The 264267-nt window shown below is 42.7% G+C and overlaps 7 protein-coding genes across 15 annotated transcripts; 4 read left to right on the top strand and 3 right to left on the bottom strand.

Annotated features, from left to right (window-relative positions):
* The first annotated feature begins 9581 nt into the window (after positions 1-9581).
* On the top strand, positions 9582-12879 carry LOC129814056 (suppressor of cytokine signaling 6-like). The gene is made up of 2 exons (XM_055866829.1): positions 9582-9988; positions 10299-12879. Exon 2 carries the CDS (start codon positions 10378-10380, stop codon positions 11917-11919), a length of 1542 nt encoding a protein of 513 aa, XP_055722804.1. The 5' UTR covers positions 9582-9988; positions 10299-10377; the 3' UTR covers positions 11920-12879.
* A 13834-nt stretch (positions 12880-26713) lies between these two features.
* On the bottom strand, positions 26714-28188 carry LOC129814055 (cerebellin-2-like). Its single transcript, XM_055866828.1, has 3 exons — positions 27895-28188; positions 27681-27800; positions 26714-27589 (listed from the first exon to the last, which is right to left on the bottom strand). Exons 1-3 carry the CDS (start codon positions 28144-28146, stop codon positions 27392-27394), a joined length of 570 nt encoding a protein of 189 aa, XP_055722803.1. The 5' UTR covers positions 28147-28188; the 3' UTR covers positions 26714-27391.
* A 19271-nt stretch (positions 28189-47459) lies between these two features.
* LOC129814053 (E3 ubiquitin-protein ligase MARCHF6-like) lies at positions 47460-62059 on the top strand. 2 transcript variants are annotated; one of them, XM_055866827.1, is made up of 26 exons: positions 47460-47752; positions 48496-48595; positions 50264-50337; positions 52762-52905; positions 53012-53084; positions 53218-53392; positions 53577-53754; positions 54085-54146; positions 54248-54280; positions 54392-54443; positions 54546-54604; positions 54780-54860; positions 54979-55047; positions 55278-55352; positions 55447-55581; positions 55696-55815; positions 55936-56036; positions 56288-56425; positions 56652-56847; positions 58456-58525; positions 58656-58837; positions 59273-59407; positions 59603-59692; positions 59829-59976; positions 60097-60232; positions 60502-62059. In XM_055866827.1, exons 1-26 carry the CDS (start codon positions 47734-47736, stop codon positions 60590-60592), a joined length of 2736 nt encoding a protein of 911 aa, XP_055722802.1. In that variant the 5' UTR covers positions 47460-47733; the 3' UTR covers positions 60593-62059. The 2 variants fall into 2 exon arrangements, with proteins under 2 accessions (XP_055722802.1, XP_055722801.1); XM_055866826.1 differs by having other exon boundaries at positions 47461-47752; positions 58656-58855.
* A 5860-nt stretch (positions 62060-67919) lies between these two features.
* LOC129814052 (ankyrin repeat domain-containing protein 33B-like) lies at positions 67920-74064 on the top strand. The gene is made up of 4 exons (XM_055866825.1): positions 67920-68893; positions 71806-71935; positions 72145-72285; positions 72391-74064. The coding sequence occupies exons 1-4, from the start codon at positions 68438-68440 to the stop codon at positions 73203-73205; spliced, it is 1542 nt and encodes a 513-aa protein (XP_055722800.1). The 5' UTR covers positions 67920-68437; the 3' UTR covers positions 73206-74064.
* Positions 74065-76738: 2674 nt separating this feature from the next.
* Positions 76739-233695, bottom strand: LOC129814051 (catenin delta-2-like). 8 transcript variants are annotated; one of them, XM_055866816.1, is made up of 23 exons: positions 233433-233695; positions 206502-206635; positions 187668-187780; positions 137549-137583; positions 136408-136524; positions 132276-132421; positions 130428-130980; positions 130070-130207; positions 124048-124288; positions 120835-120891; positions 103007-103139; positions 99015-99228; positions 95249-95432; positions 90490-90607; positions 86556-86741; positions 85205-85393; positions 84705-84855; positions 82714-82945; positions 81710-81794; positions 80963-81089; positions 79796-79927; positions 79539-79615; positions 76739-79432 (listed from the first exon to the last, which is right to left on the bottom strand). In XM_055866816.1, the coding sequence occupies exons 2-23, from the start codon at positions 206628-206630 to the stop codon at positions 79181-79183; spliced, it is 3609 nt and encodes a 1202-aa protein (XP_055722791.1). In that variant the 5' UTR covers positions 206631-206635; positions 233433-233695; the 3' UTR covers positions 76739-79180. The 8 variants fall into 8 exon arrangements, with proteins under 8 accessions (XP_055722791.1, XP_055722795.1, XP_055722794.1 ...); XM_055866820.1 differs by having other exon boundaries at positions 79829-79927; XM_055866819.1 differs by having other exon boundaries at positions 85220-85393.
* A 10962-nt stretch (positions 233696-244657) lies between these two features.
* On the bottom strand, positions 244658-246625 carry LOC129814592 (probable G-protein coupled receptor 141). The gene has a single exon (XM_055867766.1). The coding sequence runs from the start codon at positions 246623-246625 to the stop codon at positions 245714-245716; it is 912 nt and encodes a 303-aa protein (XP_055723741.1). The 3' UTR covers positions 244658-245713.
* A 7976-nt stretch (positions 246626-254601) lies between these two features.
* Positions 254602-256793, top strand: LOC129814591 (retinol dehydrogenase 12-like). Its single transcript, XM_055867765.1, has 7 exons — positions 254602-254624; positions 254903-255018; positions 255170-255325; positions 255470-255574; positions 255734-255943; positions 256324-256516; positions 256650-256793. The coding sequence occupies exons 1-7, from the start codon at positions 254602-254604 to the stop codon at positions 256750-256752; spliced, it is 906 nt and encodes a 301-aa protein (XP_055723740.1). The 3' UTR covers positions 256753-256793.
* The last annotated feature ends 7474 nt before the right edge of the window (positions 256794-264267 follow it).

Here is a 264267-nt window from a genome sequence, read left to right as displayed (position 1 = left end):
CAGATGAATGTTGTTATAGTATAACCCTCCTAAATTTGACACACTGTAGTACAGTGCAGTACAGTACAGTGCACAGTGTTCCCACTGGGCACAGACATCAGTTCAATGTCTAATTTTGATTTACATTTGGTTGAGTTGTCAACTAACGTGAATTCAATGTGAAATCAACAACAACAAAAATTGACCATGCCATTGGATTTAGGTAAAAAGTTTGGTGGGGAAAAAATGTATGACTTTTAGCAAATCCAATCATTTTTGCACGTTGATTCAACATCATCACATTGAGTTTTTTTGTTGAAATGTTGTGGAAACAACATTGATTCAACCTGTTTTTGCCCAGTGGGTTCTGTGCAATCATGATAGTTTATATCTTTATAGAATATTCTCACCTGATCCACAGTGTCAGGCTGTTCACAGAAAAAAAAAAAAAAATACTCCTGAGCCTCTAATGACATCATTTATGTTACTAGTTAGAGTGAGAGAACTTTTAAAATATTTTTGATTGTGGATGTTGGTTTATTGTACAGTACAACTACTGTATGTAAAATATAGTCAGTAATTATATGGGTTTTGAAGTATGTTTGAAATGTCAAGGCAGCTAACCGCTAGAGAAACATTAACTGGTGTGTAGAGGTGAGTGGTTTCTAAATATGACTTGTACAATCATTCTCATGCTTTATAGCTTGCTCCTGAGGTTGACATCTGGGTGGACATATATGATGTACTGTATATGGGGCAACAATCACTAACTCCAGAAAAATAAGTGTTGTGGTCAGTGCCTCATTCCTGTACTCCCTGAGAGAGATAATCATTATTATCGTAACATAGTTGCCAGCTGTGTTTAGTTGGAAGAGAGTAATCATATTTGCATTGCTGGTTTTATAATGATAATGTGTTATTTATAACAGCGATAATTTAAATTCACTCTCACATGAAATAGATAGGATACATGTCACGGAATTCCCGCCCAATTTAAAATAAAATAAAAGAATTACAGTAGTCTGGAAATGATTTCAAATTCTGTGTCCTGTGAGATGTGTTCAATTCAAATGCAAGAATGTAATTGGAATCAAAGAGCAATTTCCCACTCAATTCAATTCTGACCCCAACACTGCACTTCAGAACTTGTAGCCTATAGAGTTTACAACCCATAAGGTACATATTCTGAAGTAGGAAATGCAACAATAAACTATTCTCAATTTCCATTTAAAACACAAGTCTTTTATTCACAACATGAGAATTTCAGAGTTAGAATAAGGTTCTCTTGCTTTCTCAACATAGTGGATCAAACATGTGTAGCCTCGTGCTCTGACCTCATCACCCTTCCTCCTCCACACACACACCCACCCAGTTGTGATGATGGCAAGCCTCTCTCTTACTCTCCCTATTTGTTGGTATCCAACACACAGACTTCCACTGCCAGTGTGGCAACCATGCAATATTCCCCACAGCCTCGCACTGCAATAGTAGAACCAGTCAACTCTTTATGGACTCTTTTCATGCCCCTATGAAACTTTTTCCGTAACTCCCAGAATAGTTGTCTAATGTCTTGGCACACTTTATTGGTGCCCCCCTGTCGCTGCCTTGAGCAGAGTACACAGAAATGATGAGACTATTTTCATCTTAATATTTATGAAATTCATTAAATCTGTTTTTGTAACATCTGTTATTAGGCTACCCCTCATGCAGCACACTGCATGATAAGTGTTCACCAGTGGCAGTCGTGACGTTTAAGATGAGCATGGCCTTATTTCTATTACAGCATATTGGATGACTCTCATTCATATTGCATTCACCCAGTTCAATGTAACAGTGATAGGTTTAGGCTACAATATGATACTCTAATTGTCCCTATACCCATCATGAGGTTGCTACAACCTAGCCTATGAATGAAAGGTGCACAGGTTGAGATATAAATTAGAGTAATCAAGGTGACAGACAGTGACACATTCAATACCACCTTGCATACTCCTGTCTGTATCTAGCTGCTCTAGTTGGTAATCATTAGTCTAACAGTTGCAAATGAGAGTTTCTATTGGACAAATTCTGGTATGTTCATCTCCGTTTGCTTTTGTCTAAAAAACATTTGTCAACAGAATCTGTGGAATGAATGACCACACTCAAACACAGTTCACTTTCACATCATCACATACAAACAGTATGATAATTTTGCTTGTTGTATAAATTCCTTCTTGCGTCTATGCGCTCTCCTCCTCTCACCTTTCCCTTCACTTGTGAACAACACATCAGCTGTCTGTGACCAGGCAAAAAAACTTTTCCAAGGCAAACTATATATTAACCGCTAACTGCTACACACAGCCTACATCGTTGTCACCATAATAGCTAATGTCTTAGACAACATAGCTACCAAAACTAACACGTTTGGAAACCTGCTACAATCATACAGTACAGTCTACAGTCAGCAAGCAGTTTAGCGGTTACACCGGCAGCCCCGGTGGCAAAACATTTATAAAATCAAAAGCTTACATTGACTTGGAAGAGTTCCAGTGTTGGATAGCCATAGCCAGCTAGCTAACATAGCAACCCTCTGTTTGAGCCTGGTGTTTGAGTAGGCTAAACTAGCTAGCGGCATATGCTAGCTAAGTGAAAGTGAAATACAATGAAATATAGCTAGCTCTCTCTTTCTCTTGCTTCTTCTTAATTTTTAAATAAATGTATTTGTTCAAAACTGTTCAACTATTGTCTTTCTCTCTCTTTGAGTCAACAACTCATCACATGTTATGCACTGCTGTAACGGTCCTGACCTGTTTTATGTTGTTTTTGTATGTGTTTATGGTCAGGGCGTGTGTTTTGGGTGGGCAGTCTATGTTTTGTATTTCTAGGTTGGGTTTTTGTGTTCGGCCTGGTATGATTCTCAATTAGAGACAGGTGTGTATCGTTTGTCTCTAATTGAGAGTCATACTAAGGCAGCCAGGGTTTCACTGGGGTTTTGTGGGTGTTTGTTCCTGTGTCCACACATGGACGGTTGAAGGTTAGTCACGTTTGTTGTTTTGTAGTTTTGTAGTGTCTTGTTTGCTGTTTTCATTAAAAGATGGCTTATTTCCCTCAATCCGCATCTTGGTCCTATCCATGCTCCTCCTCGTTTGAGGAGGAGAACAACATTGACTGCCTTTACAGAAACACCCACCACAACAGGACCAAGCGGATTGAGGAGAGAGAAAAGGAACTAAAGCACTGGACACAGGAGGAATGGTCTTGGGAGATCATGGACGGAAAAGGACCCTGGGGAAGGGTTGGAGAGAATCGCCGCTCTCGGGAGGAGAAGAAGGCAGCCACAGCCCAGGAGCGCTGGTATGAGGAGGCAGCACGTATGAGAGGCTGGAAGCCCGAGAGGCTCACCCAAAAATTTCTTGGGGGGAGGCTAAAGGGGAGTGTGGCGAAGCCGGGTTGGATACCTGAGCCAACTCCCCGGGCTTGCCGTGGAGTAAGAGGGCGTCGTACTGGTCAGACACCGTGTTATGCGGTAAAGCGCACGGTGTCCCCAGTACGCGTGCTTAGCCCAGTGCGGGCTATTCCACCTTGCCGCACTGGGAGGGCTAGGTTGGGCATCGAGCCGAGTGCCATGAAGCCGGCCCAACGTATCTGGTCTCCAGTACGTCTCCTCGGGCCGGCGTACATGGCACCAGCCTTACAGGTGGTGTCCCCGGTTCGCCTGCAGAGCCCAGTGCGGGCTATTCCACCTCGCCGCACTGGCAGGGCTACGGGGACCATTCAACCTGGTAAGGTTGGGGAGGCTCGGTGCTCAAGAGCACGTGTCCTCCTTCACGGTCCGGTATATCCGGCGCCACCTTCCCACCCCAGCTCAGTACCACCAGTGCCTACACCACGCACCAGGCTTCCAGTGCATCTCCAGAGCCCTGTTCCTCTTCCACGCACTCTCCCTATGGTGCGTGTCTCCAGCCCGGTACCTCCAGTTCCGGTACCACGCACCAGGCCTAGAGTGCGCCACGAGAGTCCAGTGTGCCCAGTTCCTGTTCCCCGCACTCGCCCTGAGGTGCGTGCCCTCAGCCCGGTACCTCCAGTTCCGGTACCACGCACCAGGCCTATAGTGCGTCTCAGCCGGCCAGAGTCTGCCGTCTGCCTAGCGCCAGAGCCGTCCTGCCATGACCAGCCAGAGCCGTCCTGCCATGACCAGCCAGAGCCGTCCTGCCATGACCAGCCAGAGCCGTCCTGCCATGACCAGCCAGAGCCGTCCTGCCATGACCTGCCAGAGCCGTCCTGCCATGACCTGCCAGAGCCGTCCTGCCATGACCTGCCAGAGCCGTCCTGCCATGACCTGCCAGAGCCGTCCTGCCATGACCTGCCAGAGCCGTCCAGCCAGGACCTGCCAGAGCCGTCCAGCCAGGACCTGCCAGAGCCGTCCAGCCAGGACCTGCCAGAGCCGTCCAGCCAGGACCTGCCAGAGCCGTCCAGCCAGGACCTGCCAGAGCCGTCCAGCCAGGACCTGCCGGAGTCCCTACGCCCGGACCGGTCGGAGTCCCTCAGCCCGGACCTGCCGGAGTCCCTCAGCCCGGACCTGCCGGAGTCCCTCAGCCCGGACCTGCCGGAGTCCCTCAGCCCGGACCTGCCGGAGTCCCTCAGCCCGGACCTGCCGGAGTCCCTCAGCCCGGACCTGCCGGAGTCCCTCAGCCCGGACCTGCCGGAGTCCCTCAGCCCGGACCTGCCGGAGTCCCTCAGCCCGGACCTGCCGGAGTCCCTACGCCCGGACCTGCCGGAGTCCCTACGCCCGGACCTGCCGGAGTCCCTCAGCCAGGACCTGCCGGAGTCCCTCAGCCAGGACCTGCCGGAGTCCCTCAGCCAGGACCTGCCGGAGTCCCTCAGCCAGGACCTGCCGGAGTCCCTCAGCCAGGACCTGCCGGAGTCCCTCAGCCAGGACCTGCCGGAGTCCCTCAGCCAGGACCTGCCGCCCCTTATCCCGGTGCTGCCCCTTATCCCGGTGCTGCCCCTTATCCCGGTGCTGCCCCTTCATTTAGGTGGTGTTAGTGGGAGGGTGGTCATTGGGAGGGGGATAAAGAAGCGGGGATTGATTATGGTGGGGTGGGGACCTCGCCCTCAGCCTGAGCCACCACCGTGGTCAACTGCCCACCCAGACCCTCCCCTGGACTTTGTGCTGGTGCGCCCGGCGTTCGCACCTTGAGGGGGGGGGGTTCTGTAACGGTCCTGACCTGTTTTATGTTGTTTTTGTATGTGTTTATGGTCAGGGCGTGTGTTTTGGGTGGGCAGTCTATGTTTTGTATTTCTAGGTTGGGTTTTTGTGTTCGGCCTGGTATGATTCTCAATTAGAGACAGGTGTGTATCGTTTGTCTCTAATTGAGAGTCATACTAAGGCAGCCAGGGTTTCACTGGGGTTTTGTGGGTGTTTGTTCCTGTGTCCACACATGGACGGTTGAAGGTTAGTCACGTTTGTTGTTTTGTAGTTTTGTAGTGTCTTGTTTGCTGTTTTCATTAAAAGATGGCTTATTTCCCTCAATCCGCATCTTGGTCCTATCCATGCTCCTCCTCGTTTGAGGAGGAGAACAACATTGACTGCCTTTACAACTGCAATGCTAGCTAGCTGTAGTACATGCTTTCAGTACTAGATTCATTCTCTGATCCTTTGATTGGGTGAACATGTCTATTCATGCTGCAAGAGCTCTGATAGGTTGGACGATGTCCTCCGGAAGTTGTCATAATTACTGTGTAAGTCTATGGAAGGGGGTGAGAATCATGAGCCTCCTAGGTTTTGTATTGAAACCAATGTACCCAGAGGAGAACGGAAACTAGCTGTCTTCCGGCAACACCATGGTGCTACCGTACAGAGTGCTATTGAGGCTACTGTAGAACTTCATTGCAAAACAGTGTACTTCAATCAATTATTTGGTGACATGTGAATATACTTAGTATAGTTTTATCTAAAAATAATAACTTTTTAAATCTTTCACTATTTTTGTTTTTATGAAATTCACTGAGGAGGATGGTCCTCCCTTTCCTCCTCGGTGGAGCCTCCACTTTCACTATACTAATACTCATTCATTGGTACAGTATACAGTACGTCTTACAAACATGCAGCTTTGCATCACTTAGCCCCTCTGTATGGCAACTGGTTTACTCTTTACTTCTTTTGACAAACACAATATGCTTTCTGACTGGAGACCTGCATTGTGAATGCAATTGAAAGTAATTGTAGATACTGTGCCCTACAGTATGAAATACACAACCGTTCAAAAGTTTGGGGTCCAGCCTCCCGGAGTCGCCTCTTCGATGTTGACGTGAAACTGGTGTTTTGCGGGTACTATTTAATGAAGCTGCCAGTTGAGGACTTGTGAGGTGTCTGTTTCTCAAACTAGACACTAATGTACTTGTCCTCTTGCACAGTTGTGCACGGGGCCTCCCACTCCTCTTTCTATTCTGGTTAGAGACAGGGGCACCGGTACCGAGTCAGTGTGTGGTGGCGAAGTGACTTTTACAACATTAACAATGTCTACACTGTATTTCTGATCAATTTTATGTTATTTTAATGGACAGAATGTGCTTTTCTTTCAAAAGCAAGGACATTTTGAAGTGAGCCCAAACTTTTGAACAGTAGTGTATATAAAAGTTAATCTACACAATATATCACCCACTTGCATTTTCACTGCACAGTAGAGACTCAAAATAACCACTGTAGTGACATAAGAATTCGTCCAAGCCTCCATATTTATTTAGTTTCTTGGGTTTGGAGTGCAGACTGTAAACAACAAGCAAGGTTACAAATAGAATTTACACACTTAAGAATATAGTCACCAAGGGGCTGGGCCTCACTCCCCACGTCATCTCTGACCTTTTTCTGTTTACAGGAGGGTTTTGATTTCTCCTTTTTTTCACCATTCACACATAAACCATTCTAGAATCGTGGAGTATAAGGAGTATAAAATAGTAGCTTTTTGTCTTGATGAAATGGGGGTGCAGGACCAACATGCAGCTGCCAAGCCATAAAAGAATGGTGCCAACAACCAGCACCAATTGCCAGCTCCAGCCCTCACCTGTTTTTTATTACGATTTCCGCCTACATAAGGAATCAGGCTAGCAAATAGACCTGAGTTTATGTACTTTACTTCCGTTACTTAGAGTCACCTAACTGGGCACAGACGTCAGTTCAACATCTAGTTTTTATTTATTTGGTTGAGTTGTCAACTTTAATGTGAAATCAACAAAGAATTTGACCATATCATTGAATTTAGGGTAAAAGTTTGGAGAAATTCCCTTACGTTGAGGACTTTTTTCAAATCCAATCATTTTTCACATTGTTTTTTTTTTTTATGACGTGGAAACAACATTGATTCAACCAGTTTTGCCCAGTGGGACTGTACACTTAATATGTTGTGAAATCTGTTTTGAATGTATTGTAATGTTTAAAAAAATGTATAACTGACTTAATTTTGCTGGACCCCAGGAAGAGTAGCTACTGCCTTGCTAGCAGCTAATGGGGATCCATAATAAATACAAATACAAATACATAGCAGCCACAGTAGTGTATCTGGAGGGGTGCATAGAAATGACTGCCTCTGTTTAGATTAACATGTTCTTTCCTATGTAATTTTGGATTCAGTCCCTTGTAGATAGTGATGATTTAATATTTGTATATTCATACGGAATCAAAAGGCTATAATTAAATTCTGACTGTCACAGCACATGCATTTTTTCCCCAAATAGGCACATCTACATGGACTTAACCAAACAACGAATTGCATTTTCCATTTATGTATTGAAGTTACGTTCATGACTTTCATCAATTTATCATGAGGCTCATTTCACCTTTTTGCTAAAAGCAGTAGTACTAGTTTTTAAGAGGGGTCTAGAGGGGATGTGCAAACAAACAATGACAATGATGCCCTCTGCAGGATAAAAGTTCTGTCAAAGCACTGAAGATAATGTATGTACCATTAGGGGAACATACAGGGCACAGAGAAAGGTCCCTACGGAATAACTCAAGTGTCGTCTCGTTCTGATCATACCACAATTTATAATAATCATTGCTAATTAAAGAAAGTAAAGAAATAGCTAAATGTAAACAGCTACATTCTGGGGGTTCTACACAGTTAAAATATCTGCAATTATTTCAACCTGACTTACTATAATTCAGAATTTCTTGAATTACTTTAATATTTTATATTTTAGCGGAGATGCCATTGCACCTCTTGATGGCAGCATCCCACTTTCCCAGGATGCCTTTCTCCAGCAGTGGGTGGCACAACACCTACTCTCAAGCTCAAAGTGCACAAACTGATCAAGGTGGAGAAATGGAAATAATGAGAGAGAAAGAGAGAGAGAGAGAGAGAAAGAGAAAGAGAAAGAGAAAGAGAGAGAGAGAGAGAGAGAAAGAGAAAGAGAAAGAGAGAGAGAGAGAGAGAGAGGGGGGGGGGGGTGAGAGAGGAACCTGGCCAATTCTTGTTAATTTACAGCTCATTATATCCAACAATTTTTTGTCTATTATTCTTACAAGTTCAAGAAGTTAACCATGTTCCTCAGTGCCCTCAGTGATCAAGATCTTAGTTAAACTCCTCCCAAAGTGAACAGAATAAGGGTTCACATGAACAATCAGTGTTAATTTGTGATCTGTCATTCACCTCACTCAGAGATGCAGGGAAATACTTAATTTGGAGAGATGGGAACAGTTTGTGATGTGAGTCATTGGGAGCTCTCTCACACTGAGCTTCATTGCAGTCTAATTAACCTTATTGCCACGTATACTGTCTGCTCCCATTGTACAGCCGCCATGGTGCATGTCTGTGTTAAAGAATGACTTGTCAGGGATTTGAGTTTTGACCCAGTGACCACACAAATTACTCATGCTTGTTTCCCATCTGGCTGCACCACTACTTGCCTCGTGACTCAGTATAAATTCAGATGATATTGAATAAAGCTCATTCTCCTCAAAAGCATGAAAACAATGTCTGCCTCAATCTGTACTGTAATTTTAAGGGTAAAGATAATTTCTAGAGCATAACATATTTTCTCAACGAAATACGCATTGGGCATCTTTTACATCCTTTCCAATTAAAACAAACATGTTTTACTTTCGGGACCATACAGTGCACAAAGCAGTGCCTGAAGCCCGTTTTATGGACAGTGCTGTCATTGTCTGAGGAGTTCATTTGGGAGCTCTTGTGGATATGGGTGTGGAATTGCTGTGTTTTCTTTTTTATTTCATGCTGTCCAAAAGCAACAGTTCTGTAGAACATTAATAATCTATATATCCTCCATTACTAAGCAAACATTCAAACCTAGGCCTATGAGACATGAAGCAGTGGACTTCCACTGCTTCAGTGGTTACCATCAAAAAGGAAATGGAAGCAAACAGAGTAAAACGAGAGTTCCTATTCGACAAATTCAGGTTTTGCAACAGAATTGGCAGAATGAAAACACCCTTGGAATCTAATTCTAAAACAAAAGGTTAAGGTTTTATTTTGGAAAGGTTTTGTGCTGATTTAAATCAAATATGTGACACCAAATGTATTGTCTAGGCTAAATATGAAAAATGTACATGTAAATTGAGGTGATTATCAATGCGTTCAGTTCTGGGGGATTCCTTACCTCTTTTCCCACAATGCAATAGTCATGTAAACAAAGGACAACGACAGGAAGGGAGACTGAAAAGTTCTAGCTAGATAGCTAGCATTAGCTAAGTATAGCTACAAATGTGCAACTTATTAGCCTCAGCAGTTCTGCAAGGAATATTTAAAAAAAAATATATATAACGTTATTTAGCTAGCTTCCTAACCAGTTAGACATAATTTGAATTGCTTTTTCTACATTGTCTCGTGTGTGATCTCTAAAGCCAGTTAGCTAGCTAGATGCCTGGCTAGCAGCCTGTCAGAAGCTAGCTAACGTCGTTAGGCATTAACGTTAGCTGTCAAAACCAAGCCAAGTGCTTTGATTTCCCAGCGAACTCAAAATGCATCGATCTTGACAGTTTACAGGGAAACCCGTTTTTAACAGAGGATGACAGGTAATATCAAAAGTTAATCGAAGTATGAAAGAAGCTAGCCAGCTAGCCCTCTTTGTTTCTTGGGTGGCCACCTTAGCTGGCTATCTAGCTAGCATCCAAACACTTGTACTAGCAGCAGGATGTATCTGTAGTGTTAGGCTTCTTCATAGATATCGCCAGCAGTTGGAAAAACAGGCTACTGTAGAAAGGTAGCTAGCCATGATTGATAAGACTGTGCGGTATTCGAAATGTTATGACAACTACTGTAGGATATGTATTCTTTGTCTTGTCTTGTTGTGGAATAAATTAATGGGATTTTTTTCTTCTTCAGGGATGACTGCTTTTGAAGGACAACCTTTGTGGCCATCCACACATCTATGAGATCCCCACATGTCTGAGGGACTTCCAAAATGAAGAAAATTAGTCTGAAAACAATACGAAAGTCATTCAACCTAAAAGGCAAAGAGGAGGGAGAGGATGTTGTACCACAGCCAAATTCAGCTACCAACTTTTCAACAGATTCGAAGTTTGGAAAATGTTACAGCAAAGAACTTGTTTGTAACGACTTTGATCATGAGGAGAAGAAAGGCCGTAAGAACGGCTCAAAAAGTGAGAGTCTTATGGGATCACTGAAAAGGAGGCTTTCGGCAAAACAGAAAAGTAAAATAAAAGAAAGTTCCACATCCGTAACCTGTGAAGATGACACATTCTCGTGCTCCTCAGCACCCATTTTCTTTAACGACGTAAAATCACAGCACCATCTAAGATCTAGTAGTCACCATTATAGCCCCACACCATGGGCCCTCAGGGCAGCAAATTCTGAGGAAACATGCCTTAGAATGGATGGGAAAGTGAAAGCTATGATACACTCATCAGACCCAAGCCCATCTCTGTATGGCATTCAGAAAGAATTCCCTGACCCCCAGATGGATAGGCCTTTTCAGGATTCATCTGAGAGCACTGAGCCTCAGAATTGTGATTTGCATCTAGATATTGATGTTGAAAATGTGCCTGCGATCATTGGACTATCACCTCAGAACTATATTCACTATGCAATGCCTTTAGATGATGACCTTGAAAAAGGCTTGGATAATTCCTCTCCAATAGATGAGGTGCCTCAGCCCGAGGGCTTCCCTCTTCATGCAGCGGAAGACCCCATTGACCAGGAGGAGCTGATGTCACCAGACATATTCATGGACCCATCAGTGAATAGACTGCTCTATCAATCTGCAGGTGTCTTGATTCCAGACTCTAGAATAGATTCTCCTCTCTCCCCTTTGCTACCTCAGCTACCTGGCAGTCACATCCGAAGGAGTTTCCAAGTATATGGTGGTTCTTCTCACTCGCATGGTGCAGAGAGAGTGATGCACCATCTCAACTTTGACCCCAATTCAGCCCCTGGTGTTGGCAGGGTTTATGATGCTGTTCAGCACAGCGGGCCCATGATTGTAACCAGCCTTACAGTAGAGCTAAAGAAACTGGCCAAGCAGGGTTGGTACTGGGGTCCTATAACGCGTTGGGAAGCTGAGGAAAAACTTGCTAGCCTACCAGATGGGTCATTCTTGGTGCGAGACAGCTCAGATGATCGTTATCTTTTGAGCTTGAGCTTTCGTTCACAGGGTAAGACCCTCCACACCAGGATCGAACACTCCAATGGCAGTTTCAGTTTCTACGAACAGCCAGATGTGGAGGGTCACATATCAATAGTGGAACTCATTGAACATTCCATCAGAGATTCTGAGAGTGGAGCCTTCTGCTATTCACGATCTCGTACACCAGGGACTGCCACGTATCCTGTCAGACTGACAAACCCTATCTCAAGGTTTATGCAGGTGCGTTCCATGCAGTACCTCTGTCGGTTTGTCATCCGTCAGTACACACGGATCGATCTTATCCAGAAATTGCCTTTGCCAAACAAGATGAAAGATTACTTGCAGGAAAAGCACTACTGAAGAGGATCAATGAAACCCAGTTGGACTTTCTTGCACATTTTAGATAAGCAACACAATGAAATAGGCCTAGTTTTTAATCTTTTGGACATGACCCTAACCCAGTGATGTGTCCACCAGCCAATGCCAGTAACTGACATGTCTAGTGAGCCATACAGTTATACTCGCCACCTCAAAGCCAAGGATTGAAGCTGAATCTTAATCAGCTTTTTATTACATTGGATTATTTCTGTAAATTCTGTTTTGATAGACCAAGTGTTTTGTTATATAAAGCATGTAAAAAGAAAGAATTTTGTACACTCAATATGCTCCCAACAATTTGGGTACAGCCAACGTTTCGGCACGCAGTGCTTTCTTCAGGGTGTCAGTTAGTCAGCACCTCTGCAAACATTTTTGGGTGTGCACCATCTCATGTTTTTTACTAGAATGTTATATAAAGCACATACATTATCTAATCATTACTACACTCAACATTTCCTCATTATCCTATGTGGTTTGTTGTCCTACCTTAAAACAGTTTTTGTTAGTGGTCTGTAGCTAGTATAATTTTGATACCTGAAAGTCGTCTCTGCTGAGTCTTTAGTTAGAAGTTTTTTTATTTTGCCTCATTGATGGTTATTCATTGCATGTGAATTACATTGAGTATATGGAGAAATAATATTTGATCACCACACACCTGAAGCTATGATTTTGGAGAACTAATCGGCATTGACTGTGTATAACCATATAGGGATAATGGCTTGTTTTTGTAGCCTTAATTTGACTGTTTGCCTGTCACTAAGTATAAGGAAAATTGCTTCACCTTGTTACTTTTCAGATCGTGAGTTGCTACCTATGGTAGAATACTTGGTATCACCTAAACTTACTTTTTTGAACGGCTGTACACCGTTTTTATTGCACATCTTGAATGCAGTTAAAGGAGGGGTGTTTATTACTTTTAATAAAGGACTTATTCACAGATAAGTCTGTATGTTGTTAATCATCATACAGAAAGTTTTTATTTGAAAATGTGACTCTGAACTTAAAGTGACGCAATACATATTTAAAATGTCCGGGCTTCTCAGTCTACAGAGATCACGGATCCTCCAGTTAAAGTGGTGGTAAAACTTAATCCCACCCCGTCTTTGCCAGCTACTCCCTCCTCTTCTCAACATGTTACTGGATCCTGTATCTCTCAGGCAACTGAAAGTAGCCTCAGCCTTGCCAGCTGCCCCAATCACCCGAGTGGCCTACTATCTTTATCTATGAACAATGCATTTTCATAACCAACTTTTAACTACTAACTTCGCTCTTTTGTTTAACAGTTTTGATTATACAACAAATCATTCTAAGGGTGAAATCTTGGGATGAGGCTGAATATTTTTACATTTTTATGAATGCCCTCTGAGAACAGAAGTGGCAGTCGGCCCTCTTGTGGCTTTAATCCCAGGTGATGGCACTGAAACAGCAGTAATAAGCCTAATATGATTTGGGGCAGCGGTCTATGGTACTGCATCTCAGTGCAAGAGGCGTCACTACAGTACCTGGTTCGATTTCAGGCTGTATCACATCCGACTGTGAATGGGAGTCCCGTAGTGCAGTGAACAGCGTTGGCCGGGGTAGGCCGTCACTGTAAATAAGAATTTGTTCTTAACTGACTTGCCAAGTTAAATAAAAAATGTTTTTTTGATTATTTAATAGTAGAGGCTGTAATTAGCGATAATCATTGTATGTTTTATTTTCCATCAAACCACCCATAGGCTACAGAGTCAAACAGTAATCTCAGTACTTACAGCGGGTTCTTGGCCCTGCAGAAGTTCGTCACATTGATGCTTTATTCTGAAAGTCATGCCATCTGCCACCACTAACCCCAGAGGGCTTCTTATCCAGCGCTGCATGTATCTTCACATTAGAGGGCTTCTTATGCAGCACAGTTTTGGATAATAATGTGGAACGCCATGCATGCTCATCCAGTGACAGCTTCACTGAAGTAGGAGATTACTTTGAGTTGGCTGCCTACACATGCAGATGTGACCAATAATCATGTTTGCCAATCAGGATGAAGATTGAATCTGTCCTTGGTGGATATGGAAAGGATTTACATATATGTACACTACCATTCAAAAATTTGGGGTCACGTAGACATTTTTTGTCCATTAAAATAACATCAAATTGATCAGAAATACAGTGTAGACATTGTTAATGTTGTAAATGACTATTGACTAACTAGTCTAAAGAAGGCCCGTTTTATTGTTTCTTTTAAACAGCACGACCGTTTTCAGCTGTGCTAACATAATTGCAAAAGGGTTTTCTAATGAGCCTTTTAAAATGATAAACTTGGATTAGCTAACACAATGTGCTATTGGAACACAGGTGTGATGGTTGCTGATAATGGGCCTCTGTACACCTATGTAGATAGAACATTAAAAATCTGCCGTTTCCAGCTACAATAGTCATTTACAACATTAACAATGTATACACTGTATTTCTGATCATTTTGATGTTATTTTAATGGACAAACATTTTCAAGAACAAGGACATTTCTAAGTGACCCCAGACTTTTGAACGGTAGTGTACATATGTATATAAATACAGCACCAGTCAAAAGTTTGGACACAACTACTAATTTCATGGTTTTTCTTTATTTTACTATTATCTACATTGTAGAATAATATTGAAGACATCAAAAATATGAAATAACACATATGGAATCATGTAGTAACCAAAAAAGTGTTAAACAAATCAAAATATATTTTCTATTTGAGTTTCTTCAAAGTAGCCATCCTTTGCCTTGACAGCTTTGCACATTCTTGGCATTCTCTCAAGCAGCATTTTCTCAACCAGCATTTCAATTAAGAGGTGTGCCTTGTTAAAAGTTAAGTTGTGGAATTTATTTCCGTCTTAATGCGTTTGAGCCTATCAGTTGTGTTGTGACAAGGTAGGGTTGGTATACAGAAGATAGCCCTATTCTGTAAAAAAACCAAGTCCATATTATGGCAAGAACAGCTCAAATAAGCAAAGAGAAACAACAGTCCATTATTACCTTAAAACCTGTTGAGGATAGAGGGCGCTATTTACACTTTGGGGGAAAATCGTGCCCAATTTAAACGGCCTCGTACTCTATTCTTGCTCGTACAATATGCATATTATTATTACTATTGGATAGAAAACACTCTAGTTTCTAAAACCGTTTGAATTATATCTGTGAGTAAAACAACTCATTTTGCAGCAAACTTCCTGACAGGAAGTGGAAAATCTGAAATCGATGCTCTGTTCTAGGGCCTGCCTATAAATGTGCTTGATATTTATTAGTATACATGCACTTCATACGCCTTCCACTAGATGTCAACAGGCAGTGAGAGAAGAAATGGAGTGTATAACATGATCTGAGGTCGAATAAAAGCTCTTGGCATGACGTGACCCCAATTTCCTGTTTTCTGCAACGCGCGAGAAGTGACCTGGTATTGCCTTCTGTAAAGCTGTCGTTATAGACGACTAATATCTAATATCTTGATTTTATTTGATACATGTGACAATATCATCGTAAAGTATGTTTTTTCAATATAGTTTTATTAGATTATTGACATTTTTTCGGGACGTTAGGCATGTTGCTTTGTCTGCGTATGTTCAGGAAGGAGAGCTTCGCGCCACTTTGCTAGCTTTCCGTGCGAATTGACTGGAGAAGAGGACATTCTAAATCCAAACAACGATTGTTCTGGACAAAGGACCCCTTGTACAACATTCTGATGGAAGATCATCAAAAGTAGGACCCATTTTATGATGCTATTTTATATATCTGTCGAACATGTGAACTAGTAGTTTGCACCCAGATTTTGGGCACGCTCTCGCCATAACGTAAACTGCATGTCGTAATTAAGTTATTTTTAGAATTCTAACACGGCGATTGCATTAAGAACTAGTGTATCTATCATTTCCTATACAACATGTATTTTTTAGTAATGTTTATGAATAGTTATTTGGTCAGAATAGGTGAGTGTCAGAAAAATATCCGGACGTTGTGGGAAAAAGATGCTACGTTAGCACAATGTATAACCACTGATTTCAGCTCTAAATATGCACATTTTCGAACAAAACATAAGTGTATGTATAACCTGATGTTATAGGACTGTCATCTGATGAAGCTTATCTTTTGCTGGTTTGTTACGATCGCTAACTTTTGCTGCTGGTAAATGGCTTGTGTTTCTGGCTATTGTGGTAAGCTAATATAATGCTATATTGTGTTTTCGCTGTAAAACACTTAAGAAATCGGAAATATTGTCTGGAATCACAAGATGCCTGTCTTTCATTTGCTGTACACCATGTATTTTTCATAAATGTTTTATGATGAGTATTTAGGTATTTCACGTTGGTGTCTGTAATTACTCTGGCTGCTTCGGTGCTATTTCTGACGGTAGCTGTGATGGTAGCTGCAATGTAAAACTAATTTATACCTGAAATATGCACATTTTTCGAACAAAACATAGATTTATTGTATAACATGTTATAAGACTGTCATCTGATGAAGTTGTTTCTTGGTTAGTTTGGTTGGTTCTTGGTTAGTTAGGTTGGCTTTGTGCATGCTACCTGTGCTGTGAAAAATGTCTGTCCTTTTTTGTATTTGGTGGTGAGCTAACATAAATATGTGGTGTTTTCGCTGTAAAACATTTTAAAAATCGGACATGTTGACTGGATTCACAAGATGTGTATCTTTCATTTGCTGTATTGGACTTGTTAATGTGTGAAAGTTAAATATTTCTCAAAAATATTTTTTGAATTTCGCGCTCTGCCTTTTCAGTGGAATGTGGGAGGAGTTTCGCTAGCGGAACGCTGGGGCTAGACAGGTTAAGACATGAAGGTCAGTCAGTCCGTAAAATGTCAAGAACTTTGAAAGTTTCTTCAAGTGCAGTCGCAGAAACCATCAAGCACTATGATGAAACTGGCACTCATTGGTCTGATGAATCAAAATGTGAGATTATTGGTTCCAACCGCCGTGCCTTTGTGAGACGCAGAGTAGGTGAACGGATAATCTCCGCATGTGTGGTTCCCACCATGGAGGAGGAGGTGTGATGGTGTGGAGGTGCTTTGCTGGTGACAGTGTCAGTGATTTATTTAGAATTCAAGGCATGCTTAACCAGCATGGCTACCACAGCATTCTGCAGCGATACACCATCCCATCTGGTTTGCGCTTAGTGGGACTATCATTTGTTTTTCAACAGGACAATGACCCAATACACCTCCAGGCTGTATAAGGGCTATTTGACCAAGGAGAGTGATGTAGTGCTGCATCAAATGACCTGGCCTCCACAATCACCCGACCTCAACCCAATTGAGCTGGTTTGGGACGACTTGGACCGCAGAGTGAAGGAAAATCAGCGAAACAAATGCTCAGCATATGTGAGAACTCCTTCAAGACTGTTGAAAAAGCATTCCAGGTGACTACCTCATGAAGCTGGTTAAGAGAATGCTAAGAGCGTGTAAAGCTGTCATCAAGGCAAAGGGTGGCTACTTTGAAGAATCTAAGATATCAAATATATATTTATTTGGTTAATACTTTTTTTGGTTACTACATGATTCCATGTGTGTTTTCATAGTTATGATGTTTTCACTATTATTCTACAATGTAGAAAATAGTACAAATAAAGAATAAACATTGAATGAGTAGGTGTGTCCAAACTTTTGACTTGTACTGTAAAGTCGTGGCCAAAAGTTTTGAGAATGACACAAATATACATTTTCACAAAGTCTGCTGCCTCAGTTTGTATGATGGCAATTTGCATATACTCCAGAATGTTATGAAGAGTGATCAGATGAATTGCAAAGTCCCTCTTTGCCATGCAAATGAACTGAATCCCCAAAAAACATTTCCGCTGTATTTTAGCCCTGCCACAAAAGGACCAGCTGACTTCATGTCAGTGATTCTCTCATTAACACAGGTGTGAGTGTAGATGAGGACAAGGCTGGAAATCACTCTGTCATGCTGATTGAGTTTGAAAAACAGACTGGAAGCTTCAAAAGGAGGGTGGTGCTTGGAATCATTGTTCTTCCTCTGTCAACCATGGTTACCTGCAAGGAAACACGTGCTGTCATCATTGCTTTGCACAAAAAGGGCTTCACAGGCAAGGATATTGCTTCCAGTAAGATTGCACCTAAATCAACCATTTATCAGATCATCAAGAACTTCAAGGAGAGCGGTTCAATTGTTGTGAAGAAGGCTTCAGGGCGCCCAAGAAAGTCCAGCAAGCACCAGGACCGTCTCCTAAAGTTGATTCAGCTGCGGGATCGGGGCACCACCAGTACAGAGCTTGCTGCACGCACAGCGAGGCAAAGACTTTTGTAGGATGGCCTGGTGTCAAGAAGGGCAGCAAAGAAGCCACTTCTCTCCAGGAAAAACATCAGGGACGGACTGATATTCTGCAAAAGGTACAGGGATTGGACTGCTGAGGACTGGGGTAAAGTCATTTTCTCTGATGAATCCCCTTTCCGATTGTTTGGGGCATCCGGAAAAAAGCTTGTCTGGAGAAGACAAGATAAGCACTACCATCAGTCTTGTGTCATGCCAACAGTAAAGCATCCTGAGACCATTCATGTGTGGGGTTGCTTCTCAGCCAAGGGAGTGGGCTCACTCACAATTTTGCCTAAGAACACAGCCATGAATAAAGAATGGCAATCAAATCAAATCACATTTTATTTGTCACATACACATGGTTAGCAGATGTTAATGCGAGTATAGCGAAATGCTTTTGCTTCTAGTTCCGACCATACAATAATATCTAACAAGTAATCTAACCTAACAATTTCACAACAACTACCATGTACACACAAATATAAAGGAATGAATAAGAATATGTACATAAAAATATATGAATGAGCAATGACCGAACGGCATAGGCAAGATGCAGTAGATGGTATAGAGTACCATAAATACATATGAGATGAGTAATGTAGGGTATGAAATATGTTCCTAGGAACGCGAAGCGAGGCGGCCATCTCTGTTGGCGCCGGAAGTACCAAACCATCCTCCGAGAGCAACTTCTCCCAACCATCCAGGAACAGTTTGGTGACGAACAATGCCTTTTCCAGCATGATGGAGCACCTTGCCATAAGGCAAAAGTGATGGCTCGGGGAACAAAACATCGGTATTTTGGGTCCATGGCCAGGAAACTCCCCAGACCTTAATCCCATTGAGAACTTGTGGTCATTCCTCAAGAGGCGGTGGACAAAGAAAAACCCACAAATTCTGACAAACTCCAAGCATTGATTATGCAAGAATGGGCTGCCATCAGTCAGGATGTGGCCCAGAAGTTAATTGACAGCATGCCAGGGCGGATTGCAGAGGTCTTGAAAAAAAAGGGTCAACACTGCAAATATTGACTCTTTGCATCAACTTCATGTAATTGTCAATAAAAGCCTTTGACACTTATGAAATGCTTGTAATTATAATTCAGTATTCCATAGTAATATCTGACAAAAATATCTAAAGACACTGAAGCAGCAAACTTTGTGGAAATTAATATTTGTGTCATTCTCAAAACCTTTGGCCACGACTGTATATATGTACAGTTGAAGTCGGAAGTTTACATACACCTTAGCCAAATACATTTAAACTCCGTTTTTCACAATTCCTGACATTTAATCCTAGTAAAAATTCCCTTTCTTAGGTCAGTTAGGATCACCACTTTATTTTAAGAATGTGAAATTCCAGAATAATAGTAGAGAGAAAGATTTATTTCAGCTTTTATTTCTTTCATCACATTCCCAGTGGGTCAGAAGTTTTCATGCACTCAATTAGTATTTGGTAGCATTGCCATTAAATTGTTTAACTTGGGTCAAACGTTTCAGGTAGCCTTCCACAAGCTTCACATAGTAAGTTGGTTGAATTTTGGCCCATTCCTCCTGACAGAGCTGGTGTAACTGAGTCAGGTTTGAATGCCTCCTTGCTCGCAGATGCTTTTTCAATTCTGCCCATAAAATTTGTGTGAGAGAGAATGTTAAAAAATAGATTGCAAAAAAGAAACATTTAGCTTTTCTTGAGAAATAAAGTATAAGTGTAACAGTCCTGACCTGTTTTATGTTGTTTTTTATGTGTTTATGGTCAGGGCATGTGTTTTGGGTGGGCAGTCTATGTTATCTGTTTCTATGTTGGTTTTGGGTTACCTGGTATGGCTCTTGATTAGAGGCAGGTGGTTTGCGTTTTCCTCTAATTAAGAGTCATATTTAGGTAGGGCGTTCTCACTGTTTGTTTGTGGGTGATTGTCTCCTGTGATGTCTCTCGTGTTGTCGATTTATATTCACATATGGGACTGTTTGGCTGTTCGTTTCGTTTCGATGTCGTCTGTTTCCTGTTCGTGAGTTTACGTTCAGTTATGTAAGTTTATGTTCAGGTTTCGTTCTACGTCGTTTTCTTATTTTGTAAGTTTGAAAGTGTTTTTGTTTTGTTTTCGTGTTGCCATCATCATCAGTTTTCGTTTCTAAATAAAAGATGGCTTATTTCCCACAAACCGCATTTTGGTCTGAAGATCCTTCTCTCCTCACCTCATCCGAGGATGAGGAGAGCGACAGCCTTAACAGAATCACCCACCACGCTAAGACCAAGCGGTATGGGAATGCTCTACGGAGCAACAAGGACTCCTGGACTTGGGAGGAGATCCTGGACGGTAGAGGACCTTGGGCTCAACCAGGGGAATATCGCCATCCAAAGGAGGAGTTGGAAGCAGCGAAGGCTGAGAGGCGCTGGTATGAGGAGGCAGCGCGACGACGCGGTTGGGAGCCCGTGAGTCAGACCAAAAAATTTCTTGGGGGGGGGCACACGAGGAGTGTGGCAAAGCCGGGTAGGATACCCGAGCCAACTCCCCGTGCTTACCGTGGAGGTAGAAGGCGTCGTACTGGTAAGACACCGTGTTATGCGGTAAAGCGCACGGTGTCCCCAGTACGCGTGCTTAGCCCAGTGCGGGCTATTCCACCTTGCCGCACTGGGAGGGCTAGGTTGGGCATCGAGCCGGATGTCATGAAGCCGGCCCAACGTATCTGGCCTCCAGTACGTCTCCTCGGGCCGGCGTACATGGCACCAGCCTTACAGGTGGTGTCCCCGGTTCGCCTGCATAGGCCAGTGCGGGCTATTCCACCTCGCTGCACTGGCAGGGCTACGGGGATCATTCAACCTGGTAGGGTTGGGGAGGCTCGGTGCTCAAGAGCACGTGTCCTCCTTCACGGTCCGGTAGACCCGGTGCCACCTCCATGTACCAGTCCTCCGGTGGCAGCCCCCCGTACCAGGCTGTCTCTCCGGGTTCTCTCTCCTGCTGTTTCCTCCTCTCCAGCGCAGCCAGTGCCTAGACCACGCACCAGGCTGTCTCTCCTTCTCCTTCCTACAGACCCATCCGTCTCCCCAGCGCCATCTGAGCCATCCGTCTCCCCAGCGCCATCTGAGCCATCCGTCTCCCCAGCGCCATCTGAGCCATCCGTCTCCCCAGCGCCGTCTGAGCCATCCGTCTGCCATGAGCCTGCAAAGCCGCCCGTCTGTCATGAGCCTGCAAAGCCGCCCGTCTGCCATGAGCCTACAGAGCCGTCCGCCAGACAGGAGCCGCTAGAGCCGCCCGCCAGACAGGAGCCGCTAGAGCCGCCCGCCAGACAGGATCTGCCAGAGCCGCCAACTAGACAGGATCTGCCAGAGCCGCCAACTAGACAGGATCTGCCAGAGCCGCCAGCCAGCCAGGACCTGCCAGAGCCGTCCAGCCAGGACCTGCCAGAGCCGTCCAGCCAGGACCTGCCAGAGCCGTCCAGCCAGGACCTGCCAGAGCCGTCCAGCCAGGACCTGCCAGAGCCGTCCAGCCAGGACCTGCCAGAGCCGTCCAGCCAGGACCTGCCAGAGCCGTCCAGCCAGGACCTGCCAGAGCCGTCCAGCCAGGACCTGCCAGAGCCGTCCAGCCAGGACCTGCCAGAGCCGTCCTGCTATGACCTGCCAGAGCCGTCCTGCTATGACCTGCCAGAGCCGTCCAGCCAGGACCTGCCAGAGCCGTCCAGCCAGGACCTGCCAGAGCCGTCCAAACAGGACCTGCCAGAGTTCCTCAGCCAGGACCTGCCAGAGTCCTTCAGCCGGGATCTGCCCCTTGTCCCGGTGCTGCCCCTTGTCCCGGTGCTGCCCCTTGTCCCGGTGCTGCCCCTTGTCCCGGTGCTGCCCCTTGTCCCGGTGCTGCCCCTTGTCCCGGTGCTGCCCCTTGTCCCGGTGCTGCCCCTTGTCCCGGTGCTGCCCCTTATTCCGGTGCTGGTCCTTGTTCCGGTGCTGCCCCTTGTCCCGGTGCTACCCCTTGTCCCGGTGCTGCCCCTTGTCCCGGTGCTGGCCGTTTATTTAGGGGAAGGTAGTTTTAGGGTGGTCAGTGGAAGGGGTAGACAGAAGAGGGGAGTGACTATGGTGGTGTGGGGAGAGCGTCCAGAGCCGGAGCCACCACCGTGGTCAACTGCCCACCCAGACCCTCCCCTGGACTTTGTGCTGGTGCGCCCGGCGTTCGCACCTTGAGGGGGGGGTTCTGTAACAGTCCTGACCTGTTTTATGTTGTTTTTTATGTGTTTATGGTCAGGGCATGTGTTTTGGGTGGGCAGTCTATGTTATCTGTTTCTATGTTGGTTTTGGGTTACCTGGTATGGCTCTTGATTAGAGGCAGGTGGTTTGCGTTTTCCTCTAATTAAGAGTCATATTTAGGTAGGGCGTTCTCACTGTTTGTTTGTGGGTGATTGTCTCCTGTGATGTCTCTCGTGTTGTCGATTTATATTCACATATGGGACTGTTTGGCTGTTCGTTTCGTTTCGATGTCGTCTGTTTCCTGTTCGTGAGTTTACGTTCAGTTATGTAAGTTTATGTTCAGGTTTCGTTCTACGTCGTTTTCTTATTTTGTAAGTTTGAAAGTGTTTTTGTTTTGTTTTCGTGTTGCCATCATCATCAGTTTTCGTTTCTAAATAAAAGATGGCTTATTTCCCACAAACCGCATTTTGGTCTGAAGATCCTTCTCTCCTCACCTCATCCGAGGATGAGGAGAGCGACAGCCTTAACAATAAGTCAGACCACTCAAGAAATGCAAGTTATTTTTTTTGTTAATAACACTACATTTATAAAGACCACCATCGATTCTAATTTAAACATTTTTGTCAAATTACTTTGACTTTGTTGTCCTTAAGCCATTTTGCTACAACTTTGGAAGTATGCTTGGGGCCATGGTCCATTTGGAAGACCCATTTGCGACCAAGCTTTAACTTCCTGACTGATGTCCCCCACAACATGATGCTGCCACCCCAGTGCTCCACGGTTGGGATGGTGTTCTTCAACTTGCAAGCTTCCTCCTTTTTCCTCCAAACATAACGATTGTCATTATGGCCAAACAGTTCTATTTTTGTTTCATCAGACCAGAGGACATTTTTCCAAAAAGTACGATCTTTGTCCCTTTGTGCAGTTGCAAACCGTAGTCTGGCTTTTTTTATGGCGGTTTTGGAGCAGTGTCTTCTTCCTTGCTGAGCAGCCTTTCAGGCAATGTCGATATAGGACTTGTTTTACTGTGGATATAGATACTTTTGTACCTGTATCCTCCAGCATCTTCACAGGGTCCTTTCATGTTGTTCTGGGATTGATTTGCACTTTTCGCACCAAAGTACGTTCATCTCTAGGAGACATAACCCGTCTCCTTCCTGAGCGGTATGACGGCTGTGTGGTCCCATGGTGTTTATACTTGCGTACTAGTGTTTGTACAGATGAACGTGGTACCTTCAGGCGTTTGGAAATTGCTCCCAATGATGAACCAGACTTGTGGAGGTCTACAAAAAATGTTTGAGGTCTTGGCTGATTTCTTTTGATTTTCCCATGATGTCAAGCAAAGAGGCACTAAGTTTGAAGGTAGGCCTTGAAATACATCCACAGGTACACCTCCAATTGACTCAAATTATGTCAATGAGCCTATCAGAAGCTTCTAAAGCCATAACATTATTTTCTGGAATTTTCCAAGCTGTTTAAAGGTACAGTCAAATTAGTGTATGTAAACTTCTGACCCACTGGAATTGTGATATGGTGAATTAAAGTGATATAATCTGTCTGTAAAAAATTGTTGGAAATATTACTTGTGTTATGCATGAAGTAGATGTCATAACCGACTTGCTAAAACTATAGTTTGTCAACAAGAAATGTGTGGAGGGTTGAAAAACTAGTTTTAATGACTACAACCTAAGTGTATGTAAACTTCCGACTTCAACTGTAAATATATGTAAATAATCATATTTCCCCCTTCATTTAACCAGGCAAGTCAGTTAAGAACAAATTCTTATTTACAATGACCAAGAGGCAAAAGGCCTCCTGCGGGGACTGGGGCTGGGATTCAACTTCCATGTTAGCATTGCCATGGAAAAATGGGCTTGTGATTAATTCAATAAGATCTAATGAAGAATATGAATATAATAATGGCAAAGATATGGTAATATACACTGTGTATACAAAACATTATGATCACCTGCTCTTTCCATGACAGACTGACCAGGTGAATCCAGGTGAAAGCTATGATCCCTTATTGATGTCACTTGTTAAATCCACTTCAATCAGTGTAGATGAAGGGGAGGTTAAATATGGATTTTTAGCCCTGAGACAATTTAGACAGGGATTGTGTATGTGTGCTATTCAGAGGGTGAATGGGCAAAATGTAAGTGCCTTTGAATGGGGTATGGTAGTAGGTGCCAGGCACACCAGTTTGAGTGTGTCAAGAACAGCAACATTGCTGGGTTTTTAATGCTCAACAGTTTCTCGTGTGTATCAAAAATGTTCCACCACCCAAAGGACATCCAACCAACTTGACACAACTGTTGGAAGGATTGGACTCAACATGGGCCAGCATCCCTGTGGAAAGCTTTAGACACCTTGTAGTTTTGAGGCTGTTCTGGAGGTCAAAATGGGTTCGACTCAATATTAGGAAGGTGTTCCTAATGTTTAGTACACTCAGTGTAAATGTCTATGGCTGCGTTTACACATGCGGCCTAATTCTGATCATTTGACCAATCTCTTTTTTCAATTATCTGTCAAAAGATCAGAATTGGGCTGCCTGTGTGCATTTTTGAAGCCAGTTAAAGAGTAACCAGCATTCTGTGTGCTAAGTGTTTCCCAAGAGAGTTAAGTCAGGGTTAACTAGGTACAGCCAGGATCAAGGTCGGCTGGGTTTCTGGGAAAAGGATACTTCCCATCTCAATAAGAAAGGGCAAATCCACATGATGTTTCAAAGAGAGGAATGATTATGGACTTTTACATGCCAGTTGTCAGCATAGTGCAGATAGTTTTTTTCCTTGGTCATTCTACTGCTCTCTGTGTAAACTCAGAGGCAGAGGACAGACATCAAAAGGCTACAGCCATGGTCTCACGCTGAGGAGCTGTTGAATTGGTGCTTTTCACAATCTGAGTACTTTATCCTGAAGGCACAGGGGTGCATGCTCACCAGACGTGACTGCTGCTGGAGTAAGAGGGATATCACCATGAATGAGAGCGAAAGATTGAGAGTGATTTTATGTCAAGGTAAATGATACATGTGATGAAAATGATACACAAAAGGGTTCTTCGACTGTCGCCATAGGACAACCCCTTTTGCTTCCAGGTCGAACCCTTTTGGGTTCCATTTAGAACCCTTTGTGGAAAGGGTTTTACATAGATCCCAAGAGGGTTCTACCTGGAACTTAAAAGGGTTCTTCATTCAAATGGTTCTCCTATGGGGACAGCTGAAGAACCCTTTAGGTTCTAGATAACACATTGTTTATAAGAGTGTATAGATATAGTTGAAGTCGGAAGTTAATGTACATCCACTTAGGTTGGAGTCACTAAAACTTGTTTTTCAACCACTCCACACATTTCTTGTTCACAAACTATAGTTTTGGCAAGTCGGTTAGGACATCTACTTTGTGCATGACACAAGTAATTTTTCCAACAATTGTTTAGACATATTATTTCACTGTATCAGAATTAAAGGAAATTCAATTCAAAATAAGGAATCAGGTACAAAAGTATCTATATCCACAGTAAAACAAGTCCTATATCGATATAACCTGAAAGGCCGCACAGCAAGGAAGAAGCCACTTCTCCAAAACCGCCATAAAAAGGCCAGACTATGGTTTGCAACTGCACATGAGGACAAAGATCGTACTTTTTGGAGAAATGTTCTCTGGTCTGATGAAACAAAAATAGAACTGTTTGGCCATAATGACAATCGTTATGTTTGGAGGAAAAAGGGGGAAGCTTGCAAGTTGATGAACACCATCCCAACCGTGAAGTACGGGGGTGGCAGCATCATGTTGTGGGGGTGCTTTGCTGCAGGAGGGACTGGTGCACTTCAAAATAGATGGCATCATGAGGATGGAAAATGATGTGGATATATTGAAGCAACATCTCAAGACATCAGTCAGGAAGTTAATGCTTGGTCGCAAATGGGTCTTCCAAATAGACAATGACCCCAAGCATACTTCCAAAGTTGTGGCAAAATGGCTTCAGCACAACAAAGTCAAGTTATTGGAGTGGACATCACAAAGCCCTGACATCAATCCTATAGAAAATGTGGTCAGAACTGAAAAGCATCTGCGAGCAAGGAGGCCTATAAACCTGACTCAGTTAGACCAGCTCGGTCAGGAGGAATGGGCCAAAATTCAACCAACTTATTGTGGGAAGCTTGTGGAAGGCTACCCGAAACATTTGACCCAATTTAAACAATTTAAAGGCAATGCTACCAAATACTAATTGAGTGTATGGAGACTTCTGACCCACTGGGAATGTGATGAAAGAAATATAAGCTGAAATAAATAATTCTCTCTACTATTATTCTGGAATTTCACATTCTTAAAATAAAGTGGTGATCCTAACTGACCTAATACAGGGAATTTCTACTAGGATTAAATGTCAGGAATTGTGAAAAACGGAGTTTAAATGTATTTGGCTAAGGTGTATGTAAACTTCCGACTTCAACTCTAATGAAAACTACGTATGTACTTTTCTCGTCTAACACACACAGGTTCTAGTCAGTTGTCTTTAGAGGTTAAACTGTTCAGTACATAATCTCAATGTGCAGTACAGGTCCAATTGCCAGCATGAGGAGGACATGTTTTTTATTATTATTACAGTATTTTAATTACACTACTGCAACAACGTTGACACCAGAGCCAACATTCAATCGCCACCTGTTGGCTCGATGCACTTTAAGCACCACTGACAGCTACCGAGTATATCTGTGTATGCGGATTCAGGACCTTGGATAGCTACTGAATGAGTGCAACTAACATCCGCTTGAACAGGCTACTCTTCGCAGTTTAGATCATATTATACCAACAATCAGTCACATTCAGCAATACAAATCCCAACATTATAGGACAGAATAATTTCATCATAAATGACCAAAATAGCCCTACTTTATCTCAGTCAGTTATACATTTCTTCATAATTAAAGTCCAAAGAAGGGTGGCCAACGTCCTTGAATAAAATAAGAATCACTTGATTTGAGACTTAGAGTGGAAAAACCAAGAATCCAGAAAACGTTGAGTACCTCCATCCACCCATTAGATTTCCCCGCTCAAGCTTCAAGTAGAGTTTGTCCCCCCGTTCCAGGTGCAGAAGAACTGAATTGCTCGCAGCCTCTCGAGTGACATCCTGGTCCCCGGCGAAAGCTGATATGATAGGGTATTCGTTGTGCATCAAGTTCACCTGCAGAATGCAATGCCATGGATATGGGATACAAAAAAAACAAGTCCACAATTGGTGTCTCAACTAAAGCAAGACCTCTCTGTGCGCTCACCTGTATAGTCTGCCGGTTGTAAACCTTCACCACATGGAAGCTGAAACTGTAAATGCCTCTTCTTGGTGCTTGAAATACACTTGCTTGCAGATCAAAATGGTTGCCAATGTTTACTAGTAACTGAAAAAAATACAAATAAATAGTACACACGTACATTGTGAAGATTATGCTAATTTGTAAACACAAATAATAATGGAGAGAATTATTCCCTGACCTGATCAAAGTAGATGGTCAGAGACTTATTGCTCATATCAGAAGGTTCGTGGTTGGTTCCCCTGAGCGCAGAGAAAGCCACTTTAGCATCGCCTGCCCGGACAGACATCCCGAAGGAAGAGGTGAACGCTCCCTCTGCAGACGGGTTCACATCACAAACCACCAGACACTTTCCCTCCAAAACAAGAGGCCCCGTGTCATTCTGTCCCAATGAAAAGGCAACGCCAAAACCTAGGAGGACCAACGGCAGCATGGCACAAGATCGACTGTTTCACCGTTTATGGGGTGCGACTGTTCTGTTTCAGGCAATCAGTCCCCCTTCACACATACTCTCACACACAAGCACACACAGTATGCATAGTGCAGTGTCAATGCTGTGATATGAGTTACACTTGCACCATCAAGTGGCTGGCAAATGCAACACAAACATGTAGGCCTTCAAGTTTCTGTCTATATAAAAGAGTTGACAATATATGGTAGTAACAGTCTGTTCTCAAACAACGTTAACCCTCAGTTTGGCCCCAGTCGGGCTCTCAATCCGTCATCCAGTCTGCAGACTTTCATTGTCTCTATGTGTAGGTATAACACAATGTTCTGACATTCATAGAACGTCCAATGCAGACTGATCTGTATTATATCACATTTACACTCAATATGACCTACTTTTTATTCTTAAAATGATTGATTACCATATTGAAACAGATGGCATGTCTGGCAATAACTTTGTTTCTTCTCAAATCCCTGAAGTCTATTAAAACGATAAATCTCTGGTTTGGGATTAGCTCCATAATAATCATGTAAATTGGTCAAAAGACAATGTTTTGTAGACAAAGTTACAGTACATCAGAAGGATTGTTTAGTGGGGAGAGTGGAGGGACTCCTGAAAGATACACACCACACTTGCCCTGATATTCCAAGCATGGCCCAATTGCATGTGGCTCCATACAGATATTGTGTAATTACAGATGTGTCACAAGCCGGCTCATAGCCTGTGACAAATGAGAGGACACGAACAACAGGTATAGGCCAATTTAAAAGTGTTCTTTATTATAAACAAACTATTAACTTAAACTAAGAAAAAGGAATGAGGTGTGAAAGTATCATGATGTAAGGTGTATGTAAAGTGCATGAATGTGTGAATATGTGTGTGTGAACATGTCTGAGTGAAAACTATGCAAAAATACAAAGGAACAAACAAATCATGAGCATACCTGGAGGAGCAGAGAGAGAGAGAGCAAGAGTGATTAGTGACAGCTTTATACCCTGAGCCCAGGTGGCTCCAATCACTAACGACCCTCCTCTGCCTGCAGGAGAAACCGCCCCCTGCACTGCAGAGGAGGAGCCGTCTTGTCACAAGCCGGCTCATAGCCTGTGACAAATGAGAGGACACGAACAGGTATAGGCCAATTTAAAAGTGTTCTTTATTATTAAACAAACTATTAACTTTAAACTAAGAAACAGGAATGAGGTGTGGAAGTATCAGAATGTAAGGTGTATGTAAAGTGCATGGGTGCATGAATATGTGTGTGTGAACATGACTGAGTGAAAACTATGCAAAACTAAAAAGGAACAAACAAATCATGAGCATACCTGGAGGAGCAGAGAGAGAGAGCAAGACAAACAGAGGTGATTAGTAAGCAGTTTTATACCCTGAGCCCAGGTGGCTCCAATCACTTAACGACCCTCCTCTGCCTGCAGGAGGAACCGCCCCCTGCACTGCAGAGGAGGAGCCGTGACAGATGTGATACTTAGTGTACATGCAGTGGTCTCAGATTGGACAGACTGTGTAGGCAGGGGTCTCAGATTGGCTAGACTGTGTAGGCAGGGGTCTTCACCAGCGCTCATGGCTATCTTAGGTCATACCGGTATGTCAGATTAGCTCAATCACCAAGTGATCAGCCTCTGAGTATCACAGAAACACTTTGAATGATTAACAAAAACATTTTCATAACAATTGGCTATAGATGAAATTTAACAAATCTGTTCAAAACATGAAAAACATCTATAGTACCAGTCAAGTTGTCTTTTGACCAATTTACATGATTATTATGGAGCTACAAAGCTACTAATTTACAAAGACCAAACAAACACGTAAACAAAACACAGGGTTGAGACCCAAACAAAAGAGCGAGGAGTACCTCAAATAAATACACCGGGGCGAGACCCGTAACATACACACACACAATGATTCCACACGGGACAAAACCCGCAATCATCTGCACACAACAAGTGGCACGAAAGCCAAAACAACAAAGCACAGGTACTCACACGACCAACGGACATTGTAACAATAATCGACAGAACAAATGGTGAACAAAGGGCACATTTATACAATTACTAATCAATGGGAATAGGGGCCAGGTGTGCGTAATGACAGTTCTGGAGGGATCCGTGACAGACACACCTACCCATTCAAGGGTTTTTCTTATTTTTAGAATTTTCTACATTGTAGAATAATAGTGAATACATCAAAACTATGAAATAACACAAATGGAATCATGTAGTAATCAAAAAAGTGTTAAACAAATCAAAATATATAGTATATTTGAGTTTCTTCATAGTAGCCACCCTTTGCCTTGATGACAGCTTTGCATACTCTTGGCAGTACAGAGATATCCTTCATGAAAACCTGCTCAGAGCACTCAGGACCTCACACTGGAGTGAAGGTTCACCTTCCAACAGGACAACGACCCTAAGCACACTGTCACACCCTGGCCTTAGTATTATTGGTTTTCTTTATTATTTTAGTTAGGTCAGGGTGTGACATGGGGAATGTTTATGTTTTGTTGGTGTTGGGTGTTTATATGGTAAAGGGGTTATGGGTTGTTGTATAGTATATGGGTTTGTGTGGAGTACAGGTGTCTAGTGTTTTCTATGTATGTTTAGTTGTCTAGGAGAGTCTATGGTGGCCTGAATGAGTTCCCAATTAGAGACAGCTGATTTCGGTTGTCTCTGATTGGGAGCCTTATTTAGGGTAGCCATAGGCTCTCATTGGTTGTGGGTAATTGTCTATGTAAGAACGTTAGTAGCATGTATGTTTGTGCACAACGTTTGTAGCTTCACGATCGTTTATTGTTTTGTTTGATGTGTAAGTGTTTTTTGTTTCGTTTTGCCTTCGTCATAAATAAACGAGATGGCGTATTTTCCAAATGCTGCGTTTTGGTCCGTAAATCCTCCACACGATCGTGACAGAATTACCCACCATAGGACCAAGCGGCATGACCAGCGGCAACAGGAGCAATACAAGGATTTATGGACATGGGAGGAAATTTTAGACCGGGAGGTACCAGGAGAATATAACCGCCCCAAAGCTGAGCTGGAGGCAGCGAAAGCAGAGAGGCGGCGATATGAGGAGCTAGCTCGGAGGCAGGAAAAGGAACCTACAAAGGATCTGGGTTACACTACGTGGGAGGAGATCGACAGGTGGGCGATCAACCCAGGGAGAGTGCCGGAGCCCGCCTGGGATTCTCTGGCGCAGTGCGAGGAGGGATACCGGCGAATGGAGGCAGCACGACGAAGCGGTAGGAAGCCTGTGGGAAAACCCAAAAAATTTCTTTGGGGGGGGCTTAAAGGGAGAGTGGCGAAGTCAGGTAGGAAACCTGCGCCTACTCCCTGTAATTACCGTGGAGAGCGAGAGTACGGGCAGACACCGTGTTACGCAGTAGAGCGCACGGTGTCTCCTGTACGTGTGCATAGCCCGGTGCGGGTTATTCCACCTCCCCGCACTGGCAGGGCTAGATTGAGTATTGAGCCGGATGTCATGAAGCCGGCCCTACATATCTGGCCACCAGTGCGTCTCCTCGGGCCGGTTTACATGGCACCAGCCTTACGCATGGTGTCCCCGGTTCGCCTACATAGCCCGGTGCGGGTTATTCCACCTCCCCGCACTGGTCGGGCAACGGGGAGCATTCAACCAGGTAAGGTTGGTCAGGCTCAATGCTCAAGGGAGCCAATACGCCTGCACGGTCCGGTATTTCCGGCGCCACCTCCCCGCCCCAGTTCAGTGCCACAAGTGCCTACACCACGTAACAGGCTTCCAGTGTGTCTCCAGAGTCCTGTTCCTCCTCCACGCACTCGTCCTATGGTGCGTGTCTCCAGCCCGGTATCACCAATTCCGGCACCACGCACTAAGCCTTTTGTGCGTCTCCAGAGTCCTGTGCATCCTGTTGCTGCTCCCCGCATTAGCCCTGAGATGCGTGTCCCCAGTCCGGTACCACCAGTTCCGGCCCCACGCACTAGGCCTAATGTGCGTCCCCAGGGTCCAGTATGCCCTGTTCCTGCTCCCCGCACTAGCCCTGAGATGCGTGTCCCCAGCCCGGTGCCACCAGTCCCGGCACCACGCACCAGGTCTACAGTGCGCCTCAGCCGGCAGGAGTCTGCCGTCTGCACAGCGATGACTGAACTGCTCGTCTCCCCAGCGCCATCTGAGCCATCCGTCTCCCCAGCGCCATCTGAGCCATCCGTCTCCCCAGCGCCATCTGAGCCATCCGTCTGCAATGAGCCTGCAAAGCCGCCCGTCTGCCATGAGCCTGCAAAGCCGCCCGTCTGCCATGAGCCCACTGAGCCGTCCGCCAGACAGGAGCCGCTAGAGCCGCCAGCCAGACAGGAGCCGCTAGAGCCGCCAGCCAGACAGGAGCCGCTAGAGCCGTCCGTCAGACAGGATCTGCCAGAGCCGCCAACCAGACAGGATCTGCCAGAGCCGCCAACCAGACAGGATCTGCCAGATCAGTCAGCCAGCCATGAGCAGCCAGATCCGTCAGCTAGCCATGAGCAGCCAGATCCGTCAGCCAGCCATGAGCAGCCAGATCCGTCAGCCAGCCATGAGCAGCCAGATCCGTCAGCTAGCCATGAGCAGCCAGATCCGTCAGCTAGCCATGAGCAGCCAGATCCGTCAGCTAGCCATGAGCAGCCAGATCCGTCAGCTAGCCATGAGCAGCCAGATCCGTCAGCTAGCCATGAGCAGCCAGATCCGTCAGCTAGCCATGAGCAGCCAGATCCGTCAGCTAGCCATGAGCAGCCAGATCCATCAGCTAGCCATGAGCAGCCAGATCCGTCAGCCAGCCATGGGCCATCCCTCAGTCCGGAGCTGCAGTCCCTCAGTCCGGAGCTGCAGTCCCTCAGTCCGGAGCTGCCATTCCTCAGTCCGGAGCTGCCCCTTACCCTGGTGCTGCCCCTTACCCTGGTGCTGCCCCTTACCCTGGTGCTGCCCCTTACCCTGGTACTGCCCCTGACCCTGGTACTGTCCCTGACCCTAGTACTGCCCCTGACCCTGGTACTGCCTCTTACCCTGGTACTGCCCCTTAGTCCGGAACTGCCCCTGAATGCAATGGGGTTAAGGTGGAGGGGGGTCGTTTGGAGGAAGCCTAGGAGGTGTTTAGGTACTGTGGTGACGTGGGGACCGCGACCAGAGCCGGAGCCGCCACCGTGGATGGAAGCCCACCCAGACCCTCCCCTAGACTGTGTATGGTGCGCCCGGAGTTCGCGCCTCAAGGGGGGGGTTATGTCACACCCTGGCCTTAGTATTATTGGTTTTCTTTATCAATTTTATTTTATATAGCCCTTCGTACATCAGATAATATCTCGAAGTGCTGTACAGAAACCCAGCCTAAAACCCCAAACAGCTAGAATGCAGGTGTAGAAGCACGGTGGCTAGGAAAAACTCCCTAGAAAGGCCAAAACCTAGGAAGAAACCTAGAGAGGAACCAGGCTATGAGGGGTGGCCAGTCCTCTTCTGGCTGTGCCGGGTGGAGATTATAACAGAACTATGCCAAGATGTTCAAAAATGTTCATAAGTGACAAGCATGGTCAAATAATAATCATGAATAATTTTCAGTTGGCTTTTCATAGCTGATCATTAAGAGTTGAAAAACAACAGGTCTGGGACAGGTGGCGGTTCCATAACCGCAGGCAGAACAGCTGAAACTGGAATAGCAGCAAGGCCAGGCGGACTGGGGACAGCAAGGAGTCACCACGGGCGGCAGTCCCGATGCATGGTCCTAGGGCCCAGGTCCTCCGAGAGAAAGAAAGAGAGAAGGAGAAAAATTAGAGAGAGCCAAGATTTTCAAAATGTTCATAAATGACAAGCATGGTCAAATAATAATCAGGAATAAATCTCAGTTGGCTTTTCATAGCCGATCATTAAGAGTTGAAAACAGCAGGTCTGGGACAGGTAGGGGTTCCATAACCGCAGGCAGAAGAGTTGAAACTGGAATAGCAGCAAGGCCAGGCGGACTGGGGGCAGCAAGGAGTCACCACGGCCGGTAGTCCCGACGTATGGTCCTAGGGCTCAGGTCCTCCGAGAGAAAGAGAGAAGGAGAAAATTAGAGAGAGCCAAGATTTTCAAAATGTTCATAAATGACAAGCATGGTCAAATAATAATCAGGAATAAATCTCAGTTGGCTTTTCATAGCCGATCATTAAGAGTTGAAAACAGCAGGTCTGGGACAGGTAGGGGTTTCGTAACCGCAGGCAGAAACAGTTGAAACTGGAATAACAGCAAGGCCGGGCGGACTGGGGACAGCAAGGTGTCAGCATGCCCGGTAGTCCTGACGTATGGTCCTAGGGCTCAGGTTCTCAGAGAGAACGAGAGAATTAGAGAGAGCATACTTAAATTCACACAGGACACTGGATAAGACAGGAGAAGTATTCCAGGTATAACCAACTGACCCTAGCCCCCCGACACATAAACTACTGCAGCATAAATACTGGAGGCTGAGACAGGAGCGGTCAGGAGACACTGTGGCCCCATCCGAAGAAACCCCCGGACAGGGCCAAACAGGAAGGATATAACCCCACCCACTCTGCCAAAGCACAGCCCCCACACCACTAGAGGGATATCCTCAACCACCAACTTACAATCCTGAGACAAGGCCGAGTATAGCCCACAAAGGTCTCCATCACAGCACAACCAAGGGGGGGCGCCAACCCAGACAGGAAGTTCACGTCAGTAACTCAACCCACTCAAGTGACGCACCCCTCCTAGGGACGGCATGAAAGAGCACCAGCAAGCCAGTGACTCAGCCCCAGTAACAGGGTTAGAGGCAGAGAATCCCAGTGGAGAGAGGGGAACCGGCCCTGGAGAGACAGCAAGGGCGGTTCGTTGCTCCAGAGCCTTTCCGTCCCTCAGTCCTTTCCGTCCCTCCGTCCCTCAGTTTATTATTTTAGTTAGGTCAGGGTGTGACATGGGGAATGTTTATGTTTTGTTGGTGTTGGGTGTTTATATGGTAAAGGGGTTATGGGTTGTTGTATAGTATATGGGTTTGTGTGGAGTACAGGTGTCTAGTGTTTTCTATGTATGTTTAGTTGTCTAGGAGAGTCTATGGTGGCCTGAATGAGTTCCCAATTAGAGACAGCTGATTTCGGTTGTCTCTGATTGGGAGCCTTATTTAGGGTAGCCATAGGCTCTCATTGGTTGTGGGTAATTGTCTATGTAAGAACGTTAGTAGCATGTATGTTTGTGCACAACGTTTGTAGCTTCACGATCGTTTATTGTTTTGTTTGATGTGTAAGTGTTTTTTGTTTCGTTTTGCCTTCGTCATAAATAAACGAGATGGCGTATTTTCCAAATGCTGCGTTTTGGTCCGTAAATCCTCCACACGATCGTGACACACACAGCCAAGACAATGCAGGAATGGTTTCAGGACAAGTCTCTGAATGTTCTTGAGTGGCCCAGCCCAAGCCCAGACTTGAATCCGATTGAACATCTCGGGAGAACCCTGAAAATAGCTGTGCAGTGACGCTCCCCATCCAACCTGACAGAGCTTGAGAGGGTCTGCAGGGAAGAATGGGAGAAACTTCGAAATACAGCTGTGCCAAGCTTGTAGCGTCATACCCAAGAAGACTCAAGGCTGTAATCGCTGTCAAAGGTGCTTCACCAAAGTACTGAGTAAAGGGTCTGAATACTAATGTAAATGTGATATTTCATTATAATGTTTATTATATATTAGCCCAAATTTCTAAAAACCTGTTTTTGCTTTGTCATTATGGGGTAATGTGTGTAGATTGATGAGGGGGGAAAACGATTTAATCCATTTTAGAATAAGGCTGTAACGTAACAAAATGTGGAAAAAGGGGTCTGAATACAGAGTGTGTGTACAAAACATTAGGAACACCTTTCTAATATTGAGTTGCACCCCTTTTGCCTTCAGAACAGCCTCAGTTGATCGGGGTATGGATTCTATAAGGTGTCGAAAGCCTTCCCCAGGAATGCTGGCCCATGTTGACTTCCACGGTTGTGTCAAGTTGGCTGGATGTCATTTGGGCAGTGGACCATTCTTCATACACATGGGAAACTGATGTTGACAAACCCAGCAACGTTGCAGTTCTTACATATTTTGTCTTGCCCATTCACCCTCTGAATGGCACACATACACAATCCATGTCTCAATTGTCTCAAGGCTTAAAAATCATTTTTTAACCGGTCTCTACACTGATTGAAGTGGATATAATAAGTGACATCAATAGGGGATCCTAGGTTTCACCTGGATTCAGCTGGACAGACTATGTCATGGAAAGAGCAGTTGTCCTTAATGTTTTGTTTACTCATTATATATTTGAGAGGAAAAGGTGGCTTGAATTAGTGTCTAGACTGTTTTTATGCAGAATGTCCACGGGAAATAAACACCACAAGCACTGATGATGATGTGCACTAGGACTACTAAGGCATGTGGCAGATTTAACGTGGAAAATTTTCAGGCGTGAAATCTAGGCTCATAGATACAGAACATATGGTATATCGCTATGGCTGGGCTACTCATTGGAGGATTGAAGGTTGCTGTCGATCGGTCGGATTGTCATCGCTGCACTTAGATGGAAATCAGTATTCAGGAGAACGTTTAGACCTGTCAAAGCAGCAGCGGCAGATGGATTGAGACAGATGTTCCTCCGGTACCTTTGTATTTCTGTGTTTATGTGGACGTAAAATCGGGATATCGTGGATATAATTTCTCCGATACATCGTTGAATTGTCCCATTACACAAAATAATGATTCGGTCATTTGGTTTTGGAAATACAGCGAGGATTAGGCTAGACATGGTGGACAAATGTGACTTGCCTCTTGGTAAATTCAGTCTTTTGTATTGCATCTCATCAAATTCATAGATAGATGCTCAACTTTAAGACTTTAAATTAATGCTTGCCATTGGACTTTCCAGCAGTGACACATTATTTATAAAGGCTAAATGTGACTGAAATATGCTACAAAACTAGCTTAGATTGTAGGACGGTCGGGGTGTTAAGCATATCCCATTTTAGGTCACCTAACAGAACGAACTCTGAAGCTAGATGGGGTCAATCAATTACCATATGGTGTCCAGGGCACAGCTGGGAGCTGAGGGGGGTCTGTAACAGGCGGCAACAGAGAGACTTATTTCTGGAGAGATTCATTTTTAAAATTAGAAGCTCGAACTGTTTGGGCATAGACCTCGAAAGTATAACAGAACTTTGCAGGCTATCTCTGCAGTAGATTGCAACTCCTCCCCTTTTGGCAGTTCTATCTTGACGGAAAATGTTGTAATTTGGGATGGAAATCTCAGAATTTTTGATGGCCTCTAAGCCAGGGCAAGGACATCAGGGTTGGCGGAGTGTGCTAAAGCAGTGAGTAAACCAACCTTGATCGAGGCTTCTGATGTTAACATGCATGAAACCAAGGCTTTTACGGTTACAGAAGTCAACAAAGGAGAGCATCTGGGAACACACAGGGCCTGGGTTAACCTCTACATCACCCGAGGAACAGAGGAGGAGTAGGATGAGGGTACGGCTAAAGGCTATCAAAACTGGTCGTCTAGTGCGTTGGGGACAGACAATGAAAGGAGCACATTTCTGGGCGTGGTAGAATAGATTCAGGGCATAATGTACAAACAGGGGTATGGTAGGGTGCGGGTACAGTTGAGGTAAACCTAGGCATTGAGTGATGATAAGAGAGAATGCATCTCTGGAGGCACTAGTGAGGTCACTAGGTGAGGTTACCCCATGTGTGGGAGGTGGGACAAAAGAGGTATCTGAGGCATGTTGAGTTGGGCTAGGGGCTCCGCAGTAAAATAAAACAATGATAACTACCCTAAACAACAGTATACAAGGCACATTGACATTAGAGAGAGACATAAAGCGAGGCATAAATCAATCACAGGTGTTGATTGGGAGAGCTAGTTAAGACAACGAGTATTACAGCAACAGCTAATCAGCTAAGACAACACAACAGGTAAAATGGCAATGTATGGGCAGAGAGGGTCAGTTAACTACACACAGGGCCTGAGTTCAATACCTAGGATAGGATAAAGCAATCCTTCTGCCCCCCCCCCCCCCCCCTTAAAAGATGTAGATGCACTATTGTAAAGTGGCTGTTCCACTGGATGTCATTAGGTGAATGCACCAATTTGTAAGTCGCTCTGGATAAGAGCGTCTGCTAAATGACTTAAATGTAATGTAAATGTTCAAGACTGGGACCGACAGATAAACAAAACAAACAAAATGGAGTACCGTGATTAATGAACAGTCCAGCAGACATCAGCTATGTAGCCAGGTGATCATAGGGTCCAGTGAACAGCAAAAGATGAAACAGGGAAGTCGTTACTTTGCTAGCAAGAGGGAGACACGGCGTTCATAAAGTTAGCAGGCCGGGGCTAGCAGAAACGTCTTCATCGACGTCCCGATAAAGGCAGGTTGAGGGCACATCGGATGGAATTACGTCAGCAGACCAGTCATGATGGATCTGCGGGGTTCTGTGTCAACAAAGGGTCCAGGCCAATTGGCAAAAGATGTAATGTAGCTGGAGTAATATCGTTTGCTAGCCGGGAGATGCGCCTGGCTCAAGGCTAACTGGCTAAGGGCGTTCACCCAGCCCAGTTAATGAAAGCCTGTCTTCAGGGGAGTACAGCTTGTCAGCTCTGAGCCTCGGCTTAAGGCATACCCATGCAGTCGAGAATGTATTACTAATAGATTGTATAGGTTACCTAATAGGAGGAAAGATTAATCAGCTTCCTTTTTCCCCCATCAAAGCAGTTCATCATATCAATATTTGTAAAAAAATGCGGCTCAGTAACCTCACATTCTTGTTAACCTTCTGCAGACTAAAAATACAGGCTAAACACCAGATAGATTTCAAGAGGGGACTTATTTGTAAAGGTTTTGACATAGTTATCTCTATTTCAATTCGATGTCACTGCCTGCCCTGCATTGGAGTCAAGACCTGAAGTGGGAGTGTATCATGCACAAATTCCGATGAGATAATTCAGTGGCAAAATATGAAATATTAATATATATTGATAGCAATATATTCCCAGATAGTTTCTCCCTGAAACATGGTGGCTCGTTTTCAGGAATGAGTGAGGATGAGAGGGTACCTGTTGCAGGACCAATACAACAAAAAGTATCTATACAACAATACTCTAGCCCAGGGATGGGCAACTTTGATGGGGATGGGGCCATAAGTCAAGAGGGGCAACTCAAGAGGGGCAGCAGTGGCTTGCTGGTCTGCGTACCCACATCCATACCTACACATGCAGTCAGAGCCAGCTCTAGCCTCTTTGGGGGCCCTAAGCAAAATATTGTCAGGCCCCTTCTTGACTGTGTTAGATACATTTCCTCCAATTCTACTCATTTTGCCATTGAGCAGAGAAAAAAAACTAGCAGTTTTACAGTGAATTTCCTGAAATTCTACACATTTTGCCATAGGGCATAGGGTAGAGAGAAATGTTAGCCGTTTTTAATGTGATATGTTAATGAGAGTGACTAGCAATATCCATGGGGGCCCCACAGCCTGTAATTTGACCATGATTACTACAAGTTTAGATAGCTGGCTAGACTAATATAAAAAATGTTAGCTGACATGGGTGAGTGACCGTCAGTGACTGACATAACAAGAGAAAAATTGCTGATGTACAACCAAATTTCTAAATGGCACTTTCTGCATTCTACTATTCCAACTCTCAACAGTAAATTGACACCCAGACTGAGTTCCTGGGTCTCAACTTACTCGTCCGCGAGCCTACAAAAGGGGGTCATGCGGCCCATGGGCCGCCATTTGCCCATCCCTGCTCTACCCAATAGAAAACTTTTACAGGTATGTGCTACAAGAGAAGTAGATGCTGTTTACCCAGTGTTTTCCCAAGAAGTAATGAATCTAGCACCACATGCTAATCTCTTCTAATTCCTCTCATCAGTGGAAGGATAATTAATTGACCTGTTGTCGTCTTATTACTACACTATTACATAAGCGTGAGTGATTGCAGTAAATATTTGTTTTAAACTGAAAGATTGAAATGCAAGATGGACATACAATACCAGTCAAAAGTCTGGACACACCTACTCATTCCAGGTTTTTTTTTATTTTTACTATTTTCTACATTGTAGAATAATAGTGAAGACATCAAAACTATGAAATAGCACATATGGAATTATGTTGTAAGCAAAAAAGTGTTAAACAAATCAGAATATATTTTATTTTTGAGATTCTTCAAAATTACCACCCTATTGCCTTAATGGCAGCTTTGGACACTCTTGACATTCACTAAACCAGTTTCATGAGATAGTCACCTGGAATGCATTTCAATTAACAGGTGTGCCTTGTTAAAAGTGAATTTGTGGAATTTCTTTCCTTCTTAATGCGTTTCAGCCAATCAGTCGTGGTGTGACAAGGTAGGGGTGGTATACAGAAGATAGCCCTATTTGGTAAAAGACCAAGTCCATATTACAGCAAGAACAGCTCACATAAGCAAAGATAAACGACAGTCCATCATTACTTTAAGACATGAATGTCAGTCAATGCGGAATATTTCTAGAACTTTTAAAGTTTCTTCAAGTGCAGTTGCAAAAACCATCAAGCGCTATGATGAAACTGGCTCTCATAAGGAAAGGAATACTCAGAGTTACCTCTGCTGCAAAGGATAAGGTCATTCGAGTTACCAGCCTCAAAAATTTCAGACCAAATAAATGCTTCACAGAGTTCAAGTAACAGACACATCTCAACATCAACTGTTCAGAGAAGACTGCATGAATCAGGCCTTCATGGTCTAATTGCTGTAAAGAAACCACTACTAAAGGACACCAATAATAAGAAGAGACTTGCTTGGGCCAAGAAACATGAGCAATGGACATTAGACCAGTGAAAATCTGTCCATTAGTCTGATGAGTCCAAATTTGAGATTTTTCGTTCCAACCACCGTGTCTTTGTGAGACGCAGAGTAGGTGAACGGATGATCTCCACATGTGTGGTTACCACCGTGAAGCATGGAGGACGAGGTGTGATGGTGGGGGGGTGCTTTGCTGGTGACATTGTCTGTGATTTATTTAGAATTCAAGGCACACTTAGCCAGCATGGCTAACACAGAATTCTGCAGCGATACGCCATCCGTCTGGTTTGCACTTAGTGGGACTATTATTGTTTTTTCAACAGGACAATGACCCAAAACACACCTCCAGGCTGTGTAAGGGCTATTTGACCAAGGAGAGTGATGGAGTACTGCATCAGATGGCCTGGTCTCCACAATCACCTGACCTCAACCAAATTGAGATGGTTTGGGATGAGTTGGACCGCAGAGTGAAGCAAAATCAGCCAACAAGTGCTCAGCATATGTGGGAACTCCTTCAAGACTGTTGGAAAAGCATTCCAGGTGAAGCTGGTTGAGAGAATGCCAAGACTGTGCAAAGCTGTCATCAAGGCAAAGGGTGGCTACTTTGAAGAATCTAAAATAAAATATATATTTTGATTTGTTTAACACTTTTTTGGTTACTACATGATTCCATATGTGTTATTTCATAGTGTTGATGTCTTCACTATTATTCTACAATGTAGATAATAGTAAACATAAAGAAAAACCCGGGAATGAGTAAGTGTGTCCAAACTTTTGACTGGTACTGTATGTTGTATATATACACTGCTCAAAAAAAAAAAGGGAACACTTAAACAACACAATGTAACTCCAAGTCAATCACACTTCTGTGAAATCAAACTGTCCACTTAGGAAGCAACACTGATTGCCAATAAATTTCACATGCTGTTGTGCAAATGGAATAGACAAAAGATGGAAATTATAGGCAATTAGCAAGACACGCCCCAAAACAGGAGTGATTCTGCAGGTGGTGACCACAGACCACTTCTCAGTTCCTATGCTTCCTGGCTGATGTTTTGGTCACTTTTGAATGCTGGCGGTGCTCCCAATCTAGTGGTAGCATGAGACGGAGTCTACAACCCACACAAGTGGCTCAGGTAGTGCAGCTCATCCAGGATGGCACATCAATGCGAACTGTGGCAAAAAGGTTTGCTGTGTCTGTCAGCGTAGTGTCCAGAGCATGCAGGCGCTACCAGGAGACAGGCCAGTACATCAGGAGACGTGGAGGAGGCCGTAGGAGGGCAACAACCCAGCAGCAGGACCGCTACCTCTGCCTTTGTGCAAGGAGGTGCACTGCCAGCGCCCTGCAAAATGACCTCCAGCAGGCCACAAATGTGCATGTGTCTACTCAAACGGTCAGAAACAAACTCCATGAGGGTGGTATGAGGGCCCGACGTCCACAGGTGGGGGTTGTGCTTACAGCCCAACACCGTGCAGGACGTTTGGCATTTGCCAGAGAACACCAAGATTGGCAAATTCGCCACTGGCGCCCTGTGCTCTTCACAGATGAAAGCAGGTTCACACTGAGCACATGAGCACATGTGACAGACGTGACAGAGTCTGGAGACGCCGTGGAGAACGTTCTGCTGCCTGCAACATCCTCCAGCATGACCGGTTTGGCGATGGGTCAGTCATGGTGTGGGGTGGCATTTCTTTGTGGGGCCGCACAGCCCTCCATGTGCTCGCCAGAGGTAGCCTGACTGCCATTAGGTACCGAGATGAGATCCTCAGAGCCCTTGTGAGACCATATGCTGACACATGCACATTTGTGGCCTGCTGGAGGTAATTTTGCAGGGCGCTGGCAGTGCACCTCCTTGCACAAAGGCAGAGGTAGCGGTCCTGCTGCTGGGTTGTTGCCCTCCTACGGCCTCCTCCACGTCTCCTGATGTACTGGCCTGTCTCCTGGTAGCGCCTGCATGCTCTGGACACTACGCTGACAGACACAGCAAACCTTTTTGCCACAGTTCGCATTGATGTGCCATCCTGGATGAACTGCACTACCTGAGCCACTTGTGTGGGTTGTAGACTCCGTCTCATGCTACCACTAGAGTGAGAGCACCGCCAGCATTCAAAAGTGACCAAAACATCAGCCAGGAAGCATAGGAACTGAGAAGTGGTCTGTGGTCACCACCTGCAGAATCACTCCTGGTTTGGGGGGTGTCTTGCTAATTGCCTATAATTTCCACCTTTTGTCTATTCCATTTGCACAACAGCATGTGAAATTTATTGTCAATCAGTGTTGCTTCCTAAGTGGGCAGGTTGATTTCACAGAAGTGTGATTGACTTGGAGTCACATTGTGTTGTTTAAGTGTTCCCTTTATTTTTTTGAGCAGTGTATATCAGTACATTTTCCCTAAATGCTGACACATTTTCTCACAGACATGCATGCATGCACACGTGAATACACCCACACGCATGCACACACATGCCCACGCACATACACACAATGTTAATAATCCATGATGCAGAGGTAAGAAACAAGAGGATTAATAATGATTCATGGGTTATTTTCGGTTTATGAGTTCAGCTGTCTCTTTGCAATGATCTGTAAAATGTCCTGAGAGTGTTGCAGGCGAGATCCCTCGTGGGCATCAAAGTGGGAATGGAAGAATTGTAAGACCAGCCATTGTCTGAATGTATGCTTGTGAAGTTAGATCCTTCGGTTTGTGCAGTTAAATGTGCAGTCTAACTTCAATTTGCAGAGGCTGCACACTCAACCTGGACTCAGGCTTAGACGTAACATAATAAACGTCAATCTGTCTCCCTCCATTTAGTAAGATACAGTGCATTTGGAAAGTATTCAGACCCCTTCACTTTTTCCACATTGTTATGTTACAGCCTTATTCTAAAATGGATAAAAATAGTTTTTTCCCCTCATCAATCTACACACAATACCCCCTAATGATAAAGCAAAAACAGATTTATACCAATTAAGAAATGGAAATATCACATTTACATAAGTATTCAGACACTTTACTCAGTACTTTGTTGAAGCAAATTTAGCAGGAATTACAGCCTCGGGTCTACAAGCTTGGCACGTTTGTTTTTAGGGAGTTTCCCCCATTATTCTCTGCAGATCCACTCAAGCTTTGTCAGATTGGATGGGGAGTGTTACTGCACAGCTATTTTCAGGTCTCTCCAGAGATGTTCTATCGGGTTCAAGTCCAGACTCTGACTGGGCCACTTAAGGACATTCAGAAACTTGTCCCGAAGCCAATCCTGCATTGTCTTGGCTGTATGCTTAGGGTCGTTGTCCTTTTGGAAGGTGAACCTTCGCCCCAGTCTGAGGTCCTGAGCGCTCTGTAGCAGGTTTTCATCAAGGATCTCTCTGTACTTCGCTCTGTTCATCTTTCAATCGATCCTGACTAGTCTCCCAGTCCCTGCCGCTGAAAAACTTCCCCACAGCATGATGCTGCCGCCACCATGCTTCACCGTAGGGATGGTACCAGGTTTCCACCAGACGTGCCGCTTGGCATTCAGGCCAAAGAGTTAAATCTTGGTTTCATCAGAGAATCGTGTTTCTCATGGTCTGAGAGTCCTTTAGATGCCTTTTGGAAAACTCCAAGTGGGCTGTCATGTGCCTTTTACCGAGGAGTGGCTTCTTTCTGGCCACTCTACCATAAAGGCCTTATTGGTGGAGTGCTGCAGAAATGGTTGTCCTTCTGGAAGGTTCTTCCATCTCCACAGAGGAACTCTTGGAACTTTGTCAGAGTGACCATCGGGATCTTAGTCACCTCCCTGACCAAGGCCCTTCTCCCCCGATTGCTCAGTTTGGCCTGGCAGCCAGCTCTAGGAAGAGTCTTGGTGGTTGCAAACTTCTTCCAATTAAGAATGTTGGAGGCCACTTTGGTCTTGGGGACCTTCAATGCTGCAGAAATGTTTTGGTACCCTTCCAAAACATCGACACAATCCTGTCTCGGAGCTCTACAGACAATTCCTTTGACCTCATGGCTTGATTGTTGCTCTGACATGCACCATCAACTGTGGGACCTTATATAGACAGTTGTGTGCCTTTCCAAATTATGTCCAATATATTGAATTTACCACAGGTGGACTCCAATCATGTTGTAGAAACATCTCAAGGATGATCAATGGAAACCAGATTCACGTGAGCTCAATTTTGAGTCTCATAGCAAAGGGTCTGAATACTTATGTAAATAAGGTATTTCAGTTTTAAATATCTTAAACTGTTTTCGCTTTGTCATTATGTGATATTTTATTATTACATTATTATTACATCCATTTTAGAATAAGGCTGTAACGTAACAAAATGTGGAAAAAGGTATGTATTAATTTGTGGATGTCCATTATACATTTCGTATGATATGTTACGAATTGCAATTCGCACAATATGTAACGAATTTTAAATACTTATCTTCACGAATTCCAATGTGTCGTGGCTAACATTAGCTAGGAGGCTAACGTTAGCTAGGTTAGGGGTTAAGGTTGGGGAAGGGTTAGCTAGCATGTAGCCAGCAGATCCGACCCACTTGCTTACAGCTGCACTAGGGTCGGACAGGCTTCCTGTCTAGATTAAAGGGATACTTCGAGATTTTGGCAAGATCACCTAGTGGATACAGTTTTTAGGTCTCTGCGTGCAATTTTAAGGAAGTTGCTAACTAGCATTAGCACATTTGCAAACTACTGTTAGCGCAATGACTAGAAGTCTATGGTAACTGATAGCATTCCTTCATACTGGATGCAGAGATATAGGTCGTGTCTACACTTGCTATCAGAATACGAAGAGCGCATTGAAAAGACGGTCTAGATGCACAAAAGTTGCTTTGTGGTCTGATTGTGTTCAGATCTGGCTGACCACTTCAGGAGGTGGTTATGGATGTATTGTGTGCGAATTTCTCCTCAGTCTGGATGCAATCAGGATACCAAAAGCTAATACAGTGTGTGATGTCATCAGCCCTCTTCCCACAAGTCTCCAGAAAATGTGTGTTTTGGAACCGAGGTACCTTTTCATTATACCGTTGGAGAAAATATGCTCCTAGCGTGTGAGGAATGTGTTTGCTGGCCTCATAAATGCTAGTCAGCTAGCGAATATGTTAACCTGTTTGCTATACCTTTAGCGTTGCTTGCTAGTTTGGTGGCTAGCTACAGAGGTTAGCTGGCTAGTTAGCTACTGCATTCAGTTATTGTTGTGTTATCATATTTAGCCTATTCCACCGTTTGTAGAGTACTTACTGGCATTTGAATATAGTGCGGGAAAAGGGAACCCGGACATGCTGTGGACACGGTAGACACATTTAAATGTAGGTGTAGATTGGCTATGAAAAGCCAACTGACATTTACTCCTGAGGTGCTGACTTGTTGCACCCTCGACAACTACTGTGGTTATTATTATTTGACCATGCTGGTCATTTATGAACATTTGAACATCTTGGCCATGTTCTGTTATAATCTCCACCCGGCACAGCCAGAAGAGGACTGGCCACCCCTCATAGCCTGGTTCCTCTCAAGGTTTCTTCCTAGGTTTTGGCCTTTCTAGGGAGTTTTTCCTAGCCACCGTGCTTCTACACCTGCAATGCTTGCTGTTTGGGGTTTTAGGCTGGGTTTCTGTACAGCACTTTGATATATCAGCTGATGTAAGAAGGGCTATATAAATACATTTGATTTGATTTAGAGGCGTGACGTGTTCAGAATTTTAAGATTAGAATTCTATGATCAGAATACTAAAGCTACATGAACTTTCAAATCTAGACACGGCCATACAAATGTTATCCATGAGTTCATCTGACTCTGGGGAAGTAGATAAATGGCTTCATTGCTAAAATCACGTAGTATCCCTTTTAGACACAACAAAGCCGGCATGATACATGGCTCAGAAAACGTACCTCAATCCAGGGATAAGAATTCCGTTGTACTCCAAATTGTCACATTATTCCAACTATTACACCAAGAAGATGAAACCTCTGATCTAGCGGACTCACTAAACACACGTTTTTTTTGTGCAAAATATGTCTTCTGAGTGTTGTCTGGTTTGCTTAATATAAATAATTTGAAATTATTTATACTTGTACTTTTGATGCTTAAGTATATTTTTGCGATTACATTTACTTTTAATACTTAAGTATATTTAAAACCAAATATTTTTAGACTTTTACTCAAGTAGTATTTTACTGGGTGACTTACATTTTTACTTGAGTAATTTTCTATTACGGTATCTTTACTTTGACTCAAGTATGACAATTGGGCACTTTTTCCACCACTGGGTACATCATTTACAAAAAATTGCATGTTAGCTAGACAGCCATTCCGACCGAATTAAAAATAATTGTGATAAAAATGTATGCAAATTCCCCTTCGTGCATTCGTCACTACCATTACCAACAATTTATTTAATTTGACTTCATATGAACTTAAACTGTCCTAAAACGTATTTGTTGAATGTTTATTTTGGGAATAAAAGTATACTCTTTTGACGTATTTCAATACCCGTAAGCATACTAATAGTTGCTGTGCATTTCTGTTTTTAGCGTAGCTAGTCTTGCCTTCTAGCAGTGCCATGATGAAGTGTGCCCAATAAATAGCTTCATTGTGTCACAACGGGATTCAAATAGACAGGTTACATTGTATTCCGGGGATCGTTGGTGTTCGAATCGAACATCATTTTCAGATGTTATGTTTATTTTATTTCGCTGGCAGCTGGGCATTCCACCAACTAGTCAGACGGTGTTTCGTGTTGTGCTGGCTGTAAAGAGGACAGTGTGCGTCAGCATTCAAGATGGACACCGCCGAGGAAGGTAGCTAGCAAGCTCGTCAACCCATATTATTAAATTTACGTTACAGTATTAACTTCCTGTTGTGACACGCATTTGATTGGCCCTCAAGGAATCTGTTTTGTGGAAATGTAACAATAACGGTTTCTTTCTGTCGATTCTGCTACCTGCGTGTAGTAGCTAACGTTAACGTCAGCTAGTAAGCTAACTATGTTAAGCTACATCCACTCACTCACCACTAGGTCCGAGATATAGCTAACCAACATTCGTGACTGCTAGTTAACATTAGTCGTGGGCTAACTTCACTGCTACACGTTCTTGTTAAATGTCGATTCAATAGAATAGTGGCGTAGTACTCAATTATACAATCAACATAGCTAGCTAGCGAACTAGCTAGCGAATAGCGACATGATAGAATTGACATGTTTGTTTGCAAACCCTCCCAGTATGTGCCACCCACCCATTACATTAGTACTGTCACTCACTTGATTGGTGTCAGTGACAAGTAAAGTATGTGCATGATTCATTGCTGAATGTAAAGTTAATCAAAAGCCCCAGACTATTTACAAAGGAAAGCCCTTACATAAAGAGTATTGAGATCACTGAAATATCTGCAAGGTTGTTATCATGCAAGTTGCACATTACGGTTTCTCATAACAAAGCTGGTCTGATTTTCTGCATACAAAATCAGCATCATGCCTTTTTCTTTGTTGGTAGAACCCTGTTCTCTGTGATTTTGTTTTGATTCGTGTCCTTGTTTTCTGCAGGGGATATATGCCGGGTCTGCCGGTCTGAAGGAACCCCGGACAAGCCACTATATCACCCGTGTGTTTGCACAGGAAGTATAAAATTCATCCACCAAGAATGGTATGTGGTGTTGGCGATATACTCAAACACAGGGCCAGTGGCATTTCTTTAGAGACAGACTGTGTTCTAGTCAGAGCATGATGCATTCAAGATTGAGATCAGAGCCAAGTATTACTAAGTGTAACAGTATAACTTTACGTCGTCCCCTCGCCCTGACACGGGCGCGAACCAGGGACCCTCTGCACACATCAACTGACACCCACGAAGCGTCGTTACCCATCGATCCACAAAAGCCGCGGCCTCTGCAGAGCAAGGGGCAACACTACTAATAGGTTTCAGAGCAAGTGACGTAACTGATTGAAACGCTACTAGCGCGTACCCGCTAACTAGCTAGCCATTTCACATCCGTTACATAACGAGAAGTAATACTTAGCCAGAGATGCACTCTGATACTAAACTGTCAACTGCGTTTATTTTCAGCAAACTTAACATGTGTAAATATTTGTATGAACATAACAAGATTCAACAACTGAGACATAAACTGATCAAGTTTCACAGACATGTGACTAACAGAAATGGGATAATGTGTCCCTGAACAAAGGGGGGGGTCAAAATCAAAAGTAATAGTATCTGGTGTGGCCACCAGCTGCATTAAGTACTGCAGTGCATCTCCACATGGACTCCACCAGATTTGATAGTTCTTGCTGTGAGATGTTACCCCACTCTTCCACCAAGGCACCTATAAGTTCCCAGACATTTCTGGGGGGAATGGCCCGAGCCCTCACCCTCCAATACAACAGGTCCCAGACGTGCTCAATGGGATTGAGATCCGGGCTTTTTGCTGGCCATGGCAGAACACTGACATTACTGTCTTGCAGGAAATCACGCACAGAACGAGCAGTATGGCTGGTGGCATTGTCATGCTGGAGGGTCATGTCAGGATGAGCCTGCAGGAAGGGTACCACATGAGGGAGGAGGATGTCTTCCCTGTAACGCACAGCATTGAGATTGCCTGTAATGACAACAAGCTCAGTCCGATGATGCTGTGACACACCGCCTCAGACCATGATGGACCCTCCACCTCCAAATTGATCCCGCTCCAGAGTACAGGCCTCGGTGTAACGCTCATTCCTTCGACGATAAACGCGAATCCGACCATCACCCCTAGTGAGACAAAACCGCGACTCGTCAGTGAAGAGCACTTTCTGCCAGTCCTGTCTGGTCCAGCGACGGTGGGTTTGTGCCCATAGGTGACTTTGTGGCACTGGCCACATCTGCAGTCCTCATGCCTCCTTGCAGCATGCCTAAGGCATGTTCAAACAGATGAGCAGTGACCCTGGGCATTTTTCTTTTGGTGTTTTTCAGAGTCTGTAGAAAGGCCTCTTTATTGTCCTAAGTTTTCATAACTGACCTTAATTGCCTACCGTCTGTAAGCTGTTCTTGTCTTAACGACCGTTCCACAGGTGCATGTTCATTAATTGTGTATGGTTCATTGAACAAGCATGGGAAGCAGTGTTTAAACACTTTACAATGAATATCTGTGAAGTTATTTGGATTTTTACAAATGATCTTTGAAAGACAGGGTCCTGAAAAAGGGACGTTTCTTTTTTATTGAGTTTATATCTCTCCCCGTGCTAGATGTACTGACCTTAGGCATTGTCAATTTATCTTTTGCATTGCTGCACATGTGACACTGCACTTATATAATCCATCTATGTGTTTTCACAGCTTGGTACAATGGCTAAAACACAGCAGAAAAGAATACTGCGAGTTATGCAAACACAGATTTGCTTTTACACCAAGTAAGTCATTCAATTTCTTTCTATATGCCTTCTGTTTTAACATACTATTCAATTCAGCATTTACTTCTCAGAGTGAGGCTGTGAGCTTGTCTGAAGACTCACTGAATTATTCTGCTGCTCTATCAATTGTTACATACTTCAGTCTGAATTAGAGAACTACCGATGAAGATTTTTTTTTTTAGGGCCGATGAAGAATTTTTGGGGGTCAAGAAGGCAGGTGGCCGATATTCAATATCATTAGATTTACAAAATGTTGATGACAAAATGTCCCAGAGACAGTCATGTATGCATTAATGTATCAATTTTTAAATTAAACAATACATTTGACTTTGTTTTTACCAAATGTATCTACATAACAACATAATGGTAATACTTGTATTTGAATGGTAAATCTCTTGATAAACTGGATAAATTAAGATGTCATGGTCCCACTCACAATACAGGTGAATGCATATGCATTAGGAGTGTGTGCATGTATTGAGCTGGTTTTGGCTGATCAGTGGAGTCTGTCATCTGTAGCACCATAATCTGTTTGCCTTCCATTTGGGACCTATATTAGCCCACTGATCAGCAACATTTGCTCCAGCATGTCAAGCCTGTATGGAAGGACATATAATATAGGCACTGCTGTTAGTTTGAGAATATAAAAGAACATGTTTTCAATGCAAATGGATCCAACGTAACATCATGATTTGTGATCACGGATGCTTATGAAACTAGCATTTTTTTTTTTCAGTGAAAGGGAGAACATGTTTTTTTTTCAGCTGTTAGTACACATTTTTAGACATCTCAGCTGCCAGGGTGAAATTCGGAACAACTCAATTGGCTAGTTCAGCTATCTTAACAAGAAATGGGCGGGTTGTAACTTGATCCTACTGCTACGATTTGATAGAGCGAGGGTGTAGCTCCGCTCCCTTTCAAATCTCCTCATCTCTCTCCATCGCTCATATCACTTGGTTCTGTTTTCTGCTACTATGAGAACTAACTCAATGGCTAGGTGCACATTTATGGCTTGGTAGCAAATGTCATATCAAACAAGGAAAGCGAGGGTAGGAAACAATCTGAAACGTCAAGGCACGTTCTATTTGACTCAAATTGGCCGATAGTTTCAAAAGGTCCATAAACATTTAGAAAGATTCTTAAGTAGCTAACCCTATTGCCAACCTTTTTATTTAGGTATTTTAAAACACTTCATTCTATCCCTTTTATGACAATCATCTAATCCGACTGTCAATTTATGGATACGATTGCGGCTGGTCAGATCAGGACACTAGTATATAGCTAATGTTAGGCGCTAATAGCCAACATAGCTAGCTATCTGATATCTTAGCACCATGTTTATCTAGCTAACACCACAGATAAAAGGGTTAGTTATCGTAATCTTTGCTAACACGTCGCTATAGCTAGTTTGCTTATTGCATGCATGTCCAGGCACGTTGACACGATCCCTTATTATTAGTAAATTAACTAAACTAATATTTGCAACAGCAGTTCGATTTTGGTCAATTTATCAATACTGCACCTTTCTGTTGGAGAATGAGCTAGCCTGCTGCTGATTTTTTTTTTTTTTCAGCTAGACATTCTATAGCATTGTGCCGTGCTCATGGCTCAGGCGGTGTGGTTGCTAGCATAGCAGCAGCTTATATCGGCCCGATATATTGGCTCGGATGACTATCTGTCGTTCTCTAGTCTGAATCTGCTATCGTTGAAGTCGTTTGTGGTGATGAGGGGCGTTGTACAAAACAAAGTAGTCAGCAATTGGATAGTCTAACCAATCAGAGTATCAAAGACAATAAAGAATTTTCAAAACTTTACCCATGTGTGTTCTGGTTTTGGGAGGTAGTCAAATCCAGACTCATTGTGGAGAAGAAACAAATGTCTGCAGGCGTGTCGTTTTGGCAGAAACAATGAGTGTGGGTAGCCAGGCAAGCTGTGAGCTGCCCTGGGTTGTTGTCATACAGTAAAGGTCTAGGGGACAGACATGCAGCCCTGTTTAAACTAATACATTTCTCTGGAAGTGTAGCTCAAGCTAATGTGCATGCAGCAGCCTGCTCTGTTTCTCTTACTGGAGTCTCTGCCATCTTCATTCACATAGTGAGTGATTTAGCAAGAGATTAGCATACTACTTGTGTTTTGAGATTATTAATATCTTGTTTTTGAAATATTTTTTTCTTGTGGTTTTCTCAGATGATTAGATTGTTTATCCTTGTCCTTTAGACAGTCTGTCATGATACCAATAGAAAATGGTCAGTTTTCTGACATGGCAACTGCTGACAAATCTCAGGATAACCTCTAGTCTGATCCATTGCAAGCTTTTGTTAGTTCTGAATGGACCCAATTAGGACCAGTAAAGGAGTGTTGGCATTTGAGTATGTGAAAATTAAGTAGCCTATTTGATCCTTTATTTCCTCTGTTCTTTTCCAGTCTATTCTCCAGACATGCCTTCCCGGCTGCCTGTCCAGGACATATTTGCGGGGTTGCTGACGAGTGTAGGCACAGCTATTAGATACTGGTTTCACTACACACTAGTGGCTTTTGCTTGGCTGGGAGTGGTTCCTCTCACAGCATGTAAGTACAAACGTCCTAAAACAGACTGGTGGTACATGTTGTTCAGCAAGTTATCCATTGTTAGCCCTTTGTAACTGTGTGTTGACCGACTGTCTTATTCCCGCAGGTCGCATCTACAAGTGTCTGTTTACCGGTTCTGTGAGCTCACTCCTCACCCTGCCATTAGATATGCTTTCTACGTATGTTTTTTATTCTTCTCCCAGACCTATACAAAACATTACTCTGTAAAAACATGAACAAATGCTGTTTTGTCATTTAGCAGATAACATTCGGACTCATCGTGAGACAATTGTCATGTCCCTTCATCCACAGAGAGAACTTGCTGGCGGACTGCTTGCAGGGTTGTTTCGTGGTGACGTGTACACTCTGCGCCTTCATCAGTCTGGTGTGGCTGCGGGAGCAGATTGTTCATGGTGGCGCCCCCCAGTGGCTGGAGCAGAATCAGCAGCAGCAGCCTCAACATGCACCAGCTCCACAACCTAATGAGGTAGCCAAAAATCTCACTGTCAAGTCACTCTTTAACATAATGATTTAATAATGGTAGCATTCTTTTAGTGCAACTTCATAAGTTGAGTGTTTTGAGCACTCAATACACTCTTTCTTAACCACCTATTCTAATGTTTTGGAGCTACCTGCCCCCACCTTCATGTCCCATGTTTTTTCCCTATCAGCAGGCCCCTGGTCCTGGGCAGGGGGCAGCTGAAAACCAGCCTGCTGCAGCTGAGCCCCCGGCAGACAATGGTCCAGCGGCTGAGGTCCCCGACATCCAGATGGACCCGGCAGAGGACATGGAGTTGGAGGACGAGGCTGGGGCTGAGGATGTAGCGGATGCCAACAATGGAGCACAAGGTACAAACCTCAGAATGGAAAGGTTCTAGCATGGTCACAGTTATGTTGTGCTTTTGCCAACACCATTGCTCATTGTCAGTAACCAGGAGTTGGTTTAATAGCACAAACAGACTGGCACTCAGGCTATAAAGGTCCAAGATGCTAAGCTAATACAGTCTTATTCAAAGGCTTATTAAGGATGTTGCATTTGCATTTAACAGTATTGAACATCATATTCTCTATATTTGATCATTTTTCATAGACTTTAATCTGTTGGTGATATCTGTTTGTTTGTCAAAGTATGTTCCACAATTGGTGTCAGTGAGTGAGGTGATGCTTTTCTCTTTGTAGATGACATGAATTGGAATGCCCTGGAATGGGACCGGGCAGCAGAGGAGTTAACATGGGAGAGGGTGAGTCTGGCTTAGAATTCCCTCAGGCCTATTTGTGTTATACACATTGGTCATTGTGTCTTTGAAAATTAGAGTGAATTATTATTTTTTTTTAATCACAGATGCTTGGTCTTGATGGCTCCTTGGTTTTCCTGGTAAGTAGCTCATTCTTGGAGGAGAAAAAATAGCATTTGATGTTTTCCCATGTTTGATGAAATAGCACACCCTTTTGAGAAAGTCTTCAATTTGTGTTCTTTCTTTTTTAGGAGCATGTCTTCTGGGTGGTCTCACTAAACACACTCTTCATTCTGGTGTTCGGTATGTATCATTAAACTAATGTTAAGAGAATGTGCAATTGATGAATAAACAATATAAAGAGAAATATTTGAACATCTGACTTGTATTGTTAATTTTTTTCAGCTTTCTGCCCGTATCATATTGGTCATTTCACAGTTGTGGGACTTGGCTTTGAGGAAAATGTAAGTATCACCTTAAATGTTTAGATTTTCTCTCACACGTGTAACCATATAGATTTTATTTCAAATCTATATGAATTGATTTTGTGAAGTTTGTTTTGAAATTTGAATGACTCGTTCCATTGAATGCAGAACGAAGAAAATAAGATTATTTTGATTGTGTAATTTCCTGTTGCAGGTGCGAGCTTCCCATTTCGAAGGCCTCATCACCACCATCGTGGGCTACATCCTCCTGGCCATGCTATTAATACTGTGCCATGTATCCTCTGGTGTCTCTCACACAAGTGTTATAGCCTAGTTTCAGTCTGTAATAGACATGATGTACTACCTGTGTTGTACTGTATGTATTCGTGTGTCTTCCTTAACAAAAATCCCAGGGATTGGCAGCGCTGGTGAGATTTCAAAGATCCAGACACCTTTTAGGAGTGTGCTACATTGTTGTCAAGGTATCTAAAATTATGATAATGATTTCTCCCATGATTGGGAATGCAAAGCTGGACTGGTATATGGCTAGTTTGTGTCTTATGGACTCAGAAGTATATACATATAGAATCTTGTGTTTACCTTCCGTATGTTCTGAACTGTTACATAGCAATTGGGATTACATTCCAATCTGCCTTCTATTGCCATAAAATAAATACCAGTTATTATAACTATTGATATTATAATTAACCAGGTATCCCTGCTGGTAGTCGTGGAGATCGGTGTATTCCCTCTCATCTGTGGCTGGTGGCTCGACATCTGCTCACTGGTAAGCCAACCATGTTTTTCTGCTTCAATGATTCCTACTTTCGAAATAATAATTGATAAATCACTTAGAAACCAAGTTGTTTTCTGTGTTGCAGGAGATGTTTGATGCCTCTCTGAAGGACAGAGAGCTGAGTTTTGACTCTGCTCCCGGCACCACCATGTTCCTCCACTGGCTTGTAGGGATGGTCTACGTCTTCTACTTTGCCTCGTTCATCCTCTTACTGCGAGAGGTGAGATGGTTTTCTCTCATACCTTCATAGCTGTCATTTGCCATGATATTTCTGCTGTAGAATTATTCTATATATATCTCCCCATGGCTGATCTGTTTCAAATTTTCGATCTAGGTGCTGAGACCCGGTGTTTTATGGTTTCTCAGAAACCTGAACGATCCCGATTTTAATCCTGTTCAAGAAATGATTCACCTGCCAATATACAGACATCTCAGAAGATTCATTTTATCGGTGGTGAGTCGCAAGTCGCAACTCATTTTTTTCTTGTCTAATGTTAAATGCCATATCTGTGGGTGTCTGGACAAGACATGTACAGAACCAGTAACACTGGGTTTCTCCTGTCTTTCTCCACAGGTGGTGTTTGGCTCCATAGTTTTGCTAATGTTGTGGCTTCCCATAAGGACGATCAAACTCATCCTCCCAGCCTTCCTCCCATACAATGTTATGCTGTACAGGTACATCTAGGGGCCTAGAATGACTTGACTTAAGCCCCTGGCTCATAGTAATGTAATAAAGCTGTTACGGCCCAAGACTCCCGTTTTGCATTTACCGGAGGACAAACCATGGGCCACATTAATGCATACCTCTTTAGTAATAAAAACAAAAACATCTTCAGTAACTAACAAATACCCCTCTAATGTACTGTTGTGAGTGATGGTAATGTTTCTGTTGACTGGATGATGTGTTGACGGTCTCCATCTCCCAGTGATGCTCCAGTCAGTGAGCTGTCTCTGGAGCTCCTGCTACTGCAGGTGGTTCTGCCGGCGCTGCTGGAACAGGGTCACACACGCCAGTGGCTCAAAGGCCTGGTCAGAGCCTGGACCGTCACCGCCGGATACCTGCTGTGAGTGTCACACACAAACAACAACATACCAACACACTGTAGACTCTGTGTGCGGTTTATCATTTACATTGGAAATCATTATTCTACTGTGATATTGTTAATGCAGGCTCTCATCGTTCTCACATAAAACCAAGGTAAAAACCCAGAATTTAGGTATTGTAGACTGACACACATCCTTGGTCTCATCTCAGAAAACCCCATGTTAACCGTGCTGTCTGTGCCACAGAGACCTCCACTCGTACCTGTTGGGTGACCAGGAGGAGAATGACGATGATGCAGACCAGCAGGCCAATAACAACCAGCAGAGGAGGAATAACAACGCCATCCCTGAGGGGCTGCATGCTGCCCACCAGGCTATCCTCCAGCAGGGAGGCCCTGTGGGTGTCCAGCCCTACCACCGGCCCATGAAGTTCACCTTTAGGGTGAGACATGACTATCACTCTCACCTGGTTATCATACAGTGCATTTGGAAAGTATTCAGACCCCTTTGTTACATTACAGCCTTATTCTAAAATGTATTTTCCCTCATCAATCTAAACACAATACCCCATAATGACAAAGCGAAAACAGGTTTTTAGAAATGTTTGCAAATTTATAAAAAAGAAACATACTAGCTAACATAAGTATTCAGAACCTCTGCTATGAGACTCGAAATTGAGCTCAGGGGCATCCTGTTTCCATTGATCATCCTTGAGATGTTTCTACAACTTGGAGTCCACCTGTGGTAAATTCAATTGATTGGTCATGATTTGGAAAGGCACACACCTGTCTATATAAGGTCCCACAGTTGACAGTGCATGTCAGAAAACAAACAAAGCCATGAGGTCGAAGGGATTGTCCATAGAGCTCCGAGACAGGATTATGTCGGCACAGATCTGGGGAAGGGTACCAACATTTTTTTGCAGCGTTGAACGTCCCCAAGAATACAGTGGCCATCATTCTTATATGGAAGAAGTTTGTAACCACCAAGTCTCTTTTGCCGCCCAGCCAAACTGAGCAATCTGGGTAGAACCCGATGGTCACTTTGACAGAGCTACAGAGATCCTCTGTGGAGATGGGAGAACCTTCCAGAAGGACAACCATCTCTGCAGCACTCCACCAGTCAGGCCTTTATGGTAGAGTGGCCAGACAGAAGCCACTCCTCAGTAAAAGGCACAAGACAGCCCGCTTGGAGTTTGTCAAAAGGCACCTAAAGGACTCTCAGACCATGAGAAACAAGATTATTTGGTCTGAGGAAACCATGATTGAACTCTTTGGCCTAAATGCCAAGCGTCACATCTGGAGGAAGCCTGGCACTATCCCTACTGTGAAGCGTGTTGGCAGCATCATGCTGTGGGGATGTTTTTCAGCGGCAGGGGCTGGGAGACTAGTCAGGATCGAAAGAAAGATGTACAAAGATATCCTTGATGAAAACCTGCTCCAGAGCACTCAGGACCTCAGACTGGGGGCAAAGGTTCACCTTCCTACAGGACAACAACCCTAAGCACACAGCCAAGACAACGCAGGAGTGGCTTCGGGACAAGTCTCTGAATATCCTTGTTGGGCCCAGCCAGAGCCCGGACTTGAACTCGATCGAACATCTCTGGAGACACTTGAAAATAGCTGTGCAGCAACGCTCCCCACCCAAGCTTACAGAGCTTGAGAGGATCTGCAGAGGGGAATGGGAGAAATTCTCCAAATACAGGTGTGCCAAGCTTGTAGCGTCATACCCAAGAAAACTCGAGGCTGTGATTGCTGGCAAAGGCTCTTCAACAAAGTACTGAGTGAAGGATCTGAGTACTTATATAAATGTTTTTTCTTTGTCATGATAGGGTATTGTGTGTAGATTGACAAGGGGGGGGGGGTCCATTTTAGAATAAGACTAACGTAACAATGTGGAAAAAGTAAAGTGGTCTGATGACATTCACTCTCTCCTGTTTATAATATAATGACTATCATCCTGCAGCAGTAGACTCTTCACTTGTTTCCTCTAACCCATCTTTGTCTTCTTTCTCAGAGCATGATAATGTAGTGTATTCTTGTTTTTCTAGATTGTGCTCCTGATCGTGTTCATGTGTGTGACACTGCTGGTGGCCAGTCTGGCGTGCCTTACGTTGCCAGGTGAGTTTTCTGTATAGTCCACACAACCCACTCAGTCACTCACTGAATTACACTATCCACTCCACTGTCTTCCTCTTTCACCTACTGTCACCCTCTCTCCCTGTCTCAACCCCTCCGCCCCCTGCTACAGTATTCACTGGCCGGTACCTGATGTCCTTCTGGACGGGCAGTGCTAAGATCCACGAGCTGTACACGGCAGCGTGCGGCCTATACGTGTGCTGGCTGTCCATCAGGGTCATCACCGTGCTGCTGTCCTGGATGCCCCAGGGCAGGAGGGCCATTCTACTCAAGGTCCAGGAGTGGACCCTCATGGTAATGCTCTGCAACACGGTAATGACAAGCAACACCCACCACCCACCGCCCACATCTGTCATGAGTGAATTGGTCTTCATAACTATTTTTGTTTTTCCCCACGTACTGAATTAGAAGGAGAATTATGTGATTTTTATACAACAAAATCTAGTGTGTGAAGATGGTTTAAAACAGATAAATTGACATGTAAAGACCCATAGAGATTTAAGTACTGTATGTTCATATTGTTTATGCTGTTTCTATTACACTGTGCTTTATGTTAGTTTGCAAGGGCTCACCTCCTTTGTGAATGCATGGCTTTGGGTGATGAATGTCCTCTACATAGGCTGAACCAGAATACAAATTCAAGATGGCTCAGTAAAATGACACCCACTGTAGGTGTCTAGGAGAGGCTTGTGTTTCTAGCCCTATGTGTTGCCTTGTACTGCACTGTAGATCCTGAAGACAGTGGTCGTAGCTGTGTTGCTGGCTGGCGCCATCCCTCTCCTGCTGGGCTTGCTGTTTGAGATGGTCATAGTAGCCCCTCTCAGGGTGCCTCTGGACCAGACACCACTCTTCTACCCCTGGCAGGTACTGTAAGGATCTCTCATCTAACACCAGTGTCCATATACCGTTATGGGATTGCAGTACATTAGATGAAAATGGGCATCTTAAGATTTTAAACTGCACCTAAAACATGTATGATGCTTTTGTTAGATTGCCTCAATTGGATAACAGAACAAGAGGCAACTACAGCCAACACTACTGTTTTGTGCTTTGTTTCAGGACTGGGCTCTCGGAGTGCTCCATGCCAAAATCATTGCCGCCATTACTCTGATGGGTCCCCAGTGGTGGCTGAAAACAGTGATCGAGCAGGTCGGTCCCACAAGATTGCATTTTATTATGATTATTATTACCTTAATTACTCTGAAGATGCCATTCATGATATAGCTCAGATTCTTGTTGAATATGTGTTGGCATCATTTTGACTTCCTTGTGTTTCCTCTTGTAGGTGTACGCTAACGGAATTCGCAACATTGATCTCCATTTCATCATCCGTAAGCTGGCTGCTCCGGTTATCTGTGTGCTACTGGTGTCTCTCTGTGTGCCCTATGTCATCTCTGCTGGCATCGTTCCCATCGTAGCTCAGTATTCCCCAGGTATGGCAAATATCAGTTAATGAAAGTGGAATTCTGGATTTCAGGTGTGTGTGTGAGCGAGAGAGCGCTGTTATAAGTGAGCAAATTAAAGGGATGATCCTCTGATTGCTCTCTCTGCAGGAGTTACCATGGAGATGCAGAATTTGGTGCAGAGGAGAATCTACCCGTTCCTGCTCATGGTCGTCATGCTGCTGGGAATCCTCTCCTTCCAAATCCGTCAATTTAAGCGCCTTTACGAACACATTAAGAATGACAAGTGAGCACCATGACATTAAGCTCAGCACAACCACACTTATGACTTATACTTATTGCCAATGCTGACCTGACAAAATGTCTTCCGGATGTCTGACTGTCATCACAAAGTCTCCGTTATTACAATGGACCACCATAGTTGCCAGTACAAATCATAAAATAACGTCTCCAAGCCTCTGAGGACATACTTGTTGGCATTTTTACACTTTTGTAGCCAGTATCCTTTCATGGCATGGTATTTCTCTCTGAAACTGTCTTTTTCTTCTTTCCCAGGTACCTGGTTGGACAGAGACTGGTGAACTATGAACGCAAGGCGGCAGGCAGAAGCAGTACAGCCGCACACAGCAGCTCTTCCCAGGAGTAGGAGCTGTTAACACCTGATCTGAGAACAGCCTCTAGCTGTGTAGCCTCACTCCTCCACCGCCTCCCTTTTGATGTCTTTTCACATTCATGACTCAAGCGCTCGCCTCTCACCATGCCTTATTGCAAGCACAGCTGGAGAAAGGAGTGCGTTTTACTAAAAAGATTAAAAGGCTAAATTACCTTGAAAACCAACCAACGTGGATTCAAAAAAGAATGTTTCATCTTTGTACATCTTGAAAAAAAATATATGTATTTTGTTAATTAAATCTAGATGTCACGTTAATCTGTTCCTGTTGTTAGGTCTAGATGCGTTCCTGTTGTTAGGCCTGGATGGACTACTACAGTATTTGACCAGGAGGAGGCAGAGTCCTGCGAGGCCTCTGTACAGCTCTATGGGGTAATCCCATTAGAACACATGAGCTTTAGAGGAGTGATGAGCGTGAGACAAGGCAGAAGAACTTTGGGATCAGTTTTTGTTGTTTTTATTTATTAGTTTTGATTTTCCTTTTTAAGGGGTTTAGTATTACAGTGTGTGGGTGAGAGGTTATCTGCAAGAAAGACAAGTTCCTATTGGAATGGGTGATTTACTCATTCTGCAGCAGGGTTCAAAGCCAGGTAATACCGATTCATGCAGTTCAGTTCACTGACTGACTGGCCACAGGAGCTGATGAGTGTTTCAGGCTTCCCTGAATAGCTTTATACTGGCTTGATGGTCTCCTGTCTCAGGCTGGAGTTATTAATGAAATCCCAGCTAGCCAGCATCATGTAGCTCCAATATTTGGTTTCATTTGAGAGAACCCTAAAAGGCAGCCTGCTTTTTAGTTACAAGATTGTAACTGCTCATGACATCTGTGTAATTTCTGCTCTACATTTCTTGCTACACCTGTTGTACAGAGTAACATAGGTTGTTACATATGCATGAATATCAGTCTGTTGCACTTAAGCTTTAACATAGTGGCAGTCAATCATAAACCATTTTAGTGAAATCAAGTCAGTATTTCAATGTGGTGGTGATGACACTACAATACAATTAAATATGATTTGCTTGACAGGAGTTTTGGATCAGGTTTGACACTTTTTTTTGGTCTGTTAATGAGATTGGTACAATGTTTGTAAATAAAGCATTTCTATGCTTATGGATTGTTTACCATGGAAACAAAACCTATTTTCTTCATTTCAATGTGTATAATTTGCTGTGTCAGTTGGCAGGTTTAAGACTGGATTTCTGACTGTTTTAGAGGGTATTAAATGCAGAGATTCTATGTGACCATATAGTATCTTAACTTTACAAAACTGGGTACTGTTGTTAGCCTGCTATCCGGACCAATTTTTTTAGCAAATTCACTATTTTTATATGTGCGTATAGTGTTTAATTGTGTAGGTCTTTTGTCTGCTTCGTGTTGTTATTCTGAGTGGTTAAGTGTGTGTTGGTCATCTTAATAAATGGCTGCTTTCTTTCCTCACAGAATGTCACCTTGAACTGTTTGTCTTATTCAGAAGTTTCCGTCAAATTGGACTCTGAAGAGATCAAATCAGAGGTCCAAGCAAAAGCCAGTAGGCACATGACAGTCCGGGAATTGAATAGAAAAAACGCAATGGATGTGAATAGCATGAAATACATCCTCTTTTGTTGTATCATGAAAATAAGCCTTGCTCAATCACCTCTCCCTATAGCATGTACATTTGAGAATACACATTTTTATTTTATTAAAAAGAACATGGTATGTTACTTGTGATTGGGTGTATGTGTAACTCCTTCACATTTGAGATAATGATCTGCCCTGGTCAATCACTCAGAATTTAGGCAATGTGGAAATTTGACCCTCAATGAGGAGCTACTTTTCACCTCTCACCACTTCTCCCTTTTCATTTACATTTAAGTCATTTAGCAGACGCTCTTATCCAGAGCGACTTGCACATTGGAAAGTTCATACATATTCATCCTGGTCCCCCCGTGGGAATTGAACCCACAACCCTGGCGTTGCAAGCGCCATGCTCTACCAACTGAGCCACACTTTTCCCTTAATGATGGCAGCAGTGGGTTCAGAACAGACCGTGATACTGTCATCTCATAGCCAATAACATAATCACACCTGACAGCAGCTGTATATCTACATTAATGCTGAATAATGTCAAGTCAATGGCACTCAAAACAACCGTTTTTCCTATAGAGATATCCTGGTTGGCTAGTTTGTAAACCCTTAACCCTGATTGTCAAACTAAATAACTTGCAGGTCAAAATGTCTTGTCTCATCCCTTGAAAACATGCCTAGTCATTTTAACCAATTGATTACCATCCCATATCTGCCAAGAAATGTACGGCATGTTATTGTAGGCTGTGAAAACTAATGGTATGACATTTCCATCAACAGGTGTATAGAGCTCAAGTATGGAAATACAGTGAGCTCCAAAAGTATTGGGACAGTGACACATTTTTTGTTGTTTTGGGTTTGTACTCCGGCACTTCAGATTTGAATTGACTATGAGGTTAAAGTGCAGACTGGCACTTTAATTTGACCCTATTTTCATCCATATCAGGTGAACCATTTTGAAATAAGAGCAATTTTATGGAATCAAAAGTCTTGGGACAAATTGACTTATATGTGTATTAAAATAGTCAAACGTTAAGTATTTGATCCCATTATAGCATACAATGACTACATCAAGCTTGTGAAAAATGATGAGTAAGAAAGTTACAGAGGCATAAATATTATACCCCCCCCAAAAAGCTAACCTCCACTGTTATTGTAATGGTGAGAGGTTAGCATGTCTTGGGGGTATGATACTTGTGCGTCTGTAACTTTCTCACTCATCATTATTCACGATTCATTCAGGACTATCCATAATCATGGAAGCATCCACATTAATGTAGAAGAGTTTAGACATATATTATATTCTTATTTACAATAAAATGCACCCCAAAATGGCACAATACATTATTTACCATTCATTTCTATTGGGCACAAAATAATCGGAAGCACAACTAAACCAATCGGCAAAAGCATCCAAAGAGTTTGTAGTCACAAACTTGACATAATCATTGCGTGCTAGGAATATTGAACCAAATACTAAACTTTTGACTACTTTTTTGACACACCTACTCATTCAAGGGTTTTATTTTATTTTTACTATTTCTACATGGTAGAATAGTCGTGAAGACATCAAAACTATGACATAACACATATGGAATCATGTAGTTAAACAAATCAAAATATATTTTATATTTGAGATTCTTCAAAGTAGCCACTCTTTGCCTTGATGACAGCTTTGCACACTCCTTTAGGTGCCTTTTGACAAACTCCAAGCGGGTGTCATATGCCTTTTACTGAGGAGTGGCTTCCGTCTGGCCACTCTACCATAAAGGCCTGATTGATGCAGTGCTGCAGAGATGGTTGTCCTTCTGGAAGGTTCTCCCATCTCCACAGAGGAACTCTGGAGCTATGTCAGAGTGACCATCGGGTTCATGGTCACCTCCCTGACCAAGGCCCTTCTCCCCTGATTTCTCAGTTTTGCTGGGTGGCCAGCTCTTAGAAGAGTCTTGGAGGTTCCAAACTTCTTCCATTTAAGAATGATGGAGGCCACTGTGTTCTTGGGGACCTTCAATGCTGCAGAAATGTTTTGGTACCCTTCCCCAGATCTGTGCCTCGACACAATCCTGTCTCGGAGCTCTACAGACAATTCCTTGACCTCATGGCTTGATTTTTTGCTCTGACATGCACTATCAACTGTGGGACCTTATATAGACAGGTGTGTGCCTTTCCAAATCATGTCCAATCAATTGCATTTACCATAGGTGGACTCCAATCAAGTTGTACAAGCATCTCAAGGAGGATCAATGGAAACATAATGCAGCTGACTTCAATTTTGAGTCTCATAGCAAAGGATCTGAATACCTATGTATATAAGGTAATTCTGTTTTTATTTTTTGATGAATTTACAAAAAATTCTAAAACCCTGTTTTCGCTTTGTCATTATGGGGTATTGTGTGTAGATTGATGAGATTGACTTAAACGAATAAGGCTGTGACGTCACTAAATGTGGAAAAAGGGGAAGGGTCTGAATACTTTCCGAATGCACTGTATTCTATATTTTGTTGTGTTACAGCATGTATTCTAAATTGATTTTTTTTTAAATTCTCTCTCTCATTTACACACAATACCCCGTAATGACAAAGTGAAAACATGTTTTGTGAAATCTTAGCAAATGTATTGAAAAATAAATAGAGAAATATCTTATTTACATAAATATTCACACCCTGAGTCAATACATGTTGGAATCACATTGGGCAGCGATTACAGCTTTCAGTCTTTCTGGGTAAGTCTCTAAGCTCTCTCAAGTTGGTTGTTGATCATTGTCCTGCTGAAAGGTGAATTTGTCTCCCAGAGTCTGTTGGAAAGCAGACTGAACCAGATTTTCCTCTAGGATTTTGCCTGTGTTTAGCTCTATTCAGTTTATTTTTATCCTAAAAACTTGACTGCAGTTCCTCCTTCTGACACCGCCATAACAACCGCTATGCGGATGTCTGCTAAAGTGGATCTGATGAATAGAGCCCAAAATCGCTCTGGATAAGTGTCTGCTATAAAAAAAATATGATTAAATAAGGACTGAACCAAACTCACTGGAAAGTGAGCTAAAAGAGCGCAGTTTGGGTTGAGACAGTAACAGTGAAAAGAGTACACAGCCTCAGCACAGGATGAACCTTTTTCAGAAAACGCTTGTGAGATTTCTACCTGTGTGCCAGGCTGCCAATCCAGACAGTAATCTAGCGGGAATTCTGTTATAAAGTGATCCTGTTCAAGTTTTTTTTTTTTTTATGCCTGTGGCGTAGACCCTAAATACTGGTCCATGCATGAAGAAGGGCTGTCCACTTTTTTTGTCACATTTTTCGCAATTTTACTTTAGTGGATAATTACAAACAGGATGCATGTTTTGGAATATTTTCTATTCTGTACATGCTTCCTTCTTTTCACACTGTCATTTAGGTTAGTATTGCTGAGTAACTACAATGTTGTTGATCAATTCATTAGTTTTATCCTATCACAGCCCTTAAACTCTGTAACTGTTTTTAAGTTACCATTGGCCTCATTGTGAAATCCCTGAGCGGTTTCCTTCATCTCCGGCAACTGAGTTAGGAATGACGCCTGTATCTTTGTAGTGACTGGGTGCTTTGATACACCAGCAAATGTGAAGTCACCATGCTAAAAGTGGATCTGATGAATAGAGCCCTAAATCACTCTGAATAAGATCATCTGCTATAAAAAAAAGTCTGAATAATAATTAAATAAACGCTGAACCAAACTCACTGGTAAAGTGAGCTAAAAGAGCGCAGTTTGGGTTGAGACAGTAACGGGGAAAAGGGTACACATCTTCAACACAGGATGAACCTTTCTCAGATAACACTTGTGAGATTTCTACCTGTGTGCCAGGCTGCCAATCCAGACAGTAATCTGGCTGGCACTCTGTTATAAAGTGATCCTGTTAAGTTAAATATAGCCTGTAGCATAGACCCTAAATACTGGTCCATACATGAAGAAGGGCTGTCCACTTTTAAACTGCAACTGACCTAGGTCAGTGTTTCAACCTGGACTGACCAGAGCCTACTGTACTATTTGGTTGTTGGCAGAACAGCTAATCTGCTCAACTCCAAGATAACATAAAGACTAGGACGTTATCTTCAAGCCGATTTAAGTCAAAACTGTAACTAGGCCGTCCTCTTGGTAAGCAACTCCAGTGTATAGTTGGCCTTGTGTTTTAGGTTATTGTCCTGCTGAAAGGTGAATTTATCTCCCATCTCACAGTGTCTGTTGGAAGGCAGACTGATCCAGGACTCCCTTGTCCTTCCTGATAACAAACTCCTCTCTGGCAACTGAGTTAGGAAGGACGCCTGTATCTTTGTTGTGACTGGATATATTGATACACAGCAAAGTGTAATTAATACATTAATACCATGCCCTAAGCGGATCTGATCTTGTTGTTAATTATTTACGCCTCATAAGTGTTTTTAATCTTATTATAACAGCCACTTATTTGAATGTTAATACATTAACTTTACTACATTATTTTGCATAAGGCCCTACTACACTATTTACTACATAGCAGATCAGGGTTGCCTGATTTTAATTGTATACTGATTTGATATTGGGAATTAAATGTTACACTCATAAGTAGTTTAGCATTGACCTGACATACAACATATTGCTAAAGGCTTACCAGTTCAGGGGCCTACTTCAGAGGCCTACTTCAGTTGACAGCATCAACTAAGGAATCAACTACGGAAATTATGTATTGTTTAATTAACATCAGGACCAGGGTCTACCATACACAGTAAGCAATCAATCATTTCAAGATCTGTAGATTGCAGCTGAATTTGCATATCCCCCCCCCTCCCCTCCAGAACAATCTGTAAATCCAGCATTTGAACTTGCCATTCTTTTTTAAATCTAATTTTCTCATTATACTGAGATCTTGAGTTTGATTGTTAGAATTATCACTGTGTAATAGAGTGGATAGGCATGTGTGAGGAGCAATGAACAGAAGAGACTTTCAAGAGGGCTGTTTTTGCCACCCACATGATCACATACAGTACAAATCACTAAGACTATGGAGCTCAGACAAGCGTGGGAACCGCACTGCCACATGGTGCATCGTAAAACTGAGACATCCAAGCTACACCCAAGACTTTAGCTGCTTCTAAAATAATGTCAATCAACAACCAAAATAATGTGAATTAGTGGCAAGAAGTGTAGCTATACACTGTGAAGGAAAATGAGGGGGGAAAAAACGAATGTAAGAGGCCATGTTATTTTTGCTGAATCCAATTACCAGTCAGTTAAAACAGATCTAACAGCAGCCACAGCCAACCATAGATTAGGGTCATGGACAAATGTTGCACAACTAGTGGGGGTGGGAGGTAAGGAGGTAATGTCATGAAGTCACTTTTATGGGGAATCCCCACGTTACTGTAGGGACCAGATTTAGGGTATGGGTATTGAATATAACGCAAAACCAGTATATCATAAAACAGGAATGCAATGAAAATGTAGTTGATGTGGTTGCACAAAATCAAAGATATGTGGTTGTACAAATTCTAAATGATCTGTAAATTGAGCTTTAGCTATGTAGACCGAGAAAAGTCAATACTAACCTACTAAATCTGTACTTTTATCATTCAAGACTTCTGTGTTTGTTCAACTATGCATTTTGGGAGAGAGAGAAAGAGAGAGAGAGCAGAGAGATAAAAAGAGAGAGAGGAGGATAGGGAGAGAGAGGGAGAGAGAGAGCGTGAGGACTGATTAAAGGGATTAAGTGGCGTCAGTTTAGACAATTCTTCTCTTCCACATCGGTATAAGGAAACAAAATGATTTACAGCAGGGGAATTGAAGATTAGGGTATCAGCACAGCAGGATGTAGACGCTATCTAAAATAATAAAGTGCCTTTTGTTGAACAGCATTTTGTGGGACAACTTTGGCAACAAATGCATTGAAGAGATGAATTCTCAAGCTGTCACACCGTTGTTGGCTGTTGCCATTTGGAAAGTGAGAAATACAGAAGGCAAATGAAGAGCTGATGAGAACAAGAGGATCCTTTGAGGATGACAAGGTCTTTAATGTCCTTCTATTACTTCAGAGAACAAGCTTTATTGATGGATTAAAGGGGACATTCTGAGACATCCTCCTCAAGTGGCTCCTCAAGATCATGTTCCAGTTAGGGATCATACTGACTACTGCTTTTTCAACAAGACCTAGCTAAGTATTTACACTTTGAATGAGAGAGAATTGGTCAGATGAGATTGGGATTTTGGTGCCTTGTTCTTGTTGTTGTGGTGGATTCTAACCCGGGAGTTAAATGGTGCTGATCATAGAGGACTCAGGTGGAGGTGGAGGGACGTTGTTAAAAGTTCAGCAGAATGGGATCTCTGGAGGCCAGGCGGGGGCCGTCAGGGGTCCCATAAATGAGGAGTTGGAGGCGGTTGCAGGCGACAAAAATGAGGATCCTAATGTGGGAGACAATGAGGATAACAACTATTATGATGATGACGACGACGATGATGTCTATCAGGAATTTGAAGAGTTTGACTTTGACACATTGCCAGATCGGCCAGAGGATACCAGGAGTATCGCCTCTGATGACTCCTTCTATCCACCTGATGAGTCTCTCAAATACAGGACTCCCAGCCCAGTCACCCCTGAACCTCTGTCTTTCTTCATGGCCTGCTCCAATAACAATTCCATCATAGTGAAGATTATGATAAGGCAAGGGGTGACAGAGGAGGAAGTGAGAGAAACAGATAAGAACAACAGAGTATGTTTGCATTGTCATTAAAGAGATTAACTAGTCAATGTTTTCTGTGATTTAGAGTATGTCCATATTATCAAGTAAAGGCCAACTGTACAAACTTATAACATGGTCTCTGTTTCAATGTCCACACAAACATCCTACTTAGAATTAAGCAATGTATAATGCTTTCTACGTGGTATGCTAGTATGGACATTGGAATATAGATCTTTGTAAAGCCGGTTTCCACAAGATCAGGAATAAGCTTTATGTTGATTTGATATGAAAGACAGCACATATTTTAGGCTTTTTGCTCCCGTATCTGAATTTGTACTAGACATCCAAACTGTGCCATTTCTGTGGACAGTGACAATATCAGAGAAATACTCAGAGCAGTTGGTTAAGCCCTGGAACAGATGGGGGGGGGGGGGATTGCATTTTGAGATGGCGTTGAAGCAGCTCGTAATCACGGCTGAGCTTTAAAAAGGTTCTCCCAAGATATCAGGGTGCAGCAGGACAATACTAAGAGAGGGTTGGTGCTTCAAATCCCCTATTCTCCAGACCATTAATGACCATCATGGGTACGCAACAGGTAGACATTGGGGTTAGGCCTAATGCAATTTTGGTTGTGTTTCTCACTGCTGTATCCTCATCAGTGGTAAAGCAATAATACTAGGGATATAACATAGCAGCCTACACATTCAGTGACTACTATTGCGCAATATGTTCAAAAGGTGTTGCATGTAGATTCCATAGAGAGTAGTTCCGTTATTTTCCTCAGCATCTGATCAAGCTGAGAAACAAGGCTTACCCACTGACCTTTTAAATCCCTTCAACGCGTTGTGAAGAGACAGACTAATACAGTATAAATACGTGGAGAAGTCTGCTGTCATGCTACACCTACAGTAACGGTACGTGTCTGGATGGATAAATGCAAATGTCCTCAGTTGTTTCACGTTACATCCTACACTGGCATGACATGAGCCCTAATGTGTGTTTGTATAGATGTTAACAAACACACACACAGCAGTATTTTTAAATCAAACACTGAATGCGGACTGTTTGACCAGAGTAGGACCTCACTTTGGCAAATCTAAAACTGTACTTGTCTTTTTTCCAATTGACTCAGACAGATGATGTTCTCTCATGGGTTGTTTATAGATGGGGTGTTGAATATGGAAACTTTCAGTTTTAATTCCTCTTTGGTCCCAAAGCTTTGGTATAGGCCTACCTCAGACCTTTACCTTAGAGTTGAATATGGAAGCCATAAGCAGTGAGAATACTGGAAGCTCTGCTGATCCTTCAGGTTTTCATGATTAGTGGGTAAAATTCTTTGTTTACGGTACACATTTTCTAAGGAGTTTTCTTCAGATGGCTTAATCGTGATTCGTTGGACAGTAGCCTTGGTGACTGGGCATTTCCACAAATCCATAAACTGGGTCACTGAGCCACCCTTGTATACTGTTCCCTATACGTCATTATGCTATCTTACCATAGGGCTGGTGGACTGTGATTAGTACTGTAGGCAGCAGCAGGCAGATGGTTCAGAAAGCTCCAGAAAGACTATTAGCTGAGACTTAACTTTGAATTCCCTTGGGGATCATTAGGCCTGTCGGTTGGGGATCATTAGGCCTGTCAGTTGGGGATCATTAGGCCTGTCAGTTGGGGATCATTAGGCCTGTCAGTTGGGGATCATTAGGCCTGTCGGTTGGGGATCATTAGGCCTGTCAGTTGGGGATCATTAGGCCTGTCAGTTGGGGATCATTAGGCCTGTCAGTTGGGAATCATTAGGCCTGTCAGTTGGGGATCATTAGGCCTGTCTGTTGGGGTTCATTAGGCCTGATGGTTGGGGATCATTAGTCCTGTCAGTTGGGGATCATTAGGCCTGTCCATTGGGGATCATTAGGCCTGTCCGTTGGGGATCATTAGGCCTGTCAGTTGAGGATCATTAGGCCTGTCAGTTGGGGATCATTAGGCCTGTCCATTGGGGATCATTAGGCCTGTCCGTTGGGGATCATTAGGCCTGTCCGTTGGGGATCATTAGGCCTGTCAGTTGGGGATCATTAGGCCTGTCCGTTGGGGATCATTAGGCCTGATGGTTGGGGATCATTAGGCCTGTCAGTTGGGGATCATTAGGCCTGTCCATTGGGGATCATTAGGCCTGTCCGTTGGGGATCATAAGGCCTGTCCGTTGGGGATCATTAGGCCTGCCCGTTGGGGATCATTAGGCCTGTCAGTTGGGGATCATTAGGCCTGTCCGTTGGGGATCATTAGGCCTGATGGTTGGGGATCATTAGGCCTGCCAGTTGGGGATCATTAGGCCTGTCCATTGGGGATCATTAGGCCTGTCCGTTGGGGATCATTAGGCCTGTCGGTTGACGATCATTAGGCCTGTCGGTTGGCGTCTCTGGCTATAAGTCACCCTCCAAGCATATACGTTTATCAGTGTTGCTCCAAGCATTTGTTTATTTTGATAGTTTCTATTCTACCGTGTCAACACAATTCTAACACCACACACCTAGAACTAGACTAGCTGTTAATGTGCCTCAAAGAGCAGAGCTATTGATCCAATTGACCATGTGAAACAACCGTGGTTGCATAATGAGCACTGAGACCACGGCCTTAAGACCATAAGGCTCCAGGGAGTGTAACAGTGGCAGAGTCTTGGTTTGGTGAGCTTGCCTTGTGTCCTTAGTTAGCTACATCGTCATTTGTAAGCACTAGCAGCAGTCACGCCCGAACTTTGAGATTTAATGTAGACAAGTGACGTACCGGTAGTTGTGTGACGTACTATACCTTATGTGCAAGGTCAAATGTTAGAGTTGAACAGTACAACACTGTGCGTCAACAGATTTACCTTAAGGGCAGTAAACATACATTGTTGTCATCCAAAAAGAGAGATATGTCACTGACCTTTGCACGTGGTTTGTGTTTTTCAGAATGGGCTGATAGTAGCCTGTTACATGGGCTGGGTGGATGTGGTCATAGCGCTCTCTCAGTGTCCCCACATCGATGTCAACTGGCAAGACAACGAGGGGAATACAGCCCTCATGACAGCTGCTCAAGCAGGTAAGAATCCACAGATGTTTCAAAGTTGAAGGTTTGTTGGTTCCTAGTACAGTATATTTTGGGAATGTGTCAACACAAATATGATTATTCTCAATGAAAACAGACAGATTAAGCAAACAGATGTATTGATCTGGAAACAATGAGTATAATTCCACGTGGTTCGTTGTGAATAAGGTGAATAACACATTTGGTTTATTTTATAATGCCAGGTCACATTATGATATCCAGCTACTTGATCAACTACTTCTCCAACCTGGACCTAGAGCGTAGGAACTGCCATGGATTCACAGCTATGATGAAGGCAGCCATGCAAGGGAGGGCAGATGTTGTTCGTTTGCTGATGTTATCAGGTAGAGCTAAAATATTTAGTATTTCTATGTAATTTTTTACAATGTTTACATTGTCTTATTTTGTTGCTGGACTGCCTTTCTCTATCTGTGTATTCCCAATAAAAGGAGCGGACGTGGAGGCGAGGGACTACGGGCGCAAGATGACCTCCAGGGAGTGGGCTTTGTTCACATGCCGCTACGAGACGGCCTACCTGATGATGCGTCTGATGGCCCAGCCGTGTGCCGAGCAGTTCTGTGAATCCTACAAACTGGAGTGGCCCATGCTGCAGGAGCTGGTGGCCCAACACCAGGAACCCAAGAACTGCTGGCAGAAGGTAGCAGACAAGGCCTGCTGTAGGTTCTCCCTCCGCATGAAGACGGACCCTGTGGACGACGGTGTGATGGACCACATGGTGCGCATCACCACCGCCCTGTCCAGCCCATTGATCGCCACCGCCTGCCACACCGTGGCCCTGAGAAGCCCGCCCTGCATTGGGAAGCGGCGCTATGCTGTACCGGAGATCCTCAGGAAGCAGCGAGTGGACGAGCTGAAGTGCCTGGGCCCCGACCGGATCAACAACTACAAGAAGCTGTTCAATAACTCCCGGGTGCAGTTGGTTCCTAAGAAGACAGACCGGAGGGCCAGCTTGCAGACCCAAATGTTGCAGGAGGTTGCGGTGGCCGGTACGTCTGCCCTGAGGCGTGCCAGCTTGCTGCCCCTGAATATGATGAGGAGGAGCAGCGTCAGGCCGGGCATTGTGATCCCCAAGGTGAGGCTGTGCAAGGCCCCCTCGGGGCCCGCCTCCGAGAAGAGAAGGAAGAGCAAGGACCCTGCGCTCCTCCAGCTCCCCAAGTGGAGGTACAAACAGGCTAAGGAGGAGAGGAGGAGGCAAGAGGAGGAGGAGAAGCAGAGACGTTTTCCCACAGTGAGGAGGCGGTGAAAGAATTGAGCTATGAGGAGAGGGCAAAGAAATGTCAGGAGCCTTGGGAGGTGAGCCAACCTTTTATTACAATTGGTTCTGAGCTGAAGAGTTGAAGTGATCACCTGCGTTCGAGATTTGAGGGACTTTGCTACTAGATTATACCGTAGCCATGGAGCACCATGTCTTCCTGTCCTACATTTGGGTACTCTGTGTTGGGATGGGAACACTTGGCTTGAACTGTGCACTCACAGTGAGGAATTAATACTTGAACTTTGATCCAGATTTATTTTTGTATGCATTCTTCAGATTATGACTATGTTTGATATTTCCATTGTAAAAGGATAACTCACGCTAACACAATATTACCTCTGCACATTGTTTATTGTGTCAACGTTTCAGTCAGACATCCCCCAAAAATACTGACACCTACTGCATATTTAGGTTTATCTGAATGTTAAGGATATTCTCAAAGCAGACAGTACACTAATCAGTTGGATGTTTCCTCAACTGTTAATAAAGGATACATGTACGTACACTCCCCTATATATACTCCAGCATTTTGGAACAGAATGTTAGCTTTTATTTGAAGGTATCTTCATACATATCTTTTTTACCATTTAGAAATGATTGCACTTTATGTATCTAGTCCACACCCCCCCCATTTGAAGCTGTCATAAATATTTGTACAAAATAGTGATGTGATCATGAATAGATATAAGGAGGGGTATGGCAATTTCTACTGTAACACTGAAGGAGCAAAACCATCTTCTGCAGGGTAATGTGATTGCACAATACAGATGTAGCAGGACAGGTGGGGAATTATCCATTAAAAGAACACAGCAAGGGCTGTTAAAGCTATGCCAACAGAACACTGAGCGATGTGGAGTGGGATGTTCCGGTGCCAAATGAGCCTCTGTCAGTTTGCCCAGTCGGTACCCATTCAGGTAGATTCAGCTGGAAGAATGCAAATTGACTGTTTGACTGGACAATTAAAAAGGTGACTCAAGATTAACTCAATGCAATGAATAGGTGATGTAGGTCTCTAACAGTCGGCTAAAACTATTTGGCTTCCTATCAGTCAGCAGAAGGCTATATTACGTAAAACAATGCTCCTTGTCTATGTCACAAAGGCAATCCACCACAGGATTCGCTGCCCCTCCACAGGAATATCAGTGAATATTGAAAATGGTCCAGGTGATTATATAACTGCTCTACATTCTCTGCAGCATCACATATTTGCATAATCACAACATTACATAATGTTAGCATTTTCACATTGAAGAAGAGAGAAAATTAAACATTTCGTTTACTGTTCCAAACTAATATCAAATTCATGGGCCATTAGGTCAGTATCTTGAGCACATTTCTGCTTAGTTGCATCGGTGTCTGTATCTGCAGTGTGCATCGCAGTAGTACTAGGGTCGTCATTAGTTACCACAGCCAAAAAGTCCTAAACCCCGCCTATTTCTAAAATGTATCTTCTTAAAATGTGATTTTAAACCTAACCCTAACCTTAATCACACTGCTAACTTTATGCCCAACCCTCACCTTAAATGAACTAAAATGACCTTATAAGTATTTTCATTTAGATAAATGAACGTTTAGATAAAGCCAATGCTGACTTTGTGGCTGTGGTAAAGAGTGTATAACAATACTAGACCAAAGACATGTATAACTAAACCAAGATAGACCACAGTCCAACGTTTCAAATGGGAACAAATTAGTCATAGTGGGCTGAACGAGCAAGGCCAAGCACGAGCTAGCGAGATCCCATTGGCGCGTTTCCATTAGGGAACGCCTAGTCTGTAAAGTGCGCGTGTGCAATAACTCAAATCGCCTTTGCGCTCCTTCTAAACAATGATACAAAAAAAAACTTTGGCAAAGGGTAAAGTCTACAAAACTTAGTACACTCTGTTCGTAAGAGTTCTAGTTTTGGGAACAGAAAACTGTATTGATATCAATGTTTCATCGATGAGAAAATTAGCAGAATGTCGGCCAAAATCCATCTCGTTCAATCTTATCCCACTGCCGGCCACTGGGCTTCCTTTCACTACCATGTTTGGCAGTGACTGGAAAAGCCAAGCGGATGCATCACATTCATACATCCTGGGAAATATCTGTTCTATCTGTGACTAGGCCTTGCCGAGTAAAATGGCAGACCTGACCTGCATGAGGAGAGTTGTCCCCAAGATACCCACTAGAGGGCACTACAGACTGGTCCAAACGGTTGACATTGACATACAGTCAGGCTACACACCGCATGCTCCTTCCCAGCACACAGGCCTCAGAATGATGGATTCTCCCAGGATTAGCGAAGCAATTAAAAATTAAAGGGATACAATGGAATATTCCATCGCTTACATTCTAAAGTATAGATCGCTTCTTTTCAGATACACTAATGCTGTATCTGGCACACTGATGAAAAATGTTAGCATTTTCACAGAAACAGCATAGGCTTTCTTGTGCCTTCATTCATCCATTCATAATCTATGTTCTTAGCTTTTAGAGTGCAGTTTTGGGAGCTGTGATGATCCTAAGGCAGATGACAGAGAGAGGCCATGCCACACATTTCTGATGGGTGCCACAGTGGCACGACAATGGATGGATGGTAACCTCGGATTTAGCATTACCCAACTAGGCCAGCAGCATGGCAATTAACACCTATCACAGTGGTAATTTCACAAGGCTGCAGCTCACAGAGCTGTCAGCATTACCTCCACTTAATGTCACAGAGAGAACATTTAGAGAGAAACTGTAAGGACACCCCTCAATCAGTCTGCTGCCCTCAGTCCCCTGGCTGAGCTGGCTGTGGAGGATTTCTACCAGATTTTGATTGGCTTGAAACTCTTCACTAAGCCTTGGGAATAGGAAAATGCGGATTGGAATAAGAAAACAAATTCTTTATACAAAAAAAAAATACTCTCAAAGTAACTGTAACATGCTACTGTAACTGTCGGCACGTCTAATAAATATTGGTGTAATTTTGAATTGGCAGAATGCAAGCTACAAAACAAAGCTAGGAGCTTTGTACGGTGGTTTTGACTTCTTAACAGTCACATTCCATTAGCAAAATAAGTTCACTGCACTGAAATAATTTGGGAAGTGTCTGATTGGAATGTTAATTAAAATCTCACTTTTTAAAGATTCCAGGGTGTTACACCGGTCTGTCTCCCTTGGTTACAGGGGAAGTTTAGGAAACACTATGTTCTGGATCTGGAACGTCACCTCATCAAATCACCATTCAGACACACAGGGCATTGTCTCATCCACAACCGTGTCTCATCCACAACCGTGTCTCATCCACAACCGTGTCTCATCCACAACCGTGTCTCTCCCACAATGTGATTGCAGATCAAACTTTATATTTGAGTTGAGTTCGGTTACTTCAAAGAATCAAAATATTTTCTCTATTACTTAACTATATACACATATTGATGTAGAGGAGTAAACATCATTATTCTGTCTGAAGCAAAGGTTTTCGAACACAGTGAGCACAGACAGACCACACAAAGAGTTTTTGGTAACGAACAAACAACCCCCAAAACAGTGACTCTTAGATGGTCAGTTTATATTGTTGTAGCAGTTGCAATCTGTTGAGGCAATAAAAAGTTTCACTTCTATAAAACACGTTGTCTAGCAACAAAAAGGTTACTGACATAGTTCAATACAGTTTGTCAGGTATGCCTACTTTTCACAAGGACTGTGTCTGTTTTCAGATGCTAACTAATGAAAAGGGGGATCGTTTTAGGATATGTTGAACAATTTGGGTGTTTGCATCATTTATTCATTGTTCAAGCATCTGAAGATAACCTAGAAACTTCTAAAACGATATGTAGGGGAGACCAGAGCTCGTTGTCAACTTTTAACATACATTTTTTCTCTCTCCATTCAGTTTTATTGTGTAGTCTACCACTATTTTATTTCACATCGACTTAAATAAGATTTGTTCATGCATTAGTGGGCAATGTCATATATTTTTCTCCATGTTGCCACATAACGTTATTGTAACATTTGATCAAAGGAGGACTCACTATGAAACCGTGTGTCATGCTGGGGAAAGGTTGTTACAGGGTTTGTAGAAAATGACCACTTTTTTCTTTGACAGATAAACACACACACAGACTTGATCATCAGCTCCAATGTTGATAACTGTTCACCACATTGACAAGTTTAAGGAAATCCAACAAGGATAAAGGGGATCATTTTCTTAGTCCGTGATGAAAGACATTCACCTGTGACAATTTCAATATTCAAAGCTAGGGATATGAAGTGGCAAAATACATTCTGTAAACACCAAAATACAAAGTTCTGTAGATATAACTTTTAGCACCTTGTCTTGTAGTTATGAGGTCGGTGACAACTTCCGTAAATTGTGGATATTCAGCCTCTGGTCTCCCCTATTTCTCCTAGCAACAACATGACTACATAAAGTCAACATTTTAGTGTGCAGACCAGAAAATGAAGGTGAACAAAATCCTACATGTATTATTTTTCTTTTCCATAATGTTGCTGCTTTAAGTGACATCCACATCCCCACATAAAAAGTATATATTTATATTTATATAATATATATTCATACTCTATTAACAGTTTAGTCTACCATGAACTTAATTCCCACCCATCTCTGAAGAAGAAAAAAAACTGACTTTCTTAATTAAACATTGATTATTTTACAACACAGATTCAACTAATTTGTACATATTTGGAGGGAATTAAGCTCTCAAAGATATTATTTTTGCCCCCTGGTAATGTTCCAGTCTTGTTACAGTGTATATATAGCTTTATTCCATTGAAACACATAAAAAAAGCATTTACAAACTGGCATCATTAGAACCAACAACTTGCTGTTGAATGTAAACTTCAACAGAAGTTCAACATTACCCCTCAGCTTGGATATAACTATGTTTGGCACATTTTAAAAAACTGACAATGAGCACAATTCACTAGGAGGCTTGTGGAGGAAAAAAATGTGTTTTCATGTAGCACAGCATTTTAGGAAATAAAAAGTATTTTGAGTATATCTACCGTCCATCCGTAAACTGTTTTAGGCAGTGGAAGAGCACCAAGGGAGTGGAATGATGCTGTTGAGCCGCTTAACTCATTTAGGTCCACCAATTCACATAATCAGATTAGCAATAACTTTGAAATCCGTCCTTCATTTTGCTGCGAAAACATGTTTCATTGCTTGTAGCGGTTTGTTTGTGTGCAGACGTTGTACTCTCTATTATCCCCCAGAATGTAACAGACAGACTAACATTATGCTGATACAATAAGGAAAGGGACACAGGCAATTGTGTAATATACACAATGCACATGTATCTCCGTAATGTACATCAAATACTTTACATCAGAATTAAGGATTAAAAAAGTAGAAATAAAAAAAGAATTATAACAAATCAAAAGATACAAAGTCTAGAAGCAATTATTTTGCCCAGAGATTATACTCCTTACACACAACACAGGTTGAAGCCGTACGTTAAAACCTAATAAGAGTTTGTGACTGACAACTATTCTCTAGCTTGTGTAAATGACACTTCATTTTCTTGTGCTTCACATACTAATCTCTTTACTATACCACATATTTACAGTTGTCATCCTTCTAGAATACTGCTGATCATCTCCAAGATATTCCGTTCCTCACACTCCAACTCTCCAAGCTTTGGGTGGTGAACCCATCATTTAATACCTTCCTTTTGCCTTTTGTGAGTTGTTTCCTAACAATATCCTGCTCTTTCTTTCTTCCTTTCTCTCTTTCCCTCCTTCCTTCTCTCTTTCTGACTCTAATTCAATTCCTTCTGCTCTGTGACTCTCTCTCTCTCTTTCTTCAAAGACACATGGGCCTGGGACCTCTCTCTCTATGACAAACTAAACTCGCTGAAGAAATGTCTTGTAGTATGCATGCACATGCATGGCCTGTCTGTCTTAGTCTCTCTATCGGCTCCTCTCCCCCATCACAGCACACTGCTGACGACCAGTCCTTCCTCTATAGTCCACTAGACCCAGGAGTCCGGGGAGGCTGGGTAGTGACTGGTCTCATAGTTGAGTTCACTGTAGGGGCGGGATGCTGAGTAGAAGTCCACATAGTTGCCCGTGGACTTGAGCCCCAGGTGCATGTTCAAGTCTGTGGCCTGAGGAGGGCGCTGGTGCACCTGGTCCTCGTAGAACGCCTCCTCAAACTGTACGCCAGGAGGGTTCTGGAACGGAGGGTAGGGCTCCTGGGCTGGGTTGGGCCCCTGAGCAGAGACCTATGGAACACACAGAGGTTAGAGCACTACTCTGCTACTGGAGAGAGAGTACCTAACAGTGAGTGTTGCTCTTGTAATGATATCAAGTCATTTCTTCATTCTTTACCTGGTTGTGTTTGATGTCATCACTGGGAGAGACGTAGGCTCCTCGGAACAATGTTGAGGTTCCACTTGAGATTTCAACTATAGGTGGGAGAGAAACAGAGAGATGGTATGTGGTCATTGTTACCAAGTTAATTATTATAAAGTGACCAAAAAGCTTCACATAGGTTTTAGAGTATACCTGTGATGTACACATGATGAAAACACACTGACTCCAGAAACGAAGAGGAAACTGACGGAGGCCTTGAAATTCCTTCCTACCTGCCATGGTGTCTTTCCTCGAAGTGTGCTCACCCTTGTTGCCATGGTAACTGGCATTGGTGCCCGTTGACTCGTAGTCTGTCTTCCTCTCCTTAAGGCTGATCATCTCTCGGGGAGAGGCAGGGGCACTTGCTGCAAACACACAGATGACACATCACGTACACCATTAGCAGGAAAAGACGTTTGACATCCACTTGACTCCCTTCGTCATTATTAATCCTCCCACTCTCCTACATTGACACATTCTGTTGATACAAGGCAAGGAAGCTGAGAGTAAAGCAGCTGATGACATCATCAGATAACGTTACTGTGCCATAAAACGGCATGAAGAAAACATGCATGTAATGAAAACAAATACATAGGCCTAACTAAGCGGGGATCTAACATCCAGAAATAGCTCTTCTATGAAATCTTTACTTAGAGAGTTTATGGCTTTCTAATAGGATCCATTAAGTTCAGCATTTCCACTTTGAATTTCATTAAACTCCAATTAGAGCACCATGTAACCTTAATGTCCCGAACGGAATCGACAAATATCCTCTCGTCCAAGAAGATCCTCCTATAATCACCATTAAACGCAGCCAATGGCTGGCTACAATACCAGGTTCTAGGTTTTAATAACAGTAGTACCAATACCTCTTACATTTACATTTTAGTCATTAAGCAGATGCTCTTATCCAGAGTGATTTACAGTCAGTGCATTCTGACAACTATTCAGGTTTGTAGACGTATTCTGCATTGGCCCTAACTGTCCCCAGAGCTAACTGTGCCTCCCAAGGTCTCTTCCATGAGGCTGCTGTGGTGACGAACAGAGACACAGGTGTGGCATTCAAACCAGCCGTGAGGAAAATCTGCTGGTGTATGTCATCCGAGTCATCCCTCCATCCTCCTCCTTTCCTCTCCTCTTCTTTCATCTTAAAGGGTAAGTGAGTAACTGGCAGTTGCTTATTAGTGTCTGTGCACCTCCATGTCTAAGCAGACACCACCTCATTCTTCATTCATCCTATCTTTAATCTGAAATATTACTAAGCTTCCCAATTCTTTTTGTCTGAAATGCATGGACAATTTTGCGGGGGAATGTCTGGCAATTAAAGCTCTAAAGCCTTGTGAGTTTGCAAAAAATGTCCAATATTTTAATACTATGGGGTAAAGATAGAATACACTAACCTGAGCGATTATTGGGAGATGTCCGTACAGGCGAGATGGATGGGGTGCGGGAGGAAGAGTATGGTCTTTGTCTATCTCTTTCTATTGTAGAGGATGAGCCAACAAAATGATACTGAGAATATCCATCCTGGGGGAAAAGGAGATGCATAAGGGAACTAACAATAATGGACTGCTCTATACTGCTTACTATGCTGTAGGATCATACTCTATGACCATACTGTAAGATCTAAGATAATCTGGTCAAATACAAATGGGGTTGGAACTATACACACATTTAAAATGACGCAAAATCGAGCAGGAGAACATTACGATAATGACTGGCTTTCCATTAAAGTAAAGCATGCAACACCTGTCTTGCAGCTGATTTTTTTTCTCCCCCTCTCAAAGCCCTTAAACCTTCCAATTCTTAATCTGTCTTTCATTAAAGCATGTTTATCTACTCTCCTCAGGTCAACATTGAGAGATTCTTTAGTTCATTAAACTGTAGCCCAGAGGGATTCCAGCTTTACTCTCACTATCAATTCATACACTTAGTGAGCTTGCTGAACTGTGTCACACATGACGCATGAACTGCTGTACAGCATACATTTTTGCCCTTTACCTCCTCTCTCTCTCTCCCTTTAATAAAACTAAAAACCAACTACTCAAAAATGTCTAAGAGGACACTCCAGAGACTAACGTGTTAAACTTCCAACAGCGCCTTCGGCAGAGTTCTTGTGGTGGCAGCAAGTTCTTTGTATTACACACCTTTTTGTAGAGACTGCGAAGGTCTCTGTACTGCCACATACTGTTGAGGACTTGAGAGGCTGCTTTCACCACTTTGGGTGTGTGTCTGGGAAGAGAAAAACTACACTTTAGAACAAAATGTTCTAATCTAAAGGTATTGAATGCTCGCTGCTGGATGAAAGGTCACTAGCACAAAACATTCAAAAACACAAATTCAATAACAGAAAAATCTAAGCGAACATTAAATGGAAACAAGGTCATTCTGCACTTCAGCACCATAGTCATTCTTGCAAAGAAAACAAGAAAAATTGGAATGGATAAACGCAATTAGCAGAGACAAAATCCAATGAGTTTAGCATCAGAGGCCCCTCTCTCTCACACAGCACCCATCCTCTCCTCTATCTCAGCACAGCAACTCCACAAGCCACAAATGTCAGCGCTAGAGGTGATTCAATTCACAGCAGAGATATGGAATAATCATCAAGTTATGACATCATAGCAGTGCAGATACTGTATAGCAATACTTCTCTTCTCTCAAGGCTCTTAAAGAGTGTTTTGTCATTTCTTCTCAATGGGGCAATGCATTCTTACAGCTGTCCAGAGTCCCTGATCCGTGGCAACGTTGAGTAAGTGTATCACAGGACTATGAGGAGAGATAGCCAATTACAATACCCAATTACCTTGCTAATTGCAAACTAAAAGGTCCTAAGGGAGAACTGTTTTCATAAAATCCCAAAACAGAAAACCCACAATTAGCTACATTTAAAAGGCATTTCTTTACACTGGTGAGTTATAGGGAAAACGTCAGAAAAACATCTGCTAAAGTACATTCAGAGGGAAAATAACAGAACAGTGCTTATGCCCGATCAGCAGTTCATTTACATTAGGGTTGAAGGTTAGGGTGAACAGAGTCTGTCTTGATAGTGGGATAACATGTTATATAAAGTAGCTGGCCAGCACGCATGCAGCATTTGATTCCAGGTTAGAAGATGAGAGTGAACACAATATGACTTCTGGACACCTACTTCTCTCCTTTGCTCCTGGCGATACCGATGAGTTTCTCGATGCCTCCAGCGTCACGCAGAGCCTTGGTGTTCTCCATATTCTTAGTGATGACCTCGTGCAGGGCACAGCAGATAGCCGTGATGGTGTCGTCTGACATGGTCTTCCCAATAGCACCGGCAGCAGTCCCACCACTGCTGTTGTTGTTGTTGCCCCCGGGCAAACGGTGGACCAAGTCTCTCATTGCGTACTTGCCTGTTGTGGAGAGAAAAAGCCCTCATGGTTCAGTTCTACTGTACATGAACATTTAAATCTATGTGCAACCATTTAGGAAACAGATTCTGAAAACCATGGGTACAATATTCTTTGATTTGATTTTAAATAAATATGGCAAACATGCTCTCCACAAAGCAATGTTCTGTTTGTGACCAAAATACCTTGCAAGTCACAACAGCAATATAGGAGAAAGGGTAACAAATGGTCAAGATATCAGAAACTGATAAAGACAAGCAGTATTTACTAAACTTCCCATGATATGACTGCTGTCATCAAACAGTAGTGGCTTACTGGCTGGTCTTTGACCCCTTGTCTAACCTTGTCACCACCCTATGGACACTCAGTAGGAGAGCCTTCAAGATCAGAGATGTGCACAAGCCCCTTGTCCTATAGAGGCTACGTCCCCAATGAGCACTGAGTGACTGAGCTAAAGTGGCTCTCTTGACTTGACAGGAGAACAATAAATACTGCACTTGACACTGAGGCATCTCACTTGAATCATTTTAAAAAGACAGTGCTCTAAAACATTGGATATACTATGGATAATAATGATGTTTCAGCATTTACAGTAGTACAGTACCCCTATGGAGTTTTAGTCACAGACAAGATATCTAGATCATAACAGACTAGATAGGAATAGAGAGAAGGATAGAGTAAGAGAGAGAGAGTGGAAGGAAAGATGGGTATCAGCATATGCGAAAGGCAGGAGAGAGAGAGAAGAAATTCAGAGCACGGTGCTTTTAATAATTCACAATACGGCCTCAAACTCCCTTCCTGACATTCACAGCTATATGATGAGGCTTTAATACATTGTCTGGTCAACGGGTCTTTTTTAAGACCCCGCTCAGCACTCATACACGACTGTAGGCCTGAGGACACTACATTTGCAGCTGGGATGGAAATGTCAAGCCCCTCACGTTTAAAAGAAAGGCCTGGGAATGGGAACGACAGGGACGGTCTAGTCCTGCCAGTGCACAGTCACTACGCTGCGATTCATAGTAAAAGCATTAGCAACTACAGCAGATGTTTGTAATGTAGATAAACAAAGAAACAGACAATCCTTTGGAGCACATTCCATGATATTCAAATATAATATGCCCATTTTAGCAGCTATGACGTCAATAAAAAATGTAATATGATAATTATTTTTAAGAAGCATTCCTCAATAAAATACAATTCTAAACTAAAGCTATTAAAACTACAGTAAAAATCCCACTAAGTATACCCCATCATTGCTTTACAAAGTTATTAGATGTGTCATATTTAGCCAGACATAACATTAGTTTAACATGACTTAAGCATGTAAACAGATACTTGTGGGTTACTCCATTCTATCAACAGAGTAGGACGTCTGAAGGCCTGCGGCTCTATGGCATGATGCACACGTCTACTTAACACAGAGCACCAGCCTGAGACGGCAAGAGCAGTTGCTATGGAGATGGAAGGTCCAACAGAAAACCACATTTATTAGAGAGATCAATAGTCTTTTAGTGCTGTTATGAGGAGAATTTCAACCATGTGAACACAGTCCACAAAGAGAGCTCTGCACACCCATCTCAGCAGAGAAAGATGATGGTATAGCTGGCTGCAGAGAAGTGCATGGATATTAGCATATGCACACACACGCACTCACGCGGGGGCACACACATGCGCACCAAACACACAGCTAACACGCACAGAGAAAAAAACATTTGAATGTGTAAATGTTGAATACTGAGTAACTGACAGCCGAACTAACCGATGAGGTCTTTGTTTCTGACGTCTAAGGCCATGTTTCTTAAAGCTGTGGCCACGGCACACACCACCCTGTCGTTGTCAATCCTCAGCAGCTCCACCAGGATGGGCAGACCCTTCTCTTTCCTCACTGCCGCACGGATATACACAGACCACTGGAGAGGAGAGGAGACAGAGTCACACATCTTTATGTTCTATGCTATCAGTCAGAGTAGGATGACCATCTTATAGGATCTGGTATCTCTTTCTTAACTAACATTACAATAAGGGAACAGACCAATGACTTAGACCATATCTATCTGTAAGAGTTATGGCATCTTGGCAACGGCAGTTGCACAGCTCTGAGGAGGCCATAGCTTACTGTACTGTTCCAGCTTTCTTGACTAATACAGTGAGTTAACAGTCACCAATTAGCTCTCTGGTTCAGGAAGTTCATTTACATGACAGTGTGAACAGTTAAATGGCTGCCATTGAGCAGCTCTATTGACGGAGACCATAGCTTACTGTACTGTGCTGTACCTTCCAGCTGCCTGCAGCCAGGTTCTGCAGGGCCCCGGCCGCCCCCTCCAGGGTGTCTGGGTTGGAGCACTCAGACAGGAGAGTGAGGTAGGGTTTGACAATGGTGGGGTGCCACAGCATCTGAATGCCTTTGGGCGGGTCAGCAGAGTCCGGGTAGGGCCCCACACCATCCCACTGGGTGACACAGGATGGTGGAATGTTATTACTGGCCAATACTACAGGCATAATACGGGACATCAAACTGTTTGGCAACACTGCTTAGTGCCACTGAAAATTGCTTAGTTATCACAAAACAGTGAAAAGGTGGAAACATTGAATATGGTTGAGACTTGAGTGACAAGTGAGTCACACATTGCTTTTTGAATTATGAACTTATAGGATAAACATAATTAAGAATGAAGTAGTTAGTTAAAATCTCTGGGGCATATCTCACATACAAAATCATCACCACCAAGCCAACCACATGAGCATCTAATGTATGCCAGAGTAGATGAGTTGTACAGCCAATAGCATAATCCAACTCAGATGATAATCAAATCTTGGCTTTAGCCTGGTTATTGTCCCAGACATGGCAGAGAAAACCATGATAAATCTCTCCTCTTTACATTATATTTAGGTTATTTAGCAGACACTCTTATCCAGAGTGACTTACAATTAGTGCATTCTTCTTAAAATAGCTAGGTGAGACAACATATCACAAACGTATCAAGTACATTTTCCCTCAAAGTGTTAATCAGCAAAGTCCGTGCTAGAAGGAAAGGTAAGTGCCATTTCTTTTATGAAGGGCGTGTCAGGGGTGCCGTGAGATAGAGATACTGGAGATATATACTCTTCAAAGGTTTCAGACGTTTTCGGAAGATGGGCAGGGACTTTTGACTTTAGGGAGAAGCTTGTTCCACCATTGGCGTGCCAGGACAAAGAAGAGCTTTGACTAGGCTGAGTGGGGGCTGACTTCCTGTACTGGTAGAAGGGCCAAGAGACCAGAGGTGGCGGAACAGTGCTCGGGTTGGATGTAGGGTTTGAACATAGCCGGAAGGTAAGGAGAGGCAGTTTCCCTTGCTGCTCCATAGGCAAGCACCAGGGTCTTGAAGATGATACGAGCTTCGACTGGAAGACTGTGCAGAGGAGCGGGATGATCTTAGGAAGGTTGAACAACAGGCGGGCTGCGGCATTCTCTTCAAGCCCCTCTTTCAGAACTAAACCCAGTAAATGAGTAATTATCCATAAGATAGACCCCCCTCCCTAGCCAGCTTCCAGCACCACTACTCTAACACGCTGGCTAATTGCTAACAGCTGCAGTTGAGATGTAGAGAGGATAGAAAGGAGAGGAACCCACCTGATCATGGGCCTTCTTTTTCTTCTTCTTCTTCCCCCAGCAACCTGAGCTCTCGGCATCCTTGCCGTTGGCATCGCCACAAAGCAAACCATCAAGCTCATCCGTGCCTATCTGCTGTCCCTGAGATGTCTCTGCAGCTAGTCGATACGAGAGGTTCCTCAAAATGCACACACAGTTTTCAATGGTCTGCAAGGACAAAAGAGGGAGATGATGAGAGATGAAGGGAAGTAGTGGGTGAAAGGAGAGAGGGGGAGACGAATAGAGAGAGAGAGAGAGACAGAAAGAGAGAGAGGAAGATAAATAGAGATTTGAGAGCAGTATTTCAATTTGAGGAGTGCCATGAGATGCTTTGCTTGTCGGCCATGTAGCGAACAAAGTAAAGTTATGACTTTATTTCCTCCAATGTGAGCGGACAGGATGTTTTAGGGATGCTATAAACTGGGGCAAATGCATGAGTTTGCTTTCAAATAGACAGAGCATGCAATGCAATAGACCATGACTCGGCATTTGATACAACACACACAGACCTTGTTACTAAACATTGCCTACTGTTGACAGTCTATTATTTCACGACATCTTCCACAGCGAAAAAGAGCAGATGCCAACCCTTCAATGCAACAATTAACAGTGGGAGAATTAAAGTATGGCTCTTTAACCAGTCTATAAAGGCAATTCAATTGGAACATTAATTGACCAGTCTGTTAAATGCAATTGGTACAGTAAAGCCAAGTGCATCTCTTTCTGATGTATGACTAACTCCTTGTACTCGTTAGATTGCTGTGCTGGATCCAGGCCAGAGCAGTACTGTAGTGACAATCCCATTGTAGTAAGCAGTGAGGCATTCAACACCGTAGTGGGGGACTCTGATCTTGTAAAGACTTTTCAGTGGGATTAGGGCCGCCAGATCGCCTTCAAACTGGTTGGCAGAAAGTAGTCCAGACATAACAAAGGCCCTCGGAAATCAAACAAAATAGGGCACTCATCTATAGCTCGTATGTAGAGGTACAATCGGAGGAGCTTTACGGTACCATAACCTACTGTACATAGTTATGAGTGTGGTAGAGAGGACAGATATGGAAGTAATTTCAATAGGGAAGAACAGTTTGTCATGGTTACTGCTTGACATCAGAAAAATGTAGTTGGGCTGCGCATCGCTCAAGGTTATCCTGTCTAGGATCAGCGTGGCGCTAGCGGCACACCCCCCCCCCCCCCACTGAAAAACCAGTGCCGCGAAATTCAAAAAAAATATTTTTTTAAAATATTTAACTTTCACACATTAAAGTCCAATACAGCTAATGAAAGACACAGATCTTATGAATCCAGTCAACATTTCCGATTTTTAAAATGTTTTACAGGGAAGACACAATATGTAAAGATGTACATCTATTACCTAAAAACACATTAGCATATTCCACCATCTTTTATTTGTCCACCAACACCAGTAGCCATCACCAATTCGGCTAAACTAAGATATTTATAGCCCCTAACCAACAAAAAAACTCATTAGATGACAGTCTGATAACATATTTATGGTATGGGATAGGTTTTGTTAGAAAAAAGTGCATATTTCAGGTATATGGCATAGTTTACAATTGCACCCACCATCACAAATGGACTAGAATAATTACAATGAGCAACGTGTTTACCTAACTACTAATCATCAAACATTTCGTAAAAATACACAGCATACACGAATCGAAAGACACAGATCCTGTGAATACAGACAATATTTCAGATTTTCTAAGTGTCTTACAGCGAAAACACAATAAATCGTTATATTAGCTTAGCACATAGCAATTAGCAGCCCAGCATTGATTCTAGCCAAAGTGAGCGATAAAAGTCAACATCGCCAAAAGATATTAATTTTTTCACTAACCTTCTCAGAATTCTTCCGATGACACTCCTGTAACATCACATTACAACATGCATATACAGTTTGATCGAAAATGTTTATATTTAGCCACCAAAATCATGGTTAGACAATGTGAAATGTAACTCGGCTGGTCAGAATTTGTCCTTGCGCCACTTAGACAGTGATCTACTCTTATACATAAATACTCATAAACGTGACTAAAAAATATAGGGTGGACAGGGATTGATAGACAATTTAATTCTTAATACAATTGCGTTATTACATTTTTTAATTTATCCTTACTTTTCAATACAGTTTGCGCCAAGCGAAGCTACGTCAAAAAACATGGCGTCCTAAGCCACTAAAATGTTTCGACAGAAACACGATTTATCATAATAAAAATGTCCTACCTTGAGCTGTTCTTCCATCAGTATCTTGGGCAAAGGATCCTTTCTTGGGAGAAATCGTCTTTTGGTGGAAAGCTGTCCTCTTGCCATGTGGAAATGTCAACTACGTTCGGGATGAACTGAAAAGCGTGTCCAACTTTTCACATCGTTGCAAAAATAAATGTCACAAAATCGCACTAAACGGATATAAATTGCTATAAAACGCTTTAAATTAACTACTTTGTGATGTTTGTAACTCCTATAACGAGTGAAAAGATGACCGGAGAAATATAACAGGCTAAACTAATGCTTGGAACAGGAGAGGGTCGGTGTCTTCCACGCGCGTTACGCAGCAAGAAAAGACTTGCTAGCTAAAGGTTTTTTTCATTTGTAGGGCCTGTGAACGAGCAATCGAGCCCGTTGGAATCGTCATCACGTAAAGGCATCCAGGGGAAGACGTAAGAAGTGTCCGTATAGTCATAGCAACGACAGTGCCCGTTTAAATGACTTCAGAAAAGTGGCCAACGTTTCTCAAATCTGACTCCATGTCAGGGAAATTGCTGTAGAATGGGCTCTGTTCCACTTAGAGACAAAATTTCAACTCCTATAGAAACTATAGACTGTTTTCTATCCAATAATAATAATAATATGCATATTGTACGATCAAGGATTTTGTGGGAAGCCGTTTAAAAAATTAGCCACATTAGCATAAATAGTCTAAACAGCGCCCCCATCCCCAACAGGTTATCATGTACTGTATGTGTAACCGGTTTGAAATGGCTAGCTAGTTAGCGGGGTACGCGCTAATAGCATTTCAATCGGTGACGTCACTCGCTCTGAGACCTTGAAGTAGTTACCTTGAAGTAGTTGTTCCCCTTGCTCTGCAAGGGCCGCGGCTTTTGTGGAGCGATGGGTAACGATGCTTCGAGGGTGGCTGTTGTCTATGTGTGCAGAGGGTCCCTGGTTCGGGGCGAGGAGAGGGACCGAAGCTATACTGCTACATATGTACCTAGTACCTAGTCCATTTTCTCTCAGATTCACAAGGTCTTCTACAAGCCATAAACAGGGGACCTTAAACCACATTGTCTGACATTGACAGTGTGTCAATTTCTCCATGCATGACCTGTGATTGAATCCTTCCAATAGTTGAACACTGAGTAGTACTTATAGTGGATCAAATCTTAACATAATAAAAATAGGCTTTGTTTCAATTATACTAAATAATGCATTTCAAAGCAGGATACAAACACTAGCTCCATAGACTCTGAGGCATTCATTCGCAGGAAATTGGACAGCCGGTATGAGCTTTTGGGAAATGACCAGTGTAATCAGAGCTGTTGATGATCTGTGCTAGCGTCTAGCGTCTAGCGTCTAGCATCTAGCCTGACTGCACTGTACTGTAGATCCTCATCACCAATACCAGGAAGTCAGCGCCCCCTATCCCTCCATGCAGAGCACCAGCAAGGACAGGAGAGGTGTTGAGCAGCTAAATCATGAATAAAGAAGGCCATTTACAGGGGATGATGAGGTGGAGAGAGCCAGGGAGGTAACCTGGACAACACACTGATCCAGATCCACAACATGGGACGTTTGTGTGTGTGTGTGTGTTGAAATGATGGGCAGCCTCTGTCTGTGATTCCCTCAGCATCATGTTAAAGGGTCTATGAAAGAAGATGAGAGGAACACAAAGTCAAACCTTGCTATCGATCTCGCTGCTGCCCAAGGCGGTCTGGATCACGTAGAGCAGAGCGTCGGTAAGGCCCTCGCACTCCCTCATCCTCCTGCGAGCCTCCTCCCCTGCAGAACTCACATTCCTGCAACAACAGCCAGTCAGACATTTTTCTTCAGCATTGTATCACTGTCATATTGTACAGCTGGTAGTTAACCGTCATCATGATTTTTCAGTTGAATTTCAGGACTAAATATTGTATATACTACTTCTTCAGTGCTTGTCATCATAGTTGGTTGAATATAGGATAACTAAATAACGTTAATGATGTATAGTTTGACACCCTGACAAGCCTGGCCCATCATGTTCCCACTCTGGGTGCATCCCAAATGGCACCCTATTCCCTATACACTGAGTGAACAAAACATTAGGAAAACTCTTTCAATGACATAGACTGACCAGGTGAATCCAGGTAAAAGCTATGATCCCGGCAGGTAGCCTGGGGGGCAGGGACATTGGGCCAGTAACCAAAAGGTTGCTGTATGGAATCCCCGAGCTGACAAGGTAAAAATCTATCATTCTGCCCTGAGCAAGGCAGTTAACCCACTGTTCCTCGGGTGCCATGGATGTGGATTAAGGCAGCCCCCTGCACCTCTCTGATTCAGAGGGGTTGGGTTAAATGCCAACGACTTGTTTCAGTTGAATGCATTCAGTTGTACAACTGACTAGGTATCCCCTAATCAATGTCACCTGTTAAATCCACTTTAATCAGTGTAGATGAAGGGGAGGAGACGGGTTAAAGAAGGATTTTTAAGCAGTTTGTGTATGCGTGACATCTCAGAGGGTGAATGGGCAAGAGAAAAAATTTAAGTGCCTTTGAATGGGGTATGGTAGTAGGCGGCAGGCGCACCGGTTTGAGTGTGTTAAGAACTGCAGCACTACTGGGTTTTTCAAACTCAACAGTTTCCCGTATGTATCAAGAATGGTCCACCACCCAAAGGACATCCATCCAACTTGACACAACTTTGGGAAGCATTGGAGTCAACGTGGGCCAGCATGCCTGTGGAACGCTTTCGACACCTTGTAGTCCATGTCCTGATGAATTGAGTCTGTTCTGAGGGCAAAAGGGGTGCAACTCAATATTGGCAAGATTTCCTAATGTTTTGGACACAGAGTTTATTTTTATTTAACTCTTATTTTACCAGGTAAGTTGACTGAGAACACATTCTCATTTACAGCAACAACCTGGGTAATAGTTACATGGGATAAACAAGCCATTTGTAAACTGGGGATGATTAGGTGGCAATGATGGTATGAGGGCCAGATTGGGAATTTAGCCAGGACACCAGGGTTAACACACCTACTTTTACAATAAGTGCCATGGGATCTTTAGCAAACACAGAGAGTCAGGACACCCGTTTAACGTCCCACCTGAAAGACGGTAACCCTACACAGGGCAATGTCCCCAATCACTGCCCTGGAGCATTTGGATATTTGTTTTTAGATCAGAGGATAGGGTGCCACCTACTGGCCCTCCAACACCACTTACAGCAGCATGTGGTCTCCCATCCAGGGACTGACCAGGACCAACACTGCTTAGCTTGAGAAGCAAGCCAGCAGTGAGATGCAGGGTGGTATGCAGCTGACTGTAGGGTATAGTGCACTACATCCTGTCTCCTCTCCGCTGCCCTTTAAATGTCAGGTCATTAAAAGTCTGTAATGGTGCAGCCAGCCTGGTCTTATGACAGGCCTCTGTATGGACAACATGGCCTTTATCTATCTGTGTCTCCTGTTAGAGGCTTGGCCCAATTGATAGGGAGATTATTCTGCCATACCAAGAAAAAGAGCAGTAACTGCACATTTGGTCAAAAACGAGTTACTGACATTTTTGATACATTAAATACATGCTTATAATGTGGACAAATATCCTGCCTCCTCTGTGTTGAGAAAATTGGGCTCATGTTTGCAGTAACTGAAAAAAGTTACAGTGAAACCAGGGACAAAAGCAGTAACTGAAAAAAGTTACAGTGAAACCAGGGACAAAAGCAGTAACTGGAAAAAGTTACAGTGAAACCAGGGACAAAAGCAGTAACTGGAAAAAGTTACAGTGAAACCAGGTGTCACGTTCCTGACCTGTTTTTCCTTTTTCTTGTGTTTAGTTAGTTGGTCAGGGCGTGAGTTGGGGTGGGTTGTCAAGGTGTTATTTTCTTGTTGGGTTGTTTGTGTTTGGCCGGGTATGATTCTCAATCAGAGACAGCTGTCAATCGTTGTCCCTGATTGAGAATCATACTTAGGCAGCCTGTGATTCACGTGGTTGCTGTGGGTGGTTGTATCGCGTGTCTGTGTTTGTACCACACGGGACTGTTTGCGGTTTGTCACGTTTGTTGTTTTTGTATGTTAAGTGTTCATTCTATTTTCATTAAATATGAACACTAACCACTCTGCATATTGGTCTGATCCTTCTCGCCTCTCCTCCTCGTCCGAGGAGGAGGATTACGACGATCGTTACACCAGGGACAAAAGCAGTAACTGGAAAATGTTACAGTGAAACCAGGGACAAAAGCAGTAACTGCCATCACTCACATCAGTTACTGCCTTTTACCTTGGTTTCACTGATCTTTGGGCTGCAGTGTCTACGGTTTACCTTGGCATTATTTATTGTTCTTTGCTCATACAAGTATCAAACTATATGACACTGACAACCACATACAAATACATCTATGAACACAAGTTGTGTAAAAAAATAAATCACAATGGATTCTAGTTGGTGTACCAAGCAAGAAGGCACTAACTGCCGTCTAGGGTCAAAGCTCATGTCAGAAGTCAGGGTCAATATGAATAAAAAATTGCCTCATGTTAAGACAACAGATAACCACATCTCTAGTGATCTGCCTACAACTCATTTGGCTGGACAATTTAAAAACTATAAAGCCATTTTTCTCAGTTCCACACTATGAGCAGTTAGGGCTCTTTTGCTTGGTAGGTCAGTATGGATGGCCTGTTTGTGACTCCGTTGGCACCTCCAGAACTTTGTAATGGGCCTGATAAACAAAGCAGACCATGGATCAATCTACTGGATCAGTATCTGTTCTGGAGGTGCTCTTTCTAGGTCAGTGATGAGTGACTTGACTGTATAAGTGAGACGGGCTCTGGTTAGATAGAGACAGGGTCCTTTATCAGGTCGTTCCTAAAACACAGCAGTCACTGCCCACTGACCACCCCAGGGTGATACAAACAAGGAAACATGGAGCATCTTCAATAGGCTTGTTGACTCTATTGTGCATTGACAATCTAACGGTAAAAGGGCTTGTTGACTTTATTGTGAGTCTGATGAATAGTGATAATTAGTATATTCTCTTGCTGTCAAGGGCTATGCTCCTATTGACACTCTTCCTTCCGTTAGACACCAGCTGATCCCTGGCAGAGAGGCACCCTGTGAAGAATGTCAGTCAGCTAGCGTGCTGCGTTCGCTGTTAGCCATGGTTATTCTGTTCTGAAGACAGCCAGCGTGAGTGTCACAGGATGAGGGACAGGTGTGTGATGAGGCGGCAGGTGGCGAGGCATCTTAGTCCTGCACATTACATATTCAATCAAAGCTCCTGTTCTGTTGTTCCTTAACGACCGATGAAATTAATTAGCATGCTGAGCTCAGGGATTTACAGTACAGTCATTCATACCTCACAGGCAGGCATTAAGACTCAGCACATTTCACTTACAGTGGGCCTCCTCCCACTCCACGCTGCTGCAGTGCTGATTGGTTTTGCTGCAGAGGACTACCTGTCTGGTGGCCAATGGGAACGGGGCATGCCCACAAAGTCCACCTCCCTTTCATTAATCACTTCCTGCTTTGACAAGGTAATGTGTGGGCATATTAATGGTTTCAACTATTAGCAGATAATACCACTAAAGAGAAGCAGTGACATATTGCACAGAGAGGGTAATGCACTGTAGGTAAAATGAATAACCCCAAAATTAACAGACAAGCAATGTATTAGCTAAGATCTTATTATTCTCCTTCTTCACAGATGCTTCTCTTGCTGGTACGCAGGAGGTGAGGGCCCAGATATAAAAGAGTAGAAACACTTGACACATAGACAATTTTCTTCCGGTGCCAGCGCTATAATCAGAAAGTCTTTGACAATATTCCAGAATTATAGAATGCTTTAATGGAATCCTGCAGGGAGCAGAGCAGACAGTTTTAAGCCTCACCGAGTGCTGACATGGCGTTTTCACACAACATCCCTCATAGTGAAGGTAATTATGGGGAAGAAGCATGTTACATGGGCTCCCATAATCAGTCTGACACTTGTGGCATTCATTGTCTGTGATAAAACTTCCTTAATCAATAACCCTCATTCGTCAAGTCAATACTCACAATACGTACAAAGCTTCATGAGTATACTCCGTTTGAAAGAGCAATGTGTTACATCCTGCATTACCAACACAAAGGAACTGGGTGCAGGCAAGCCAGGCAGGGACAAAGCAGGGAGACATTCACCTGAAAGAAGCCGACCGCTCTGAGTGAAAGCTACACCAAGAAGAGGAATTGTCCCCAGAAGACACCTTACAACCCAGTGCATTTAACCTCAGGTTGACATACACTGTCATGACTTGTGACATTTAACCTCTAACCCTGCCACTGTGCTGTCACTTCTGCTTTGCTTGCTCTTTGGGTCTTGGCTGGGTAAATGTAAAGAACCTTGTGACTACTGCTGATGTAAAAAGCTAGCAAACTTTATTAAATAAATTTGATCGATTGACCCGAGGGTCCAGTAACAGTACTGACCTGAGGCAGCCGGTGGCGTTGCGGAGCACCTGGGAGGAGTGCAAGTGCAGCTTGCGGTCTTCCTGATGGGGCGAGGTGTCCCAGCCCGAGTGGGGGATGATGACAGCGTTGGTCAGCACGGCCAGGGCATCCTGGATAATGGGCATCTTCAGGGCATCACACGACGACAGGTTCCACAGCACACCTGAACAGAGAACATCAGATAGGATAGGACGTTGACGAACAGTGATTTAACGTGGGAGAATGGTCAGCTGTAGAGATCCCGGGAAGGGAATGGTGATATATTGTTGGATTTTTTTGTTGGAGAACAAAAGTTGAATATACTTCCTCTGAAATTAAAATAAGGATCATGTTGGACAAAAACTGTTCAAAACATTAAAAAGAAAATGGAAAACTGTAAGGCTCTATAACTGTTTAATAACTTGTCGCAAAACAGCATATTTCACCCCTAGTTTTGAATTAGTGAGAGGTTGTCGTGATTGTGCAATAAACCGGGCACCTGGGGCTTCATAGATTTATATATTTTCCCCAGTAATTTAATGTGCAAACCAGCCAACCTAAAAAATGAAGGAATTTTCTCTCGCCTACCAATTACATTCAAAGCCAGCGGCTTTGGCACAGCCTGTATGAGTAAACCACAAAGAGACAGAGGGAGGAAGCGCTCTCTCTCTGCAGCTGGGCTCTCCTCTCTCTTTAACCACACTGACTACGACTTCAGTCTTCCTCCTCAAGCTGGGGTGCTTTACTAAACACTGAACAGGGGCAATACGTGTCCACAGATAGTATACCATCCCCATTTACATATGACTTAAAAAGACAACCGACTCATGTGTTACTATAAATTGCTTTCAGTAGGATGTGGTAGGAACATGGTGACTCTGCCATGGATGGTGTTAAGAAGTGAGCAGAAGCTGTCAGCCAAAGATCGAGATACATACACAGCACAAGAGCTGGCCGGTTATCTATAAGAGGAAAGAGGAAGAAAAGGGTGGAAGAGAGGGTCCTTCACTCTACAACCCTTCATACGCCCCCCCCCCCCCCCCCCCCCCCCCCCATTTTTATTTTATTTTTATTATAAAGCAACACCTCACGCCACAAAGCCTCTCCCCCATGTGACCTACTTGCTGTGTGTACTGTATGTACTGACATGTATGTGTAACTGATAGATGCACACACATATTACATGTTCATGTTTTTAAATGTATGTAAATTGTAAACTCTTTTGTTCTGTAATGTATTTTTAGTTCTCGTGTCAGACCCCAGTAAGACTAGCTGTCGCCACCGGCGTCGGCTAATGGGGATCCTAATAAATCACATCAACAATCAAACCAGAGGGCACACCCACACACACACACACACACACACACACACACACACACACACACACACACACACACACACACACACACACACACACACACACACACACACACACACACACACACACACACACACACACACACACACACACACACGCACACACACACACACACACACACACACTCAGAGCACTGATTGTAATGACCTTGACAGCTGGCCCAACACATTATAATTCTTGTTGACCTTCACCACGTCATGTCCCTCCTAGGACACCGTAGCCGTAGCATTTATGATTGCAATTACCAGTGGTGAGGCAGTCAGTCACTCTTCACCCGTTCCTCTCACAACAACAATGTAATTACATAGATCTACTTTAGTCTTATCAGCCATGTTGGGATGTTTTCCTTGTGGTCTGCTCTGCTCTAAATAACTAGCTGCGTGGCTCATAATTAGCGGAGACAGTAATCTTGCAGAGAGCATTACTTTACCGCGCTCGGGGCAGCGCACAACATTTCTGTGTTTTTAAAAATGAAAGAGCTGCTGCCTATAGCGGTGGCGGCGGTGGGCTCGGCCGATAATAACCGCCTATAACATCATCTTGTTCCAGTGGGGAAGAAAATATGGAGGTTATATTTCGCTGGATAGATGAGAGGTTAATTGCCTCAGCCTTACATCATCGGGGAGGCGGGCGGTGCGGGGGGGTGCGAGAGCATAATTTCGTGATGAGAAAGCAGGCCGTCTGCAGAACTAGACCCAAATTATCTCTACGGGGGGTAGTGGAAGTTGAGGGCACTGTGCAGGTTGTCAAGGTGACAGAAATGGCATTTTAGGAGCATGACGTTTTTATGTGGTTCGGCCGCTATGTCGTGTAAGGCAGCCGCTATGTCGTGTAAGGCAGCCGCTATGTCGTGTAAGGCAGCCGCTATGTCGTGTAAGGCAGCCGCTATGTCGTGTAAGGCAGCCGCTATGTCGTGTAAGGCAGCCGCTATGTCGTGTAAGGCAGCCGCTATGTCGTGTAAGGCAGCCGCTATGTCGTGTAAGGCAGCCGCTATGTCGTGAGCCGACAGTGATTCAGTGCAGATGACATTCCAATAAAATCAGGTCAAATCAGCCACTCTTTACAATGAGTCACTGTGGTACCGAAACAAATGTGAAGAAATAAAATAAACTACATCCCAGCTCTGATGGGATAAGACGTATAGATAGATGTCTGTATATCTATGTCTGTAGATGGCTGTACATTTCTACCATTCTCCTCCAACTACTACAACTTTTAAATGAATCTACTCCGATAACTCCTATCCCTCCACTAGATTAGAATAATTGTACCCTGGCTGTGTAAGAGCAGCAACAGGGGTTCCTGTTCGACATCACATGGAGTCCAGGATACAATCTACATCTTTAATCTCAGAAGACAAAAAATTTGCCATTAAAAATAGTTGTATTTTTTCTGAATAATCGTCTTTGGGTCCTCTAAATGCAAGGGGGGCTTCTTAGAGCAGCGGGGGAAACAACAATCTTGTTTGGCTAACTGTGATATCATAAACCACCGCTGCCACCGCATGCCTAAGAAGGGCGCCCCTTGGCAGTTGGTGACACGGGGAAGGCTCAGGGAAGGCTAGGAGACAGAGATAAACTGGTAAATAGTCCCGTTAATCCATGCCCAGTCACAGGAAGTGGAGAGGAAGCTCAGCCGGCCACTGTGACTGATTTAAACAGCCAGAAGAGAAGTTGTGAAGAGGCAGAATTCCTCTGGGCCGGCAAAGGTTTTCTGCAGCCTGATTAATTTGTGACAGGAGGGACTGTGTTCCAAGCGTTGAATTGCTTTCTAATTTATATGGTAATCTCCGTTAAGACAGTATCAGCACAAATCATATATTTCCTAAGCATTTCCTGGTTTAAAAACGTCTCTACAGTAAAGAATAAATCATAAAAGGATGCAGCAGCATGCTCTCTCTAAACATGATTTAAACGGGGATTTAACCTCTGACTTCTTATTGACTAAGTGCCTTTTGGCATTGTTGACTTTTAGAACATCGTCCTTTAATAGATATCTGTGGTGCCATACCCCAATGAAGTTTCACATCATATTGTATGTCATCAAATATATGCATTTTCTGTCCAGTCAAGTCATTTGTGGATATTCGTGTTTTCATATTCAGTGTTTAACTAGCTGACTTATATTGATGAGCCACTATTATGGATGTTGATGTGACACGTCCCTTTGGGATTCTTTGCCTCTACAGCCTACCATAGTTATCCAGCCCCCAGTAACAGTGACAGTTAAACATTAGATAACACGCCCATACGCATCCAGGTATAATCCTTTATAACTTGTTTTAAATACTTTTTATAATGTCATATAGCAAGGCTATGCTATGCAAGGCTATGCAAGGCTATGTTATGTCTCTCTATGTTATATTTTGTGAAAACAAACTCTGTTTACCTGTGAGCAGCTCCCTAATCTCCATGTCTGTGGTCTTCCTCAGCAGGCGGACCAGGGCTGGGATCCCCCCACAGTTCTTCAGGGCAATCTTGTTGTCATCGTTGGCCTTGCCGTACACCAGGTTCCTCAGAGCTCCACAGGCACTGCGGTGCACGTCGGTCATCCTGTGATCTAGCAGATCCACCAGCAGCTGGATCCCTCCTTGCCTCCGGATCTGGTGAGAGGAACAGGGAGAGGAGAGGAAGGACGTAAGTGGATCCACTGGATCAAAATATAGAGCAAGAGCAGGACAAATATATATGCACTAGTATAGCTACTGTTCTTTACTGTTCAATTGTCTACAGCAAAGGTCATAGTTAGTCATAGTTTTCAGCATTGACAACAATATCCCTAAAGGCATCCCTATATAAATACTATTCTTCATTTCACTCAGGTACCTTTTCTCTATAAATAACTACAGCCATGTCAAACATGTGGCTGCACACAGACAGAAAGGCCCAGGTCACACTGTCACAGTGTTCTGCCATATTAGTGACAGAGTGACAGAGGATGTGATGACCTGGCAGAGTGACACACACACACACACACACACACACACACACACACACACACACACACACACACACACACACACACACACACACACACACACACACACACACACACACACACACACACACACACGAGGACTGGTGCCAACAGTCAGCAGATATGCTGCCAGGTCGAACAGAATGAATCAGCATTGTGGCTGTTTCTAAACCTCTCAACTTCCATTAAACACAGAGGAGAAACATGATTACAAATCAGAGACCCTGTTCATCTGGGTGCTCTGCTCCAATTTACTGACAATTCATTTAGTGACAAGGTTTACCCCATCATGGCTTCTGTTATTACACTACACGTGCCATTATATGGCTGATTCATAATCAGTCAATGCACAAACAAAGAGGTGTTGGCAAAGGCGATAGACACTGGCTCACTAGATTGCAGGCTACATGCTATCATTATCCAGTACATGCTGTACGTACAGTTGAAGTCGGAAGTTTACATACACTTAGGTTGGAGTCATTAAAAATTGTTTTTCAACCACTCCACAAATTTCTTGGTAATAAGAAAACTATAGTTTTGGCATGTCTGTTAGGACATCTACTTCGTGCATCACACAAGTCATTTTTCCAAGAATTGTTAACAGACAGATTATTTCACTTACAATTCATTGTATCACAATTCCAGTGGGTCAGAAGTTTACATACACTCAGTTGACTGTGCCTTTAAACAGCTTGGAAAATTACAGAAAATGATGTCATGGCTTTAGATGCTTCTGATAGGCTAATTGACATAATTTGAGTCAATTGGAGGTGTACCTGTGGATGTATTTCAAGGTCTACCTTCAAACTCAATACCTCTTTACTTGACATCATGGGAAAATCAAAATAAATCAGCCAAAAAATGATAGACCTCCACAAGTCTGGTTCATCCTTGGGAGCAATTTCCAAACGCCTGAAGGTACCACGTTCATCTGTACCAACAATAGTACGCAAGTATATACACCATGGGACCACGCAGCCGTCATACCGCTCAGAAAGGAGACGCATTCTGTCTCCTAGAGATGAACGTACTTTGGTGCAAAAAGTGCAAATCAATCCCAGAACAACAGCAAAGGACCCTGTGAAGATGCTGGAGGAAACAGGTACAAAAGTATCTATATCCACAGTAAAACGAGTCCTATATCCACATAACCTGAACGGCCGCTCAGCAAGGAAGAAGCCACTGCTCCAAAATCGCCAGAAAAAAATCCAGACTACGGTTTGCAACTGCAAAGATCGTACTTTTTGGAGAAATGTCCTCTGGTCTGATGAAAGAAAAATAGTAATGTTTAGCCATAATGACCATTGTAATGTTTGGAGGAAAAAGGGGGAGGCTTGCAAGCCGAAGAACACCATTCCAACCGTGAAGCACGGGGGTGGCAGCATCATGTTGTGGGGGTGCTTTGCTGCAGGAGGGACTGGTGCACTTCACAAAATAGATGGCATCATGACGTAGGAAAATTATGTGGATATATTGAAGCAACATCTCAAGACATCATCAGTCAGGAAGTTAAAGCTTGGTTGCAAATGGGTCTTCCAAATAGACAATGACCCCAAGCATACTTCCAAAGCTCTGTCAGGCCAAAATTCACTCAACTTATTGTGGGAAGCTTGTCGAAAGCTACCCAAAACGTTTGACCCAAGTTAAACAATTTAAAGGCGATGCTACCAAATATTAATTGAGTGTATGTAAATTCTGACCCACTGGGAATGTGATTAAATAAATTAAAGATGAAATAAATAATTCTCTCTACTATTATTCTGACATTTCACATTCTTAAAATAAAGTGGTGATCCTAAATTACCTAAGACAGGGAATATTTACTAGGATTAAATGTCAGAAATTGTGAAAAACTGAGTTTAAATGTATTTGGCTAAGGTGTATAAACTTCCGACTTCAACTGTATGTATATTCCCTACTGTTTATGAAAACACTTACTCGACTCATCTCCCTTGCTCTGCTGTTATCAAAATAAAGCCCCCAGTAAATAGTCATTCCCTTCACACAGCCTCCTGGTCCAAAAATAACCAAGATACCGTTGTAAAAAATACAAGGGGAGACCGAGAGCTGATTTCAAGCGCAGTGCGCAGCAGGTGTTTATTGCAAAGGACCACAGGAGGAGGCAGGTAGCTGGGTCCAGGGGCAGCAGAAGGTCATACACAGGGGGTCCAAAAGGGCAACAGTACAGGCAGGGAAAAGGCTAGTAACATAGTCCAGGAGATCAGGCAATAGGTAGTTAACAGGAAATCCGATAGGCTAAAGTACGGCAGGGAAATGCGTCGTTAGTGAGGCAGGCAAAAACTATCATACACGGGAGGAGTAAATCACAGGAATAACAGAGCTCTGAAAGAAGTGTGTCACAAAACATACAATACCTCACAGTGATGGGGGCAAAGAACTGAACTAATAGTGTGTGATAATGACATACAGGTGTGTGATCAGGTGATTAGAATTCAGGTGATTGGGATCTGGAGAGTGAGCTGCGTTCAGGGGATCTATGTGTTTGAGAGTGTGAGTTGGAAGCAGACGTTACAACCGCTAGGCGAGAAGACACCATCATGATACACATGGCTAACGTGGATTGCCTTGCAGTACTATACATAGTGTGCAGGTGTGCCTGTGTGTGTGCATGCCTATGGGGTGTGTATGTGTACAATCACGGATATGTGTGTGTGGGTCTGCCCATGTTGCCTGTGTGATGTATCTCATAGTCTGAGAGAGGAAACGGGATGAGCGTCAGCAGTGTTCCAGGGAAGGCATCAGCTGACCTAATGACTTTCTTCCAATCCTTCCCAGAGGGCATCTGACCTGCAACTTATCCCTCCATCTCCCCATCCCTCTTAACTCCCCAACTCCCCATCCCTCCAACTCCCCATCCCGCCATCTCCCATTCCTGCCATCCCTCCATCTCCCCATCCTTCCATCTCAACCTCTCCCCATCTCACCATCCCTCCACCTCACCCAGTCAATGTCCCCACATATCACAGACATATCACGCACACAACAAGCTATCCAACATCCCTGCATACAGGTGAGGCAAATTAAGTGAGGCAAAAGTAGGCAATATTATCTATCCACTAATGTGAGGAGAATTCACAATTCAAGCACCTGGAATTTATCTTGAGCTAGAACGGTGAATTATGAATTATTCTCGCAAAAGGCTTCACAAAAGGTATACATTTTAGATAATGTACTGAACAGAGGCATACTTTTCTATGTTTCATAGGTTTCAACTGAAGCAGGCCCCAGCTGCCCAGGGCCCTCCCACTGATATGTTAGACACTGATTTAACAACTTCATGGGGCCTATACATTTTATAATGTATAAGCAGTGGATGCAGGTGTCCCAGCTAGCACACAGCAGTAGAAACTGTATGGATCCGGACCAGACCAATGCATGGTTACCTCAGACTTGATCTTGTTGTCTCCGAAGCACAGGTGTTGGAGGTAGGCTGCAGCGTTGGACTGGACCGAGGGGAACTGGTGCTGCAGCATCTGGATCACCTCAGGCAGCTCTGGGTCTCTCCAGCCAAACTCCCTGCAGAGGACCATGGGAAACACAGGGATGAATACAGAACAGAACTGGATGGGTAAAAGGCCTCTGCGTCCCAAATGGACCTTATTCCATGCCCTCATAGGGCTCTGGTCAAAAGTAGTGCACTATATAGGAAATAGGGTGCCATTTGAGACAGACACAAGCATAGAAATACAGTGCTAAACAAAAGGATCACTCATTGTGTATTATACTGCAATCTTCAACCTATCTTTTCAGATGACTGCTGTATGCATGTCTTTGTGTTGTTTCATTTTCATGGTAGATTGACAAAGTAGTTGTGGTGGTAATTCCTCTAAGTGGTGTTGTGGTATAATGCAATTTCTTCATTAGGCATCTCTGTTCACTATTTCTTTAAAATGCCTTGAGTTTGGCTTATTGTGTGTGTAGCTATATTGATGTTTAATACTACAGTATGTTCTAATCAAATTAAATTGTAATAGTCACATTTGCCAAATACAACAGGTGTAGACCTTACAGTGAAATGCTTACTTACAAGCCCCTAACCAACAATGCAGTTAAAAAAATATATAGATAAGAATAAGAAATAAAAGTAACAAGTAATTAAAGAGCAGCAGTGAAATAACAATAGCGAGACTATATACAGGGGGGTACCGATATAGAGTCAATGTGTGGGGAAACCAGTTATTTGAGGTAGTATGTACATGTACTGTAGGTAGAGTTATTAAAGTGACCATGCATAGATGAGAGTAGCAGTGGTATAAAGAGGGGGTGAGAGTGGGTGAGAGGGGGGCACTGCAAATAGTCTGGGTAGCAATTTGACTAGATGTTCAGGAGAGTCTTATGTTTGGGGGTAGAAGCTGTTTAGAAGCCTCTTGGACCTAGACTTGGCGCTCCGGTACCGCTTGCCATGCGGTAGCAGAGAGAACAGTCTATGACTGGGGTGGCTGGAGTCTTTGACAATTTTTAGGCCTTCCTCTGACACCAACTGGTATAGAGGTCCTGGATGGCAGGAAGCTTAGCCCCAGTGATGTACTGGGGCCTCAATCATGGACTCAATCATGGACACTCTTACTGACAGTTGTGGCTGCTTTGCGTGATGTATTGTTGTCTCTACCTTCTTGCCCTTTGTGCTGTTGTCTGTGCCCAATAATGTTTATACCATGTTTTGTGCTGCTACCATGTTGTGTTGCTACCATGCTGATGTCATGTTGTGTTGCTACCATGCTGTGTTATCATGTGTTGCTGCCTTGCTATGTTGTTGTCTTAGGTCTCTCTTGATGTAGTGTTGTGTTGTCTCTCTTGCCATGATGTGTGTTTTGTCCTATATTTGTGTTATTTTTAAAAATATATATGTTTTAATCCCAGCCCCCGTCCCCGCAGGAGGTCTTTTGCCTTTTGGTAGGCCGTCATTGTAAATAAGAATTTGTTCTTAACTGACTTGCCTAGTTAAATAAAGGTTAAATAAAAAAATAATAAACAAGGCCGTACGCACTCTGTAGTGCCTTGTGGTCGGAGGCCGAGCAGTTGCCATACCAGGTAGTGATGCAAACGGTCAGGATGCTCTCGATGGTGCAGCTGTAGAACCTTTTGAGGATCTGAGGACCCATGCCAAATTTTTTCAGTCTCCTGAGGGGGAAAAGGTTTTGTCGTACCCTCTTCACGACTGTCTTGGTGTGCTTAGACCATGTTAGTTTGTTGGTGATGTGGACACCAAGGAACTTGAAGCTCTCAACCCAGCCCCGTCGATGAGAATGGGGGCGTGCTCGGTCCTCTTTTTCCTGTAGTCCACAATCATCTCCTTTGTCTTGATCATGTTGAGGGAGAGGTTGTTATCCTGGAACAACACGGCCAGGTCTCTGACCTCCTCCCTATAGGCTGTCTCATCGTTGTTGGTGATCAGGCCTACCACTGTTATGTCATCTGCAAATTTAATGATGGTGTTGGAGTCGTGCCTAGCCGTGCAGTCATGAGTGAACAGGGAGTACAGGAGGCGACTGAGCACGCACCCATGAGGGGCCCCTGTGTTGAGAATCAGCATGGCGAATGTGTTGTTACCTACCCTTACCAGCCGGGGGGACGGCCCGTCAGGAAGTCCAGGATCCAGTTGCAGAGGGAGGTGTTCAGTCCCAGGGTCCTTAGCTTAGTGATGACCTTTGAGGGCACTATGGTGTTGAACACTGTAGTCAATGAATAGCATTCTCACATAGGTGTTCCTTTTGTCCAGGTGGGAAAGGGCAGTGTGGAGTGCAATGGAGATTGCGTCATCTGTGGATCTGTTGGAGCGGTATGTAAATTGGAGTGGGTCTAGGGTTTGTGAGATGATGGTGTTGATGTGAGCCATGACCAGCCTTTCAAAGCATTTCATGGCTACAGACGTAGCAGAGTGCTACGGATCGGTAGTCGTTTAGGCAGGTTACCTTAGTGGTCTTACCTTGGTGGTCTGCTTAAAACATGTTGGTTTTACAGACTCAGACAGGGAGAAGTTGAAAATGTCAGTGAAGACACTTGCCAGTTGGTCAGCGCTTGCTCGCAGTACACGTCCTGGTAATCTGTCTGGCCCTGTGGCCTTGTGAATGTTGACCTTTTTTAAATGTATTTTTATTTCACCTTTATTTAACCAGGTAGGCTAGTTGAGAACAAGTTCTCATTTACAACTGACACTTAGGCTATATTGCATTGAGATACACTTACAGAGCAGAAAAACAAAGTGACACATGACATTTGCATTGTCCACAACCGGCCGTGGCCAGGAGTCCCATAGGCCGGCGCACAATTGGCCCAGCATCGTCCGGGTTAGCGGAGGGTTTGGCAGGGGGCTTTACAGGGCTCATTGCGCTCTAGCGACTCCTTGTGGCGTGCCGTGTGCATGCAGGCTGACCCCAGGCGCCAGTTGAACAGTGTTTCCTCTGACACATTGGTGCAGCTGGCTCGCGGGGGTTAAGAGCGCGGGTAGGCAGGTCATTTCTCGGAGGACTCATGACTCCACCATTGCCTTTCCCGAGCCCGTTGGGGAGTTTCAGCGATGAGACAAGTTCGAAATTGGGGAGATTTTTAAATTTTTCAAAGGTAACAAACATGTATGACAGATTTGCCAAACAAATGTAAGTTCTCTCCACCTGTCCCCATAGCACATGGCCTAGCGTTAAAAAAACGATTTTAATAATAAGAGATTTTAAAATTCAAAATAAGGTTGTTTTCTACACCCACAAGTTTTGAATGAAATAATTTGGCAAAGAATGATACAGACTAGTACTGAGTCACTACTCTTGGAGAATGAGTGCGTTCATCCGGCATTATTCTCTAGTGATGCAAGCTGTGGTTCTCCAGTGTGGTAGCCTGAGGCTAGCTAGGTGGCTGTCAGAGACCCCTGTCATCCCCACCACTATCTTCACCACTATCACCACTATAACCCCAAGCACTATCACCACAACCCCACCCAATTCTTATCGGAAACAAAGAGAGAGAGCGAGAGACACACACTGGTGTAAAGGCCGTGCCCTCCCTGTACAGTGCAAACACCTACCAGCAACTGTTCAACCTCCAACCATCACAGCTGTCCGCAATCAAGCCTTTCAGTTTGTCAGCTCTCAAAGACCAAGAATCAATTATATTAACGGCTGAGATCACGTGTGAGAGAGAGAGAGATGTGAGAGAAAAGGAGAAATGTGTTATGAGAGCGAGAGAGAGAGCCAGCGAGAGAGGGAGAGGAAAACTAGGAACAGAGAGCTAATTCTGATCCACAGGGCCACAGTCAGTGATGTATACACTACGACGGCTAAAAGTGCCTCAGGACCATTTCATCTCCCCACAATCCTTCTCCCAGCAATACCAACCATCACTAACATGAGCCAGGGAGAAATGGAGGAGGCCATGGCCATTTACAGAGAAAGAGAAATGTTAACTTTCAGAAAGGTCAACAGAACGATGGGGCTCTAGCTGGGATTCTCTCTGACCTCAATCACATAAAACAAAACCATTGAAATAAAACAACAGGGAGCCCAGCTATGGACGTCTCTCCTGAGCCGCTTCAGAACTGTTACATAGAAAGTGGAGTTTCACACAGTAGGTGGGGAGTGTACCACCCAAACACAGTGGGACATCATTCCATTTCCAGACTACACGGGCAGCTGCCAAGTCTTTCTGCACCCTTCTACCAAGCAGCAGAACCCCACACTAGTGGGCACTGGGCATGCTCAGTTCAGGCAGTAGCTAGGCTGCACTGAGCACGTATTGTTGAGTTATTGGAGCTGACTGGTGTGCAATCGTCAGAAATGATTTCCTTGTGAATATAAGGCATCAAAGGGAACAAACACAGAGGAGCATGGTGGGATTGAAATCCTTTTGTTTCAGAAAATGGACCAATGGGAGAAAATGTTTTTCAAAATGTTGTTTTTTTCCCTCTCATCGCTGATGATTATGAAGCTTGTTCACATGCTCTATGGTCTGCCCCTGTGAGGCATCGTTGCATTAGCAAAAACATTAATCCACAGCCATATTCATCTACTATAATGATGATCACAGCTGTGCATCTAAGTATTTGTAGATCAAATACAACTTCATAAAAAATTATCTAAAGATGATGTAACCTTGCATAAGTTACCTTTGGGTAATTGGGTAATCAAAATGCTCAAACAGTTTGTGCAAACTGCTGTATGCTTAATCATATCCAATTCGGAAGTAGGTCGCTTGCTGAAACATCGCCTTCAGTCAAATGAAGTCGGAATGCATTACAGTACATAGGGTTTTAAGTTATTTTCTCGCACAAACATTTCAGAGACACTGTTGTACGTACTGTATGTTTGTGTTAGCTTATCAGTTAATGTATACTGAACAAAAATATAAACACAACACGTTGGTCTCATGAGCTGAAATAAAAGATCCCAAAAATGTTCCATGCACACAAAAAGCTTATTTCTCTCAAATGTTGTGCACAAATTGGTTTACATCCCTGTTGATGTCCTTTGCAAAGATAATCCATCCACCTGACAGGTGTGGCATATCAAGAATCTGATTAAACAGTATGAGCATTACACAGGTGCACCTTGTACGAGGGACAATAAAAGGCCACTCTAAAATGTTCAGTTTTGTCACACAACACAATGACACAGATGTCTCAAGCTTTTAGGGAGCATGCCATTGACATGCTGACTGCAGGCATGTCCACCAGAGCTGTTGCCAGAGATTAATGTTTATTTCTCTACAATAAGCCGCTTCCAACGTAGTTTTTGAGAATTTGGTAGTACAGTTGAAGTCAGAAATTTACATTCTCCTTGGCCAAATAAATTTAAACTCAGTTTTCACAATTCCTAACATTTAATCAGAGTAAAAATGGCTGTGCCCCTGCCCAGTCATTTGAAATCCATAGATTAGGCTCTAATGAATTCATTTCAATTGACTGATTTCCTTATATGAACTGTAACTGCACTTCTTTTCACCAGAGCCCTGGTCCCTGGTCAAGGGATGCACTATAAAGGGAACAGGAAACCATTTCAGACATATGTACATATGTATAAAGTATGTATGTGTTAGTTTAGCTGTTTAGTCCACATGTATTGGGATAAATTGGGAAGCTATATGAAAGGGTCCCACAGTGGGAGCTCTCAGGTCCCACAGCCAGCCAGCCAAGCATGCAGCACAGCCAGCCAGCCAAGCACGCAGCACAGCCAGACAGACACCGAGGCTGGGCAGATCGAGAGGCACTATGTGTCTGTAATGAAGTGACCACAAAAGGACCACTACAAGAGTGTCCAGGTCGAACCATTAAAATGGAGGTTATGGCTATTATTTACAGCACCAGAGAGAGGGTAGGTCCCTGAATAGGACTCTAGCGGCTGTGTTCCGTGTTGTAGTGTCTGAGATGTGGCCGATTAGGCCGGATTAGCTTCAGCAGGGGAGTTCTCAGGCCGACATCCCCAAGCACTCACATACATGCACTCACATACACATGCACACACACTCATATGCATTCACACACACACACACACAAATATAAACTCAAAAAAAAAAGAAACGTCCCTTTTTCAGGACCCTGTCTTTCAAAGATAAATCGTAAAAATCCAAACTACTTCACAGATCTTCATTGTAAAGGGTTTAAACACTGTTTTCCATGCTTGTTCAATGAACCATAAACAATTAATGAACATTCACCTGTGGAACGGTCGTTAAGACAAGAACAGCTTACAGACGGTAGGCAATTAAGGTCGCAGTTATGAAAACGTAGGACACTAAAGAGGCCTTTCTACTGACTCTGAAAAAATCCAAAAGAAAGAAGCCCAGGGTCCCTGCTCATCTGTGTGAACGTGCCTTAGGCATGCTGCAAGGAGGCATGACGACTGCAGATGTGGCCAGGGCAATAAATTGCAATGTCTGTACTGTGAGACGCCTAAGACAGCGCTACAGGGAGACAGGACGGACAGCTGATCGTCCTCACAGTGGCAGACCACGTGTAACAACACCTGCACAGGATCGGTACATCCGAATATCACACCTGCGGGACAGGTACAGGATGGCAACAACAACAACTGCCCGAGTTACACAAGGAACGCACAATCCCTCCATCAGTGCTCAGACTGTCCGCAATAGGCTGAGAGAGGCTGGACTGAGGGCTTGTAGGCCTGTTGTAAGGCAGGTCCTCACCAGACATCACCGGCAACAACGTCGCCTATGGGCACAAACCCACCATCGCTGGACGAGACAGGACTGGCAAAAAGTGCTTTTCACAGACGAGTCGCGGTTTTGTCTCACCAAGGCTGATGGTTGGATTCGCGTTTATCGTCGAAGGAATGAGCGTTATGATGATCCCGCGCTTCACGGTTGGGATGGTGTTCTTCGGCTTGCAAGCCTCCCCCTTTTTCCTCCAAACACAACGATGGCCATTATGGCCAAACAGTTCTATTTTTGTTTCATCAGACCAGAGGACATTTCTCCAAAACGTACGATCTTTGTCCCCATGTGCAGTTACAAACCGTAGTCTGTTTTTTTTATGCCGGTTTTGGAGCAGTGGCTTCTTTCTTGCTGAGCGGCCTTTCAGGTTATGTCGATATAGGACTCGTTTTACTGTGGATATAGATACTTATGTACCTGTTTCCTCCAGCATCTTCACACGGTCCTTTGCTGTTGTTCTGGAATTGATTTGCACTTTTCGCACCAAAGTACGTTATGTCTAGGAGATGAACCCACTGGAATTATGATATAGTGAATTATAAGTGAAATAATGTCTGTAAACAATTGTTGGAAAATATTACTTGTGTCATGCACAAAGTAGATGTCCTAACCGACTTGCCAAAACTATAGTTTGTTAACAAGAAATTTGTGGAGTGATTGAAAAACAAGTTTTAATGACTGCAACTTAAGTGTATGTAAACTTCCGACTTTAACTGTATATGCAAGCATGCACGTACCTGTGTGCACACACACACACACACACACACACACACACACACACACACACACACACACACACACACACACACACACACACACACACACACACACACACACACACACACACACACACACACACACACACACACACACACACACACACACACACACACACACTGACATTTGACAATTGTCTCTCTCTACTTAGACCACAGCCAGACAAGCATTACTTTACCATAAGAATTGTGCATCCCAATGCAGAGCAGCATATTAAAACATACTAATGCTGCTTAGCTTGTACCGTAGACTAGTGCTGGCCTGAATAGATGCACCGTATATTCTTTGTACTCATTTATTGCCCTCAGCAGAAGTCGTGTTTTTCAGCTACAATGACTGTTCTTCCTCAAACACATCTTTCTTTCAAGAGGGCATGGACAGAAGTACGATTTGCCCTCATCACTTCCTTCAGAGCCATATCGCCTCAGAGGATGGGTAGGCTCATACATTCCTCAGGGCTCCAGTGCTGTGTTTGCCATTTCACTTCTTCACTAGAGAATTACCCAAGGACAATTATTCATCCAAACGGCCATGTGACCGCCCATGATAATGCCACTGTTCTCACATCTCATCTCATCCTCCCTCCTCAATCTCACACCACAGCCCTGACCGCTATAAAAGAAAGGCATCGTTCAGCTCAGCTCAGTCAAATTACTTGAAAACATCATATGCCAAGTATGGGTAGTGGCTAGCAAATAATGTTTTACTCTAATTCCATATATTTATCTATTTGTCAAGGTTGGTACTGTAGATTCTTAACATTCTCTAAAGCTATTCTGTCTCTGTGTGTATTCCCATCTCGGCGCTCTCAGAGCTTTAAAGCAGTAAAGAGCAGTTTGCATAACACTTCACATAATGAGTTAGGTATCTGGGTTCCAAATGGACTGGTTCACAGTGATGATTTATCTCAGGATGCAACGACGGCCTGATCAAAGAATCTGCTGATTCACAAGCAAACTGCCCAAGACAATGAGCTCTTTCTTTATCTTTTTTTCTCTCTCTGTCGCTCCCTCCCTCCCTCCCTCTCTCCCTCCCTCCCTCTCCCACGGCACTTGGATAACAAACCGAAATGTCTATAGCATGCATGCTAGAGCAGTGAAGTTTGCCTTTAGCCCTCAACTCCCTAAGCTGGCCTTTCAACAGCCTTTCCTGAGGACTAAAATGTCAGCTTTTAACTTTGAATGCCGCTCATTTTGGAAGATAGGAGGGTGGTCTTCTAGTCATTTTCGCAAGGTCTCCATGTTATCTCGATAAATCATACTGCACGAGGTCTCCATGTTATCTCGATAAATCATACTGCACAAGGTCTCCATGTTATCTCGATAAATCATACTGCACAAGGTCTCCATGTTATCTCGATAAATCATACTGCACAAGGTCTCCATGTTATCTCGATAAATCATACTGCACAAGGTCTCCATGTTATCTCGATAAATCATACTGCACAAGGTCTCCATGTTATCTCGATAAATCATACTGCACAAGGATCAAGGTTGGCAGGGGAGCTGAGCTGAGGTTAAATCCCCTCAGTAGTAAGTAATGTAGCATTTGGCGACTCACTGGATTGAAACTAACTCTCAGGGTTGCAGACGGATCGTCATTCAGGGCTTTGTTCAAGAGCAGCCAGGTGAACATATCTGTCGGCCCCATTGCTGGGAACATTTACACCAGAATACAGAGTACCATGCTTGAGGCAATCAAACAATTCCCCCCAATAATAGAGTTATAAATGATGTATTCTAAATGCATGGCTCTGCAATCTAATTAAAGACCATTGGAAATGGGGGTATACATTTTAACTGAGTATGTTGTTGACTAGTGCCTTGGGCCAAAAATTATATTTACAATGACTCAAGGCTTGTACAATAGAGTGAACACAACACACAGGTCAAAACTGTAAGCAAACATGCTGCCTCACACCACAAAGGAATGATACAGAGGGGAAAGACGCATTGTTGATGACTCAGGCAACCAATCAAATAGACAGACAGGGGCCTTTCAGATAGGAAGACACACAGTCATTCAATGTGCATGACTTCATTCTTCAGCAGAAGTGACATGCATTTCCGAAGTAAAAATAATATAGTGCTATTGTCAATGAGACACAATGATATAAAATCCTCAACAAACATTATCGAAAACATTTTGGTTCAACTTCACAATAAAGGGAACTATACAATCTGACAGACCTTTCCAATTTGAAAAAGATGGCCTTTCCATTTCAATACTAATTAGTGCCATTATAGAAATCTGTTAGTATCTCTAATTAACCATGTGTTAACTTGGCCACAATATCAGATGAAAACTGGTTGTGCAGAATGACAAAACTAGTCTGAAGAGCAGTTAGCGGCATCCACGTTGTACAAGGGAACACAGTTGAAGTGCAATAGTCCATGTAATTGCCCTCGCTCAATGTTCTAGTTTAGTTTAGCCAGTCAAGTGTGGACGGTGTTTAAACAAACACTTTAATGAGAAACTTGTTTCTCTGCTTCCTTTAATGCTTTAATTCAGCCTCCATCCACAGTCCTCCTGTCTAAATACTATCCGATAGTAGACACTCTCAATAAGCTCCATAGACTAAGCTTTAAAAAGCACTGCAAATGCAGAGTGCAAAGGGTTAAATACTGGACTTGTATGACAGATGTCAAATGTATACAGGGGCGTAACTTTCGTTTTAGAAGTGGGGGGGACATAATATTATTATTATACCGTTACATGTCGAAAGTTTGGACACACCTACCCATTCAAGGGTTTTTCTTGATTTTTACTATTTTCTACATTGTAGAATAATAGTGAAGACATCAAAACTATGAAATAACACATATGGAATCATGCAGTAACCAAAAAAAGTGTTAAACAAATCAAGATATATTTTCTTCAAAAATATAATTATTCAAAGTAGCCAACCTTTGCCTTGATGACAGCTTTGCATACTATTGGCATTCTCTTAATCAGCTTCTTGAGGTAGTCACCTGGAATGCATTTAATTTAAAAGGTGTGCCTGTTAACAGTTAATTTGTGGAATTTCTATCCTTCTTAATACGTTTGAGCCAATCCATTGTGTTGTGACATGGTAGGGGTGGTATAGAGAAGATAGCCCTATTTGGTTAAAGACCATATTATGACAAGAACAGCTCAAATAAGCAAAGGGAAACAACAGTCCATCATTACTTTAAGACATGAAGGTCAGTCAATACGGAACATTCAAGAACTTTGAAAGTTTCTACAAGTGCAGTAACAAAAACCATCAGCGCTATGATGAAACTGGCTCTCATGAGGACCGTCACAGGAAAGGAAGACCCAGAGTTACCGCTGCTGCAAAGGATAAGTTCTTTAGTTACCAGTCTTGGAAATTGCAGCTCAAATAAATGCTTCACAGAGTTCAAGTATCAGACACATCTCAACATTCACTGTTCAAAGGAGACTGTGTGAATCAGGTCTTCATGGTCGAATTGCTGCAAAGAAACCTACTAATGGACACCAAGAAGAAGAAGAGACTTGCTTGGGCCAAGAAACATGAGCAATGGACATTAGACCAGTGGAAATCTGTCCTTTGTTTTAATGGGTGCAAATTTGACATTTTTGGTTCCATCCGCCGTCTCTTTGTGAGACGCAGAGTAGGTGAACGAATGATCTCTGCATGTGTGTTTCCCACCGTGAAGTATGGAGGAGGAGGTGTGATGGTGTGGGGGTGTTTTGCTGGTGACACGGTCTTTGATTTATTTAGAATTCAAGGCACACTTAACCAGTATGGCTACCACAGCATTCGCAGGGATACACCATCCCATCTGGTTTGCGCTTAGTGGGACTATCATTTGTTTTTCAACAGGACAATGACCCAACACACCTCCAGGATGTGTAAGGACTATTTGACCAAGAAGGAGAGTGATGGAGTGCTGCATCAAATGACTTGGCCTCCACAATCACCCACAATCATTTGCAATGCTAAGCGTGTGGTATGCCGTGGTATGGTGAGGTGCGTTACAGTGCTTGCCGTTAATGCTCATTCAAACCACCAGCGGGCATCGTTGAGCACATCTACTCCATTTATTAAGCAGTGCTTTTGAAGCAGAGCAAACACCATGCCATTCAATTGTGAATACGCATCATGACTAAAATGTAATTATATATTTCATTGTAACAGTCCCGATGTGGGCCAAATATTGTATGAAATATTTGGATGGGTAAAGGCTGACATTTGATAGCACCCAATTGACTCCCATTCACTCCTTGAAGGAGAGCTCTCCTTGTCCCAGAATCATCCAGAATGCACCACGCGGCCCATTGAAAACCTATGGGCAACATACACAATGGGCGATAATACGATTCTAATGGAGTTTCCCTATCTCCTCAAAAGTACCTCTCTGGGAAAGCAACATTACTCTGCTCTCACTCTGGGCAGACGCCATTTATTGCTCAGTGGCAGATACAAACTGCAAGTTGAACTAGTAAGACACCTAAATTGATAGTGCAGTTTGTTTAGGCAATTTTACATCTAGCTAGCTACTTCACATGCTGATATTGACTTTGGTACTATTGTATGTAGCTATGTTTTCTAGCTATTTTCCTATTTTCACATGTTTCTACCAACCTTGTTATAACGATAAAATTAAAGATGTTCACAAAAATTATTGTTTTCACATATTAGTGTTATTTAACACTATTTAACACTGTTAATCATAGGAATTTGTGGTTTGGATTGGATTATCCCTTTAACATACTTCGAATGCTGGGCATCACTGTAGTCTTGGGGAAAAGACTACAACCTTGAGGCTTTAAAATCTCAACACTATAATACTGTATAAAAATGTATCATGTGGTAATCGGCATGATTACCATTTGGTGAATGGGAATCCTATATTGTCTATGTAATGGCCTGTGTGGGCCATGGATGTCAGTGAGTTATACTATAATGACAGACAGGAAATACACAGAGCATTTGGAGGCTCCCGAGTGGCACAGCGTTCTAAGGCACTGTGTCTCAGTGCTAGAGGCATCACTACAGACCCTGGTTTGATTCCAGGTTGTATTACAACTGGCCGTGATTGGGAGTCCCATAGGGCGGCACACAATTGACCCAGTGTCGTCCGGGTTAGGGTTTGGCTGGGGTAGGCCGTCATTGTAAATAAAAATTTGTTCTTAACTGACTTGCCTAGTTAAATACAAAATATATATATTTTTTACATTTGATGACAGCGGCATACATCCACACATACATTATCAGAAGAACAATCAGATAACACTGAGTTAAAGGGGTGACCCTTGTGTGATCCCACATTGAGAATAGTGCTTTCTGTGTCTGTGAAAAGCCAAAGTGTGAAAATGCATGACTGCCCCTATGAGCCTGGTCTTTGGTCGGGTCAGGCTGTGGTAAAGGTCAAGAAATGTCAGTCCTGGGCTTCCATCTCATACACTATTCATCTGAGATACTTTAAGTATGGATGAAAAAGTTCAGTGGCTTGGTTGTTGGTATTTCGATAATTAAAACTTGCGTCATATTGCGTGAGGTTTGCTGTGGTATGGTAAGATGCGTTACAGTAATTGCCGTTAATGCTCATTCGAACCACCAGCAGGCATAGTTGAGCACATCTACTCCATTTATTAAATCGGGCTTTTGAAACCAAGCAAAGAACATGCCATGCAATTGTTAATACGTTCCATGATTAAAATTAATGATATATTTCATTGAAATATTCGGATGGTTAAGGGCCGACATTTGGTAGTTTCAATTAAATCTGGTCGTTTCAATTCAAAATGTGACTCGTTCCATTCTCCATTCTCTTGTTGATATTATATCCTGGCCTCTATTTTCAATTATTGTAATTGTAGCCCGTTCTCCGGTTCACAGTGCTGTATGGGTTTTGACTGACAGCCATTATAAACTTCAGCACTGTGTGCGACAAGAAGATGCCCTCATCCCTCCTGCTAATTGGGCTACTTTTGCACGTTTGTTTTTGTCTGAGTGAGGGAAATGCTGATGCTTATTTCTATTGTCTCTATCTATTCGGTACCATTCCATAATCATTCATTCAGAAGGTTAAAAACTGCTCTCGCTCCTTTCCTCACTCAGATGACTGACTGCAGCATCTATCGGTAGCTTAAACTGTGGAACAAATTGCCGGATGTTCAGACCTAGCAGAGCTATTAGATGATCCTTTTGTAAATTATTGGAGGTGTGAATGTTTCAGTCCGCGAGTCTCTCTCCTCTCGCACTATAGAGTCCTGGCGGGTGGTCCGGAGTTGAGAGAGAGCTTGGGTAATGGTGCAATAATACTTGACATGTGGACTGACGATTTTCGAATACAGGATACTTGTGCCTTACAGTATATTACATAAACAAGGAGTGGGTGCTCGCGGAGAGGATGCTATTCAAAATGGAGTGACACAGTTCCCAGCGCAAAACTGCAGGTAAGAGAAGGCCAGCTATTGTGGAAGAATACTTGGGGATCTAGCGGATTTTCTCTATCAAGTGATAGAGGCCACACTCGCCTTGGAGGCAAGCAAGCAGTCTACTCTTCACCTGGGAAGTGTGTGGTTCCAAAAGGATAGAGACATAATTACAGCTGGATAGGCCTGCAGTACATCTACCTTTTCTTTATCAACTGAAAACAATCTGTAATTCTGCTAAGCCTGCAGACAAAGATGAACTTGTGAAGGCCATCAAAACGTTTTGGCTCGAGAAACTGACGATACAACAATGCAACAAATACATCAATCATCTTAGCAATGTTTAAGCCGTGGTCGTAGAGCTGGGGCGAGGTGCAACTAAAATGTGCTTTTATAATTATTTCAATAACGAAAAAACGATGTTGATGAACAAATACTGTAGATGTTTCTTTCTATTGGATATATATAAATCATACCTATTATAAGGTTGATGTGCTATTTGCTATGCAAAGTCGAATCACAGACACGCAGTCTCCCTACTCTCACTATAGCTCATCTTGTGTGAATTATTATGTGTATTATAATAAATTGACATATTTGTAAGGGGTTGGTGCATTTTTCATTGGGCCAAATCAGGTCTGAGATATTGAGTTAGAAATGTAAAACTTTAGTCTTGTGTCAGGTGAGCTGTTGTGTCCTCACCTTTGGTCTGATTATTTCCCAATAATCTCCCAAGGGTTCTATTTCAATTGCTACTTCAATATAAACCATTTATACAAAAGTATGTGGATACCCTTCAAATTAGTGGTTTCGGTTATTTCAGCCACACCTGTAACAGGTGTATCAAATAGAGCACACAGCCATGCAATCTCCATAGATAAAATTTGGCAGTGGAATGGCCTTACTGAAGAGCTCCGGGACTTGGCACTATCATAGGATGCCACCTTTCCAACAAGTCAGTTTGTCAAATCTCTGCCCTTCTCCAGCTGCCTCAGTCAACTGTAAGTGCTGTTATTGTGAAGTGGATACGTCTAGGAGCAACAACGTCTCAGCCGCGAAGTGATAGGCCACACAAGCTCACAGAACGGGACCGCCGAGCGCTGAAGTACATAGCGTGTAAAAATCGTCTGTCCTCGGTTGTAACCCTCACCACTGAGTTCCAAACTGCCTCTGGAAGCAATGTCAGCACAATAACTGTTCTTTGGGAGCTTCATGAAATGGGTTTCCATGGCCGAGCAGCCACAAGATAACAAGCCTAAGATCACCAATTTTAACGCTACTGCATACAATGACATTCTAGACGATTCTGTGCTTCCAACTTTGTGGCAACAGTTTGGGGAATGCCCTTTCCTGTTTCAGCATGACAATGCCCCCGTGCACAAAGTGAGGTCCATACAGAAATGGTTTGTCAAGATCGGTGTGGAAGAACTTGACTCGCCTGCACAGAGCCCTGACCTCAACCCCATCGGACAACTTTGGGATGAATTGGAACGCAGACTGCGAGGCAGGCCTAATCACCCAACATCAGTGCCTGACCTCACTAACGCTATTTTACCTGAAAGGAAGCAAGTTCCCACAGCATTGTTCCAACATCTAGTGAAAAGCCTTCTCAGAAGAGTGGAGGCTGTTATAGCAGCAAAGGGTGGACCAACTCCATATTAATGCCCATGATTTTGTAATGAGATATTTGGTCTTGTAGTGGTCATGTAGTGTATATCAATCATTCATTCAAGCATTTTAGTTATAAAACAAAATAACAAAGGGAGCCTTGAATAATTAAACTATAAATAAACCTCAACATGTCGGTTAAAGCAATTGCATTCACGAATGCATGTTTTTAATCTTGGCTGTGGTAAAGACTTTGAAAGCTTTTTTATTTAGAATTTATGCAATTTTGGGGGGAAATTATTGTTGTATTTGTTGTGTTGTTTACACTGTTTCAAACGACCAGAAAAAAAGATTGCTCACCTGTTTGACAAATATACTGTAATAAGCACGCAGTACTCGCTCCTTCTACCCTCCCTTCTTGATCTCAAGTCCCTAAAAATAAAAATTAACTCGGAAAGAGTCTATTGTCCTGCTGATAGCCCATCAAGGGTGGATGGCTTCTTTTGTGATTACAATTTATTGAAAGAATAGGTAAGGCTACCAAACCATTAACACCTGGCCCACAGCTTTGTAGCGCACTTATAGTGCACTTTCCCTCCATTCTCAGCCTGACTCTCTACCAATGCCACCAGATGCTTCTATTGTTCTTATCTATTCGGTGAAATTCCACTGGTAAATATAATACATACAACTAATCAATTAAATAGGTCAGGTCTTGAAAATGTGTAAAAACTTTTCCCCCCTCCATATCCACAATGTGCGTAAAAGAGGCCCATATAGACGACTTGGGTTTTCCTCGCCGTACTCTCTTTCATTCAGTTTCTTCTTCACATCAGCAAAGAACGACTCTGCATTGTCTGCTTCATATGAGGCTTTAGTTTAGGAAGGTCAGGAAAAACATCATACTAAGACAACGTATTTCAAAATAACAGAATAGCATGTTTTACGTTTTATTTATCTGGGCTTAGTAGCCGAGACTATGTGGCTGCACCATCAACTTGTTAATTTAGCAGACATCACTCGCGTATATTCAGTCAACACATATATTTAAAGATTATAATGGAATATAACAGAACATTTTTGTTTCTCTTAGAATAAAAACCTTACCGTGTAACAACAGTTATAGTAAGTAATGGACTACAGTCCAGTTACAGCTTCTTCTGACAGAATAGAAACAAAAAAAGAGGTGTCTTTTTCTGAATTTGCACACGGGATAGAGGAAGAGCAATTCTTACACTATTGTTTTAAATTCAATCAGCTTCTTCTTCTTCATCCTCATCCAGTTAATTCAAATTAAACCGTGACATCAGGTACACAAATATCTGTTTCTATCTGGTTTCTATCACCTGTTCATCAATTCACGTCATTCATTCAGTGATGACAGAGACACATTAGACTGAACCCAAAGGCATAACCAACGTTCTGACTCTCCCTTGCTGTGACGCAATGCACCGCACTATATCACAATCTACCTCAATGCGCTGTGCCAAAAACTCAAAACGTTTAATTGAGGAACCACCGTATATGTACTAAAATGTAACAGCTTATGAATTGGCAACATGATTCATGCGTAAATTGCAACTACCACATATATATCAGTTTGAGTATTACTTAAGAAAAATAGCATAAAGGTAGTATGATCAGATACTGCAAAAGTGACATTTAAGGAAATGGATTCTGCCCCTTGATTACTGCACAAGTCACAGTAAATCTTGGGATGATGACGCACATTTAGAAAATGATGAGAGAAAAATGACGATGAATGATGTAAAATGAAGGAGAAAATGTATGATTTTTGGATAATGGATTCCTACTGTTGCTATCCTCACACAATCAGCAAGTACCCGAAACCTACCCAAAAAGCATCCAACTGCTGTCACTTTTAGAAAGCCATAAAAGCTTAACCAAAGGTTAACTTCACAACATCACATCTCACCATTAATTACTAGACAAACCTGAAGAGTAAACTTGAGAAACTTGGAGGCAAATAGATGCATAAACCTTAACCTAATCTGTGAGAAGATACTGTATGTAAAATTGTGGACAGCACCAATGGCACTACCTTGACTTTACTTTTCCTGAGGAAGTCATATGAAGCTTTCAGTGAAGTAGCTACTGTAAGTAAATGGGAATCAGAGGACAATGCAATGGAAAAAAGAACTGAACTATTGTCATTCATGCTCTTTCATTGGCAAGGAAATGTTCCTGGTATTTGTATAGTAGACATGAAGGACAGATTCAGTGAATGAGAGATAGAAATGTGTAATAAATGCTGGATTACTTTGTCATTCTTTGCTCGGCTTGATTTTGATTCCAGACAAGGAATTCAGGGTCGTACCTATCAGGAGACAGGCAGAAAGAAAAAAATGTAGGTGGGTGTCTCGCACAAAGGAGCTTGACAAGAATAAAATAATACTCATTTGATGGTCTTTCTTTCTCAACACTTTTCCTATTACACACTTACACTGGATTCAGAACATGCACTAGGTGATTTGATTGTGGTGGATGGGGATCTTTTAAAGAGGGGGTCTTACAAAACCAAGAAATATGAAGATCAATTTGCTATCAGCTAGGTCAATTATGGATTGTTCAGTCATCAGAACCATTATCATGGTTTGTGGAGAGACACATTCCAGTGATCTTGTTATTGTTTTTCTTAAATATGAATAGATGTATTTAGGACTATGCTTTCCTATAATTTAGGACTCTGCTAAATAGTGACATTAATTATATCATGCAAACAACCATTGGACATTAGGAAAGTTTTAACTTACAGCTACATAGCCAAATATAACAACCTTAATTGTGGTTGAGTATATTTTTTTTATAGAGTATTGTTTTGGTCGTTGATTTTGAACATGATTCATTAAAACATTTCATGAATCTCTTTCTAGAATTGAAGTGATTTGCTACACACAATACAGGCCTAGTGTTTCCACAATTAATTTAAATGAAAATAGATTGAAGACCTGCTTTGGTGAGACCCGCTCTTTAACAATAATGAATATGAAGTAACCAAATAAATAGGGAGTCATTTATAATTTGGAGATTACTGTAATTGACTGTGCATGTTGTGAAGTTGGTTGCAGCCAGCAAATCAATGCATCACAAGTCAATCCACTGAAAGCGTGTACAAACGCCAAAAGTAATGCCAGAACTACAGCAGATACAGTGCAATGTGGAAAAGGAAAGAAAGATAGAGAAACAAATAAACAGTACAGGGCATGGTCAATGAAGAAAACAGAATGGGATAAATCAAAGTCATGAAATTGTAGAGTATTGCAAACATACAGTTGAAGTCGGAAGTTTACATACACCTAAGTCAAATACATTTAAACTCAGTTTTTCACAATTCCTGACATTTAATCCTAGTAAAAATTCCCTGTCTTAGGTCAATTAGGATCACCACTTTATTTTATGAATGTGAAATGTCAGATTAATAATAGAAAGCATGATTTATTTCAGATTTGATTTCTTTCATCACATTCCCAGTGGGTCAGAAGTTTACATACCCTCAATTAGTATTTGGTAGCATTGCCTTTAAATTGTTTAACTTGGGTCAAACGTTTTCGGTAGCTTTCCACAAGCTCCCACAATAAGTTGGGTGAATTTTGGACCATTCCTCCTGACAGAGCTGGTGTAACTGAGTCAGGTTTGTAGGCCTCTTTGCTCGCACACGCTTTTTCAGTTCTGCCCACACATTTTCTATGGGATTGCGTTCAGGGCTTTGTGATGGCCATGCCAATACCTTGACTTTGTTGTCCTTAAGCCATTTTGCCAGAACTTTGGAAGTATGCTTGGGGTCATTGTCCATTTGGAAGACCCATTTGTGACCAAGCTTTAACTTCCTGACTGATGTCTTGAGATGTTGCTTCAATATATCCACATAATTTTCCTATCTCATGATGCCATCTATTTTGTGAAGTGCACCAGTCCCTCCTGCAGCAAAGCACCCCCACAACATGATGCTGCCACCCCCCGTGCTTCACGGTTGGGATGGTGTTCGGCTTGCAAGCCTCTCCCTTTTTCCTCCAAACATAACGATGGTCATTATGGTCAAACAGTTATATTTTTGTTTCATCAGACCAGAGGACATTTCTCCAAAAAGTACGATCTTTGTCCCCTTGTGCAGTTGCAAACCATTTTCTGGCTTTTTTATGGCGCTTTTGGAGCAGTGGCTTCTTCCTTGCTGAGCGCCTTTCAGGTTATATTGATATAGGACTCGTTTTACTGTGGATATAGATACTTTTGTACCTGTTTCCTCCAGCATCTTCACAAGGTCCTTAGCATTTTTCGCACCAAAATACATTCATCTCTAGGAGACATAACGTGTCTCCTTCCTGAGTGGTATGATGGCTGCGTGGTCCCATGATGTTTATACTTGCGTACTATTGCTTGTATAGATGAACGTGGTACCTTCAGGCATTTGGAAATTGCTCCCAAGGATGAACCAGACTTGTGGAGGTCAAATACATTTTTTCTGAGGTCTTGGCTGATTTATTTAGATTTTCCCATGATGTCAAGCAAAGAGGCACTGAGTTTGAAGGTAGGCCTTGAAATACATCCACAGGTACACCTCCAATTGACTCAAATGATGTCAATTAGCCTATCAGAAGCTTCTAAAGCCATGACAAAATTTTCTGGAATTTTCCCAAGCTGTTTAAATGCACAGTCAACTTAGTGTATGTAAACTTCTGACCCACTGGAATTGTGATAAAGTGAATTATAAGTGAAATAATATGTCTGTAAGCAATTGTTGGAAAAATTACTTGTGTCATGCACAAAGTAGATGTCCTAACTGACTTGCCAAAACTACAGTTTGTTAACACGAAATGTGTGGAGTGGTTGAAAAACGAGTTTTAATGACCCCAATCTAAGTGTATGTAAACTTCCCACTTCAACTGTACATATTCCTGTTTTCTCTGATCTTTCATTAGAATGTATTCCTAGTGATTAAACATGTTGTTGTTTACAGGCATTGACAGTATTGTTTAAAAAAAATATTTGCTCTAAAGGAATAAACTCCTTGATCAGACCCACACAAAAGCAGCTCTGATAGTACAGCAATACAGCCATTCAGTTTATGACTCAAGGCCACTCCCAGTCAAACACTTTATGACACACACACACACACACACACACACACACACACACACACACACACACACACACACACACACACACACACACACACACACACACACACACACACACACACACACACACACACACACACACACACACACACACACACACACACACACACACAAGTAAAAGTTTAAACAACACAAGGTGAAGGAAGGTGATGTTTAACAAGCTTCATGTGCCCTCCAGAAAACAGTGGCTGTGTCATTCAAGCTGTAGTGGTACCGACAGGCCAAACAGGGGAGCGACTGGTAGGCAGTGATGTGATGTGGATGTGTGCTTTATATTCAGTGGTCTGACTGAAGGAGAGGTGAGGTGTTATAAAAAACAGCGCTATAGTGACACTCACCTGGGATCCTTCTGGATGCTGTCAACAGAAGGTGAGCGGGCCAGTGCGGCCTCCGGGGGCAGCACAGGGCCAGACTTGCTGTAGGGAGACTCGGTGGTCGGGCAGAACTGGAGGGTGCGGTACGGGTTGGCGTAGTCCGAGCCAGTGGCAAAGCTGCTTCTCTGGTAGGGCAAAGTGCCTGAGGCGTTCTGGCTGCCTGTACGCTGCAAGGGGATGGAGTCAACACCAGGGGAAGATGGGGCTACGGCAGGAGGGAAGTAGGGACAGAGCAGAAAGTTCAGGACCTCTTCACAAAACTGGTTTACTGGGTCTAGGCAGAGGAATGAGCGAGCACACAGTGAGAAGAGAAACAGAACAACCAAACACCAGAGAAATAAGAGGAGGGGAAGAAGAGGGTGAAAGCAAAATCAAAAGAAAGACAGAAAGGATCATTCATTTAATTAATGTTTCAATACTTCCCATGGCAGCCTCTGCCAAGAACTATAAGAAAACAAAACAGAAAAATATACCGTGTCACAAAAAAATCCGGTACATTTCAATACATTTCATAACTTTCAGTACATTTATCCTGTATGAATTATGATGAATGCACTAAATGTCACTTTGTCAAAATACAGTTAGATAAACACATAATTGACAAATGGCCAGAATAAGAAAAAGTAGGCATTCTGTAGATGAATGATTATTTACTCCAATAGAACACAACAGATGTACCTCTCTCTGAACACTGAAAAGACCTTAGGCAGTCAGTTTATTGTGAAATGTATTTTTTTACTCACTTTGTGTTTTCATAATCTACCATGAGGAGCATTGAACATGATCTTAAACACATAACACCTTAATTTCCAGACAGTATTGTGTTGGTTAAAATGAATTTCAGAAGAATTCATGGAAGACAGCGGTGAATGGCTAACGATTTCATGTCAAACAAAGTCCAATGGAGGCCTCTGAAAAGTAATTTCTCTGTCTGAAAAGATCCCTTTTCAGGAAAAATCTATGACATGTATTAGGTTAGAATCACTGTGAAGCCAACATAATAGTTAGAAGTCAATGTTATTCTGAACCTATATTTTTTTTTGCTTGAGCAAAGCCATGGGATGAGACACCATTCTTTCACTCATTGCCATTTATCTCTGAGGTATGTATCACTATAGGGCTGCATACTACTGTGCTGCATTCCCTGGTCAGGATAGAGCTGCTGCTACTGCTAATCATGATCATGTGGAAGAAGCCCTCTATGTATCTCTAGGGAGCCCTGCCTGCCTGCCTGTCAGTTTAACACAGAGTGAGAGGTAAATAGAGTTACAGTGTAGCAGCTTTTACACTGCACCCGCCTCCCTGGCAGCCATGACCTAGGCTCCACACATGAAACTCCCCACCTGGGCAGTTCTCAGTTGTACTTTGGTTGGATAAACGTTTTACACTGAGTGTACAAAACATTAGGAAGCTAATATTGAGTTTCACCCCCTTTTGCCCTCAGAAGAACCTCAATTCTTTACTGACTTTATTGTCCCCATGGGGAAATGTTGTTGCAGTGTTATGTACACGTTTAAAGTGGCGTTTAAATAACAAAACACATTAAAAATGCAACTTTCATAACAGTTACATACCAATAAAAAGAGACTAGCCTGCTGGCCTTACTGGGTCGATAGGAACATTAGCCTGAGCTATTTAGGAGGGATATCACACCTGGCACAAATGATTGTCTAGTTCTCTTTTTCCTGCCGAGGGGTGCCCTATACCTGTGCCCAGAGGGTAGTAGTTCAAAGTCCGAGTACAGGGGGTGGCTTGGGTCTAAATGTCATACCCTGACCTTAGAGAGCCTTTTTATGTCTCTATTTGGTTTGGTCAGGGTGTGATTTGGGGTGGGTATTCTATGTTTTTGTTTTCTATGATTTTGTATTTCTATGTCTATCGTTGTCTCTGATTGGGAACCATACTTAGTTAGCCCTTTTCCCTCCTTTCAGTGTGGGAAGTTAACTTTGTTAGTGGCACTTAGCCTTATGCTTCACGGTTGTTTTTGTATTGTTTATTGTTTTGATTTGCGTCATCCTAATAAAAGGAATATGTATGCTCACGCTGCGCTTTGGTCTACTTCTTACGACGGCCGTGACACTAAAATTATTTTGTGAACCTTGCGGAGGGCCCTGAACTTAAAGATTTCATCCAGGCCTGTCTGTTTGACTCCAAGTACCTTGCTTTCTGTGGTGATAATCCTTCTCAGCATATTTCTGACAGTGGAATTGCCAAACCAACAAACAATACAAAAAGTTAAAATACTCTCAATGAAAGATTTGTAAAACAGAGTCAGTATCATACAATTAACATTAAAAGATTCCAGCTTTTTGAGAAAGTACAGTCTCTGTGACTCTTTTTTGTAAATCAGGTCTGTACATTTACTCCACTGAAGCTTATTGTCCAAGAGGACACCCAGATCAAAACCAAATAGAACTTAATTTGCCACATGCCACAAGAAGAAGAAAATATTTACCAAGTAGGCTAAAATATAAAGTAATAATAAAAAGTAACACAATAAGAATAACGAGGCTATATACAGGGGGCACCGGTACCGAGTCAGTGTGCAGTGGTACTAGACTTGGTGCTCTGGTACCGCTTGCCGTGCGGTAGCAGAGAAAACAGTCTATAACTTGGGTGACTGGAGTCTCTAACAATTTTATGGGCTCTCCTCTAACACCGCCTATTATATAGGTCCTCGATGGCAGGAAGCTTGGCCCCAGTGATGTACTGGGCCGTTCGCACTACCCTTTGTAGTGCCTTATGGTCAGATGCCGAGCAGTTGCCATACCAGGCGGTGATGCAACCGGACAGGATGCCCTCGACGGTGCAGCTATAGAACCTTTTTAGGATCTGAGGACCCATGCCAAATCTTTTCAGACTCCTGAGGGGGAATAGGTTTTGTTGTGCCCTCTTCATGACTGTCTTGGTATGTTTGAACCATGATAGGTATTACAGACTCGGTCAGGGAGAGGTTGAAAATGTCAGTGAAGACACTTGTCAGTTGGTCCGCGCATGCTTTGAGCACACGTCCTGGTAATCCGTCTGGCCCAGCGGCTTTGTGAATGTTGACTTGTTTAAAGGTTTTGTTCACATCGGCTGCCGAGAGCGTTATCACACAGTCATCCAGAACAGCTTGTGCTCTCATGCATGCTTCAGTGTTGCTTGCCTCGAAGCGAGCATAAAAGGCATTTAGCTCGTCTGGTAGGCTCGTGTCACTGGGCAGCTCGCGTCTGGGTTTCCCTTTGTAGTCCGTAATAGTTTTAAAGCCCTGCCACATTTGACGAGCGTCAGAGCCGGTGTGGTAGGATTCAATCTTAATTCTGTATTGATGCTTTGCTTGTTTGATGGTTCGTCTGAGGGCATAGCGGGATTTCTTATAAGTGTCCAGATTAGTCTCCCGCTCCTTGAAAGCGGCAGCTCTAGCCTTTAGCTCCATGCGGATGTTGCTTGTAATCCATGTCTTCTGGTTGGGATATGTACGTACAGTCACTGTGGGGACGACGTCATCGATGCACTTGTTGATGAAGCCAATGACTGAGGTGGTGTATTCCTCAATGCCATTGGATGAATCCCGGAACATATTCCAGTCTGTGCTAGCAAAACAGTCCTGTAGTGTAGCATCTGTTTCTTCTGACCACTTCCGTATTGAGCGAGTCACTGGTACTTCCTGCTTTAGTTTTTGCTTGTAATCAGGGATCAGGAGGATAGAATTGTGGTCAGATTTGCCAAATGGAGGGCCTGGGAGTGCTTTGTATGCATCTCTGTGTGTGGAGTAAAGGTGGTCTAGGATAATTTTTTCCCTGGTTGCACATGTGACATGCTGGTAAAAATTTGGTAAAACTGATTTAAGTTTGCTTACATTAAAGTCCCCCACTAGGAGCGCCGCTTCTGGGTAAGCATTTTCTTCTTTGCTTATGGCCTTATAGAGTTGGTTGAGAGCGGTCTTAGTGCCATCTTCGCTTTGTGGTAGTAAATAGACGGCTACGAATAATACAGATGAGTACTCTCGTGGTAGATAGTGTGGTCGGCAACTTATCATAAGGTACTCTACCTCAGGCGAGCAATACCTCGAGACTTCTTTAATATTTGACATCGTGCACCAGCTGTTATTGACAAAAAGACACACACCCCCACCCCTCGTCTTACCAGAGGTAGCGTCTCTGTTCTGCCGGTGCATGGAAAATCCCGCCAGCTCTATATTGTCCATTTCTTAGTTCAGCCACGTCTCGTTGAAACATAAGATGTTATAGTTTTTAATGTCCCGTTGGTAGGATAATCTTAATAATACAGTTGAAGTCGGAAGTTCACATACACCGTAGCCAACTACATTTAAACTCAGTTTTTCACAATTCCTGACATTTAATCCTAATAAAAATGTCCTGTCTTAGGTCAGTTAGGATCACCACTACCAGAAGGAACAGGTCCGGAAGGAACAGGCCCAATACGAACAGGTCCGGCACCTGTGAATAGCTAGATTAATATAATAGTTTGATTTAAACATTTACATGCTTTGCCAGAAGAACGATTTCCTTAATAATCTTGTTTACATGGACATAAACCAAATCAGGCTACCTGATGGGATTTTGATAAATGCACAAAATTGATAAGAATTACCTTCTACCACGTTATTTTTGGGAAGCCTCTGACATACAAACTTTATTTGTGAAAACAATTTCTAAGATGCATACTTTCAGTTTTTCCGAACTCACTTCACTAGCGCATAAGCACAGAGGCTTGCGCTGCTGGTGCTGGCAGATGCGCAGATCAAATACTCTAAATTGGTTATGTCGTAAAAATTCAGCAAAACAAAAATGTGCTTTTTGGTCTTCATTTTAGTTTAGGGATAGGCATTAGGGTTAGTAGTGTGGCCAAGGTTAGGGTTAGGTTTAAAATCAGATATTATGACTTTGTGGCTGTGCCAGCTAGTGACCACTCTGCACAGCTGCCTCCATGGCAAGATTAATGACAATAAATACCAACCTGCAGTGTGACACAATAATCGTAAAAGACAGAATCCTACATACAGTGTGAGAAGGGCTAAAAGGAGGTGAAAGATTAGGTTGAGAATCAGCAGAGGAGGGATACAGTACTGGCTGTGAGGATATGATATAACAGCCTTCATGGACAATCTGTACCATCTCAACCCATGCTCAATAAAACACCAGGAAGAATCATGGTATCCCCTCCGGTCTTTCATATAGTAGCCTGCATTCTATACAAACAGGAAGCAATATCATAACTCCAATTCCCTAAAGCCTTTCAGATCGTATAGTAGGATTTGATCATATGCAGTGAAGTGAGGCGGAAATTCTGTGGAGGGGATACACACGCTCATTAAAGAAAGTATTAGGCTAAATACTGTTGAGTGAATTTGACCATGGTGGGTGCCTCAGACTCAGTTTTCAATGCTTGAGCATAAATCCTGTGAGATTAATTGAGATTAATTTCTGTCTAATATCTAATGATCTGTGACTACAAAACAAATTGCCATCAAGATACTAATCGGATTTGCATACCTGAACTGAAAAATGTAGATAAGCTAAACAATCTGATGGAGCGATAAAAATCCACTTTTTTTTAATCATTAGTGTTATTTGCAGGAAAACCACAGTTTAAAGGCCCATCTTCTGAGTTCTACCTGAATGATAAGCTAAATGTGGGGCATTGACTGTTGAAATTCCTGCTTCCTTACCTTTTTGGCTTGTTGTGTTTGCTTGATTCCCATCTAATTCTGACGTTATACAATTTCTTGTTGCATTGAGTAATTTCTCCTATCAAGGATTAATCCAGTGCTGACTCAGAACCTCAAAGAGCCAATAAAAGATTAGCAGCTATCTGAAAATGCTTTTGCCTCTTGAACCTCACATTGAATGATAACCCCCTATAACCTACTGTGAAACAATAACACTTGGTTGGTTAAGAAGTGAGAAAGCCACAAAGTTATAGTAAAATATAAGGGGATGCCCAGTGCTGCGGGGCAGGGGCTCCGGACCAGCTGACTCACCCTGGTTCTGATTCCTGAGAGAGGGCTTCTGGTAGACCCTGTCCTCGTAGATGGGGTCAATGTGGTGCTCAGGAGACTGGAGAGGTCGCAGCTCTGAGCCCAGGTGACTGTGTTGGCTGCTGTAGGAGCCTCTGGACCCTGAACACCACAACACAAACACAGGAAACATTGTTAATTGATTCCAAACATGGTTAATAACAACATCCAATATTATCAAGCCTATTAACTACAGCATTTAAAACAATTTGAGAGAATATTTATTTATCAATAAATAGACTGCTGAACTCATAGGAAAAACACAATTTTAGACATAATATATATAAAGATATTATCTCTCTGTCTGTTCATGTGAACCCACCTGCCAAGCTGCCAGGCCTCCCAAGGGTGGCATTGGCGTAGAGCTCGTGGGAGATCTTGTACTGGTCGGAGGAGTGCTGCATGCGCCTGCTGGGGGACAGGGTGGCGTAGTTACCCACAGTGGAGCTGAACTGATGGAGAGGGGACGAACCCGAGGCATTGCCTGAAGAGGCCATGTGCAGTGGGGACGTGGAGGACAGCCCGGCAGACCCCACCACCATGTTTATGGGGGAGCTGGTGCTGTAGGACTTTGCCAGCCGGCTGGGGGACTGCTTGGGCGAGGAGACCCGCTGCAGGGTGGCGTAGCTGGGCATGTCGGAGGCTGAGCCAAGGCGCTGGAGCTTGGTGGGCGAGCCCACGGCCTGTATGGAGTGGGGGGAGCTCACGCGTTGGGCAGGCAGGGTGGAGCAAGAGTAGTACATGGAAGGAGTGGGTGGGGCGTCAGGCATGTGGAAGGCGCTGCCATGGCTCTGGGCAAACGACTCTCTATCTCTGCACTGGGACTGGGAGGAGTCTACACTGGCAGCCAGCTGGGCTGCACGGCTAGATGTCACCTGGAGAAACACAGGAAGAACCTTATTATTGTTTTAACTGACATTTACTCTGTTTACTCTCCCAACCCCCAATGGACATGTATCATTGTTACAGCTGTAAATATAGTGAGCTCCAAAGGTATTGGGGCAGTGACACATTTGTTGCTGTTAAGGCTCTGCACTCCAGTACTTTGGATTTGAAATGATACAATGGCTATGAGGTTAAAGTGCAGACTGTCAAATTTAGTTTTAGGGTATTTTCATCCATATCATTTAGAAATTACAGCACTCTTTGTACATAGTCCCCACATTTTAGGAGACCAAAAGTATTGCGTAACTTGACACTTTTAATGTCAATAAGAATATAATATGTTTCTATCACTTCTACATTAATGTGGATGCTTCCATGATTATTGATAGCCCTGAATGAATTGTGAATAATGATGAGTGAGAAAGTTACAGACGCACAAATATCATACCCCCAAGACATGCTAACCTCTCACCATTACAATAACATGGGAGGTTAACATTTTTTGTAACCTTCTCATTTACCATTATTCATGATTCACTGAGGATTATCCGTAATCATGGTATCATCCTCAAAGTGTTTAGAAACATATTGTATTCTTATTTACAATAAAAATGACAATACATTATTTACCATTCATTTCTATTGGGCACAAAATAATCAGAAAAGCAACCAGAACAAACAGCAAATGCATCCAACAAGTTTGTAGTCACAAGCTTGATGGGGGACCATGTACAAAAAGTGCTGTAATTTCTAAACGGTTCACCTGATACGGATGAAAATACCCTCAAATTAAAGCTGACAGTCTGAACTTTAACTTCATAGTCATTTCATAATTTAAAATCCAAAGTGCTCGAGTACAGAGCCAAAACCGCAAAAAATGTGTCACTGTCCCAATTTGGAGCTAACTGTATGTATATATTATTTTTTTTATTTTTATTTATTTTTATTATTGTTTCATTTACATCTCTTTTTGACCTGCACTGTTGGAGCTCAGAGCTTAAGAATTTCACTGTACCCTGCAAATACATCTGCGAGTGCGACCCTGTGCATGTGAGTAATAAACTAAACTAATCTAATCTTCCACCTAGATCACATGCCATCTTGAAATCCAGACTATACAGCGAAAAGGCTAAATTATCTTTGACCTTGGCAATCTAAGAGCCTGTTCCAAATGGCACTCTATTGCTTATATAGTCCATTACTTTTGACCAGGGCTCTAAAACAAGTGCACTACTGTATATAGGGAATATGGTGCCATTTGGGACACATCATAAATCTCACCCACCTGGTTGTAACTGTGGATTGCTCCTCCCACCTGGCCCCCGCGGGGTGGGGCCTCTAGTGTCTGGTTGCTGTGGTAACCGGCTGGGTAAGGGAGTGTTCCATCCTGATTGTTGAGCTTAAGTGCACTCTGGGATAGCAGGCCTTGTCCTGTTTTAGAAGGAGAGTGGAGCTGAAATATTGAGACAACCTCTTACCCTCTGTGTCTGTATCCCCCACACTCTCTTTCTCCTCTGCCTCTCTGCATCCATCACTCTCTCACTCTCTCTTTTAGTATCTCCCAGTCTGTCTCTCCCAGTCTCTCTCTCCCACTCTCCCAGTCTCTCTGTACCTTTCTATCTACCTGCCTCTCTATCTGCCTCTCTCTCTCCCTCTCTCTCTCTCTCTCTGTCTCTCTCTCTCTGTCTCTCTCCCTCTGTCTCTCTCCCTCTGTCTCTCTCCCTCTGTCTCTCTCTCTCTGTCTCTCTCCCTCTGTCTCTCTCCCTCTGTCTCTCTCCCTCTGTCTCTCTCCCTCTGTCTCTCTCCCTCTGTCTCTCTCCCTCTGTCTCTCTCCCTCTTTCAGACCAAGAGAGGCAGAGAGGGAAAAAGGGAGAGCATGTATAATGGATCAGGAGGAATTGGGAGTCACTGAGCACAAGTGGTGCAGAATGAGGCCGACAATAAAAGTAATCAGACTACAGAGTTGTTTGGGCCTCACTACTCTCGTACGGGTAATTTCAATAGCATGCAGAAAAACTAACGCTGACCTGCATTTTTGTGCTTTGCCAGAACTCCTGTAAATAACAGCACAGTTAGCATTCAATTCAAATAGTAACACTAACATCAGCATTTTATTTCCATAGGCCTACATTTTCATTACATTACCCAAGCAATATTATGCAGTATATTGTATTATATACTGTATATTAGCCACAGTGTTGTAAATCAAAAATATAATTACTTTACACAAAAATAAATACAATTTACTCCACACTACAGTATAATAGCACACTATCTTCAGCAACATAGCTGTGAGTACTGTGCGTGTCATTAAATAAAATGCTGTGAACCTGTTTCCGTGTGACCTGTTTCAGTGCTCTACACCGCTCTCAGGTCAGTGAGGCTTCCTCCCTTGACTGCCTTCACACCTTCCTCTGTGTTTACTCTCACATCCATGTTGTTCTGGCAACACCCACCTCATTTTCACATTAGCGTGGAGTAACTTGGCCCGATGACTGCCTTTGTCACACACATGCGCACGCAAACACACACACACAAGCATCTCTCTCTCTCTGTCACCCCCCCCACACACACACACAAACACACAGGAACACGCACCGCACATACTGCCATAATTTTCATTCAGGAAAAGTGAGCTAGCTCATTATGAAAATTATGACTGTAACTAGCACTGAAAATGCTGTCGTAAGTGACTCTATATTATTTATCTTGTGACATTTATCTAATAGCGGCTGTATGAAAATGACCACAGAAATGTTTGCAACAACTTCATACTGTTACATATGTGCATTGAGCATTTAAGTAGTTGAGTATTTCATAAATACATAATCATGTCAATGGTATCGAGCTTTTGGTTGAGGATATCTGGAAGTTAAGTGAATACTACAGGGGCCTTCTTAGAAGAGTCCGTGTGTGTGTGTGTGTGTGTGTGTGTGTGTGTGTGTGTGTGTGTGTGTGTGTGTGTGTGTGTGTGTGTGTGTGTGTGTGTGTGTGTGTGTGTGTGTGTGTGTGTGTGTGTGTGTGTGTGTGTGTGTGTGTGTGTGTGTGTGTGTGTGTGTGTGTGTGTGTGGTAAAGTAAAGTAGTCCAGCAGTCAAGAGGAATATCCCTGGGAAGGTGGTCGCTCAGGGTGCTTTAAATATGCAGGGAGTGGCTCCTTAAAATTCATCTAGTCTATAACACATTTCCATTTTTCATCAACACGCTATTTTTAGCCTAACTGATAGAGAGGGAATGTAGTGTGCAGTGCACGTGCAAACACAGTCTATGACACACACGCATGTACGCACGCACACGTACGTACGTACATACACACATAGAAATACAGACACACACACACACGCACAGACAGCATATACTATCTGCATATGTTCTTTCTTTCTAGCTCCAAAAAACTCTCTGCTCTTTTCAGCACATTGAATATGAATGTGATTGCTTTGTAGTGGCTGATTTCAAACCATATTCCTCGTACACATGTGTACTCTGCTGTGCTCAAAGGAAGCTGCAGACGCCTCGGCGAGACATCATTTCCATATCAAACCCTTGACATACGCTGAATCTCTCCTGACAGCTAATACTCTCTAAGTAGCTCATAGTAAAAAGATGAAGATCATTGCTTGGATCAAATGAAGTGAGGGCATTTGGGATCAGAAGAAAAGGGAAAACAACTGTTTTGAATGCAGAAAGCAAACGTGATAAGAGACTTGAACACCTGCGTTATCTAGTTCCTGATTGAAACGTTCACAGTCATTGACATCACTCAGTGTTAAAAGAGAAAGAGAAAGATCCTATCACCGAGCATTTCTGTATCTGGTTGATTTTGTATAGATAATTTTTTACATTTTTCTTGACATTTAGACTATTGATAAGCATAAAAAGTGTTGCAGTGAACTTATGCTATTTGTGTTGGCTTGAACAATATCTTCCTGCCTGTTTCATTTGGGACGACATGATATTTGTCTATTTCTAGTGAATTCATGAATTCACTAGAAATATATAGGCAAAAGTATGTGGACAACCCTTCAAATTAGTGAATTTTGGTTATTTCAGCCACACCCGTTGTTGACAGTTATATAAAATCGAGCCACAGCCATGCAAGATCCATAGACAAACATTGGCAGTAGAATGGCTTTACTGAAGAGTTCAGTGACTTTCAACGTGGCACCATCATAGGATGCCACCTTTCCAACAAGTCAGTTTGTCAAATTTCTGCACTGCTAGAGCTGCCCCGGTCAACTGTAAGTGCTGTTATTGTGAAGTGGAAACGTCTAGGAGCAACAACGGCTCAGCCGCAAAGTGGTAGGCCACACAAGCTCACAGAACGGGACCGCCAGTTGCAACACTCACTACCGAGTTCCAAACTGTCCATGGAAGCAACGTCAGCACAATAACTGTTCGTGGATCATCATGAAATGGGTCTCCATGGCCGAGCAGCCGCACACAGCCTAAGATCACCATGTGCAATGCCAAGCGTCAGCTGGAGTGGGGGAAAGCTCGCCACCATTGGACTTTGGAGCAGTGGAAACATGTTCTCTGGAGTGATGAATCACACTTCACCATCTGGCAGTCCGACCGACGAATCTGGGTTTGTCGGATGACAGGAGAATGTTACCTGCCCCAATGCATAGTGCCAACTGTAAAGTTTGGTGGATGAGGAATATTGGTCTGGGGCTGTTTTTCATGGTTCCGGCTAGGCCCCTTAGTTCCAGTGTAGGGAAATCTTAACGATACAGGATACAATTACGTTATAGACCATTCTGTGCTTCCAACTTAATGGCAACAGTTTGGGGAAAGTCTTTTTCTGTTTCAGCATGACAATGCCCCGGTGTACAAAATGAGGTCCATACAGAAATGGTTTGTCTAGATCGGTGTGGAAGAACTTGACTGGCCTGCACAGAGCCCTGACCTCAATCTCATCGAACACCTTTGGGATGAATTGGAACGCCGACTGCGAGCCAGTCCTAATCGCCTAACATCAGTGCCCAACCTCACTAATATTCAGCAAAATATTCCAACATCTAGTGGAAAGCCTTCCCAGAAGAATGGAGGCTGTTATAGCAGCAAAGGGGAGGACCAACTACATATTAATGCCCATGATTTTGGAAGGGGATGTTCGACAAGCAGGTGTCCACATACTTGGTATAGTAAGGATACAATATCTTTCAGCTTGGAAATCAACATTTTTATTCACGTTTCAACTTTTGAAAAAGGCGACATTCAATGTATATCTAAAATTGTGTGAGATCTGTCGACGTGCCCTTGAGAAGGGTGTTGACCCTGGTTGTTTCTGTGGGTCGCTCCGGATGGGAGTCTGTTAGATGACTGAATGTAATGTAAATCGGCTTCACTGCAAGTAGATGGTATGTTTTAATATATATAAAAAAATATCTGCACTGTATAACGTAAGGAGCGTCCTTACTGTCACCTGTGGAGAATTCCTGGGAGTCAAGGATCCCAGATTCCTGGAGTGACCTAATGCAGGAGTCCACCAGCTCCAAGCCAGTCGTCAGTTCCTCCTCTATGTCCTTCTGTCCGTCTGTGGAGACACAGCAATGAATGGAGAAGCAGGATTATTGTCCTGTTACCTCACAAATAGTCAAAGGTTTACAAGCAGCTGAGGTTTACTACAGGCACACTGACGGCAAAGTGGTAGTGACCATGCTAGATAAGCCAAAAGCTATGTAGCTTCACTATTTACTGAAATGTGTCTCTGTCGTGCTGTACCGTCTCCTTGTCTATCTGTCTGTTCGTGCCTACAGAAACGGACATACTTGTCCTCTGTCTTCAGAGTGGCAAACAGTGCCAAGGGATAAAGCCTTACACAAGAGGGTTAAGATCCGCATTAATCTCTCTTCTATCGCGGCAGGTATAGAGGCTGAGGCTACTAGCAGTAGACACTTAGTCCTCTACCGTATAAGGATGATTATTAGCGTTTTAACTCATGGATAATTATGCTTGTGCAACATTCCTAAACTCATCCCAAACATTTCTAAACTCATCCATCGGTCCCGTGTGGCTCAGTTGGTAGAGCATGGCACTTGCAACGCCAAGGTTGTGGGTTCCATTTCCATGGTGGACCAATGCGAAAATGTATGCGTCACTACCGTAAGTCGCTCTGGATAAGAGCATTTGCTAAGTGACTAAAAGGTAATATAAATCAGTGGAACTTTCATGGAGTAGATGACTAAGGGGAAGCAGTATCCTGAACATGACTTGCAGTCATAAATCTTTTAGCACTGCTTCAATCAAATTCTAAACTACCTGTGTTTGATACTTTAGAAGAAAAGGCTGTGGTCTGTGGTTCATACTTTGCTCGAAGCCCATCAATCTAGTCTCAACTAGATGTCCATATTTCACACTGGACAGACAGCTCTGTTGCTGTTCTGTCTGACAAATTATGACAACTGTCCAGATGTAGGAGTGAGGCATGGTCCACTCCACTCCACCCCCAAGATGCACCTATCATTACAATGTACACAATTCCACTGAGGTTTCCGCATGCTCTGTCACATAATATAGAACAAGATGCATTGGTGCAGGATTTAGTACAATGTACGTACCTTGGTTATTCCAGCGAAACTTCTCATCTGCTGAACTGAAAGAGAGAAAGAAACAGATCATGGTCAGAATAGAAAAACAGCAAACCTTCATTTTCCTCTGCCGTAGCATCCTAATGCCCCAGCCTTGAACACTACCTGATGACTGGAACATTTTCATCCATTTATTTACCATGAATTAAATTCTATACACATCCACATAAACTCACAGTAACTGTAATACATTTGTACCTCACAATGACAATTCCCCCACTTAGTGAGAGATTATGGTTTGGGTGAGATGTTGCTAAAGTAACACTTGGCTCTGTCTGTCTGTCTGTCTGTCTGTCTGTCTGTCTGTCTGTCTGTCTGTCTGTCTGTCTGTCTGTCTGTCTATCTAACACTCTCAAGTTTCTAAAACCGTTTGAATTATATCTGTGAGTTAAACAGAACTCATTTGGCAGCAAACTTCCATACAGGAAGTGAAAAATCAGAAAAAATTTCACTCTGTTTCAGGGCCTGCCTATTCAACTGGCTTTTATTTATCGATATGCATGCACTTCATACGCCTTCCACTAGATGTCAACAGGCAGTGGAATGTGAAATGGGGTGTCTAGCTTGATCTGAGGCCGAACAAGAGCTTTTGGAGTGACAGGTCCGGTATTTTCTTTGTCTTAGACGGCGCGCGAGGGACCTCGACATTGTCTTCTGAAAAGCGTTCGGTATACACGGCGAATATCTCCGGCTCTGATTTTATTTGATACATATGATAATAACATCATAAAGTAGGTTTTTTCAACCGAGTTTTATCAGTTTATTCAACGTTTATTGGGACTTTTGGAGTTTTCCGTTCTTTGCGCCAAAAGAGGATGGGAATGTTAGCAACCTTGGCTAGCATTGTGGCGCGAATTCGACAGAAGAAATGGACATTCTAAAACGAAACAACGATTTATTCTGGAAATAGGACTCCTTGTACAACATTCTGATGGAAGCTCAGCAAAAGTAAGACAACATTTATGATGTTATTTCGTATTTCTGTGTAATATGTTGATGTCTATTCTCCGCCATGTTAGTGAGCACTGTCTTACAATAACCCAAGCTGTATGTTGTGGTAAAGTTATTTTTAAAAATCTAACACAGCGGTTGCATTAAGAACCAGTGTATCTTTCATTTGCCATACAACAAGTATTTTAACTGCACTATTTAACTGCACTGTCCAATTTACAGTAGCTATTACTGCGAAAAAATGCCAAGCTATTGTTTGAGGAGAGCTCCTAACCGCTATAGGTTTGATAAATTCACCTCTGAAGGTGAAATGTGTACTTACATTCTGAAATCTTGCTCTGATTTCTCATCCAAAAGGTCCCAGAGATAACATGAAGTGTCAATTTGTTAAATAAAATAATTGTTCATATCCTAAAAAGGTCCATATAGCATACACGATCGATTTTGTATTTCCACCTGTTCAATTTGCAAAGATAGGCATCTGTTAGAATCTAACCCTAAACGTTGTTTCAACCGGTCAAATCACGTTCGTATGTATTCCTCAGAGATCCTAGAACGTAACCAGACTTCACATTATCATTAGGGGTGTAGTATATCCTATAGAACACCATATTTGGTCAAAGATCGATGACGTGGGTGGTCTTCACTTGAACGACTCTAACTTTGTAAAATAAGCACCAATCGGGGTCAAACAAAGCTAGTTAGATAGCCAATGAGCTGGGCATTACGGGAGTATCTGGAATCCATGTATATGTCGTAGAATGTAGCTACTAACCTTCTACGACAGCATGCCTTTTCCTTTTGGACAAAAATTATAACAATATTCAGAGTTATGAAGTTATGAAAACTGGTTGTTTTGCAAATGTTGAACTTATAATATGGCTACTAATACTGGAAAAGCTAAATCAAAGTCCAAGTATACAGATTTGACTATATTCTGAAAAATGTAATACAAATGCAAATGTCTCCTTCACGATTTGCCCAAATGTACCTGGGTGACTTCACACTAAATGTCATGTAGTTCGCTCATACTTCAAGTTATCCGTCTGAAACGTTGCACATACACTACTGCCATCTTGTGTACACCATCGGAATTACAACCAGAGTGATGGCTAGAACTGGGACCTTTCTCTTGCATTTCAAAGATTGTGGTAGAAAAACATTTTTTTTCTTTGTATTTTCTTCTACCAGATCTATTGTGTTAAATTCTCCAACATTCAATTCACATTTCCACAAACTTCAAAGTGTTTCCTTTCAAATGGTAAGGATATGGTAAGGATATGGATATCCTGGCTTCAGCGCCTGAGCTACAGGCAGTTAGATTTGACAACAAAAAAAGGGGTTACAATTAACAACAAAAAGGGGCTATCCCTAAGAAGATTTATTAACACATCACAATGAAATGCAACTCACTGCTGTTCATGGAGACCTGATTCTGCCAGGTTACAGCCAGGGGTGCTTAATTCTATACAGGCTATATTTCTAATTCTACATGAGTGGATGACTATTCCAGGTGGTAAAATGGCTCCCCACTGAGAAATCAACTGCTGCCCTCTCATCAGAGCAGAGACTGGCACAGAGTGCTGCGTCTGCCAGCCAGCCTTTATCCTTTTCATGGGGCGATATGTTGACGTAGTCGCTAAGCCAGGGCCGTCACATGGACTCAGATAACCACACTGGGATCGATGGGAGATTATCTCTGATCTGGAGCACACAAACAACAATCATAACTATGGAGTCACTGGAAATGGGAGCTTGAGTGGAGTATCGGGATCTGCTGTCCCCCATCACATGATTAATGTGAGAATGTCACAGGTAAGGCCCGGCCCAAAGCTAGCTGCCTCAGAGCTCAGCCGCCACTGTGATCACTAGGCTAAATGGTCATTCACTGGCCCTTTGGCCAAGTAGCAGCTGCTAAATCATCCCATTGATTTCTCCTTCACAGTTCCTATTGTGAGGCTGTCTCTGTTTACAGTGGGGTGACGAATTGCCAGAGAAAACAAAACGAATAGGGGCTCAACATCGGCCCGCAAGTGCTTATTCATCACCCGTTCTTTATTGAACAATAAACACATACAGCATCGCACCGGCACAGGGCAGGGGAGGAAGAGAGGAAAGGGACGAGGGACAGTGTGTTGGGCTTGAGTGGCCTCTCACAGAGACACTCTGATCGTCTGAAAGGATCGATGATAATAACCAGTACCTCCTATCTCACTCCTGTGTTAGCCTCAATAGTTTCCCCCTACTTTTTTAACTATAGCATGCCTGTAGGCCTACATCTCAGTCTACAAGTCTTAAGCTCTAAAACTACTAGGATATACAGTGACATGACTCGACAGAAATAGAAGCAATTAAAAACAAAAAACTAAGTTTCAAAGATGCACTATGCAGAAATCGCTCCGCCATTTCCTGGTTGCTAAAATTCTAATAGTTCGCCTAATTTCATTTTATGTGACAAAACAAGCAAGTACAGTGTAGAGAATTATTGTACCATCTAAATCGCTGTGAAATATATTTTCCATAACCAGCAATATTGTATTTTCAGCTGGTGTACAAAAACAAAAGTAAAAGATGCAAAAACAAAACTTAAGAATGGGAAGCATATATAACAGTAAAGCTTCCGTCCCTCTCCTCGCCCCTACCTGGGCTCGAACCAGGGACCCTCTGCACACATTGAGAACAGCCACCCTCGAAGCATCGTTACCCATTGCTCCACAAAAGCCGCAGCCCTTGCAGAGCAAGGGGAACAACTACTTCAAGGTCTCAGAGCGAGTGACGTCACCGATTGAAACGCTATTAGCGCGCACCATCGCTAACTAGCTAGCCATTTCACATCGGTTACACTCACCCCCTTTTGACCTACTCCTTTTCAGCAGCAACCAGTGATCGGGTCACGGCACCAATGTAACAGTATAGCTTCCGTCCCTCTCCTTGCCCCTACCTGGGCTCGAACCAGGGACCCTCTGCACACATCGACAACAGCCACCCTCGAAGCATCGTTACCCATCGCTCCACAAAAGCTGTGGCCCTTGCAGAGCAAGGGGAACAACTACTTTAAGGTCTCAGAGCGAGTGATGTCACCGATTGAAACGCTATTAGCGCCCACCACCGCTAACTAGCTAGCCATTTTACATTGGTTACACATAGAAATAGTGTACATAGAACAGATCTACTGCCTCTTAGACTTGCTTTCAATGAGAATGATCTATAACACAATTGTATATTTGAATTTGGTCAGGTCACCCAAAAAGTTACATTTTGCAGCTTTAAGTGAGAGGTAGCCATTGGACTGAAGCCCGAAAAATGAAGGAAATTCACATGAGCACCACAATGCATACTTCACCCATGCTCTACCAAGATTTTCCAGCACACAGCTTCGACCTACAATAGTAGCTATGTTGGTCTATTGTACTTCCAACAATATGTAGGCAGGTTGCTTATGATTCTAACCTTCTTAAGCAGCCTAATTCCTACTCTTCAGAGGTATAATGAAAAGCCAACTGACATTTACTCCTGATGTGCTCACCTGTTGCATCCTCTATAGCCACTGTGGTTATTATTTGACCCTGCTGGTCATTTATGAACGTGTGAACATCTTGAAGAACGATCTGGCCTTAATGACCATGTACTCTTATAATTTCCACTCGGCACAGCCAAAAGAGGACTGGCCACTCCTCAGAGCCTGGTTCCTCACTAGGTTTCTTCTCAGATTCCAGCCTGTCAAGGGAGTTTTTCCTAGCCACCACGCTTCTACATCTGCATTGCTTGCTCTCTGGGGTTGTAGGCTCGGTTTCTGTATAAGCACTTTGTGACAACTGCTGATGTAAAAAGGGCTTTATAAATTAATGTGATTGATTGCTTGATTGATTGATAATGGACTTTACAGGGTACTGCTATTAAAATAATAATGTATAGTCTCAACGTCAACAGTGAAGAGGCAACTCCGGGATGCTGGCCTTCAAGGCAGAGCTGCAAAGAAAAAGCAATATCTCAGACTGGCCAATAAAAATTAAAGATTAAGATGGGCAAAAGAACAGGCACTGGCCTTCCCAACTCCAGGAAGGCCAGCATCCTGGAGTCGCCTTCATCACTGCTGACGTTGAGACTGGTGTTTTGCGGGTACTAGTTAATGAAGCTGCCAGTTGAGGACTTGTGAGGCATCTGTTTCTCAAACTAGACACTCTAATGTACTTGTCCTCTTGCTCAGTTGTTGTATCTGGCCATTTTGAGCCTGTAATTGAACCCACAAATGCTGATGCTCCAGATACTCAACTAGTCTAAAGAAGGCCAGTTTTACTGCTTCTTTAATCAGCTGTGCTAACATAATTGCAAAATGGTTTTCTAATGATCAATTAGCTTTTTAAAATGATAAACCTGGATTAGCTAACACAACATGCCATTGGAACACAGGAGTAATGGTTGCTAATAATGGGCCTCTGTACGCCTATATAGCAATTGATAGTAGATATTCTATTAAAAAATCGGCCATTTCCAACTACAATAGTCATTTACAACATTAACAACGTCTACACTGTATTTCTGATCAATTTGATGTTGTTTTAATAGACAAAAAATAAGGACATTTCTAAGTGAACACAAACTCTTTTGAACACTACTGGTCAAAAGTTTTGACACACCTACTCAATCAAGGGTTTTTATTTATTTAGACTATTTTCTACATTGTAGAATAATAGTGAAGACATCAAAACTATGAAACACATATGGAATCATGGGGTAACCAAAAAAGTGTTAAACAAATCAAAATATATTTTAGATTTGAGTTTCTTCAAAGTAGCCACTCTTTGCCTTGATGACAGTTTTGCACACTCTTGGCATTCTCTCAACCAGCTTCATCTGGAATACTTTTCCAACAGTCTTGAAGAAGTTCCCACATACGCTGAGCACTTGTTGGCTGCTTTTCCTTCACTCTGCGGTCCGACTCATCCCAAACCATCTCAATTTGGTTGAAGTCGAGGATTGTGGATGACAGGTCATCTGTTGCAGCACTCCATCACTCTCCTTCTTGGTCAAATAGCCCTTGAGCCTGGAGGTGTGTTGGGTCATTGTCCTGTGAAAAACAAATGATAGTCCCACTAAGCCCAAACCAGATGGGATGGCATATTGCTGCAGAATACTGTGGTAGCCTCAGACAGTGTCACCAGCAAAGCACCCTCACACCTCCTCCTCCATGCTTTACGGTGGGAAATACACATGCGGAGATCATCCGTTCACCTACTCTGTGTCTCACAAAGACACGGCAGTTGGAACCAAAAAGCTCCAATTTGGACTCCAGACCAAAGGACAAATTTCCATCGGTCTAATGTCCATTGCTCGTGTTTCTTGGTCCAAGCAAGTCTCTTCTTATTATTGGTGTTCTTTCATGGTGGTTTCTTTGCAGCAATTCAACCATGAAGGCCTGAATCACACAGTATGTTTCTTGAACTCTGTGAAGCATTTATTTGGGGTGTAATTTCTTAGGCTGGTAACTCTAATGAACTTATCCTCTGCAGCAGAGGTAACTCTGGGTCTTCCATTCCTGTGGCGGTCCTCATGAGAGCCAGTGTCAAAAACTGCAATGCTGCTTGGTTTTTTCACATGTGTATCAAGAATGGTCCAACACCCAAAGGACATCCAGCCAACTTGACACAACGGTGTTCCTAATGTTTGGTATACACAGTATGTACACTGCTCAAAAAAATAAAGGGAACACTTAAACAACACAATGTAACTCCAAGTTAATCACACTTCTGTGAAATCAAACTGTCCACTTAGGAAGCAACACTGATTGACAATACATTTCACATGCTGTTGTGCAAATGGAATAGACAAAAGGTGGAAATTATAGGCAATTAGCAAGACACCCCCAAAAAAGGAATGGTTCTGCAGGTGGTGACCACAGACCACTTCTCAGTTCCTATGCTTCCTGGCTGATGTTTTGGTCACTTTTGAATGCTGGCGGTGCTTTCACTCTAGTGGTAGCATGAGACGGAGTCTACAACCCACACAAGTGGCTCAGGTAGTGCAGTTCATCCAGGATAGCACATCAATGCGAGCTGTGGCAAAAAGGTTTGCTGTGTCTGTCAGCGTAGTGTCCAGAGCATGGAGGCGCTACCAGGAGACAGGCCAGTACATCAGGAGACGTGGAGGAGGCCGTAGGAGGGCAACAACCCAGCAGCAGGACCGCTACCTCCGCCTTTGTGCAAGGAGGTGCACTGCCAGAGCCCTGCAAAATGACCTCCAGCAGGCCACACATGTGCACATGTACTTTTTACTCAATACATTTTCCCTGACAACCAAAAGTAAATCGTTAAATTTTGAATGCTTAGCAGGACAGGAAAATTGTCAAATTCATGCACTTATCAACAGAACACGTGTTCATCCCTACTGTCTCTGATCTGGCTGACTCACTAAACCAAATGCTTAATTTGTAAATAATGTCTGAGTGTTGGAGTGTGCCCCTGGCTATCCATACATTTTAAAAACAAGAAAATGTTGTCATCTGTTTTGCTTATTATAAGGAATTTTTAATGATGTAGTATTTTACTGGCTGACTTTCACTTTTACTTGAGTAACTTTCTATAAAGTTATCTATACTTTTACTCAAGTATGACAATTGGGTACTTTTTCCACCACTGATTATATCTCATTACCGGACATGTCCGGTCACTTCCTGGAGAGTGTGTCTGCGACAGGGATGTCTTTGCCTGGACGGTGAGTGATTGTGAAGTCGTATTTTTGTAGTTGAAGGATCATTCTCTGTAGCCTTGGCGGGGCTGCAGCTAGTGGTTTCCTCACGATTGACTCAAGGGGCTTGTGGACGGATTCCACAATGACTTGTCGTCCATATATGTACTGATGGAAACGTTTACATCCGAACAGAATGGCGTAGAGCTCCTTTTCAATTTGAGCGTAGTTGATTTCACAGTCTGTGAGAGATTTGGAAGCATAGCCGATGGGCTTTCCTTCTTGCAGTAGCACTGCACCTAGTCCATACTTCGACGCGTCCACTTGGAGTCTGAGCTCTTTGTTGGGGTCGTAGTAAGCAAGGATTGGTCCTGGTTCTCTCGTGATCAAGTCTTTCACATTCTGGAAAGCAATGTCGTGTTGCTTGTCCCAGAGAAACTCACTGGACTGCTTTAGCAGTTGACGCAGGGGTGCATTAGCATTGGAGAGGCTGGGTGCGAACTTGGCTAAGTAGTTGACCATGCCAAGCACTGTTTCCAGCTCTGCACGGTTCTTTGGTGGCTCCATTTCTTTTATGGCTAAGATCTTCTATGGATCTGGCTTGATTCCAGTCGCTGTAAGAAGATGTCCGAAGTAGCTGACCTCTGTAGCGTCGACTGTGCTCCTCTCGGGGTTGAGCCGGACTCCTCTCTCGTCGGACCTTTGCAGCATCGCGCGGAGGTTTCGGTCGTGCTCCTCTTTGGTTCGACCATAGACAAGGATGTCGTCCATAATTGCCACAACTCCGTTGAGGCCTTCGTACACTTCGTCGATCTTTCGCTGAAACTCGTCTTGTGCTGAGATAATTGGAAGGAACCTGTAGCGTCCAAACGGTGTGTTGAATGTTGTGAGCATAGATGACTCTTCTGTGAGCTTGATAGCCCAGTAGCCTGATCTAGCGTCCATGACACTGAAGTAGTGTGCTCCCGCTAGCTTGTGTGTGATGCCATCTAGCGTCGGTAAAGGAAATTGGGGGCGTTTGATAGCCTTGTTCAAGTCTCTTGGGTCGAGACATACTCTGAGCTTGCCTGTGCGTGGTTTCTCCACCACCACTAAGGTGTTTACCCAGTCAGTCGGTTCTGTAACCTTGGTGACTATGTCAGATTGCTCCATGCTCTCCAACTCTTTCTTCAGACGGGCACGGAGAGCAAGCGGAATCTTTCTCGGTGGGTAGACCACAGGGATTGCGTCTGGGTCAAGGTGAATGGTACATTCTCCTGGGAATAATCCTATTCCTGTAAAAACATCAGCAAACTCCTCCAGTAAATTGTCTGTCTCTACTGGTGCTGTCACTGATAAAACTAGCTTGATGAGGTCCATGTCTAAACATGCTTAAAGACCTAGCACTGCAGGTGCTCTAGTGTCAACAACATAAAAGTTCAACATCATGTCACTTTCCTTGTATTTGCATTTGAAAATGCATGTGCCTTTTACTGGGAGCTGTTCACCACCATAAAGAGTCAGTCTGCGCGTGGTGGGCTGTAGCTCGCACTCAGATGTCAAGCTGCGGTACTTTTTCAGAGAAATAATGTTTACTTGTGCACCAGTGTACAGTTTGAACTTTAGCTCTGTGCCTTGTGTTCCTATCTCAATGTCAGCAGAGGCTTGCTCTGTCTCTGATATTTGACCTTTCTGTGTCACTGAATCAATAAACAGTTCATCAGCGTTTGACTCTTTGATTGACATTTCATCTTCACTCACTGTGTGTACTGTTTTTCCACGGTAAGCTCTGCACACCTTTGCAAAGTGATTCCTTTTTCCACATTTAGTACACTGTTTGCCTTTAGCTGGGCAATTTCCTTGTTCGCAATGCACTTTGTATCCACAATATCCACATGTTTTGGAGCGTTTTGAGTCTGTGTCGCTCTGTTTTGGAGTTATGTCTCTCTCCGTTCTAAACTGCGCTCTCTGTGCACCGGAGGTGTGCTTTGATGTCTGCCTGACTGCGTGCACTGCTTGTTCATGTGATGCGCTCGTGCTGCCGCGCGAAATGGTTTTCATCTGAGCCTGTGCTAGCTCATGAGATCTGGCTATGTCGATAGCTTTGTCCAGCGTTACCTCAGACCCAACATTCAAAAGTTTCTCTCTCACTCACGGTGAGTGTATTCCAAATACAATACGGTCCCTGACCATCTCATCCTTGTTTGCATAATCACAGTCTTTCACAAGCAGACGCAGCTCTGTCACCAGCTGTTCAAAAGACTCGCTAGCTCCCTGTACTTTCTCATGGAATTTGTACCTAGCGAAAATCGTATTGGTATTTGGCACAACATATGCTTCAAAACGATCGTAGTATGTTTTCAGTACCTTTGATTCAGCCTCGGTAAGTGTCCATGTGTTGTAAATATCTCTTCCTTTTTCACCGATCCAGAGGAGTAGGTAGCTGCACTTTCCCTCTTCTCCTTTGTCCCTCAGAGGACCCGTGAACATCAGATCCACATGCTGTTTGTACTTACGCCATGCATCGGGTAAGTTTGTAGACTCCCAGTCCATTCGAGGTGAAGGAACTCCAGAAAAATCCATCTTTTAAGACCTTTTACTCTGACAACCTGACACAGAAGGGGAGGGTCCGGGTGGGCCTTCCTACGGCGGCGGCTCGGGTGCGGGACGTGGACCCCACTCCACCATAGTCAATACCCGCTTTGGTGGCGCCTCTGGAACGGCGACCCTTGCAGTGAGTCCCGGACTGAAGACCATCCCAGAGGGTGCCACTAGACGGAGGGGCAGCTCCGGACTGGCGGGCAACTCAGGCAGCTCCTGACTGGCGGGCGGCTCTGGCAGCTCCTGACTGGCGGGCGGCTCTGGCAGCTCATGACTGGCGGGCGGCTCTGGCAGCTCCTGACTGGCGGGCGGCTCTGACAGCTCCTGACTGGCGGGCGGCTCTGGCGGCTCCTGACTGACGGCTCTAGCGGCACCTGACTGACGGACGGCTCTGACGGCTCCTGACTGACGGACGGCTCTAGCGGCTCCTGACTGACGGACGGCTCTGACGGCTCGGGACAGACGGGCGGCTCTGACGGCTCGGGACAGACGGGCAGCACTGCCGGCTCGGGACAGACGGACGGCTCTGACGGCTCGGGACAGATGGGTGGCTCAGATGGCGCTGGGTAGGCAGGCAGCTCAGATGGCTCTGGGCAGGCAGGCAGCTCAGATAGCGCTGGGCAGACGGCAGACTCTGGCCGGCTGAGGCGCACAGTAGGCCTGGTGCGTGGTGCCGGAACTGGAGGTACCGGGCTAAGGACACGCACCTCAAGGCTAGTGTGGGGAGCAGCAACAGGGCGCACAGGACGCACAGGAGGAGACGCACAGGAGGCTTGGTGCGTGGTGCCGGAACTGGTGGTACTGGGCTGGAAACACGCACCACAGGGCGAGTGCGTGGAGGAGGAACAGGGCTCTGGAGACACACTGGAAGCCTGGTGCGTGGTGTTGGCACTGGTGGTACTGGGCTGGGTCGGGGAGGTGGCGCCGGATATACCGGACCGTGCAGGCTTACTGGCTCCCTTGAGCACCGAGCCTGCCCAACCTTACCTGGTTGAATGCTCCCCGTAGCCCGACCAGTGCGGGGAGGTGGAATAACCCGCACTGGGCTGTGTTGGCGAACCGGGGACACCATGCGTAAGGCTGGTGCCATGTATCCCGGCCCGAGGAGACTTACTGGAGGCCAGATACGTTGAGCCGGCTTCATGGCACCTGGCTCGATGCCCACTCTAGCCCGGCCGATACGTGGAGCTGGAATGTACCGCACCGGGCTAAGCACACGTACAGGAGACACCGTGCGCTTTACCGCATAACACGGTGTCTGCCCGTACTCTCGCTCTCCACGGTAAGCAAGGGGAGTTGGCGCAGGTTTCCTACCTGACTTCGCCACACTCCCTTTTAGCTCCCCCCCCAAGACATTTTTGGGGCCGACTCTCAGGCTTCCAGCCTTGCTTCCGTGCTGCCTCCTCATACCGCCGCCTCTCAGCTTTAGCTGCCTCCAGCTCTTCACGAGGGCGGCGATATTCTCCCGGTTGTGCCCAGGGTCCTCCGCTGTCCAGAATTTCCTCCCAACTCCATAAGTCCTGCGATCGCTGCTCCTGCTGCTGCTGCCTGTTACCACGCTGCTTGGTCCTTGGTTGGTGGGTAATTCTGTCACGATCGTCTTTAGGTGAAAGAGAGGACCAAAGCGCAGCGTGATATAAATACATCTTCTATTTATTAGAAGATGAAACGAACACGAACACAAACTAGACAAAACAACAAACGACCGTGAAGCTAACAAACGAAAGTGCAGACACAAGCTACTAACGTCAAACATAGACAATTACCCACAACCTACCTAATGCCTATGGCTGCCTAAATATGACACTCAATCAGAGACAACGATAGACAGCTGTCTCTAATTGAGAACCAATCCAGGCAACCATAGACTTACATAAACACCTACACTGAACACAACCCCATGAACTCTACCAAAACCCCCTAGACAATACACACACCCTAGACTAGACAAAAAAACACAAACATCCCCCATGTCACACCCTGACCTAACTCAAATAATAAAGAAAACAAAGATAACTAAGGCCAGGGCATGACACATCCTCTTTGATAACACCTGCTGCAGCTGCTGCAAACTAGCCGACAACAAAAGCTAGCTAGCTAGACCATGGGAACATTTCTGCTCGCTATTGCGCAGTGACTGTTGGCCTTCAAGAAGGCAGAAGTTTCCATACTTTTTGTAAAAACGGTCCCACTCATTAAGTCAAAATGGGATTGGATGATTCCTCTATCACACACAAATTTTCCCTAATACAGTTCAATGGCATATGCCTTTAGCTAGATAGATTTATCTCCCCAGAGACCAGGAAAGAAATAATCCTGATTTAGGTATTTTTTCTCTCTTCAGTCTTAACCCTTTCCAACAAAAACTGAATTGATTAAATCATAACATAATTGAAAAAAATCACGTAATTATCATTATTATTTTATTATAATGATTATTTTATAAATCCTTAGCCCTTCTCTGAAGTTGTAGAAGGCCCATTGTTCCCAACTGTGTTTGGTTAGTAATAATTTGTAGAGTCACTCTATTTTTCCCTCAGCATGCATTTTTTCACTATTCTGAATGTCTAAAGAATCCATATGTTGTCCATATGTTGTTCATATGTGAACACAGAAATACTGGACATTTTGAACTTTGAGTATGGAGGTGATTTGAAAAAATTACAATCATGGTCTTGAATTGGACTTTTCTGGTCTCGGTCTTGACTCGGTCTCGGACCCCTTGTCCCCCTCCTGGCCTCGGTCTTGACTTGATCTCGCCCGCCCTCCGGTCTTGGTCTTGAATCGGTCTCGCTTTAGGTGGTCTCGAGCACAACACTGCTGTATGTATTTTTAGATATAGGCCTATTGTAAATGTGTATTATTGTAGCGTCGTCATCTTCATTGCAAAAATAAATACAAACACACACAAACTTTAAGCTATAGTGAACAAAAATATAAACGCAACATGCAACAATTTCAAAGATTTTACTGAGTTACAGTTCATATAAGGAAATCGGTCAATTGAAATAAATGTATTGGGCCCTAATCTATAGATTTCACACGACTGGGAATAAAAATAGGCATCTTTTGGTCACAGATACCTTAAAAAAAGGTGAGATAAGCAAACCGCTGCCTGGTACAGTTGAAACTGGGATTCATCCGTGAAGAGCACACTTCTTCAGCATGCCCGTGGCCATCGATGGTGAGCATTTGCCCACTGAAGTCGGTTACAACGCTGAACTGCAGTCAAGACTATGGTGAGGATGACGAGCACGCAGATGAGTTTCCCTGAGATGATTTCTGATAGTTTGTGCAGACATTCTTTGGTTGCTCAAACCCCCAGTTTCATCAGCTGTCCGGGTGGCTGGTCTTAGACGATCCCACAGGTGAAGAAACCGGAGGTGGAGGTCCTGGGCTGGTGTGGTCACATATGGTCTGCAGTTGGGAGGCCGGTTGGACGTACTTCCAAATTCTCTTAACTTTTTAGGGATAGGGGGCAGCATTTTCACTTTGGATGAATAGCGTGCCCAGAGTGAACTGCCTCCTACTCTGTCTAAGATGCTAATATATGCATATTATTATTACTATTGGATATAAAACACTCTTACGTTTCTAAAACTGTTTGAATGATGTCTGTGAGTATAACAGAACTCATATGGCAGGCAAAAACCTGAGAAAAAATCCAAACAGGAAGTGAGAATTCTGAGGCTGGTCGATTTTCAACTCATCGCCTATTGAAATCCCAGCGGGATATGGATCTGTTTGCACTTCCTACGCCTTCCACTAGATGTCAACAGTCTGTAGAACGTTGAATGAAGCTTCTACTGTGATGAGCCGGATGGGAGCTGTTTGAGTCAGTGGTCTGGCAGAGTGCCAGGTCCAGGTCCTGGCATTCCACATGATATCGACTTGCGTTCCATTACTTCTATAGACACAAAGGAATTCTCCGGTTGGAACGTTATTGAATATTTATGATAACAACATCCTAAAAATTGATTCTATGCTTACTTTGACAAGTTTATTCGACCTGTAATATAACTTTTTGAAATTTTTGTCCGAAGTTCGCCTGGACCTGCACGAGCGTTTTGGATATGCGTACTAAACGTGCTAACAAAAGTAGCTACTTGGACATAAATAATGGACATTATCGAACGAAACAACAATTGTGGAACTAGGATACCTGGGAGTGCATTCTGATGAAGATCATCAAAGGTAAGGGAATATTTATCATGTAATTTCGTATTTCTGTTGACTCCAACATGGCGGAGAAATGTTGTTTCTATCTGAGCGCCGTCTCAGATTATTGCATGGTTTGCTTTTTCCGTAAAGTTTTTTTGAAATCTGACACAGCTGTTGCATTAAGAACAAGTGTATCTTTAATTCTATGTCAAACATGTATCTTTCATCAAAGTTTATGATGAGTATTTCTGTTATTTGATGTGGCTCTCTGCAATTTCTCCGGATATTTTGGAGGCATTTCTGAACATGGCGCCAATGTAAACTGAGATTTTTGGATATAAATATGCCCATTATCGAACAAAACATACATGTACTGTGTAACATGATGTCCTATGAGTGTCATCTGATGAAGATCATCAAAGGTTAGTGATTAATTTTATCTCTATTTCTGCTTTTTGTGACTCCTATCTTTGGCTGGGAAAATGGCTGTGTGTTTTTTGGACTTGGCGGTGATCTAACATAATCATATGTTGTGTTTTCGCTGTAAAGCATTTTTTAAATCGGACACGATGGGTAGATTAACAAGATGTTTATCTTTCATTTGCTGTATTGGACTTGTTAATGTGTGAAATTTACATATTTCAAAAAAATATTTTTGAATTTCCCACGCTGCCTTTTCAGCGGAATGTTGTCAGGGGTTAGGCTAGCAGAACGTGTGTCCTAGAAAGGTTAAACGATGTTGGTGGCAGCCTGTGGTAGAGAAATGATCATTCAATTCTCTGGCAACAGCTCTGGTGGACATTCCAGTAGTCAGCACGACAATTGCACGCTCCCTCAAAATGTGATTTTTTCTGTGGCATTGTGTTTTGTGGCCTTGCATTACCCCCAGCACAAGGTGCACCTAGGGCTGTTGTAATACAGATGACTGTATTACCGCCACACCCGCGGTCACGAGTCATGGCGGCAGTTAAATTCCACTTGACCGTTTAGTCATTAGTAGCTTACCAAACTTGCTAATAACTGCCTGGTACTCAACAATATTGTCCCTCTAATTACTCTGACATCAAAGCAAATTTAATCTAAAATCTAGTCAAACACAGTTCATGATAGCCCATGAGATTTTCTATAGGCTATGCAATTGTGTGAGAAAACAGAGTTTTGATCGCCTCTATTAAAAAGAGGAGGACCCCATCAGCTTTCTTTCTAGGCCTACATTTATTTCTCAACTTTCCACTATTTGCACTATTTACAACAGTAGTGTAGCCTACCTGGCTGGCAGGAAAATTAACCACGGGAAGGGCATCCTCCATTTGCTATTTAAATGCATTGATTACATGTTTTTTTCCTCCTGCCCCTGTTTTGAGACAAGTGCATGATAATGGTCCATTTCTAAATAAAAACAGATTTCACACATATATTATTTAGTATATGTAAAGACAAGATTAAATATAATAGTATTCTGATGGGTGACAATATTAGCCTATCACTTGGCAATGATGATGCCCAGCTTGTGTGCATTAAGGCAAGATACTTTTTCAAATCACACCTAGCCCATAGGCATATACACTGCTCAAAAAAATGAAGGGAACACTTAAACAACACAATGTAACTCCAAGTCAATCACACTTCTGTGAAATCAAACTGTCCACTTAGGAAGCAATACTGATTGACAATAAATTTCACATGCTGTTGTGCAAATGGAATAGACAAAAGGTGGAAATTATAGGCAATTAGCAAGACACCCCCAAAAAAGGAGTGATTCTGCAGGTGGTGACCACAGACCACTTCTCAGTTCCTATGCTTCCAGGCTGATGTTTTGGTCACTTTTGAATGCTGGCGGTGCTCTCACTCTAGTGGTAGCATGAGACGGAGTCTACAACCCACACAAGTGGCTCAGGTAGTGCAGTTCATCCCGGATGGCACATCAATGCGAGCTGTGGCAAAAAGGTTTGCTGTGTCTGTCAGCGTAGTGTCCAGAGCATGGAGGCGCTACCAGGAGACAGGCCAGTACATCAGGAGACGTGGAGGAGGCCGTAGGAGGGCAACAACCCAGCAGCAGGACCGCTACCTCCGCCTTTGTGCAAGGAGGTCCACTGCCAGAGCCCTGCAAAATGACCTCCAGCAGGCCACAAATGTGCATGTGTCTGCTCAAACGGTCAGAAACAGACTCCATGAGGGTGGTATGAGGGCCCGACATCCACAGGTGGGCGTTGTGCTTACAGCCCAACAGAATTGAATGTCAACTTTTGTACTATGGGGGATAGTAGATTTAGCTGTTTGTTAGGCCTACTCATATTGTTGGCTGACGAAAAGGAAAAAATACATAAGTGCTACTGATAGTGTGAGATATACTGTGTGCATATGAATAAGCGTAAATCGTTTGTCAACTCCATGTGGGCCAGGTTGTGTGAAGGATGGTTTTGTTCTCTTTTTAACAAAAATATATGCGTTATAGAAATAGGACATGTTAATCACAAAACATAGCGTGACAGCAGAAAAGCTGTTGTTAATCTAGGGTGTCGACTGTGCTAACCAGAAGGTTGAGACAAGATGGAAAAATGCTGAATAACAAGAAAACAGGAACTGAGCAGTGTAGCGACCGACAACTTAGCTAAAACTTCACAACAAACACTTCTGGATATCTGGATCCTGTGTGCTGTGAGGCTGGGACCAGCCTGGGCACCACCGATAGGCTAGCAAGTTTAAACCACGCTAAGCCTCACTACATCTGTCACAGTATAAAATAAGAGGTCTGTACTATTTCAGTCAGTTCTCTGCTTTACCCTGCGTGGTGATACAGTGAACCCGTATATACGAAAATTGCATTTACCATTTATCGCTTATGTTAAATAAAAATACTTAAAGTATATTCGGTGACTCTGAATCACATTTTATCCTGATACCAGATTCAATTGACACAATCTTTTACACTTGACACATTTCTTAGCTTCTCAAATGACAGAAAGTGGCACCTGAAAATGTGAAACGTTTATAGCCTGTGCAACTTATCGCTTGCATTTGTACGGTAGGGTTGGCCTTGCATCTGAGGGATGAGGGCAACGTCTTCCTTGAGAGTTTGAGAGCTGGGCTCGTCACCATTCTCTCTTCCATTGGATCAAGACGCAAGCAATAGTACCCATCACACTCCCTGTCCCTTGCCACCCAACGGTGCCTAACGAACCCAAATTCTCTTTAAAGAGTGAAAATCAGCACACACCGTGCGTGTATTTTTCTGGAAAGGCACTCTACACAAAAGAAAATGGCCAAAATATTCGCTCCGGGAGGTGAACACAGGACTGTCAACTCCCAGGGCAGGAACGCTAACCGTTACACTGATCATTTTGATGTTGTCGTTTTACCTGGAAGCTTCGTGTGCAACCCGCACCCCTGCTACTTTTACTTGTGGTTGGCGACTTCAGGTTTTAGTTAAGACTGTGTTGATCAGTTAGTGAACATTTTGATCATAATGACAAGAATAACATTGCATTGACAGAGGGAGTGTACTGAATTAATGCATATGGTAAGGTCTAGAATTTGCTCTGTATCTTCTAACAGTAACGCGTCTGTTCTGGTGTGTGCATGTATTATAAATTAGCAGTGTGGCTGTTTTCCCAAAGTTCTGTGTACTAACTGGCTATAATATCAGTCAAGAACATTTGCTATCTTATTTGTTTGTACTCTGATTACACACAAGTGTCCAGGTCAGCAGTTTACACAGATGGCTACAGTGAAGAGCACACTTCTTCAGCATGCCCGTGGCCATCGATGGTGAGCATTTGCCCACTGAAGTCGGTTACAACGCTGAACTGCAGTCAAGACTATGGTGAGGATGACGAGCACGCAGATGAGTTTCCCTGAGATGATTTCTGATAGTTTGTGCAGACATTCTTTGGTTGCTCAAACCCCCAGTTTCATCAGCTGTCCGGGTGGCTGGTCTTAGACGATCCCACAGGTGAAGAAACCGGAGGTGGAGGTCCTGGGCTGGTGTGGTCACATATGGTCTGCAGTTGGGAGGCCGGTTGGACGTACTTCCAAATTCTCTTAACTTTTTAGGGATAGGGGGCAGCATTTTCACTTTGGATGAATAGCGTGCCCAGAGTGAACTGCCTCCTACTCTGTCTAAGATGCTAATATATGCATATTATTATTACTATTGGATATAAAACACTCTTACGTTTCTAAAACTGTTTGAATGATGTCTGTGAGTATAACAGAACTCATATGGCAGGCAAAAACCTGAGAAAAAATCCAAACAGGAAGTGAGAATTCTGAGGCTGGTCGATTTTCAACTCATCGCCTATTGAAATCCCAGCGGGATATGGATCTGTTTGCACTTCCTACGCCTTCCACTAGATGTCAACAGTCTGTAGAACGTTGAATGAAGCTTCTACTGTGATGAGCCGGATGGGAGCTGTTTGAGTCAGTGGTCTGGCAGAGTGCCAGGTCCAGGTCCTGGCATTCCACATGATATCGACTTGCGTTCCATTACTTCTATAGACACAAAGGAATTCTCCGGTTGGAACGTTATTGAATATTTATGATAACAACATCCTAAAAATTGATTCTATGCTTACTTTGACAAGTTTATTCGACCTGTAATATAACTTTTTGAAATTTTTGTCCGAAGTTCGCCTGGACCTGCACGAGCGTTTTGGATATGCGTACTAAACGTGCTAACAAAAGTAGCTACTTGGACATAAATAATGGACATTATCGAACGAAACAACAATTGTGGAACTAGGATACCTGGGAGTGCATTCTGATGAAGATCATCAAAGGTAAGGGAATATTTATCATGTAATTTCGTATTTCTGTTGACTCCAACATGGCAGAGAAATGTTGTTTCTATCTGAGCGCCGTCTCAGATTATTGCATGGTTTGCTTTTTCCGTAAAGTTTTTTTGAAATCTGACACAGCTGTTGCATTAAGAACAAGTGTATCTTTAATTCTATGTCAAACATGTATCTTTCATCAAAGTTTATGATGAGTATTTCTGTTATTTGATGTGGCTCTCTGCAATTTCTCCGGATATTTTGGAGGCATTTCTGAACATGGCGCCAATGTAAACTGAGATTTTTGGATATAAATATGCCCATTATCGAACAAAACATACATGTACTGTGTAACATGATGTCCTATGAGTGTCATCTGATGAAGATCATCAAAGGTTAGTGATTAATTTTATCTCTATTTCTGCTTTTTGTGACTCCTATCTTTGGCTGGGAAAATGGCTGTGTGTTTTTTGGACTTGGCGGTGATCTAACATAATCATATGTTGTGTTTTCGCTGTAAAGCATTTTTTAAATCGGACACGATGGGTAGATTAACAAGATGTTTATCTTTCATTTGCTGTATTGGACTTGTTAATGTGTGAAATTTACATATTTCAAAAAAATATTTTTGAATTTCCCACGCTGCCTTTTCAGCGGAATGTTGTCAGGGGTTAGGCTAGCAGAACGTGTGTCCTAGAAAGGTTAAACGATGTTGGTGGCAGCCTGTGGTAGAGAAATGATCATTCAATTCTCTGGCAACAGCTCTGGTGGACATTCCAGTAGTCAGCACGACAATTGCACGCTCCCTCAAAATGTGATTTTTTCTGTGGCATTGTGTTTTGTGGCCTTGCATTACCCCCAGCACAAGGTGCACCTAGGGCTGTTGTAATACAGATGACTGTATTACCGCCACACCCGCGGTCACGAGTCATGGCGGCAGTTAAATTCCACTTGACCGTTTAGTCATTAGTAGCTTACCAAACTTGCTAATAACTGCCTGGTACTCAACAATATTGTCCCTCTAATTACTCTGACATCAAAGCAAATTTAATCTAAAATCTAGTCAAACACAGTTCATGATAGCCCATGAGATTTTCTATAGGCTATGCAATTGTGTGAGAAAACAGAGTTTTGATCGCCTCTATTAAAAAGAGGAGGACCCCATCAGCTTTCTTTCTAGGCCTACATTTATTTCTCAACTTTCCACTATTTGCACTATTTACAACAGTAGTGTAGCCTACCTGGCTGGCAGGAAAATTAACCACGGGAAGGGCATCCTCCATTTGCTATTTAAATGCATTGATTACATGTTTTTTTCCTCCTGCCCCTGTTTTGAGACAAGTGCATGATAATGGTCCATTTCTAAATAAAAACAGATTTCACACATATATTATTTAGTATATGTAAAGACAAGATTAAATATAATAGTATTCTGATGGGTGACAATATTAGCCTATCACTTGGCAATGATGATGCCCAGCTTGTGTGCATTAAGGCAAGATACTTTTTCAAATCACACCTAGCCCATAGGCATATACACTGCTCAAAAAAATGAAGGGAACACTTAAACAACACAATGTAACTCCAAGTCAATCACACTTCTGTGAAATCAAACTGTCCACTTAGGAAGCAATACTGATTGACAATAAATTTCACATGCTGTTGTGCAAATGGAATAGACAAAAGGTGGAAATTATAGGCAATTAGCAAGACACCCCCAAAAAAGGAGTGATTCTGCAGGTGGTGACCACAGACCACTTCTCAGTTCCTATGCTTCCAGGCTGATGTTTTGGTCACTTTTGAATGCTGGCGGTGCTCTCACTCTAGTGGTAGCATGAGACGGAGTCTACAACCCACACAAGTGGCTCAGGTAGTGCAGTTCATCCCGGATGGCACATCAATGCGAGCTGTGGCAAAAAGGTTTGCTGTGTCTGTCAGCGTAGTGTCCAGAGCATGGAGGCGCTACCAGGAGACAGGCCAGTACATCAGGAGACGTGGAGGAGGCCGTAGGAGGGCAACAACCCAGCAGCAGGACCGCTACCTCCGCCTTTGTGCAAGGAGGTCCACTGCCAGAGCCCTGCAAAATGACCTCCAGCAGGCCACAAATGTGCATGTGTCTGCTCAAACGGTCAGAAACAGACTCCATGAGGGTGGTATGAGGGCCCGACATCCACAGGTGGGCGTTGTGCTTACAGCCCAACAGAATTGAATGTCAACTTTTGTACTATGGGGGATAGTAGATTTAGCTGTTTGTTAGGCCTACTCATATTGTTGGCTGACGAAAAGGAAAAAATACATAAGTGCTACTGATAGTGTGAGATATACTGTGTGCATATGAATAAGCGTAAATCGTTTGTCAACTCCATGTGGGCCAGGTTGTGTGAAGGATGGTTTTGTTCTCTTTTTAACAAAAATATATGCGTTATAGAAATAGGACATGTTAATCACAAAACATAGCGTGACAGCAGAAAAGCTGTTGTTAATCTAGGGTGTCGACTGTGCTAACCAGAAGGTTGAGACAAGATGGAAAAATGCTGAATAACAAGAAAACAGGAACTGAGCAGTGTAGCGACCGACAACTTAGCTAAAACTTCACAACAAACACTTCTGGATATCTGGATCCTGTGTGCTGTGAGGCTGGGACCAGCCTGGGCACCACCGATAGGCTAGCAAGTTTAAACCACGCTAAGCCTCACTACATCTGTCACAGTATAAAATAAGAGGTCTGTACTATTTCAGTCAGTTCTCTGCTTTACCCTGCGTGGTGATACAGTGAACCCGTATATACGAAAATTGCATTTACCATTTATCGCTTATGTTAAATAAAAATACTTAAAGTATATTCGGTGACTCTGAATCACATTTTATCCTGATACCAGATTCAATTGACACAATCTTTTACACTTGACACATTTCTTAGCTTCTCAAATGACAGAAAGTGGCACCTGAAAATGTGAAACGTTTATAGCCTGTGCAACTTATCGCTTGCATTTGTACGGTAGGGTTGGCCTTGCATCTGAGGGATGAGGGCAACGTCTTCCTTGAGAGTTTGAGAGCTGGGCTCGTCACCATTCTCTCTTCCATTGGATCAAGACGCAAGCAATAGTACCCATCACACTCCCTGTCCCTTGCCACCCAACGGTGCCTAACGAACCCAAATTCTCTTTAAAGAGTGAAAATCAGCACACACCGTGCGTGTATTTTTCTGGAAAGGCACTCTACACAAAAGAAAATGGCCAAAATATTCGCTCCGGGAGGTGAACACAGGACTGTCAACTCCCAGGGCAGGAACGCTAACCGTTACACTGATCATTTTGATGTTGTCGTTTTACCTGGAAGCTTCGTGTGCAACCCGCACCCCTGCTACTTTTACTTGTGGTTGGCGACTTCAGGTTTTAGTTAAGACTGTGTTGATCAGTTAGTGAACATTTTGATCATAATGACAAGAATAACATTGCATTGACAGAGGGAGTGTACTGAATTAATGCATATGGTAAGGTCTAGAATTTGCTCTGTATCTTCTAACAGTAACGCGTCTGTTCTGGTGTGTGCATGTATTATAAATTAGCAGTGTGGCTGTTTTCCCAAAGTTCTGTGTACTAACTGGCTATAATATCAGTCAAGAACATTTGCTATCTTATTTGTTTGTACTCTGATTACACACAAGTGTCCAGGTCAGCAGTTTACACAGATGGCTACAGCCATACGAAAAACCCTCCATAGCAAAATATACCTAGCTAGCTAGCTACCTTCCTTTTGCTTCCCATCCAACTGGTGAAAGCTTGATAGCTACAGCTGCTAGCCTTCTACTAGCTAGCTGTTACTGAGGGTTGCTCTACCCAGTTTTAGAACTCCTGAGATTCAATTTATAAGATGTTAGCTTTGTAAGAAATGCTACAAAAAGGTAGCATATTGTTGGTTTTTATTGGGCAGAAATATACCTACAAACATATACAGTACAAATGGATCTAAGTCTAATGGTCACTTTATGGACACTGTAGCCTTGTTTTAATCCGTTGTGTAGAATTTGATCTAGGTTTTGGCAAACAATTTTCTAATGAGCCTAATGCTAATGACCCTGTCAAAAATCTGGTATAGTGGTTCTTGGTATGGCTAGATGGATCATGACGAGAGATCAGGAATGTGTTGTGTACCTCCAACCAAGTTGATTTTTACATTTTCATCGACATTGGTGATTTGAATTTAACATTGAGGGTCAACCAAATGCATACTGTAATGAAACGGGCAGGGAGCAAGCCACGAACCTTCGACCTTCTAGCCCGAAGTCCAGCGCGCTATCGACTGTTCCCCAAAAGCATGCTCAAGCGACAGAGTCGATATCCGCGTTTATAAACCCAGGGTTGATACACTACTCCCTCCTTTTCAAAGAGCGCGTCGTCGCGCTAGCTTGCGACTCAACGTCTTTTATAGGAACGCGTTCACCGATCAAGCACACGCACGTTCGTGGATGCAAGATCCGATCACTTCTGACACCAATGTAATGAAACGGGCAGGAAGCAGGCCTCGAACCTTCTAGCCCGAAGTCCAGCGCGCTATCGCCTGGGCCCCAAAAGCATGTTCAAGCGGCATAGTCGATATCCTCGCTTATAAACCCAGGGTCGTTACAATAATAGCAACCTACTTTCATCGGCAATCTGTTGCACCTAAAATTCTTTATTCTATGATCTTGATACACACTACTCAAGTCTATCTCTAAATAGCTAGTTGAACTTTAGCTCAAAACAGTTTCTCATATTGATTTACTACTACACAATCAATCCAATCTGTCTGGATAATAACTTTAAAAGAGAGCGTAATTGTTGGTGTGATTAACAAGTGCTGCAGCTGCAGGTCACCATCTGTAGACTCAGTTAATCACACTGCTGTTATGGCAATGTGCTGGTTATTGACAGACAATCGAATCTCAGGTTACATTCCCATGATGAGATCATAAATATTAACCCTCTCGCATATAATTAGATTGGTTGAAATTAAGAAAATATGCATATATAAGCTATTATAATAGTAGCAAAGTGCAGAGCTGGTGTGTGTGTGTGCGTTCCTGTGGATATTGTGTGTTAGTGCTAAGAGCAGCACTATAAAGTGAGGACAAAGAAGAGCAAGGTTGAGTTCAGAGTCTTAGAGCAGTTAAAGATGTAAATTGCAACTGTAACGAATGGCTTATAAAACCGGAGGAAGTTATGCAGCATGGCAGCCGAACACTCTCCTGTTTAAACAACATAGCTATTTTACCACCATTGAGACCAAGGCAACCCCCAAGGGAGCCCAGCTACAACACCTCTCTACCCCAAACAGTCTGCTCGTTCTCTACCACCAATTTGTACATTTTTTAGTTACATTTTAATCATCTAGCAGACACTCTTATCCAGAGCAACTTACAGTAGTGAGAGCATACTGCAAAGCAAAGTCTTCATGGCAAACCACAGTAAGACTTCGTAATGCAATATGGCAGCCAATCAGTCTGTCCGTTTGTATGTCTGATCTTTGAGATTTGAGTTTTAATGACCCTGATCCTGTCTACAGAAGCAAACACTTTTGATGTGAAGGTGGATGCTGTATATAACAACTATTCTTGAGATGTATAGTTTTGCTTTTATTGTTGATCTCTGGTAATGTGAGACGAAACTCTGGGCCGGTAGATACCATGCACTCTCTACCGACTCCCTAAGATTTAAAAAACAGAGCAGGTTTTGGCCTTTTGCATGTAAATGTCTGAAGTCTGTTTCCAAAAATAGACATGATTAGAATATGGGCCAATACACAAATGTGGACATAATGGTTTTATCAGAAACTTGGCTAAAGAAATCTGTGTCAAAGAACTCGATTTCTATTGATAGGTACACGATTTTTAGAACGGATCGGATGAATAAAGGAGAAGGGGTTGCAATTTATGTGAAATCCAAGTTTAACACCTCTGGAATTCTCTCAATTACCAAAGCCAAACATTTTGAATTGCTTGCGGTTAAAGTGAACGTATACAGTGCACTCAGAAAGTATTCAGACCCCTTGACTTTTTCATATTTTGTTATGTTACAGCCTTATTTTAAAATTGATTAAATAATCATAAATCTACACACAATACCCCATAATGACAAACCAAAAAATGTTTTGGGGAAAAACTGAAATATCACATTTACATAAGTATTCAGACCCTTTACTCAGTACTTTGTTGAAGCGCCTTTGGCAGCGATTACAGCCTCAGGTCTTCTTGGGTATAACACTACAAACTTGGCACATCTGTTTTGGGAGTTTCTCCCATTCTTCTCTGCATATCCTCTCAAGGTCTGTCAGCTTGGATGGGGAGTTCACAGCTATTTTCAGGTCTCTAAAGAGATATTCGATCGGGTTCAAGTACAGGCTCTGCCAGGGCCACTCAAGGACATTCAAAGACTTGTCCCGAAGCCACTCCTTCGTTGTCTTGGCTGTGTGCTTAGGGTTGTTCTCTTGGTGGAAGGTGAACCATCACCCCAGTCTGAGGTCCTGAGCACTCTGGAGCAGGTTTTCGTCAAGGATCTGTCTGTACTTTTCTCCGTTCATCTTTACCTCGATATCCCAGTCCCTGCCGCTAAAAAAATCCCTGCAGCATGATGGTCCCACCACCATGCTTCACCGTAGGGATGGTGGCAGGCTTCCTCCAGATGTGACGCTTGGCATTCAGGCCAAAGAGTTCAATCTTGGTTTAATCAGACCAGAGAATCTTTCTTATGGTCTGAGAGTCCTTTAGGTGCCTTTTGGCAAACTCCAAGCGAGCTATCATGTGCCTTTTACTGAGGAGTGGCTTCCATCTGGCCACTCTACCATAAAGGCCTGATTGGTGGAGTGCTTCAGAGATGGTTGTCCTTCTGGAAGGTTCTCTCATCCCACAGAAGAACTCTGGAGCTCTGTCAGAGTGACCATAGGGTTCTTGGTCATCTCCCTGACCAAGGCCCTTCTCCCTGGATTGCTCAGTTTGGCTGTGCGGCCAGCTCTAGGAAAAGTATTCTTCCATTTAAGAATGATGGAGGTCACTGTGTTCTTGGAGACCTTCAATACTGCAGAAATGTTTTGGTACCCTTCCCCAGATCTGTGCCTCGACACAATCCTGTCTCGGATCTCTTCCGACAATTCCTTCAAACTCATTGTTTGGTTTTTGCTCTGACGTGCTCTGTCAACTGTGGGACCTTATATAGACAGGTGTGTGCCTTCCCAAATCATGCTCAATCAATTGAATTTACCATGGGTGGACTCCAATCAAGTTGTAGAAATATCTCAAGGATGATCAATGGAAACAGGATGCACCGGAGCTCAATTTCAAATCTCATATCAAAGGGTCTGAATACTTATGTAAATAAGGTTTTTCTGTTTTCTATAAATTATCAAAAATGTCTAAAACCTGTTTTTGTTTTGTCATTATGGGGTATTGTGTGTAGATTGATGAGGAAAAACATTTTTTTATTCAATTTTAAAATAAGTTGAAACAAAATAGGTTCTAATGTATCCTCTGGCCTTCCTGACCATTTAAGGATGGATTCTAATGAAGTGAAGGATAAAGCTGATGTAAGTTATGTTACAGTAAACCATGACATAGGCCCTTATGTGAACCATTTTAACTTTGAGCCTGTTTCTTATGCTGAGGTCTATAAAGCACTAAAGGCTATAGACACTAAAAAGTCTGCAGGTCCAGACAACCTGGATCCCTACCTCTTAAAGATAGCAGCTAGTATTATTACTGAACTTGAGTCTCTTGACCAATTCCATACCCAGCATTTGGAAATCAGCTTATGTCCTCCCACTGCTAAAGGGTGGAGATCCCTCAGATTCTAATAACTATTGTCCTATCTCCAAACTCCCTATCCTGGCCAAAGTCTATGAATCCCTAGGGAACTCGCAGTTAAAGAACGTCTTAATTGAAAAGAACATAACTAAGTGGGTTTCAGTCTGGCTTTAGATCGGGGCACAGCACCACAACTGCAGCTATGGCAGTGGCAAATGACATCATAAATGCACTTGATAAAAAAACAACCATGAATTGTTGCTAGCTAGACTCAGTAACATTGGTCTCAGTGAAGGGTCACTAAAATGGTTTAACCTGTTGGGGATGGGGGCGCTGTTTAGACTATTTATGCTAATTGTGTAATTTTTTAAACGGCTTCCCACAAAATCCTTGATCGTACAATATGCATATTATTATTATTATTGGATAGAAAACAGTCTATAGTTTCTATAGGAGTTGAAATTTTGTCTCTAAGTGGAACAGAGCCCATTCTACAGCAATTTCCCTGACATGGATTCAGATTTCAGAAATGTTGGCCACTGTTCTGAAGTCAGTTAAAAGGGCACTGATATTGCTATGACTATACGGACACTTCTTACGTCTTCCCCTGGATGCCTTTACGTGATGACGATTCCAATGGGGTCGATTGCGCGTTCACAGGCCCTATAAATCAAAAAACCCTGTAGCTAGCAAGTCTTTTCTTGGTGCGTCACGCGCGTGGAGGACACCGACCCTCTCCTGTTCCAAGCGTTAGTTTAGCCTGTTATATTTCTCCGGTCATCTTTTCACTCGTTATAGGAGTTAAAAACATCATAAGGTAGTTAATTTAAAGCGTTTTATAGCAATTTATATCCGTTTAGTGCGATTTTGGGACATTTATTTTTGAAACGATGTGAATAGTTGGGCACGCTTTTCAGTTCATCCCGAACGCAGTTGGCATTTCCACATGGCAAGAGGACAGCTTTCCACCAAAAGACGTTTACTCCCAAGAAAGGATCCTTTGCCCAAGATACTGATGGAAGAACAGCTCAAGGTAGGACATTTTTATTATGATAAATCGTGTTTCTGTCGAAACATTTTAGTGGCTTAGGACGCCATGTTTTTTGACGTAGCTTCGCTTGGCGCAAACTGTATTGAAAAGTAAGGATAAATTAAAAAATGTAATAACGCAATTGTATTAAGAATTAAATTGTCTATCAATCCCTGTCCACCCTATATTTTTTAGTCACGTTTATGAGTATTTATGTATAAGAGTAGATCACTGTCTAAGTGGCGCAAGGACATTTTCTGACCAGCTTGTCTACATTTCACATTGTCTAACCATGATTTTGGTGGCTAAATATAAACATTTGCGATCAAACTCTATATGGATTGTGTAATATGATGTTACAGGAGTGTCATCGGAAGAATTCTGAGAAGGTTAGTGAAAAAATTAATATCTTTTGGCGATGTTGACTTTTATCGCTCACTTTGGCTAGAATCAATGCTGGGCTGCTATGTGCTATGTGCTATGCTAATATAACGATTTATTGTGTTTTCGCTGTAAGACACTTAGAAAATCTGAAATATTGTCTGTATTCACAGGATCTGTGTCTTTCGATTCGTGTATGCTGTGTATTTTTACGAAATGTTTGATGATTAGTAAGTAGGTAAACACGTTGCTCTAAGTAGTTTTTCTATTCCATTTGTGACGGTGGGTGCAATTGTAACCTATGCCATCTACCTGAAATATGCACTTTTTTCTAACAAAACCTATCCCATACCATAAATATGTTATCAGACTGTCATCTAATGAGTTTTTTTGTTGGTTAGGGGCTATAAATATCTTAGTTTAGCCGAATTGGTGATGGCTACTGGTGTTGGTGGACAAATAAAAGATGGTGGATTATGCTAATGTGTTTTTAGGTAATAGATGTACATCTTTACATATTGTGTCTTCCCTGTAAAACATTTTAAAAATCGGACATGTTGACTGGATTCACAAGATCTGTGTCTTTCATTAGCTGTATTGGACTTTAATGTGTGAAAGTTAAATATTTAAAAAAAATATTTTTTTTGAATTTCGCGGCACTGGTTTTTCAGTGGGGGGGGGGGGGGTGTGCCGCTAGCGCCACGCTGATCCTAGACAGGTTAAGAAACTATCTTTCTGCCTCCTGGGTGGCGCAGTGGTCTAGGGCACTGCATCGCAGTGCTAACTGCGCCACCAGAGTCTCTGGGTTCGCGCCCAGGCTCTGTCGCAGCCGGCTGCGACCGGGAGGTCCGTGGGGCGACGCACAATTGCCATAGCGTCGTCCGGGATAGGGAGGGTTTGGCCGGTAGGGATATCCTTGTCTCATCGCGCTCCAGCGGCTCCTGTGGTGGGCCGGGCGCAGTGCGCGCCAACCAAGGGGGCCAGGTACACGGTGTTTCCTCCGACACATTGGTGCGGCTGGCTTCCGGGTTGGAGGCGCGCTGTGTTAAGAAGCAGTACGGCTGGTTGGGTTGTGCTTCGGAGGACACATGGCTTTCGACCTTCGTCTCTCCCGAGCCCGTACGGGAGTTGTAGCGATGAGACAAGGTAGTAATTTCTAGCGACTGGATACCACGAAAATTGGGGAGAAAATGGGATAAAAAGAAACTATCTTTCTGACAGAACACAATGTGTATATGCTGCCAATCACAAGTCTAGCTTTCTTGAGATTAATAGAGGTGTGCCCCAGGGTTCAAAAAAAAAAATCTTCCATTTTTATTAATTATTTGGGAAATGGGATGCAACCTGCAAAGTTAGATCTATATGCAGATGATAGTCATATTAATGTGCTCCTTCTCTGATTCAGGCTGTTGGAAAGCTCCAGACTGCTTTTCAGTCACTGCACACATCCCTTTAAGGTCTGAAACGGGTCTTGAATGTACAAAAAACTAAATGTATGACCTTTACCAGAGCTCGCACTCAGACAGAGAAGGTTAGCATTGTCACATCTGGTGGCTTATACATTGAAAAAGTGTCATCCTACAAATACCTTTTATAATGTTGGATGACAAGTTGTCCTTTAAAGTTCATATGGATAATCTTGTGAGGAAGCTTGAATTGAAATTGGGGTTTTATTTTCTTAATAAGGCTTGCTTCCCGCTTATGGCTAGAAAGAAGCTAGTTCAGGCCACTTTTCACTCTGTAATTGATTATGGTGACTTGTTGTATATGCATGCAGCCTCCTCTGTCTTACAGAGACTGGACTCTGTTTATCATGCATCCTTGTGCTTTATTACAAATGCCAAGTCACTCACCCACCATTGCACCTAGTACCAAATGGTGGGTTGGACCTCATTTTATATGCACAGAAAGCTACATTTGTATGTGTTCATGTACAAAGCCCTTTTGGGTAAACTCCCTCTTTACCTCTGTAGTCTGGTCTCCTTCACCACCAGCAGTTACCATACCCGGTCTGCTAGATGGTTGCTACTTAAAGACCCCAAGACATTTACAGTATTAAGCAAGACTGCCTTCTCATCTTGTGCACCAGAGGCATGGTATGTTAGCGCCACTGAATGAATAAAACATTTTGATGGGAGACTGTTACAGAGGGTTGTAAATGCTTTTTTTTAGGCTGGATCATCTTTAAGTATGTTTTAATTCTGTAATGTATTGATTGTTGCTGCTTTCTTGGCCAGGTCTCCCTTGAAAAAGAGACTCTGGGGCTGCAGTCAAAACACTTAAAATACACCCTATCCCCTCTGACCTCAAATTAAGTGGGCACTTCTGATGACGTATCATGACGTCTGACGAGAATACACTTGCAGGGCAAGGGGTGAGGGAGGAAGGAATGATTTTTAAATGGCCCGCCCTTGCCCAGAAAATCGTCCCTCTTTCATCCCGCTATGATTGTGTTTTCAGCCACCGGTAGCTTGTGGGTGCTTTATATGCGCTAGAGTCAATTATGATTGCATGTCTACTTACATTAAATATGTAATTATTAATATAGCAAATTAATTAGCATAACATTAGCCTGCCAAGCTGGAACTTCTGAAGAAGGAAAATGTTTTATTTCTACAATTTCCAAAAGCTAACCAAACAAAAACATCATTACTTTTACGAGATGTGTTTGTACCGTCATGTGCATTACTAGCACAATTTCTAACTTATTTACATTCGTTTTTACTTACACTTGTATGTTGACTCCATATTGACGTTGAGGTTTTAATTTTTGGCTGACTTTTCTTAGCGGATGTACAATCGTCCCAAATTGAATTATGGGGAGTTTCAGGCTCCGAAGTGAACATAAATGTACACTCGCAAACTCGACAAAAAACGAGGGCTGAGGGGCTTACGTTGCAAACTTCCCTTGCTTGGCTAATCCTTTGGAATGCCCTCCAAGATGGTGATGGGGATTCCCCCAAGGGCATAAGGCGAGGGTAAGTGGACGAGGGTGTGTCTTTTATGAGTTTGAACCGCAACCTGGGTCTCAATGGGCTTTTCCTGGTTAATTAAAAAAAAAAACAATCAGACTTTTTTCATACTGGTCCCCCGTGGGATGCAAACCCACAGCGCTGTTTTGGTAAGCGCCATGCTCAACCAAGGACTCCCTCCCCCCTCACTGAATATACTGTACAGTGCAGTAAGACTGAATTACATTTCATAGAGATGCATGTGCACAGTACAAACCCTCCCACAACATGTATGTGGGGGAATGCATCGGATTTGATTTGATTTATTAGGATCACCATTAGCCAACGTCAATGGCGACTGCTAGACATTACAGACTAAATACTTTTCAATTTACATACACTGCCAGTCAAAAGTTTGGGCACACCTACTCATTCTGTCAGGATTTGGCCAGGATTGTTCAAGTTTTGGTCACTAGATGCCCCCATTGTGCTTTTTTGACCCTTTTGTTTTTTCCCTTGTTCCAGTTATTAGTTGCACCTGTGTCTCATTTCCCTTGAAAGTATTTAAACCCTTAGTGTTCCTCAGTTCTTTGCTCTGTGTTTGTATGTTAGCACCCAGCCCCAGCCATGCTGTGAACTTTTGTTTCTCTAGTTGGATATTCTTGAGGTACTCTGGTTTTGTTCTTGTTTATTTTTGATTATTCTTTTGAGGTTTGTTTTTTCCCTGCTGTTCTTACCACTTTGTGGATTTTTCCTTGTGTCTTGGAGGATATCTCTTGGAATTACTTTTGACGTTGTGGATTTATATTTTTTGCCTGAAGATCTTTTCCTTTTTACTTTATTAAACCACCGTCTCTAGTACTGCTGTGTCTGCCTCATCTTCTGGGTTCTGCCGACTATTAGTGGCTCAGTTTACTAAGTGACTGTTTCTCACACCGGAGACCCGAGTTCGTTATCGGGTCCTGACACATTCAAGGGTATTTCTTTAATTTGACTATTTTCTACATTGTACAATAATACTGAAGACATCAAGACTATGAAATAACACATGGAATCATGTATTAACCAAAAAAGTTTTAAAAATTAAAATAGATTTAATATTTTAGATTCTTCAAATAGCCACCCTTTGCCTTGATGACAGCTTTGCACACGCTTGGCATTTTCTCAACCAGCTTCACCTGGAATGCTTTTACAGGTGTGTTCGGTCATTGTCCTGTTTAAAAACAAATGATAGTCCCACTAAGTGCAAACCAGATGAGATGGCGTATCGCTGCAGATTGCTGCTTAAGTGTGCCTTGATTTCTAAATAAATCACCAACAGTGTCACCAGCAAAGCACCCCCACACCATCACACCTCCATGCTTCACAGTGGGAACCACACATTACAGAGATTATCTGTTCATCTACTCTGCGTCTCACAAAGACATGTCGGTAGGAACCAAAAATCTCAGATTTGGACTCATCAGGACAAAGGACAAATTTCCACCGGTCTAATGTCCATTGCTTGTGTTTCTTGGCCCAAGCAAGTCTCTTCTTATTATTGGTGTACTATAGTAGTGGTTTCTTTGCAGCAATTCAACCATGAAGGACTGATTCACGCAGTCTCCTCAACAGTTGATGTTGAGATGTGTCTGTTACTTGAACTCTGAAGCATTTATTTGGGCTGCAATTTCTGAGGCTGGTAATTCTAGTGAACTTATCCTCTGCAGCAGAGGTAACTCTGGGTCTTCCTTTCCAGTGGTGGTCTACATGAGAGCCAGTTACATCATAGTGGTTCATGGTTTTTTGTGACTACTTGAAGAAACATTCAAAGTTCTTGAAAGTTCCCGGATTGACTGACCTTCACGTCTTAAAGTAATGATGGACTGTCGTTTATTTTGTATTTTTTGAGCTGTGCTTTCCATAATATGAACTTGGTCTTTTACCAAATAGGGCTATCTTCTGTATACCACCCCTAACTTGTCACAACACAACTGATTGGCTCAAATGCATTAATAAGAAGTAAAGAAATTCCACAAATTAACTTTTAAGAAGGTACACCTGTTAATTGAAATGCATTCCAGGTGACTACCTCATGAAGCTGGCTTAGAGAATGGCAAGAGTGTCACGCCCTGGCCTTAGTATTCTTTGTTTTCTTTATTATTTTAGTTAGGTCAGGGTGTGACATGGGGAATGTTTGTGTTTTGTCGTTTTGGGTGGTTATATGGTAAAGGGGGTGTTGGGTGAATCTAGGTATGTCTATGGTTGCCTGAGTGGTTCTCAATCAGAGACAGATGTCTTTCATTTGTCTCTGATTGGAGCCATATTTAAGGCAGCCATGGGCATCATGCATTTGTGGGTAATTGTCTATGTTGAACGTTTGTTGCTTGTCTGTGCACTAACGTTTGTAGCTTCACGGTCGTTTTGTTTTCAGTTTATGTATAGTGTTTGTTTTGTGTTTTCTCTCTTCTGAATAAAGAAGATGTATTTTCCACACGCTGCATTTTGGTCCTCACTCTCTCCCATTGACGATCGTGACAGAATTACCCACCAATGCGGGATCAAGCAGCGTGATAAGCGGCAACAGGAGCAGCGCAAGGAGGAATGGCAATGGGAGCGTAATCTGGACTACACTACGTGGGAGGAGATCGACAGGTGGGCGATCGACCCAGGGCGAGTGCCGGAGCCCGCCTGGGATTCTCTGGCGCAGTGCGAGGAGGGATACCGGCGAATGGAGGCAGCACGACGACGCGGTAGGAAGCCTGTGAATCAGACCAAAACATTTCTTGGGGGGGGTGGCTTAGAGGTAGTGGGCCGAGGGCAGGTAGGAGACCTGCGCCCACTTCCCAGGCTAACCGTGGAGAGCGGGAGTACGGGCGAACACTGTGTTACGCAGTAGAGCGCACGGTGTGTCCTGTACGTGTTCATAGCCCGGTGCGGGTTATTCCACCTCCCCGCACTGGTAGGGCTAGATTGGGCATTGAGCCAGGTGCCATGAAGCCGGCTCAACGCGTCTGGTCTCCAGTGCGTCTCCTAGGGCCGGCATACATGGCATCCCCGGTTCGCCTACATAGCCCGGTGCAGGTTATTCCACCTCCCCGCACTGGTCGGGCGACGGGGAGCATTCAACCAGGTAAGGTTGGGCAAGCTCGGTGCTCAAGGGAGCCAGTACGCCTGCACGGTCCGGTATTTCCGGCGCCACCTCCCCGCCCCAGCCCAGTTCCACCAGTGCCTACACCACGCACCAGGCTTCCAGCGTGTCTCCAGAGCCCTGTTCCTCCTCCACGCACTCACCCTATGGTGCGTGTTTCCAGCCCGGTACCACCAATTCCGGCACCACGCACCAAGCCTCCTGTGCGTCTCCAGAGTCCTGTGCATCCTGTTGCTGCTCCCCGCACTAGCCCTGAGATGCGTGTCCCCAGCCCGGTACCACCAGTTCCGGCACCACGCACTAGGCCTAATGTGCGTCTCCAGGGTCCAGTATGCCCTGTTCCTTCTCCCCGCACTAGCCTGAAGGTGCGTGTCCCCAGCCCGGTAACACCAGTTCCGGCACCACGCACCAGGCCTACAGTGCGCCTCAGCCGGCCAGAGTCTGCCGTCTGCACAGCGGTGCCTGAACTGCCCGTCTGCCAAGCGCCATCTGAGCCACCCGTCTGCCAAGCGCCATCTGAGCCATCAGTCTACCCAGCGCCATCTGAGCCATCCGTCTACCCAGCGCCATCTGAGCCATCCGTCTGCCTAGCGCCATCTGAGCCATCCGTCTACCCAGCGCCATCTGAGCCATCCGTCTACCCAGCGCCATCTGAGCCATCCGTCTGCCCCGAGCCATTAGAGCCGCCCGTCTGTCCCGAGCCGTCAGAGCCGTTCGTCAGTCAGGAGCCGCTAGAGCCATTCGTCAGTCAGGATCTGCCAGAGCCGCCAACCAGACAGGATCTGCCAGAGCCGCCAACCAGACAGGATCTGCCAGACCCGCCAACCAGACAAGATCTGCCAGAGCCGCCAACCAGACAGGATCTGCCAGAGCCGCCAACCAGACAGGATCTGCCAGAGCCGCCAACCAGACAGGATCTGCCAGAGCCGCCAACCAGACAGGATCTGCCAGAGCCGCCAACCAGACAGGATCTGCCAGAGCCGCCAGTCAGACAGGATCTGCCAGAGCCATGAGCAGCCAGAGCCGTCAGTGAGCCATGAGCAGCCAGAGCCGTCAGCGAGCCATGAGCAGCCAGAGCCGCCAGCCAGCCATGAGCAGCCAGAGCCGCCAGCCAGCCATGAGCAGCCAGAGCCGCCAGCCAGCCATGAGCAGCCAGAGCCGCCAGCCAGCCATGAGCAGCCAGAGTCGCCAGCCAGCCATGAGCAGCCGGAGTCGCCAGCCAGCCATGAGCAGCCGGAGTCGCCAGCCAGCCATGAGCAGCCGGAGTCGCCAGCCAGCCATGAGCAGCCGGAGTCGCCAGCCAGCCATGAGCAGCCGGAGTCGCCAGCCAGCCATGAGCAGCCGGAGTCGCCAGCCAGCCATGAGCAGCCGGAGTCGCCAGCCAGCCATGAGCAGCCGGAGTCGCCAGCCAGCCATGAGCAGCCGGAGTCGCCAGCCAGCCATGAGCAGCCGGAGTCGCCAGCCAGCCATGAGCAGCCGAAGTCGCCAGCCAGCCAAAATCTTCCAAAGCCGCCAGCCAGCCAGGATCTTCCAGAGCCGCCAGTCAGCCAGGATCTACCAGAGACACCGAAGCGGATATTGACAATGGTGGAGTGGGGGTCATGTCCCGCACCCGAGCCGCCGCCATATTAACCTGTCTAGGATCAGCGTGGCGCTAGCGGCACCCCCCCCCCCCCCCACTGAAAAACCAGTGCCGCGAAATTCAAAAAAAATATTTTTTTAAAATATTTAACTTTCACACATTAAAGTCCAATACAGCTAATGAAAGACACAGATCTTATGAATCCAGTCAACATTTCCGATTTTTAAAATGTTTTACAGGGAAGACACAATATGTAAAGATGTACATCTATTACCTAAAAACACATTAGCATAATCCACCATCTTTTATTTGTCCACCAACACCAGTAGCCATCACCAATTCGGCTAAACTAAGATATTTATAGCCCCTAACCAACAAAAAAACTCATTAGATGACAGTCTGATAACATATTTATGGTATGGGATAGGTTTTGTTAGAAAAAAGTGCATATTTCAGGTATATGGCATAGTTTACAATTGCACCCACCATCACAAATGGACTAGAATAATTACAATGAGCAACGTGTTTACCTAACTACTAATCATCAAACATTTCGTAAAAATACACAGCATACACGAATCGAAAGACAAAGATCCTGTGAATACAGACAATATTTCAGATTTTCTAAGTGTCTTACAGCGAAAACACAATAAATCGTTATATTAGCTTAGCACATAGCAATTAGCAGCCCAGCATTGATTCTAGCCAAAGTGAGCGATAAAAGTCAACATCGCCAAAAGATATTAATTTTTTCACTAACCTTCTCAGAATTCTTCCGATGACACTCCTGTAACATCACATTACAACATGCATATACAGTTTGATCGAAAATGTTTATATTTAGCCACCAAAATCATGGTTAGACAATGTGAAATGTAGACAAGCTGGTAAAGAAAACGTCCTTGCGCCACTTAGACAGTGATCTACTCTTATACATAAATACTCATAAACGTGACTAAAAAATATAGGGTGGACAGGGATTGATAGACAATTTAATTCTTAATACAATTGCGTTATTACATTTTTTAATTTATCCTTACTTTTCAATACAGTTTGCGCCAAGCGAAGCTACGTCAAAAAACATGGCGTCCTAAGCCACTAAAATGTTTCGACAGAAACACGATTTATCATAATAAAAATGTCCTACCTTGAGCTGTTCTTCCATCAGTATCTTGGGCAAAGGATCCTTTCTTGGGAGAAATCGTCTTTTGGTGGAAAGCTGTCCTCTTGCCATGTGGAAATGTCAACTACGTTCGGGATGAACTGAAAAGCGTGCCCAACTTTTCACATCGTTGCAAAAATAAATGTCCCAAAATCGCACTAAACGGATATAAATTGCTATAAAACGCTTTAAATTAACTACTTTGTGATGTTTGTAACTCCTATAACGAGTGAAAAGATGACCGGAGAAATATAACAGGCTAAACTAACGCTTGGAACAGGAGAGGGTCGGTGTCTTCCACGCGCGTTACGCAGCAAGAAAAGACTTGCTAGCTAAAGGTTTTTTTCATTTGTAGGGCCTGTGAACGAGCAATCGAGCCCGTTGGAATCGTCATCACGTAAAGGCATCCAGGGGAAGACGTAAGAAGTGTCCGTATAGTCATAGCAACGACAGTGCCCTTTTAAATGACTTCAGAAAAGTGGCCAACGTTTCTCAAATCTGACTCCATGTCAGGGAAATTGCTGTAGAATGGGCTCTGTTCCACTTAGAGACAAAATTTCAACTCCTATAGAAACTATAGACTGTTTTCTATCCAATAATAATAATAATATGCATATTGTACGATCAAGGATTTTGTGGGAAGCCGTTTAAAAAATTAGCCACATTAGCATAAATAGTCTAAACAGCGCCCCCATCCCCAACAGGTTAAGGCCCACCCCGGACCCTCCCTTTATGTGTAAGGTTTTGCGGCCGGAGTCCGCACCTTTTGGGTGGGGTACTGTCACGCCCTGGCCTTAGTATTCTTTGTTTTCTTTATTATTTTAATTAGGTCAGGGTGTGACATGGGGAATGTTTGTGTTTTGTCGTTTTGGGTGGTTATATGGTAAAGGGGGTGTTGGGTGTAGTGTATGAGTTTGTGTTGAGTGAATGTTTCTAAGTATGTCTATGGTTGAGTGAATGTGTCTAGGTATGTCTATGGTTGCCTGAGTGGTTCTCAATCAGAGACAAATGTCTTTCATTTGTCTCTGATTGGGAGACATATTTAAGGCAGCCATGGGCATCATGCATTTGTGGGTAATTGTCTATGTTGAACGTTTGTTGCTTGTCTGTGCACTAACGTTTGTAGCTTCACGGTCGTTTTGTTTTCAGTTTATGTATAGTGTTTGTTTTGTGTTTTCTCTCTTCTGAATAAAGAAGATGTATTTTCCACACGCTGCATTTTGGTCCTCACTCTCTCCCATTGACGATCGTGACAAAGAGTGTGCAAAGCTGTCAAGGCAAAGGTGGCTACTTTGAAGAATCTAAAATATATTTATACTTGTTTAACTTTTTTTTTGGTTACTACATGATTCCATATGTGTTATTTCATAGTTTTGATATCTTCACTATTATTCTACAATGTAGAAAATAGTAAAAATTAAAAATAAAACCTTGAATGAGTCGGTCTGTCCCAACTTTTGACTGGTACTCAACATGCACATCGTTCATGGCACGAGGGCTCATCAGAAGCTTTCCTATTTTTTTCTGTGCAAATACAGTACAGATGAGACCATTAATATTGCAATGTGCCTTGTGTTACGTCTGGCATTTGGACACCGCAACTCACCTTCAAGGCAGATCTTGATCAAACATTAAAAAAATGGATACTGTGCTGGAGCAGTGAGGAGGAGTAGTATTCCACTTCCCAGCCACTGCCCCCATGATGTGTGAGAGGCTGTGACAGTGTATATAACAGAGGCAGGGAGACATCCATTGTTCTCTTCAGATGAATGTGAAAGGAAAGAGGAGAGCCGAGGAGAGTAGGGCCACACAATGCTGGGGGTCACAGTGGCAGGCCCACACAGAGGACAGAGAGAGAGGGACACGCCAATTTGGAGTAGTGGAGCTAGACACTGACTGGAGACTGGAGATGTCAAATCTAGTACAAACTAGTCCCAAACTATGTACCCTATAAATATGGAGTAGCTAGTTACTCACTGACTGGAGTGGACAAATGTAGTACAAAGTAGTCCCCCACTCTATCCTATAAAAAAGTATAGCACTTCTCATATAGCCTACCTTTTTATAGGATAGAATGGGGGATAGAGAGGGGACCTACTTTCACCTAGTAACATCTAGTGGTGGCAGTGGGCATAGAGTTCAAAATTATGTGATTAGATAGAAATAGCAGAGTAGCTAAATACATAACATTGTGTTGAACTAAATTGTTAGGGTATCTATTTTTGCAGGTGTGGTTGCCCCTCTCATTTGATCAGAGAGCATGTTGCCACCAGTGAGAGGATTGTTAAGATGCTTGAGAGAGGGGTATGGTTTTACCTAATCACTTAGTTCCCCCCACTCAAAGTAACATCCACTCAATGGGCGCTGCACTGCACTGGTGGGGTCAGTGTCATGATGTGAGAGGGATTCCATGTCATGAATGAGTACATCCCAAAGGCACTCATCCGCTAAAAGAACTGAGACACCCCCAGCGTCCATTACAGGAGTGGGCGAGCGAGAGATCATGCTCATCATACCTCCCATTGTGCCCTCCTATCAGGACTGGGCACAATGGCGTCTGTATCCCTAGTGTGCATTAGTGCATTGAAATAATAGGTGGAAAAACACGAGTGAGAAGCTTGGTCTGTGACTGTGAGAAGAGGTAAATAGCCCTGATGGAAATGAATTCTCCCTAATTTAAATCCCAGGAGAAACAGATCAACTTTAGAGTGGGGAAATCTGCTGAGTCAAGGGAGAGGGAAGCTTCATTACAGTGAAGGTTTGCTAGGCAGCTCCTGTGAGGGAGGGGGGAAAGTAGCCAGGCACATCCCTGGACTGGCATAATGACTCTTAATTATTTGTTAACCGCACAGATAAAACACCCTGTCTGTATCCCAAATAGCACCCTATTCCCTATGTAGTGCACTACCTTTCACAGGGTAGTTCAGTATATAGGGAATACGGTGCAATATGAGATCTCTGATTTGGTGCTCAATCCTTTATTTCAACAGCCAAAACTAACAAAACGTCATGTCACACAGGCTTTGGATATTAGCAATAATAGGTTCTACGAAGCTCATAGGCCAGGTTTTGGATAATGTTCATGTTGATTGTAATATCCTAGATGCTACAGTAGCCTCGCTCATGTCTCAGAAACACACATGGTCTGACTTAGGCATTATGATTCATTGGAATAGGATACAGCATTATGGTGTGGGAAACCTAAGCCTACCTCTGTTGGAAGTTTGACCATTTTCTTTCTTCTACACTTTCACTGAAATTGGATTTCAGCTATTGGTCTCCCCTCATTAGCTTCAGTAAATCCCATTTTCCTTTGTTAGGGAGCTGTCTGTGTTCCTGCTGTTTGATTCACTGTCAGGTTGAAAGGGTTTCTATTATCCTAATGTTAACATGGAAGACACCTAACTGTCAGTGCGCCCAGGTCAATTAGTTTTGAGACATGACGACTTGGCCTGCGTGTCTATGTCACATACTCCAGGCACCGCCATTTATAACTCCCATTGAAGAGGAGGTTGATGATTAGAGGCCCTGTATGACGAACGGTAGGAGGTCCGACCAAATTGCCTCCTGTGAACCTTTAAATTGGGGAAAATGAATTCATATCCTGCCAAATTGGACCTTCTTTATTGATAATGGTCCAAGAAGAACTGAGCCTGAATCAGAAGAGAAAACCCATGTTGGTTTTCACCATGAGATTCGCATCCTACTGAGCCACGACCCCTCCACTTGGCTGAGTCTGCTGTGACAGACAGACCCCTGGTTCCCGGGCAGAGAGGGAAAGTCTCTCTAGTTGGCCCTGGCAGACACATGGAAGGAGGCTAAGCTGTCAGATGGTTTTGGGCCATAACTCTTTGCTCCATTAAGAGATCTAGGACATATTCGTTATCAGTAGTGATGGGCAACGGCCAACCTGTATTATTGAGTGGCTTACGTCCAGGGATATATTTAGGATGGCTCAGTGAGAGAATCAGATCCAAGATGGTAGTGTCTCGACCAACTGATTTAGATACAGTTGAAGTCTTAGCCAAATACATTTAAACTCAGTTTTTCACAATTCCTGACATTTAATTCCAGTAAAAATTAGTTATCACCACTATATTTAGGATCACCACTATATTTTAAGAATGTGAAATGTCAGAATAATAGTAGAGAATGATTTATTTCAGCTTTTCTTTCATCACATACCCAGTGGGTCAGAAGTTTACATACACTCAATTAGTATTTGGTAGCGTTGCCTTCAAACTTTTCGGGGAGCCTTCCACAAGCTTCCCACAAAAAGTTGGGTGAATTTTGGCCCATTCCTACTGACAGAACTGGTGTAACGGAGTCGGGTTTCTAGGCCTCCCTCCTTGCTTGCACATGCTTTTTCAGTCCTGCCCACACATTTTCTATAGGATTGAGGTCAGGGCTTTGTGATGGCCACGCCAATACCTTGACTTGGTTGTCCTTAAGCCATTTTGCTACAACTTTGGAAGTATGCTTGGGGTCATTGTCCATTTGGAAAACCCATTTGCGACCAAGCTTTAACTTCCTGACTGATGTCTTGAGATGTTGCTTCAATATATCCACATAATTTTTCTATCTCATGATGCCATCTATTTTGTGAAGTGCACCAGTCCCTCCTGCATCAAAGCACCCCACAACATGATGCTGCCACCCCCGTGCTTCACGGTTGGGATGGTGTTCTTCGGCTTGCAAGCCTCCAAACACTTTTTCCTCCAAACACAACGATGGTCATTATGGCAAACAGTTATATTTTTGTTTCATCAGACCAGAGGACATTTCCCCAAGAAGTGCGATCTTTGTCCCCATTTGCAGTTGCAAACCGTAGTCTGGCTTTTCTATGGCGGCAGCGTAGCCTAGTGGTTAGAGCGTTGGACTAGTAACCGGAAGGTTGCAAGTTCAAATCCCCGAGCTGACAAGGTACAAATCTGTCGTTCTGCCCCTGAACAGGCAGTTAACCCACTGTTCCTCGGCCGTCATTGAAAATAAGAATTTGTTCTTAACTGACTTGCCTAGTTAAATAAAGGTTAAAAAAAAAAAAATGGCGGTTTGGAGCAGTGGCTTCTTCCTTGCTGAGCGGCCTTTCAGGTTATATCAATATAGGACTCGTTTTCCTTTATTTATAGATACTTTTGTACCTATTTCCTCCAGCATCTTCACAAGGTCCTTTGCTGTTGTTCTGGGATTGATTTGCACTGTTCGCACCAAAGTATGTTCATCTCTAGGAGACAGAATGCGTCTCCTTCCTGAGCGGTATGACAGCTGCGTGGTCCCATCTTGGCTCTCTCTAATTCTCTCCTTCTCTCTTTCTTTCTCTCTCTCGGAGGACCTGAGCCCTAGGACCATACGTCAGGACTACCGGGCATGATGACTCCTTGCTGTCCCCAGTCCACCTGGCCTTGCTGCTATTCCAGTTTCAACTGTTCTGCCTGCGGTTATGGAACCCCTACCTGTCCCAGACCTGCTGTTTTCAACTCTTAATGATCGGCTATGAAAAGCCAACTGACATTTATTCCTGATTATTATTTGACCATGCTTGTCACTTATGAACATTTTGAACATCTTGGCCATGTTCTGTTATAATCTCCACCCGACACAGCCGACTGGCCACCCCTCATAGCCTGGTTCCTCTCTAGGTTTCTTTCTAGGTTTTGGCCTTTCTAGGGAGTTTTTCCTAGCCACCGTGCTTCTGCACCTGCATTGCTTGCTGTTTGGGGTTTTAGGCTGGGTTTCTGTACTGTGCTATATAAAATAAACTTGATTTGATTTGTTTATACTTGCGTACTATTGTTTGTACAGATGAACATGGTACCTTCAGGTGTTTGGAAATTGCTCCCAGGGATGAACCAGACTTGTGGAGGTCAACAATTTTCTTTCTGAGGTCTTGGCCAATTTCATTTGATTTTCCCATGATGTCAAGCAAAGAGGCACTGAGTTTGAAGGTAGGCCTTGAAATACATCCACAGGTACACCTCCAATTGACTCAAATTATGTCAATAAGCCTATCAGAAGCTTCTAAAGGCATGACATTTTTTGGCATTTTACAAGCTGTTTAAAGGCACAGTCAACTTAGTGTATGTAAACTTCTGACCCACTGGAATTGTGAAACAGTGAATTAAGTGAAATAATCTGTCTGTAAACAATTGTTGGAAATACTACTTGTGTCATGCACAAAGTAGATGTCATAACCGACTTGCCAAAACTATAGTTTGTTAACAAGAAATGTGTGGAGGGTTGAAAAACAAGTTTTAATGACTCCAACCTAAGTGTATGTAAACTTCCGACTTCAACTGTATGTCTGCTATGTTTGAAATTTCAAGTTGAAACGTACACCAAAATGCTTTTCTTGCCAGCTCTAAAGCTGTGGGATTCCACAACAGCACCATGGAGCCATGGTGATGATGCATTACATGTTGGAGGGAAGAGCAGAGCAGCAACCGACTGGGTTATTCTGGATTCATAGAGACACAATACACCATTTGTCTCGTCTCTTTTTTATTTGCTAATCCCAACCAAACCCAACTTCATCTGTTTCTGTAGTGTGTTTGTCAGTTCCAGCTAGCCTGACGGTTCTAGTCTCAGGGTTACAGTAAGACTATTGTCGTCCTGGATGCTGGATCTAGAGTATTTCTGTCAACAAGGTCGGTCTACAGAGTTAAGCTGGAGTCATTCAGCGAAAGCCTTGACCGTCAGTCAGACTGGGGGTAGCTTGGAAGCTTTCATCACTGCTTTGGCATGACGGATTGGCAGGCGAATCAATACGCTCCGTCTTTCCCTACTGTACAGGGAAGGCAGTTAGTATGAGTCATTCAGACACCCAGACAGCCTTAATAAGCCTAATACCCTTTACAATCAGACAGGGTCTGTCTGGGGCACTCCAGGGTAGACAGCAGACGGGGGATGGAAGGGTGGGGGGCGGGAGGGTTTAAAAGGCTTATTACTCCAGGAATTCATTCCATTGCCTTCAACTGCAAGAAGTCTTTAACCTTGCCACTTGTTTAGATCAACAAAGAAGACCTTATGGATCGTATCAGATGCTGTCATTTAGAATACAGGTGATGGCTTTGTGAGGAGAATAAACAGAGTCAATGGATAGAGAGAGAAAAAAAGAGAGACTGGGGGAGTAGGGGGTGAGTAGCATCCATTATCGAGACCATTCCCTTATAGCGTCATGCAGAAATATGAACTGAAATTGATCACAGTGTGATCCTTGATTCCATACAGTCCTTTGTCATGTCAAATCAACTTTTTTTTAAATGTTTGGATGAAAATATAATGCCATCCAGTCCATTCACCTGAACTGTATTCACGATTCAAAGCCATTGCCGTTGGGTGCCCTTTAATAAAATCCAGCAATGTTTCATCAGAGGATAAAGTTGCCAGTACATTGTGAGCATGGCATTTAGAAGACTTATACTAGAATTTCATATGATGTAATTTAACAGGAGGGGGGGACTCCAAATGTCCTTATATATATTTTTTATTTAAATGTAAGACAACAGCCCAATATTTCATGCAGGATTTTCAATACACCATAAGTGCACTATCAATCTGCAGTTTGATGCAGAACAACAGAGATCTATTGTGGCAATTGCAATACCATTGTCCTGCTGTTATGTTGATTCTGAAACTGTTGTGAAACATGCATTTCATGATCCCAATCCCAGTTTTACACATTTCCATATCAAACCGTGTCAGTTGTCAAAATTCCAACATGATGACATTGAAAGCAACAAAGAGCCCAATACCACACACGCACCATAATGTCTCTCACTCTCAGGATGCATCCTAAAAAGCCTATTTCCTATATAGTGTACTACTTTAAACCAGGGCCCATAGGGCTCTGGTAAAAAAGTAATGCACTTTAAAGTGAATATGGTGCCATTTGGGACACAGACCAGTGCATTTCATTCTGTAGAATGTGCTAAAGCCACAGGCTAGGAGAGACTAAGCTGGCAGGCAAACGCTCTGACAGCTTTTGCTTAATACGTCCTCACTGTGCCCGACAGACAGCATTTAGGAGGCAGACAAACCCACGCCCTGGGAAGTGGCTCGCTCCGGCCTGAACGGAGCAAAGAAGCACCACCTTACCACAAGCAGCATCTGTTTGGGGGAGACACCTGGGCTCTTCCTACAGGAGCCCCTGTTGGACTATTAGATAAGCCGGCTGCAGTCCTATGAGCAAGGGCTCTCTGTTTAGCACAATGCTGTCCACCTGAATTCCTGAAGATACAGGACAAACATAGCCACCGCAATGAACTAGACCAGACTTGGCCCCAGGGAACGGTCTATCCATAATTTGTGCTGAGGCAAATATGGGAGAAAAAGAGGTGTGCATGATGGAATGTCAGAGCTGCAATTGTCTATTTTATTCATTGAAGTGGATGTGATGTGAAATATTTAGGACACATGATTAAATATAGCAGTGTGTAGAGTGCATTAAGCATAAAGAAGATGGTGACCCCAGGCAATTGTTTTTCACTGTGCTTTCAGGTTCTGTGACACATTTCCTCTGGGATTTTGATTATTTCAATCACAGTAAAACACAGATGCATATTGAAAGTCTGATTCATAAATGTTGAATAAGAAACCAGTCATAAAAGATTTAATCAGATCACATACTTGATTGGCAGCTCACAGACACCACCTCAGGTCACGTAAAACATAGACACACAGATATTGACAAGTAGAATCCATTATTGGATTCTTTATTTGCTAACCCATAGGCCTGGCTGGTGTGGTCTTCCATGAATAAATGATCAGAGGGATAAGTGGGATCTGATCTCCTGTCTGTCAGAGGAGAGAACAGCTCCCCCATTACTGACCCCACCCTGACCTTCACCGTGACCTTCAGTTACCTCAGGGACACAACGCTCAGGTTCAGTGGAGGAGGAGCAGGGAATGTCATTCAAGCTTCATACAACACTGATTCAGCAAGAAAATCAATTTGCATCCTCTTTTTTTTGCATCAAACCTTTCTGACAGGTAAATTAGTCTCCCCTCAACTATCCATTTGAAAAACTTGGGAACAACCCATCTTAATGATATACGCGGTCTGAGGAGATGAGCTGTCATGATGTAAGGGGGAATGTTTTTAAAGGTCAGTCAAATCAACCGTAATATTTCAGTCAACTGTAATCAATTTCTGAATGGGAAATGAGGGGAGAAAGAATCTGTTTTTGGAAGTCTTGTATAAGAGTTAACTGTGGGTACGAGCTTGCCTAATGGATTGACTGCAGGTGGAAAAAAGTGATAAAAGTGTCTGGATGAAGTGCCATGGGAAATAGGCCCACTGCATCACACTCAAACAAAGACAAACACACTGGCTCCTCAGTTCAGTCAAGCTCACCAACATTTTCTGAGAACAACTCAAGCTAAATGGACACTAACCACAAATGTAGACGCTTTGGGGTGCCTTATTGTCCTGTCTTGACAGAATAAAATGTCATAGATATGCCTTACTCAACCCAGTTAGTAAACTAACAATGTGAGGCCTGTGAATCTCACTCAAGTCTTCAGACCCAGCAACAGCAAGCAGGCTGGTGTAATAATACTGTGGATGAGAGACTTTTGAGTTTCTTTGGATCTGCAGGTGTCTGACTCTCTTGGTTTGAGTTAACTTATGAAGTAACATATGGTTTTCTGATTAGACAGACTTTCATAAATCCCACACAACATTTTCCACTGCTGATTCTATTAAAAAGGATTATGTGGAGAGAGTTTCTTGACTGTGTCCAACTCGCTAATAATCACCAAAATGAAAGCTAGACAGTCAGGGATTTTGAGGGGGAAAACAAACTCAATTTAATAAAAAATAACCTAAACCTAATCAAAAAGTTGTAGAAATAATAATGGACCTACATTCATACAGTTTCTTAACTGTGTCCAGCTCACTTATAATCACAGAAAAGAAAGCTAGACAGTCAGGGAGCATCAAACATTTTTAAAAAGATGGATAGAAGACTATATTTTGCAAATTTTGACTGCGAGGAAATATAACCAATTTTCAGTGAGGCCCTCCAGACCTCGTTGAAGGCGAGGGGCAAAATGAGTTTAACACCCCTGGTTTAGTGCTTAAGATTGGTTAATTGGAAATCAGAATCAGTGATTTTATAAAAAGGGCTCATATCAGGCGAGATCTTTACATGACACGTTTTTGATATTCTAGAGAATACAGACCATTTCCAATGCATATTTTGAGGTTTGTGGAATGCACCATATACTGACAAATTCTGAATCCAGATGTGTCTTTTAGACATATATGATATTGGGATTTCTCAGAATATCACACATGGACATTTCTTATACTAAGGGAATCCAAAAATGATTTGCGCATGAAAGAAAAATATGGATTTCATCTTTTGTCAAATTATTGAGCGTGTGCTGAAAACTCAGAAATGCATCAGAAAATGTCCTTTTTTTCAGTATATCAAAAAGCATATTAAGATCCGGATATGGACCTCAGCCAAGAGAAGCCTATCTGGAATCAATATAGCTTAATATCTTGAATGTGTTGAAAAAACACAGATATGTAATGTATACCATTAGTATTTGTCAACATGTTGAGAGAAAATAGTATGTCACATATCTCAGGATATATATGGACTCATTCAATATCCTGAGATATGTGACATCCTATTTTCTCTATTTGATGACAAATACTGACAGTAGCACTACATAGTATAGTTTCTCAGCACATACAATGCATATGATCTTGACTGAGGCCCATATCAGGATCTTGATATGCTTTTTGATATGCTAAATAAGGAGAATTTCTGATGCTTATTTTAGTTTTGAGGACATGCTCAATAATTTGACAAATATTAAATCCATATAATTATTTCAGACACTAGCTAAACTATTCAAAATGTTTAGACTTATTGTATTACTGGTTAATATAAGATAGCTAGCTAACTAACTTAGCTAGCAACTTAGCTAGCTAGCTTGTTCCAGTTAGCTAGTTTTCTCATCATGAATGGAGCAGGTAGAGTTTCTACCTTGTTGTATGCTTATGTGAAATTACAATATTTTCTTGCAATATTGACACAATTTTGATTAATGATTTTTGCATTGGCAGTTTGGAGTGGATCACAGACCAACACTACCACCATGTTTGGTCTGAACTGCGAAGGACTGCCACCGGCACCGCTGACAACCCAATCTGCACCCATCGCATCCATAACACACAGAGCAGGCAGGGGTATTGAGGGTGTGCAACTTTTATTTTCTGTTAAATAAACAAAATACATTTTTAGCAAAGGTTGATCTACGTTTGCATCTTTACAGGAAACGTGTAGTAAATGGAGCTCTGGATAAACAGAAATAGCAGAGATGTACTTTGGATTAAATATGAAGATGTTTGCCTTTTCGTGCCTTGTAGCCTACTACTGAATATGGTATCAATGCTCAGATATGCCGTCTTCATGTGAAGAGCACAATGATTCTCGGCGCCTGAACAGGTCAAATAATTTGTGCGCTGGACATTGATCATGAGTCAATGTCCAGATGAATATTAAATATTCATGAGATAAATATTAACTATCATATAAGGATATCTACTGAAATGGTTAATAAAATAAAAACAATATGGATCCATAAATGCTCAGGTAATGACAGATATGATACATTTCTGAAAGTATGCGGACTCGTTCATGCCTAACTATAAAGGCATGTTGACACATACCCTTTCCGGAGTTAAAATATTCAACAAGTATGTAAGTGGGTGCACGCGCTTCAGGTGCGTGTCTTGGGGAGATCTCAACTCAGATATCTCCCTGGACTCATACGGTAGCAGGGAGATTTCTGAGGTCTGGATTGGACATAGAAACTGTTCCATTACGTAGAGTATCCTAGCTCCATATATGAAATGAAGGACATAGGTATCTGGAGGATGTCTACGCCTTATATCTAATAAAATGTCAGATACCCGGGAATATAAAGATAAACATATCCCCTGATATTGACCCTTTTCGCCCAGTGGTGTCTTTATTATTCTGAGATTGGAAAGATGTGATATTGGTGGGATAGGGGTAAAACAACTTGAATATGTTTTCTTTTCTCCAAAGTGAACAGCATTTTTCTCACTGGAATCTGGCAACACTTGCACATCATCATCTACTTGCACATCATCACCTGCACATCTATCACTCCAGTGTTAATGCTAAATTGTAATTATTTCACCTCTTTGGCCTAAGTATTGCCTTACCTGCCTACTCTTCTACATTGTATTGTGTTATTGACTGTACATTTGTTTATGTGTAACTGTGTTGTTGTTTTTGTTGCACTGTTTCACTTTATCTTGACCAGGTTGCAGTTGTAAATGAGAACTTGTTCTCAACTGGCCTACCTGGTTAAATAAAGGTGAAATAAAATAAAAACCACAAAATCTGGCTGTTCATTTCATATCTCTACCCAGGTTTTCAGCAACATCAATGCTGGCCTCCGTATTGTTCGAAGTACTGTCTGTCTCTTATGGAAAAGCTACAAAATAGTTTTCAGCTAACTGAGCACAGCTAATGCAACAGACAGGTAGGGGATCTGGGAGCGGCAGGTAGCCTAGTGGTTTGAGCTCTAAAGGTTGCTAGTTTGAATCGCAGAGCAGACAAGGTGAAAAATATGTCCATCTGCCCTTGAGCAAGACACTTAACCCTAATTGCTCCAGGGTCGCCGTCAATAATGGCTGATCCCTGGCCGTGACTCCATTCTCCGAGGGTGTCTCAGGGGAAGTTGGGATATGCAAAAAACAAATGTGAAACATGACAAATATAAGCACCCCCTATTTGAGGTAGAGCCAATCCACTGAAACTCCTGATGAAAACAGTTAGGGGAGAGGATAGGGGGGGCAGGCTTGCATCATAGAGGACAGAAAGAAAGAAAAAAAGAAAGAAAGAGTGAGAGTGAGCATGTGGTGCCACTCTACTAAACACACCTGATGCTACTCATGCTGCCTGTCTCAGATCCTAGCTTGCATCGCTCCAGTTGGGTGGCGACAATCTGCCGCTCGGCTTCCAGTTCTCGAGTCAGTCGCTCAAATTGCAGCTCCTGTAAAGAAATGAAAAAGTTATTGTCAGTAAGCCTATCTATATTGTGCCACAAAGGATCTAGCTTACTGTATTCATGAATCATTCTCAAATTGTTCTTATGAGGATTGTGACAATTCAAATGCTTCAAAACATCCAGTTATTGTAGCCTAACCACGCTCACCCTCAACACTGGGGTCCCTCAGGGGTGTGTGCTTAGCCCCCTCCTGTACTCCCCATTTACCCACAACTGTCTGGACACGCACGACTCCAACTCCATCATCAAGTTTGCTGACAACACAACGGTGGTAGGGAGGAGGTCAAAGAACTGGCAGTGTGGTGCCAGGACAACAACCTCTCCCACAACGTCAGCAAGACCAAGGAGCTGATTGTAGACTACAGGAAACAGTGGGGAAGGGGAAATATATAGCTGCACCCTTGAGAGCATCCTGACTGGTTGTTACACCATCTGGTATGGCAACCGCACCACCCGCGACCGGAAGGCCCTACAGAGGGTGGTGCCAATGGCACATCGCATCACTGGGGGTGAGCTCCAAGCCATCCAGGACATACAGATGTAGGATCTTAATTTGAGCCAGTTCGCTGCAGCAGGAAATGTGAATTATTATGTGGATTATAATTCATGGACATTTTGTAGGGGTTAATACATTTTTTGTTAGGGCAAACCAAGTCTGACATTTCAAAGTGGAAATTATAAACGTTAGAAACCTTTAAAACTCAAATACACTACAAGTTTGCATTTCCTGCCATGCAGGAAAATTCTCAGCAACAAAAAAGTGATAAAATTAAGATCCTACATCTGTATATGTCAGGTGGTGTCTGAGAAAGACCCAACAAATTGCCAAAGACTGCAGCCACCTGAGACATGGACTGTTCTCCATGCTCCTGTCCAGCAGGCGGTACCAGTGCATCAAGGATCAGACCAATAGACTCCTAAACAGCTTCTATCCCCTGGCAATAAGACTGTTAAATGGCTAATGACTACTGCTCTCCCTCTCCCACAGACTATCCACACCGACTCTATGTCCATCCACAGGTCTCTACCCACTCAGACACAACCTACGCTGCTGCTAATTATTTTTTAAATTATTATTATTTTATTTTATTTAAATTTTATCCCCTTTTCTCCCCAATTTTCATGGTATCCAATCGCTAGTAATTACTATCTTGTTTCATCGCTACAACTCCCATACTGGCTCAGGAGAGACGAAGGTCGAAAGCCACGCGTCCTCCGAAGCACAACCCAACCACTGCTTCTTAACACAGCGCGCCTCCAACCCGGAAGCCAGCCGCACCAATGTGTCGGAGGAAACACAGTGCACCTGGCCCCCTTGGTTAGCGCGTACTGCGCCCGGCCCGCTACAGGAGTCGCTGGAGCACGATGAGACAAGGATATCCCTACCGGCCAAACCCTCCCTAACCTGGACGACGCTAGCCCAATTGTGCGTCGCCCCACAGACCTCCCGGTCGCGATAGAGCCTGGGCGCGAACCCAGAGACTCTGGTGGCGCAGTTAGCACTGCGATGCAGTGCCCTAGACCACTGCGCCATCTGGGAGGCCCTTCGCTGCTGCTAATTTGATTACTGATTAGATGTATTACTCCATTAAACTGTTGTCCATTGATTATTGATTGCCATTACTATTAGTATTTATCTATTTATCCTCTACTGGTCACTATTACTCCTGTTTACATGTACATTACCATTAATACATTACCCTAAATATTTATATATATCCTACTACCAATCACTTTATATGTATAAACCCACCTCAACCACATCAGTACCTCTGTACATTGAATAAGGTACTGGCACTAACCTTTATATACTTGAATTGTCATGTTTCTAACTCACATCTTAATTCTTTTGTTGGTTTTAATTGTACTTTTTATTCAATTTTCTATTATTATCTATATTATTATTATTATCACCACATTGTAGCCTAGTGGTTAGAGCGTTTGACTAGTAAGGGAAAGTTTGCAAGATCGAATCCCCGAGCTGACAAGGTAAAAAATCAGTCATTCTGCCCCTGAACAACCCACTGTTCCTAGGCCGTCATTGAAAATAAGAATTCGTTCTTAACTGACTTTCCTAGTTAAATAAAGGTAAAATAAAATAAAAATGAAATTGTTGGAAAGAGCTCTCAAGATAAGAATTTCACTGTACTGTTTTACACCTATTGTATTCTGTGCACGTGGCGAATAAATTTTGAAACTTGGGTAGCACTTTATAATAACTTCACGTAATAAAGCATTTATAATGGCTTAGTAAATAGTTTATTCATAATGTATCATTACTCCAACATCTGTAAATGTTAGTAACCTAGTTATTCATACATTTATAAACAACTTTTAAAGTATTTCATAATGATTCATAAGATCATCCATAAAACCATTTATTAATCATTAGTTAAGTATTTTTGCTTGGCCTCATCTAAAGTGTGGGCTATATATAATTTATAAATACTTTAGAAATGTTTTGAGTGACAGGTGTAATTTCTCACAAAAATAAATTGGTAGACAGTACCTTGGTAGGCAGTACCTGATGCCTCAAAATGACCGAGAACATATCAATGGTTAAACAATAAGCACACAATAGAGGAGAAAATATATTGACAAAAACAGTCACACTGTTGTAGTAGTAGTGTGATGTGTAACTTCAGACACTCTCTATGCTGAGAAAAAGAACATTTTTAGTCAGAAAATGCTAACATAAGCGTTTCTTGGCAGTGACTTTTCTACAAAAACCAAAGTGTGGATTGCAGTCACTCCTTAGAGCAGTCTAATCTTGGTTAACCCAGAATTAAAATCTTGCTTAATTTGGTCAGCTGAATTGGGAATTCCGGTTTGCAAAGTCTCCACCCTTGCAAAAGAAAACCGCCAAAGACCACTGCTTACGAGGTAAGGAAACACATATCTGAATACATCCCATTATTTTAAAGAGTTACTACCCCAGTAAAGGTGCCGCCAAACAAACCATGTGTGAAAATAGTCTGCGCTTAAAAGACTGAAGCACAGGAAACATTTAAAGGTTATACATAAAGGTTAGATGCAATTTCAAGGTTGAAAATTCTTAATAAAATTTAAATGTGATAAACAATGAGTGCACAAAACATTAGGAACACCTGCTATTTCCATGACATAGACTGACCAGATGAATCAAAATCAAATACAATTTTATTTGTCACATGCGCCGAATACAACAGGTGTAAACCTTACAGTGAAATGCTTACTTACATGCCCTTAACCAACAATGCAGTTTTAAGAAAATCCCTAAAAAAAGTAAGAGTTAAGAATAACAAATAATAAAATAGCAGCAGTAAATAACAATAGCGGGGCTATATACATGGGGTACCGGTACAGAGTCAATGTGTCAATGTGCGGGGGGCATCGGTGTCGAGATAATTGAGGTAATTATGTACATGTAGGTAGTTATAATTATAAAATTATTATTAAAGTTATTAAAGTGGCTATGCATAGATAATGACAGAGAGTAGCAGCAGTGAAGGGGGGGTGGAGGCAATGCAAATAGTCTGGGTAGCCATTTGATTAGTTGTTCAGGAGTCTTATGGCTTGAGGGGTGAAGCTGTTTTAAAGCCTCATGGACCAGACTTGGCGCTCCAGTACCACTTTCAGTACCGCTTGCCCTGCAGTAGCAGAGAGAACAGTCTATGACTAGGGTGGCTGGAGTCCTTGACAAGTTTTAGGGCCTTTCTCTGACACCGCTTGGTATAGAGGTCCTGGACGGCAAGAAGCTTGGCCCCGGTGATGTACTGGGTAGTACGCACTACCCTCTGTAGTGCCTTGCGGTCGGAGGCCGAGCAGTTGCCATACCAGGCAGTGATGCAACCCGTCAGGATGCTCTCGATGGTGCAGCTGTAAAACCTTTTGATGATCTGAGGACCCATGCCAAATCTTTTCAGTCTCCTGAGGGGGAATAGGTTTTGTCGTGCCCCCGTCACGACTGTCTTGACCTCCTCCCTATAGGCTGTCTCATCTTTGTCGGTGATCAAGCCTACCACTGTTGTGTTATCATCAAACTTAATAATGGTGATGGAGTCATGATGGGACTGAGCACGCTCCCCTGAGGGGCCCCCGTGTTAAGGATCAGCGTGGTGGATGTGTAGTTACCTACCCTTACCACCTGGTGGCGGACCTTCAGGAAGTCCAGGATCCATTTGTCCCAGGGTCTTTAGCTTAGTGATGACCTTTGAGGGCACTATGGTGTTGAACACTGTAGTCAATGAATAGCCTTCTCACATAGGTGTTCCTTTTGTCCAGATGAGAAAGGGCAGTGTGGAGTGCAATAGAGATTGCATCATATGTGGATCTGTTGGTGCGGTATGCAAATTGGAGTGGGTTTCTGGGATAATGGTGTTGATGTGAGCCATGACCAGCCTTTCAAAGCATTTCATGGATACAGATGTGAGTGCTATGGGTCAGTAGTCATTTAGGCAGGTTACCTTAGTGTTCTTGTGCACAGGGACTATGGTGGTCTGCTTGAAACATGTTGGTATTACAGACTCAGACAGGGAGAGATTGAAAATGTCAGTGAAGACACTTGCCAGTTGGTCAGCGCATGCTCGGAGTATACGTCCTGGTAATCCGTCTGGCCCAGTGGCCTTGTGAATGTTGACCTGTTAGAAGGTCTTACTCACATCGGCTGCGGAGAGTGTGATCACACAATCGTCCGGAACAGCTGATGTCTCATGCATGTTTCAGTGTTACTTGCCTCGAAGCGAGCATCGAAGTTATTTAGAGTCCCACTCCTTGAAAGCGGCAGCTCTACCCTTTAGCTCAGTGAGAATGTTACCTGTAATCCATGGCTTCTGGTTGGGGTATGTAGGTACAGTCACTGTGGGGACGACGTCCTCGATACACTTATTGATAAAGCCAGTGACTGATGTGGTGTACTCCTCAATGCCATCGGAAGAAACAAGGAACATATTCCAGTCTGTGCTAGCAAAACAGTCCTGTGGCTTAGCATCTTCTTCATCTGACCACTTTTTTATAGACAGTCACTGGCGCTTCCTGCTTTGATGTTTGCTTTTAACCTGTTGGGGATGGGGGCGCTGTTTAGACTATTTATGCTAATGTGGCTAATTTTTTAAACGGCTTCCCACAAAATCCTTGATCGTACAATATGCATATTATTATTATTATTGGATAGAAAACAGTCTATAGTTTCTATAGGAGTTGAAATTTTGTCTCTAAGTGGAACAGAGCCCATTCTACAGCAATTTCCCTGACATGGAGTCAGATTTGAGAAACGTTGGCCACTTTTCTGAAGTCATTTAAACGGGCACTGTCGTTGCTATGACTATACGGACACTTCTTACGTCTTCCCCTGGATGCCTTTACGTGATGACGATTCCAACGGGCTCGATTGCTCGTTCACAGGCCCTACAAATGAAAAAAACCTTTAGCTAGCAAGTCTTTTCTTGCTGCGTAACGCGCGTGGAAGACACCGACCCTCTCCTGTTCCAAGCATTAGTTTAGCCTGTTATATTTCTCCGGTCATCTTTTCACTCGTTATAGGAGTTACAAACATCACAAAGTAGTTAATTTAAAGCGTTTTATAGCAATTTATATCCGTTTAGTGCGATTTTGGGACATTTATTTTTGCAACGATGTGAAAAGTTGGTCACGCTTTTCAGTTCATCCCGAACGTAGTTGACATTTCCACATGGCAAGAGGACAGCTTTCCACCAAAAGACGATTTCTCCCAAGAAAGGATCCTTTGCCCAAGATACTGATGGAAGAACAGCTCAAGGTAGGACATTTTTATTATGATAAATCGTGTTTCTGTCGAAACATTTTAGTGGCTTAGGACGCCATGTTTTTTGACGTAGCTTCGCTTGGCGCAAACTGTATTGAAAAGTAAGGATAAATTAAAAAATGTAATAACGCAATTGTATTAAGAATTAAATTGTCTATCAATCCCTGTCCACCCTATATTTTTTAGTCACGTTTATGAGTATTTATGTATAAGAGTAGATCACTGTCTAAGTGGCGCAAGGACGTTTTCTTTACCAGCTTGTCTACATTTCACATTGTCTAACCATGATTTTGGTGGCTAAATATAAACATTTTCGATCAAACTGTATATGCATGTTGTAATGTGATGTTACAGGAGTGTCATCGGAAGAATTCTGAGAAGGTTAGTGAAAAAATTAATATCTTTTGGCGATGTTGACTTTTATCGCTCACTTTGGCTAGAATCAATGCTGGGCTGCTAATTGCTATGTGCTAAGCTAATATAACGATTTATTGTGTTTTCGCTGTAAGACACTTAGAAAATCTGAAATATTGTCTGTATTCACAGGATCTGTGTCTTTCGATTCGTGTATGCTGTGTATTTTTACGAAATGTTTGATGATTAGTAGTTAGGTAAACACGTTGCTCATTGTAATTATTCTAGTCCATTTGTGATGGTGGGTGCAATTGTAAACTATGCCATCTACCTGAAATATGCACTTTTTTCTAACAAAACCTATCCCATACCATAAATATGTTATCAGACTGTCATCTAATGAGTTTTTTTGTTGGTTAGGGGCTATAAATATCTTAGTTTAGCCGAATTGGTGATGGCTACTGGTGTTGGTGGACAAATAAAAGATGGTGGAATATGCTAATGTGTTTTTAGGTAATAGATGTACATCTTTACATATTGTGTCTTCCCTGTAAAACATTTTAAAAATCGGAAATGTTGACTGGATTCATAAGATCTGTGTCTTTCATTAGCTGTATTGGACTTTAATGTGTGAAAGTTAAATATTTTAAAAAAATATTTTTTTTGAATTTCGCGGCACTGGTTTTTCAGTGGGGGGGGGGGGGGAGTGCCGCTAGCGGCACGCTGATCCTAGACAGGTTAAGTAGGAATCAGGAGGTTAGAGTCATGGTGAGATTTGCCAAATGGAGGGCAAGAGAGAGCTTTGTACGTGTCTCTGTGTGTGCAGTAAAGGTGGTCTAGATTTGTTAACCCTCTGGTTGCACATTTAACATGCTGATAGAAATTAGGTAAAACTGATTTAAGTTTCCCTGCATTAAAGTCCCCGGCCACTAGGAGCGCCGCCTCTGGTTGAGCATTTTCCTGGTTGCTTATGGCGGACTACAGCTCATTGAGTGCGGTTTTAGTGCCAGCCTCGGTCTGTTGTGGTATGTTGACAGCTACGAAAAATAAAGATGAAAACTCTCTAGATAGATAGTGTGGTCTACAGCTTATCATGAGATACTCATCCTCAGGCGAGCAAAACCCTGAGACTTGCTTAGAAAAGCACCAGCTTTTGTTTATAAATATGCATAGGCCCCCTCCCCGTGTCTTACCAGAGGCTGCTGTTCTGTCCTGCCGATAGAGTGTATAACCTGCCAACTGTATGTTCTTAATGTTGTCGTTCAGCCACGACTCAGTTAAACATAAGATATTACAGTTTTTAATGTTCCGTTGGTAGGATATATTTGCTTTCAGTTCGTCCCATTTATTTTCCAGCGATTGAAAGTTAGCTAGCAGAATGGAAGGCAAGGGCAGATTAGCCACTTGTCGCCTGATCCTCACAAGGCACCCTGATCTCTATCCACGAAACCTGTTTCCTTTTCCAGCGAATCACGGGGATCTAGGCCTGGTCGGTTGTCCGTAGTATTTCCCTCGCGTCCGACTCATTGAAGAAGAACTCCTCGTCCAATCTGAGGTGAGTAATCCCAGTTCTGATGTCCAGAAACTCTTTTCGGTCATTAGGTCATAAGAGACGGTAGCAGAAACATTATGTACAAAACATGTTACGAACAACAGGAAAAAACAAACAAAATAGCATGGTTGGTTAAAAGCCGATAAGACGGCGCCATCTTGACAATCCAGGTGAAAGCTATGATCCCTTATTGATGTCACCTGTTAAATCCACTTCTATCAGTGTAGATGAAGGGGAGGAGACAGGTAAAATAATTGTAAGCCTCAAGACTTGGATTATGTATGTGTGCCATTCAAAGGGTGAATGGGCAAGACAAAATATTTAAGTTCCTTTGAACAGGATATGGTAGTAGGTGCGAGGCACACCAGTTTGAGTGTGTCAAGAACTGCAATGCTGCTGGGTTTTTCATGCTCAACAGTTTCCTGTGTGCATCAAGAATGGTCCACCACCCAAAGGACATCCGGCCAACTTGACACAACTGTAGGAAGCATTGGAGTCAACAAGGGACAGCATCCCTGTGGAACGCTTCCGACACCTTGTAGAGTCCATGCCTCAACGGTGTTCCTAATATTTTGTACACTCAATGTATTTCCTTTAACATCATGCGTTGTGTGCTTATTCTTTAACCATTGATATGTTCTAGGCTATTTTGAGACCTTAAGGAGCATTAAGTACTGCTGGAATGTCTGCCAATGGCATGTCCATCTATTTGTGAGAAATTACACTGGTCACAAAACATTTATAAAGTATAAATTGCCCACACTTTAGACAAGGCCACAGAAAAATAATTAACTAATTATTGGTAAATGGTTTATAAGGACCTATATTAAACATCTTATGAATGGATTAATGATTAATAAATTATTAATTAAATATTTACTAATACATTATAAATGCTTTGTTATGTGGGGATATTATGAAGTGCTACCAAAAATGTAAACTAAATCATATACAGGCACAGTTGGAAATGAATACTAGTAGCTTGTGTTGATGCAATTGGTAGATTTACACCAAAGTTCAATTTACAGTATGCCTAGTAATGCACATTTTAAGTAATGATTAATTAAGTAAAGCACGTTTTAAGTAAAGAGCTAATGATTAAGTCACTACAGTTGCCAAACCATACCCCAAATTAGTAATTGTTAGAATAGATATACCGTGTTGTATGAAATTAAGTGACAAACATGCCTGGGCTAAGAGAACAAAATCCCCAAGCACTTCTTACAAATAATTACTGAGAATATCCCATCTGAGCAATGAGCCTCAGGCAACTCCAGTCCATACAAACTGTCCACTTTTTCTGTGACAAGGCTGAAATGAGTCCAGCGCTCACAAGGTCAAACACTCTCCCTAGAGCAGTTAAACTAAAGACTGCTACAAAATGTATCACCGTTTATTTTGGGCAAGAGCCCAGAGGATCGAGGTCCACAGAAACATCCAATTAAACTCGATGAAGAAAGATCCATATACAACTGTTATTAAACAAACTTTGAGCTACTTGTATACTATCACAGTACATGAGTCAGTTGACTTGCATTCAAATGTACTTCCCTTGGTATAATAGTCGCATTTACATAACTTTGTACATGCAAGCAACTGTTGATATTGTCTGTCTCAGTTATCTAGATCTTCCAATATACATATTTTGCATAACTTATAAATAACCAAACTTCATATTTTTTCAGCACAAATAAACTTTGTTCTGAGAAGATGCAGTATTTTGGGATAGAAGAACGAAGAACAAAGGACCAACAAAGTTGAAGTGCTTGTTTTAGTTTATGCGGGAGCAAACTAGCTACCTGACGGAATTCAATCAGAGCTGCAAACAACAAAACCCCTGACCCAGAATATTCCCTCCAAATGTAACATAACAAGAAAACACCTGTTACCACTGACAGAGTATCAGAATGAAAGTTAACAAAGCCATACCTTCACATGGACCATACTTCAGAGAAAGTGACAAACGCACAGAAATCCCACTTTTTGCTCCATCCACAACATGTCTAGAAGTTCATCTGTCCTTATTGAGAAACCGTCATTAGAAACCTGCAAGCCCAGTAGTGACTGCCTCCAAGCAGTAAAGAATAGAAGTTCAGCTAGGCACAAAGGTCTCCATGGCAACAGATAATTTAGAACCCCTTTGGCATTACTTATGCAACATTGCATCACAAAAGGACCCTCCCACCAGTCTGTGTGCCAAATCCTGCCGCTTTCCAATCACTCTTTTGACTGCTCCTCTCCTCAACACCATCTGCACCCCCACTGAAAAAGCAGAGAGGGGGTAGCTGGGTGGAGGTGGTGGGGGGAGCAATGGAGTGGGGGGACGGAAAAGCTACAAAGACTGGAAGGATTGGGAGTGTAAGTATTGTGGGGTTGAGCCAGCAGAAATGTCTCCTCTCCCTTTCTTCTGGCCATAGTTTTGCATTGTGCTCTCCAGGGATACACAGTGACTGTTGTGCCTCGCCGAGAACTTAGGTAATACACGATACAGTCACTTTAAATATAGCTCTGTAAAAAAAGACAGGAGAGTAGAAGAGAGGGCCACAGAGGCTTGGGAAGTCACTATTTACTTCCTGTCACTCACACCATAAACTCTGTATATTTATATCCTGTATGATGCATTGTAGTGAAGGAAGTATTTCAGGGGACCCAAGAAAGACAGTCATAAGATAATGAGGTAGTCAGTCTATACATGCGTAAATGACTCGGTCAGTAACTAAGCTAAGTTACCAGTAAAAACCTGGTACCCCTACAATAATGCATCTCAACTTGCAACTGTCACTAACAACTGTAACAATAGGCCTGAGAAAATATAAATGTGGGTATGATTGAGAAAATGATTGAATGAAAAGTAATTTTGATCAAATGAAAACTGATAGAGCTGAGGGCAGCTGAGAGTGAATAGCAGCTGAGAGTGCCTCTAGAGTGAATAAACAAAGCTATCTCCTCCCAAACCATCTCTTTATTCAAATCGTCATTGGGCCAGTATACCAATTCAAAAACATTTTCAGAATTTGAATACCCAAAGCTTAACAAGACACCAGACATATGTCTGCTGGAACTGAAAGACATAGCTAAATTGCTTAGCAGGATAGTTCCGTATACATACAGTGGAACAGTGTAGAATACCCTGAATTCAAATGTGTGTGTGGAAAAACTGAAGAAATACCCACTAAATAATACAATTAGCTAGTTTAAAAAGGCAGCTTGCATGATAATTGCATTACAAGAGAATCAAGTATACTTCCAGCCCATTACCAAGGACAAGAGAGAGAGAGAGATAAAGAGAGGTGGAGGGGGGTGCCCAATAGCTTGCAAACAGTACGTCCCTGAAAACACCATTAAACCTATTAGTTGGTAGAATAAATGACTAGGGGACAGAAGATGGAATTCTGCAGCTTCAGGAAACTATGGTAGCTATGGTCCTCGAGTAGACATGCCTAATTGTGCCCTGTGGTACCAAGACTGACATTTAACTTCTTCAGAGGAGACAATTTGATTACAAAATGTCATCCTGGGTATGCCTCACACATTCTTTTGGGGGTTTCATCTGATTCCTAAAAACCCAGAGGTGAACTTAATCAGTACAAAACCAAAGACAAGGAACACCCTGTAACAGAATAAGACTGTGCAGGGAACGTTGGCTGGAGAAGATAAAAACTGATGGAACTTTCAGTACAGGTACACAGGACTACACAAAATATGCCACATTCATATGAAGCTAGGGGTGTCCTGCCAAATAACATTGAACTAACTCAAAACATTAAACATTGAGATACAAGGTAGCCTATTAAGCCTAGGATAATAGTATTGGCTGAACTTGAGTAGAGAACCTATGGGCTTTAAAATCCTTGGCTTAAATACTCCCGTTGAGACAACATTTCAAAGCTTTTCCTGGGTTGACAGAGCTCACCACTACTGCTGACTGTCTTCCCACTCCTCAGCTGAGTAACACAGTGCTGGATTTCAGATTGATCTGTCTAATGCCTCATTCAGATTTGTTAGAGCAACTGTATGCCTCTAAGCCACTCAAACTGCACTTCTACCTCTCTGCCATGGCTGTCTGATTCCCTCATTCAAGCCAGATGCAAAGCCAATTTTCCAAGTTTTTCCCCCTTGAGTCAACTGACAAAAAAAAGCTGTCCTATATGCCAACACTTAGCAGTCTGAAACAAAGGAATTGTAAAGAAATGACAACTCCAAATCCCTGCCTTATTCCCCAAAACCTCTCTTACTGAATAATTATTGGATCCATTTTGGAATCCCTTCTTATAATAATAATAATACAGTACTATGAAATTATAAGCCCTGTACACACAGTATCAGATATGATTGTGTCAGATGTATTGTTAATTGGTTGAGTTAATGCTAGCAAACAATTCGGCTTTATAATATTACAAATGAGACACAAGGACCAACACTAACAAATAGCCTAATTGACAAATGCATTGTATAATTAAACAATGAACACAATTAACTATAACTGAGGGATCGAGAATGTATCACCCTGATTTAATGTAGCTAGCTAGTCATGACACCAATCATCAACTTCAGTTAATTTCATGATGAGCATTAAATTATAAGATGTGTTATTCCTAATATTGACCCTGTCCTGCATGATCCTCATATACATCTTCACTATCTGGGCTCGACATTCACTCACAGTTAAGTCATGAGTGACAGTCTCCATATTGAACCTTTTGTTCGACATGACTGGTAAAGAGCAGCACTGTAATATCCTGAATTTGATTGATACGCTAAATGCTATTATGCACATAATTATGATATGGACAAAGTTGGAGGGGATTGATGAAGAAACTACTCAATGTAATTTACTGATGATATAATAACAATATAGAGTAACAACATCAGGTTTTCAAATTAACTGACCCTTTTTTCACAGACACTATTCAGTCTCTATAACTTTATTCAAAAACGTCCTATTCATTATAATAGTCTCCTGTCCTCTATCAGCAAAGCAGCCCATATTCTAGAATGGTACAAATTAGAGTGACTATTTCACAAGACTTAATAATTCACATTAATCATTTCAGGCTGCTGAAATGACATCACTTCAGCAAAACCCATTTGTTTAAACATCCATCAAGTCTAAAGAGGTGACCATGATTAAAAAAAACAGATTAGCATTCTCTCCCCAAACGAAATAACACGTCTAAATATTCTAGCTAAATGCATTCCTCACATTGCTGTAGAAATGATTGCTAGATGTTTGACATGCCAGCGCTCTGAATAAGATGACACTGATTTGCATTCCCATCTTGCCCTCACGTATCAGCTACTAATGGCTCCGGCTGGTTTCATTTGCTCACCCCGTTGCCTGCTGCTGATTTGATTCCTGATTTTAGAGCCTCCATTGTGAGAGGACAAAATGAGGCATCACACGTTGGCATTTACGGCACTACTTCAAACCATGGTCACTGGCAGATCTAAATGAGGCTCAATAATAACCAAGCATGGTGGAACATAGTTAATCTAAATATCCTTGGGGACCAAAAACAAAGTCACACCATACAGTACTAGAACCACCCCAAGTTTACAGTAATTTAAAGACCGGTAAGTTAAATTCAAAGTTTCACCTCAACCCAATGCCAATAAACCCTTTCCACCAACACACTCCTCAAGCCTGCTTATTGTTGATGTCCAAAGTCAACCGACCCTATGACTGAAAAATGTAGTGGTTATTTGTCCTGGTAAATCCATTGTAGGGCTAAACTGATGCTGTTTGCCATTTACTGATGTAAGAAACCATTGACCATTAACACTGCATTTCAAATGTGTATCACTGTTACACATTTGACGGTACAGTATATTGTAAGATAAACAAACATATCTAACATCAAACATGACATGTGGAAAATGACAATACTAACAATGGAAGAAGACATGAAAATACATACACTACCGGTCAAACGTTTTAGAACACCTACTCATTCAAGGGTTTTTCTTTATTTGTACTATTTTCTACATTGTAGAATAATAGTGAAGACATCACAACTATGAAATCACACATAGGGAATCATGTAGTAACCAAAAAAGTGTTCAACAAATCTAAATATATTTGAGATTTGAGATTCTTCAAAAAGCCAGCCTTTGCGTTGATGACAGCTTTGCACACTCTTGGGATTCTCTCATCCAGCTTTGTGAGGTAGTCACCTGGAATGTATTTCAATTAACAGGTGTGCCTTCTTAAAAGTTAATTTGTGGAATTTCTTTCCTTCTTAATGCATTTGAGCCAGTCAATTGTGTTGTGACAAGGTAGGGTGGGTATACAGAAGATTGCCCTATTTGGTAAAATACCAAGTCCATATTATGTCAAGAACAGCTAAAATAAGCAAAGAGAAACAACAGTCCATCATTACTTTAAGACATGAAGGTCAGTCAATTCGGAAAATTTCAATAACTTTGAACGTTTCTTCAAGTGCAGTCGCAAAAACCATCAAGCGCTATGATGAAACTGGCTCTCATGAGGACCGCCACAGGAATGGAAGACCCAGAGTTACCTCTGCTGCAGAGGACAAGTTCATTAGAGTTACCAGCCTCAGAAATTGCAGCCCAAATAAATGCTTCACAGAGTTCAAGTAACAGACACATCTCCACATCAACTGTTCAGAGGAGACTGGGTGAGAATAAGGCCTTCATGGTCGAATTGCTGCAAAGAAACCACTACTATAGTACACCAATAAGAAGAAGAGACTTGCTTGGGCCAAGAAACACAAGCAATGGACATTAGACCAGTGGAAATTTGTCCCTTGGTCTGGAGTCCAAATTGGAGATTTTTTGGTTCCAACCGCCGTGTCTTTGTGAGACGCGGTGTGGGTGAATGGATGATCTCCGCATTTGTATCCCCCCGTAAAGCATGGAGGAGGAGGTGTGATGGAGTGAGGGTGCTTTGTTGGTGACACTGTCTGAGATATATTTAGAATTCAAGGCACACTTAACCAGCATGGCTAGCACAGCATTCTGCAGCGATACACCGTCCCATCTGCTTTGGGCTTAGTGGGACTATCATTTGTTTTTCAACAGGACAATGACCCAATACACCTCCAGGCTGTGTAAGGGCTATTTTTACCAAGGAGCGTGATGGAGTGCTACATCAGATGACCTTCCCTCCACAATACCCTGACCTCAACGCAATTGAGATGGTTTGGGATGAGTCGGACCGCAGAGTGAAGGAAAAGCAGCCAACAAGTGTTCAGCATAGTTGGGAACTCTTCAAGACTGTTGGAAAAGCATTCCAGGTGAAGCTGGTTGAGAGAATGCCAAGAGTGTGCAAAGCTGTTATCAAGGCAAAGGGTGGCTATTTGAAGAATCTGAAATATAAAATATATTTTGATTTGTTTAACACTTTTTCGGTTACTACATGATTCCATATGTGTCTTGATGTCTTCACTATTATTCTACAATGTAGAAAGCAGTACAAATAGAGAAAAACCTTTGAATGAGTAGGTATTCTAAAACTTTTGACCGGTAGTGTATATTCCTAAAATTCGTAGAGCTTTTTTAATGTTGACCCAGTGGGTTATGTGTGGTTGCTCACGCTTGAACTCCCTCCTCTCGCTGCTCCACAATGCACAGGAAGTAGACAAATGAAAAGCATCAACAACGAAAACGTCTGCCTTTTATTTGTATTCAAACAACTATCCCAATGCTGTCAACAGAAGAAAAAAACAAAGAGCCAGCCGTGACTGAGGTACACCGGCTTGAATAAATGCAAGCTTATGGAGGTCTACACCCCCCCCCCCCCCCCCCCCCCCCCCTTGTATGCATGCCTGTAGGCTTTTATTTTTACACTCCTGTTAGGGCCATTAGTATGTCCCAGAGCAGCCCCATGGGTCTGTGCGATGCGTTGCGGTGGCCCACTTTACCATTCCACAGCTTGTCCTTTTCTCCCTTTTTCTTAAAAACAGGAGGAGTGTCAGTGTAACCACTTTCATGATGCAGGGGATTGTCATGGTTCATTTCCCATCTACACACATGGTCTTGGTTCTACTCTAAAATGGCTGCATGTGATAAACATAAATAGGCTATATCTTATTGCTGGTAAGGAAAATCAGTAGGATACTTCCATAATGTAACTACAAGCCAAATATATTATATTGAGCACAATCTCTTATACAACTGAACATAGTTTTACACCGCAAGCATGTATACAATGACAATGTGCAGAATTTATTTTCCAGGCCAAGTTTCTCCATGTTCCGTACTAGTGAATGACTAACTTTATTAGTTACTATATTATTACAGAGATATTCTTGTGAGATAAAAATCAAATCAAATATTTTGTAGATGTTAATGTGAGTGTAGCGAAATGCTTGTGTTCCTAGCTCCAACAGTGCAGTAGTATCTAACAAGTATCTAACAATTCACAACAATACACACAAATCTAAAAGTGAAATAATGGAATAAAGAAATATATAAATATTAGGACGAGCAATATAGGAGTGGCATTGACTAAAATACAGTAGAATAGAATACAGTATATACATATGAGATGAGTAAAGCAGTATGTAAACATTATTAAAGTGACTAGAGTTCCAGTATTAAAGTGTCCAGTGATTCCATGTTTATGTATATAGGTCAGCAGCCTCTAAGGTGCAGGGTTGAGTAGCCGGGTGGTAGCTGGCTAGTGATGGCTATTTAACATTCTGATGGCCTTGAGATAGAAGCTGTTTTTCAGTCTCTCGATCCCAGCTTTGATGCACCTGTACTGACCTCACCTTCTGGATGATAGCAGGGTGAACAGGCCACGGCTCAAGAGCCCTGCGGTTGCGGACGATGATACAGCCTGACAGGATGCTCTCAATTGTGCATCTGTAAAAGTTTCTGAGGGTCTTAGAGGCCAAGCCAAATTTCTTCAGCCTCCTGAGGGTGAAGACTTCACCACACTGTCTGTGTCAGAGAAACTTGAAGCTTTCCTCCTTCTCTACTGCGGTCCCGTCGATGTGGATAGAGGCGTGCTCCCTCTGATGTTTCCTTAAGTCCACGTTCAGGTCCTTCGTTTTGTTGACGTTGAGGGAGAGGTTATTTTTCTTGGCACCACTCCGCCAGGGCCCTCACCTTCTACTTGTAGGCTGTCTCATCATTGTTGGTAATCAGGCCTACTACTGTTGGAGGTGTGCTTGGCCACGTAGTCATGGGTGAACAGGGAGTACGCACCTTTGTGGGGCCCCTGTGTTGAGGATCAGCGAAGTAGAGGTGTTGTTTCCTACCTTCACCACCTGGGGGGGGGGGGCCCGTCAGGAACTCCAGGACCCAGTTGCACAGGGAGGGGTTCAGATCCAGGGCCTTGAGCTTAATGATGAGCTTGGAGGATACTATGATGTTAAAGGCTGAGCTATAGTCAATGATCAGCATTCTGACATTGGTATTCTTCTTGTCCAGATGGGATAAGGCACTGTTCAGTGCAATGGCCGATTGCATCGTCTGTGGATCTATTGAGGTCTAGGGTGGCAGGTAAAGAGGAGATGATATGATCCTTGACTAGTCTCTCAAAGCACTTCATGATCACAGAAATAAGTGCTACGGGGCGATAGTCATTTAGTTCAGTTACTTTTGCTCTCTTGGGTACAGGAACAATGGTGGACATCTGAAGCAAGTGGGGACAGCAGACTGGGATAGGGAGAGATTGAATATGTCTGTAAACACTCCAGTCAGCTGGTCTGCACATGCTCTGAGGATGCGGCTAGGGATGCAGCCTTGCGAGGGTTAACATGCTTAAATGTCTTACTCACGTTAGCCAAGAAGATAGCTACATTTCAAAGGAATAGCATAATATTAAAACGGGCCTACACAAAGTTTAGTCTCCCTATAGTCTCACCTGCTAATCAGAGTCAATGTTTACTGTCCTCTGCACCACACACTCACAGAATACAAATGGCACCAATTACTTATGTCTCTATACCTCACTGCACCCTGCAGAACACTGACACGTTTACTTCGTCCTCAGAGAGCAACACAGAAGGGCTAAAAAGGATGGATTTCAGGCACTGAAGAGGATCTGATAATGAAAAAAGTCATCTGACTGGTGGTAGCAATTCCACCACTTTTCAACCTAATTTTCATTACAACACCAGTGTCTACATATGTGAAAACAGTGCCTTTCTACAGTGCCTTTCTTTGTCGGAAAAATATGTATAGTTAAAAAGTTATTCCCGATGACATCATAAAAAGTTAAAACATTTTAACAACAGTGATTTTCATCACTATGATATTTGGGGTGGCGTGAGGAGCAAGCAAATACCCTTGTTGCAGAATCTTTAAATCACTATTTTTCATTCTTTAATCCTACCCTGTGATGTTCGCTGCTCTGGCACCCCAATGGTGGAACAAACTCCCTCAAGACGCCAGGTCAGCGGAGTCAATCACCACCTTCCGGAGACACCTGAAACCCCACTTCTTTAAGGAATACCTAAGATAGGATAAAGTAATCCTTCTAACCCCCCCCCCCCTTAAAAGATTTAGATGCACTATTGTAAAGTGATTGTTCCACTGGATGTCATAAGGTGAATGCACCAATTTGTAAGTCGCTCTGGATAAGAGCGTCTGCTAAATGACTTAAATGTAAATGTAAATGTAATGTTACAGAGAAGCATTTTTTAGGACCTTTCTTCATATCTTTTTAACAACAGGTCATGGAAATGCTCATTTTTCACATTATATAAAAACTGGTATGATGCTGGAGACAATGAAAATGAGGTTGAAAAGTGGAGGAATTGCCTGTTAAAGGCTGCATCAACCAAACCAAAAATATACTTCATATTAAGTTGCCATCAGTTAAAGGGGAATTTTACTTGAATGTATATTATTCATTAGTCCATTTTTTTATACAGTCACACAAAATTGTGCATTCAAATTTCATAAAAGTTTTCACAATATATTGCTTTTAATCTCCTGATGCCTAAAATCATGCAAAAGCTAAACTGTTGCTCTCATTATGACGTGTTTGCATGGAGGGCCTTGCTCTTACTCTGAAAGTCACCCCTGTATGTTACACACAGAGTAAAGCTGGAAGACCTTACCTGTTCCTTGACAGAGGCCAGTATGGCTGACGTTGTCTCCGCCTCAGAGCCGTCTCCATTAGAGGCATTTAGAACTGGGCTCAGCATGGTGGGGTTCTCAGAGTCAGAGGCTGGTTCTGGAACTGGCATAACTCCTGAAAGGCAAAGGATAATGTTAGGTCAGCATTAACATGGGACATCCTCCACTATAGCATATAATGCAGAAATTGTTCAGTTATGATATTCATCACTTAACTTTCATGAAACAGTTTGAAGTCTGTTTGACTTTTCTCATGTTGGTTCTTCACAAATCACAACATGATGTGATAGATTGCCATTGAGGGAGAGATCCTCAGCAAAATATATGAGTGTATATTGTAGTTTCTCTCATACCTCTCACAATTCCTAACCCTTACTTTCTGTAAGTGGGTAGGTACTTTGCCTCGGTAGAAAATCTGGATACAAAGAGATTAATCTAGTTCAATCAGATTGTGAACATAGCTAAGACTTGTAAACTATATCAGTCATATCATAATCTGCTCAGTAATCATCTGGGCAAGAGCATGTATTAATGATTCCTGTGTGTGTGTGTGTGGTGAGGTGTGTGGTGTGGTGTGGTGTGATGTGGGTGTTTGTGTGGTGTGTGTGTGTGTGTGTGTGGTGTGGTGTGTGTGTGTAACAATGACTCTACCGTCACCTCGAGCAGAAAGGACCTAAATCTCCAGATAATCCTGATGTAGTGAGAGATCAAATAATGGCCATGACAGCAACACAGATGGCAGCTTCTAAAAGCTGATGAAAGCTTGTCAAAATTGATCCTTCCCATCCAAGTCTCTGTGCGTGTATGGCCGTCACTAGATCCCCCAGTCAGTCGGGTTGAAGGTAAGGGGAAGTCGACCGTAGCCTGGAAGCAGACTATTCTGGGATGCTGCCAGGCAACAAGCCATGGACACTGCTAACATGGCAGACCAGCATCCGTCCCTTGTCATCCATTTTAGTCTCTCTCTCTCTCTCTCAATCGACCTAGTTCAGTGCTTCCTCTTATCTTCTCCAGTCTATGAGTTCTAACACTGGCCACTTATCTGAGGAATGTCTTCTCTTGCCACTGTTTCCTCCCTCCAGGGTCACCACATCTAATGTCATCCTCATCTTTTATTAGCATGGAGCTCTGCCTCAGTTACATACTAGCATTTAGTGCTACACTATGACTTTCATAGCAAGGAATTTTTTGAATTACAATAGGATTATCCAAATTGAGTTATTTTTGTAAATAGTGAAAACAAAATGAAACATTTTCCATATCCCAACCAGATGCTCTCTTTTGCCATCTGTGCAGACAGAATGGGTTGTAAGGAAGTATTAAAATTGATTATATATTATTATTACTATAAGTCAATATGTCAACTAACCACTGTTAGTATCAAAAAGCCCTTAAATTAAGATGCCGCAGTCAATTCTAGGTCGAACTTCCAGTCTGTGACCAGTTCCTAAGAATTGACCTGTACAAAGCAGCTTCACCAGTAGCAGCCCAGCAACATCTGTGTCAGTACATATAGACAGGAAGTGAGGGTACAGATGAATTAGGGCCATATTTTGATGTTGAAGTAATCTTAAAATATGAATCTGCCTCTGGTTGATACAATCTGTAATGAAACATCAAGAATAAACCTGATTGCTTTATACTCTTATCAGTCGAAGAGAAACAATGCTTTGAAAAAGGCATCAGCATATCTGTATACAATGTAACGTCATCACAATACTGTTGTCCAAGTCATTCCATTTCTTTTACTTCTGTCAGACTTCTTTCTGCACAAAGTAAAGCAGTATTGATCGTAAGTTCCAAAGTTGTCAGTCAAAGGAACATTTGACAACGTACTGTATCTCCGTTAATACAAAGCAAACAAAGATTAATTCCAATTCCCACTGCTTCGGACTGTAAAATCCAAACTTAACAAACTCTGTACATGATCACAAAGGATTTATGCTCATGGAGTGTATTTGGTGTCTCCTGCTGTCTCATTAAAACTTACTGAACAATTTATTTTGCATCGGTAGTCATCCATGGATCTGTCTAAACACTTTCCCTTCGCTTAATATTTTAAATACAGACTTCCGACATTAAGAGTCTATCACAAGTTCATTAACATCAAAAGGCTCCTGTCAAGATGTCAAAGGAGGCCCATTTAAGTTGAAAAAAATGATGTACAGTAATGGACAGCTAACATGCAGACCACACCGCTCGAGTCACGTGCGCGAGCGTTGCAAAATAAATGTACACATACAGTACATGTCATTCAATCATTGCACCCATACTTCTCACGCACATCAACGAGTGTCTGCGTAGCCAGGCGCTAAAATAGAACTTGGTTCTATTTGTGACGCTTGACGCGTTGCAAGTCCCGCCTCTCCCATATCTTCGTTGGTTTTTAGGAGCATATACCCACGTGGGTGATTGAAAGACGAACTGAGGTCCACACTCCAGTCTAGTTGGTGGTGGTAATGCACCTTAAAGTTGGTTGCCAACTGCCATATAAAGTCCAAAGAGGTAGAAGAAGCCTGAAGGAGGAGAGATTACAAGAAACAAACTCAGTTTACCCTTTTATCTGTGGATTAATTCTCAGAGTAGAGGACCTTGTGCATTTCAGGTAAAATAACAACCCAATGTTTCTATCCCAGGACAAATTAGTTAGCAACAGCAAGCTAGCTAGCTAAATTGCCATAAATGTTTAATGCTTTTCGACCTGTCCCCAAATTAATATAGTTGGTTCAGAGTTTGTTGTGATATTTCAAATCAAATTATATTGGTCACATACACGTGTAGCAAAATGCTTGTGTTTCTAGCTCCGACAGTGCAGTAATATCTAACAATTTCACAACATATACCCAAAACACACAAATCTAAGTAAAGGAATGGAATTAAGAATATATAAATATATGGACAAGCAATGACAGAGTGGCATAGACTAAGATACAGTAGAACACAGTTTATACACTACCGGTCAAAAGTTTTACAAGACCTACTCATTCAAGAGTTTTTCTTTATTTCTACATTGCAAAATTATAGTGAAGACATCAAAACTATGAAATAACACATATGGAATCATGTAATGACCAAAAAAGTGTCAAACAAATCAAAATATATTTAATATTTGAGATTCTTCAAATAGCAACCCTTTGCCTTGATGACAGCTTTGTACACTCTTGGCATTCTCTCAACCAGCTTTATGAGGTAGTCACCTGGAATGCATTTCAATTAACAGGTGCACCTTCTTAAAAGTTAATTTGTGGAATTTCTTTCCTTGTTAACCTGTTGAGCACAGAGGGCGCTGTTTTCACTTTGGGGGAAAATCGTGCCCAATTTAAACAGCCTCGTACTCAATTCTTGCTCGTACAATATGCATATTATTATTACTATTGGATAGAAAACACTCTCTAGTTTCTAAAACCGTTTGAATTATATCTGTGAGTAAAACAGAACTCCTTTTGCAGCAAACTTCCTAACAGGAAGTGGAAAATCTGAAATCGATGCACTGTTCTAGGGCCTGCCTATTAAAGTCCTTGATATTTAAAAGTTTAGATGCACTTCATACGTCTTCCACTAGATGTCGACAGGCAGTGAGAGAAGAAATGGAGTGTGTAACTTGATCTGGTGTCGAATAATAGCTCTCGGCATGACGTGTCACCAGTTTCCTGTTTTCTGGAGAGCGCGTGAAGGGACCTGGATTTGCCTTCTGATAAGCTGTCGTTATGGACGATTAATATCTCCGGCTTTGATTTTATTTGATACATGTGACAATATCATCGTAAAGTATGTTTTTTCAATATAGTTTAATCAGATTATTAACATTTTTTTCGGGAGTTTTGCCGTGTTTGCCGTTCTCTGAGTTTGTTGACGATGGAGAGATTTGCGCCACTTGGCAAGTGTGCTTGCTAAATCGAGAGGGAAAAAGGCCGTTCTAAATCCAAACAACGATTGTTCCCGACAAAGGACCCCTTGTACAACATTCTGATGAAAGATCATCAAAAGTAGGACCCACTTTATGATGCTATTTCATTTTTCTGTCGAACATGTTGTACTAGTCGTTTGCGCCCAGATATTGGGTACTCTCTTGGGTACTCTCTCTAAGCTGGATGTCGTAATGAAGTTATTTTTAGAATTCTAACACAGCGATTGCATTAAGCACTAGTGTATCTATCATGCACCAATTTGTAAGTCGCTCTGGATAAGAGCCTCTGCTAAATGACATAAATGTAAATGTAACATGTATTTTTTAGTTATGTTTATGAATAGTTATTTGGTCAGAATATGTGTGTCAGAAAAAGTGTCAGAAAAATATCCGGACGTTGTGGGAAAAAGATGCTACGTTAGCACAATGTATAACCACTGATTTCAGCTCTAAATATGCACATTTTCGAACAAAACATAAGTGTATGTATAACCTGATGTTATAGGACTGTCATCTGATGAAGCTTATCAAGGTTAGTCAAAAATTATATATCTTGCTGGTTTATTCGCTATCGCTAACGTGCCTATTGCTATCGCTAACGTGCCTTGATGAATGAATGCGGTATTGTGGTAGGCTATTGTAGTAAGCTAATATAATGCTATATTGTGTTTTCGCTGTAAAACACTTAAAAAATCGGAAATATTGACTGGATTCACAAGATGTTTGTCTTTAATTTGCTGTACACCATCGATTTTTCAGAAATGTTTTATGATGAGTATTTAGGTATTTGACGTTGGTGTCTGTAATTACTCAGGCTGCTTAGGTTCTATTTCTGACGGTAGCTGTGATTGTAGCTGCAATGTAAAACTGATTTATACCTCAAATATGCACATTTTTCGAACAAAACATAGATTTATTGTATAACATGTTATAAGACTGTCATCTGATGAAGTTGTTTCTTGGTTAGTTTGGTTGGTTCTTGGTTAGTTAGGTTGGCTTTGTGCATGCTACCTGTGCTGTGAAAAATGTCTGTCCTTTTTTGTATTTGGTGGTGAGCTAACATAAATATATGTGGTGTTTTCGCTGTAAAACATTTTAAAAATCGGACATGTTGACTGGATTCACAAGATGTGTATCTTTCATTTGCTGTATTGGACTTGTTAATGTGTGAAAGTTAAATATTTCTAAAAAATATCTTTTGAATTTCGCGCTCTGCCTTTTCAGTGGAATGTGGGAGGAGTTCTGCTAGCGGAACGCCAGAGCCAGACATGTGTTTGAGCCAATCAGTTGGGTTGTGACAAGGTAGGGGGGGGGGGGGGGGGGGGTAAACAGATAGTCTGACCAACCGGAATCCACCCTTGGACTGGGATATGTTCCGGGTAGCTTGCGAAAATAATTTGAATGAATACACTGAAACGGTGACTGAGTTCATCAGGAAGTGTATAGGAGATGTCGCACCCACTGTGACTAATAAAACCTACCCTAACCAGAAACCGTGGATAGATGGCAGCATTCGCACGGAACTGAAAGCACGAACCACCGCATTTAACCATGGCAAGGTGACTGGGAATATGGCAGAATACAAACAGTATAGTTATTCACTCCGCAAGGCAATCAAACAGGAAAAACGTCAGAATAGAGACAAGGTGGAGTCGCAATTCAACGGCTCGGACACGAGACATATGTGGCAGGGTCTACAGACAATCATGGACTACAAAAGGACAACCAGTCACATAGCTGACACAGATGTCCAATTTCCAGACAAGTTAAACACCTTCGCCCGCTTTGAGGATAACAGTGGCACCGACGTGGCCCATTACCAAGGACTGTGTACTCTCCGTGGCCGACGTGAGTAAAACATTTAAACGTGTTAACCCTCGCAAGGCTGCCGGCACAGACGGCATCCCTAGCCACGTCCTCGGAGCATGCGCAGACCAGCTGGCTGGTGTGTTTACTGACATATTCAATCTCTCCCTATCCCAGTCTGCTGTCCCCACATGCTTCAAGACGGCCACCATTGTTCCTGTACCCAAGAAAGCAACGGTAACTGAACAATATGACTATCGCCCCATAGCACTCATCTCTGTCATCATCAAGCTCATCATTAAGGCCCTGGGTCTGAACACCGCCTTGTGCAACTGGGTCCAGGACTTTCTGACGGGTCGCCCCCAGGTGGTGAAGGTAGGAAACAACACCTCCACTTCACTGACCCTCAACACTGGGGCCCCACAAAGGTGCGTTCTCAGCCCACTCCTGTACTCCCTGTTCATCCATGACTGCGTGGCCAAGCACGCCTCCAACTCAATCATCAAGTTTGCAGACAACACAACAATAGTAAGCTTGATTGCCAACAATGACGAGACAGCCTACAGGGAGGAGGTGAGGGCTCTGGGAGTGTTGTGCCAGGAAAATAACCTCACACTCAACGTCAACAAAACAAAGGAGATGATCGTGGACTTTAGGAAAGAGCAGAGGGAGCACCGCCCTATCCACATCGACGGGACAGTAGTGGAGAAGGAGGAAAGTTTTAAGTTCCTCGGCGTATACATCACAGACAAACTGAAATGGTCCACCCACACAGACAGCGTGGTGAAGAAGGTGCAACAGCGCCTCTTCAACCTTAGGAGGCTGAAGAAATTTGGCTTGTAACCGAAAACACACAAACTTTTACAGATGCACAATCGAGAGCATCCTGCCGGGCTGTATCACCGCCTGGTAAGGCAACTGCTCCGCCCACAACCGTAAGGCTCTCCATAGGGTAGTGAGGTCTGCACAACGAATCACCGGGGGCAAACTACCTGCCCTCCAGGACACTTACACCACCCGATGTCACAGGAAGGCCAAAAAGATCATCAAGGACAACAACCACCTGAGCCACTGCCTGTTCACCCCGTTATTATCCAGAAGATGAGGTCAGTACAGGTGCATCAAAGCTGGAACCGAGAGAATAAAAAACAGCTTCGATCTCAAGGTCATCAGACTGTTAAACAGCCACCACTAACATTGAGTGGCTGCTGCCAACATACTGACTCAAATCTCTAGCCACTTTAATAATTAAAAATTGGATGTAATAAATATATCACTAGTCACTTAAACAATGTCACTTTATGTAATATTTACATACCCTACATTACTCATCTCATATGTATATACTGTACTCTATACCATTTACTGCATCTTGCCTGTGCCGCACGGCCATTGCTCATCCATATATTTATATGTACATATTCTTATTCATTCCTCTACACTTGTGTGTATAAGGTAGTTGTTGTTAAATTGTTAGATTACTTGTTAGATATTACTGCACGGTCGGAACTAGAAACACAAGCATTTCACCACGCTCACATTAACATCTACTAACCATGTGTATGTGACCAATAAAATATGATTTGATGGCGAGGTCAGCACAGGTGCATCAAAGCTGGGACCGAGAGACTGAAAAACTGCCATCACTAGCGCGTTAGAGGCTGCTGCCTATATACATAGATTTGAAATCACTGGCCACTTTAATAAACGGAACACTAGTCATTTTAATCATGTTTACATATTTTGCATTACTCATAATATGTATATACTGTATTCTATTCTACTCTACTGTATCTTTGTCTATGCCGCGCTGACATTACTCGTCCATATATTTATATATTGTTAATTCCATTCCTTTACTTAGATTTGTGTGTATTGTTGTGAAATTGTTAGATATTACTTGTTCGATATTACTGCAGTGTTGGAGTTGGAAACACAAGCATTTCGCTACATCCGCAATAGCGTCTGCTAAACATGTGTATGTGACCAATAAAACTTGATTTGATTTGAACTTCCAAGGTCTGCATGTTGATAGGTTATGTTTGATGGACTACACACCATAGACCTCCACAGCCCAAATGTAAACGGACCAGAGAAGACATCAGCACAAGCTGAAGCAATTAAAAAGCTCCTGGAATAATGTTCTCACCAATGAAAAAGTGTAATTATCTGGGACTTGCTGTGATAAAGCATGCCCCAGTGCTTATTAAGATGTTCTCTTACAAACTCTGTGCTGATTAGGTTGGAGTGCATTTTTTTCCCTAAATAGAATGCCAGTGTCTGCTTCAATTAAATGACAGGCTAATTTCATTAAACAAACAGATTTTTAAATGGAACAACACATACATAATAGAAAAGCTAGCTGGCATTGCCAAACAATTCAATCAATCTCTTCATACTTTAATTAAAACACCTGTTTCTTCCATTTACTACCTTAAAAACCTGTTGAGGATGGGGGCGCTGTTGTGACTATTTATGCTAATCGTGTAATTTTTGAAACGGCTTCCCACAAAATCCTTGATCGTACAATATGCATATTATTATTATTATTGGATAGAAAACAGTCTATAGTTTCTATAGGAGTTGAAATTTTGTCTCTAAGTGGAACAGAGCCCATTCTACAGCAATTTCCCTGACATGGAGTCAGATTTCAGAAATTTTGGCCCCTGATCTGGAGTCAGTTAAAAGGGCACTGTTATTGCTATGAGTATACGGACACTGCTTACGTCTTCCCCTGGATGCCTTTACGTGATGACGATTTGAATGGGGTCGATTGCGCGTTCACAGGCACTACAAATGAAAAAACCCTGAGGCTAGTCACTCTTTCGGAGCTGCGTCATGCGCCTAGAGGACACCGGCCCGCACCTGTTCCAAGCATTAGTGGAGGGAGTAATATTACTCGGGTCATGTTTCTACTCGTTATGGGAGTTAAAAACATCATAAGGTAGTTAATTTAAAGCGTTTTATAGCAATTTATATCCGTTTAGTGCGATTTTGGGACATTTATTTTTGAAACGCTCTGAATTGCTGGGCACGCTTCCAGTTCATCCCGAACGCAGTTGGCATTTCCACATGGCAAGAGGACAGCTTTCCACCAAAAGACGATTACTCCCAAGAAAGGATCCTTTGCCCAAGATACTGATGGAAGAACAGCTCAAAGTAGGACATTTTTATTATGATAAATCGTGTTTCTGTCGAAACATTTTAGTGGCTTAGGACGCCATGTTTTTTGACGTAGCTTCGCTTGGCGCAAACTGTATTGAAAAGTAAGGATAAATTAAAAAATGTAATTCCGCGATTGTATTAAGAATTAAATTGTCTATCAATCCCTGTCCACCCTATATTTTTTAGTCACGTTTATGAGTATTTATGTATAAGAGTAGATCACTGTCTAAGTGGCGCACGGACATTTTCTCACCAGCTTGTCTACATTTCACATTGTCTAACCATGATTTTGGTGGCTAAATATAAACATTTTCGATCAAACTCTATATGGATTGTGTAATATGATGTTACAGGAGTGTCATCTGAAGAATTCTGAGAAGGTTAGTGAAAAAATTAATATCTTTTGGCGATGTTGACTTTTATCGCTCACTTTGGCTAGAATCAATGCTGGGCTGCTATGTGCTATGTGCTATGCTAATATAACGATTTATTGTGTTTTCGCTGTAAGACACTTAGAAAATCTGAAATATTGTCTGTATTCACAGGATCTGTGTCTTTCGATTCGTGTATGCTGTGTATTTTTACGAAATGTTTGATGATTAGTAGTTAGGTAAACACGTTGCTCATTGTAATTATTCTAGTCCATTTGTGACGGTGGGTGCAATTGTAAACTATGCCATCTACCTGAAATATGCACATTTTTTAACAAAACCTATCCCATACCATAAATATGTTATCAGACTGTCATCTGATGAGTTTTTTTCTTGGTTAGGGGCTATAAATATCTTAGTTTAGCCGAATTGGTGATAGCTACTGGTGTTGGTGGACAAATAAAAGATGGTGGATTATGCTAATGTGTTTTTAGGTAATAGATGTACATCTTTACATATTGTGTCTTCCCTGTAAAACATTTTAAAAATCGGACATGTTGGCTGGATTCACAAGATCTGTGTCTTTCATTAGCTGTATTGGACTTTAATGTGTGAAAGTTAAATATTTTAAAAAAATATTTTTTTTGAATTTCGCAGCTCTGCCTTTTCAGTGGGGGGGGGGGGGGGGAGTGCCGCTAGCGGCACTCTCATCCTAGACAGGTTAATCATTATTTCATCTTGATTTTGTCAGGGAGACAAACCATCAAACAGGCAAAGCGTCAATACAGGACTAAGATCGAATTGTACCACATCGGCTCCGACACTCGTCGGATGTGGCAGGGCTTGCAAACTATTACAGACTACAAAGGGAAGCACAGCCGAGAGCTGCCCAGTAACACAAGCCTACCAGACGAGCTAAATAACTTCCATGCTCTCTTCGAGGCAAGTAACACTGAAACATGCATGAGACATCAGCTGTTCCGGACGACTGTTGATCACGCTCTCCGCAGCCGATGTGAGTAAGACCTTTAAACAGGTCAACATTCACAAGGCCGCTGGGCCAGATGGATTACCAGGACGTGTACTCCGAGCATGCGCTGACCAACTGGCAAGTGTCTTCACTGACATTTTTAACCTCTCCCTGTCTGTAATACCAACATGTTTCAAATAGACCACCAAAAACCGTAAGGTAACCTGCCTAAATGACTACCGACCCGTAGCAATGAAATGCTTTGAAAGGCTGGTCATGGCTCACATCAACACCATTATCCCAGAAACCCTAGACCCACTCCAATTTGCATACTGCCCCAACAGATCCACAGATGATACAATCTCTATTGCACTCCACACTGCTCTTTCCCACCTGGACAAAAGGAACCCCTATGTGAGAATGCTATTCATTGACTACAGCTCAGCGTTCAACACCATAGTGCCCTCAAAGGTCATCATAAGCTAAGAACCCTGGGACTGAACACCTCCCTCTGCAACTACATCCTGGACTTCCTGACGGGCCGACCCCAGGCGGTAAGGGTAGGTAACAACACATCCGCCACACTGATCCTCAACAAGGGGGCCCCTCAGGGGTGCGTGCTCAGTCCCATCCTGTACTCCCTGTTCACTCATGACTGCACGGCCAGGCACGACTCCAACACCATCATTAAGTTTGCTGACGACACAACAGTGGTAGGCCTGATCACCGACAAAGATGAGACAGCCTATATATAGGGAGGAGGTCAGATACCTGGCATGTGGTGCCAGGACAACAACCTCTCTCCCAATGTGATCAAGACAAAGGAGATGATTGTGGACTACAGGAAAAGGAGGACGGAGCACATGCCCATTCTCATCGACGGGGCTGCAGTGGAGCAGGTTGAGAGCTTCAAGTTCCTTGGTGTCCACATCATTAACAAACTAACATGGTCCAAGCACACCAAGACAGTCGTGAAGAGGGCACGACAAAACCTATTCCCCCTCAGGAAACTGAAAAAATTTGGCATGGGTCCTCAGATCCTCAAAAGGTTTTACAGCTGCACCAACGAGAGCATCCTGACGGGTTGCATCACTACTTGGTATGGCAACATTTCGGCCTCCGACCGCAAGGCACTACAGAGGGTAGTGCGTACGGCCCAGTACATCACCTGGGCCAAGCTTTCTGCCATCCAGGACCTCTATCCCAGGCGGTGTCAGATGAAGGCCCTAAAAATTGTCAAGACTCCAGTCACCCTAGTCATAGACTGTTCTCTCTGCTACCGCAGGGCAAGAGGTACTGGAGCGCCAAGTCTAGGTCCAAGAGGCTTCTAAACAACTTCTATGCCCAAGCCATAAGACTCCTGAACAGCTAATCAAATGGCTACCCAGACTATTTCCATTGCCCCCTCACCCCCACACTGCTGATATTCTCTGTTATTATCTATGCATAGCAACTAAAATAACTCTACCTACAGTCATGGCCAAAAGTTTTGAGAATAACACAAATATTAATTTTCACAGAGTCTGCTGCCTCAGTTTGTATGACGGCAATTTGCATATACCCCAGAATGTTATGAAGAGTGATCAGATGAATTGCAATTAACTGCAAAGTCCCTCTTTGCCATGCAAATGAACTGAATCCCCCAAAAACATTTCCGCTGTATTTCAGCCCTGCCACAAAAAGACCAGCTGACATCATGTCAGTGATTCTCTCATTAACACAGGTGTGAGTGTTGACGAGGACAAGGCTGGAGATCACTCTGTCATGCTGATTGAGTTCAAATAACAGACTGGAAGCTTCAAAAGGAGGGTGGTGCTTGGAATCATTGTTCTTCCTCTGCCAACCATGGTTACCTGCAACGAAACATGTGCCGTCATTGCTTTGCACAAAAAGGACTTCACAGGCAAGGATATTGCTGCCTGTAAGATTGCACCTAAATCAACCATTTATCGGATCATCAAGAACTTCAAGGAGAGCGGTTTAATTGTTGTGAAGAAGGCTTCATGGCGCCCAAGAAAGTCCAGAAAGTGCCATGACCGTCTCCTAAAGTTGATTCAGCTGCGGGATCAGGGCACCACCAGTACAGACCTTGCTCAGGAATGGCAGCAGGGGGGTGTGAGTGCATCTGTACGCACAGTGAAGTGAAGACTTTTGGAGGATGGCCTGGTGTCAAGAAGGGCAGCAAAGAAGCCACTTCTCTCCAGGAAAAACATCAGGGAAAGACTGTTATTCTGCAAAAGGTACAGGGATTGGACTGCTGAGGACTTTTCTCTGATGAATCCCCTTACGATTGTTTTGGGCATCCGGAAAAAAGCTTGTCCGGAGAAGACAAAGTGAGTGCTACCATCAGTCCTTTGTCATGCCAACAGTAAAGCATCCTGAGACCATTCATGTGTGGGGTTGCTTCTCAGCCAAGGGAGTGGGCTCACTCACAATTTTGCCTAAGAACACAGCCATGAATAAAGAATGGTACCAACACATCCTCCGAGAGCACTTTCTCCCAACCATCCAGGAACAGTTTTGTGACGAACAATGGCTTTTCCAGCAGGATGGAGCACCTTGCCATAAGGCAAAAATAACTAAGTGGCTCGGGGAACAAAACATCGATATTTTGGGTCCATGGCCAGGAAACTCCCCAGACCTTAATCCCATTGAGAACTTGTGGTCAATCCTCAAGAGGCGGGTGGACAAACAAAAACCCACAAATTCTGACAAACTCCAAGCATTGATAATGCAAGAATGGGCTGCCATCAGTCAGGATGTGGCCCAGAAGTTAATTGACAGCATGCCAGGGCGGATTGCAGAGGTCTTGAAAAAGAAGGGTTAACACTGCAAATTTGGACTCTTTGCATCAACTTCATGTAATTGTCAATAAAAGCCTTTGACACTCATGAAATGCTTGTAATTATACTTCAGTATTCCATAGTAACATCTGACAAAAATATCTAAAGACACTGAGGCAGCAGACTTTGTGAAAATGTATGTTTGTGTCATTCTCAAGCTTTTGGCCACGACTGTACATGTACATAATTACTTCAATTACCTCGACACCGGTGCCCCCGCACATTGACACATTGACTCTGTACCGGTACCCTCTGTATATAGCCCCGCTGTTGTTATTTACTGCTCCTTGTTAATTATTTGTTATTCTTATTTCATACTTTTTTAAGGATTTTCTTAAAACTGCATTTTTGGTTAAGGACTTGTAAGTAAGCATTTGACTGTAAGGTTTACACCTGTTGTATTCGGGGCATGTGACAAATAAAATTTGATTTTATTTGAGACCAATGTCTCTGTTTCAAGAGAGCACTGCATGACAAGACCAGCAGCAATTGCAAAATAAAAGTTAAGAGGCAAAGATACGACAATATAATAGCAATTCGGTGTGTGTGGACTGTACTGTAGCATGAATATTTTTTTATGGCTTACGTACGTATGTCCTCAAAAATAACTTCACTCCATCTCAATCACTTAGGCATCCAAGGTACTGTGAAAGATCCTGGGCCCCATTATGACAGAGTGTGCTAAAGTGCCTCATGGGTGGTTCATACCTAATGTCATGCATAAGCTGAGTTCCTGTAAATACTGTGTGCTCCAGTGATGATGATGCTGGAGGGTCAGCTAGGGCTCCAAGGCTTTAACTGCTTGACCAACTGTACTACTACTAACGCTGCTACTACTGCTACTACTGCTGCTGCTACTACTGCTACTACTACTGCTGCTACTGCTACTACTACTGCTGCTGCTGCTGCTGCTTCTACTACTGCTACTACTACTACTACTGCTGCTGCTGCTACTACTACTACTACTGCTGCTACTGCTGCTGCTGCTGCTACTACTGCTACTACTACTGCTGCTACTGCTTCTACTACTGCTGCTGCTGCTGCTGCTTCTACTGCTGCTGCTACTACTACTACTACTACTGCTGCTGCTGCTGCTGCTACTACTGCTACTACTACTGCTGCTACTGCTACTACTACTGCTGCTGCTGCTGCTACTACTACTACTGCTACTACTACTACTACTACTACTACTACTACTACTGCTACTGCTACTGCTACTGCTACTGTTACTCTGCACCAGAGAGAGTAGGTCAAGCACGACCACTGACTGTTCATGCATTAATGAACCAAACCAACCCTTGGCTATGTTGAAATTTAAGCAGTTGAGGGCTTAATCACCCAATGTGAGGTTGGGGATGTGAAGCCAGTAGTAGCTACAGTAGCTGCATGGCCTGGTTTTCTTCCAGCCCAAGGCTCAGCTTCCCTGCTGAATGTTGACTTTACATGAGACTGTGGTGGGAGCAGAGTCCCTGCATATAATCACGATAACAGAAGAATACCCAATCAACGTTCATTACATTGGTTGGATGTTGGATCTCTTACTAAAAAGGATATGCATTGTAACCCATATCAACCTTCTTGCATAAACTTCTTTATTATAGGACATTACAACACCATGCCTATCTATTTGCATCTTGAGATAATGTGATCAGTGACATGGCTGTGCCTACATAAGTGGTTGGAGAGAACGTAGCCAGAGATGACCCCTGCTGGTCAGCTGATGACAGGACAGCAGGAAATAGAAGACCGGACCTCGGGGCTGAGTCAGAGTGGGTAGGAGTGGGGTAAGCACCCTGCTGCTAACCTCCCTGTTGCAGTATCCACAGCACTGTCACATCCCCACATACACTCCAGCCATGCACTGTATTGTACAGTAAATAAACTGACCTTGAAGCAGGGACACATTCAAAATCCACCGTGTTATTGATGGATATGCAGCTCTGCTCACCAAAGTCACTCTGCTCTGTGTTACTGACATGATTCCTTTGAATGTTCTTTTTCACATATGTAGCGTAAAACAGACCCTTATCGCAAAGCAATACCACAACAATCTAATATTGATGTGCTGTTGTGAGCTGGATGTCATAAACTGAAGGGATTTGGCATGGGCCCTCAGATCCTCAAGAACTTGTACAGATGCACCATCGAGAGCATCTTGACTGATTGCATCACCGCCTGGTATGGCGACTGCACTGCCGGTGACTGCAATGCTCTACAGACGGTGGTGTGGACGGCCATCACATCACTGTGGGCGATCTCCAAGCCATTTAGGACATTCATACTAGGCAGTATCTGAGGAAAGCCTGAAATATTGGCAAAGACACCAGTCACCCCAGCCATAGACTATTCTCTCTGCTACCCTCCAGCAGGCGGTACCAGAATATCGGGTCTCGGACCAACAGGCTCAGAGACAGCTTCTTTCCCCAAGCAATAAGGCTGCTGAACAGCAAAATTACAGCCGCCCACCCTCTCCCACAGACTATCTGCACTGACTCTATGCTCACTCACAGGTCTCTACCAACACACACCTATACTAACACTATTGCACACCACGCATACACTCACACACACATACGTACTGACGCCACACACATACACTCATCACAATGCACACACGCTGCTGCTATATTGATTATTATTACCATGACCATTTATTCTTCTACCAGTCCCTTTTTAACCCGTTTGCATGTACATACCTACCATAATAACTGCAGTACCCCTGCACATTGCAATAATGGTTCTGACACTGACCTGTATATAGCTTGCATTCTCATGTTTTTTTCATATTTCTTGTGTGTTTTCTGACCTATAGTATTACTTTAGATTATTTCCTGTATTTTATCTCACCTTGATACTGAATAGTGAATACTGCATTGTTGGGAAAGAGCTTGCAAGTAAGCATTTCACTGTACTGTTTTACAAACAAAAAGGTGTAATGGACCGCACTTAAAAAGATGTTGCATAAAGCTTACTTCATTATTCCATTTTTTTCTTCACTGCATCAGGGATAGCGTACACAGATGTTTCGGCTTTACATCCTTCTTCAGTGTGTAGGTACAATTTTATTTTAATTCATAAAAGCATTTTGTAGGGATCAACCGATGAGCATCAGGTGCTTCTAATAAGGGTTGACACTCATCTGCCAATCAGGGATGTGGCTTTTCTGGTCTACCTGTATACAAGTTAGTCACAAAGAAATACAGAATTGTAGGCTATGGGAGCGGGCACGTAGGGCAATTCATGAATCAATTGGCTTTGGTGTCTGCTCATTTGGATACATTACATCAGTTCATGAGATAGCTTACCACAAAGGACATCAGGCTCAGCCGTTCAGAAATAGGGCTGACTCAAACGACATGCAAAATCTGATATGGACAGTGTTCTTGTATAACAGTCTAAATTTGGCCTACAGGAAGGAGGTGATTCTTCGTTTAATCTAATTCTTCATTTAAACCGCATGGAGATACAGAATTTAATTTATATATACACATGGCTGTACTATACTGTTTTACACCTACTGTATCCTATGTATGTGGTCCCGTGTGGCTCAGTTGGTAGAGCATGGCGCTTGCAACGCCAGGGTTGTGGGTTCAATTCCCACGGGGGTACCAGGGTTCAATTCCCATGGGGGGACCAGGATAAATATGTATGAACTTTCCAATTTGTAAGTCGCTCTGGATAAGAGCGTCTGCTAAATGCCTTAAATGTTGAATGTAATGTATGTGACAAATAGACTTTAAAACTTGAACTAAATTGACATTGATCTCTGTATTTGTTGAGATTGGAGAACATCTAGATCCAAATATACCATTGCAAAAATTCCTTAAATAAAAATGAGCTGTCATTACAAATCAGTCTTCGTTATAGTAATAGGTCCAGCTTTGTTTTAGGACACTGCTGTTGCTCTAAATAAGATCTAAAAATATAATCAACATCATGGATTTCTACAGATCCACTGAGTGAGCAAGAGTGTTGCTGAGAGACTTCGCCACACAAATGTTTTGAAAGGTTGTGATCACACTGCAAAGACTAAACAGGGAAACTGCCTGAGTGACACCCACACCCTACTATTGATGTTACACGGCTTGTCTATTCCAACTTCCAAGTGGGACTTCACACTCGAGACCCCTGCAGTTAGGCTGCTAACCTATCGCTAGATTGGTAGACAATAAGATTTCCGTACTGGTCATTTCCATCTGAAAAGGACCCATGAGCATCAACATGTGAAGTTCATAGGAGGATGTCAAATTGGGTGTCAAATGAAAGCGAAGAGTATCTTTTTTTGTTGAAATTAAGGAATATATACATTTTTCAACAATTTCCATCCTACAAATGTGGAATACCCAAGCTGACAAGGTGAAAAATCTGCTGATGTGCCCTTGAGCAAGGCACTTCACCCTAATTTGCTCCAGGGCCACCGTACTACTATGGCTGACACTGTAAAACAACACATTTCACTGCAGCTATTTGGTGTGTAACAATTAAACTTATTTTTACTGAACTATACTGTACTACACGGTTCTGTGTTCTACTCTTCTGTACTCTACTGAGTTCTACAGTGCTGTACTTAGATGTCAAAACTTGTGAAACATAGGCGTCTATGATTGGTTCAGATTTGTTCCGGCCAGACCAACCAAATTTGGTCTTGTTTGGGGGCAGAGCTCATTAAAATAATTTCCAGCGTGTAGAATAATACCCAAATATTCAAAGGAGGATATTGCTTATATATATATACACCTTTGTGTACCTATTTAGGATACATCACCATGAATTGAATAATATTAATATACATAATTATGCATTTCTGTGTAGTACAGCTCTGAAATTATGTTACCGGGTGTAAATCCACTTCACTTACTGTAGTTTAATAACCAAAATAGATGTTTTTCTAAGTTAATGTGTCATGTCATAGCTGACACCCCATTCGATCTGCAGACATCATTGAATCTTAATTCAGAGCAGATATTCAACAGAGACCTTTGAAAAGTAAGACACAAAAAACTGAAGGAGATTTTACCAACATTCTCTTAATACATCTGCAGTTCTTCCAGTAAATGTATTTTTGTAAAATGTTCAGTGTAAATTGTTAAAAGTAGTCCTTGTGCATTGAGTTGTATGGCTTGTTAAACTTTGAAATCAATGGTTTTTGTTAAGCATACATTTTAAGTGAAAGTGAACGTCTCAGTGCAATTTCGTTACCTTGGAATTACTACAGATGTAGAATGAAATTGCAAAAAACTTGAATTTATAACAAAGCAGTGGCTACATCCATAATAAATCAGATTTACTTTGAAGGTCCCAAGCAGACATGACGTCATTAGAAAATTCTCTGTGGTAGCATCAAAGCATAAAACTACACTATGGTACTGTTCTCGCTTATACATAGGATATCATACAAGCATGATAAGAATATGTATGTTCCATATACTGGATTTTCATCACGAACAACAAAAGAAGTGGTGATGACATGAAATATGGATGGAGCTCAGAATAAAGAAAGAGAAATCACATCAGACAGATCACACATGAAAAAGTCATGCTTCCTTCCAAACAACTACAGAGGGAAAAGTAGCATACAGCGACTATGTATGCAATAACAATAGCTAGTAGAGGTCGACCGATTATGATTTTTCAACACCGATACCGATTACTGGAGGACCAAAAAAAAGCTAATACTGATAAATCGGGCAATTTGTATATATATATTTGTAATAATGACATTTACAACAATACTGAATGAACAATGAACACTTTAATTTTAACTTAATATAATACATCAATAAAATCAGTTTAGTCTCAAATAAATAATGAAACATGTTCAATTTGGTTTAAATAATGCAAAAGCACAGTGTTGGAGCAGAAAGTAAAAGTTCAATATTTGCCGTGTAAAAAAGCTAAAGTTTAAGTTCCTTGCTCAGAACATTTGAAAGCTGGTGGTTCCTTTTAACATGAGTCTTCAATATTCCCAGTTAAGAAGTTTTAGGTTGTAGTTATTATAGGAATTATAGGACTATTTCTCTCTATACCATTTGTATTTCATATACCTTTGACTATTGGATGTTCTTATAGGCACTATAGTATTGCCAACCTAATCTCGGGAGTTGATAGGCTTGAAGTGCTTCAAGCATTGCTAAAAGCTGCTGGCAAATGCAGGAAAGTGCTGTTTGAATGAATGCTTACGAGCCTGCTGCTGCCTACCACCACTCAGTCAGACTGCTCTATCAAATATCAAATCATAGACTTAATTATAATATAATAAACACGCAGAAATACGGGCCTTAAGTCATTAATATGGTCAAGTCCGGAAACTATCATTTCAAAAACAAAACGTTTATTCTTTCAGTGAAATACGGAACCGTTACGTATTTTATCGAACGGGTGGAAACCCTAAGTCTAAATATTGCTGTTACATTGCACAACCTTCAATGTTATGTCATAATTATGTAAAATTCTGGCAAATTAATTACGGTTTTTGTTAAGAAGAAATGGTCTTCACACAGTTCGCAACAAGCCAGGCAGCCCAAACTGCTGCATATACCCTGACTCTGCTTGCACTGAACGCAAGAGAAGTGACACAATTTCCCTAGTTAATATTGACTGCTAACATGAATTTCTTTTAACTAAATATGCAGGTTTAACAAAAAATATACTTGTGCATTGATTTTATGAAAGGCATTGATGTTTACGGTTAGGTACATTGGTGCAAGGATTGTGCTTTTTTCGCGAATGCACTTCTGTTAAATCATCACCCGTTTGGCGAAGTTGAAGTAGGCTGTGATTCGATGATAAATTAACAGCACCACATTGATTATATGCAACGCAGGACAAGCTAGTAAACTAGTAATGTTATCAACCATGTGTAGTTAACTAGTGATTATGTTAAGATTGATTGTTTTCTATAAGATAAGTTTAATGCTAGCTAGCAACTTACCTTGGCTCCTTGCAGCCACAAGGTCATTTTGATGCTGCACTCGCGTAACAGGTTGTCAGCCTGCCACGCCGTCTCCTCGTGGATTATAATGTAATCGGCGTCCAAAAATGCCAATTACCGATTGTTATGAAAATTTGAAATCGGCCCAAATTAAATCGGCCAACCTCTAATAGCTAGTCCTCATAGTCCTAATGATGGTAAGGGAAGATGCAGTTAGTTGGGTATTCGCCTGATGTTTTTAAACTTAATAAATGAAAAACTTATGATAAAAACATGCCGTGGAGTATTTGGTGTGGTCCATATACAAAGAAATATGAGCGCATGATCACTGCTGTCTCTCATATTTCATGTGTCAGTGGATTTTATAATCAGAAGTGAAAATGGTATCTGAACACAGCATGTTTCTACATCCACTCTACTCCACTAATTATAAGCACTATAGTCTGGGTTTCTAATGATGTCATGTTCATCCTGTTTAAAAGCAAAAACTCAAACAGGAAGTACCAGTGACGCGTTCAATACAGAAATGGTATGATAAAGCGGATGCTATCCTACAGGACTGTTTCGCTAGCAGACTGGAATATGTTCTGGGATTCATCCAATAACATTGAGGAGTTTACTACATCAGTCACCGGCTTCATTAATAAGTGCATTGACGACGTCGTCCCCACAGTGACCTTACATACAGTACCAGTCAAGTTTGGACACACCTACTCATTCAACGTTTTTTATTTATTTGTACTATTTTCTACATTGTAGAATAATAGTGAAGACATCAAAACTATGAAATAATACATATGGAATCACATAGTAACTACAAAAAAAAGTGTTAAACAAATCAAAATATATTTTATATTCTTTAAAGTAGCCACACGTTGCCTTGATGACAGCTTTGTACACTCTTGGCATTCTCTCTACTAGCTTCATGAGGAATGATTTTCCAACAGTCTTGAAGGAGTTCCCACATATCCTGAGCACTTGTTGGCTGCTTTTCCATCACTCTGCGGGCCAACTCATCCAAAACCATCTCAAATGGGTTGAGGTCGGGTGATTGTGGAGGCCAGGTCATCTGATGCAGCACCATCACTCTCCTTCTTGGTCAAACAGCCCTTACACAGCCTGGAGGTGTGTTTTGGGTTATTGTCCTGTTGAAAAACAAATGATAGTCCCACTAAGCGCAAACCAGATGGGATGGCATATCGCTGCAGAATACTGTGGTAGCCATGCTGGTTAAGTGTGCCTTGAATTCTAAATAAATCAGAGACAGTGTCTCACAAAGACACGGTATTTGGAACCAAAAATCTCAAATTCGGACTCATCGCACCTAAGAACAGATTTCCACCGCTCATATGTCCATTGCTCGTGTTTCTTGGCCCGAGCAAGTCTCTTCATCTTATTGGTGTCCTTTAGTAGTGGTTTCTTTGCAGCAATTCAACCATAAAGGCCTGATTCACCCAGTCTCCTCTGAACAGTTGATGTTGAGATGTGTCTGTTACTTGAACTCTGTGAAGCATTTCTTTGGGCTGCAATTTCTGAGATGCAGTTAACTTTAATGAACTTATCCTGTGCAGCAGAGGTAACTCTGGGTCTTCCTTTCCTGTGGCGGTCCTCATGAGAGCCAGTTTAATCATAGTGCTTGATGGTTTTTGTGACTGCACTTGACTGACCTTCAGATTGACTGACCTTCATGTCTTAAAGTAATGATGGACTGTCATTTGTCTTTGCTTATTTGAGACGTTCTTGCCATACAGAGGGTAATGTGTACGGCCCAGTACATCACTGGGGCCGAGCTCCCTGCCATCCCGGACCTCTATACCAGGCGGTGTCAGAGGAAGTCATAGACTGTTCTCTCTGCTACCGCACGGCAAGCGGTACCTATGCACCAAGTCTGGAACCAAAAGGACCCTGAACAGCTTCTATCCCCAAGCCATAAGTCTGCTAAATAGTTAACCAAATAGCAACCCGGACTATCTGCATTGACCCTCTTTTGAACCAACTTTAAGTCATCACATACGCTGCTGCTACTGCTTATTATCTATCCTATTATGCTTAATATCTATCCTTTACCCCTACATTTGTACATGTCTACTTCAATTACCTCTGCACATCGGTAGTGGTACCCTGTGTGTACTGTATACCCAAGTACTCATTGTGTATTTATTCCTTGTGGTTATCTTTCTATTATTTTTCTATTTTTCTCTCTGTATTGTTGGGAAGTGCCTGTAAGTAAGCATTTTACTGTTAGTCTACACCTGTTCTTTACGAAGTATGTGACAAATACATTTTTATTTGATCCTCGTGTAGAAATATGTTGTGAAAATAAAGAGGGAAGATTAGTCAGTGTCAGAGCAGCCTTTGGAGAGGGAGGCTAATGAAAAGAGAGGTTAAGTCCACACAATGGCTGAACTCATCTTTGATATCCATAGACCTGACTGCACTTCCTACTGCAGGGGTTCCCAAACTGTTTTTCGTCCACGACCCCATTTTGATATCTGAAAATGTTTGCGACCCCAACCATGGGAAAATAATTATGCAATTAACAGCCAAAGTTTACTTTCTTTACTTTTTCTTTTGGGGCTATGGGAGTCAATTGCAAAACATTCGAACAATATTTCTGATCGTCTTCTCAACTTACAATCACATACTTTTAATGTGGGGCTATGACAGTCAATTGCAAATGAATCACTGATGAGATGGGTGTGCTTGATATATGTCGTGTCCAAGCTTCTCAAAGTCAGGGGGCGTGATCAACAGTGCCTCACCTCACCTCTGCTGTCACATCCAACCTGGATCGATATTTGGTTTTAATTCAGACGAGAGCACTGCTGAATCCAGCTTCACACAGATAGGAGCTGGGAAAGGGTACCTGAGGGAGACGGCAGGGTATTCCCTTTGAGTCAGGAACCAAAATTCCTCCGTAATAAGCTGTGAATGCTTTGTCTGCAGCATTCGGTCACATGACAGCTCGAAAGGCCACACTTGACTGCTGCACTTGAATCATTCCGAATTTTCCCACGATCTAAGGGCACTCTGATTGAATTTAATCTATTAGAATTCAATAATTTTCATTCAATTTTATTTAGTTTTTGGAAATTCTTCCGCAATCCCATTTTCATATCAGGGGACCACATGGGGTCACGACCCCTAGTTTGGGAACCACTGTCCTACTGGGTGGGTGGGTGAGAGAGAGTGAGAGAGAGAGAGAGAGTGAGAGAGAGAGACCCAGCCCTTTCACTCCATGACACACTCTTGTTCCTCCAACAACCCAAACTGAGATTTATTTATTTATTTTTAAATGAGAGGAAACAAGACCAGGACAGAGTGGACACACTGTCCGAAAAGGAATAGAGTGTTCTATACAGTGCAGTATAATAACTGTCTTTTTCACTCCATAACAGACGGTGCATTAGGCTAAATCTACTGCACCTGACACAAACAACCAAAAGTCAGCAACAACTTGGCAACCATTAAGGGGCATTGATTGATTGGGAAAACAAAACAGCGTGGCTTTGAGGTATGACCTACAATATGCCCAGTGGGCTTACAGACACTGGCGTAGCGCAGTTTCTCTTGACCCCCACAAAGTCAGAATTTGCTCCCCCCTCCTTAAAAAAAAACATATATTGTTTCTATTTAGAATGCTGGCTGGCAGCAATAATGTATTTACTTGTTCAATAATTAAAGTGGGAAACATTTGCCACTGGGTCTCTGGCAGTCATCATCTTGGTTTTCTGGGAGAGAAGGAGAAGGAGGGCTGGAACTCTCACTAGAAGAACTGTCACTAGAGGAGAAAGAGCAAGGCCACTGTCATTACATGGCTCGGGCAGTGAGGTCTCTGTCGGGACTGCTAGTGCTAGCTGCTGCATAAATAGGCCTACTAGCTTCCACCTGCCATGGTGTTTCGTCATTCGAGGATGAGGTGGCAGCTGATGTGGTTCTGTAATCTTCTGTAATTTTGCACAAGCTTGATCAGACAAAGCTTTTATGCAGCGTTTTTGTGCACCACTTGGTCTTGCCATTTGTTTATCCATCTTGAACAACACACTCAGTCTCCATCCGAGTCCGACCTGATGAACATAACTTTTTTTAAGTTGATAGTTAAATTAGATGAGGAGGCCAAGAATGGCTGGCACCGGCGCCGCTGAGAAATTGGCTAATTAGATACATGACAACTATATTGTCTGTCGGTCTCACCTACTACCATGTAGAATGGACAACATAAACACTTCACTTGCTACATGTGAAAATTAAAGAGGAGGTTTACTGTCAAAATTATTTATAAAAAATATTATAATAATAATTAGACATAGGTGTGCGATGACAAGCTTGTGGTCCCCTCCCCTCCAGGGCCGGGTTCCGCTACTTCAGTACTTACAGAAAAAGCTGTGTGTCACAATCTCTTATTAACAATCTGTGACATACATCCAAGCCTGCCACTTAAACTGAGAACACTGCAGACCAAAATACTGACTTATTCCTTTGATAGACAATGTGTCACTGTCTCTCATAACGTGACAAACTGTTGTGCATGACACATGGTGATTGAGAAAACTCATTTAGAAACTGATGCATTGGTTAAATTATCCTTCACAGATAGGCCCAGCCAGCCCTACCACTAATCAGCAGTAACACAGATGATACCATGAACAACTACTGGTTACTAACTCTCTTTTTTAAAACCAATCCTAATGTGGTAGATTCCGTGCACATGCAGCACTTTAATAATTAATGATAATAACGGCACTCTGCTAGTCTGAAACGTCAGATTTTTTTTTACTACTACAGCCAATCATAGGATTGATGACCTAGGCCTATGTCCATTATCTTCCATCAACACAGGGAGGGCTCTGAGGCTGGGGTTGGGGACTGGGAGTTGGGCTGGGGCTAAGACAGACAGACCATGATATCAATCTGCCGCTTGGATGATTGGAATATAGCCACCTGCACTCAGACGACAACTCATTTAACACAATTCCCTTGATGAAAAAAAAGCTTATCATACAAGCTCATCAGGTCAAACAAAGGATGATTCAAATTGATAACAAATCGGGTGACACCGCTTTAAAACCCTATCTCCCAGTCAACTATAAGTTGAATGTCTTCCTTGTATCGAGGATAGCAGAAAGATTCTGTTTGACCACCATTTAATGGGAACAAGCCCAGGAGAGAGCGGAAAACTTACCATACTACCACCACAACCTAGTCTCAGGAATCCCGGACTTAGGGAACATCAGTACATTGTGGGAGGCAACCCGTCTGTCTAGAGACTAACCACAACCCCTACTCTTGTGGCTTACGTCTCTAACCACTGTCAACAAAAAAACAAAAACAGAATTGAATAAAACAAATAAGCTGGGAATAGTTGTGGCATTTCAGATATCTGTGAGCCTACATTTCAGAAGTGCAGAGGGATGTCTAGTAGGCTATGTATTAGCCTATACTATAGTTTCTCTACAGTACACCATATATAATGATACCAGATCTCATTGAGTAGCCTACAGCCAATGAATGGTCTAGCCTCTCCGCACTGACTTGCCTATCTACAGCCTCTGCGATCATTCATCTAGCCAGCCCCTCAAAATTATAAGTCAAATGGAGGCGAGGCAATTGGATGGCAGCTCTTCTGACTTTAGCCCCCATTTTTCTCAATCACTGAACCAGTAAAATCATGTATCAAATCATCCTGTCCATAATTGAGCCATCTCTAGTAGGCCTATATAAAGAACCCATTGGCAAGTCATGGAATAGGCCAAGGTTTCTGAGATACATATACACTGTATCATTGACATTGATGACCCAGTGAGAGCCAATAGTCCCGTTTGGTGGCCCTAGGAAAACAAGCATCATAATTGTCTGACCAGAGGACGTGTCCTATTGAAGATAAATTGTTTCTATCAAGGACTTATGATTTGAATATGATTTGTCCATAAAATATATCACATTTTGACTGAGTGTTTTCTCCATTTACACACAAACAAGTCTGCAGAATCTTGAATTATATAAATGTCTAACCTTATCTATATGGACTACCATTTATCAATAAATTCATTCATTCAATTATGTATATGGTTTCAACATGGCTTATTCCTTCAACTTAAAATCACCAGTGTTATTATTCTTGATAGAGCAAAACACGCGTTTGACAGCTTTTTAAGTAGCTACAAACCATGAGCTCAATTTTGACCCCAAATAAATGGAAACAATTCTATATATGTAGCATAGGAAAAACATGACTGTTCTTGCAATATTCATGCCAGGCATTGCAGTCCATACACGATCAAACCCGAGCATCACATGCAAATAAAAAATGAGGGCATTTGTATATGGAGTTGATCTAACTGAGGTAATGCATCCTATTCAGATAAATAAAAATGATGAAGATAGGCTACCTTTGGTGATGAAAGACCTGTTAGTCATACAAGACATAACCATGCATAGTCATGGAAACCTAGAATAAGATGCTTATTCATAGGGGGTCATCATCAGCTATGAAAACGAGACATTAATCTCACCATTGCACCTTTTTTTTTTTTTACAGCATTGCATTACAAACAAAAGAATGACGGTCATCTGCGATCTGCTGTCGACCAGTATATTCTTATAAATATATCGTTGAAATGTAGGTCAACCATAAAGTAATAGTTTCTTCTTGTTTTGCATCCACGCCATTTTCAGTCAACAATCAATGCAATAACCTATATATAGCCCACAATAAACCAATAAATATGACACTTTCGTGCGCTGGAAAAACATCTGTCAGAATAACAAAAGCAACAAAAAAATATTACAAAGGCAAGCCAGAACCAGCGATCTTTCCTCCCTTACGAGACGAGTGTGAAATGCATGCTGTTTTGTAATTGTGCTGTGTGCATGGAGTGTATGACAGCTGGAAAAGCAACTGGAATGACATTGCTCTTACTGTAAAATATCCAGGGGAACCGCGTTCTTCTCGACTCCCCTCGATTGGTACCCAAAATTCAAACCATGTAAAACATTCCTAACGAAGGGTCTGAAAACATTACGCTCGACGATGGTGTTTGCCGAAAAGACAGCATCCACTGAATGGTCAAGAGAGACCTCTGTAAGTGCGGGGCAGGGTAGGGAGACCAATTCGCTGCGGTGTGCAGCAAAGAAGGCAGCGGCGCTTGCTCTCTACCATCCTCCCCAGTCTGTAACATCCCCCTTGCTGTCAAACAACATTGTGCAGCTCAAGTACGAGTATAGGCAGCGACATCTGCTGGTGATGCACGGATGAGCATCTCTTTCTCTCCCACATTTCACGGCATCTGTAGACTAGTCTAGGCTACACAGCCATACAGTTAATAGGTATAATCTGATCTAACATGGTCTACTCTTCTCTTCTTACTAGTTCTTACTTTGAGCTGAATTTACTAAACTCAAGATGGCCGTAAGCTATATCATAGTTATATAGGCTACTTATTGCTTCAATGGAAATTAAAATGAGGTGTCCATCCATTTAGTCCATAGGACCTATTGATCTTTAGGTGTCCATTGTGCATATGATGTGATTGACAAAGATTACACTTTTTTTAAAGCAAATGTCTAATAAGGATCTATTTCCCGCTCCACTCTCCTAGGCATGCCTCTATTGTCTAGCTCAACCTAGTTTAGATGACATCATCTGTCCCCCAGGCATAGAGCACCAATATGACTACTGTACAGATGTGGGCCAGTCGCCACCAGTCAAATGGGGACACCACTGAAGCAGACAGCTACATAAGTAAGCCTAATGTTAAAAATATTTGTATTTGTGTCGGGGTGAGTGGATAGAGGTTTTGAAAGTTGATAAAAAGTCCTACCACCCACTCATAATTTAACCCCTTTTGAAAGAAACAAATGCATAAATATGCATTACGTGGAGGTTTGCTATTCCTTCTGCACACACTTCCAAGGCCCCGAGGGAGCCTGTTTATAACACCATTTACATACAGTAGCCAGGAGCACATATTTTGCACCTGTTTTTCTAACAAAAATAAATAATAAAAGGTCATATAAAAAGGAAATTAAAGTTCAAACAAAGGTATACACAGGATGCAGGGAAAGCTTTGTGAAACACAATATCATGTTTTAGTATTTTGTGTTCACCCCTAAACAGGTGCACATTAATACTAATGTACATTTTACAATAAACAATGTTCATCAGTATTGTTGAAGTTACCTATTTTAAGATATAGCGTTGCATAATAATTCAACATGGTGGTAGAAGGCACACATTCCCTGGCTGCTGCTCATTGTTTTTATCAGTAGTGTGTCATCCTGTCCCCAGGGACAATAAGAGCACAGAACACCTGATCTCACTCTCTTCTCTCTGGTATCACACACCATGCACCACTCTTATAGCCCAAGAAATACCTGAATAACTTTGCACTGTGTTTTGTTATGGTGTGGAAAAATGCATTATCTGCAGCCACTGCTGCTGAGTTGAAAGGAGATTTGCCAGCAAAGGTAGGCTCTACCTTTGATTTGTATCTCACTTGAGGTTGCAGTATGTGATGGAGTGTCTCCTTCACTAGACATTGGACTCTTAAATGTGTATGCAAGTATTTATTCAAGAGCAAGATGTTTAAAAAAAATAATAATTCACCAGTCAAATCCCTAAATTTTCATCATGGGGGGGAGGCCTCCAAGCTGGGGAGACTGGCTCAGTTGGGGATTACAGCCTGGTTTCATCTACCAGTCTGTGTCACAAATGGCACCCTATTCCCTATATGCCCTACTTTTGACTAGAGCCTATATGGGTTGTGGTCAAAAGTGGTGCACTACATAGGGAATAGCGTGCCATTGTAAACGTTCCCCAGGCCAGGGCATGGGGGAGCATTGCTCACATGACTTCACCACCCCATGCATGGTCTATTGGGGGTGTTCTGTTGCTAAGGTTCACCAAGGAAAGCAATTATGGCACAATTCTCTTTTGTGAGCAATTGAATTGTTTGACTTGTGTTATGGGATATGAATTGTGGAACATACTCTGTATTGTTAATATGAGTCCACTCACTGTGTGTCTCTCTGTTGTTTCTCATTCAAGGTTTACCAGAGACTATGCAACTACTCCTCTGACACTGGCTGAACATTCCCCATGCATCCCAAGTGCAGAGACAACGGCAAAGTCTGAGCCCAAGTGCTTCCATTTTGGATCAATGTCCTTTTACTGGTCGATATAGAAAACTAATTCGCTCGTGACCTTGAAGAGGAGATTATAGGATGAAAAGCCAGGGATTTAGCCCCTAATGCACACCCCCCCCCCAACCCAAGCACAATCTAACTAAATGTAAGAGCAAGAGACTAGAGAGAGAGAGAGTGGGGCACCACTGCTCTATTGAACTGTAGCTCTCCCTTTTACTTAGGCAGCTTGAGTCACATATGGATACATTAATTGCAAACGTATGTTTTCAATCCTTATTCTGACAAATGTGAATGTACAGATTTTTGACAATGGACACTATTGCTATTTTACAGTGGAGCTCTGCTGTTGTATACAGTGCTACATTCTAGTTGACCAGCTCTAGGTTTCCCCAGTGCCCAGCTTGGCAGTAATGTGATGAAATGCTATAATAATTTTAAAAACACCTTGGTCAGATAATATGCTGTACTGAAAAGCTATATGACAATATGTTACCATCTAGTGGATTTATTGATTACTGCAGGGATGGCTGATCATCCTTCTTTCACTCCACTGAAATTATATTTTAAAACTCTAAAACACATATATGTTGGATTTAACGCCAAAATAAACTATTTCTCATTAACCATGATCAATGTATTAGAGAGCCACTGGGGAGTGGGGACCACATCAAATGCAATCACAGAGATGCTATAAACTTGTAAAGCTGAAATCAATCTGGATAAGTGTTGCACAAAATATATACAAGTCTGTTTAGGATTCAAGGAGTTCAGAGAGGTTGTGTCAATGCGCAAGACACATTTCGGTTGAATGCATTCAGTTGTGCAACTGGCTAGGTATCCCATTTCCCTCTATAAATGCTGTGTTCATGTGCTAGTCGGAACTAGAATAGTCGGACATTTCTGACATGTTAACTGATTATAGTTATACACGTGCCGCTTTCAACAAATCAGCAAGTGGGACATTTCTGAGTTTCCTAGTTCCGACTAGCATTTGAATGCAGCAAGAGTACCACAGTGTGAATCCTAAAACCTAGCGGTCAAACAGGGAAATGGTTCCAATTGTTTTTAAGAAACTACAAATGGGGGCTGTTTTTCGTGTAGGCTCACTCTGGCATGACGTTTTGACAACCATGTAAATCTCTCTCAGACAATGTGATTTATATTAATATATTTGCCCGTATTTACCCCCAACAAATGAAATACTAATTAGCAGCTAATGTGGCTATCATAAAGAACCACATATGCCATGATGATCTGGAAAAGACTGCCGGATCGAGGCAAAGGTAAGAATCTCTGGATGAACTATCGAATTGGCCACATTTCTTTAAATTGACCTGTTTAAATGCAGGAGCTTGCAGGGATTTGTAGTCTTGCATGATGTCTACTTTGATGCTAATTACCTTTTTCTGAATCTGAGAGTAAATACAGCCAAATATATTGATAAAAGTCACCTTGTCCGAGAGAGATTTACACTGTTATCAAAACATCACGCCAGGGAAAGTCTACATAAAACACAGACCTTGTTTGAAGTGGTTCTAAAATACTGTACCCCAAAAATGAATGGTGGAAAGAGTATTGGAACCATTCTGTTTGACCGCTAGGTTTTATGGGTATTATGACACCTCCACTGTGGGGCTCTTATGTGACTTGTTAAGTAAATCTTTGTCAGACAGAGCTGAAGAAAACGGCAAGGAAGCTAGGGGTTTGTACTGTAACCATGCATTCTATGTAAAGGCCTAAGCAGATGTGAGTATCTAAATCCAGAAATGTTCACACGGTTTAGCGCAAATATTCCTGACCATAAAACCTACTCTACCTCAGTATCCACATTGAGTACGGTTTATTCATTTCATACTAGGCCTACTACTCGAATCCTCTTATATCACTACCTCAACAATGTAGCTCTGATTTTACAGTCGGAGGATGACAGATTACGCTACTCAATGGAAATGCTGGTATCGACTAACAACGGCTGGCTGGCTGCAACCAGAGTACAGTCTTATTCGCACAGGACTAGTAATACTAGAGAATGTTGGTCATGTACACTACCGTTCAAAAGTTTGGGGTCACTTAGAAATGTCCTTGTTTTCGAAAGAAAAACACATTTGTTGTCCATTAAAATAACATCAAATTGATCAGAAATAAAGTGTAGACATTGTTAATGTTGTAAATGACTATTGTAGCTGGAAACGTCAGATTTTTTAATGGAATATCTACATAGGCGTACAGAGGCCCATTATCAGCAACCATCACTAAAATCAATCTGGATAAGTGTTGCACAACGCCCCAATGGCACATTGTGTTCGCTAATCCAAGTTTATCATTTTAAAATGCTAACTAATCATTAGAAAACCCTTTTGCAATTATGTTAGCACAGCTGAAAACTGTTTTGTTGATCAAAGAAGCAATAGAACTGGTCTTCTTTAGACTAGTTGAGTATCTGGCGCATCAGCATTTGTGGGTTCGATTACAGCCTCAAAATGGCCAGAAACAAAGCACTTGCTTCTGAAACTCCTCAGTCTATTCTTGTTCTAAGAAATGAAGGCTTTTCCATGTGAGAAATTGCCAAGAAACTGAAGATCTCGTACAACACTGTGTACTACTCCCTTCACAGATCAGCGCAAACTGTCTCTAACCAGAATAGAAAGAGGAGTGGGAGGCCCCGGAGCACAACTGAGCAAGAGGACAAGTACATTAGAGTGTCTAGTTTGAGAAACAGATGCCTCACAAGTTCTCAACTGGCAGCTTCATTAAATAGTACCCGCAAAACACCAACAGTGAAGAGTCAACAGTGAAGAGGCGACTCCGGGATGCTGGCCTCCTTCTAGTCAGAGTTGCAAAGAAAAAGCCATATCTCAGACTGGCCAATAAAAATTAAAGATTAAGGGCAAAAGAACACAGACACTGAACAGAGGAACTCTGCCTAAGGGCCAGCATCCCAGAGTTGTCTCTTCACTGCTGACGTTGAAAGTTGTTGACATTTATGCATGTTGCCTTTTATTTTGTTCAGTATAAAAATGACCGACATGGCAGATTTGGACGGAACTTAAATGAAGGATGTTGTGATTTGTCCTCGTGCACATATCTCCCCCAGTAAAACTAATCCTGTGCAAATAGGGCTTATGTCATCGACGGCACCGCATATATACTGCACACTGTATTTTTCAAGGACGTGATTCGCATCAGAAATCCTGATCATGTTTGAAGCGGTCTTTTGAGTACCAATGATGGATAAAAGATGTGCATCCTCTGCTATAGACAAGCCCAAAAATGTGTGCAGCGAGTGCACCTTTACCTTATCTGTTTGAATGAAATGTATTATAGTGATATATTTTCTATTCATTGATTTAATTGTAAAATATCACCTACAGATCATTTAAAAAAAAGGATTGGTACCTTTTATTTCCCCAGCAAAAGTTTCCAATCCAATCAATATAACTCACTCACACTTTATGACCTCCATCCCACTGATGAAGGCCTAGCAGCATACTAAATATTATAATTTAGTTTATTGCTGATTGTAATGACATTCTGTAACAGCTGTCCTCGCTGACAGAAGGAGAGGACCAAAATGCAGAGTGGTTAGTGTTCATTATTTAATGAAAGTAAAACAGAACACTTCAAGATACAAAACAACAAACGTAACCAAACCGAAAACAGTCCCATGTGGCACGAACACTGACACGAGATACAACCACCCACAAAACACACGTGAAACCCAGGCTGCCTTAGTATGATTCTCAATCAGGGACAACGATTGACAGCTGTCTCTGATTGAGAATCATACCCGGCCGAACACAAACATCCCAACATAGAAAATCAAACATAGACAAACCCACCCAACTCACGCCCTGACCAACTAAATAAATACAAGAAAAAGGAAAACAGGTCAGGAACGTGACACATTCAAGTCAATGTAGTACATATTTTCACTACTATTTCTTCAGTGTTGTGAATGACACTTGTGTTTCCTTGTTTTAAGAGTGGCTATGTGAACATGTCAGTGATGACAGAAGTTAAAGCTATGTATGCAGACTTCATAGCCTTGTTGAACTGCATGATATCCTCCAAAGCTCCACAGACACAGATTCCAGGGATCTCCCCCTTAGCCTAACTAAACATCAACCCAACCGGTGAGTTATTCATTCAAATGTTCCTATTTCATTGGCTACATTATAGTGCTTATTCCCTATAGTGCACTATTTTTGACCCAGATTAATATGGCCCCTGGTCAAACAGTGCATTATATCAGGAATAGGGTGCCATTTGAGACGTAGCCATGATGTTTCAATACAAAGAGCTATCAACCTTTGTTTTTTAAATATATCTCTCACTGTGTTGCAGCATGTAGATAACATATTCTTTACATTCTCCATAATCTTTCTATTGGAGCAGGAGCTGACATGGAAGAAAGTCAAGGCTCCTCCTCAAGTGCTCTGCCAGAGCAGAAGTATAACAGTTAACTTTCAGGCCTGAACACTGAGCCTGCACTCACACAGTCTCCCAAAGTCACATAAACTTGGTGTAAAAAGACTGGAGAGTCAACAAGAAAATTCAAAGCAATGGTTCCTTCAGCCTTTGGCTGGGACTGGGACAGACACCTGTTTTTAATGTGGAAATTGGGGCAGGCATCATGGTCTTTAACAATGGATGACTCATGACATGGGCTAAAAAAAAGCCAGACTGGTTGGCAAATTGGATTTTTTTTTAGGATCCATCTAACTAGAGGATGCAAGAAACTGAAAATAGCATGTGAAGATCTGGTTATATGTTTCACGGAATCGTGGCTGAATGAGGACATGGATATTCAGCGAGCGGGATATACGCTGCACCGGCAAGATAGAACAGCACACTACGGTAAGACGAGGGGGAGGGGCGGTCTGTGCATACTTGTAAACAACAGCTGGGGGCACGAAATCTAAGGAAGTCTCTAGATTTTGCTCGCCTGAAGTAGAGTATCTTGTTATAAATTGCAGACCACACTACATGCCTAGAGACTTTTCAGCTATACTTTTCGTGGCTGTATATTTACAACCACAGATGGATGCTGGCACTAAGACCGCACTCAGTCAGCTGTATAAGGAAATGAGCAAACAGGAAACCTAATTTCCATCAACATGTTAAATGTGCAACCAGAGGGAAAATAATTCTAGATCACCTGTACTCCACACACAGAGACGCATACAAAGCTCTCCCTCGCCCTCCATTTGGTAAATCCGACCACAACTCTATCCTCCTGATTCATGCTTACATGCAAAAATTAAAGCAGGAAGCACCAGTGACTTGGTCTATAAAAAAGTGGTCAGATGAAGCAGATGCTAAACTACAGGACTGCTTTGCTATCACAGACTGGAACATGTTCCGGGATTCTTCCGATGGCATTGAGGAGTACATCACATCAGTCACTGGCTTTATCAATAAGTGCATTGAGGATGTCGTTCCCACAGTGACAGTACGTACATACCCCAACCAGAAGCCATGGATTACAGGCAACATTCGCACTGAGCTAACCCGGAAGCTTATAAGAAATCCTGCTATGCCCTGCGACGAACCATCAAAAAGGCAAAGCGTCAATACAGGGCTAAGATTGAATCGTACTACACCGGCTCCGACGCTCGCCTTATGTGGCAGGGCTTGCAAACTATTACAGACTACAAAGGGAAGCACAGCCGCGAGCTGCCAAGTGACACGAGCCTACCAGACGAGCTAAATCACTTCTATGCTCGCTTCGAGGCAAGTAACACTGAGGCATGCATGAGAGCATCAGCTGTTCCGGACGACTGTGTGATCACGCTCTCAGTAGCCAACGTGAGTAAGACCTTTAAACAGGTCAACATTCACAAGGCTGCGGGGCCAGATGGATTACCAGGACGTGTGCTCTGGGCATGTGCTGACCAATTGGCAGGTGTCTTCACTGACATTTTCAACATGTCCCTGATTGAGTCTGGAATACTAACATGTTTCAAGCAGACCACCATAGTCCCTGTGCCTAAGAACACGAAGGCAACCTGCCTAAATGACTACAGACCCGTAGCATTCACGTCCGTAGCCATGAAGTGCTTTGAAAGGCTGGTAAGGGCTCACATCAACACCATTATCCCAGAAAGCCCAGACCCACTCCGATTTGCATACCGCCCAAACATATCCACAGATGATGCAATCTCTATTGCACTCCACAATGCCCTTTCCCACCTGGACAAAGGAACACTTATGTGAGAATGCTATTCATTGACTACAGTTCAGCGTTCAACACCATAATATTCTCAAAGCTCATCACTTAGCTAAGGATCCTGGGACTGAACACCTCCCTCTGCAACTGGATCCTGGACTTCCTGACGGGCCGCCCTCAGGTGGTGAGGGTAGGTAGCAACACATATGGCACGCTAATCCTCAACACTGGAGACCCCAGGGGTGCGTGCTCAGTCCCCTCCTGTACTCCCTGTTCACCCACGACTGCATAGCTAGGCACGACTCCAACACCATCATTAAGTTTGCAGATGACACAACAGTGGTAGGCCTAATCACCGACAATGACAAGACAGCCTATAGGGAGGAGGTCAGAGACCTGGCCGGGTGGTGCCAGAATAACAACCTATCCCTCGAAGTAACCAAGTCTAAGGAGATGACTGTGGACTACAGGAAAAGGAGGACCGAGCACGCCCTCATTCTCATCGACGGGGCTGTAGTGGAGCAGGTTGAGAGCTTCAAGTTCCTTGGTGTCACATCACCAACAAACTAGAATGGTCCAAACACACCAAGACAGTCGTGAAGAGGGCACGACAAAGCCTATTCCCCCTCAGGAAAGTAAAAAGATTTGGCATAGCTCCTCAGATCCTCAAAAAGTTCTACAGCTGCAACATCAAGAGCATCCTGACTGGTTGCATCACTGCGTGGTACGACAATTGCTCGGCCTCCTACCACAAGGCACTACAGAGGGTAGTGCGTACGGCCCAGTACATCACTGGGGCTAAGCTGCCTGCCATCCAGGACCTCTACACCAGGCGGTGTCAGAAGAAGGCCCTAAACATTGTCAAAGACCCCAGCCACCCCAGTCATAGACTGTTCTCTCTACTACTGCATGGCAAGTGGTACCGGATTGCCAAGTCTAGGACAAAAAGGCTCCTCAACAGTTTTTACCCCCAAGCCATAAGACTCCTGAACAGGTAGTCAAATGGCTACCCGGACTATTTGCATCGTGTGCCCCCCCCCCCCCCCAACCCCTCTTTTACGCTGCTTCTACTCTCTGTTTATCATATATGCATAGTCACTTTAACTATACATTCATGTACATACTACCTCAATTGGCCCGACCAACTAGTGCCCCCGCACATTGGCTAACCGGGCTACCTGCATTGTGTCCCGCGACCCACCACCCGCCAACCCCTCTTTTACGCTACTGCTACTCTCTGTTCATCATATATGCATAGTCACTTTAACCATATCTACATGTACATACTAACTCAATCAGCCCGACTAACCGGTGCCTGTATGCAGCCTGGCTACAGTTATAGCCTCGCTACTGTTATAGCCTCGCTACTGTTATTTTTCACTGTTGTTTTTATTTCTTTACTTACCTATTGTTCACATAATACCTTTTTTGCACTGTTGGTTAGAGCCTTTAAGTAAGCATTTTAAGGTCTACTACACCTGTTGGGTCTACTACACCTGTAAGGTCTACTACACCTGTTGTATTCGGCGCACGTGACAAATAAACTTTGATTTGATATAATGGTGCTGGTTGACAATGGGATCCAGGTAGTAGATTGTACAGTTGGCATATAGTAAATGGGGTTTCTGTAGCAACAAAGGAGTTGAATAATTGTGATCTCCTACTTCCTTCAGAAACAATATCCAGACACTGCCCCATTTTTGTTTGGACCCTAAAATAAGTATGTATGTTATACAATATATATCACTGATCACAGGTTTTTGTTGAACACCGCTGCCTTGGATCTAAAACGTCTGATACCTGATATCGGCATTATTTACACTAGGTCTGTCAACATCCTGATTTGTGCAGTGTTTCTTTACACACTTCTGCAATGTACTTTCACTATTTTATACATGTTGTGTGCTTTGTTTGGAGTTGTATTTTTCAACCGAGACTGTATCACTATTGATGTCGACCACAGATGTAGCAACCAATACTTTATGGCAAGTTAGTGTAACAGTTTGCAGTGCTGTTGTTGAAGCCAAGCACCACTGAAGTGGGTACTTCATTATGAACTGTGCATGCCTACTCCTGCTATGTAATGCTTTAAAATGTAGCTGATGAGCGTTTTCAATGATTGAGCAGTATCGCATTAATGAAAACCAAGACTGTTCTCAGGGCAGGTCTGCCGGTTTTGACTAGCATGAGTAACTTTTCGCAGCAGGTTAGGAGAACGTACACAGCAGGTTAGGATAATTAACGTGGCGGGTTAGGATAATTAGGTTAAGGTTAGGAAAGGGTTAGCTAAAATGCAAAAATAGTCCCAACGCCACTCAAACATATTTAGCTACATCCAGGCCTGCCCTGAGAACAGACTTGGTTTCCACTAATGTGATGCTGCACTAATTGCAGTCATACTATGTAGATTCATTCTTATTATAAACTGGGTGGTTCAAGCCATGAATGCTGATTGGTTAACAGCCATGGTATATCAGACTATATACCACGGGTAATACATTTTTTTTTTTTACTGCTTTAATTACATTGGTAACCAGTTTATAATAGCAATAAGGCACCTCAGGGGTTTGTGGTATATGGCCAATATACCATGGCTAAGGTCTGTATCCAAGCATTCCACGTTAGGTTGTGCACAAGAACAGCCCTTAGCCGTGGTATATTAGCCATATACCAAACCCCCTATGGCCTTATTGCTTAATTATATTATTCCTTTCTAAATAATATGGACACGTGTTCACAGTTCCCTCCCTTTTGGGAAGACAAGAAACATTGAACAAACAAAGAGTAACATTTTAATCAAACATATGATTCACTTAAATGTAGTTGTAAAAAATATGATAAAGATTGCATGATTTATCAACATGTATATGTTTGGTACAAAATTAGCATAAAATAGATGTAACAGTATGACACACTAGGTGACTGGTTATTTCGGAATCAATTTAGCTAACATGTACAAACCCATCAATGTGGAGTGGGAGTGTGTAACTACTTTGTATAATGTTCCAGAAATTTACAACAGTTAACAATAAACACAGTTCCACTGTTTGTTTTCTTGTCTTTTCTGATTTGACCAGTTTGTAGAGCATGGTGTCCACAATGCCAAGATAGTGGGTTCAATTCCAGGGACAACCCATATGTAAAATATATGCACACATGTCTGTAAGTCACTTTGGATGAAAAGATCTGCTAAATGGCATTATTATATCCTAATTAGGAAAGTGCTATAACGAGTAATTTACCTTTGAGAAGAGTTATAACTCTTTCGCTTTGAAGGATATCAAAGTATATACACTGAGTGTACAGAACATCAGGAACACCTTCCTAATATTGAGTTGCACCCCCTTTTGCCCTCAGAACAGCCTCAACTCATTGGGCATTGACCACAAGGTGTCGAAAGCGTTCCACTGGGATGCTGGCTCATGTTGACTCCAATACTTCCAAAAGTAGTGTCAAGTTGGCTGGATGTCCTTTGGATGGTGTGCCATTCTTGATACACACAGGAAACTGTTGAGCGTGAAAAACCCAGCAGAGTTGCAGTTCTTGACACACTCGAACCGGTGCGCCTGGCACCTACTACCATACCCCGTTCAAAAGCACTTAAATATTTTGTCTTGCCCATTCACCCTCTGAATGGCAAACATACCCATCCATGTCTCAAGGCTTGAACATATTTCTTTAACCTGTCTCCTTCCCTTCATCTACACTGATTGAAGTGGATTTAACAGGTGACATCAATAAGGGATCATAGCTTTCAACTGGATTCACCTGGTCAGTCTATGTCATGGAAAGAGCAGGTGTTCCTAATATTTTGTGCACTGTAGTTTTGTACATTTGGTTAACATGGTGCAAATAAGGTGCAAATAGAATAATATTTGACTCAATAATCAGTATTGATAATCACAGCATATTGTATCACAGGGTCTGAATGACCCTCTCCCCATAAAAGTCAGCATGTCAAAGCAGCTGAATGTTGTGACAGCGAGAGCAATCTCATTCTTTACCTGGAGATTGGCATTAAAATGACTCACATAGTAAATCCTGAATATATTGTATGGAACAAAGCATACTATAATGGCCAGCATAAAGAAAATACTTTTGATTTGAGCCCAAAACTCCTGTTGCGAGAAGATCATCGCCCTGTGAGTTCTGTACACACACCACAGAATACACATCTGACAACAGGCCAGAGCTAATGTAAGTATGATGATGAGAGCACTGAGGATGTAGTTCAGCACAGCCACAGCATGTTTCTCATCAAAGATCCCTCCAAAGTTAAAGCACTGATTGTCACTGGTGGTTGTGTTACTGTCTATAGATGATCCATATTTCACAGCAGTTAAAGGGACCACCACAATGAGAATGAGGCCCCAGACAGCAGCACTGGCCCCTAGGGCATGTAGCCTCCTGTAGAACACCTGCTTAGAACTCCTGAAGAAGTCGAGATAGCGGATCACCAGAATTATCACGTAGAAGATGAAGGCTAGGTACATGTGAGCGAGGATCATGGCACTGACCACCTTGCAGAAGTTAGGACCGAGATGCCACTCGCCGGCCGCGTAGAAGTAGAGGCGGAAGGGCACAGTCAGAAGAAAGAGGATGTGGACCATGATCAGGTTCAACACGGCTGTGGTGGTCACCGAGCAGGCGTTGGACTTGATGTTGTTGATCATGAGGGACATGCTGATGGTCCCTCCAATAAGCACAATAGTGTATATTGACAGCAATGCATATCTGTATGATTTAGGTATGACATTGTCATCTATGTTGTCGCAAGATGTATTGCTCTCATTCCCCATCATCTCGTCCTGGGGCTCTGAAATGCTAAATAAGGAGTAAGTTTGAAGTAAGACATTTAACACTATTATTTAGATACATAGAGTATGCTTATAAATTCACTGTTTGGTTAGTTAGGTGGTCGTCTTACCTTAGTTGAATGCACCAACTGTGAGTGGCTCTGGATAAGATCGTCTGCTAAATGACCAAAATGTGAATGTAGATGTAAATGTAGAAGATAAGAGTCTGTGGAAGTAAAAGTGTGTCAATAGTACAGTATGGAAATACTGTAGTAGGCAACTGTATAGAAAATGGATATTGATCTATCATACCCATAGAATCTGTACATAGCTAAACAGCACTGACAAATAACAGTCATGATCTAAGTTGTCTGAAAAGCTCAATAAAGAGATCTGGCAAAGGGAATACATGAGAATATAATAAAACAGATAAGATCTGAATAAACAGAAACACAAATTCAGCTGACCCTCTTCTGAAGCAACACATGAGAGAAACACATAGTCATACCTTTGACATAACATAAGGTTGTCCGTTTCAGAGTACTCACTGGCTGCACACACACCTTAGAACTGGCCTCTTCAGTAGTCATTGGTATGCAGATACGACCTGTTAGGTGGTACTGTTGGATAATTATTGACTCCAATGACAAGAGTTTTCCTGCGTGTGGCTTTAGCTGATAGATTTTACCAGATTTCTAGTAAAGTACAGTACCAGTCAAACGTTTGGACACACCTACTCATTCAAGGGATTTTCTTTCATTTTACTATATTCTACATTGTAGAATACTAGTGAAGACATCAAAACTATGAAATAACACATTTGGAATCATGTAGAAACCAAAAAAACTGTTAAACAAATTTAAATATATTTTAGATTCTTCAAAGTAGCCACACTTTGCCTTGAAAACAGCTTTGCACACTCTTGGCATTCTCTCAACCAGTTTCATGAGGTAGTCACCTGGAGTGCATTTCAACTAACAGGTGTGCCTTGTTAAAAGTTCATTTGTGGAATTTCTTTCCATTTTAATGCGTTTGAGCCAATCAGTTGTGTTGTGACAAGGTAGGGAGATGGTATACAGAAAATAGCCCTATTTGGTAAAAGACCAAGTCCATATTATGGCAAGAACAGCTCAAATAAGCAAAGAGAAACGACGGTAAATCATTATTTTAGGACATGGTCAGTCAATACGACACATTTCAAGAACTTTGAAAGTTTCTTCAAGTGCAGTCGCAAAAACCATCAAGTGCTATGATGAAACTGTCTCATGAGGAATGCCGCAGGAAAGGAAGACCCAGAGTTACCATTGCTGCAGAGGATAAGTTCATTGGAGTTACGAGCCTCCGATTGCAGCCCAAATAAATGCTTCACAGAGTGGTCAAATTGCTGCAAAGAAACCACTACTAAAGGACACCAATAAGAAGAAGAGACTTGCTTGGGCCAAGAAACAAGAGCAATGGACATTAGACCGCTGGAAATCTGTCCTTTGGTCTGATGAGTCAAAATGTGAAATTTTTGGTTCCAACCGCCGTGTCTTTGTGAGACGCAGAGTAGGTGAACGGATGATATCCGCATGTGTGGTTCCCACCGTGAAGCATGGAGGATGAGGTGTGATGGTGTGGGGGTGCTTTGCTGGTGACCCTCTCAGTGATTTATTTAGAATTCAAGGCACACTTAACCAGCATGGCTACCACAGCATTTTGCAGCGATATGCCATCCCATCTGGTTTGCGCTTAGCGGGACTATCATTTGTTTTTCAACACGACAATGACCCAAAACACACCTCCAGGCTGTGTAAGTGCTATTTGAACAAGAAAGAGAGTGAGGGAGTGCTGCATCAGATGACCAGGCCTCCACAATCACCCGACCTCAACCCAATTGAGATGGTTTGGGATGAGTTGGACCACAGAGTGAAGGAAAAGCAGTCAACAAGTGCTCAGCATATGTGGGAACTCCTTATAGACTGTTGGAAAAGCATTCCTCATGAAACTGGTTGAGAGAATACCAAGAGTATGCAAAGCTGTCATCAAGGCAAAGTGTGGCTACTTTGAAGAATCTAAAATATATTTTGATTTGTTGAACACTTTTTTGGTTACTACATGATTCCATATGTGTTATTTCATAGTTTTGATGTCTTCACTATTATTCTACAATGTAGAAAATAGTACAAATAAATTAAACCGTTGAATGAGTAGGTGTCCATACTTTTGACTGGTACTGTAGATCAATTTATCTACGGCGGAAGTGTACTCCAAATACTTCCTATTACTGACAGGCGAGACATGAAAGCAAATATTGGCTGAATATCAAAGATAGGGTTACAGTAATTCCCTTTGGGTTTATATAATGGCAATGCTAATTTACCAGTTATTGAGAGCAGGAGGAGACTCTGGCTGCAGTAAATCTGTCTGCCAGGAAGGTACCCAACATGCTATGTAGATCATGACACTGATACACTCGTCTTTATCTTAGGAGACATATTTCATAATAATTTATTAGTGCAGAATAGAGAACTGAAACAAGGAACTAAAACACCTTTCTAATCACTAAATGGATCACTAAATGGAAAGTCAACAAATACCCTTTAGTGTTCCTCCTACTGATAAAGCATGGACTGAAGAAGCCCCAAACATTTCCTGATTCTTTTGTATTGCCTTTGTAAACCGGCTTAATTTAGCTATTGGTGGTACTGCATAAAAGTTATTTCCAACATTGCATCAATTGTACTGTATGCACAGCACATTCGCACAACCTCTTCAATTTTGAATTGTGTAGATATATACAGTACCATTTCATTTTTAAAGGCAGTACAAATAAATCAGGAAGTGTAAGGGGCTTCTTCAGTCCATGCTTTATCAGTGGGAGGAACATTAAAGGTTATTTGTTGACTTTCTATTTAGTGATGATGTAGATTATAAAGGTGTTTCAGTTCATTGTTTTCGGTTCTCTTTTCTGCACCAATAAATGATTTTGAAATATGTTACCTGGAACCGGCTCCTGCACCTTGGGTCAAAGTGAGAGCCAGGTGAATCCAAAGAGAAGTAGGATAAAAAAGGAGGATAAAAGTACGATAAACTAAGGTTAGGTCTAGAGTTAACCCTAGCTTCATGTCCACATCCTGGTTCAACCCTAATTTAAGCCTCACCCACAACCCTAACCCGAGCTTCATGTCCACATCCCGGTTCAACCCTAATGTCCACATCCCAGTTCAAACCTAGTCTCAACCACAACCCTAACCCTAGCTTCATGTCCACATCCCGGTTCAACCCTTTCCCTTGCCTCAACCACAACCCTAGCTTCATGTCCAGACCATCCAGGCCATCCTCCAAAAGTCTTCACCTCACTGTGCGTGCAGATGCACTCACACCTGCCTGCTGCCATTCCTGAGCAAGCTCTGTACTGGTGGTGCTCCGATCCCGCAGCTGAATCAACTTTAGGAGACGGTCCTGGCGCTTGCGGGACTTTCTTGGGCGCCCTGAAGCCTTCTTCACAACAATTGAACCGCCCTCTTTGAAGTTCTTGATGATCCACTAAATGGTTGATTTAGGTGCAATCTTACTGGCAGCCTTATATAGCCTCTGTCTCTTGCACAAAAGAACCTGCACTCCACTGGCCTCTCTCCTAAGAAAATGCTCATTAACTCTTGGAGTCCCAGGAAAAGCTAGACTAGAATAGCTTGCTGAAAAATTTGTTTTTGCATTTCTTATGCTTATAGACTATTCCAAGCAGGATGCAAGCTCTTGTTTGCTGAATGTTAATACAGCATCCAATATAACTCACAGGGAGAGAACTGCGATGGTGGTAGAATACAGCAGCTATTTATTCAGACCCATAACCATTCAATAAACATGAAGAGAAGTGATAGCCATCTGCATCTTATTCTATATAATTACGATGATGAAGATAAGGACACTACATTTATTTAACTGTTGAAAGCCAGGAAGGAATGAAGCAACAATAAATATATAGAGAAAGAGAAGGTAGCTATGCAAGTTGCACAACATTAGGGGTAATATTATGAAAGGTATATACAGTTGAAGTCGGAAGTTTACATACACCATAGCCAAATACATTTAAACTCCGTTTGTCCACAATTCCTGACATTTAATCCTAGTAAAAATTCCCTGTCTTAGGTCACTTAGGATCACCACTTTATTTTAAGAATGTGAAATGTCAGAATAATAGTAGAGAGAATGTTACGTCCGTCGTTGAATGAATGAGACCAAAGCGCAGCGTGGAAAGTGTTCATGATCATTTAATACTGAAACACCGCCAAAACAACAAAATACAAACTAACGTAAAGTTCTGCAGGGCTATACAGCAACTGTACAAAAACAAGATCCCCCAACCATACCCGGCCAACAAAGAAATAGAAAACTAGAATGCCCACCCAAATCACACCCTGACCTAACCAAATAGAGAAATAAAAATGCTCTCTAAGGTCAGGGCGTGACAGAGTGTCACGTTCTGACCTTAGTTCCTTTTTTATGTCTTTATTTTAGTTTGGTCAGAGCGTGAGTTGGGGTGGGCATTCTATGTTGTTTTTCTATGTTTTGTTCTATGGTTATATTTCTATGCGTTTGGCCTAGTATGGTTCCCAATCAGAGGCAGGTGTCAGTCGTTGTCTCTGACTGGGAGCCATATTTAGGTAGCCTGTTTTCCTTTGTGTTTTGTAGGTGGTTGTTTTCCTGTGTCTGTGTTTTCACCATACGGGACTGTTTCGTTTTCGTTTTGTATCATTCACGTTGTTATTTTTGTATTCTTAGTGTTCAGTTATTAAATTGAATATGGATACTTACCACGCTGCGCTTTGGTCCTCCTCTTCTTCCAACCACGACAAGCGTTACACAGAGAATGATTTATTTCAGCTTTTATTTCTTTCATCACATTCCCAGTGGGTCAGATGTTTACATACACTCAATTGGTATTTGGTAGCATTTCCTTTAAATTGTTTAACTTGGGTCAAATGTTTCGGGTAGCCTTCCACAAGCTTCCCACAATAAGTTGGGTGAATTTTGGCCCATTCCTCCTGACGGAGCTGGTGTAACTGAGTCAGGTTTGTAGGCCTCCTTGCTCGCACACGTTTTTTCAGTTCTGCCCACAAATTTTATATAGGATTGAGGTCAGGGCTTTGTGATGGCCACGCCAATTCCTTGACTTTGTTGTCCTTAAGCCATTTTGCCACAACTTTGGAAGTATGCTTGGGGTCATTGTCCATTTGAAAGACCCATTTGCAACCAAGCTTTAACTTCCTGACTGTCTTGAGATATTGCTTCAATATATCCACATAATTTTCTTTCCTCATGATGCCATCTATTTTGTGAAGTGCACCAGTCCCTCCTGCAGCAAAGCACCCCCACAACATGATGCTGCCACCCCTGTGCTTCACGGTTGGGATGGTGTTCTTTGGCTTGCAAGCCTCCCCCTTTTTCCTCCAAACGTAAAGTTCTGACCCACTGGAATTGTGATACAGTGAAATAATCGGTCTGTAAACAATTGTTGGAAAAATTACTTGTGTCATGCACAAAGTAGATGTCCTTACCGGCTTGCCAAAACTATAGTTTGTTGACAAGAAATTTGTGGAGTGGTTGAAAAATGAGTTTTAATGACTCCAACCTAAGTGTATGTAAACTTCTGACTTCAACTGTATCAGTTTGCAAACAATGTACAATTGTTTTATATATCATTGAGTTAATGTAGGTGTTTCAGCCTAGCTCAGTGCTTTCTGTGGTGGGGGGGCGAGCCAGCAAAAAATAGGAGCATTGCGCCTGATTGGCTCAGTGTTCTGTTACTCATGGGGACAGTACGTTATTGCTAAGTTTATGTCCTTAGTAAGGGTAGACATCCAAAATTTCAGCCCTTTGGGTCCTGCCATGAAGTTATATTACAAGTGCCCTACTAAGAAGGCTCAAGGTCATTGGCCACAGATAAAAGTATGTCAAATCACGTTATGTCTACAGTAGCTTTGATTGGACTGATCATGTCAACATCTTTCAGTCTTAGCTAGCAGTCATCATCATGAATCAAGTCGACAATCTACTGGCAAATCCTTTTTAATCCTTATCATGTGAAGAGAAATAATTAAGAGAAATTATATATAAAACGTATCGGTGCTCATCGGCCATTGGACATAAAGATTACACAACAAGTTGGAAATCGCAAATTCAACAAGGGACACCAACAAGGGATGCCCCACCTGCAGAGCCCCACCTGTTTTGAGCCACAGTCGTTTGTTCGATTAGTTCAGTATTTATGGACGCGAAACCAGACATTCGTCCTTTATGTTCCATTGCCATGCTTGCTGGCAGCATTCTTATCCCTTGCTTGCTAACTAGCCAGTCACAAACTCTATATAATCAACTCGGGGCTCTAGCACCTTCCACAGAGTACATTTTTTTCCCAAAGAATGCATTTAGCCTTGAGTTGATTATCCCTTTTATGCCATGGCTATAATTTAACACATTTACCACTATAAATGTGTTCATTTGCAGTTAGAAATGTTTTCCACATCCACTGAAGTAGCTAGCAAGTTTACTATACACCGTAGCTACATTATTTGCCTTGGTATCCAAACAAACAGACCTGCTAGTTTAGCTAAGCAAACCATCAGTCCTGGCTTGCTATTATAAAAATCGAATTCAACAATGCCAATAATGTTTTTTATTGGAATTGGTGAGGGTAACCAGAAGTGGTCTTGTGATAATTGTTTGTGTTTCTGCTGGTCAGAGGGAGCAGGCGCTCCACATTAAGCGAATGGGGGCAAGAGATGTGAATTGTTTAGCTCTCAAGAAAAGGGTGCCATTGAATGCAGTGATTACTGGGGTAGAGGTAAATGTGAAAGCTGACCAACTGAAGGGAAAGATTCCCGGTGTTCGTGATGCTCGTCCTTTGGTGCTACTCAGACAGGGTGGCGTGAGTGGTGAAACAGAAGAGCCGATGTCTGTTCTTTTGAGTTTTGATGTTGAGTGTTTGCCCGACAAAGTGATGTTAGGTTATATAAGTTATCCTGTGCGAGCTTTGTGCCGAATACATTACATTGTTACAGGTGTCAAGCTTATCAGGTGTCAGCCAATCAGTATTCAGGGCCCAGTTTATAATGTTTATAATGTGGTGTAAAGCATATTTATTACGATTTTGTTTCTTTGGGATTCATTTAACTATAACTATGATCTTGATTTGGGGAAAAAAACACTATAGCTATTATGTTAACCACTAGATGGTGTTCTTGGTCAGGTTCTTATATGTATATGTATACATATAAATATATGTTTATTGTCCCTCTGCATTCCTGAGTGAAATAAACAAATGATTGTTTTGCCTCTACTTCTTTTGGGGTTTGTCTCAGGATTAGTACAACCCTAATCTTGGTTAACCTAGAAGTAAAATCCTGCGTAATTTGGTCAGCTGTACATGCAGAATCTGCCCAAGGGATATTAGTACAACTCTCTTCATTCAAATAGCCATTCCTTCTAGCTGGTATTCACTTTAACCTTTCCAGTTTTAAGAGTGTTGCATTTATAGATCGAAACAATATTAATAAACTTTTCTCATTCATAGTACGTTATCAATGGTACAGTATGTTACGTTGTGAAAATTATTTTTTCAGTATCATTGTCATCTCAATGTTCTCAAAATAGTATTTTTTTGCTTTCCTTTTTTACAAAAATAAATTATTGATTCAACATACAGTCTAAAATCAGAGCTCAGTAGTTTTCAAGAATTGCTGATATGTATTGAAATGGTTATATGCACAGGCTCCTGCTGATCCTGATTGGATCATGTGGCAGAACTTTAGCAGATTATCTAGGATTAGTTGTTACAACCCCAATCCGACCCTCTACAATAATCCAGTCCTCAACTCTAACATAGCATACACTACACACTTACTCGATCAGCAATTCAACTAGTGTAATTCTTTAGAGAAAGGACATGCCGTGAGACAACACGGTAGGGAGTCTGTGTGGCGGCCATCAGCTCCAGAATGTCAAACATTTATACAATAAGGTAGGCTGTGCATGCTCTACTACTCTACTCATTCTGTTGTTGGTTTATGTGAATGTTGCTTTACTTGGCTCAAGTTGCTGCATTGATTGTACATCACCAACTAGCTCAGTATGTAGGATAGTGATCCAACATAATTAAGGGGGGTTACACCTCCAAAGTATTATTTGAAATGTATCAAAACCATTTAAAAAACTTTACTTATTCCAGGTCTGATTTAGTGACATATGTCATTTTTACTGTATCTGCTCACAATCACACGTGTTCCTATGTTTCTCTAGAGATATTCTCTGTGGTCAGTGGTCATCTAGTGAAAGACTAGATGGCAAAACAGTTATCATTACTGGAGCCAATGCTGGCATTGGCAAAGAGACAGCAATGGACCTGGCAAAGAGAGGTAAGTACACTTGCACCACCATGTTATTATACAGTACATGTACATTATACAGTATAATGTTGTGGTGAAAGGATGGATAGCATGATGCATGTTGGTTGACATAAACTGTACATACTTGACATATACTCTGACATTTTTCTATAATCATCAGGGGGCAGGATAATCTTGGCCTGCAGAGACTTGGGCAGAGCTGAGGCGGCACAGAGAGAGATCATTGAGAACTCTGGAAACCCCAACATTGTGACCAGAAAGATGGATTTGTCCGACACAAAGTCCATTCGAGAATTTGCAGAGTTAATCAACAGGGGTTAGTAGAGACTTGTCACTCGTCCAATCTCTTTATAATCTCAATGTGAGGACTTTGTCTAATGTAGAAATACAATATGGAATACAATACACAATCAGTCTTAACTTCAGTGATTACTTTTTTTATTTGGAAATACTCTTTCAGAGGAGAAACAAGTGAACATTCTTATCAACAATGCTGGGATCATGATGTGTCCATACTCTAAGACCGCAGATGGCTTTGAGATGCAGTTTGGAGTGAACCATTTGGGTGAGACAGAGCAACCTAACACAAATGAAGATATACAAATAGGCTATAGAGTGAAATTATATATTATCTATAGTTCTTACCCTATGAAAATATTAGTCAGTAATACGTTGTACAAGTAATTTACTGTAGAGTAGCATGTTAGAATATCATGTCTTTCAGGTCACTTCCTGCTCACCTTCCTGCTGATTGATCTGATAAAGAGATCCAGACCAGCCAGAATCATCAACCTGTCCTCCATGGCTCACAAATGGGGTAGGATCCAGCTAGAGGACATCAACAGTGAGAGGAGCTACCACTCCAGAAGAGCATATGGACAGAGCAAATTAGCCAACATCCTGAGTATACGGTCCCTGGCCAAGAGACTAAAAGGTTTGTGTTACAATTTTTTTTCTCCCATATTGGTGTTGACATTATCAGTGGACCTGGGCAAGCAAAACCAACTGCATTGAAAACACTGCAGTTTATGATAGAAGCTTTGCAAGATTGGCTGGCTTTTCATCATAGACGTTTTGCATCATTGGCTAGCTTAAAGATAATACTTTCTTAGAAAGTCTTATCTTGTTCACTAATAAACTTTCTAGCACTGCTGTTCTTTTTCAAACATCCAAGAATTACCGTTTTATGAGATTGTCGATCCAGTCCCCTAAATCTTGTTATTTTGTGCTTATTCGGTAAGATAAAAGGTAATATGTGATGCCTGCACTATTTAGAAGAGGTTTGATTCTCTACTTCCATTTTTCCTTTGTTAGACACTGGAGTGACAGTGTATGCAGTCCACCCAGGTATAGTGAGGACTGAGCTGAAGAGACACATGAATTTAGCACTGCTGATATCCTGGAAGATTGTCAGACCTTTCACCAAAACTATTGTACAAGGTGCCCAGACCTCCATCTACTGTGCTGTGGAGCCTGAGCTGGAGCCAGAGAGCGGTGGATATTACAGGTGAAATCACACAATGAAGTGAATTGGTTTTTAGACCACAGTGACATTTTAGATAAATCCTAGGTTTACATAAGATATTTAGTATATGATACACATATTATTTGTTACTGAATTGCATTTTCATTGTTCACAGTGACTGTAAACCCTCCAGCTGTACCAGGGCTGCCAGGGATGATGAAATGGCTCAGAAACTATGGGAACTCAGCTGCCAAATGGTTGGGATAACATGGGACTGAACATCATCCTTGAATATCATTATAGATAGGCTAGAATATGTCAATTGTTTGAAAAGTGCATGCCTTGAATGCTTACACAGTAGGTTATACTATGGTATCTATAGTTATACTATTGTTATGCTATGCATACTATGAATATGAATGCTGTATACGCAGAGCTTGACTTGGGATGAAATTGGGATGACTATGTACACAGATATTCCCAAATGGCATTAGCCTTCAGTGTTAAGGGTTCATACTCAGTTTGACAGTTGGAATTTCATGACTTTTCTGTTACTTTTAACCAAATTTCCATGACCAATAATTGGTGGCATCTCTATGTAGCCTACATGGAAAAAGTCAGCATAAATGTGGTATTGACACTAGAAGGCTGCTGGTCTCCGATCACATGTAAACCTACTAGCTCCTGTCAAGGCACTTAACCCCCCACAAAGTAGAATAACTGCACTGTTAAGCTACTGTATGAAACACATGTGGTCAACCTTCCATCACCTGTCCTCCATGGCTCACAAATGGGGTAGTATCCAGCTAGAGGACATCAACAGTGAGAGGAGCTACCACTCCAGAAGAGCATTTGGACAGAGCAAATTAGCCAACATTCTCCATCTGGAGAGCAACTGGGTGTGCAGGCTTTGATCCAGCCCTGAAACACACCCGAGTCTGCTTATCAAGGTCCTGTTGAGCAGCTGATGTTTAAGCTACAATCCCACTGGACACAGACGTCAATTCAACATCAATCAACATAATTTAATTGAAATGACGTGGAAACAACGTTGATTCAAGTGTGTGCCCAGTGGGAATGTGGTGTGTTAAAGTGAGGCTCGAACAAAAGCCTGCACAAGACATTAAAACCTCTACAGGATCGGTGTCCCCCTGCAGGACAGTTGAGCTAACATGCGCTAATGTGATTAGCATGACGTTGTAAGTAACAAGAACATTTCCCAGGACATAGACATATCTGATATGGGCAGAAAGCTTAAATTTGTGTTAATATAACTGCACTGTCCAATTTACAGTAGCTATTACAGTGAAAGAATAGCATGCTATTGTTTGAGGAGAGTGCACAATTATGTCCATGAAAATGTATCAATAAACTAATTAGGCCCATTTGGGCAAACATGATACGACATTTTGAACCGTAATGCAATGGTTAATTGGATCAGTCTAAAATTTTGCACATACAATGCTGCCATTTAGTGGCCAAAATCTAAATTATGCCTAAACTGTAATAATACAGTGTGGCCTTTCTCTTACATTTCAAAGATGATGGAACAAAAAAACAAATGTTTTTTTCTTTGTATTATCTTTTGTGTTACATTCTCCTATATTAAATACAGTAGCTGTCACATTTCCACAAACTTCAAAGTGTTTCCTTTCAAATGGTATCAAGAATATGCATATCCTTGCTTCAGGTCCTGAGCTACAGGCAGTTAGATTTGGATATGTCATTTTAGGCGAAATTTGAAAAAAGGGTCCGATCCTTTTTTAAGCCTTGAGACAATTGAGACATGAGCTGTGTTCGAATACCCATACTAACATACTGTATACTACATACTTAATGAGTATATACTACATACTATATAGTATTGGTTCATTTTAGTATACTGTAAACGAACAGTATCCTTTCAGTTGCGCGTACTAGAGCTACGCCTGTCTACCTGAAGTTGATGCTGTTGCTTTGCAACCTCGTTAGAAGAACAAATTAATAGCTAGATACTTTACGACTTCGGGTGTGTTCGTAAATTTAATCTGGATTGCCAGAGTGCGCTCTTAGTGCGCTCTGGGCGTTCATAAATTCAGAGCTTGTCAGATTGTCAGTTCATAAATTCAGAGCGTTTCGCTCTTGGATCGTTCTGAGTGCACACTGGACACTGGCCGACAGTAGGGTTGATCCAAGCGTTCAGACCTCACAACAGCAGTCAAGCACCTAAATTAACTGGCTAACGTTGGCTAGCTTGCTAGCTACTTCCAGACACAAATGAGAGAAATCCTCACTCTGACCATTTTACTCGCCCTAGCAGAGCTGTTTAGGCTGTTTTCATGTTATCCAGAGTGTTGGTGACTGTAACTGTGCTGCTGGCAACAATTTAATTACGCTTTTTTGCCGACGTTAACTGACACCGGCCATATTCAACGGGTGTTGAGCGTTCATAAATGTACCAGTTATTCTGATGAACGCACCCGAATTATCAATGTCCATAGAGAACGCACAACGACTATACCATTTACCTAAGCATGACGTGCATAATCAAGTGAATACAAGTTGGGTAGTTAGATAGCATGTATGTTAATATACCGTAATTGCAGTACTATTAAGCGCACCTGAATATAAGCCGCACCCACTGAATTTTTATTTTATTTTTATTTTGTACATAAATAAGCCGCACGTGTCTATAAGCCGCAGGTGCCTACCGGTACATTGAAACAAATTAACTTTACACAGCCTTTAAACGAAACACGGCTTGTAACAAAAATAAATAGGCTTTAACGAAACACGGCTTTTAACAAAAATAAATAGGCTTTAACGAAACAGGCTTGTAACATTTTTTTTTTTTAAATAGCAGTAAACAATAGCCTACCAAGAAAGTCCTTGGTCACTATCTTCCTCCTGTGCACTGAAACCACTGAAGTCATCTCCTTTGGTGTCGGAGTTGAATAGCCTCAGAATTGCTTCATCCGATGTTGGATCGTTTTCATTGCGCTCTCCTCACTTTCATCCGGAGGCAAACTCATCCAAGCCTCATTTTCTAGTTCGGGCCATCTGCTTTTCTTTCCTCTGAAAACTTTTGTTGTCTTTTTGCACTAAGTCAGTTTCTCACGCTGCTGTTTCCAACGTCTTATCATCGACTCATTAAGGCTCCCGTGCAGCAGCACTATTTCCTTTTCCAACAGCCAGATCGATCGCCTTCAAATTGAAAGCTGCATCATATGCATTTCTCCGTGTCTTTGCCATGATGAGGGTGACAAAATGACTACCGTAATCAGAAAGTTTGAGCGCGCTCGATTTACGTCACATTATGTGACGGTGCTCAGTTTTTTGGCGGCATGAATTTGTGAAAGCGGGAAAAATCCATAAATTAGCCGCGTCATTGTATAAAGCGCAAGGTTCATAGCGTGGGAAAAAAGTAGAGGCTTATAGTCCGGAAATTACGGTACTGTCAAGTTTGATGTATTAGAGGCCAACTAACGTTAGGTAGCTAGCAAACATACCGGTATATACTGCTGTATAATGATATGCTAAACTCAGCAAAAAAATAAACAGCCTTTTTTCAGGACACTGTCTTTGAAAGATAATTAGTACAAATCCGAATAGCTTCACAGGTCTTCATTGTAAAGGGTTTAAACACTGTTTTCCATGCTTGTTCAATGAATCATAGACAATTAATGAACATGCACCTGTGGAACGGTCGTTAAGACACTAACAGCTTACAGATGGTATGCAATTAAGGTCACAGTTATGAAAACTTAAGACACTAAAGAGGCCTTTCTACGGACCCTGAAAAACACCAAAAGAAAGATGCCCAGGGTCCCTGCTCATCTGCGTGAACATGCCTTAGGCGTGCTGCAAGGAGTCATGAGGACTGCAGATATGGCCAGGGAAATAAATTGCAATGTCCGTACTGTGAGACGCCCAAGACAGCGCTAAAGGGAGACAGTACGGACAGCTGATCGTTGTTGCAGTGGCAGACCACGTGTAACAACACCTGCACAGGATCGGTACATCCGAACATCACACCTGCGGGACAGGTACAGGATGGCAACAACAACTGCCCGAGTTAAACCAGGAACGCACAATCCCTCCATCAGTGCTCAGACTGTCCGTGTCCTCAATAGGCTGAGAGAGGCTGGACTGAGGGCTTGTAGGCCTGTGTAAGGCAGGTTCTCACCAGACATCACCGGCAACAACGTCGCCTATGGGCTCAAACCCACTGTCGCTGGACCAGACAGGACTGGCAAAAGGTGCTATTCACCTGACGAGTCCCGGTTTTGTCTCACCAGGGGTGATGGTCGGATTCGCGTTTATTGTTGAAGGAATGAGCATTACACCGAGGCCTGTACCCTGGAGCGGGATCGATTTGCAGGTGGAGGGTCCATCATGGTCTGGGGCGGTGTTTCACAGCATCATCGGACTGAGCTTGTTGTCATTGCAGGAAATCTCAACGCTGTGCGTTACAGGGTAGACATCTTCCTCACTCAGGTGGTACCCTTCCATGCAGGCTCATCCTGATATGACCCTCCAGCATGACAATGCCACCAGCCATACTGCTCGTTCTGTATGTGATGTCCTGCAAGACAGGAATGTCAGTGTTCTGCCATGGCCAGCGAAGAGCCCGAATCTCAATCCCATTGAGCACATTTGGGACCTGTTGGATCGGAGGGTGAGGGCTAAGGCCATTCCTCCCAGAAATGTCCGGGAACTTGCAGGTGCCTTGGTGGAAGAGTGGGGTAACATCTCACAGCAAGAACTGGCAAATCTGGTGCAGTCCATGAGGAGGAGATGCACTGCAGTACTTAATGCAGCTGGTGGCCACAATAGATACTGACTGTTACTTTTGTTTATTAATTTTGACCCGCCCCCTTTGTTCAGGGACACATTATTCCATTTATGTTAGTCACATGTCTGTGGAACTTGTTCAGTTTATGTCTCAGTTGTTGAATCTTGTTATGTTCATACAAATATTTACACATGTTAGGTTTGCTGAAAATAAACACAGCTGACAGTGAGGACGTTTCTTTTTTTGCTGAGTTTATGTGGCTCGTAAGGATAGCGTAGCAAACAAATTGTCAGCAAAGATAACGTGTAATGTAACTTATTTGAAAAGTCATTACGTTATTACATTGCTCAACATGTTCTTAACATTTGTCATAATTAGTTAACACAATGAATTTGTATCTGCTGTTGTCGGACTTCGGCTGCATATTTTCCGCCATTTTCTTCAAATCTGAAAACTTTGTGAAGCCACGCACATTTTTTGAAGATTTAATTATGTGCATTCTCGTGTGCATCAAGAATTGTCCACCACCCAAAGGACATCCAGCCAACTTGACACAACTTTGGGAAGGATTGGAGTCAACGTGGGCCAGCATGCCTGTGGAACGCTTTCGACACCTTGTAGATTCCATGCCCCAACGAATTGAGGCTGTTCTGAGGGTAAAAGGGGTTGCAACTCAATATTAGGACGGTGTTCCCAAGGTTTTGTACACTCAGTGTAGTTAGTCTATCATTATTTTATAGCAGGGGTGCTCAACTACTATTTGAGAAGGTCCAGTGACACAAATATCCTAGGTGGCAAAGGTCCGGAGGGATATCGTCCTTTATCAGCACTGTGGTATGGCGTAGTAACAAACATAGTTGTCTACGACTTAGGAAACATGACATTATATAAAATGTGCATTAAATATATAAAATAAATTAAATGAGACTAATAACTTGGATTAATTACAACTTCTTTCGAATTTAAATGTTTAACATTGCATCAACATTGCTGAAGAACAAAAGTGGTTGCATAATTGTCTATGCAAAAAGTGCACTCTGAACCATTGTACATAGGCCTTGAATGGACTTTTTGTATTATTATTATTATAACAAAGTGCATGTTTTCTGGAGAACAACGGAGGGTTTAACAAACATAATCTGAATGAACAGAATACCACTGTGGGCCATGCAATATTCTTGTATAAGTCACTCTGGGCCTTGCCATTGCATCAATGAGAGAAATTACACATTCTGTCTTCTGCCAATGCATTGAACTTTGGCACAAATGGTGTGAGAGCCACTCTGAGACACTGGTGCAGGTGTTCATTGGTGAGCCTGGTACAGTATTTGTTTTTAATGAAGTTCATTGTGGAGAAGGCTGATTCACAGCTGTATGTGGAGCCAAATGGTCAGGATGTATAGTGCCAGTTTCTTGAGCACAGGGACATCAGCTGCAGGCCCCATCTTTCCCCAGAAAATAACAGGGTCACAATCACCAGCCTGCACGTTCAAAGTCACATTTTCTTGCAACTCTATCAACTCCATTTCTGTGATGTAACATCTACCCATCTGAAGATCTGTTTTTCTTCTTCTGACAACTTTGTCACATTTGTCACATGCATTTCATTAGCTGTGGATGAATCAACAGATAACACTGATAATGCCCAGCTTCTGTGATGCAAGGTAAATGAGCAATAAAGGGTTTATGGTTGCTCCAACCAACAGCGTTGTGATTAATGCCTTTTTAATTAAACCATCTCACCCAGCATAGCCGCGGGAAGTAGTGCTGTGGGTGCTGCAGCACCCCCTGATAAATCAGAATAAATAGAAAAATGTACTAAGAAGCAGCAGCAGTTCTCTTCTAACAGTGAAGTCATCAAAGCGAGCCTTGAAGTTATCAATCAGCTTCTGGATGAAATCTACATGGTTGGGAACATCTTTATCTCCCTGCTTTTGCACCAGAAGATTGGGGAAATGGACAAGTTCTCCCTGGAGATCATTCTTGAAAAGCTCCAATTTATTCTGGAAAGCCTGGACTGCTCTTATTATATCATACTGTGTTTAACCATCCCTGCAGCTTAACATTCAGTTGATTAAGATGTGATGTAATCTTTGTCTGAAATGCAACTGTTTCCATCTTCTCCTCATCTTCAAAAAAGGTCAGATAACTGAGTTGCCTCTTTTGCTCTGATAAGAAAGTTTTCATTTCCTCCTAAATGGCCCATAAGCGTTTCAAAACCCTGCCTTTGCTGAGCCATCTTATATTGTTGCTAGTAGTAAGTCATTAAAACTGGCATTGGCCTCTGTCAGAATGCCTCGTAGCAGGCGATGTTGTAGGGATGATGTTGCTCTCAAAAAGTTGATCAGTTTCATCATCGTTGTCATGACCGCAGAATACTATTTTCCCAGACTGGCATACAGGACAGATTGATGGATGATGCAGTGATATAATGTCAGGTCAGGGGGGTCATCTTTAAAATGTGCAACCAGTCCCCTCCCTCTTCCTGTCATGGCTGGAGCTCCATCTGAGCACCACCTGTGATGATGAAGACCACTGACTTCAGATCTCTCCCCCTTTTTGTCAGTATCCCTTTGATGACCTCATGGATATCCTCTCCCCGTGTGTGTGCTTCTAGATGTCTCTCCTTCTCTCTTTCTTTCTCTCTCTCGGAGGAACTGAGCCCTAGGACCATACGTCAGGATTACCGGGCATAATGACTCCTTGCTGTCCCCAGTCCACCTGGCCTTGCTGCTGTCCCAGTTTCAACTGTTCTGCCTGCGGTTATGGAACCCCTACCTGTCCCAGACCTGCTGTTTTCAACTCTTAATTATCGGCTATGAAAAGCCAACTGACATTTATTCCTGATTATTATTTGACCATGCTTGTCATTTATGAACATTTTGAACATCTTGGCCATGTTCTGTTATAATCTCCACCCGGCACAGCCAGAAGAGGACTGGCCACCCCTCATAGCCTGGTTCCTCTCTAGGTTTCTTCCTAGGTTTTGGCCTTTCTAGGGAGTTTTTCCTAGCCACCG

The sequence above is a fragment of the Salvelinus fontinalis genome, chromosome 17 (assembly GCF_029448725.1).
Source record: "Salvelinus fontinalis isolate EN_2023a chromosome 17, ASM2944872v1, whole genome shotgun sequence".
NCBI classification, from domain to species: Eukaryota; Metazoa; Chordata; class Actinopteri; order Salmoniformes; family Salmonidae; genus Salvelinus; species Salvelinus fontinalis.
The sequence above is the reverse complement of the archived record's forward strand: the minus strand, read 5'-3'. Positions and strand labels throughout refer to the sequence as shown.

Excerpts from the sequence above, each read along its gene's own strand:
- LOC129814056 (XM_055866829.1), top strand. The coding sequence starts at position 10,378 with ATGAAGAAAATTAGTCTGAAAACAATACGAAAGTCATTCAACCTAAAA.
- LOC129814592 (XM_055867766.1), bottom strand. The coding sequence starts at position 246,625 with ATGGGGAATGAGAGCAATACATCTTGCGACAACATAGATGACAATGTC.
- LOC129814053 (XM_055866826.1), top strand. Across the intron at positions 56,848-58,455 it reads CCATGAAGTTCACCTTTAGG|ATTGTGCTCCTGATCGTGTT; the intron begins GTGAGACATGAC and ends TTGTTTTTCTAG. Across the intron at positions 59,408-59,602 it reads CACTCTTCTACCCCTGGCAG|GACTGGGCTCTCGGAGTGCT; the intron begins GTACTGTAAGGA and ends GCTTTGTTTCAG.
- LOC129814052 (XM_055866825.1), top strand. The coding sequence starts at position 68,438 with ATGGTGCTGATCATAGAGGACTCAGGTGGAGGTGGAGGGACGTTGTTA. Across the intron at positions 68,894-71,805 it reads AAACAGATAAGAACAACAGA|AATGGGCTGATAGTAGCCTG; the intron begins GTATGTTTGCAT and ends TGTGTTTTTCAG. Across the intron at positions 72,286-72,390 it reads TCGTTTGCTGATGTTATCAG|GAGCGGACGTGGAGGCGAGG; the intron begins GTAGAGCTAAAA and ends TCCCAATAAAAG.
- LOC129814055 (XM_055866828.1), bottom strand. The coding sequence starts at position 28,146 with ATGCTGCCGTTGGTCCTCCTAGGTTTTGGCGTTGCCTTTTCATTGGGA. Across the intron at positions 27,801-27,894 it reads TGACCATCTACTTTGATCAG|TTACTAGTAAACATTGGCAA; the intron begins GTCAGGGAATAA and ends TATTTTTTTCAG. Across the intron at positions 27,590-27,680 it reads ACAACCGGCAGACTATACAG|GTGAACTTGATGCACAACGA; the intron begins GTGAGCGCACAG and ends TGCATTCTGCAG.
- LOC129814591 (XM_055867765.1), top strand. The coding sequence starts at position 254,602 with ATGTCAAACATTTATACAATAAG. Across the intron at positions 255,944-256,323 it reads CCTGGCCAAGAGACTAAAAG|ACACTGGAGTGACAGTGTAT; the intron begins GTTTGTGTTACA and ends TTCCTTTGTTAG. Across the intron at positions 256,517-256,649 it reads GAGAGCGGTGGATATTACAG|TGACTGTAAACCCTCCAGCT; the intron begins GTGAAATCACAC and ends CATTGTTCACAG.
- LOC129814051 (XM_055866816.1), bottom strand. The coding sequence starts at position 206,630 with ATGCCAGTTCCAGAACCAGCCTCTGACTCTGAGAACCCCACCATGCTG. Across the intron at positions 103,140-120,834 it reads GCCGAGCAAAGAATGACAAA|GGAGTTTGGCTGGAGAGACC; the intron begins GTAATCCAGCAT and ends GGTCCTCTGCAG. Across the intron at positions 85,394-86,555 it reads AAAAGAAGGCCCATGATCAG|TGGGATGGTGTGGGGCCCTA; the intron begins GTGGGTTCCTCT and ends TGTGTCACCCAG.